The sequence below is a fragment of the Pistacia vera genome, unplaced genomic scaffold, assembly GCF_008641045.1.
Source record: "Pistacia vera cultivar Batoury unplaced genomic scaffold, PisVer_v2 Contig95, whole genome shotgun sequence".
In the NCBI taxonomy this organism is placed as follows: domain Eukaryota; kingdom Viridiplantae; phylum Streptophyta; class Magnoliopsida; order Sapindales; family Anacardiaceae; genus Pistacia; species Pistacia vera.
This window is the reverse complement of record NW_022196834.1, coordinates 124,415-400,255: the sequence shown is the minus strand read 5'-3', so window position 1 is coordinate 400,255 and position 275,841 is coordinate 124,415. Positions and strand designations below refer to the sequence as shown.

General features: G+C 36.4%; 41 protein-coding genes, 2 long non-coding RNA genes and 5 pseudogenes across 62 annotated transcripts; 25 read left to right on the top strand and 23 right to left on the bottom strand.

The window, feature by feature from the left end:
* Positions 1-1,307: 1,307 nt before the first annotated feature.
* Positions 1,308-3,473, bottom strand: LOC116120931 (annotated as a pseudogene).
* A 219-nt stretch (positions 3,474-3,692) lies between these two features.
* Positions 3,693-4,114, bottom strand: LOC116120875 (transcription factor MYB4-like). Its single transcript, XM_031406844.1, has 2 exons — positions 3,982-4,114; positions 3,693-3,874 (listed from the first exon to the last, which is right to left on the bottom strand). The coding sequence occupies exons 1-2, from the start codon at positions 4,112-4,114 to the stop codon at positions 3,693-3,695; spliced, it is 315 nt and encodes a 104-aa protein (XP_031262704.1).
* A 3,452-nt stretch (positions 4,115-7,566) lies between these two features.
* On the bottom strand, positions 7,567-8,748 carry LOC116120873 (myb-related protein 308-like). Its single transcript, XM_031406842.1, has 2 exons — positions 8,456-8,748; positions 7,567-8,368 (listed from the first exon to the last, which is right to left on the bottom strand). Exons 1-2 carry the CDS (start codon positions 8,586-8,588, stop codon positions 7,596-7,598), a joined length of 906 nt encoding a protein of 301 aa, XP_031262702.1. The 5' UTR covers positions 8,589-8,748; the 3' UTR covers positions 7,567-7,595.
* A 3,362-nt stretch (positions 8,749-12,110) lies between these two features.
* On the bottom strand, positions 12,111-13,235 carry LOC116120884 (transcription factor MYB4-like). The gene is made up of 2 exons (XM_031406853.1): positions 13,040-13,235; positions 12,111-12,948 (listed from the first exon to the last, which is right to left on the bottom strand). Exons 1-2 carry the CDS (start codon positions 13,170-13,172, stop codon positions 12,251-12,253), a joined length of 831 nt encoding a protein of 276 aa, XP_031262713.1. The 5' UTR covers positions 13,173-13,235; the 3' UTR covers positions 12,111-12,250.
* Positions 13,236-17,842: 4,607 nt separating this feature from the next.
* On the bottom strand, positions 17,843-22,316 carry LOC116120886. 2 transcript variants are annotated; one of them, XM_031406857.1, is made up of 8 exons: positions 22,172-22,316; positions 20,351-21,583; positions 20,102-20,192; positions 19,790-19,947; positions 19,644-19,695; positions 19,119-19,198; positions 18,912-19,005; positions 17,843-18,691 (listed from the first exon to the last, which is right to left on the bottom strand). In XM_031406857.1, the coding sequence occupies exons 2-8, from the start codon at positions 21,548-21,550 to the stop codon at positions 18,099-18,101; spliced, it is 2,268 nt and encodes a 755-aa protein (XP_031262717.1). In that variant the 5' UTR covers positions 21,551-21,583; positions 22,172-22,316; the 3' UTR covers positions 17,843-18,098. The 2 variants fall into 2 exon arrangements, with proteins under 2 accessions (XP_031262717.1, XP_031262715.1); XM_031406855.1 differs by having other exon boundaries at positions 21,930-22,309.
* A 6,616-nt stretch (positions 22,317-28,932) lies between these two features.
* On the top strand, positions 28,933-34,206 carry LOC116120898 (dof zinc finger protein DOF4.6). 4 transcript variants are annotated; one of them, XM_031406879.1, is made up of 4 exons: positions 28,933-29,153; positions 29,578-30,319; positions 33,447-33,543; positions 33,806-34,203. In XM_031406879.1, coding segments are annotated over exons 1-4 (864 nt in total). In that variant the 5' UTR covers positions 28,933-29,129; the 3' UTR covers positions 33,807-34,203. The 4 variants fall into 4 exon arrangements, with proteins under 4 accessions (XP_031262739.1, XP_031262737.1, XP_031262738.1 ...); XM_031406877.1 differs by having other exon boundaries at positions 33,447-34,206; XM_031406878.1 differs by lacking the exons at positions 33,447-33,543; positions 33,806-34,203 and adding an exon at positions 30,679-30,754 and having other exon boundaries at positions 28,938-29,153; positions 29,578-30,416.
* Positions 34,207-35,936: 1,730 nt separating this feature from the next.
* On the bottom strand, positions 35,937-39,203 carry LOC116120903 (ORM1-like protein 2). The gene is made up of 3 exons (XM_031406883.1): positions 38,881-39,203; positions 37,117-37,265; positions 35,937-36,119 (listed from the first exon to the last, which is right to left on the bottom strand). Exons 1-3 carry the CDS (start codon positions 39,055-39,057, stop codon positions 35,981-35,983), a joined length of 465 nt encoding a protein of 154 aa, XP_031262743.1. The 5' UTR covers positions 39,058-39,203; the 3' UTR covers positions 35,937-35,980.
* Positions 39,204-39,893: 690 nt separating this feature from the next.
* On the bottom strand, positions 39,894-41,465 carry LOC116120892 (BTB/POZ domain-containing protein At3g05675-like). Its single transcript, XM_031406867.1, has one exon. The coding sequence runs from the start codon at positions 41,372-41,374 to the stop codon at positions 40,076-40,078; it is 1,299 nt and encodes a 432-aa protein (XP_031262727.1). The 5' UTR covers positions 41,375-41,465; the 3' UTR covers positions 39,894-40,075.
* Positions 41,466-49,887: 8,422 nt separating this feature from the next.
* On the top strand, positions 49,888-55,469 carry LOC116120930 (transcription factor bHLH157-like). Its single transcript, XM_031406915.1, has 10 exons — positions 49,888-50,223; positions 51,089-51,178; positions 51,368-51,476; positions 51,633-51,674; positions 51,804-51,863; positions 52,173-53,804; positions 54,087-54,188; positions 54,285-54,440; positions 54,527-54,652; positions 54,741-55,469. Exons 1-10 carry the CDS (start codon positions 50,108-50,110, stop codon positions 54,921-54,923), a joined length of 2,616 nt encoding a protein of 871 aa, XP_031262775.1. The 5' UTR covers positions 49,888-50,107; the 3' UTR covers positions 54,924-55,469.
* Positions 55,470-57,842: 2,373 nt separating this feature from the next.
* LOC116120917 (aluminum-activated malate transporter 10-like) lies at positions 57,843-60,942 on the top strand. Of its 2 annotated transcripts, none has more exons than XM_031406904.1 (6): positions 57,843-58,330; positions 58,564-58,704; positions 58,810-59,082; positions 59,174-59,274; positions 60,148-60,291; positions 60,387-60,942. In XM_031406904.1, exons 1-6 carry the CDS (start codon positions 57,988-57,990, stop codon positions 60,876-60,878), a joined length of 1,494 nt encoding a protein of 497 aa, XP_031262764.1. In that variant the 5' UTR covers positions 57,843-57,987; the 3' UTR covers positions 60,879-60,942. The 2 variants fall into 2 exon arrangements, with proteins under 2 accessions (XP_031262764.1, XP_031262763.1); XM_031406903.1 differs by lacking the exons at positions 60,148-60,291; positions 60,387-60,942 and adding exons at positions 59,372-59,515; positions 59,611-60,128.
* A 28,762-nt stretch (positions 60,943-89,704) lies between these two features.
* LOC116120904 (plant UBX domain-containing protein 10-like) lies at positions 89,705-93,613 on the top strand. Its single transcript, XM_031406884.1, has 4 exons — positions 89,705-90,767; positions 92,533-92,703; positions 92,892-93,095; positions 93,188-93,613. The coding sequence occupies exons 1-4, from the start codon at positions 89,967-89,969 to the stop codon at positions 93,413-93,415; spliced, it is 1,404 nt and encodes a 467-aa protein (XP_031262744.1). The 5' UTR covers positions 89,705-89,966; the 3' UTR covers positions 93,416-93,613.
* A 1,739-nt stretch (positions 93,614-95,352) lies between these two features.
* On the top strand, positions 95,353-97,105 carry LOC116120877. Its single transcript, XR_004126614.1, has 3 exons — positions 95,353-95,397; positions 95,497-95,575; positions 96,681-97,105. It is a non-coding gene; the product is annotated as an uncharacterized LOC116120877 (long non-coding RNA).
* A 4,239-nt stretch (positions 97,106-101,344) lies between these two features.
* LOC116120905 lies at positions 101,345-104,581 on the top strand. The gene is made up of 4 exons (XM_031406886.1): positions 101,345-101,901; positions 103,538-103,703; positions 104,182-104,358; positions 104,465-104,581. The coding sequence occupies exons 1-4, from the start codon at positions 101,537-101,539 to the stop codon at positions 104,564-104,566; spliced, it is 810 nt and encodes a 269-aa protein (XP_031262746.1). The 5' UTR covers positions 101,345-101,536; the 3' UTR covers positions 104,567-104,581.
* A 6,964-nt stretch (positions 104,582-111,545) lies between these two features.
* Positions 111,546-115,208, top strand: LOC116120913 (plant UBX domain-containing protein 10-like). Its single transcript, XM_031406899.1, has 4 exons — positions 111,546-112,397; positions 114,163-114,333; positions 114,522-114,725; positions 114,818-115,208. The coding sequence occupies exons 1-4, from the start codon at positions 111,597-111,599 to the stop codon at positions 115,043-115,045; spliced, it is 1,404 nt and encodes a 467-aa protein (XP_031262759.1). The 5' UTR covers positions 111,546-111,596; the 3' UTR covers positions 115,046-115,208.
* Positions 115,209-118,124: 2,916 nt separating this feature from the next.
* On the top strand, positions 118,125-121,459 carry LOC116120882 (serine/threonine-protein kinase WNK8). 2 transcript variants are annotated; one of them, XM_031406851.1, is made up of 7 exons: positions 118,125-118,593; positions 119,020-119,057; positions 119,206-119,433; positions 119,518-119,738; positions 119,810-119,967; positions 120,064-120,463; positions 120,541-121,459. In XM_031406851.1, exons 1-7 carry the CDS (start codon positions 118,510-118,512, stop codon positions 121,314-121,316), a joined length of 1,905 nt encoding a protein of 634 aa, XP_031262711.1. In that variant the 5' UTR covers positions 118,125-118,509; the 3' UTR covers positions 121,317-121,459. The 2 variants fall into 2 exon arrangements, with proteins under 2 accessions (XP_031262711.1, XP_031262712.1); XM_031406852.1 differs by lacking the exon at positions 119,020-119,057.
* A 633-nt stretch (positions 121,460-122,092) lies between these two features.
* Positions 122,093-123,673, bottom strand: LOC116120908 (protein yippee-like At4g27745). 4 transcript variants are annotated; one of them, XM_031406890.1, is made up of 4 exons: positions 123,506-123,671; positions 123,051-123,129; positions 122,825-122,963; positions 122,093-122,534 (listed from the first exon to the last, which is right to left on the bottom strand). In XM_031406890.1, the coding sequence occupies exons 3-4, from the start codon at positions 122,915-122,917 to the stop codon at positions 122,307-122,309; spliced, it is 321 nt and encodes a 106-aa protein (XP_031262750.1). In that variant the 5' UTR covers positions 122,918-122,963; positions 123,051-123,129; positions 123,506-123,671; the 3' UTR covers positions 122,093-122,306. The 4 variants fall into 4 exon arrangements, with proteins under 4 accessions (XP_031262750.1, XP_031262749.1, XP_031262751.1 ...); XM_031406889.1 differs by having other exon boundaries at positions 123,051-123,083; positions 123,506-123,669; XM_031406891.1 differs by lacking the exon at positions 123,506-123,671 and adding an exon at positions 123,246-123,339 and having other exon boundaries at positions 123,051-123,083.
* A 2,629-nt stretch (positions 123,674-126,302) lies between these two features.
* LOC116120929 (oligopeptide transporter 7-like) lies at positions 126,303-130,197 on the top strand. The gene is made up of 6 exons (XM_031406914.1): positions 126,303-126,962; positions 127,074-127,171; positions 128,180-128,749; positions 128,855-129,110; positions 129,246-129,428; positions 129,523-130,197. Exons 1-6 carry the CDS (start codon positions 126,303-126,305, stop codon positions 130,132-130,134), a joined length of 2,379 nt encoding a protein of 792 aa, XP_031262774.1. The 3' UTR covers positions 130,135-130,197.
* Positions 130,198-132,533: 2,336 nt separating this feature from the next.
* On the top strand, positions 132,534-138,792 carry LOC116120890 (putative N6-adenosine-methyltransferase MT-A70-like). Of its 2 annotated transcripts, XR_004126616.1 has the most exons (8): positions 132,534-133,577; positions 133,692-133,790; positions 134,321-134,404; positions 134,508-134,863; positions 134,962-135,178; positions 135,455-135,534; positions 135,972-136,400; positions 138,310-138,792. XR_004126616.1 is itself a non-coding variant. In XM_031406864.1 (7 exons), exons 1-7 carry the CDS (start codon positions 132,534-132,536, stop codon positions 136,249-136,251), a joined length of 2,160 nt encoding a protein of 719 aa, XP_031262724.1. In that variant the 3' UTR covers positions 136,252-136,883. The 2 variants fall into 2 exon arrangements, 1 of the variants encoding a protein (XP_031262724.1); XM_031406864.1 differs by lacking the exon at positions 138,310-138,792 and having other exon boundaries at positions 135,972-136,883.
* Positions 136,964-138,073, bottom strand: LOC116120891 (mavicyanin-like). Its single transcript, XM_031406866.1, has 2 exons — positions 137,570-138,073; positions 136,964-137,465 (listed from the first exon to the last, which is right to left on the bottom strand). Exons 1-2 carry the CDS (start codon positions 137,760-137,762, stop codon positions 137,074-137,076), a joined length of 585 nt encoding a protein of 194 aa, XP_031262726.1. The 5' UTR covers positions 137,763-138,073; the 3' UTR covers positions 136,964-137,073.
* Positions 138,793-138,872: 80 nt separating the features above from the next.
* Positions 138,873-139,982, bottom strand: LOC116120937 (mavicyanin-like). The gene is made up of 2 exons (XM_031406921.1): positions 139,479-139,982; positions 138,873-139,374 (listed from the first exon to the last, which is right to left on the bottom strand). Exons 1-2 carry the CDS (start codon positions 139,669-139,671, stop codon positions 138,983-138,985), a joined length of 585 nt encoding a protein of 194 aa, XP_031262781.1. The 5' UTR covers positions 139,672-139,982; the 3' UTR covers positions 138,873-138,982.
* Positions 139,983-140,633: 651 nt separating this feature from the next.
* On the bottom strand, positions 140,634-144,278 carry LOC116120918 (molybdate-anion transporter-like). 3 transcript variants are annotated; one of them, XM_031406907.1, is made up of 8 exons: positions 143,955-144,275; positions 143,525-143,669; positions 143,255-143,423; positions 142,484-142,754; positions 141,901-142,166; positions 141,581-141,796; positions 141,249-141,357; positions 140,634-141,008 (listed from the first exon to the last, which is right to left on the bottom strand). In XM_031406907.1, exons 1-8 carry the CDS (start codon positions 144,103-144,105, stop codon positions 140,950-140,952), a joined length of 1,386 nt encoding a protein of 461 aa, XP_031262767.1. In that variant the 5' UTR covers positions 144,106-144,275; the 3' UTR covers positions 140,634-140,949. The 3 variants fall into 3 exon arrangements, with proteins under 3 accessions (XP_031262767.1, XP_031262766.1, XP_031262768.1); XM_031406906.1 differs by having other exon boundaries at positions 140,980-141,008; positions 141,178-141,357; positions 143,955-144,278; XM_031406908.1 differs by having other exon boundaries at positions 140,982-141,008; positions 141,178-141,357; positions 143,525-143,693; positions 143,955-144,056.
* Positions 144,279-144,428: 150 nt separating this feature from the next.
* LOC116120919 lies at positions 144,429-145,228 on the bottom strand (annotated as a pseudogene).
* Positions 145,229-146,605: 1,377 nt separating this feature from the next.
* On the bottom strand, positions 146,606-148,076 carry LOC116120881 (2-keto-3-deoxy-L-rhamnonate aldolase-like). Its single transcript, XM_031406850.1, has one exon. The coding sequence runs from the start codon at positions 147,968-147,970 to the stop codon at positions 146,933-146,935; it is 1,038 nt and encodes a 345-aa protein (XP_031262710.1). The 5' UTR covers positions 147,971-148,076; the 3' UTR covers positions 146,606-146,932.
* Positions 148,077-148,228: 152 nt separating this feature from the next.
* Positions 148,229-151,906, bottom strand: LOC116120880 (UPF0160 protein-like). Its single transcript, XM_031406849.1, has 7 exons — positions 150,719-151,906; positions 150,224-150,370; positions 149,984-150,082; positions 149,319-149,516; positions 149,016-149,135; positions 148,636-148,707; positions 148,229-148,477 (listed from the first exon to the last, which is right to left on the bottom strand). The coding sequence occupies exons 1-7, from the start codon at positions 150,983-150,985 to the stop codon at positions 148,253-148,255; spliced, it is 1,128 nt and encodes a 375-aa protein (XP_031262709.1). The 5' UTR covers positions 150,986-151,906; the 3' UTR covers positions 148,229-148,252.
* A 127-nt stretch (positions 151,907-152,033) lies between these two features.
* LOC116120928 (UPF0160 protein-like) lies at positions 152,034-155,141 on the bottom strand. Its single transcript, XM_031406913.1, has 7 exons — positions 154,958-155,141; positions 154,558-154,706; positions 154,279-154,377; positions 153,556-153,747; positions 153,212-153,331; positions 152,651-152,722; positions 152,034-152,492 (listed from the first exon to the last, which is right to left on the bottom strand). Exons 1-7 carry the CDS (start codon positions 155,139-155,141, stop codon positions 152,268-152,270), a joined length of 1,041 nt encoding a protein of 346 aa, XP_031262773.1. The 3' UTR covers positions 152,034-152,267.
* Positions 155,142-157,312: 2,171 nt separating this feature from the next.
* On the top strand, positions 157,313-159,738 carry LOC116120915. Of its 2 annotated transcripts, none has more exons than XM_031406901.1 (3): positions 157,313-157,803; positions 158,409-158,781; positions 158,885-159,738. In XM_031406901.1, the coding sequence occupies exons 1-3, from the start codon at positions 157,390-157,392 to the stop codon at positions 159,085-159,087; spliced, it is 990 nt and encodes a 329-aa protein (XP_031262761.1). In that variant the 5' UTR covers positions 157,313-157,389; the 3' UTR covers positions 159,088-159,738. The 2 variants fall into 2 exon arrangements, with proteins under 2 accessions (XP_031262761.1, XP_031262762.1); XM_031406902.1 differs by having other exon boundaries at positions 158,409-158,630; positions 158,885-159,014.
* Positions 159,739-159,844: 106 nt separating this feature from the next.
* On the bottom strand, positions 159,845-162,926 carry LOC116120927. Its single transcript, XM_031406912.1, has 8 exons — positions 162,798-162,926; positions 162,661-162,717; positions 162,423-162,566; positions 162,136-162,342; positions 161,979-162,058; positions 161,100-161,175; positions 160,253-160,381; positions 159,845-160,163 (listed from the first exon to the last, which is right to left on the bottom strand). Exons 1-8 carry the CDS (start codon positions 162,924-162,926, stop codon positions 160,014-160,016), a joined length of 972 nt encoding a protein of 323 aa, XP_031262772.1. The 3' UTR covers positions 159,845-160,013.
* A 1,611-nt stretch (positions 162,927-164,537) lies between these two features.
* Positions 164,538-172,951, bottom strand: LOC116120887 (serine/threonine-protein kinase BLUS1-like). Of its 4 annotated transcripts, XR_004126615.1 has the most exons (22): positions 172,584-172,951; positions 171,409-171,663; positions 171,166-171,290; positions 171,024-171,068; positions 170,205-170,286; positions 169,961-170,029; positions 169,629-169,799; positions 169,475-169,540; positions 168,826-168,894; positions 168,627-168,698; positions 168,191-168,507; positions 167,086-167,219; positions 166,852-166,946; positions 166,747-166,782; positions 166,607-166,666; positions 166,334-166,435; positions 166,163-166,214; positions 166,019-166,074; positions 165,453-165,520; positions 165,298-165,349; positions 164,776-165,053; positions 164,538-164,620 (listed from the first exon to the last, which is right to left on the bottom strand). XR_004126615.1 is itself a non-coding variant. In XM_031406858.1 (21 exons), the coding sequence occupies exons 1-21, from the start codon at positions 172,773-172,775 to the stop codon at positions 164,985-164,987; spliced, it is 2,187 nt and encodes a 728-aa protein (XP_031262718.1). In that variant the 5' UTR covers positions 172,776-172,951; the 3' UTR covers positions 164,540-164,984. The 4 variants fall into 4 exon arrangements, 3 of the variants coding, with proteins under 3 accessions (XP_031262718.1, XP_031262719.1, XP_031262720.1); XM_031406858.1 differs by having other exon boundaries at positions 164,540-165,053; XM_031406859.1 differs by having other exon boundaries at positions 164,540-165,053; positions 165,453-165,517.
* A 2,501-nt stretch (positions 172,952-175,452) lies between these two features.
* LOC116120906 lies at positions 175,453-176,402 on the bottom strand. The gene has a single exon (XM_031406887.1). The coding sequence runs from the start codon at positions 176,254-176,256 to the stop codon at positions 175,453-175,455; it is 804 nt and encodes a 267-aa protein (XP_031262747.1). The 5' UTR covers positions 176,257-176,402.
* A 4,278-nt stretch (positions 176,403-180,680) lies between these two features.
* LOC116120879 (metal-nicotianamine transporter YSL1) lies at positions 180,681-184,048 on the top strand. Of its 2 annotated transcripts, none has more exons than XM_031406848.1 (7): positions 180,681-181,046; positions 181,157-181,542; positions 181,642-181,814; positions 182,121-182,215; positions 182,312-182,446; positions 182,548-182,852; positions 182,953-184,048. In XM_031406848.1, exons 2-7 carry the CDS (start codon positions 181,185-181,187, stop codon positions 183,882-183,884), a joined length of 1,998 nt encoding a protein of 665 aa, XP_031262708.1. In that variant the 5' UTR covers positions 180,681-181,046; positions 181,157-181,184; the 3' UTR covers positions 183,885-184,048. The 2 variants fall into 2 exon arrangements, with proteins under 2 accessions (XP_031262708.1, XP_031262707.1); XM_031406847.1 differs by having other exon boundaries at positions 182,947-184,048.
* Positions 184,049-184,287: 239 nt separating this feature from the next.
* Positions 184,288-189,600, bottom strand: LOC116120878 (protein HLB1). Its single transcript, XM_031406846.1, has 14 exons — positions 189,293-189,600; positions 188,727-188,852; positions 188,474-188,543; positions 187,982-188,095; positions 187,415-187,498; positions 186,943-186,993; positions 186,776-186,805; positions 186,567-186,629; positions 186,356-186,421; positions 186,073-186,198; positions 185,621-185,656; positions 185,057-185,176; positions 184,684-184,869; positions 184,288-184,568 (listed from the first exon to the last, which is right to left on the bottom strand). The coding sequence occupies exons 1-14, from the start codon at positions 189,547-189,549 to the stop codon at positions 184,458-184,460; spliced, it is 1,440 nt and encodes a 479-aa protein (XP_031262706.1). The 5' UTR covers positions 189,550-189,600; the 3' UTR covers positions 184,288-184,457.
* A 526-nt stretch (positions 189,601-190,126) lies between these two features.
* LOC116120888 (GTPase-activating protein gyp7-like) lies at positions 190,127-194,908 on the bottom strand. Of its 2 annotated transcripts, none has more exons than XM_031406861.1 (5): positions 194,429-194,908; positions 193,069-193,204; positions 192,886-192,935; positions 191,921-191,974; positions 190,127-191,704 (listed from the first exon to the last, which is right to left on the bottom strand). In XM_031406861.1, exons 1-5 carry the CDS (start codon positions 194,674-194,676, stop codon positions 190,441-190,443), a joined length of 1,752 nt encoding a protein of 583 aa, XP_031262721.1. In that variant the 5' UTR covers positions 194,677-194,908; the 3' UTR covers positions 190,127-190,440. The 2 variants fall into 2 exon arrangements, with proteins under 2 accessions (XP_031262721.1, XP_031262722.1); XM_031406862.1 differs by having other exon boundaries at positions 194,130-194,571.
* A 2,464-nt stretch (positions 194,909-197,372) lies between these two features.
* On the top strand, positions 197,373-198,164 carry LOC116120912. Its single transcript, XM_031406898.1, has one exon. It carries the CDS (start codon positions 197,576-197,578, stop codon positions 198,044-198,046), a length of 471 nt encoding a protein of 156 aa, XP_031262758.1. The 5' UTR covers positions 197,373-197,575; the 3' UTR covers positions 198,047-198,164.
* A 256-nt stretch (positions 198,165-198,420) lies between these two features.
* Positions 198,421-202,609, top strand: LOC116120911 (embryogenesis-associated protein EMB8). Of its 2 annotated transcripts, none has more exons than XM_031406896.1 (8): positions 198,421-198,883; positions 198,962-199,090; positions 199,190-199,321; positions 199,407-199,549; positions 199,647-199,744; positions 199,852-199,946; positions 200,601-200,654; positions 202,149-202,609. In XM_031406896.1, the coding sequence occupies exons 1-8, from the start codon at positions 198,536-198,538 to the stop codon at positions 202,362-202,364; spliced, it is 1,215 nt and encodes a 404-aa protein (XP_031262756.1). In that variant the 5' UTR covers positions 198,421-198,535; the 3' UTR covers positions 202,365-202,609. The 2 variants fall into 2 exon arrangements, with proteins under 2 accessions (XP_031262756.1, XP_031262757.1); XM_031406897.1 differs by lacking the exon at positions 202,149-202,609 and adding an exon at positions 200,799-201,058.
* A 2,467-nt stretch (positions 202,610-205,076) lies between these two features.
* Positions 205,077-207,638, top strand: LOC116120893 (methionine gamma-lyase). The gene is made up of 3 exons (XM_031406868.1): positions 205,077-205,576; positions 205,678-206,079; positions 206,953-207,638. Exons 1-3 carry the CDS (start codon positions 205,195-205,197, stop codon positions 207,525-207,527), a joined length of 1,359 nt encoding a protein of 452 aa, XP_031262728.1. The 5' UTR covers positions 205,077-205,194; the 3' UTR covers positions 207,528-207,638.
* A 1,387-nt stretch (positions 207,639-209,025) lies between these two features.
* LOC116120889 (cytochrome P450 78A9-like) lies at positions 209,026-210,887 on the bottom strand. Its single transcript, XM_031406863.1, has 2 exons — positions 209,922-210,887; positions 209,026-209,672 (listed from the first exon to the last, which is right to left on the bottom strand). The coding sequence occupies exons 1-2, from the start codon at positions 210,885-210,887 to the stop codon at positions 209,052-209,054; spliced, it is 1,587 nt and encodes a 528-aa protein (XP_031262723.1). The 3' UTR covers positions 209,026-209,051.
* Positions 210,888-217,147: 6,260 nt separating this feature from the next.
* On the top strand, positions 217,148-217,889 carry LOC116120926 (mediator of RNA polymerase II transcription subunit 10b-like). Its single transcript, XM_031406911.1, has 4 exons — positions 217,148-217,363; positions 217,457-217,537; positions 217,620-217,722; positions 217,812-217,889. Exons 1-4 carry the CDS (start codon positions 217,164-217,166, stop codon positions 217,887-217,889), a joined length of 462 nt encoding a protein of 153 aa, XP_031262771.1. The 5' UTR covers positions 217,148-217,163.
* A 1,338-nt stretch (positions 217,890-219,227) lies between these two features.
* Positions 219,228-221,421, top strand: LOC116120900 (mediator of RNA polymerase II transcription subunit 10b-like). The gene is made up of 6 exons (XM_031406881.1): positions 219,228-219,360; positions 219,616-219,828; positions 219,922-220,002; positions 220,085-220,187; positions 220,269-220,358; positions 221,164-221,421. The coding sequence occupies exons 2-6, from the start codon at positions 219,629-219,631 to the stop codon at positions 221,233-221,235; spliced, it is 546 nt and encodes a 181-aa protein (XP_031262741.1). The 5' UTR covers positions 219,228-219,360; positions 219,616-219,628; the 3' UTR covers positions 221,236-221,421.
* A 65-nt stretch (positions 221,422-221,486) lies between these two features.
* On the bottom strand, positions 221,487-222,656 carry LOC116120899 (homeobox-leucine zipper protein ATHB-12-like). Its single transcript, XM_031406880.1, has 2 exons — positions 222,240-222,656; positions 221,487-222,149 (listed from the first exon to the last, which is right to left on the bottom strand). Exons 1-2 carry the CDS (start codon positions 222,519-222,521, stop codon positions 221,814-221,816), a joined length of 618 nt encoding a protein of 205 aa, XP_031262740.1. The 5' UTR covers positions 222,522-222,656; the 3' UTR covers positions 221,487-221,813.
* Positions 222,657-227,034: 4,378 nt separating this feature from the next.
* On the top strand, positions 227,035-230,092 carry LOC116120876. Its single transcript, XR_004126613.1, has 3 exons — positions 227,035-227,576; positions 228,546-229,391; positions 229,755-230,092. It is a non-coding gene; the product is annotated as an uncharacterized LOC116120876 (long non-coding RNA).
* Positions 230,093-238,381: 8,289 nt separating this feature from the next.
* LOC116120934 (aldehyde oxidase GLOX1-like) lies at positions 238,382-240,200 on the top strand. Its single transcript, XM_031406917.1, has one exon. It carries the CDS (start codon positions 238,507-238,509, stop codon positions 240,133-240,135), a length of 1,629 nt encoding a protein of 542 aa, XP_031262777.1. The 5' UTR covers positions 238,382-238,506; the 3' UTR covers positions 240,136-240,200.
* A 5,757-nt stretch (positions 240,201-245,957) lies between these two features.
* Positions 245,958-247,740, top strand: LOC116120907 (transcription factor MYC1-like). The gene has a single exon (XM_031406888.1). It carries the CDS (start codon positions 246,105-246,107, stop codon positions 247,560-247,562), a length of 1,458 nt encoding a protein of 485 aa, XP_031262748.1. The 5' UTR covers positions 245,958-246,104; the 3' UTR covers positions 247,563-247,740.
* Positions 247,741-253,347: 5,607 nt separating this feature from the next.
* LOC116120910 (probable lysophospholipase BODYGUARD 3) lies at positions 253,348-256,097 on the bottom strand. The gene is made up of 4 exons (XM_031406895.1): positions 255,452-256,097; positions 255,031-255,362; positions 254,739-254,938; positions 253,348-253,943 (listed from the first exon to the last, which is right to left on the bottom strand). Exons 1-4 carry the CDS (start codon positions 255,984-255,986, stop codon positions 253,577-253,579), a joined length of 1,434 nt encoding a protein of 477 aa, XP_031262755.1. The 5' UTR covers positions 255,987-256,097; the 3' UTR covers positions 253,348-253,576.
* A 2,238-nt stretch (positions 256,098-258,335) lies between these two features.
* On the top strand, positions 258,336-260,107 carry LOC116120925 (annotated as a pseudogene).
* Positions 260,108-260,709: 602 nt separating this feature from the next.
* Positions 260,710-263,324, top strand: LOC116120923 (annotated as a pseudogene).
* Positions 263,325-265,082: 1,758 nt separating this feature from the next.
* On the top strand, positions 265,083-268,009 carry LOC116120922 (annotated as a pseudogene).
* A 945-nt stretch (positions 268,010-268,954) lies between these two features.
* Positions 268,955-271,045, top strand: LOC116120921 (GDSL esterase/lipase At5g41890-like). The gene is made up of 5 exons (XM_031406910.1): positions 268,955-269,201; positions 269,886-270,019; positions 270,127-270,369; positions 270,460-270,718; positions 270,807-271,045. The coding sequence occupies exons 1-5, from the start codon at positions 268,955-268,957 to the stop codon at positions 271,043-271,045; spliced, it is 1,122 nt and encodes a 373-aa protein (XP_031262770.1).
* Positions 271,046-273,213: 2,168 nt separating this feature from the next.
* Positions 273,214-275,109, top strand: LOC116120895 (beta-carotene isomerase D27, chloroplastic-like). Its single transcript, XM_031406870.1, has 6 exons — positions 273,214-273,737; positions 273,957-274,049; positions 274,178-274,239; positions 274,379-274,485; positions 274,665-274,760; positions 274,847-275,109. Exons 1-6 carry the CDS (start codon positions 273,360-273,362, stop codon positions 274,894-274,896), a joined length of 786 nt encoding a protein of 261 aa, XP_031262730.1. The 5' UTR covers positions 273,214-273,359; the 3' UTR covers positions 274,897-275,109.
* The last annotated feature ends 732 nt before the right edge of the window (positions 275,110-275,841 follow it).

The window sequence follows — 275,841 nt, the reverse complement described above, 5'->3', positions numbered from 1 at the left end:
CGAGCGACGCTTGGGCAGGATATGTTTCTCGACATTGATTGCGACCACATGTTGTTAATCCATGAGAAAAAGTAACCCCCATGCTTTGTGAATGCCAATCGACGTTTCCCTCCATTGGAACAACCAAGCGACGGCTCGATTATCTCCTCCACATTAAATGCGCCCTCATCCGCATTTAATGCTCTGAAACAGAATGTCGTTTGACTTGCATTTAATGTGCATGTCTGGCACTTATTGCACAATAGACATGTCTATCAAAATAATGATTATTTTATTAACCAAACTAGCTATCAAGTGTAATGGATAACATCTGAAGAGGTCGTTCAAGTAAAACACTCTTCGCCATGTATCGGTTTCAAGATGATGTGATTCCTTTCTTTCGGTAAAAATGTACTAAGTTTCTCAGGTAGCAAGCTGCAAATGAGATTCAAAGCATGTCGGTATGGCACTGAGCAAGTTCTGACCCAAGTTGTTGAACCTGTGGGAGAAGGCCACCTCAGGTCACTTGTGCTATTCTTAGAGGTATATGCTAGACCTCCTTGCAGCTTGACTAGCTTGACCAAACGTCATTCGGGACAAGTCAAGTCATGGCATAATCATGAAGTTATCAAGGTTCAATCCTTAAACCTTAAAAACTGGGGGGCTTTTGTTATACCTAAAAAGTCAAGGTTGACGTGGACTCTCGTCAGCAAGAGCCAAACAGAATTCAAGGAGGAGTTGTTTGGTCTAGACATTGTCACGTTGCATAATAACGGAAGAGGTATGATTCTCGTCAGTGTGGCAGGTGAATGCTTGGCTTGCGAGTGGCTAGGAATCGTCCACCTGTCCGAGCCTTACGAATTGTACCCCATATGTCGGACTGCATGCTCATGATTATTACCTTGAATCCTCCCACTATAAATAGAGGGCTCCTCTCTTATTTATGGGATTAGCTTATCTTTAGTCTTAAACAGCATACTCTCTCTCTCTCTCTCTCTCTCTCTCCTATATATTATATATATATATATATTATATATAATATATATATATATATATATATATATATATATATTATAATATATAATATATATATATATATATATATATATATATATTCTCTCTAGATTGTAACTCATCTCACTACATGCGACCTAACTGTACCACCTATTTAGACAATTATAGTGGACGTACGAATCGTTTTTGAGCATCTGAACCACTTTAAAAACCATCTCTTATTTAGTCTCTTGCTACATATTTCCATATCACGTGTAACTTCTAAGTCTGCTTAGCATTTTGCACATATGAGTCGTTAATATCGAAATCAAGCATCAACAACTATATTCTTCGTTACTAGCCGTTGCGGCTATCCCCTTTCTACTGTAATTGTTCCTTCCATTTTCAAAGCTATTTGATGGTACTTCTGTATTATTTGGTCCTGTAATGTTTTCATCTCCATGGCCGCATAATGATGATGATGATCCACTAGCCTTGATGCTCCTAATTGCCATCAAGTATGGAGAAACCTTGACGGCCTTGGGCAGATATACTATGATCTTTGAAGTCTCTGCATTTGAAGTGTTTTGATCATTCTTCTTAGGTTTCTTTCCATTGTTGAACTGGTTTCTCTTCTTTACTACTCTTGCTGGTGTTGGGTGTTCAGTTTTTTCTCTACTTGTTTCCAATTTCCTTCTAAGATAAGAATTCCAGTAGTTTTTAATCTCATTGTCAATTCGACCTAGTGTCTTTTAGCAATGAGAGACCAACGATTGCCAAGAAGAGAATGAAGCCTGATGATAAAGTCCTCCTCATCAGATGAAATATTCCCTCATTTGATATCCGGTGGCAGATAATTCACCCATCTCAGCGTGCAACTCTTCCCACATCGAAGTAGCCCTAAAACATTAAACAATTATGAAATAAACAAGCAAATTTTAGTTATATACTAAACTTGGAAATACAAATGTTTAAACAATTATGAAATAAACAAGCAAATTTTAGTCATATACTAAACTTGGAAATACAAATGTTTAAACAATTATGAAATAAACAAGCAAATTTTAGTCACATACTAAACTTGGAAATAAAAATGTACAGATGAGTTGAGTATTACCGGCTCTTTTAGGCAAATTCCTCCAATGGCCTTCACCATGAATCCGAATATAATAAATTAACACACTATCTTCTTTAGGACTCCATGGACCTGTGCGCAAACCAACCTTAGAACAGCATGGGGTTCTTCCCTTACTTTATCTTCCTTACTTACTCCCTACACAAATGGAAGTCTTATAGAGAAGCTTATAAGAAGATGATGATGGAACTATAAATTAAATTCAACAGCTTCCCACAATTTAAAAAGATCAGTAAAAGTCTAGGACGTCATGATCCAGCATTATTCTGAAATGATTTTTTATTAAAATTTTAAAATTTTCGATATTCGAATCAAAAGTTAATTGTTGACTTTACATGAGACAAATTATTTATAGTGAACTGAAAGAATATGTTATCTATTTTTTTTTTTTTTTCATAGGAAATTAGAAAATATCATTTATGTTAAGATTGTATGTGGGGATTTTAACTTGAGAACTTTGGTTCTTATGCCATGTCAAGTTATCATCCCACCAAAAAACTTAAGCTTGTAGATTAGGTCTCAACATATAGTAAACCAACACCATGAAGGTAAAAGACCACTAAACCATCATGTGGCGTCAACAAAACTTTACATAAAACCATAATTTAAACTGAAGTATACCCCCTATCTCCTTAAAGGTAAAATACCATATCAATATATTTTCATTTAATTTTCTATACAAGGATTTATTAACTAAACTTAATGGATTGAAAAGTTAATTTTTGTATGGATGATAATATTTGAAATTTTTTTCACTTGAGATAAAATCCTTACTCCCCACTGCACGTAAGATTATTTGCTTCTTTAACCTAAACTTAAAAAAAGGGTTTGAGGCGATGCTTGCCCAATAACCCTTCACTCTCTGCCTTTTTCTCTGAAATTGCTCCTTACTTTTGTTAATTCGTTTATCTAGGAAAATACGCATGCCTATGATATGTTCTTGCATTATATATGTAATTAACTTACAAGATGTACTAAAGACGTTAGAGGTAATTCTAATTCATACAGAAATACTTAATTTAAATTTTGAGTTATGATAACGAGGAATTAATTACTGCATGGCCAGCTACTTTAATCAAACAGAAAAGGTATCCGCCAAGGAATCAAATTGCACGTTGTTCTCCGAGTTGAGAAGCTTCTCATACTCCGCAATTATTTCATCTAGCGTAATGTTATCTTCAATGGGTAGGAAGTCTAAGAATGAATTATCAATTTCATTAGCAAGACCGAATTCTTCTATATGAACCTTAGCAGCTGCAGCTTTTTCTATAAGATCAAACCGACTTCTCAGTAGTTCTTCTGTATCATGTGGTCTTATAATATTTCCTTCTCCATGGCAAGGTGATGATGATCTAGTACTTTCCATGGTATCGAAACCCACGACGTTCTCAATTGCAATAGAGTATGGCGAAACCCTAACTGCCTTGGGGATATATATTTTGGTATTTAAAGTGTCTTCGTTTGCAGCACCGTCCTTGTTCTTCTTCTCAAGTTTTCTCTTTTCAGCGGTGGACTGGCTGCTTGGTATTTTCTTGACCACTCTACTTGTTTCCACTCTCCCACTAAGACGGCAATTCCAGTAGTTTTAAATCTCATTGTCAGTTCGGCTAGGTAATCTTTCTGCGATGAGAGCCGAACGATTGCCAAGAAGAAAATGAAGCCTGATAATAAGGTCTTCCTCATCAGAAGAGATGTTTCCTCTCTTTATGTCTGGTCGCAGATAGTTAACCCATCTTAACCTGCAACTCTTACCACATCTAAGTACTCCTGCACACAATCCAAATATAGAAAGTTAGACAAGCAAATTAAATCTGTCTACGAATAAAATGCTTCATTGAATTGATGTACTAGTAATTAGCTATCTAAAGTAGTACCAGCTCTTGCAGGCAAATTTCTCCAATCGCCTTCACCATGTACCCGAATATAATTAATTAGCAGAGTATCTTCTTCAGCACTCCATGGACCTGTATACAGACCCTGTTTAGAGCAACAAGGGGCTCTTCCCATTTTCCTCTTTTACAAAAATAAGCAATACTCAAAGAGAAAGAAACCAAGGACGGCACGAGTCAGGACAACACTTATTATTATTAATATTATTATTGTTAATAGCTTATGTGTTCGGACAGTTTACTCGTATCTCAATTAATTTTAAGGAGAAACTATCATACATCAACCCACCGCATGATCTCCTAAATAAATCATGAGTAATGTACTACATTTGCATCTAATAGAGAATCAAATTTGAGACTTTGGGTTTTACCCATTTGCAGTCCCCTTAGACCTGGTTCGCCCTTACCGTTGAGCTACCCATGGATGGGTTATCTCCCAGATTTGAAAATGTTCCACCTATCGGACCGTCATATCACTTACTAATTGATTATTTATAATAGAGAATTATCAACTTATATTGCAGAAATAAATTCCAATTATTAGCGATCAATTGCAACTCATATATGAAGCAAAAAAAATATTTGTTTGGCTGTCTGCTACTAGAAATATTTGTCTGCCCGTTAATACATGCATTATATGAGATTAGTAGGGAAAATTCCGATATTTCAATGTGTTCAACACCAACAAGTGAAAACATTTCTTTATTTTGGTTTTTGAAACTGAAACACATCAAAATTATGAAGAAACATGTTTCAATTATTTTCACCGTTTAAATGCCAATTGCCAAACTCCAGTCAAGAAATAAAAGATGCAGTATTAATCGTTAGGACTGACTTGCAAGATTCTCAGACGAGGAATTGCTAGAAGTTTCGAGCAGCTGGGCTTTTAGTAGGAAAGGAAAATTCAAAGCTGCCTTTTTTTTTTTTTTTTTTTTTTTTCTGATAGCTTCGGGTCTCTCCATACTCGAAGCTATGAGACTAATCATGATTGGAGCTCGGGTAAGTACCTCTAGTCACAGGGTACTGCCGGTGCGATTCAAACTCTGACATTGCAGATAAAGTTCGCCCCACCTTTTATTTTGTTTTAAATGTTACTGAATTCTGCTTACCGAGATGGCTAAAGTGCCAAATCTTACACAATGAAAAGTAAATGGCCCTTCTACTGTAAGTAAATCGATAGAGCAAACGCAATGGAAAACGAAAATTTTTCCCATCGATTACTCTGATTAACCCAAGATCATAGTCTAATATGTATATACTTTACATATTTAAATTGAAAAGAACAAATATAACATTAATCAAGATAAGGATTAGAGATCTTATGCACGTTTAGAGGATCTTTCAAATATCTCTGAATCTACTTCACCACCGATCCAAGAATAGGATCGAACGAATGGTAATCTACACGAAGACAATCCAAAGAACCAAGGGATTTGCTAGATCCTCTTTGGCTTCAAGAATCAAAACAAAATCAAAGAAAAATCTTTGATTAAAAAATGGAAGGCAAACGTGAGAGGAGCAGGGAAAAGGAGTTGTCTCTCTTTGTCTTTTTTCTTTGATTGAATGAATTAATTCATTCATTCTCTAACACACATGCACTTATATAGTGCATGTGTCAAAACTCTACTCCAATGAGGAATAGGTATGACTCCAACCTTGTATCCAAACACCTCCCTTGTGGTATTTTTATTTTAAATTACTTATTATTATAATTAAAGTCAATTAATATATTTATGAAATATATTAACATTTAATTAACAATAATAATTCATTTAAATATATGCGTACATATATTTAAATATAATCTCACATATTTGATTTTAATATTAAATTAAATATAGGCAATAACCTCAGCAAATTTAATTGCACTGTGAGATTACCAAAATACCATTTCATCCTAAAAGACAAAAATACCCCTTACATAAACTGATTCTTAAATTATCTTCTATGTGTGTGACCCGTACACTCCTCATCATACCGACAATGAGCAATATCACGATTAAAATCAATTAATCGTCTCACTACACACAGATCGAGATTAGTCCCTAACAAGACATCATGGCCACCCAATAGATTCGGATTCAGTGAAACAGCTACCTGTCAATAATATGGTTACTGTGCAATCAAATTCTTTCATCATCTATTATATCATTGAGACTGAGGTACAAAAATAGTGTTAACCTCGGTTACTCTCGATGTGTTTATATTCAGTTACTGAACCAATGACCGGAATAATAAATTGGATTAGGCAACGACTCAATCCCATTGTGGCCACCTGTATACTCCTCATCATACTGGCAGTGAGCAGTATCGTGATTAACATCAATTAATCGTCTCACTACACACAGGCCAAAATGGGCTCCTAGCAAAGCATCATGGCCACCTAATAAATTCGGATTCAGCGAAGCAACTACCTGTCAACGATATGATTAACGTGCAATCAAATCATTTCATCATCTGTTATATCATCAAGACTGAGGTACAGAAATAGTGTTAACCTCAGTTACTCTCGACGTGTTTGTATTCAGTTACTGGACCAATGACCGGAATAATAAATTGGATTGGGCAACGACTCAATCCCACTGTGGCCACCCGTAGACTCCTTATCATACCGGCAGTGAGCAGTATCACGATTAATACCAATTAATCATCTCACTACACACAGATCAAGATTAGCCCCTAGCAAGGCATCATGGTCATCTAATAGATTCGGATTCAGCGAAGCAACTACTTGTCAACGATATGGTTATCGTGCAATCAAATCCTTTCGTCATATATTATCTCATTGAGACTAAAGTACAGAGATAGTGTCAACCTCAGTTACTCTCAATGTGTTTGTATTCAGTTACTGGACCAATGACCAGAATAATAAATTGGATTGAGCTACGACTCAATCCCACTGTGGCCATGGATTTAGTGTCATTACCATTTACTAAATTGTGCAGTAAGATAACTTCTCCTGCTGAATCCTTTGTCAATCCATCATAGTCTTGATATACTCCTCGATGCAACCAATCACTACCGTATTGATAGCTTTGAATAGAACTACGTTGGGCTAGTGTCAAACTATACCAATCAGTGTACAAGGTGCTCTGGTGATCTCAAGTCTAAAGATCACATGCACCACTATTCATTGGAGGATTTATTCCATAGAATCTGGGGTTAACATCTATATGGAATCCTCTGATGGGTCAGTTCATTGAACTTGCCTACAACAAGCACCCATGTATTGCATCAGGTTGTCGGCAAACAACTTTACCTTGACAAGTGAGATCAATCACTGCCTTTCGACAGGGTCATTCAACGCTATGATAGTCTTACCGTATTATATGTGTCCTTGGTTAGAATAATATTGAGGCTACGGACATTTCTAGAATGGCCACCATATGTGCTCATAGGATTCTCACTATTAAGATTTGAAATATTTGATACCCTCGTCATGGTTCTACCATCCTAAGAACATATATCAATACGTATGAATATGATTTACACGATATAGAATAAAATGTTTTTTATTAATCAATGAACATTATTATAAATAGTCAATTTTACAATAATTGGTTGGCTCTATGACACTCTAACATCTACTTACCATAATATTACAAACGGGGAAGGTATATAAACTTGCAAATGATACTTATTATGTAACTGCTCCTAAATCTTAGGAAACAATCACACAAAAAAAAAGAATCAAATTGGACGCTGTCATCGACGTTCAGAAGCTGCTGATACTCCTCAACAACTTTATCTAGCATGTTATCTTCAATTGGTACGGAGTCTAGGAATGAACTATCACATGCATTATCAAGACTACATCCTTCGTAATTCACAGCTTCTTCCTGAAAAAGATCAGGCCACAATGGGGAATGAATATTCCATGGCACTTCTTCCGTATTATTTGGTGTTACAATGTTATTTCCTTCTTCTTCATGGCCCGATGATGATAGCCCACTAGCCTTGTTATCCAAACCGATGTTTCTGACTGTCACTGAGAATGGGGAAACCTTAACGGCCTTGGGGAGATATATTTTGGTGTTTGTAGTCTCTGCTTTTGAACTGTCCGTACTCTTCTTCTCAAGTTTCTTTACATTGGTGAACTGGCTCTTCTTCTTTCCCACTCTTGATGCTTTTGGTTGAGTTACTCTACTACCTGTTTTCACTTTCCTGCTAATATGGGAATTCCAGTAGTTTTTAATCTCATTGTCAGTTCGACCAGGTAGTCTTTTAGCAATGAGAGACCAACGATTGCCAAGAAGAGAATGAAGCCTGATGATAAGGTCCTCCTCATCAGATGAAATGTTCCCTCGTTTGATATCCGGTCGCAGATAATTCAACCATCTCAGCCTGCAACTCTTCCCACATCGAAGTAGCCCTACAAATTAAACAATTATCAAATAAGCTGTGGAATTATATCTGCTTACTATCAGCGAATTGATGTAACAGTTGAGTTTAGTCTTACCGGCTTTTTTGGGCAAATTTCTCCAATCGCCTTCACCATTTGCCCGAATATAATTAGTTAGCACACTATCTTCTTTCGGACTCCATGGACCTGTACGCAAACCAACCTTAGAGCAACACGGTGCCCTTCCCATTTTTCTTTCCCAGCTACTAGCTAAGCTGAGGAGAATTGTATTGAACTCTAACGACTACAGCAGTTTCCCACATTTAAAGGTCACAATGAAGTCTCGCGAGAATGATGCTGAAATAGTCTTATACGCGTAAGTTAGATTATGAACTGTTACTTGATGTTCGTAGGATTATTTCTTCATTGAACTGAACTTCAGACAGGGTTTTAATTATTTGCCGAATGTGGTAAGTAGTAATATGCTTCCTCAGCAACCCTTCACCATCTGCCTTTCTCACTGACTCTGAAATTGCTCCTTACTTTAGTTTAGCTAGGAACATGCCTAGCTATGATATGAAACTTAATTAAACTCAGGTTTTCTTTTTTTCTTTTTTTTGTAAATAAAGTATAAGAAGAATTTGTAAAAAAATTAGTGTAAAATCACCAGAATATGAAAATTTAGGCATGTCTAATAAAAGATTTGAATAATATTAAATATACTAATCCCTTATACAAAATCTTCCTTACAAACTGATATGACACAGAGTGAATAAATAAATTTGTATACTAAATCAAGTTAATAATTATTATTTAATATAGATAAATGATATGACAATAAAAATGTTTGAATTATTTGAGGAGGCAGGTAAATAGTAATTCATGCTCAACAACCATTCACCATTGGGTGTTCTCTCTGAAAGTGGCCCTTACTTTTCACCCTCGTCTAACCATTTTCTTCCGATGATGATCGTGATGTTAATAGACGAACCTATTTTCGGTTTTTTTTTTTTTGAACAAATGACTCAATAACCATTACTGTCAAGATGGTGGTCCTGCATCGACATGTTAAATCAAAGTCCACACCAGCTTTTAACTCTTAAATGTCAGCCACAAATTAGAGAACAAAAAGAGGGCATACTAATATTCATATCATTTCATCAAATTTAGATTCTGATATTCAAAGTCAATCTTGATCCCATAACACGAAGTATTAAAGATCCTAATTATGGTATGACTAATTAATTTCTTTGATTTAACATATGTGGAAAAAAGTTTGATTTTGAAGCTCATTCATAACATGCATGGATAATTTGCTTCATTAAACTGATCTTCAAAAGGGTTTGAATTATTTACTTCATTAAACTGATCTTTAGAAGGGTCTGAATTATTTGCCGAAGGTGGCAAGTAGCTAGCAATGCTTGCTCAACAACTCTTCTATATCTGCCCTTCTCTAAAATGGGTTATGGCCTTATGGGTTCCTTCTTTTCACGCTTTGCTTCATAACTATTTATAATTTCTTTGGATGATAGAAATGTTGTACAAGTGGTATCTCTGTACTGTCTTATCATAATTCAGTGGTGGAGCCTATCTAGGGTTTTATAATATTCCAAAAACTCACAAAAACTTTATAACATGTGAAGGAAAAATCAATATAATAGGACAAGAGAATCATTACACCTTCTTTTCTTGTGAGTTGTCGAAAGAAATGTACCCCACAACCACTATATAAATTACAATTGATCAACCAGCTACATTTGTCTCTTTGCTAAATTTCTATAGAAATTCTAACGTAACAAAGGCAGATGGTGATCCAAGATCAACATGAATTTAACTCTTAACGTTATATCAATGTCAACTTCAGAAATTAAACAACAAAAAGAGGGGACTTTCCATGATACATATATTGATATATCTGTGGAATCAAGATCAACATTCATGACAAACGATTTAAGATTACTTTTTCTGATGGAGCCACCAATTATTAAACGTCCTATATATATGATATGACGGCTAATTTCTTTGATTTAATTTCCTAATGCTTCAAATGATATTTTAATTATATTTTAGATCTTTCTTGCTGTACTGCACACATCTTTGTGCAATAAAGTCGTATACATTATTACACAGTAACACAAATAATTAACAAAACATTATTTGTGTAACAATGTCGTATGCATGTATACGACATTATTTGTGTAATTAATATCAGAAAACTGTTCAATAATTAGCTTGAAACGACTGTGGAATATTATTAATAGTAACCGTAAGAATATTTAATCAACAGAAAAATGATCTTGTTTTTTTGTTTTTATTTGCTTTGATTATGGCCCTATCATATGAACTTGCTAAATATAAATTTGAGAGCGAATTAACATGGAGAAACAAAAGATCTTTAGTCCCAGAAAATAATTTGTTAGCATGATATTTTACAGCATCGTTATTCACTGATTGAGTGTTTATTTGGTATACTCCAACTTTCTTCAAATTGTCTTTCTTGCCTTCTCAATTTTGACATAGCACTAAAGCTCCTCTCTCAATTCTAACACATCCATTTTAACCTGCAACTCTTCCCATAACGAAGTACCCCTTTCACACGTAAAAACCAAATATAGAAATTAGACAATTATGAAATAAGCAGTGGAATGATATCTATTTATGAAAACAAATTTCAGTAATATACAATTATGAAATAAACAAGTAGTATTTACTTCATTAATTAAACTAATCTTCAAAATGGGCAGTAATACTAATGCTTGATTATATTCAAAAACACATTTTCATGAGATATATTGTATCCATTTTCAAAAACACGTTTAGGATTATATTCGAAAACTATTTTCAAAAACATTTCTAACACAGTTCTACAAAACACATTTTCATGAGATATATTGTATCCATTGTTTTAATATTCATGTATAAAGCTAATCTAGACCCTCAAAACATGAATTATTAGGGATCTTAATTACGATGATGGCTAATTAATTTCTTTGACTTAACTAAGAAGCTACGAATCTGGGTGGCTAAGAAGGAAACTAAATTAGATGACCAATCAACCAGACCTTATTGGAGGACCAAACAATATACATATATGTAATAGATTGTTAGGTTGTATTGCAGAGCCCTAAAAGCGGGACTATATAAAGTCTTCCTGAACATGCATGTTAATATTTCTCGAATTTATAATTATAATTATCCCTTTGTAGAAGCTTTATCATGTAAATTACCCATATTAGAATTTTTTTTATTTTTTTTTTATAACCGGGGATGTCCGGAATAGTTTATACGTACCTCAATTAATCTTTCGGCACCCTAGAACTATCGATCAAATAAGAGTTCTAGTAGCTACTTCTATTAACAATCAAGAAGGGACTCAAACTCAAGATCTCGTTAGTAATACACCCAAAAGTTATTATCGAACCACTCAATTACCCAAAAATAGTTACATTATAATTTAAAACATTACAAAGTTATTGATTGTAATAACTAAATCTGCGAGGAAATTGTAAGCACGTGTTCATCTACCCACACAACAACTTATCAAATTAAAACTGCAAACCTTGAGTAGTGTAATTAGACCTGCAAATTGCGGGGAGAGAGGGCAATTATTTGGAGAGAGGGTAGAGAGAATCTAAGCAGTGGATCATATGAATTGAGACATGGGACATTTGTTTTTCTATTGTATTGTGTATTATAATTAGTTTGTCCGGTTAGTTGAAAAGAAAAGGAGGTGGAGTTAAAATAGCATGGCGCTAGTATTATTTAATATTTTATCATACTATAAAGTCAGAAAACGTGGAAAGTAGGTATGTGACAGCAGCTGTACTTTATTTTAATTGATATGATATACGTACGACGACATTTCAAATTTACAATTAATATGCCTCATCTTTGATCGTCAACAGGAATTACTCAGACAGAAAAAGGAGAATCTGATTGGACATTCTCCTCAAATTCCAGAAGCCGCTGATACTCCTCTATAATTTTGTCTAGCGTGTTATCTTCAATGGGTACAAAGTCTAGGAATGAAATATCGCTCTCATCATCAATACTATATTTTTCGTTGCCAGCCGCTGCCGCTGTCCCCTTCCTACCGTAATTGTTCCTTCCATTTTCAAAGCTATTTGATGGTACTTCTGTATTATTTGGTCTTGCAATGTTTTCATCTCCATGGCCACATAATGATGAAGATGATCCACTGGCCTTGATGCTCTTAATTGCCATCGAGTATGGAGAAACCCTGACGGCCTTGGGGAGATATACTTTGATCTTTGAAATCTCTGCGTTTGAAGTGTTTTGATCATTCTTCTTAGGTTTCTTTCCATTGTTGAACTGATTTCTCTTCTTTACTACTCTTGCTGGTGTTGGGCGTTCAGTTTTTTCTCTACTTGTTTCCAATTTCCTTCTAAGATGAGAATTCCAGTAGTTTTTAATCTCATTGTCAGTTCGACCCGGCAGTCTTTTAGCAATGAGAGACCAACGATTGCCAAGAAGAGAATGAAGCCTGATGATAAGGTCTTCCTCATCAGATGAAATGTTCCCTCGTTTGATATCCGGTCGCAGATAATTCACCCATCTCAACCTGCAACTCTTCCCACATCGAAGTAGCCCTAAAAGATTAAACAATTATGAAATAAACAAGCAAATTTTAGTCATATACTAAACTTGGAAATCCAAATGTACAGATGAGTTGAGTCTTACCGGCTTCTTTAGGCAAATTCCTCCAATGGCCTTCACCATGAATCCGAATATAATTAATTAACACACTATCTTCTTTAGGACTCCATGGACCTGTACGCAAACCAACCTTAGAACAACATGGGGCTCTTCCCATATTTTATCTTCCTTACTTACTCCCTACACAAATGGAAGTCTTATAGAGAAGCTTATAAGAAGAAGATGATGGAGCTATAAATTAAATTCAACACCTTCCCACAATTTAAAAAGATCAGTAAAAGTCTAAGTCATCATCCAGCATTATTCTGAAATAATTTTATATTATGTCAATATCATATATTAACTTTCATTAGCTTTTGAAATTAAAATCATACATTGATCTAAAGTTGATTGGAGGCCAAGATATTACTTGATTCACAATAACAAATCCATTGAACTGATCTGATCTTCAAAAGGGTTTGACTCGTTTGCTTAAGGTGGTAATCAAGAAGTAATGCTTACTCAACCACCCTTCTCTATCCGCCATTCTCTCTCAAATATTCCTTAATTACTTTTCAGTTTTCAACTCCTTCTTCTTCTTCTTAGTTTCTTACGATCATGATGACTTGATTCCAGTTGACCATCGCTGTCCTTTAAATATCCACGATCATTATTAATTGGAACTTCAATACCTTAATATTTTACACACTCAAATATAGTTGGTTTTGTTTTAAGAGACAAGACAATAATAGAAACAATCTAAAAAATGAATGTAAAATTGAAAACGAAGAAGCAAATAATTTTTAAATATTAAAAGATCAAGATAAAACTTTAGTTTAATTTTTAATTATATGTTAATATATAAAAATTATTTTAATATTAAACAAATTAAGCAAGCTCATATTATTGTGGCACAATGATGATTGGATTATTTTCACCATTCTCCATACGTAATTGACATTAGACAACTTCATTTTAATTAATTAATATAAAAATATTAAGGTATTTATCACAAAGACAGATGTATACATTATGGTTCGTTACAGTTTACTTGAAATTTATTATATAGTTTCCACCGGTGCATAAGTCTTACCTAGCTAGTGATAGGCCAATGTAAATTTATAAGATAAGTAGTAATCACTAGTGAAGACAACCGATGTTTATTTAGACACTTATATTAGTACTACAATTAAAGTGCAGCCCTATAATATAATTATAAATTCTTATGGTTTTAGAACTTGGACTAAACCAACCGATCTGATCAGTCTGATCGGAAACTAGTCCCTAATCTGGCCTATTGAATGATTAAAACTTGTTTTAGCTATTGGACCAACCGTCGGGTCAGAGAATCGGTTCGAGGTTTGGATGAATTTATTTTAGAAATTTATTAACTATTAGAATTTTAAAATTTTATTATATCATATTGACATCAGCATGATGTTATCGGTCCAACCTATTGGTCGAAACAATCGGACCGTCTGAGTAGGGGATCGGCCCCTTGACACCGTCCGGGTTTAAAAACATTGATTAATATTAGTTTGTCCAACAAAATATCTTAGTGTGAGTGCTTTGGTTGTAAGGAAACTTTTTTCTTCACGAATCATTAACTCATTGGATTATTACAAACAATATTTAATAATAAATTAATCTTTCATCTTAAACACGTAATTCTTCTACTAACTATCCACCATATACTGAAATCACGGGATATAATTGATCTTGATAAAGTTTAATTAAAGTGTTTTTGTTTTTGGAAAAAAAATGGTCTCATTAATTATGAGTTGGATTTTTTCTATATGTTGGACTTTAGTCTTTCTTTTGTTTTTATTCATTGCCTAATTCTAGATTGAACGTGCTACATATTAATTAAAACTATAGTCTATAGAAGATGGCAGTCCAACATAAACATAATATTTATTCAAAATCGACACCAAATTTAAACTCTAGTGTTTATCATTAATAAAAAATGATATCTGACTGTGGACCAACCATGATACTGATTCATGATTCGTCCATCTTTTCAAGTGGACAAATTAAGATATTATTTATATCATTCCATGAAAGTTTGATTCCAATTAATCACCCACAGAACATTCCAGAAAGCCATTTTTTTGATTAATTAAACGTTTTCATTAATTATTCCATTCAAATGAGATGATTTTATATTAGGTCTTTCTTACTGCACTGCGTGCTGCATGAGTTTTTTGTTTTAGGCGACGTAGTATTATAGCTAACATATGTGGCAGGTTTGATTTTGAAGCTTCTTGTTACGAAAACTCAGTTATAACTCGCGATACTCAATTGATTGTGACAGAATTGAGCCGGGTGTATGCGTAATTAAGAATCAGCAAGAAATTAATAAGAATCAATGAAAAAAGAACACTAAAGACGACTTTTAAAATGGTTCGGCAAATTAAATCAAGTCTACGTCCATTATTCTTTTATTAATATGTTTAATAGACAATTATAATCAATAGACTTGCTTTTTACTTTACAAGAATAAGCTCTCTCTAATTTTTTTTGGTTATGGTAATTAGTGACCACCCCTTGCCCTTGCAACAACTTGAACTCAGATCTCTTATACAGTGAATTTTTTTTATTTTTTATTTTTTGGGTATTTATACTATAGGATGATAACAGTTACAAGAGAAGATTTCGAGATAATGACTTGATTTTAGGGAATCAATCCCATGATCCTTGGTGTGATTGATAGGCCGATATTGTAAAGAGAGTTGTCGTGATCTTCTCATTGATTTTAGAGGATACTACTTATCTTCGAAGGTAGGTTTATCCATGATCTGGAAGATAACTGTCAAAAAGCTCGTTTTACCTTGGACATAGCTCGTTACAATCTAATTGCAGCTCGCTTCAATTTGGTCGTGTATTATAAGTTACGTCGAACTATAGCTCACTCCAAGCTACTGCTTACGCCGAACTGGTCACTCATCCTCACACAACATTTCAATTCAATTTCTTGCTAATCCTTAGAGATCATGCTTACATTTTATTTAATTCCATCAAAGTCAATTAAATATCTCGAGTTGCTGCGAGTTTTCTTAACAATAAAGCTCTTTTATAAAAATTAATGTTGATTGTTCCATTAATTTGCAAATTAATTATATGAATAGGTTGCCCGGGAGGAAGCCCTTAATTTAAAATAATAATAATAAATAAAGAAAAGAGTTGCACGCAAAAGGTATTACCTAACAACCTTACACATATTCAATGGTCTAATTTCTTGGATTTCCTCAAAGTTAAGTAGCTAATTAAACTTTGATTAATTTATTATTAGGGCATGCGATGGCTTTGAATTCCAAGCGTGCTGGGATGTCACACTGCAAACGTCAACATATATATATATTAAATAATGGTTGTATAATTAATTAAAGCTTATCTCATTAATTAACCCACAAAGTGTTACTAATTTAATTAGTCCGATGAATCCACCAATTATTGAAAATCCAAATTATATTATATGATGTTTTGATGGCTAATCAGAAGTCTGGGAGGTTGAAGTGACTTTATTTCTGTTGACATTCGGATGATCACTTATAGTGCTTTACTTACTGAACTGGTATATATATTTTATGCTGAGACTGTCTGGTTTCAATCCCTTTCATAAACTTTAATTCAATCTTTGATATAATACCTGCCTCATTAACAACAATCCATTTTTCAATATAATATAGCATACTCCATCTAAAGATATTTACTATATGATATGATATTGTGAAAATCTTTAAAGCCCAGAAACTAGTTTTTTTTTTTTCAGAGATCTCTATTATTTGTTCGATTCTGTTGTATCTAAAGCATGCATATTATCCATCATGGGTAGTTCAAGTGATACTGTGTAGGACGAGTGCAGGGATGGCTGATTAAGAAGCACAGTCTTAAGTTCGAATTCCCTAGCTCCCAAAATTTAAGCAAAAATAAATAAATTTTAACCACCNATTAATTAACCCACAAAGTGTTACTAATTTAATTAGTCCGATGAATCCACCAATTATTGAAAGTCCAAAATATATTATATGATGTTTTGATGGCTAATTAGAACTCTGGGAGGTTGAAGTGACTTTATTTCTGTTGACATTCGGATGATTACTTATAGTGCTTTACTTACTGAACTGGTATATATATTTTATGCTGAGACCGTCTGGTTTCAATCCCTTTCATAAACTTTAATTCAATCTTTGATATAATACCTGCCTCATTAACCACAATCCATTTTTCAATATAATATAGCATACTCCATCTAAAGATATTTACTATATGATATGATATTGTGAAAATCTTTAAAGCCCAGAAACTAGTTTTTTTTTTTTCAGAGATCTCTATTATTTGTTCGATTCTGTTGTATCTAAAGCATGCATATTATCCATCATTGGGTAGTTCAAGTGATACTGTGTAGGACGAGTGCAGGGATGGCTGATTAAGAAGCACAGTCTTAAGTTCGAATTCCCTAGCTCCCAAAATTTAAGCAAAAATAAATAAATTTTAACCACCCCTGAATTTATTGATTGGATAAATCCTATCCTCCAGAGGGATGATAGGAAAGAGTAATCACTAGAGGATTGGATTTATCCGATTATTAACTTTAATATCTTGAAAGATTGATCGAAGTATATGCACGTTAAACCTGTATACCCTGATCACCAGAACCAGAAAGAAGAAAAAAAAGTAAAGCATGTCGGCCAGTCGGCCTTCGCTTGTGACAAATTTCTCATGGAAAAAGCCCAAGTGAAGGTATTGGAAAGATAAATGGTATTAATAGATTATTATATAATTTGATTGCGTTTCTCTGTGACGTTAGTTTTCATCTATCATCTCATTTATGCTACCATAAACACAATATAACAGTTAATAATTCAAATTGTCCACTCCTTCAGTTTCTTCTGTTATATGAACAAAGTAAAGCGCAGACAGACATGAAACAAATGAAAGAATGATTATAACAATCAACTTCTACGTGTTGAGTGTAATAGTACAATTTCATAAGTTCTTTTCATCTGTCTATTCTATTCAATTCTATATCCAACTGCACCATGCACAGATAAGCAACAGTGCAAAATTGTCGGGAAAATGCCCAGCAACAAAAACAGAGAGCTTAGAGACGAATGGGTAGACCATAATTGAGGTAGGTTCTAATCCGTCCATCCCAGCTTGCTGTAACAACTACAAGACCCCACAAGTGAGGGGAACTTAATAGGCTCTGGCAAGCACTCTTCAACAGCTTCAATTTTGATTTACATAGAGGTGGAGCTGCCTTTGGACTTGCATTCGGAAGTTTCTCCTCCGGCCAAGTAGCAACTCCACCCCTATTTGGATACTCCAACAAGAACCCACGAGCCAGAGAGAAACAATCAGATGGAGAGCGGGATATTTTTTGGTCTGATTCTCCGTTGAGATTTTCATGCTTCTGTTCATTTTCGCTGCTATTTTGCTGAACATCTCCCTCAAATGATGGGGATGGAAGTGTTCCTGGCGTGCTTTCAATGCCAAACCAGGGTATGGCAATTGATGCATTGTGGGACAGGAAACTCTCACAAGACCAAATGGTCTTTGCTTTGGAAGAAGTTTTGTCCTGGTTCGGATAGTTCCAGATGTACACATTGGAATCTTCACTGGCTGAAACTACATGCTTCCCATCTGAAGTAAATGTTGCGGACATCTGGCTTCCAGCAATCCGATAACCTGATGCTGGAAGAGGAAGAAAACTTAAACAATCAACAAATGACAACCACAAGCCTGCAAAACTAGAAAAGATAATATATCCAGCAAGATGCCATTGTAAATGCTCACATAAGATTCAACTAAGTAGAATCATGCACTGCAATAACTTAAGAAGTGTACAATGATAAGCACGCTCAGACCTCTTAAAACACATCAGAAAAAACAAATAAATAATGTAGAAACCCACCCTTGAATTTGCTTATGACATCTGGCCCACAAAGTACTCGGACTAGTGAATCAGCAGAGGTGACAATTACTTTGCTTGGATCACTAGGAGAAAACTGGAGAACAAAATAACTGTTAAATAAGTCTTTTCCCCAGCTAAATGAGAAGAACAAAGCTAACACAAATTAAGTAACATGCAAATATAAGAAGGAATAGAAAACTTAACCACCTGAAAGCCAGTTATCCGATTGCCCGGTAACTTCTTTTTGCCCTGTAGGCATATTTGAGCATGCTGATCCAGTTTGTTATCTGTTTTGTAGGAAACATGATAAAGTCAAAATAAGGCAGATACTCTTTAGGGCATAAAATCGTCATTGTTCTACACATGAGGTTACTAGAAATAAATCCATGTGTTTTCCAATAAACTATCACATAAAGCATCACATGCCATTGTATTGATAATTTTGAGATAACATTTTCACAATACAACTAGCATCAGAACATTCATGTATTCTCAAACAGAAGGGACTAGTAACCAGATAATCTCGAACATAATCAATTTCATCAAAAACAGCCAAACCACATCTTCTTCATCTGACAAAGCTATCTTCAATTCACATGATTTCAATTACCTTCAGGAACTAAAAGCTATAAATTTTAACTCATAAAAACATTCGGCTTATAGTATTTCTGCTGAATGGACTTTGCAATATAGATAAAGAAAAAGTTGGTTTTGAGTCACATATAGGCATACCTATAATATCATATAAAAGGCAGTTGCCGTTCATTGTGCCCACAATTCCTCCCTGCCATGACAAATCAAAGAGATTCTTTGTCAAATTTCTCTTGTTTTGATTTTTCATTCATTGCTAAGACGTAGAAGCAAGAATCTCATCAAACCTTTCCATCAGGTCGGTAACACACAGCAGAGACAATCTCCCTTATGTCAGTGTAATCTACAACCCGACAGTGAAGCACTTCCCAGATGCGAACTTTTCCATCAATTGAACCACTAATGAAATAATTATCATCCAAAGGGTTGAAAGCAACACAAGTCACTGCACCAACAATTTTAATATTAACAAATCAACCTGAAACAACCAAGGATAAAATTATGGAAAGAAATGCAATTTTGACCATACAAATTAACCATCTTTTAACCCATTTCTCATATACATTAAAACGTGGTCACACAACAAGCAAGAGGCTTACCATAATTGTTATGAGAAAATACTCTCAGACATCTGTCACATCCTACTTGCCATAGACGAACTGTCTTATCAACAGAGGATGACAGCAAAAACTGCAGTGAATAAAAATGATAAAGCAACATTAGTTTACAACTGTTTTGGAAGCCGACAAAGTTAACGTTTCCATTACTTCAAACTCCAGAGCATAAATAGAAATTTGATCATGAATGACACTGCCAAGTGAAACTAATTGCTTCCAGATGTTACTGACCCCTTTCTTAGACCACGACAGATCCAAAACCTCACTGCTGTGTCCCTGGAACTCATGCAAAGGCTTCTCCAATATCCGAAAGACCTTTGGTGGTAAAACAACACAAGTCGAGTCAGATGAGCTTCTCAAATTCTTTGTCTTATCTACTTTCTCTTTATCAACATCAAGTGGAGTTATATGGGAAAGCTGATTGATTGTGAAGTATAGACACGAAGGATCAAGGTCTTGAATATCAAATCTGTCCGATCTATCATCCTCAATAACCTGCCACACTCGCACTGTACCATCCTCACCACCACTAGCCAAGTATTGCCCATCCAGACTGAACTTCATTGTCAAAATTGACCCCTCATGTGCCACAAATTCTTGTCCAGTGTAAAGGGAGGATAGTTCCTTTGATCGTTTTTTAAGTGGATGTGCCCGAACTCTTCGCATCCTCGCCCCTAATGTGAGTTCATGATCACTAGGCCTCAAAGCAGCAGTCTCATGTCTGTCAACTAGACATGCCACAGCACCTAATTTTCGTAACCATCCCATCTTTACTTTCCTTTCGCCACCAGCCAAATCCCTTGCCTCATCACTTACTCTACTCAGCAGTCGCTGAACCCAAGGAGATGATGACCCAGAAGATCTCTGGAACTCATCAAAACTAACAGATCGATTTGAACCCATTTCTTGTAGTCCACCAAGCATCTCATCTTGATTTTTGTCGCCCAAAATGAACTTCAGTCTGTTATCTGAAGTCTTAAATCCACTTGCAAATCCATCCTCCAAAGTATCGGGAGCACCATTTTCTAATGATCCTGGTGCTTCCAATACCTCTGAAGAAATGGAAGACTGATTGAAGTAAATCTTATCTTCAAAAGCAGATGTCCTCAACACTGCCCCACTCTTTTCTGTTATTCGATTATCCAGTTGAATGTCATCACATGATTCATCCCCTGAATCCTCCGCATTGATCAGATGTCGATCTAAACTCAAACCCGTTAATTCTAAAAACTTACTGCGACGCTCATTAACACTTTCTGGATATTTAGTCCAAAATTCATATTGTGAATAACCTGTCACACTATTGACCAGTTCAACGCCAGAAGAACTACAGCCCTCACAACAATCTGAAACACGATCAGACACAGCAGAGATCTCTTCATGGGTATCAAAGAATAGATCCTCTTCCTCTTCAATATAACCACCCCTCATTTTGTCAGTTGTCAAGTCTCAACCCATTAAACTCTGAATCAAGGAAAAATAAGAACTTTCTATTAAACCCTTGGTGAAGTCATAAACTTTCCCAGCAATAATAAACTATGATCCTTCTTACCCAAGAAAAACAACCCAAATTATAAAATCAACAACAACAAATCCATGGAACCAAATACAGATCTTGTAACAAAGTATAAAATCCCACAAAGGAGACTGAACAATTAAAAGAAACAACGTCTCTGACTATCTAAAACAGAAAATTAACAATCAAAGCATAAATTTTGATTAAAATATCAAGAGAAAGAAACACAAAGTAAATCATTCTAACAAACAAATCGAAACAAAAACTTCAGGAAAGAACAAGAGGTTTGTTTACCTGGGTCAATACAAAAGTCTAATCAAAACCCACAAAACCGCGTGATTTCATTACCACTTTTGCAATGAAGTTCAAGTTCCCCTTAGAAGAGGCAAAGAATAACTTAAAACTACAATTAGAAAACGAATAAAAATATGCAATATATAAATCGAAGAAAATACAAGACTAGAAACTAGAAAGGTCAAAAAACCCCGTTTTTGGGGTCAGTACGAAGAGAGCAGAAAAAGAGAGAGAAAGGGTACTTGAAAAAATCGAAGAAGGGCTGTTTTTGATCCTCAATTTGTCTTCCTTTTTCTCTCTCTCTCTCTCTCTCTAATTTAATTTCATCACTGTATGAGGCAAAGTCTTTTGTTTTGTCGATTTGGTATTTGGTCTAATCTGACTATCTGAGATATGACTCAAGATTTCTTACTTTTTAGTTAAACTGTTTCACCAATTTTACTTTAATTTAATGCCGTATGATCCGTTTGACCGACGCGACTCTCCACCACACATCCTTTTTGGGCTTACTGTTTCAACTTTCAAATACCCATTTAAAAATAATGGAGAGTTTTGAGAGAGAGGATCTCTTTATACTCAACTTCTTACCATTATTCTCACTGTCATTTTATTTATGAATTGCTGATATACTGCCATCCAAAATATCCAAAATCCTAATAATCCTTCTCGTTTAAGTTTGAGCAGGTTTTATGACGCTTGGAGTCCAAGTTACTCTCTCACAGCTCCACTAATTTGATAGTGATATTGAATATGTTTTTAATATTCTGACAGAATCCAAGACCGATGTTCTTACCATAAATGAGAATAAATTTATTTAAAGTGTTGAGAAGTTTCCATGTTTCGAACGGGTCAAACTTTGTGCGCCAAATATTTTCCCCCACTGGGGTAAAACTGCAGGACTAGTTCTCTTTGTCAAAGGTAAATTAGCTCTGTAGTTGAATTGTCCAGAATGACGCTCTACATGTATAAAATAACAAAACCGAATCAATTACCAAATTTATTTTCTTGTCCTTTGCAGCTTTTCAGAGACAATAACTCAATCTATAACGACCTTTGCTTTGTCCCCCACCAAATAAAAAATAAACAAATTTATCCAAATCTTTTACCTTCCAGATGTGTGCTTCGTAATTCTTCGTCCAGCCAGCACAGATCACTGAACAGTTGGTTGATATTTGGTGTGAATTTAAACGATCTGATATAACTTTATTAAATATCAGTTTTCTTTTTGAGTATTCGCATTTATCACAACCCAAGAATTTGATGAAGAAAAGAAATAGTCACATCATAAAGGGCATTCCTGAAATCACTCCTTGGGTTAGCAACCGACCAGCCATGTTTATATACTAAACATTTATGTTAAACTTGACTTTTGACATCAACAGTCTGAATGAAATATGATTTAGGAAGAGTTGTTGGTTCAAAATCTGATAGAAATCATATAATAATATTGGCGATTTCAAAGCAGTGGCCATGGATAGTGTGTGTGGCCATTTTTGTTTAAAGATTGAAGAGGAATTGAAAAATCAGAAATCGAGTGGATGATGATTAAAGCATTAAAGAAGTGGATGGCGTGGGACAGAATGCGCTGGATTTGTATGAATGAATAAGAATAATCTTTCTGACTTTGAAGCTGGGTGGACTGGTGAAAGTTTCAAATGCGAAACAAGATTGTGGGCCTGTGATGTGTCGTACGCATCAAAACAATGGGTTTTGTGGATCAGACGGCCTAGTTTTTACTAGTTGCATAACTACATTACAAATCACAAATCAAATGGTTTTGAGTATGATAGCTTCTACCTTCTTTCACCATGGAAAAGGCTGTAAGAATCTGCAAATTCCAGCCCAAAATAGGCCCAAGATGCCATTCATAAACCCATCAGGCCCATAACACCAACATGCAATCCAAACTCAAGGTTAAATATGGGCCCTCTACGTTCTTCTCATGCAAAAGTTATGCACGTATTTCAACTAATCTTCGAGGTACATTGAACACCATACAAACTCAATGGATCAAGTAAGTAACAAATGTGATAGGTAGCCAATTAGTAAAACTTAAACACAAAATCTATGGATAACCTAAGGTCTTGCCATCCAGCCACAAACCACGCAGTTATAGGATTGTAACATTTTCTCAACTCAATTACGTGAAAACATGTCATGTCTAGTACTATGTGGTGTAACTCGCCTTATCACATAACAATGTGTTATGTTTGTTACTATATGGTTCAACTCACCCCTATTTGATTTAGGGAGCCTACGTAATGGACAAGAACTTAGGATTGTTCCAATATCATTTGTTACGAGTCGGACTTTTATCAACTATCCAGAAAACTAATCTATTAAGTGATATATTTTGTCTTCCCACTCTTATAAGTCCAATATCGAACCCATGTTTATCTTACGTGGGATCATAACACTGACTTCTTCGATCCAATAATCAAATAATCCCATGACAGCAAGAGTTTGTAGGAAGATGTGTGACAAGAGCTTAATGGAGGATCAAAGGCTACATGCACATATAATTATTTCCATGGAAATGTTTCCACCAATTGACCAACACTAAAATTTTGTAATAATGATTAAAACAATACATAGTAATCCATAATTAATGAAGAAGGCTATTAATATAGGCTTTAATTGTGGTCCTAATTCTCCAAATTTGGTAAAGATTATGGGCTTCAATTATCGTCCATCCAATCGGGCACCAACCATTGTCCCTGTGACCAATGGATGCAATTTGATTTGACCCCAATTTTACAAAATTCTATCGACTGTTGGGATGTTCACATCATTTCCATTCCTTAATCTAATCTTACAATTAAGGATTAATATCTAATTAATGAGAAACCAAACTAAAACTTATCTTTAATAGCTTTTCAACAACTACAAGGACTTCAATTTTATATAATAATGTTTTCAATCTTAGTCAACAATTACTTCCAAAAAACACAAAGATTCTTCTGCTTAGACATTAGGCGCTGCCTGCCTGGGGAATAATATTTTAATTGCTTCTCATTTCTGATTATTCCTTCCTTAAGGCGCCGGCCTTGCCTACTGACTGCTGCACCAATAATACCGCTTTTTAAAGCCGCGTTTGGCTCACTACTATTATTTTTATTTTTTTAATAAGCATAAGTGTTTAGGTCAGTTTATGCACACTTTAATTAATCATTCGAGATCCTGAAACTATCAATTAGGTAAAAGTTCTAATGATTACCTTTATTAGGAATAATACTACACTAACAACTTTTTCTTACAAATTTTCTCTCACAACCCTAACATGTCAGCTCGCAATTAGTTAGTTTACAACAGGTCCCACATGGGTCTCGCTAATTAATTACGAATTAACCAATTACGAGCTATCACGTTAGGGTTGTGAGAGAAAAGATTGTTGGTGTAGTATTACTCCTCCTATCAACACTCGAGGAAAGGCTTGAGCTCGGAACCTCTTGAGTAATATATTCAAAAGTCCTTATCAAACTACTCGACCACATGTAGTTACTCACTACTATTATTGTAATTTGCATTTTTTTAGTCAGGTTTTTATGGAAGTTAAAAAACATTTTGGTCTCTCAAGTTTACGCTAAATACATTAGGTCTAAATTTAGAGTTAACGACTTTTTCCCATCTAAATAATGGTTTAATGACATTTTCCCACCCAAAAAAATATAGTTATTGATTTGGCAATGACCAGAAAGCAAATTCGGTCCATTCTTTTGGGGTTTTTGAAGAGGAAAGTCGGTGAGTCTTTTGGTGGTGAAATATTGGATTTTGGTGATCGTGATTGATCAAAATTTAACTTGAGAGGGACGACTGCGTAAACCTTAATCACTCGATTATAGCAATTGATAGGATCGACGAAAGTAAGGTTTAAGGGGTATTGATGGGTGATGATCGAAGAAGCGAATGGTAATAGTGTGAGGCCACAACAATGCTAGAATTGGCCAGTGATTGGTGGGGTCAGTGGAAAAATATCCTTAAATGTATTTTTTTTTTGTGAAAATGTGTCATTAAATCATTATTTGGAAGGGAAAATGTTGTTTACTCTAAATTTTAAGCAAAATGATCAGTTGACAACTATTATTTATTTTTATAATTCTATAAAATTCTTAATGTTATTATGTAAGGACCTAAATGTACTGGAATTGAAGATCAAATAAATTAAAATGAACAATCAACATCCCTTGATGGCCCACGTCACTCGTAGTACTAAAACAAATGTATTTAAAATTATACTTTAGCTCCTGTCAATTGACCCTTGGTGGACATCTAACTCATCAGAGATTTAGTGGGTCCCTTTTAAATCTGCCTCGCCAAGAAATCAGACTGAAGCAACGGTTGTAATAACCTAATCACTTGACATTGATTTTATTTATTAATTAATTTAATTAAAACTTTTGACCTATAAATGGAAATACAAATTTTAAATGAATATGAACACGACCAAGTCATCAAAATAAAAATAAAATTATAATATATGAAGCTGACGTGGAATCCACTAGCACATGCGGTCCACCTCATGAGGAAGCTCATCACGTGATATCATACACAAGTAAGGTTGGTAAATTTAAGATCAGACGGTTGTGATTAGATTCCTTACTTGGTTGGGTAGGAATTGAATTGATTTGGCATGCGCATGAAAAATGAAAAGGGGGGTCCCACGAGACCACCAGCTGCAGCAGCACCGCCCACTTCACACGCTGCCATTGCTTTTTCGAAGACTTCAATTCCATGTCTGTACTGTATACCCTCTGTGGGGACACGTTTCGTTAACACAGAAAATTTAGGTGGGCTCCACCATCCCCCCCCCCCCCACAAAACATATGACGGCTTCCATTCGCCGTCATTCTCCACTACTATAGACGCTACCGTACTACAGTACTCCACGACTTAACTCAGTTGAGTATGTATTGTAGAAGTGCTTTCGAGAAAAGCGCTGCTTCTTCCAGATTCTAAACAGAAGTCAGAGCCATGCATGCATGCATGGATGATGGGATGATGTTAGTGGAGTTTGATGATGTTTTGATTTAGCCAATGTGAAGAATCCACGTGTGCATGTCAAAATGGAAGTGGATTAGTGAAGGTGGGGGGGGAGTATGATTAGATAAGGTGAAGCCGAAGCAGCGAGGAAAAAAAAAAAAATGATAGCAGTTTGTTCAAAAAGAAAGCCCACGTGGGCCTACGTTTTGATGAGTGGAGGACCCATTTAATCAATCAAAGCCATAATTACAAGATGGGATTGAGCCAATCACCACCGTTTAATCATTCAGCTAGAAGATGTGACTGCAGAAATCTTGGCACCACAGAACAGACCATTCGAATCTTAAGTGACAAGTGAAATAAACTACTATGCATGTGAACGGTTAGTTTAAGGCTCCGTTTGGGTTCTTTAAACCAAGACCCGATTTTGATAAGGTCAAAGTGTTTGATATATTTCCCAAATGAGCCAGACCAGCTATGATGAAAAGGAATGGAGTAATTCTATTAATAAAGATGAATTAATTAAGTTATTGTCAAGTCGTTTTTTTTTGAAGGCTATACAATACCGGTTGCTGGTGCAGTCAAGTCATTTTCCATGTATTAATTAGTGTTTTAATTTTTAGGGTTAAGTTAAAACTCATATATAGCCTTTGCTAATACGGGCTGTAGTAATAATAAGTGCTTCCTCCTTTACATGTTTCATGCATAAAAGCACTTCCACAAATAATAAGCTTGGACTTGTTGGCTTTTACCTAGGGGTGTTCGGTTCTAGGTACCGTACACTTTTTGAATGAACCGGAACCGATGGTTCTCTGAAATTTGGAATCAGAACTGGAACCGACGGTTCCGGTTCCTAGATACCCAGAATCAGAACCTATAACAACGGTTCCGGTTTCAGTTCTGGGTATCTTGTAAAATCACATGACCCCCCAAAAGTTTTTAAAATGGCAAAAAAACCCTTAAAAACTTACAAATACCCCCCCACCTGGCACTTATTAACCAAAAAAAAAATTACAAATTATAAATTCAAAATTACAAACTTCATTACTTTGTAAAGGTAGATTCTCAAAAGTCAAACCAACTTACTTTAAATGTTATGAAATATAAATATAAATGTATTCACATTACTTTTTCTACAAAAGTTTTTATTAACCCCCCTAATCTTTAATTTTATTTTATATTAGTCTCAGTTCCTAGTTCCTGGTTCCGGTTTTGGTTCCTAACTATAGGAATCGGAACCGGAATTGCACAGTAACGGTTCCAAAAATTTGGAACCGGAACCTACCCATTGATGACTGGTTCTGGGTAGGAACCGGAACCAAACCCAGGATATCCATCGGTTCTGATTCTAACCGATTTTTTTGAACACCCCTACTTTTACCTGTTCATATCACTCAAGAGAAACGAGTCAATTGCCACCACCAAGGGATAATTGATACCTACATTACACAAACCCACCAAGGAAGTTTCAAATTATTCTTAAATTCGGTTCGTAGAAAGAGGGTGTGCACGCTGACAATTAACCTAAATGTCAAACCATTAATAATGTGAGACTCAATGTTGGGTCATTATAATCCAAAACTCTTTTTCACAATCGACATTCATTACGGCTCATTCTTTCAAATATAACTTATCTTTAAAATCTGACTCATAAGAAAATGTATCTACTAAATTACCAAGTTATTTATGTTTCCATCTAATTTCAAAACGATAATTACCCGTCAACTATTTTTCCACTTATTGTTAAGATCAGTTAATGAAATCTGTTAATTCACGTTGATAATCATTGTAAAGACAAAAATATCCTTTACTCTCTGAATTCAACCCCGATTAATTATACATAGAACTTAATCTTTACTCTTTGAATCCAACCCCCATTAATTATACATGGAATTTAGTTTGAGAAGTAATTCAATTTGTAAGTAGATGACATATATTCTCAAAGAGAATAAAATGGCATATTACCTTATAATATTTTAATTATGAAGACAAAACCACTCAGCACTCTTTCTCTCTCTTTTTCGCTCTCAAATACACATACGCAGGACATAAACTTTCATAAAGCAAAGGTGAGAGAGATATACATAGAACGTCCACACACTAAAATCCATTTCACACATTCCTTTTCCTACTTTATTAACCAGTTTCAAGTTAAAGCCCTGATTTTTTTTTTTTTCTCTTGGAGATACCATTTCTTCTTCCTTCTTCTTCAGTTTCATCATGGATACTGCTCAGTGGCCACAGGTAGAGAAATCTAGCTATCACTTGCTGTGTTCATCAAGCTGTTTGCTTTTTCATAATCAGAAAAGTTTAATTGCGTATGGGGTTCTTTTCTTTTTTTTTTTAAAACTAATAAAGGATGATGGTGTGTTCATGGCTAGTGCAAGTCCCCACTCAATTGGATTTAGTTTTTATCAGTTCTCTTTTGCCTATGTGATAAAAGAAAAGGAGTTCTTTTTTTTTTCTCCTTTTATGTTGGGATGATATGAACTTGAAACGTGTAAAGCAGCTGCCCTTGTTTGGTTTTGTTTGTCTGTTATCATCTTTTTAATCTTCAGTGTTTATATTTTTATTTTCAGTGCTGATCTTCTTGTTTGATCTTCAAGTTATTGTTTCTTTATTCAGTTCTATCTCTTCTTTTCGTAATATTGTTTTTTCGCTTTTCCAGGAGATTGTGGTGAAACCAATAGAAGAGATAGTCACAAATACATGCCCAAAGCCAGCTCCTTTAGATAGGAAGACAAGGCCTCAAAAAGAAGCACCGCCTTTGAATTGTCCAAGGTGCAATTCTGCGAACACCAAGTTCTGTTACTATAACAACTACAGTCTCACACAGCCAAGGTATTTCTGCAAGACTTGTAGAAGATACTGGACTGAAGGTGGGTCTCTTAGAAATATTCCTGTTGGTGGTGGTTCAAGGAAGAACAAGAGATCATCATCTACGTCTTCCTCATCTTCATCTTCTTCTTCGTCTAAGAAGCTTCCTGATCTTGTTACACCACCAAGATTGTCCCAGTCTTCTACTCAAAACCCTAAGATCAATGAAGGACAAGATCTCAACTTAGCTTTCCCAGCTACTCAAGGTTTCAGAAGCATCTCTGAATTCGTTCAAGTTCCAAATATTGACAACAATAACAACAACAACAATAAGATCCAAATTCCTTCTTCTTCATCAACTACACCTCACCTTTCAGCTCTGGAGCTGCTCACTGGATTCTCTTCAAGAGGGTTGAATTCTTTCATGCCGGTCCAGGTTCCAGATCCAAGCGCTGTTTATACACCTGGGTTTGCTATGCAAGATTTTAAACCAACCCTAAATTTCTCTTTAGATGGACTTGGAGTAAATGGGTATGAGAGTCTCCCTGGTGTTCAACAGACTAGCACTGGAAGGCTGCTGTTTCCATTTGAAGATTTGAAACAAGTTTCTAGTTCAACTGATATTGAACAGAATAGGGAGCAAGGAGATTCTTCTGGCTATTGGACTGGAATGTTAGGGGGAGGATCATGGTAAAGAATATATGATGAAAAATAATTTGGGTCTTTTTCTTTTTCTTTTTCTTCTTTATTTTTTTTTTTTCTTTTGGGTTTATTTAACTTATATTAATTTGTTAAGGTGGGTGACTTGTTTGGATTTCTTCATTACTAACAGATAGGGTACATTACATGAGTTTCTTTCTCTCTTACTTTGCCTCTTTTTTTCTCCTTTAATCATCTTATTTACTCTTTGGTAATGGTGGGAATTTGAAGCTTAATTTTTGATTGGCTTCAGAATGGGTGGTGACAAGAGATACTGATCATCAGAAATGCTAGAAGATGATATCAAGCTTGTTATATAAATTAGCCCATATTCTTTTAGGGTAAATTACAAGTAGAAGAGGGCTTGCTTCATGCCCCTTTATTTCATGTATCCACAGAAAGAGAGAGGAAGGGCAAACCAGTGTTCTATGTGTCATTGTTGGCTTGGTACAAATTATAATTAAATGTATAATGTGCAAGTTTGTAAGGAGTTTTACGGGTGAAAAATGCTTTGTTTTAGTAAAATACTCACCAAAAATCTCAATAGGGTTCCAATAGTGGCATGAATTCTCTCCATTCCCTTCTTGGAAACAGGTTATGAGATCATTTTAAGGTCTCACAGAAGCACAGAGATTGATTCTTGAAGAAGATATTAATATATAAAGAAGCAAATTAAAGGTGGAGAACGAAGAAGAGCCAGGTAAGAAATCTGATACCTCCACATGACATTGTCATAAAGCAAGTGATAAAGTTAGAGTTTGTGTTTTAAACTCTTGAACCATTAAACCTACCTCAACCAAAAAGCTCACCTACTGGTTTCTAAATGAGAACAGTTTTGAAGAGTCTCTCTCTCTCTCTCTCTTTCTCACTCTCACAACAAGTCACAATGCTTCTTCAATTCATTTTCCACCACCCCCCATTGAGTGATGATTACTTCTATTCCATGCCCACCTCTTTCCTTTTTTCTAATTAAAAGATTGAGGTACATCTGACAAACCCTTGTTTTCTTTAGTCTTAAAATAGGGACCCCACAAACATTCCCCTCGGCAAGTGTGCTCAAGAATAATACAACCCACTAACTTGATCAATCCAGATCTAGAACCTTTTATTATTATTAATCTGTATAATATATTACTTCGTTTTTGTTCTTTGCTGTATGCCACTTAATCAACTGCCAATTTGCCTAAGTTTTAGATAGATAGATCCACAGACATATCATCTTCTCAATTATTAATTATATGTAATCATAAATGGGGTCTTTTGGTTTTGCCGTATTTAGACCTCACATCTCTCTCGATTGTTTTCACCATATGGGGCTGTGTTGGGAAACCTGAATGTCCAGTCGCCCGTTTAAAAAAACTTGGGTTCATCTTCCATTAGAAGATTAATTGTTCAACGTGGTCTGCTAGTTATAGAAAGGATAAATCAAAACGGAAGGAGGAAGATATGGCAAAAATACTTTTCATGGTTGTTGCCTGAATAGTTCATCTAAATTATGACTCTTATGAACCCACTTTGTGAGTTCTTTAACAGTGGCTGAGATTGAGAGTATCATACTTACACTTTTATATAGGAACAATGCTAGTCAAAGCCTACTTATTTTGCCTCAAATAAGCCCATATCTGGCATGGATATTCTAAAATCTATCCATAGATTAACCCCATTTGCCTTTTCAACCATGATTTTCTCTTGAGGTTTACTTAAAGATGTCTTCATTAAATTGTCAAATTTCAAAATTGCTTTTTCCATTGCCCTTATGGCTCCATAACTTGGACTTCATGAGGTTAAATTTATATACTAATGATTGAGGCTATGTTTTTCCACGTTTCAAGTAACGTGAAGTTGAAGACAAAAACACACATTATAGCCTTCATTCTCAAGTTACTCTCAATTTCCAGAGGCTCCATGGCACTTCAAATCACTAGGTAGGCTAATAGGAGGGAGCCAACCCGTTTTAGCTAAGCACTAGGCTGACTGAACGATCAAAATCATATAGGCAAAGCCTTGTTATTTACGGAACCCTGGAATCATTTCATTAGCCTATTCATAAACGACTTTTCTGCTTGCTACCTCTATCATTGTCCCATCTTCCTCGCAACAAACACATCCAGACCCGAAGATGGGAATTGCAGAACCGAAGATGGAAATTGCAAGATAAAGCTAGATCAATGCAAAATGTCATGAACGATCCAAGGTCCGTGAAAAAAAGCAGTGTAGATTCCAAATTTTTTTTTGGGGGGGGGAGGGGAGGATGGAAACTGAGCCAAGTTATGAGGGGAGGTATACGTATAAACTTGATAAATAAAAAATAATGTACCCTTTTCAGTGTCAACGTCTGTACAGGGGATATCACCATTTTAATTGGAATACAAAAATGATCAAAACCTAGTAACTAAATTGAAGAAACATGAAATTCTTTCTCAGCAGTTCAGTGATCAGCATTGATCCCAAATATACGGACCTTGTGCATGTTTGGAAACTTTGCAACTACCAGTACAAAGACGGCTAGGGTATTGAAGAAAAGCATCGGATTCTGATAGTCTGTTGTGTGTGAAGCTATCAAATACCTGAAAGATGTGAAACAGAAGAAGATAAGTTTTAATGGAGGTAAAAGAAAACTTTTCCCAAGAAACAAAATACTTTCAATCAGTTTTCACTAATTTGGATAGCTAAAGTCAAATCAAATGCAAGATATTCATGCATTAGACTGTGATCAGCCACACAAGGAAAGAAAAAGTCTTGAAACACTTCAGTTAATCAAGGTATATGGAAAAAAAATATATAAAAAGCCATTTTTTTTTTTTGGAAGAATTACTCCACTGTCTCGAGAAGGGAGAAAAAAGAAGAAACTCATGCTTAGAAAGCAAAGAACAGCCCTACGATAAAGATATATCAGCTTTTCTAATTACTGATGACATTGACATATCATTCTTTTTCTTTGAAACAGAAAAGAAAAGCCTTGTGGGAGAAGACTTTGTTTAATACAGACTAGCACTGGAAGGCTGCTGTTTCCATTTGAAGATTTGAAACAAGTTTCTAGTTCAACTGATATTGAGCAGAATAGGGAGCAAGGAGATTCTTCTGGCTATTGGACTGGAATGTTAGGGGGAGGATCATGGTAAAGAATATATGATGAAAAATAATTTGGGTCTTTTTCTTTTTCTTTTTCTTCTTTATTTTTTTTTTTTCTTTTGGGTTTATTTAACTTATATTAATTTGTTAAGGTGGGTGACTTGTTTGGATTTCTTCATTACTAACAGATAGGGTACATTACATGAGTTTCTTTCTCTCTTACTTTGCCTCTTTTTTTCTCCTTTAATCATCTTATTTACTCTTTGGTAATGGTGGGAATTTGAAGCTTAATTTTTGATTGGCTTCAGAATGGGTGGTGACAAGAGATACTGATCATCAGAAATGCTAGAAGATGATATCAAGCTTGTTATATAAATTAGCCCAGATTCTTTTAGGGTAAATTACAAGTAGAAGAGGGCTTGCTTCATGCCCCTTTATTTCATGTATCCACAGAAAGAGAGAGGAAGGGCAACCCAGTGTTCTATGTGTCATTGTTGGCTTGGTACAAATTATAATTAAATGTATAATGTGCAAGTTTGTAAGGAGTTTTACGGGTGAAAAATGCTTTGTTTTAGTAAAATACTCACCAAAAATCTCAATAGGGTTCCAATGGTAGCATGAATTCTCTCCATTCCCTTCTTGTAAACAGGTTATGAGATCATTTTAAGGTCTCACAGAAGCACAGAGATTGATTCTTGAAGAAGATATTAATATATAAAGAAGCAAATTAAAGGTGGAGAACGAAGAGAGCCAGGTAAGAAATCTGATACCTCCACATGACATTGTCATAAAGCAAGTGATAAAGTTAGAGTTTGTGTCTTAAACTCTTGAACCATTAAACCTACCTCAACCAAAAAGCTCACCTACTGGTTTCTAAATGAGAACAGTTTTGAAGAGTCTCTCTCTCTCTCTCTCTTTCTCACTCTCACAACAAGTCACAATGCTTCTTCAATTCATTTTCCACCACCCCCCATTGAGTGATGATTACTTCCATTCCATGCCCACCTCTTTCCTTTTTTCTAATTAAAAGATTGAGGTACATCTGACAAACCCTTGTTTTCTTTACTCTTAAAATAGGGACCCCACAAACATTCCCCTCGGCAAGTGTGCTCAAGAATAATACAACCCACTAACTTGATCAATCCAGATCTAGAACCTTTTATTATTATTAATCTGTATAATATATTACTTCGTTTTTGTTCTTTGCTGTATGCCACTTAATCAACTGCCAATTTGCCTAAGTTTTAGATAGATAGATCCACAGACATATCATCTTCTCAATTATTAATTATATGTAATCATAAATGGGGTCTTTTGGTTTTGCCATATTTAGACCTCACATCTCTCTCGATTGTTTTCACCATATGGGGCTGTGTTGGGAAACCTGAATGTCCAGTCGCCCGTTTAAAAAAACTTGGGTTCATCTTCCATTAGAAGATTAATTGTTCAACGTGGTCTGCTAGTTATAGAAAGGATAAATCAAAACGGAAGGAGGAAGATATGGCAAAAACACTTTTCATGGTTGTTGCCTGAATAGTTCATCTAAATTATGACTCTTATGAACCCACTTTGTGAGTTCTTTAACAGTGGCTGAGATTGAGAGTATCATACTTTCACTTTTATATAGGAACAATGCTAGTCAAAACCTACTTATTTTGCCTCAAATAAGCCCATATCTGGCATGGATATTCTAAAATCTATCCATAGATTAACCCCATTTGCCTTTTCAACCATGATTTTCTCTTTAGGTTTACTTAAAGATGTCTTCATTAAATTGTCAAATTTCAAAATTGCTTTTTCCATTGCCCTCATGACTCCATAACTTGGACTTGATGAGGTTAAATTTATATACTAATGATTGAGGCTATGTTTTTCCACGTTTCAAGTAACGTGAAGTTGAAGACAAAAGCACACATTATAGCCTTCATTCTCAAGTTACTCTCAATTTCCAGAGGCTCCATGGCACTTCAAATCACTAGGTAGGCTAATAGGAGGGAGCCAACCCGTTTTAGCTAAGCACCAGGCTGACTGAACGATCAAAATCATATAGGCAAAGCCTTGTTATTTACGGAACCCTGGAATCATTTCATTAGCCTATTCATAAACGACTTTTCTGCTTGCTACCTCTATCATTGTCCCATCTTCCTCGCAACAAACACATCCAGACCCGAAGATGGGAATTGCAGAACCGAAGATGGAAATTGCAAGATAAAGCTAGATCAATGCAAAATGTCATGAACGATCCAAGGTCCGTGAAAAAAAGCAGTGTAGATTCCAAATTTTTTTTTGGGGGGGGGAGGGGAGGATGGAAACTGAGCCAAGTTATGAGGGGAGGTATACGTATAAACTTGATAAATAAAAAATAATGTACCCTATTCAGTATCAATGTCTGTACAGGGGATATCACCATTTTAATTGGAATACAAAAATGAATCAAAACCTAGTAACTAAATTGAAGAAACATGAAATTCTTTCTCAGCAGTTCAGTGATCAGCATTGATCCCAAATATACGGACCTTGTGCATGTTTGGAAACTTTGCAACCACCAGTACAAAGACGGCTAGGGTATTGAAGAAAAGCATCGGATTCTGATAGTCTGTTGTGTGTGAAGCTATCAAATACCTGAAAGATGTGAAACAGAAGAAGATAAGTTTTAATGGAGGTAAAAGAAAACTTTTCCCAAGAAACAAAATACTTTCAATCAGTTTTCACTAATTTGGATAGCTAAAGTCAAATCAAATGCAAGATATTCATGCATTAGACTGTGATCAGCCACACAAGGAAAGAAAAAGTCTTGAAACACTTCAGTTAATCAAGGTATATGGAAAAAAAATATATAAAAAGCCATTTTTTTTTTTTGGAAGAATTACTCCACTGTCTCGAGAAGGGAGAAAAAAGAAGAAACTCATGCTTAGAAAGCAAAGAACAGCCCTACGATAAAGATATATCAGCTTTTCTAATTACTGATGACATTGACATATCATTCTTTTTCTTTGAAACAGAAAAGAAAAGCCTTGTGGGAGAAGACTTTGTTTAATTAGAGATTTAAGTCAAAACGATAGTGATACAAGGAATAATGACATTGAGATCTACAACTCATCAACCAAAAATCTAGAAACAGAGTTCAAATTCAATTCAACCACGCAAACCTCATTCTCCCCTTATGCCAAAAGTAACCTCCAATACCATTGGGATAAGTTTAACTGTTCCAATAATAAACAAGTCAAACTTGAAGGGCTGATGGAGGTTGGGAATAAAAATGCATGGCATGCCCTTCGGAGATCAGTGTAATTATCAGTGAGCTACAGTTTAGTGTGCAAGTCGGTAATATTCACAGAGATGCTTTTCCCAAATTCAGACGATAACCTCACTTCAACAAATAAAACTAAACAAATAATATGCACCTAAAGTTAAAATCATAAGCCTAAGTTTAAACATGTTATCCAATCATCTAGCAAAGATGTAAACTACCCTACAGTTTTCTGGTTCTAATTGTATATTTATTTTTAAAAAATGGCAATCCAATTACTAGACAATTTGAACAGAAAGTTCTGTTTCATGTTCTATATTGTTTGGGTATTGAAACAAAAGACCCACATAGTGAGAGCAAATTACTTACAGCACAACAGGTACAACAGTCAAAAACTTTCTGTTGCGAGTGAGTTGCTTGCCATTGTCTATCTGCTCCCACCATGTCAACCCATTGTAAATGCCCTGGTCATCAGCAAATGGTGTTCCTTTCTTCCAATGGAAAAAGTGATAAGTAACCTGAAGTAAGACGCAAAGACATTCACAATTATACAATGTCATGTATTTGGGGAAGAAAGGCTGTAAAAGAGCAAGAGACACTGCAATCACAAATTTGCTATCAATACTTTTAAGCGGACAAACAATTTCCACCCAACAAACGATTCTCTCACTCAAAATATAAGGTTCATCTTTTACTCCAAAACACACAAAACAGCTTTCGCATCCAACCAGCATAAACTAAAAGAACATGAGCTTCAAGATATAACTCAAGTCTGAGCTAACACAAGGTCTAATGAGAACCATGCAGAATATTGTTATATTAATTGATCTAGATGAATTCCCAATGGAAAATGTATAAAGAAATTCAAGCCATAACCAAAAGAAACATGGTCAAATGAACAGGCCAAAAAAAAAAAAAAAGACTAGAGGATAGAAATTTATACGATGTGAAAATCCTCAATGGGATGGGCATCTCGCATCATCCATACATCAATCTAATAAAATTTCTTTGTTTTAAAGCTAACCAATTATTTTGGTTATTGGGAAGAGGAAATAAATATATAGGGTGCGGTGGGATGCTATTGGACATACAAATAGTACATCTTTCCTACCCAAGACTTTCTCTCATACAGTTCAATATAACTAAATGATAGATATTATTGTACTGGATAATGCATTATTGGACTTACCTGCATCAATTATGGATGCAAGAAAAAACGGAAAAATATATAATTCAAGGAACACAGGGCAAAAAGAGATAGTAGCCAAATTGAATGTTGTTTCTTGTGATTCCACATTTGAGATGTTCATGTATTTAGGTACAATCACCTTTCTACTCAAACATAGCTATTGATTGTTACCAAACACCATATTCAAATTCGGTTCCCAATCAAGAAATAACTGGATGAGAACAACTAACAGAAAGCTAAAGTGCCATCCTCCAATTCTAAAGTAGCCCAAAATTTTGTCTAACAGCTATAATAAAACAGAGAAGAAACATAACTATAACAAAGAAAAACGTGGTTTAATGATATCTAAAAGGCCTACAAGTAACAAGAAAATGGTGATAATTCATTCAGAGTCTTCCACAAATCAATGAACACACGTAATTTTACTAGAGATTGAAGTCCTAAGCTAACCAGCAAAATTTGTTACATTTGATGGTCCAATAAAACTTCCACAAATATCTTAAACAAATGAACTAGATATTCCTCCCTGTTACAAATATCTTTTTCACAAATATATGATCGCGTACAAACTTAATCATTAGAAACATATTCATCTTAACACATACAAATTTCACAATAATGGCTTAATAATTCATCTACACACAAGCACCAAAGACAACAAGATGTGGGTCTGGGTAGTTTCCTCCTCTCTTAAAGAGTGATCACAAGGGTCAATCCCTTTCACCGTTTTAAGATAATCTAAATCTTACCAAAAAAAAAATAGCAGCAGAGCAATCTCTAATCCAGAACGTCACCTTCCTACTTCTAAATCAATACAAGTCAAAAGAAAAGATTTTGACAATTATATTAACAGAAAAAACGGATTTTTCGTGTATATATGAAGGAAAGAAACAGATCGAGAATAAAAAAAAGGGAATCAAATGAAAAAGAAAAAAGAATCTTACAAGAAAATGAGAGAGGTGAACGATGGTCCAAGCCATGCCAGGGGTACAATGAAAGAGAGAAAGAACAATGAGCCATGAGAAGAATAGAATCAAAATGTAAGTGCTCCAGACTCCTGGGTACGTGAACCACTCCGTGTTCCTATTCAGATCCGTCGTTGGCACTGCTCTCACGTACATTTCTCGATTCCACTTCTGCTTCTGCCTTCCCAGAGGAGACTTAATATATAAAGCTTCTTCTCAAATCCGACTTTTTCTTTTTCTTTTTTATTCTTTGTCGTAGCTAGTTGGTTGCCTTGCCTTGTGAACTCTGCAGATACCAGAAAACACACACACACACACACACACACACACACACACACACACACACACATATATATATATATATATATATATAGAGAGAGAAAGATGGATGAGCTGGCTGATTAAGTAGAGATAATTGGTTACTATTATTATAATTAAGATTAGTTATATGTTAACTACTTTTAATTACTGTCTTACCCCCATTATTTAAGCTAAGGTATCATTTCCTAAGTAATCCTAACTAATAAAATTAGGGGTAATGAGGACATTTCGACGTTTCACAATGGAGATATTTTATGAACACCATTAGGGAGAGTATTTTTTTTTATTTATTTATTTATTTATTTTAATCGGATGGTCCGACCGTTTACACATACCTCAACTAATTTTCGAGATCTATTGAACATCTTACAAATCTAATGGATCAGATAAGTTACAAATGTGATAGACGTCCACTTTGTAGGACTTATCTGGCCCATCAGGCTTGTAGGATGTTCAATATATCCTGAAGATTAGTTGAGGTACGCACAAACTGTCCGAACACCCTAATTAAACAAATAAATTACTCCCCTTAGGGGTGTTCATTACATAAAACTAGTTTTGAAGTATTATTATATATATTCTGAAATTTATCAAAATAATTTTGGGGATTTAATTGAATGTTAATTTATTTAATGAATATAAAAAGTGTGGGTATAATTGTTCTTGCTCAAGGGCTATTGTTAGCATATTCTCGATCAAAAATGGTGATTGATTCTTGTTCTGAATCATATTTGGAAGCATTATCTGTTCAATTTCTTGGACACTCCATTAAAATGGAAAAATCAAATAGAACTTTCAGGAATATAGACGATGGAATTTAATTTTACAACATGAATACAATAATAATAATACCTCAAAGGCTAAGGGTGGCATTGCCTACTCTATCCAACCCTCCTTCCAGCAATCTTCTCTTTGCTGACTTAGTTCTGTAACACCACACTTCAAAGGCCTCGCTCAAGTCTGGATACTTTACCTGCTCGGTTTTCAACCAGTCTGTTAGTATTTCAGCTTGATCATTTGATGGTAACGCCAGTACTAGCTGGACGATTGCTTCCTCTATGTTCCCACAGAGGTCTTCGTCCATCTTGTGAGGAAAATCTACCTCCTTGCTACTCTTCACTTCCAGAAGAGGCTTCATTTTTCTTATATAAGGTAGCCATGTCTTTAGCAATCTTACACGGGATGGCGCCGGGAGTATCACAGTTCCATAACCAACTGCATCCAAGACTTTTCCTGTCAATTCTATTACCTTTATTTTCAATGCCCACATGGAAGAATCAAGTTTCTTATCTTCAATAACCGCCAATATCTTATCAGAGATTTCAGTCCAATTTAAAACGAATTCGTTCATCAAATTCATCTTCAGAAGTATGTTAGACATCCATTCAATATCTGATAGACACAGCATTATTTTATCCTCTGCTGTCTCAGATGTGAGATCAGACTCCAAAAGCAAGGAAGACAATTCCTTTTCAAATGAAGAACAAACCTTGGAAAGACCCATTTTCACTACTGATTTTACTTCATCATCAGCAGTAACCAGTGGGGTGTCAGCATCTTCTGCTAGCATGTATTCAACTTGTTCTTGAGCAGATGTTTTAAGATTGGCATCAAATGGTGGACATGATCCACCAATGTTAGTGGCAAAGCGAACAGCGGAAACAAAAACATTCTTTGTAGCCTTTAGATCTACAGGTTGGATCCTGGCTAATATAGGCATGGCTATTGGTCCCAGCTTTGAAACTGTTTTTAGAATTTCTTCCTCTTCCTTGTCCTCCCAAGGAATGGCCTCCAGATACTGGACACAGCCCTTTGTGATCTCTTCACAACCGAAATCAATGGCTAGCTGAAGAATACCAATAGCAGATTTGACAGTGTCCAAAGAATCCAAAAGTGAGTCAACGGGGAGATACAGCAATCTTAAAAGTTTGACATGATAATCATAATTGAACTTTGAGCAGTGAATCTGAATGCATTTGCCAGAGTCCAGACAGGAGAGCTTATCAGCAAAGTATTTGCTCTTACTTATAAGAACGGTTGAGTGAGAGTAGAAACTTTCAGGTCTTCCTTCATTATTTCTCAATTGTACAATGATATCACTAGTACTCTGGTCACCAAGTTTACAGGGTTTGACCACTCCAATAATGTCCATACGAGGAGAATGGAAAGAAAAAATTCATGCTTTATGCAACTCAGAGAACAGAAGTCCAATTTGAGGTGTACCTGAAAAGAATGAGAACCAAATTTATCATTTATCAAATGTTTGTAGAGTATGAATGGAGAAAATGTGAAACAAAACACTCAAGCCACTCCCACAACCATATCTTCAAGGAAGATATAATAAACAATAGAAATTAGTTTGTAACATCTTCCTCAATAATGCATAATTCCCAATGGTTGATAAGATATAAAGATCAACTGTAAGCCATCTCAAGTTTGTTCACACTGCATTGAACGCCATTCAGAATAGATAACAACTTCACCACATCAACACATTAAATTCATTCAATTTAAAATGTAACCAATGGAAATAAGAATATCTTCAATTCCTCTAAGTGGGTCACGTATTGGTATGCCTTCATCCAATTATGCTGCTAAGTTTAATCATCTCCCATCCGCAAAGGCAGAGATATGACATTTGTAAGTTCTGAGGCATTACTCAATAAAAAAATTTACACACTTGCAGAGGAAAACCAATGGTTCACGAATCCAATCATCTTTCACAACAAATTAAAATGAAATAGGAAGACATTTTAGAGTTACTAAATTATCTTTAAAATCTTTGTTCTGTTTTCCCCCTGTAAATTTCATGACAAAACACTTCAACTTAGGTCCTAATAAATCTAATTCCTGGAGAAAAAGTAATTACTCTAAGTCATCTTGTTTTGATATTCCCTAAAATGTTTTTAGCGGAATTCTACTTTCACGAAGGCAAAGAACATAGCAACTCTCTTGCAGGTTCTCATTTATACCTCAATTTAAACAAACCAACACTCATATCTACACATCTTAAGCTAATTTTTCATTCATTTGCTCAAACATAAACTGAACAGAAGAGTTTCTTGATTGATAAATCTCAAGTGACAATTATATTGTATAAAGAAATGCCCATCCAAATAAGAAGCTAGAAAGGACAAACTGGAATCAGATTAAATGGGAATTCGGATTCAACAGTTGATAATTAACAAAATTCCCACAAATCCAATAATCTGAGCTGAGAATAACAACAATTATGAAAGACTCACCTTTAAAACAGAACAGACTTGAATCTAACCGTAGAGAAGAAAAGAGCCGGTCACACGCTGATGTTAAAATGTGAAGCCGAAGCCAGCCAGCCCTTCACTAGGATTTGGATAGTCCTTTCGAGTTCACTTCCAGGTTGTGAGAAGTGACAGACAGACGTTTCAGAATCTAATTGTGTAATTACATTATTAACCTCCAGCTTCTAGTTGAATAATAAAGGCTATTATTGGATTTCAATTATTTGTATACCCACTTGACAAGTTGCAATTAAAAAATCGACCCACTTGCACAAGTTGCTCTTACTAGTAATTATCCAAGCACTAAATTCCATATGGTATAGTTTATTTCAAGCCCAGCCCATTTGATATCTTTACTAGGCCCGTGAGTTAATGGGTCGGATCGAAGCCCATTGTAAAATTCGTGGGCCACAAGTACAGACATTCTTAAAAAAAATCAGAGTGATTACGTCTAGTTACCATCATCATACCAGACACAGTCATCATAGCACCAAACATAATGAATGACGTGGCAGAAGGACAGGAACAGGGACCACATCGTTTCTGGGGTCCCCACAACAGTGAGCCCCTCACCAGTGGAAAAGCATCTGAACCGTCCGGCTATTTGCCCCCTTCATCACCGACAATTGGCCCTCAAAATAACCGCCGTCTGATTGACCCGTCAATCAAAATCGAACTTCAACATCGATCCACGTGTCATTTCTGAAAGAAAGAAAGAACGATTCTTGAATCTCGTGCTCCAAGTAAAAAACTTAATTAATGGTCCACAGATTACTTGGCTGATTTGTACCGCAACACAGAGAACGTAATCCTCTACACCAGCACCCACGTACACCTTATAATCAAAATCAAATCGCAGGGTAAATTTTAAAGGATCATGGACTAAGATTAAAATTAAAATAGGAGTGAGTGTAGAGGATCAAAAAAAAAAAAAAAAAAAAAAAAGGATTGAACCGACAAGAGCTGTAACACAGAGTTTAGACATTCTCTGGTGTGAAAGTGTAGGGGTTTTGTTTTGTTCCGGAGGATGGGGGCCACGTGAGCATGGGGACCTACGATACAAAGTGTGGGCCTGAATGCAGAGTAGGAGACCACCCTCAATACAGCAATATTCATGATTGGTTCATTAGTGGCTGATAGCTGCTTTAAACTCTTTCACTTTTGCTAATAAATGCAGAGAGAGTTTAACTTGTCTACATCCTGTTACTGTGAGCTCTACCTCGACTCTTCTCATCTCTAGCCGATCGATCATGACCACCATCACCAGTATTTCCTCATTGATGTGCTCTTCGACAGTGTTCAATATGTTATTATATTTGCATGAAAGAAAGTTGAGATAAAAGTAAGAACTAATTAGNCCAAGTAAAAAACTTAATTAATGGTCCACAGATTACTTGGCTGATTTGTACCGCAACACAGAGAACGTAATCCTCTACACCAGCACCCACGTACACCTTATAATCAAAATCAAATCGCAGGGTAAATTTTAAAGGATCATGGACTAAGATTAAAATTAAAATAGGAGTGAATGTAGAGGATCAAAAAAAAAAAAAAAAAAAAAAAAGGATTGAACCGACAAGAGCTGTAACACAGAGGTTAGACATTCTCTGGTGTGAAAGTGTAGGGGTTTTGTTTTGTTCCGGAGGATGGGGGCCACGTGAGCATGGGGACCTACGATACAAAGTGTGGGCCTGAATGCAGAGTAGGAGACCACCATCAATACAGCAATATTCATGATTGGTTCATTAGTGGCTGATAGCTGCTTTAAACTCTTTCACTTTTGCTAATAAATGCAGAGAGAGTTTAACTTGTCTACATCCTGTTACTGTGAGCTCTACCTCGACTCTTCTCATCTCTAGCCGATCGATCATGACCACCATCACCAGTATTTCCTCATTGATGTGCTCTTCGACAGTGTTCAATGTTATTATATTTGCATGAAAGAAAGTTGAGATAAAAGTAAGAACTAATTAGTATAGCTTTTAGAATTTGCTGTTATAGTGATATCCAGTTGTTTTGGCTGGGTGTTAAGTAAATAAGTAATCATATTGCAGGCTTCCAACCGTAAACAAAAACATTCCTGCGATTTATGGTCACTTCAATGGTAGCTGGTTGGCTAGAAAATTTAAATAATTAATCATGGATTAATTGATTACACATTGGTTAATTACATTTGTATTATTCAACTACTGATTCTCAGCAACTTTAAAGATACAGAAAAAGCGTAGACATCAATGGTCGCTGTAGATCACAATCTCACACTCAGAATGTGTATTTTTGTGATGTGTGAGAGATGATGAGTATTAATAATTGTTGCACTTTGGTAAACAGTTGAAAGGTTATATATGTGGTAGCAAAATTTGGGTTGTCAGCTTTCGCTTCCAATAAAAGAGAGTGATTCCCTGGAAGCTTTATTAATTTATTTGGAGAAAATTCCAAAGAAACACAACACCAGCTCTCCATAGTGACAAAACTTTATTTCCTTTTCTCGGGGCAAATGATACAGATAATGCATTTCATCTACAGTCTCATTACTTGTGGTCTCTACGATGAGTGAAGACGAAGAAAACTTAAAAAAAAGAAACTAATATCTAAAAAATTAACACAAAGAAACCCAGTCGGGAAAGTTTGAAACCAAAGCTTTGCATGCAGTACTTTTAAAATGCTGCTTTTTTATGGCCATCAAAAAATGTCAAAGAGATTACGCTCCAGGAGAATCTAATGATCTTAAACGAAGGGTTTATGAATCATTCTTGTTGAAGGGTATCCAGTATGAGGAGCTTACTGATATAATTATTCAGAATGATAGCTACATATGATCAATTTTTTTTTTTTTTTTCACGTACTTTTCTTCGAGTCAACATCCTTTCACATTGTATAAGGCATCAACTTTCATTTTAATCTAACTTTTAATTAAAGGAAGATAGATTTTGGTTATAGATGTTGCAAAGATTGTTTAATTATTAAACCAAAGTTACATAATGTGAAGTCTACGTTAGTTTAATGTATTATATCTTTTACTAAGTNCTTTTTTATGGCCATCAAAAAATGTCAAAGAGATTACGCTCCAGGAGAATCTAATGATCTTAAACGAAGGGTTTATGAATCATTCTTGTTGAAGGGTATCCAGTATGAGGAGCTTACTGATATAATTATTCAGAATGATAGCTACATATGATCAATTTTTTTTTTTTTTTTTTCACGTACTTTTCTTCGAGTCAACATCCTTTCACATTGTATAAGGCATCAACTTTCATTTTAATCTAACTTTTAATTAAAGGAAGATAGATTTTGGTTATAGATGTTGCAAAGATTGTTTAATTATTAAACCAAAGTTACATAATGTGAAGTCTACGTTAGTTTAATGTATTATATCTTTTACTAAGTGGAGAAAAGGTTGTCAACAATTACTGATTAATATATAGTTCTTTTCATTATGGTAAAAGCAGACTTGAAATCTCTTTTCTGCAAGTCAAAACTTACAAAGTAGATCAATGCAATATCATGTGCTACTGTAAGTTGAAAGGGAGAACATTACATAATAACTCACAAGAACATTCATAATTTCTGTCCCATATTCTTAAATTGGTCCCCTTGGCCTATTTTGTTTTTTTTTATAAGGCAAAGCATGGTTTTTCCCTTAGGTAGAAGAATATATATATATATGTATGTATGTAAAGATTATATACGTCAAATTGATACTATATATTATAATATTGTCTTAAGCAAAATCTTAGTTGCTCATTCAGTCATCTTCTGTAGGTCCTCTTACTTGATCGACTTGTCCCCAATTCAACAGCTAATACTTATAAATTTTTTTTTAAAAAAATTTCAAATAGAAAAGATCATAAAGACATTAATGAACAATAAATCTTACTCTAAGAATTAATTCCTCTCTTTTAACAGCAAAAAGAATTAAGGGGAAAAAAAAAAATTTGCAAACAGAAGCTTTTTAATGCGGTTGACTTCCTTCTCAAACGGCTATGATGAAGCGTGTGTTGTTTCCAGGAGACAAAATCATAATCTTTACTAGAGAAAAAAATGAAGGTTTGTGATGCTGCTAAGTATAATGGTGAGAAACTTTGCGTCTACAATTCAGTTGTGGGACTGCCTTTAATTTCTCCTCCCCATTTGTATATGTGACACAACCACCCACCCACTCACTGAAAATGGCCTCTGCTTAGGCATTTAAAACCAAACCTTATTATTACCAATGCTAACTAACGAATCAACAGGAAAAATGAATATGTTTATTAAAACAGGATTAAGGATTATTATTAGTCGATGGTCAATCATTTATGAGGCATAAGTATGGTCTGTTTTTAGCAAATGAATCACAAAACAACAAAACAAAGTGGGTCTGGGTATGATGAGATTAGGGTTTCAAAAGGAGGATTAGGGGGCTAAATTGGATTGGAGTATGCATGTCATATTGACTTGGAAATGAATTTAAGTACCAAAAGAAGCAAGAGAGAGAGTAAATAAGGTAAGATTAATGGCTTGGTGTTAGAGGGTTTAGTCAAGATTCTCAGACTAGGTGTGAGATTTCGGAATATATGGGGACCCATATATCTCATGCAGATGCAGTAGTGCCAAACATTCCTTTCATTCTATTATGAAGAATAATGCATGTCCCCTAAGCTTTTAGATTTTGGGACCTTGGATACCCTACACTACCATATTTGACAGAGAAAGATCATATTCATATTCATATGTATGAAAACATACCCCAACTACTTTAATATTGGAGCTCTCTAAATTTAAACTCAGATTTCTGTAAAACCAGCTAGGATTGTCAACTTCTTTATGCATTAATATATATATTTTTTAAACTGGATTTGTACTCAGGCCATTATAAAGTAAAAGAGATCAGACTGATCAATGATATACAGCACAAGGGAAACAGCGATCATTAGAGAGGTTCTGAGAGTGATTCAAGCTGGTGCGATGGTGCCAATAAGCTCTTAGAAAGTCTAAGAGCTTATTAGCACTCATTTCCTATGAGGAATTTAAATGAAACCCTTTTCCAGAAACTCTGAAAATTAAACAGGATAATGTTTTTCAGTTCCTGAAAACGACCATTTCTAATTTGGAAGATTCAAGGCTATCCCTTGAAGCTGAAATGATCTCACTTAATTGCTTCAGTATAATAAAAGCGCATTAACCTCAATGATTCACCACCAACTCCCATTATTTGTCTCCATTAAATTTTTTTTTTTTTTTTTCTCTAACCTTGTCATTTCATAAACAGTACTGATAAAATCTGGATCACAACAATTTCAATTATTTATTTTCACAAAACAAACTAATTAAACCCAAGATTATAAATAAGATTTTTAAAGGTAAATTAATAAAGCCCTTTAGATTAAAGACAAAAAGTGGATAGTTCTTTTTGTCATCCATGAGATCACTAAAGGGCAGACCAAGCTTCGAGGATTGGTGAGTAGATTTTCCCATTTTGAAATTTATATTAGCATAAATAAAAAAGCTTTTTAAAAGGAGTAAACTCCAAGTCTAAACTTGATAAGAATCTGTATTTGTATTCCCAGTGAAAGCAAAAAATTTATAATTGAATTCGTTAGCAACGAGGCTAGAAGGAAGGAGGCAATGGCTGAAGGTTGTATCAGAAATTGAACCCTACAAACCCCACATACCCTTTTGTAGGGACCATCCTTTATTTTCTATACTATATAATAAATAATAAATGTTTCATTTCCCTAAGTTTAATTGGACCCACCACCACCTGTAAATATTCTCTGTCACTTCCAGTCTCCGGCCACCCACTGCCCCTCTCAGCCGCCACCGCCACCAACCCCTCCTTAATAATCACATCCTTCTTCGGGACTCTAAACATAACAAATATTTTGATTGTATTAATTATAAGTTGAGACTTGAGAACTCCTATTCTTATATAATAAAAGTTGCCTTATGCCTATCCTATTGAGCGTGATAACACGCGCTTATAAAGTGCAAAAAGCTCCACCGTCCATGGCTTATTATATTAGTCGGGGCTGCTAACGTACGCTAAGCCATGCAGTAGGGAAGAGTTTGGTTCAAGTTAGCAAGCTTAGGGCTTTTGGAATTCAATGAATAATAAATCTCTTGTATTATAATTTTTAAGTAGCAGCCATAATTATATATATATGGCCAATATATTTTATAATTTTGTTTTGAGTTCAGATAGTAGCGTGATCTTTTGATGATATATTTCCTTCTCGCGATAAAATGCAAGAAGCATAATTTATTTTTTTTCTTTTTTTCTAATAGAGTGTTTGATCCGTTTAGGGTTCATTAAATATCTTATAAACTTAATGTTTTAAGTAGAATTTATTAAATATCTTATAAACCTAATGTTTTAAGTAAGTCATAAATATAGCATGTGATCTCAGGTCTGTTCTAACTCAAGAAGTCAATAAATGAGCAAATATTCTTAATCGTCAGACCAACCTTTTAGAGTTTGAAAAACATCTTCTTCATAAATATACATTTTTATATCAAGATTGTTGCTTGATAAATGGGTTTGGGACCTCTGGCTACTGAAATAATGATGTTAGATAAATAAAACTTATAACATCCTCCTTCAGGTTCGATGTGCATAAGTGAGGGTTCAAATTCATCATTGTCTTAAACAAACGTGATTCTAATATCATGATAAATGGTAGAAGAGATAACCTGTAGCCTACCAAATTTACGATGTGAGACAAATATAATTTCTAACCTTGCTAATAATTGGTGACCCTTTTGTTTTATTACATTAAAAAAAAAATTAAAATTTAGTTTCTAGATTTAATAAGAATGGTTTAATATATTAGGAAATAATATTATTTTAATTGTATTTTTCTAAGCAGTGTTGTACTATTGTATATAAATAAAACAGTGCTCCTAACTTTCCAAGACAATGATTAACCCCATAAGTAATACCAATAAAATGGCATCATGAAATCCAACATATAAGGTGTTTAATCAATACAAATTATATAATATAATTATGTTTACTACAAAATATAATTTCTTTTTCTTTTTCTTTTTTAATTTGAAAAATCAATCAAATCCTAATATATTTACTAATAAATAAGTAAATAATGGCATTTAAATAAAATAAAATCAAAAGCTTAAATTTACCATCATAATAGAGTCATGAGAATTTACAATAGCGTGAGATATTAAATTAAACTATAAAAAAAACGAGAAAACCAACTACCATGACCGGTTACAGCCGGTAAAAGATGAAAACAAAAATAAGACAACAGTGTCATGTGGAAAATTTCTGCGTCTCTTGAAGCTCCAAAAACCGTATCAGATTTTCATTTTTGCCCCTTTCATTATCATCATCTTCATATTCGTTCTTCACTCCACTTCTATATATAAAAGTTATAAACCACTTTCATTTTTCTTACAACAAAAATATATTACACAAAGACTCTTGAGTTTACACACACAGCCAGCTTTTTTGTGTCATCTACTGTTTCCAACCTTCTGTGTTCTGTCACACTTTTACTCCTTTGGTTTTATTTATCTTTTCAGTCTTAGGGAAAACGTTTCCTTTGTGGCCGCATGGCTACGTATTGCTTCATGGGGTTGTGAGTAGGCAGTTTTGGATTTTGAACTCGTTTTTGGGTCGTGAAATGGGTGATGTTGTAGAGATGGGTTGTTCGGTGCTCAAGAGAAAGCTCAAGAGTTTATGTTGCAGTAATGGGTGGTCTTTTGGTGTTTTTTGGAGTTTTGATGAAAGAAATCCCATGTACGTTTACAATATTTATTTCTTTTTGTCTCGTCTTTCTCTTTGATTGCTTCTTGTTTTTGGATTCAACTTTGTTACAAGATGTGATGTATTTTTTTTTTTTTTCGCATTTCATAGTTCCATTTTTATGTCTTCTATGTTTTATCTTCTTCTTTTTTTTATCGCTGTTTTTTCTGTGAACTCACACATGTTTTCTTATTTATATTTTCCTTCTACAGTATTTATGTTTTTATCCCGGTGGGGGTTTAAGTGCTGTGAGCAACTTTAGTTTTTCGCCTTCTTTTTATGTTTAGTTATTGTGTTGGAATATGAACGTGAAGAGAAAGGGAAAATGTGAACAAATTTTCTTCTTCTGTGGTGGTAACTTTTCTCTTGTTATAACTTCATTCTGGCGTTTCCCATTTCTTATTTCTTTCAAAAATTCTGCTGATTCAGATCTCTCAGCTTTGTTCTTGTTTTGGAGAAAATACAAGTATTTTGTTCTTTACATTTGTGAAAGGCTAGCGCAAGATGGTTTAGAGCTGTACTTTCTGTTAAACATTCCAAGCAATTCCTTCTACTTTAAAGAGATTTTTGATTTTTCAGGAACCAAATCTGGGTTTTGATTCTTGATGAAAACGTCTTTGTGAGCTTGTTTAGATTGTTTCTTTGCGCTCGAAAATTTTAAATCTTTATATAAATGCCCTTTCTGATTAGTAACTTGACTTAAAAGTTTCGATTATAAAAGAGTCAATTATAGCATTAATTGTCCCCTCTGGAATTCTGAGAAAGTAAGAGTAGTTGATGGTTTCAAAATCACCAGTTTGGTCATATTCAATTACAATGTATTTGCTAACTGTAAATTGTTCTCTTGAAATGTTATCAGGTTTTTGACTTTGCAAGATGCCTACTATGAAGAACAAATGGCCACAGTGGTTGATAAAATGCTCTTACAAGTCCACATGCTCGGTGAAGGGTAAGTTTAAAATAACAATCTGTTTCAGTTTTCAGTTTTTAGGTTATACTGATTATTCTATTGAATTCTTCTACTGTTAGTTCCCCAAAATTCATTTACAAGATCATCTGTTCTTAACAGTTTTCATAAGCTCATAAAATTAGAGAGAACTTTGGCAGGCCTGATCTTGATGTTGTTTTTTTAATGTAGAATAATTGGTGAAGTTGCTTTCACTGGGAAGCACAAATGGATGATCTCTGATGCTCTCGGTGGAGAACGAAACTCCACTGGTTCTATTGGGAGTCAGGGTGCATTTCAGGTATTTCATTAATTATTGCTGAGGAGATTGTTATTATATTTATTTCTGTCTAATTGTCAGTAGGGCAAAAGGCATCAGCTTTTGTTATATAGTTCAGTTTCTTCTCTTGAGAAATCAATTTTGTACTTATTTTAAAATTTTCATCTCATTGTACAGGACGATTCAGTCTTTCGTCACCTATTTTCATCTGGAATACAGGTATCTTTTGACTAGTGTGTTATATAGTTAACATAGTTCTGAATCTTCCCCTTATGTTAAAATTTTTGTGTGGTTATTTTCATCATCTAAATCATCACCATGTTTATTTGCATTTATGTTGGTTTGCAGACAATTGCAGTGATCTCTGTGGAATCAAGAGGAGTGGTGCAGTTTGGATCAACCCAAAAGGTAAATCCAATCAAAGAATTGAAATTATATTTATTCTCATCAAAATTTAAATTCCGCAAGTTCTTTTATTACTGGACCTTGTATCGGGGTTTGCTACTTATTGTTATTTATGCATAGTGATGAGCTGTGTTTGACATAAAAAGAGTTCACTTTTCAGAGACCTTATAATGGGCTATTCTTTTTTTCTTGCTGAATTTACATGTTTTCTCCAATTCCTATGTTGGTGTTTAAATTATCAATAATAAAGTCGAGATTAACTGTGGTATGGTTGAAAACATTTTAATGATTGTAAAGCTTTTGCTGTTGCAGATGTTGGAGAGTTTGGAATTTTTGGACCAGACGAGAAAACTGTTGCGGGAGGTGGAAAATTTTATCCAATTGGAAAATGCACCATTATCTTTGAACAGGGAAACAGATGATCTAAATGCAATCTTTGCTTCCCTAATATCATCCGGAAATTCCTTTAGTGACAATTTTGCTCCTTCACATGATGGCAGCTCTAGAGAGCTGAAGGGAAATCCTTGTTTGTTAGCAGATCTTACTCGGTCCTCCACTTTCACATCAGAGATTGACCACAGAAGTATAAACTCATCTCATCTTTGTAATCAATTGCAAATTCCTGGCAGAGAAGCTCAAGTCCTATCATCTGAGAAACCTAGTGCTCTGTACCAGCCAGAGTTCTTACCGTCTACTTCTGTTAAAAACTCAGTTGCCAGTACCCCCTGCATTAGTACATGGAGTAATGAAGATTCTATTTTGACTTCCTTTGAACAACTATTTCCTTCTGAAAGTGAAATTCAGGATTCTTCAAATGTATATTCTGCAAAAGCAAATGCTTTTCGCCATAATCCTCAGGTGGAGTCAAGATTCACTTCAACGTATAGCACAGAGGGATTGCTTGGTGTAGAAAAAACTATTCCAGCCAGTATAGGAAAGATAATGGACAACCAGCACTGTGCTCAATCATCCCTTAAAACTGAAGCTAAACTTCCAGAGATGGCTACTAATCTACCTAGATTGCCAGAGGAGTTTAAGCCAGTTGATTTCACAACAGATTTCTCAAACTCCTATAAAGTGGAAGATCTGTCTCAGTTTTTCAGTCTTTCACAAGACAATATCCTGAACAGAACAGGCACTGCAACAAATACTAATCTTTTAAAGTCAATAGGATCTACTTCAGTTTCATCCGGTATGGTAAATGCTGATGTTTTGGTTGACATTCCAACCAAACATCCATCTAATTCAGTGCAAAGTTCAATCAGCGATGCATTCATATCTGGTGGACAGCAGAAGTTTGCGATTGTTCACGATGTGGAAAATGATGTGTTTGAAGGTTTGGGACTGGATTTTGCATGTGAGCAAGCTGGGGAGCGCTGGGAAGATTATATAAAGCCTGTAGTTGGTGGTGATCATTCAGCTATTAGCACTGGTATGTCAAAGTGTGTAACTGACTTGGATGTTGGTTCCACAGGTGGCCCCCGGAAAGGACAATTCTCTCAGTTAGGGCTTGAAGAAATTTTAAATGGTGTTAGTAGTTCCAGTTCTGTGACTCGATGTAGTTTTGAGGATCAATTATCCCCGGCCAAAAGAAGGAAAATGGAAAGTTCTTCCTCTAATGGTAATCAAATTCCATTGACAAAACTTTCTTGCTCTGATGGAAGCGTGGGTTTAATGCACCCTTTCTATAACCAGGAGATGCACAAGCTTGTGAACAAGAAAGATTTTCTTCTAAAATCACAAGTAGGTTTATGGATTGATGATAGCTATAGCATCAATGCTGAACATTCTTCTGTAGCAACAGCTAAGAAGCCTGAAAAACCTTTGAAGGTCAACAGGAAAAGGGCTAGACCTGGGGAAAGTACCCGTCCCAGGCCCAAAGATCGACAGCAGATCCAAGACCGTCTCAAGGAGTTGAGAGGGATCATCCCTAATGGTGTAAAGGTAAATATTCTGGTTTAAAGTCTTCTATTTATTGGAAATACACAAGGCCTATCATTTTGATGAGAATTTTCCTCAAAGAATGGAGGAATTATTTTTCCAATCCTAAAACACAACTTGTTTTCTTAAAATTTTGTTAGTTTTGGGTTTTTCATATATGAAGGTTGGACATGGCACTTTCATGCCACACTGTAATATTAGGAGGAACATTTGATGCTGTTTAGTTGCTGGTTGACACTAGTATATATAAAATATTGATTTATGGTACTTTTGTTGATGTTACAGTGTAGCATTGATGCGTTGTTGGATCTCACTATCAAACATATGCTTTTCTTGCAAAGCATAACAAAATATGCAGACAAGCTGAAAGAAGCTGATGAGCCAAAGGTAATCAGTTGATTTGTTTGTTTCTGCTGTATATGATGAGCTTAGTTTTTGTTTGTCTCATTTACTGATTGAAAAATAATTTGCCTGTTGTTATAGTTGATTGGCAAGGAGAAGGGAGTGGTTCTTAAAGACAACATGCCCAGTCATAATGGCGGTGGCGGTGCTACATGGGCATTCGAAGTTGGGGGTCAGACAATGGTTTGCCCGATAATAGTTGAGGACTTGAGTCCACCAGGTCAAATGCTCATAGAGGTACAAAAAGGGATGAGAAAAGCTAAATTCCTGATATATGCTATGAATCTTGCTTACCAAATGTGTTTCCCCATTCATTGTTGCAGATGCTTTGTGAGGACAGAGGATTCTTTCTTGAAATAGCAGACATAATTAGGGGTTTTGGTTTGAACATCTGGAAGGGAGTAATGGAGATTAGAGAGGATAAAATATGGGCACGATTCGTAGTTGAGGTAAATATTATCATTAGTAGTTAGAAGTAATAAATTTTAGATGACTCAAATATGCTCATTGGAAAACTGACTGTGAAATGTGTTACAGGCAAACAGGCAGGTAACAAGGATGGATATATTTTGGTCGCTTGTTCAACTTCTACAACAATCATCCACTTTTGGAACTGATTCAGCCAATCAGCCAAGTAATGCCATGGATGCTGGTATTCCTCTGTTAGATAGTTATCAGCAACCTCTTATGCCTGTAGCCGCTTCCAATCAGCTTGGTTGAGACACTTCAATGATTGAGCGCAATGGAAAACGGTTTCAGAGATACCTTGAGCATTCACTTATTGAGGGCCTGCCGTGATTGGTGTTCTGAAAATTGAAGAGCTAGCCACAGCTGAATAGCCTGAACCTGAAGGTGGTTCTTCATTCCACATCAGCCATCTTGGAAATGAAGATGGAATGTGCATAAGGTTGATAGGTTCTAGGAAAATACATTTGAAGAAAAGGCGAGAGATCTCTTTCCGCCTTAATCAAATCCTGATTAGAGAAGGGATTTTTATACGGAGCATGCCTTAGCCTTACACAGGAAGCAAAACCCACAGTAGAAACTTGTCTTGCATGCAATAGGCGCTAGTTTTATGTCAGGTTACATATGACAGAGACAAACATGAAACATGACATGAGTGGTGCTAAGTATGTTGTTTCCTGTTTCTTTCTGATCGGTCTTGCCATAACTTATTAATTGTTTATAATCTGTAGCTGATGTTTGAGTTAGTCGTAGTCTAACCGTTGAATTGTATCTTGGCCTTCTTGTTTGATAAGTAAAATTGCAGAGATTTACTCTTATCCCAATTCCCATATCTGAATGTTGTGCAATCATAGAATTGATTGATCCATGGAGTTTATAGTAATCTACAAATGCGGCACGTATCGACCATTAAAAGGAAAACTAGAAGTCAATATTAAGCAAAAACTTGAATCTATGCAAAGATTTGATTATCAAAATGGGGTCCTCATTTCGCTTTCTGAACTTCATGTTTTGCCTCCTTTGAGTATAAAGTTGTCAAATCATGATACGTTTTTGGAGATTTGATCATTTTCCTAAGAATTCAAACAGAAACTAGTTGCCAAAACCAGTGGTGTAGTTTCTTCAGATGCAATTTGTGTTTGACTTTCTCTTCTTTAACAGAGAACTGTTACTAATAATGACATGTTTTAATATGAGACAAGTGGTAACTAAGTTTAGTATCAGTACTCACTTTTCTCACCATGAAAACTAAAGAAAAGAAGTCGGTTAAATAATGGTGGTCGGTTAGGTCTGTTGGATTTGACCAAATTATGGCTCGTGCTTGCTCCACCATTTTAGCTCAGCTGTATCGCCTGTTGTTGTTATTAGACCAATTAATAAACTCTACTGGAAGTTTCAAGAATTAGGAAAACGATTACGAAGCAGTGGAAGATAATGCTTTAGACATTAAAAATTAATTTGTAGCAAAAGCTAGGAAACACTGAAACCAAATTTCATGCTTGAATCATACACAAAACTCAACTTGATTAACCTTTGATAAAGACACAAGTACGGGGAGTTGAAAGGGTCAATATCAGCTTTTTGCGAAGTAAATAGATTTCATCAGAAGGGGAACTTTTGATAGTTCAGTTTGCCTTTCAAATCAGTGCATGCAGTTGTGTAAAGGTTCCAACTTAGGAAGATAAGTGCTTTTTCTCTTCGAGCTGTGAAATCAGCATACAGACCTATTGAAAGTGTCATTTAAACTTAAGTGCCCCCATTATGAAAAGATTAGGGTAGCTGGATGGTCCTATTCATGACCTAATTCGCCATCTTTTTAAGAGGAATAAACATATACCCAGGTGCAGAATGAGCATTATAAGAATGTTATCAGCTGCATGGTAATTGGCAAGACCACTGGTCCACTACTGGGTTTTTCTTATCTCTTATTAAGAAATGAAGCATTAAAAATCTAACCCTCATATTGGGTTCCCCACTTTACTTGCAGCTGACTCGAGGAAATGATCATGAGAGGTATTAAAAGTTATAGCACTGAGGAAAAGAAAATTTAAAGGATTAAATTTCCTGTAACGTACGTGTGCATTTTATATTACAGTGCTGATGCAAAGACGAATAGTTTCTCAGAATTTGGTTTTGTTGACATCGCATTTGATACATCAACATTAAGAATAATATCATGGATCAACACGGGATTAAAAGTTAAAAAGAACAAACTTGCTACCTGGCCTGACCATAGAATTGTCTCTCTCAGTACACAGTAATTCTAATTTCTACACCGCATGTGCAATCATTATCAGCTTGAAAAAAAGTTATGACATGTTTGAGATAAAGATCATCATCATGTGCACACGCCTGGGAAAATGAACAAATGGTGATGGTGCTTCTTCCTAATTTTCTTATCTGTGAAGAGACAGATTAGAGAGGATTCCTACCAAAGACCACTCAGAAAGAAATCAAGTATGAGCGCAAGCTTTAACATATTCACTGTGTTTGGGACCCAATTAGTGATCACATAAAGCGATGACGTCTGGCGTTAAATCCTGGAAGTTGGAATACATACGTGCTTTTTCCAAAGTTCGGTTTTAGGTCATCGAAGTGATTAAATATTCTCCCTCTGGAAGTTGGAAAACTGCTCTAAAAGAACCAATTTCAGCAGCATTTCGATTAAATGAAATGGCAATTCAGAAAAATTAAGGTTAAGAAGAGTGGTTAAGTCTGTCAAGGTGGTACACCATGAACACAATTTGATGTGTTATTTGACTTAATTTCTTGCATTCCCAGGATAACATTTTGCATGGTTGCACTTCCATTTATGTAACCAAGATCGATTGACAGGTCAAAGCAAAGACACTGCAAGCTTTTTTCTCTACTCATTACAAATTTAACTAAAATTTAATCTTTTAATATTAACGGACGATAATAAATGAATACATCGACACTTGAAAACTTTATTAATATAGATAAAAATAAGAATGATCATGGCCACCTAGATCATACAATGCCAACCTTTACCTAACAAAATCAATAAGAAATGTTTCTCCATCCATTTTAATATTTTTTATTCTCATTTTTGTTTTGAAACAAATAGTGCTTGATACCATATACTTCCATCCTTTATATATAAATATACTTCAGTATTTCTCAGTATTGGCATTCATCATCCAAGCACCACTTTGACATTGCATGGCATCAGGGTCTTGGGAAAATAGCTTTTTTCATAGTCCTGGTCATAGCATAACCAACACAAATAACCAAACTTCTGTTTATCATTTCAACTATCTCAGAAATTTCATATTAATTTGTGTGACCAAGGTACATAATGGCTGGACAGAAGGAAATGGGCAGTGGGGTGGAGTGGAAAATAAGGGTGGCAGACGGGTCATCAGAAACTTTAGCTCCGCAGGCTGCAGGGCTAGCAGGTAGAGTATGGCTAGGCCTGAAGAATATGATTGCAGGTTTTGTTTTGAAAGTGTGGAGATTTCTGGAGAAAGCATGGGATTTGGGCGCAGATGACCCCAGAAAAGTAATCCATTGCCTTAAAGTGGGAATAGCACTCACTGTGGTCTCACTATTTTACTATATGAGACCTCTGTATGATGGTGTTGGAGGGAATGCCATGTGGGCTGTTATGACAGTAGTTGTTGTGTTTGAAAACACTGTTGGTAAGTCTTCTTCTAAGCATAAAGCTCAAAGCCTGAAACTTATCATCATGAATGTCCAAACCTCCGCAACTTATCATCAATCAATTCCCTTTTGATAAATGAGCCTAAAATTTGCATTCTTGGGTCAACCAAACTGTTTGATAGTCAAATTTTAAAAGGGACTATAGTTAGTATGAAACATGATTATTTATTAACTGGCCTAAAATTGAAGGTTTGTAATTGTCAAATTGCAGGAGCAACATTATATAAATGTTTAAACAGAGTTTTTGGAACTATTCTTGCTGGCCTTCTTGCTGTTGGAGTCCACTGGGTTGCTGTTCATTCAGGAGAGAAGTTTGAGCCTCTTATTATTGGAGTCTCCGTTTTCATATTAGGTCTGTATATATATATATATATATATTTAATCCCAAATTAATGGTAATATTTTTGTTGCATCTAGACAAGCAAACTGACCAAATGTTACGTATAAATTTCTTCAGCTTCTGCAGCCACGTTCTCTAGATTTATTCCATCAGTGAAAGCCCGGTTTGATTATGGTACTATGATCTTCATTCTCACCTTCAGCTTGGTCGCAGTATCAGGTTATCGTGTGGATAAATTATTTGACTTGGCCCATCAAAGATTATCTACCATTATCATTGGGACTTCCCTGTGCATTATTGTGGGCATGGTCGTTTGCCCCATTTGGGCTGGCAGGGAGCTCTATAGTCTAATCAATCGAAACATGGACAAACTTGCGAATTCCTTAGAAGGTAAGAGCTTCATTCGATTATTAAACCACATCAGTTAATCTTAACAGTTTTACTAAAATATATGTAGCTCAATTTCCCACAATCATTTCAGGTTATGCAGCCGAGTATTTTAATCAGAGTGAGGAAGAAGCTCATAAAAAATTGCTAGACTACAAATGTATATTAAACTCTAAGGCAACAGAAGAGTCTATGGTATTCACAGAACTAATCAAATCTATTCCATTCATGGCTTAATATAATCTCTCATTGAAGTTAATTGAGTTAACTTATTCATTATTACTTTATATAGGCCAATTTTGCAAGATGGGAACCAGCCCATGGTCGCTTCAACTTCAGACATCCATGGAAGCAGTACCTCAAAATTGGCGCAGCAATGCGCAGTTGTGCTTATTGCATAGAGGCTCTCAATGGCTGTATAAATTCAGCCAATCAGGTAAATTACCCAATTTTCTTTTCTCTTAGAACATTCCATTTATTATATTTCTACATAAACATCATATAAACTTACCATTGTTATATAAATTACAGGGTCCGGAGTTTATAAAGAAGCATCTTAGCAGTAGTTGCTTGAAAGTGAGTTCCGATTCTTCAAGTGTCATAAAAGAACTAGCAAAGATTATCAAGACCATGACAAAATCCTCCACTATAGACTTGTTGGTTGGAGAAATGAATAATGCAGTAGAAGACCTCCAAAATGACTTGAAAACTCTATCTGGTTTATTCAATCCAGAAGATGAAACTCCTGAAAATAATAATGAAACACAGAAAACGTCCCTCAAAACCACTACTGAAATCCCTCTGTTGGGAGTCATTTCAGTGGTAACATTTGCTTCTTTACTGATAGAAATAGCTTCTAGGATTGAAGCTGTTGTTGAAGAAGTCGAAAAGCTTGCAAATTTAGCAGAATTCCAAGTGATGGACCAATGTAAATCCAAACAAAATCAGGCAAGCACTGAAATTGTACCAGCTGACGATCAGAATGATGAGGATAATACCATCAAGACTTTGGAAAAGGTCTGAAGATGTCCAAATGTAAACACTATTATATTGACTTGACCGANATAGGCCAATTTTGCAAGATGGGAACCAGCCCATGGTCGCTTCAACTTCAGACATCCATGGAAGCAGTACCTCAAAATTGGCGCAGCAATGCGCAGTTGTGCTTATTGCATAGAGGCTCTCAATGGCTGTATAAATTCAGCCAATCAGGTAAATTACCCAATTTTCTTTTCTCTTAGAACATTCCATTTATTATATTTCTACATAAACATCATATAAACTTACCATTGTTATATAAATTACAGGGTCCGGAGTTTATAAAGAAGCATCTTAGCAGTAGTTGCTTGAAAGTGAGTTCCGATTCTTCAAGTGTCATAAAAGAACTAGCAAAGATTATCAAGACCATGACAAAATCCTCCACTATAGACTTGTTGGTTGGAGAAATGAATAATGCAGTAGAAGACCTCCAAAATGACTTGAAAACTCTATCTGGTTTATTCAATCCAGAAGATGAAACTCCTGAAAATAATAATGAAACACAGAAAACGTCCCTCAAAACCACTACTGAAATCCCTCTGTTGGGAGTCATTTCAGTGGTAACATTTGCTTCTTTACTGATAGAAATAGCTTCTAGGATTGAAGCTGTTGTTGAAGAAGTCGAAAAGCTTGCAAATTTAGCAGAATTCCAAGTGATGGACCAATGTAAATCCAAACAAAATCAGGCAAGCACTGAAATTATACCAGCTGACGATCAGAATGATAAGGATAATACCATCAAGACTTTGGAAAAGGTCTGAAGATGTCCAAATGTAAACACTATTATATTGACTTGACAGACAGTACTAAAACGAAATATATGCAGTAGATGCTTCTTATTACTTTACATTGTTGTGAATGAATGGTACATTTGCTATATATATCTGTCCATAATCATATGCCCATGATCATCACTTGAATAATACATTCTTTTCATAACTCTACCATCTATAATACTCTCCCCAAGGTCTTAAAGTTAAGGATCGGGTAAACCCTCTAGTGACCACTCTTATTAGCAACCGAGAGAATCAAACTCAAAATCTTTTGAGTAATGTAGATGCAAAAAATCTACCGTTACGGAAAAAGGGACTGATCCCGTGAGGTTGAGGCCACTAGCGATCTGCTGTACCTGCACATGTAAGAAAACAAGCATGAAGCAAACAGAAAACACCGGTGTGGTGTTTGTCGTAGGCACTCCGACGCTCAAGTTAGCAAGGCTGAGTGAGGCTAGTTTAAGGAGGGTTAGGGAGAGGAAAGGTTACCGGAAGTCTAGTCGGGGACTGTGACTACGGCTGTAAAACGAAGTTCTCAAGTGGGAACTCCAGGGTCTGAAGGTGTAATGTCTCTGTGCCTTGTGAGAGGACTGACCTCTGTTTAAATAGTGAATGTATGGTCTTCGAATCCTACTGGGACTGGGAGTCCTTGTAGCGATGGTCCTCCCAAAGGGTGGAGCCTTTGGCTTTCTTATCTCAGTAGGAAAGGGAGGTCGAGCGTGTCTAGGATACGTACCTTAGAGGAATTGGGATAATAATTAACTTCCTTAGTAGAGTTCAAGTAGTACTGTAGTTCGTAGGCAACTGTGGACTCCGAGTTGATCGTAAGACCAGAAGGCATTCTAGGATCAGGAGACTTGGGTCTAGATGGTGAGGAGTTGGGAAAGCATATCGAACGGGCCTCAACTACGGAACTCTGATTTGGGCCCCATCGAAATTGGGCCTGAGCTTTACCCTTTGTTGGAGGTGTTTCCTTGTTTGGGCCAATCTAGGCCCCGGACATTTTTTTACCCTAACAGTTTGCCTCCCACTCTCTGAGTTAAGGTGTGCTTAGCTTAGAGAGTAGACTGCTTAGAGATGACCTTGGTCGGCCTTTGCAACAGACCGATCGAACTTACGAATGTGCAGCTTCTCTGTTCCCTGGAACGAACAGTGTAAGCTCTTGTTGTTGGCGGGGAATTTGGTACGCCAGTGTACCTAGGCAAGATGAAACAATCATGGACGCGTTCGGTACATCTGACCGAGTGGAAAGGTGAGTTGACCATGTCACATTCGTCCGATGCACCGGGATAAGGGGGAGCATGAAGGAATTTCCACGAAATCCCCTCACTCGGTCTTCCCTCCCGGGAGAAAAGGTGGGCGCATCCTCCCATGGCGGTGTATTCGTTCGGTACACCGGGGTGGATGCCTGTGTGAGTTGTCTCCTGGAGTGACCTGACTTGATATAACGAGTCGGGTGAGTGGGCACATGATCTGTTCCTTGAAAGCGTGCCCATTCGGTGCTTCCCGCCGAGCAGATGATGTTAGCTTCAACTGGGTGGTAGTGCCTTAGGCTGGTTGGTTGAATCCAAGCAGAGAGGTGTACGTGTGCTTCAAATCGGGGAAACTTGTTCATTCGGTTGGGATGACCGAGAGGTGGAGTTAAGGTTTCACAAAGCAATGTTCGGTATGAGGCTCGAGAACCGAGGCTGGACAGTCAATAAAAAGGATGGTAACCCGATCGGTCGGACGAACTGGGTGATTGATTACCTTTCGGGAGCGAAGCGCGGCTGGATAAAGCATCTCTTAACACGTGTATGATCAAGGCGTTTTTTGAATTCGGGCAGGAAAAATCAAAATCACGTAGTTCTCGATGACCAATCATAGGACGCCACGTGTTAGCTCTGACACTTTTTCGCTAATAAATATGTGGGGGTGACCGCTCGTTTCATCTTCCCATTCCATTTCTTTCACTTCGCGTTTTTCTCTGAAATTTGGGTTCTCTTCGCAACTTCGAAGGATTTCAGGATTTTGGCCATTTCTACGATAAAAAACTCCTTCCTTTATGCTCTTTTTTGTTTAGTTGCTTGTTTTCTTCATTTCTGTGGTGTTTTTTTGGGAGAGATTGAGCAAAAGTTTGGAAAGTTTTGGTGGATTGGTGGTTTTGGAAAGGTTTTGCCAGATTTTTTGGAGGTGTCGTGTTTTATTTTTAGAATAGGCTTGAATTTTGGGTTGAACGGAAAAAGTAGACGGAAAATTTTTTATCGGCAATTGATGATGGCTTTTCTGAGGATTTTTCTTTTTCTGGATTTCTAGAAGATGGAATCGACTTATACAAGTGTCCCATTTGGCTCGTCTCGGTCTGCCTGACCGAGTCGAGCGCCATGTTCGACTGTGTTTTGGAATTTGAGTCCTCTTGGATCAACTGGTTTTCCAGACCGAGTAGTCGAAGTTGCTAGGTTGGTTTGGAGTTGAAAAATTTGGTGTTTGGGGATCGGGCAGTCGGCGTCTCGGGGCGAGTGGTCACCAAGTGGTTGTGTTCTGGATAGGAAATCGGTCGGTTGTTTAGGTCGGGCAGGGATCAAACAGTGCTAGGTTTTGAAGAGAGTAGGTCGGTGGTTCAAGGCGAGTAGGAATCAGGCAGTGTTTGGTTTTGAAGAAAGTAGGTCGGTCGGTGGTGCAAGGCGAGCGGTGATCAGACGCTGTTTGGTTTTGAAGAGTAAGTTTTGAATTGGAAGAGATCAGTCGCCTGAGGCGAGTGGGTAGATTGCTCAATGTCTGGGTCAGGATCCAGCGGTTCGAGTGGGACCGAGGCAGAGGTTAGGGATGAGTACAAGAATGCCCTAACCATGGTGATGATACCCGAAGGTGGGGGCGTTCCGGTTTGTATACCTACCGAGGTGAATGTGGCTGCCTTTGGGACGAGTGGCGCTAACCCGAGTGATGACGAGTCTGACAGGCAAGGGGGGAGTGGGGAAGACTCCGATGGAGTTGGTGATTTTGGGAGTTCACCCTCCACCGGTAGTGGCTCTAAGGACGAGCCAAGTCGGCCAGGCGGTGAGATACTAAACCGGGATTATCCGCCCTTACTGAAGGACAATGATATGTGGCGGATTCAGACGATGTATCATATTCTGGATTCCATCGAGATCAGGGTACCTCGGTTAAAGGTGGAAAAGTAACCCGCCCAGCCCGGCCCGCTGCGGGTTACGAAGTTTGGCGGGCCGAGCCTAACCCACCTGCCAACAAAAGCAGGCCGAGTTAGGCCCGCCATTTTGGAGAAAATGGCTGGCCTAGCCCGACCCGACCCGACCCGGCCCACCAACCCTAACCCGTCGGGTTAGGCGGCGGTCCTGGCCGGGTTAGCCAGATTTTCTTATTTTTTTTGTTTTTTTAATTTAACTTTTCAAATAAATAATTATAAATATAATTGTTTTTAGTTAACTTTTCAAATATCAATAATTCAATTCAATTCAATTCAATTTTTTTTTTTTTGGTTAACATTTCAAATATTAATTCAATTTTAATACAATAAAATTGTAATATAAGAAAAATTAGACTTATTCATTTATCAAAAAATAAAATAAGAAATTACAACAATTATTGCCTCGTTAAAAACCTCACCAAGAAAAACCCAATGGGAGAAAAACTTGGTAAAGAAAAAAGAGTGCAATAATTGACAATTAATTTACAAATTACATTTTACAAAACAACTAAATTGGGGGTGGTTCACTAGGACCTCCCTCATCTGTATCATCTATATTACAAAATTGAAATGATTCTACTAAAGTATTGTCGATAACCTCGTATTGATCTTGATGGCGCGATCGTTCCCAATCTCGAAGACATGTGAGGACTTCAATCATTTTTGGAGCAAGTTTAGTCCTCCTTTCATTTAAAATCCTTCCACTTGCACTAAATGTTTGTTCGGATGAGACGGTTGAGACAGGAACAGCGAAAACATCCAAGGCAAGTCTTGATAATACCGGAAAAATACATTTTCTGGCTCTCCAATACTCTAAGATATCAAAGTGACATGTTGAAAACATTTCGGGGGTTGCCAAATATTGTTGAAGTTCATTACTCTGCGACTCCATGGAGGACAGTATATTAGTTGTTGTTGTTGTTGGTGGTGGTGCTTCTGAAGAGGAGGCTGTGCTTCGGATTCGGGTCCTCTTCGGCCTATTCAGTGCATTCCAAGAGTATAAGTCTTCATTTGTTGTTTCTTCTGCTACAGCTTCTCTGGATATTTCGCCTCTTTGCGACTGCGGGTTCCCATACCTGTTTTCATATTGGAAATATACTTCGAAAAGACTATTTTTTACCTCTCCTATTTGATTGACATATGATTCGGTTTGTAAATTTTCACTTAAATTGTCAAAACCATTTTCTAAACGTGCTAATTTAATTCTAGGATCAAATATAGCACCTAAACAATAAAGAAAAGGAACGGGTCTCCAATATTTCAAAAAAAAATTTTCCATTGCCTTTATTGGTGCATGTAAAATTTCATTGTCTTTGTTTTTTGTAAATAACTCGGAAATTTTTATAATTGCATGTATTACCAATGGACTAGTAGGATAATACACACCAGAAAGTTGTAAAGTGGCTTGGTAAAAACATTTGAGAAAAGAATGAAATACTTTAGCTATCTTCCAATCATTTTCTACCAAATGATGAGGACCTCTATTATTTGCTACAAAATAACTAATTATATTAGCATAAGGTAAACATGAATCAAGCATTAAATAAGTACTATTCCATCTAACAGGCATATCTAATGCAAAAGTTCTAGGAGACATATTTGATTTTATACAAGCTTCTTGAAATTCAGCATTTCTTTTATTACTACTAGTAATCCAAGCTAAAGATTCCCTAATTCTATCAATATTTTTTTTAATTGTTTTCATACCACTTTTCACAATTAAATTAATAACATGACATGCACAACGTTGGTGAAAAAACTTCAAATTATTATATAAAAGATAATTATTTTGAAAAAATTCTATAGCTTTACTATTAGAACTTGCATTATCTAAAGTTAAACTTATCACTTTATCAATAATATCATAATCTTCTAAAACTTCAATAATTTTATTATAGATTTCTAAACCACTATGATCCACATCCATTAATCTAAATCCTAATAAAGATTTATTTAATTTAAATTCATTATCAAAATAATGACTAGTCACACAAATATAATCTTGTTTAGCTCTACCACTCCAAATATCAGCAGTTAAAGCCACACTAATATGACAAGTATGAAATTTATTTTTTAATTCTAATTTCATTTTTTTAAACAATTTTATTAAATCATTTCTAGTTGCAGTTTTAGAATAACTTTTAAATCCTGGAAAAAATGAATTTTGAACAAATCTTTCAAAATATTTATCTTCTGCCATATTAATAGGTTGATCAGATGCAGCAATATATAAAGCTAACTGTTCCCTATATACATCAGAATTATAACGCCAAGTAGTACCCATATTAGTTATTTGAGTTTGATTGCTTTCTCTATTTCCATGTTGATTAATATGTTTATTAGCATGCCTTTTTAAAGTACTAGTACCATTACCTGAATCAGCTTTATAAACATTTGCACAATATTTGCATCTTGCTTTCTTGACTTGAACGCCATTTTCTGTCTCGTAAAACTTGTCGAAATGCGCCCAAACGTCTGATGTGTGTCTGTCTTCGCTTTCGACGGCAGTTGATGATCCCGCCTCAGCTTGAGATGAAGTTGGACGAGGACGACGATTACGAGGACGACTTCTAGAACCACCGGGAGCTGTTGGAATCGACGGCATATTTTGAGGTGTATCGGATTCTGAGACTGGGATTGGGACAGCGGGACTATTTGAATCTCCTGCATTCATAGTAAAATCAGCGGGACTAGGACTAGGATAGTAGTTTTCTTCATCATTGAAATTGAGGGGAGAGAAATATCTATCCATTGTAGTTAAAAAAAAAATTGATGTAGAAGAAATAAAAATTAAAGAAAGAGAATTGGAATATGGAAATTGGAATTTGGAAAATTGGAAATATGAATTGAAAATTGCAAAAACTAATAAAAATTAAAATAAGAGCAAATTGATAACAAAAAGATTAAGAGAATAAATGAATAATTGAGAGAATAGAGATTAGAGAATATGAGAGAATGAGAGAATTTGAGTTGTGAGAAAAATATGAGAGTTTAGGGCCAATTTATAGAAAAAATGGGGAAAGAAAATGACAAAAAAGACCCCTCCAACAGCTATATTTCAAGGGTAATTTAAAAAAATTAATTAATTTTACATTTTTTTTAATTTATTTTTCGGCCAACCCGCCGGGTTGGCAACAGCCAACCCGGCGGGCCAACTCGCATGCAACCTACCGGGTTGGCAATCCTCCTGCAGAGAGGACAAAATAGCAACCCGGCCCGCCTGGGGGTTGCTGGCGGGTTGGGTTCAACCCAGCCCTCCTTAATGGTGGGCCGGTTTGAACCCTCTTCATTGCGGGCTGGGTAGGGTTGACCCGCCTAACCCGGCCCATTTGTTCCACCTCTAGCCTCGGTCTTATGAGTGGGTTGACTGGGAAGCGAAGGGCTGGGTGAGCACCTACGAGAAATGGCTCTACGATGGGCTGATGCTTCCCATCCCTCGCCTTGTATGGGAGGTCCTGAACCATTTCATGATCGCTTCATCCCAACTCATGCAGAATGGATGGAGGCTGCTGATGGCTCTGGAGGACCTTTATGTGCGGCATCAGGTGATGTTTGGACTACACGAGTTGCTATATTCATATTTCCTAAAGAAGAACGACAAGGACAAAGGTTGATACCTGCTGAGCTGGGCAGACCTAAAAGGTTCTAGCCATTCCAAAAGCGTAGAGGGATTGGCGGGTGGTGTTGGAGGAAGCTAACATCAGGATGAGTCATCTTTGGGCCAGAGTAGGAGCGATCTAGCGAGGTATCCTCTTTTCTTCGCTGAAGCAAACTTGGAGTGTGTTGCTAACTTGCTACTGCAATCATACCTTGTATGGTAAGTCGAGGCTGAACCCACAAACTGTTGAAGAGTTTGAGATTACAGAAAAGCTAATGAAAAAGCTGACCGTCCCAAGTGCGAGCGAGTCTATTGTGAGGCGTCGTGAGAAACAGAAGAGAGAGTCCTTGGCCAGGGAGGAGAGGATATGGTGGTGACTCCACTAAGTCGTCAGCCTGTGGCCGGAGCTGGGTCATCCAAGACCGTAGTCTTGGATGAGGAGACTGAGATGATCACCTTTAGCATCCCGTCTTCTACGTCAACTTACTCGGCGCGGCTTCTATGAGCAAGTTGGTCGACTCATTCCTGTTCCCAACAAATGAGACTCGTTTGAACCAGATGGGTGTGGTCACGACCGCTAACTGGAGGGTTTCCTGCGCTTTCCAGGTATGGGCCGAAGTTTTAATTTATTGTGTTTATTGTGGTCGTATATTGATCATGTTGTTTTGTTATGTAGGCATTCACCAGCACCCTGCACTTGAGGAAATCCATCGTGTCGCAAGAGAAGAGGATACATGATGCATCGAAATCCAATGCCAATCTACGACAGAGAGAAGTGGCGGCTCAGAAAGCCAAGCGGGAGAGCCAGCAGCATCTGAAGGAGGCCGAAAACGAGTTGGAGTAACTGAGGAGAGAGCTGGTCGAGAAGAATGCCAAGGTCGAGTCCATGAAGGAGCAGTGCCTGAGCATTGCTGATGACACCATCATTAGGGCTAGGGTAGAGCTCATGCTCTAGTACAAGGCCAGGAACACCTCCCATTGGAACTCGGATAAGGACATCCAACTTTTGCAGGAGATGGAAAAGGAAGAGGGTACTGTTCGCGTGGAGGAGCGGGTTGATGATTAGATTTTTGACCTAGCTAGCCAACTGGGGCAACCGATCACAGAGGAGGTAGGTAGCCATACTACGAGGATGAGCACTAGGGTCGATAAACAGGTGACCGAGTCGAAAATGGGTGAGACGACTTGCATTGATGATGTGGGCCATGATGCTCCTTAGCTTTATTGTTACTCATGTATTTTTGGGGCTTGCGTTGCCCTTCCCTGGCGTGTGTGCCTTACTTTTGTACTTGGTATTTAGTCGCTTGAGGCCTTTTTTATATTGTACTTGTGATTCCGTTTTGCTGCTTTCCTTGTGGATGAATGAGTTGACTGCTTATTTGTTTGTAGATGTACTGGGGGTTGAACCGACTGCTTTTTATATTATACTTGTGATTCTATTTTGCTGCTTTCTTTGTGGACGAATGAGTTGATAGCTTGTTTGTTTGTAGATGCACTAGGGGTTGAACCAGCTGCTTGTGCTCCCTATCGGATTTTGACGAGGCCAAGTGGCTAAGTCTTGTGGACTGTCTAGTGGGTTGGGTCGATGACTCGTCGGTTGGAAGTAATAGTCTTCTGTTTGGTCTGGGCTGATCGAATATGTAAATCTATAAATTGGTTTAGGCCGATCGAAGGTGTGAATCGACAAATCGGTCTAAGCCGATCGAAGGCGTAAATTTATGAATTAGTCCAGGCCGACCGAATGTGTAAACTTATGAATCGGTCTAGGCCGATCGAATGTGTAAACTTATAAATCAGTTTGAGCCGATCAAAGATGTAATACTTATGAATCTGCTTGGGCAGACCGAAGGTGTAAACTGTAAGAACAACATGCATGCATGAAGAGTGGTGGAAATGGAGAAGAAAGTATAAAAGGATGGATTCAAAAAACCGTTTTTCATATAAAGCATGGAAATGAAATTATACCTACTCTTTTGCTTTGGATTGATGAAGATTAGCTTCAAAAGGATGAAACCTCCACACTTTAACACCACGTTGAGAGATTAGAGAGTGGCCGTGGGTTTGAGAGAGAGTTTTTTGTTTGTGTTTTGTGAACAAGTCAAGAATGAACAAAAATGCAACCTTTTGCACTTATATATACTTGGGCAATTTTGTAATTATTTATTTTCACTTCCAAACCCAATAAAATCTTATTTCATAAAGGGACCCCACGAATTTAATATGCTACCCTTTGAATAATCAATATTATTCAAGGGCCCATGTAAACTAAACTAGTTTACATTAATCAACCCATAAATTTACCCTTTTTACCCTTTAACTATTAAAAGGTTATTTTTGTTCATCTCATTAATCTTAACACTTTAAGACATAATAATTAAATATAATTAATTATTGCTTGACCATTTTAACCCTTAAAATATCACAAATAATTTTCTATGTAACTATTACTATAGAAATCCCGTTATTACCCTCGAAAGGTGCTAGCCCTCTTCGGATAATCATTTCTCTCTCTCATCCTTCTCTAACTTCTCAAGGCTATTGGTGTGACCATGTAGGTCCACCGTGGATTAGCCGTGAGCCGGTTCTGGATGAATCCCAAAACCTGTCCGGAGGCCCAACGACTATGGTAAACATCTAGCAATGTGCCATAGTCCCTAAACCACGATGAAGAAATACTTCATCGAACCTATTTCAGAGCATACGTACCATGCAGGTAAAGTCCCTCCATTGAGATATCCTGATCGAGCACGGATTCATGAAACATCAAAATCCTAAACTCGATCTTCTACCGAATCATCGACCAATATGTCTGAAACTCGTCATCACAAACTTGCTTTTGTATGACTAATAATAGACTCTGGCCAGAGATTCTGTTTTTCGACATTTATCGATGTTCGTCTAGGAACTCGAATCCGGATGGAGTCAGCGGTACTCCCGATCCTATATTTCCGAGTCAATGGATCCCCTCTTGACCATCGTTCGTTCCGCATATGAACAACGCATGACCAAATAGGCTTTATTGTACGAAACATGATTAGTCTCGTAAAATTTACCCGGATGAACCATACGCATCCAATATCGGATCCGACTATAATGTCTCAGGTCAAAGGACTACATCGTGCACTGATATAACTAAACGATAAATCATTGACTACATGCTTTTCCAAGTGATTGTCGTTATTCGGTCACGTTCGAAAAACAGTTCACCAACCGTTAATCCATACCTGCCCAGTGACATACTATCATCGTCATCCGTACTTATATCAACTCATGATATCTTCGAAAGCATCCGATATGCCTACTGTGTAATATAGTTGCCCAAATTATTTGCTTCCGTAGGGAACCCTTTTGGATAATTCATTTACCGATTAAATGAATCATCTGGAACATTCATATTTAACTTTATTTTAAATGCATGACTGAATAAAGGAAGCAATTTACATAATAAATTGAAGAACTCTTTCTTCTATATTTATGATTATATAGATACAAGACAAAAGCTCTGAAACTGACAACACGAATGGTTTCTAGGGCATACACTAATATACACTAACAAACTCCCGCTTGCACTAAAGCCATTCGATGTTGTATCTCATACCCATCTTCTCAAGATGATGGTCCAATTGCTTCAGTGTCATCACCTTAGTCAGTGGATCAGCTACATTTTCTACTGAAGGAGTCTTCAAATCAAAATCTCTCCAGCTCCACAAATTCTCTCAAATGTGATACTTACGCTGAATGTGTTTAGATTTTTTGTGTGCTCTTGATTCCTTTGCTTGTGCAATAGCTCCAGTATTGTCACAAAACATGGTTTCTGTGTACCATGTTCGGAACCACACCAAGTTCAATTACGAACTTCGCATCCAAACAGCCCCTTCGCTACTTCGAAGCAGCAATGTTTCAGCTTCTGTAGTGGAGTCAGCTGTAGTTGTCTGTTTGGAACTTTTCCAACTAACAGCACCTCCATTACATATAAAATGTACCCTGACGTGACTTTCATCATCATCTGATTGGAAATCAGAATCTGAGTATCCTTGAATGTTTAACTCTGAACATCCATAACTCAGAACTAGACCCTTAGTTCTTCTCAAGTACTTAAGGATCGATTTTACAACCGACCAATGTTTCTCCCCTGGGTTGACTGATATCTGATCGTAACACTTACAACATAAGCTATATCAGGTCTTGTACATAGCATTGCGTACATTAAGCTACCTACGTCAGACGCATAAGGCACATTACGCATTCGCTGTCGCTCTTCATCGGTCTTTGGACCCATCTCCTTAGAAAGATGAAGACCTGAGTTGGGCAAGAGAACTCTCTTAGAGTTCTCCATGCTAAATCTTTTAGCATTTTCTCTATGTACAATTTTTGGGATAATCCAATTACCCTTTTCGTTCTATCTCTATAGACACGAATGCCAAGGACATATGTCGTTTCTCCTAAGTCTTTCATCGAGAAGGTTTGGACAACCAAACCTTAACCTCTGTCATCATGCCTATATCATTTCCACAAAAGTATGTCATCTACTATAATATGAGAAACGTGATAGCATGATCTTTAACCCATTTGTATACATAGGGCTCATCCGATTCTTGACAAAACCAAATGATTGATTATGTCGTCAAATCGAATGTTCCAGCTTTCTTGAAGCTGCTTCAATCCATAAATGGATCGATGCAATTTGCGTACCTTGTGTCCTCATCAGAGAATACAAAACCTATCGGTTGTTCCATATAGATGTTTCCTCAATAAGCCCATTGAGGAAGTTATTTGACATCCATCTGCCAAATTTCATAATCATGGTATGCTGCGATGGCTAGCATTATACGGATGGATTTAATCATAGCTACAGGCGAGAAGGTTTCTGTAAACCCCGCGTTATTATTCGATGCCCTAAGGTATGAAATTTACCTTTCAAGTATTTTCTTTTTTTTGAATGAAAGGGTAAAATGGTCAATTTACATGTATTTCGAGATGTGGCCATTGTAAAGTGTAAGGGGTGATGTCATTGAAGAGAAATAAGGGTAGAATGGTCATAAAGTTGATTGATATGGTTAATGGCGTAAACAGTAACCAAGGGTATATGGTCTTTTCATAACAAATCCATATGTAATAAGTATCCATAAAAGTGCACCAAGGGTAAGTTAGTCATTTACCTAGTGGGATTTCTTAATTGTTAAGTGTTTTAAAGAAGTCAAATGGCATTAAATGAGCGCTAATCTTTATGTTGTGGTGAAAATGACCAAAACACCCTATATGAAAAATAATGCCAAATGACCCTTATATCTAACTTTTATTGACCAATCACATTAGAGCAACAATGGAATAAATATTTCAATTTAAAGAGAGAGGAGTCGGCCTTGTACACCCCAACATATCATCTTCTTCTTCACCTCTCAAATCCACCATAAAGCCACAAATCCAAGCTTTTTATTCTCAAATTTTTATAGGATTTCAAGTTGATTTTCAAAGGAGTCACCATCCACACTTAAAGAACTTCAATTTCAGAGTTTAATGTGAGTTTCAAAACCCTAGTTGTTCTATCTTTTGGTAAAAGAGAAATTCATAAGTGATTATGTGTATAAGGTAGAAAGGGTGAACATTTGGAGCTAAGGAGGAGTGTCTTTGTGCTTTGAATCTAAGGTAAGGAAAAATCTCCCTTATGACTACATCGATAACACCTAGGATTTATGAAACTTACATTTACTTATGTTAATAGAGATGTGATGCTATGTTTTGGTTATGGATTGTTTAAAGGGGTGTGTTGGTTGGTGTATGTGTCATATGGAGGATGATATGCCAATTAGAGATTTGTAGTTGGACGATGTTTTGGAACTTTTTGGTTTTGTAAAAGGGGAGGTTTTTATGGCCTTTTATACTAAGAAGATATGGCAAATGATATGAATGTGCAAATGAAGGTGACTGGTTAAAATGAATAGAATTCGATTGGCCTTTTGAGACTTATACTGTACATGCTTCACTGAATCAGTCATAACTAAAGTTTAGAAGTCCGATTGAGTTGATTCTTGAAGTGTTAAAATTTGAGAAACAGACCTAAAACTTTTAGTTTTAGGCAAAAATAAATTCAAATTAGAAGATAAGGAAAAAATTGCTTGAAAAGTGACGAACTATATGGCATCCACCTTCTTAATGGAAATTCCCATTTGTTGTTAATGCTAATAAACCCCTGATAATCTTACTACTGAAATTCCCTGTATTGTATGTAGTTGAATGAATAAGTAAAGAAGTTTAGTAGGAGAATATAGTATGATTGAGCATGGGATAGTTAGTCCATATGTTTGTATTCAATGGTAATGCATATAGCTTATTTAGTTGTCTTATGAAAAATATGAAATGTTAAAGAATGAATTCCATGAGTCTCTTGAGGTATAAACCAAGATCAGAGGAATGGAATTCTTATGGAAACCATGGATCCTTTGATGTGACGACCAAGAACAAGGTAATGGTTCAAATGAATCCGATGGGATAACAAAGACTAATGAAACCATCAAGTATAAAGACAAAAGAAATAAGCATGCCATGTACATGAATATTTCATAAGTCATATATGTTCTACTTATAGTATGTATGGTTATGTTATGACTTATGTTTATGAGAAAAGTCCAAAGTGTATGATATGTTTTATGAACTTCTATGTCAAAATGAAAGTCATGTTTTGTAGGTAGGTAAGGTCCTAAGTAATATAGTTGTATAATGAACCTAATAGTTATAAAGACCTATTCCTTCTGAGCGATTAGCGCTCACCCCCGAAATATTTTAAAATGTTTTGCAGGTAAGGATTAGGCATGAAGCTGGGAGAAGATTCCGAGGGACGCTATGAGCATGAAGGGATGTTTTAATGATGACTATTGAATGGTTTTGCTAATATTTAGTGTAGTAATTATGTTCCTATTTCATAATGTAGTAAATATGTCCATATTCTATAATGGAGTAAATATGTTGTATTAATAAAGGAAATCAAATTGCTAGTAAATTTTGTAAAATTGTGTATGTTCTATAGTAGTATTACTATGGATTTCATAATTTACTCCAAGAAAGGAAACTATATTTATACAATGAACTTATTTTAGTTAGAAATTAATTAGTAAATATAATATAACATATATATGTTTTTAAACTACAAGTTTATTCTGTAAATAGGATTTTAAAATAAACTTCTTTCCTAGGCGTGCGTTTTCTAGGTTCTCAATGGCCAAGGGATACTTAGGAAATACCGACTAGGGAGGGTTTTACAGTTTCCCATAATCCAATCCTTGTTTTTGAGTATAACCTCGCCACCAGTCGAGCTTTGAAGGTCTCTACCTCCCATCCTTGCCAACTTTTCTCTTGTAGACCCATTATTCCTCGGTGGATCCATAAGCGACCATACTTGATTGGCATGCATTGATTCTATCTCAAAATCCATCGCTTGCAGCCATTTTCCTGAATCTCTATCCAGTATATGCTTCTTCGTAGCTTCTAGGATCATCACCATGATCATCTACTCCACTAAGTAAGATTCAAAATCTCGCTCATGTAGGAACCCATATCTCTCGGAGGTTTTGATATTCTAGAAGACTTTCGTACTAGAACCATAGTATCTGATACTGAGGTTCGTTGAGTGGACGTTCCATCTTCAACAATCTCGGTTCTTGGCTCTTCAAACTCTTCCTTAGTTCAATATTTCTTCCAACACTGCCTTCCTCCAAGAACTCGTTCTTAAGGAAGCGCGCATTTCTACTGATCCAATTCTTGATCACTTGGGAAGTAAAAGTAATATCCTAAACCATCTTTAGGATGTCCAATGAACCGACCCTTCTCGGATTTAACATCCAACTTATTAGATTTAACCAATTTAACATAAGCTGGGCATCCCCAAATCTTCATATAATTCAGACTTGGACGTTTTCCATACCATATCTCATACGGTGTTTTCTGGACGTTTTAGACGGGACCCTATTAAGGATGTGCACAGCGGTCTAGAGAGCGTACCTCCACAGAAACATTGGTAAGTCTATAAAAACTCACCATCGATCGACCATATCTAATAAGGTACGATTTCCTTTCAGACACTCCATTGAGCGGGGGTGTATAAGGAGGAGCAACTGTGAGATGATCCCATTTCTTTCAAGAACTCTTGAAACTCTGTACTCAAGTATTCACCCCCACGATCTGACGTAGTATTTATACTTTTTCCGTTTGATTTTCTACTTCATCTTGAATTCTCTGAATTTTTCAAAGGATTCAGATTTGTATTTCATTAAATACAAATACCCATATCGTGACATATCATCATAAAGTAATGAAGTATTCAAATCCTCCCCTAGCTAAAGTACTAAATGGTCCCATAATCTGTATGTATGAGTTCTAATAGTTCTTTAGCTCGCTCTCTTTTACTCTTAAAGGGAGATTTGGTCATCTTTCCTTGGAGACATGATTCACAGGTTGGATAGGGTTCAGAACCCAATGAGTTTAGGATCCCACTTTCTCCAAGCTGTACTAATCTTCACTCTCCTATGGACCCAATCTTGATGCCATGGAATTTTAGGATTTGATTCAGATCGAGTTCTTTTATTAGAAATGGTATTGATTGAAGCATAGTCATATTCTAAGACATACAAACCATTTGCATTCACAGCTTTACCAACTAAAACATTTCCAAAATGTATTGAACATTCATTTCCATAAACAGTACATATAACCTGCTTTACACACAAGCAAAATAGAAATGATGTTTCTAGTGGCTTTTTCAAAGTACAATACTTTAAACAAATTCAAAACATGTCCTGAAGGTAGTCTCAGTGGGCAAGTCCCCATGGCCTCGGTTGCAACGGTGCCCCATTTGCCATCCTCAAAATGATCTCGCCCTTGTCACCTCAGAACTATTCTGAAGTACCTGCAAAGACATACAAACATGGAGATGTTGCTGCGAATCTAATATCCAGGAATGACTATCTGAATTAACACTTAATTCATATTCAATCATAAGACATTGGTTCATACCTGCTTTTCCTTTGCCTTTCTTCAGACTGTTCAGGTATTGAGGACAGTTCCCTTCCAGTGTCCATCTTCTCCACAGTGGAAACATTTTCCCTTTGCATTGGCCTTCTCCGCCTTTGCCGCTGGCTTCTTGAAGCTCTTATCTTGGGTCCAACTTTGGACCTTTCTTGGTAACATTTGGGCCTTTCATTGGCCCTGCTATAGAGGTGGCAAAGACATCCTCATGTCCTTTCCCTTTCACACTCTGCTTGTGAAATTCTTTAAGCTCATTTAGCAATTCAGAGGTTTTCTCTCAATCCTATTAAGATTGTAGTTAGTTATAAACGGTTTATAACTTGGAGGAAGGGATTGTAGAATCAAATTCACTTTGAGGCGGTCTGGCATGAGCACCCCATATCCATCCAGTCGATCTAATCCATTGATCATTAAGAGTATGATCAGCTGGAGGTACCCCTTCCCTCAACTCTCATGCTAAAGGGGATGCACACAATTCATACTCAACCACCCTTGGATTCTCGCTATACAACTCTTGTAGAGCTTGAGGATATCATAAGCATTTGAAACCTCTTCATGCTTATTTTGAAGTTCTCTATTCATGGAGGCTAGCATGTAATTTTTAGTCCTTCTGCTATCCTCTCTCCACTTTTCAAGAGCATCAAGCTCAGCTTGTGGAGCATCCGGTCTAATATCAAGTGGAAGAGGTGCTCCAGGACATAGGCAATTCTTTCAAAATCTAGAACAATTCTAAGATTTCTTAGCCAATCTTTTAGGTTGGGTCCGGTTAACATGTTATTGTCCATTATCCTTAGGAGAACATTGTTGCCATTTTCGATTATTTATCACAAAGATGAAATTGCAAAGAAAAGTAATTTTATTAGTGTCTTGTAATCTTTTAAACCTTTTAATGCATAATCAAATTAGCTCCCACTATTTATTCGAGTCCTACACTCCCTTAAATAGGATCCGAAAATTTTCGTTGGATTAAATTTCTTAGTGGGGAATCAATTTCTTATCAAATTCAATTACCTCACATAATAGAATTCTTGGTTAATTAAGTCTAATAAGGAGGAAACCCTTTTCCTTTTATATCACTATATAAGGTTTGATTCATATTCCTTGTCCTAGCTTCGGATACCTCACATAATAGAATTCTTGGTACCAGGCTAGTTAAATCCGAACCATTGTGCTTTCTTAGGATGACATTTTTCATAATGTCTTCACATAATAGAAATCTTGGTCAAGGTGAAAATATCCATCCAAGAACAAGATCAACTTAATTCTATGATATAAAGATTATATCTCTACATAATAGAAATCTTGGGATATTAAAATTTATATCAAAGAATTTAGTTATCCCACATGGGAGACTTGGATTTAATAATTTAAATTGGGGAGATTTAGGTTTAACCTTTAGTTAATTCATTTTTAGCATGCCATGTTAATTAACCATTCACATAATATCACATATATGCATAAATTAAAGCATGTGGGTTGACCATGGGGCTTTTCGAAAATACATTCCTAAAGACAAACTATTTACCCTAATACTATATCTTCGATTGGATCGTCATCCGGATGCTCTTGATTCCCGTCTAGCCGATTCAATTACAAATTGGATCTTAGGCACGCAGGCCCATTAAAATAAATAAATAAATTTAATTATTACAAGCCATTAATAAAAGAATATTACAAACACTTTTGAATATTTTGAAAACCAAATGGCGCCCATGATCAACCCTCTAATCTAATATTATATCACATAAATAAATATTAAACATTCATACCAATATAATAAACAATTATTTAAAGGCTGATTATAAAAAATTATTTAAAGTATATATATATAATATATATCTCATATTTAAAGATTTATAATATGCATGTGGTATTTAATTATAACTTTGGGCCATGCAACAATTACACATTTCATAGGAATCATTACACAAACACTTTTGTCATATTCCACCCAAAGATATATATTTTAACTATTATCATCATTTCAATACTTTTCACAAAAGTCATGCATGGCATAGATAAATGGGATATATTACTCCAAGAGTCATCATTCTATGACACAAGTTACTTTTAACTAAAGTAATATTTTTTATGACTCAAAGACAATCATGTCATTTTGCGTCATCAATTTTTAAACCATTCAAACAACCAAATTATTACATTTCAAAAATATAATAATTTGTGCCATGCAATGATGCATATAAGATAATTTAATCAAATTAAACATCCTACATTAAAATTACCACCATCATACATAATATATCACATCATCATATGAATTAATAATCCATAACTTTTACTAACATCAAATTCCACGAAAGACTTGCAACATTTGCATACACTTCATGCAAAAATATACTTTAATCAAATTAAAGATAACGCATTTAGCATGTCAAAGCATAAACCATTTATCAAAGTAATGGAAATGAACATGCATGAACATTTTCTAAATGAATCATCATGCAACATTTCCTAAAACATCATTCATCAATACATGAATGAAATGACATATCTTATGGCAAAACTAGTCATGGCCGAAAATGACATATATACATGCATGTAGTTCTCAACACATCTCATGCAATAACCATCATCCAAACATGCTTTAACCATCATCCAAACATATTAGCAAGAAGAAAAATTTGTTTTCCCAAAACAAAGAGATGGCCGAGAATCACACTGCATAAAACATGCTTATTACATCAAACAACTCATCCATACAAAGGCATGCTCATTATAACCATTATCATCATTCAAAACATATGAGAAGAAAGAAAAATGAACATCTACCTCTGATCTATGTTTGGCCAGACATGCATGTAAAGATCTACTATGAAAAAAATCATTTTTGAACCATATAACTAACATGCAAACTCAACCAAGTTTGATGAACTTATGAACACATGGAAAATGTCATTTTAGCTTATAAATTCGACATGCAAGGAGATTTCAGCTCGACATGAAGAGTGGTGGAAATGGAGAAGAAAGCATAAAAGGATGGATTCAAAAAACCGTTTTCATACAAAGCATGGAAATAAAATTATACCTACTCCTTTGCTTTGGATTGATGAAGATTAGCTTCAAAAGGATGAAACCTCCACCTTTAGCACCACCTTGAGAGATTAGAGAGTGGCCGTGGGTTTGAGAGAGAGTTTCTTGTTTGTGTTTTGTGAACAAGCAGAATGAACAAAAATGCAACCTTTTGCATTTATATATCTTGGGCAATTTTACAGTTATTTATTTTTCACTTCCAAGCCCAATAAAATCTTATTTCATAAGACCCCCGAATTTAATTGCTACCCTTGAATAATCAATATTATTCAAGGGCCCATGTAAACAAACTAGTTTACATTAATCAACCCATAAATTTACCCTTTTTACCCTTTAACTATTAAAGGTTATTTTTGTTCATCTCATTATCTTAACACTTTAAGACATAATAATTAAATATAATTATTATTGCTTGACCATTTTAACCCAAATATCACAAATAATTTTCTATGTAACTATACTATAGAAATCCGTTATTACCCTCGAAAGGTGCTAGCCCTCTTCGGATAATCATTTCTCTCTCTCTCCTTCTCTAACTTCTCAAGGCTATTGGTGTACCATTAGGTCTACCGTGGTTAGCCGTGAGCCGGTTCTGGATGATCCGAAAACCTTTCGGAGGCCCACGACTATGGTAAAACATCTAGCAAGTCCATAGTCCCTAAAACACGATGAAGAAATACTTCATGGAACCTATTTCAGATCATACGTACCATGCAAGTAAAGTCTCTCCATTGATATCCTGATCGAGCATGGATTCAGAAACGTCAAAATCCTAAACTCGATCTTCTACCGATCATCGATCAATATTCTAAAACTCGTCATCACAAACTTGCTTTTGTATGACTAATAATAGACTCTAGCCAGAGATTATGTTTTCTGACATTATCGATGTTCGTCAGGAACTCGAATCCAGATGGAGTCAGCGGTACTCCCGATCCTTTATTTCTGAGTCAATGGATCCCCTCTTGACCATCGTTCGTTTCCGCATATGAACAACGCATGACCAAATAGGCTTTATTGTACGAAACATGATTAGTCTCGTACTTATACACCTTATGAACCATACTCACTCTATCGGATCCGACTACAATGTCTCAGGTCAAAGGACTACATCGTGCACTGATATAACCAAACGATAAATCATTGACTACATGCTTTTCCAAGTGATTTGTCGTTATTCGGTCACGTTCAAAAAACAGTTCACCAACCGTTAATCCATACCAATGCCCCAGTGATATGACTATCATCGTCATCCGTACTTATATCAACTCATGATATCTTTCGAAAGCATCCGATATGCCTACTGTGCAATATAGTTTCCCAAATTATATTGCTTCCGTAGGGAACGCTTTTGGATAATTCATTTACCGATTAAATGAATCATCTGGACAATTCATATTCATACTTTATTTTAAATGCATAACTGAATAAAGGAAGCAATTTACATATATGAATTGAAGAACTATTTCTTCTACTATTTATGATATATATAGATACAAGACAAAATGCTCTGAAACTGACAACACGAATGGTTTCTAGGGCATACACTAATATACACTAACATAAACTTATAAATCGGTCTGAGTCGATCAAAGGTGTAATACTTATAAATCGGTCTGAGATGATCAAAGGTGTAATACTTACGAATCGGTCTGGGCCGATCGAAGGTTTAAACTTATGAATCGGTCTCGGCCGATCAAAGGTGTAAACCTATGAATCGGTCTAAGCCGATCGAATGTGTAAATTTATGAATCGGTCTGAGCCGATCGAAGGTATAAATTTATGAATCGATCTGAGCCGATCGAAGGTGTAAATAGTTTTATTGCTAAATTATACTTTATTGTACTCGGGCCATGAGGCTGACTAACGGTGAAGGAGGTGGATAGGCCCACTCATCCTTTTAAAAACAGAAAAAAGAAAACAGAAATGTCGATAGAGGAGTTAAACTAAAAGTAGTAACGTTTGAGGTGGACTGCATTCCAACTATTACTGATGTCTTTGCCTTCGAGAGTTTGGAGTCAGTAGGTGCCCTTCCCTCTTTCCTTGACGATCTTGTAGAGTCCCTCTCAAGTGGGGCCGAGCTTGCCAGAGTTGACCTCCCTAGTGTTTTGAAAGACCTTGCGGAGGACTCAATTGCCAGTTTTGAAAGTTCTGATTTGGATGTTGCGGTTGTAGTGTCAGGAGGCCTGCTGTTGATAGACTGTGTTGCGAATGGCCGCCCGCTCACACAATTCATCGACGGTGTCCAGGTTGTGGAAGAGGTTCTGGTTGTTGGCTTCTTCGTCTGCCTATTGAAGTCTGGTGGAAGAGACTGATACTTCAGTTAGGATGACTGCTTTAGATCCATATGTGAGGGAGAAAGGAGTTTCACCTGTGGATGAGCGGGCTATCGTTCGGTAGGACCAAAGGACTTCGGGTAGTTCATTTGCCCATGCACCCTTGGCTTTCTATAGGCGTTTCTTTAAAGTCTGTATGATAGTTTTATTTGATGATTCAGCCTCGTCATTAGACTGGGGATTACGGGCGGTAGAGAAGCTAAGCTTGATTCCCCACATGTCGTAGAAATCTCTTAAGCCTAAACTGATGAATTGAGATCCATTATCGGTGACAATTTCTTTCGGTATCCCAAACCTGCAGATGACATGCTTCCAAATGAAAGCTTTTACCCCTCTATCTCTGACTTGTACGAGTGCTTTAGCTTCGATCCACTTAGTAAAGTAGTCGGTAATCGCCAACATGAAGACCCGCTACTCGGGCGCGGTTGGGAGCTTTCCGACTATATCCATTCCCTATTTCATGAACAGCCAAGGTGTGAGAGTGGAGTTGAGTCATTCGGGTGGGAGGTGTGAGACGTGGGCGAACCTCTGACAAATGTCACACTTCTTCACATAAGCTATTGAGTCGGTGTGTATGGTTGACCAATAGTAGCCAGTGGTGATCACCCAGTAGGCAAGGCTGCGTCCTCTGGTGTGGTTTCCACATTTGCCTTCATGGAGTTCAGTGAGAACTCGTTTGGCTTTTTCTGGGCTTATGCTTTTAAGGTAGAGACCAAAGAATGACTTCCTAAGGAGTTGGCCCTCGTATATAGTGAACCTGGCGGCTTTCGCTCTCAGACAGCATGCTTCATTCGTATCGGCTAGGAGCTCATTGTGTTCCAAGTATTTTACTATCGGGGTCATCCAGGAATCAAATAATTCGATGTCCATTACTTCTTCAGGCGACTTGTTCGTTGGTCCTTCCTTCTAGTCGGCCGGCCATTGGAGGAATAACAGAGAGATGGATGACTGGGAGGAAAATTGAAGGGCTGAGTCGAGGTTAGCAAGGGCGTCAGCATGGGTGTTCTCCATTCTTGGGACTTAGGCAATGGAGAATTCTTCGAAGGCGATCTGCAATTCTTTGACCAGGTTCAAGTAGGCTGTCATCTTCGAGTCGCAGACTTGGTAAGTACCTTGTAGCTGGTTGACCATGAGTTGGGAGTTGGACTTTACTTCCAGCTTCCTTACTCTGATTTCCTTGGCTAGGGAGAGTCCAGCGATGAGAGTCTCGTATTCAGCTTTGTTATTAGTGCACTTGAATCCACATCGTATGGCCTGTTGGATGACGTCTCCTTCTGGAGTAGTAAGTACGACACTAAGCTCGCTTCCATTCACGTTGCTTGAGCCATCCACTAAGAGAGTCCACTTTGAAGGCGATATGCTATTCATGCACAGTAACTCCCTTTCTGCTTGGACGGTGGTGTTCGGAGTGAAATTAGTAATCTGCCAGTGCTTGGGATTTGATGGTAGTGCATGGTTGGAAGGATATGTCGAACTCACTAAACTCCATTGTCCATTCTGTGAGTCGGCCTGATAACTCTGGCTTATGTAATATCTTCTTAAGTGGGAAGGAGGTGAGTACGACTATGGAATGACATTGAAAGTATGGCTTGAGCTTCCTGGATGCATGGACGAGGGCGAGTGCCAACTTCTCCAACTGATTATATTGTGTCTCCGCGTCGAGGATTGATTTGCTTACATAGTAAAATGGTAGTTGCTTTGCATTATCCTCCTAGAAATACTGCTGAGATTGCTGTCTTTAAGACCGCTAGATAGGTGTAAAGCTTTTCCCCATCCATAGGCTTGGAAATGAGTTTGGTGGAGGGGGGGGGGGAGTTAGGTATCTCTTCAGTTATTGCAAGGCTTCCTCATAGGAAGGGGTCCATTCAAACTTCTTAGATTTCTTGAGCATATGGAAGAAGTGGTGGCACTTGTCGGCGGATCTAGAGATGAAGTGGCTCAAGGCTGCTACTCATCCTGCCAGACGTTGGACGTCTTTGATGCAAGTTGGTGATGGTATGTTGAGGATCTCTCGGATTTGATCGGGGTTGGCTTCTATCCCAAGCTGAGTTACCATGTATCCCAGGAATTTCCCTAATGAGACCCCAAACGAGCATTTGGCTAAATTCAGCTTCATGTTATACTTCCTTAGGACAGTGAATGCCTGGCTGAGGTGATCGAGGTGCTGCTCGGCCATGAGGGACTTGACGAGCATGTCGTTAATGTACACTTCCATGGTGTCCCCAATGTGTTCAGTGAACATTCTGTTGACTAGTCGCTAATAGGTAGCCCTGGCGTTCTTGAGACCAAACGACATCACCTTGTAACAGTAGGTCCCCTTTTCTATAATGAAGGTTGTTTTCTCATGGTCTTCCAGGTGTATCAAAATCTGGTTGTACCTTAGGAAGGCATCCATGAAGCTTAGGAGTTCGTGGCCTACTGTCGCATCAACCATCATGTCAATATGTGGGAGTGGGAAGGAGTCCTTAGAGCATACTTTGTTTAAATCTGTGAAGTCTATGCAGACCCTCCACTTTCCGTTCTTTTTCTTCACGACCATAACGTTTGCTAGCCAATCGAGATAGTGGACTTCTTATCAGGCCATTATTTAGTAATTTGTCAATCTCCTCATTAACGATCCGGTTGCTTTTTGGTGCGAATTTCCTATGCCTCTACTTCACTGGCAGTTGATTCGAATCTACTTTGAGGTGGTGGACGATTGCCTCTAGCTGACTCTTGTCATGTCTGAGTGGGACCAGGCGAAGCAATCCTAGTTTTGTTTGAGGAAATCTATTAGTCTCTCTCTTATTTCGGGCTCGAGGCATGAGCTTATCTAGGTCTTCCTTTTGGGGTCGTCCGGGTGTATCTGCACTTCATCCAACTCCTCCATAGATGGTTGATTTGGCTTGGTCGGAAGGGTTGGATGAGACTGTAGTTGTTATGAAGCGTGACCTTTTTTTTTTTTGAAGGCGTTTTGTAACAATCTCTGGACGCCTTAGGGTCACCCTTGATTTCCCTTACTCCCTATTTCGTTGGAAACTTGATGGTTTGGTGGAAGATGGATGGAATAGCTCGCATGTTGTGGATCCAAGGTCGAGCCAAGATGACATTGCGTGGTGAAGGATAATCGAGCACTAGAAAGATGGTTTACTTGTTGACTCCGCTGGTGTAGACAGGTAGAACGATTTCTCTTATGGTGTACTTCTGCTCAGAACTGAACCCTACCAGTTTGGAGTGTTCAGTTCCGGGTACCCTGCACGTTTTAAAGGAACCGAAACCTTTGGTTCCTTGAAATTTGGAACCAAAACTTGAACTGACGGTTCCGGTTCCGGTTCCTAGGTACCCAGTACTAGAACCTATAACAACGGTTCTGGTTTCGATTTCGGTTCTGGTTCTGGGTACCCTGTAAAATTACATGACCCCCCAAAAGTTTTTAAAATGGCAAAAAAAAACCCTTAAAAACTTACAAATACCCCCTCACTTGGCACTTGTTAACAAAAATAAAATTACAAATTATAAATTCAAAATTACAAACTTCATTACTTTATAAAGGTAGATTTTCAAAAATCAAACTAATTTACTTTAAATGTTATGAAATATAAATATAAATGTATTGACATTACTTTTTTTTTTAAGTTTTTATTAACCCAGCTAATCTTTAATTTTATTTTATATTAGTCTCGGTTCCTGGTTCCTGGTTCCTGGTTCTGGTTCCTAACTATAGGAACCGAAACCAAAACTACACAGTAACGATTCCAAAAATTTGGAACCGGAACCTACCTATTGACGATTGGTTTTAGGTAGGAATCGAAACCAAACCCAGGGTACCCTCCAGTTCTGGTTCCAACCGGTTCTTTTGAACACCATTACTACCAGTATAGTTGGTCGTCTGCTAATGTTTGTTTCATCCAGTCCCACGACCTTCACTACTTCAAGGAAGAAGATGTTTGTCGAGGATCCCCCGTCTATGAATACTCTATTGACTAGGATGTTTGCGATCTAGAGGGAGATGACTAGAGTGTCGTGATGAGGGGAAGGTAGGGTGACTGGCTCGTCATCTTCGAACTGGATTACCTAGTTGGTTTTGCAGCCAGGAGGGCAGATGGAGGGATTGGACTTCAAGGTGGTGGTTGGCTCGGGTATAGCGCTTGGTCGAGAAGTAGCTTACCCCACTAATCTCCGACCCACTAGAGATAATGGAGCAGAAACCCTTTGGTGTAAGTTCTCCCTGGGGGGGGACGGGGGGGGGGGGGGGGGGGGGGGGGGGGGGGGGGGACACTTCTTTCGAGCTTTTCTGGCTGATTGTATTCTTCCTTTTATTTGTCAATAGATCTCGGAGATGTCCCCTCTTCAGTAGTGCGGTGACTTCCAACCATAGGGCGATGTAGTCCGCCGTATTATGACCATGGTCGCCGTGGAATTTATACCACTTGGTCGTGTCCCTCCTTGCTTCGGGATTGAGCTTGTTCAGCCACTTAACAGTAGGTCCCATTCCTTTCATGATTGCCACGACTTGGGCTGGTTCGACATTGAGGTTGTACTCCGAAGCTTTGTATTGACTCGACCCGGATGGTTTGTTGTCAGTTCTAATTGGCGGGCGGTCATATGGTTTCTTAACCTTGTTCAGATTACGTGGAGGGGGTTGGTAACGGGGCTCAACTGATCTGGACTTTGACCTTCTATCGTTTTGCCTTTGGTGACGGTCGTCGTACCTGGCATGCCTCATCCGGTTAATTTCATCTTCCTCCCACCTTATTTGAATGACAGCTCTGGCTAAGGCGTCTTCCATTATAGTGCAACCGAGCTTCGTCAAGTCTTTGTATAGTTCTCCATCCAGGAGGAGACCCTTTCTGAAGGCGTCTACTGCCGTCTCTAGGTTACAAGAGGGGATGGAGATTTTTTCTTTGTTGAACCTACTAACATATTCTCTCAGTAGCTCCCCCCTCCTCTGATAAACTCTATACAGATTGGCCGATAGTTTCTTGAGTTTCTTGTTGCTGGCGAATTGTTCAACGAAGGTGTTGAAGAGCTGGGCGAATGAGTTGATTGAACAATTTGGGAGGTTAGTGTACCATTGAAGAGCTAGGCTGGAGAGGCTTGAACCGAAGCGTTTACACATGCAGGCTTCCCTTAGTGTTCGGGATATCGATACGGCGAACATCTGCTGCTTGTAGGAGGCTATGTGGTCATCTGGGTTGGTTGTGCCATCGTAAGGCTTCATGCTAGGGATGTTGAACTTGTGTGGTATCTCAGCTACTGCGATTGCGCCTACGAAGGGGGTGAATCAGCATAACAGTGAGGTTGGCTCCTTTTTGTTAGGATTGACATTCCAGGTATGCGCCTCATCACTGCCTCTATGTCGGCCAGTCTGTTGGCCAATATCTGCTCCATGGGAGATGCGGATACCACTAGGTCGTCCTGGTTAACTTGGTTGGCCACGTGATTCACACCTGGTGCGTTTTGTGGGTCAATCCGCGTGGTGTAGCTTGACGGATCACTCCGATATGCGCCTCTTGGTAGCTTTGATCCCTATTCATTCCCTCCGGTTGGGTGACTCCCTTCGTGGCCGATCAAGTGTTTCGCCCCACATGGATTGTAAGGGGCGTTATTTGGGATTCGCTCGGCCTATTAGGATGAATGGACTCAAGCAGGATGGTTTGAAGGAGTGGGGGACCGCTCGACCCGCGAGGATGAGCCTAGCCAGGTGGAGTTTGGATAGGGATGACTAACTGAAGGTGGGATAGGATGGGAAGGATGGGTGGTTCTTGTAGTGGGCTTTCTGTCACTTGGATGCCTTGATCTCGTGCTTGAAATGGATCGACCAAGAGTGGTTCTATCGGCGGCCCTTGTTCACTATTAGTCAGGGCATCAACTAATGACAAACATAATTGGCGCGACCTCGTATCTAAGATTGTGGGTCTGTGTTCTGGAGTTTGGAGAGGTTGCATAGACAGAACCGAGGCGCGAAACTGATTCGGTTGTACCTGACAAGGCAGAAACTCAAGATCATAAAACTAACTTACCTTCTCTTTTAGAGATTGATTCTCGGCCCTGATAGTAGTGTTTTCGGTCGGGATGGCAATGTTCTTAGCTTCCGGTGTGGCCACCTTGTTTGAGTGCTATTACATGAGGGCGGTTAGAGCCTCCAGTTTGGCCTCGAGGTCATGTGTTATTAGAATTGTTAGCCATAGAGAGTTTCTTCATGTAGCAGGGTTTGTGAGACGAATGATTGCCAGAGGCCCTAGAGTGGGCGTCAGACTGTAGATGCAAAAAATCTACCGTTACGGAAAGAGGGACTGATCTCGTGAGGTTGAGGCCACTACCGATCTGCTGTACCTGCACACATAAGAAAACAAGCGTGAAGCAGACGGAAAACACTGGGGTGGTGTTTGTCATAGGCACTCTGACGCTCAAGTCAGCAAGGCTGAGTGAGGCTAGTTTAGTGAGGGTTAGGGAGAGGAAAGGTTACAGGAAGTCTAGTCGGGGACTGTGACTACGGTTGTAATGAGAAGTTCTCAAGTGGGAACTTTAGGGTTTGAAGGTGTAATGTCTTTGTGCCTTGTGAGAGGGCTTGCCTCTATTTAAATAGTGAATGTATGGTCTTCGAATCCTATTGGGACTGGGAGTCCTTGTAGCGATGGTCCTCCCAAAGGGTGGAGCCTTTGGCTCCCTTATCTCAGTAGGAAAGGGAGTTCGAGTGTGCCTAGGATACAGACCTTGGAGGAATTGGGATAATAATTGACTTCCTTATTAGAGTTCAAGTAGTACTGAAGTTTGTAGGTGACTGTGAACTCTGAGTTGACCGTAAGACTAGAAGGCGTTTCAGGATCAGGGAGTCTGGGTCCAGATGGTGAGGAGTTGGGAAAGCATACCGAACTAGCCTCAATTACGGAACTCTAATTTGGGCCCCACCAGAATTGGGTCTGAGCTTTACCCTTTGTTAGAGATGTCTCCTTCTTTGGGTCTATTTGGGCCCAGAATATTTTTTGACCCTAACAAGAATATACTCAAGAATCTTTATCGCCTCACCCGGCCATCTAAGGGTGGTTTAGAATAGTTTATCCTTACAAGTCTCATAGAGAACTCTTGTTTGGATGAACTTCATAGATTTAGATCTAGTGGTCTTAATCTCCTATTTCAACCCATTTTTTATATTCAATTTGTTTTAGATTTTATTTCATTTATTTTAGGCATTGTTTGTTGGAACTTCATCATATTAAATTACATAATGTACATGATAAATAATTAGGTGGTATTTAGATTCACTATATGAGTATTTACAATTAATATATGATCTCATATTCGATTTTTTATCTGAACACCCATGATTTAAATAGAGATCGTAACAGTAAATTACTGTGCTGCCCGACACCTTAGGTAAAAATAATAATAATAATAATAAATAACATCCGTTAGGTACGTTAAAATGTAATAAATCTAAAATACATCCATAAACTGTCGGTGGCATTCATGTTATTTAGAGGGGAACCGTGTCTGGATTTTCAAAAATTAATGGAGTTCAGTCACATCAAAATGGTATCGTTCCATTCCATTTTCCACTCGTTACACTTTGATTTGCCATTATTAGTTTATTACCCATCCCATCCTCGTTTCACTTCCCAATAAACTGAACGAAAAAGATAAACTACAACAAAACGCAAACGACACAACTGCATTTCTCTTTCCCAGCCAGTGGCATTTGGGTAATTTCAGACGAACTGCTGGTCCTTTTAGTTATTCCATGCCAAAACTATAAACCCCAAGAACAACTGAACGAGAATATTTCCGTTGGTTTCCAGAAAAGAAGAAGAAAATTTGAAAAGAAAAATCAGTAGAAGTTTTTCAATTTCTGGATTCGGAGTATATCTAACCCTAATTCAATTGTTTTTCCCTTTTGGTATAGAGAGATAATGGTTGATGTAGCCGATAAATTAGCGTATTTTCAAGCGATCACTGGCTTAGAAGATCCCGATTTGTGTACGGAGATACTTCAAGCACATGATTGGGACCTGGAACTCGCGATCTCATCCTTCACTTCCACTAATCCGCCGCTACAAACTTCTACCACCGGCAATAATACCACCGTTCATTCCAATTTATCGTCTCGTGATGGTCAAAGTTCCATTGACCGCTCCGATTCTTCTGGAAATGTCGTTGCTGGGCCTGGTTTGGCTTGGAAAGTAATCACCTTACCTTATTCTGTAATTTCCGGAAGTATCGGGCTCATTTCGGGTGCTGTCGGGTTTGGTCTATGGGCTGCTGGGGGTGTTTTGTCGTATTCGTTGGGAATGATCGGGCTGGGTTCGGGTTCGGGCCGGAATGGCGAGTCATCGGATCGTTTGGTTTCGGTTTCGGCCGCGGCTTCGGAAGCGATGGAGTTTGTGTCGGCTTTTGAGAGAGATTATGGGAGTTTAAAGCCTAATTTTGTTTCGGAGGGTTTCATGGACGCTTTGCAGAGGTCAAGGGGTGCGTTTAAGTTATTGTTCGTGTACTTGCACTCGCCAGACCATCCCGATACGCCCTCGTTTTGCGGGGGGACGTTGTGTAACGAGGTGTTGGCGGCGTTTGTGAACGAGAATTTTGTTGCTTGGGGTGGGAGTATTAGGGCTAGTGAAGGATTTAAAATGAGTAATAGCTTGAAAGCATCGAGGTTCCCATTTTGTGCAGTGGTTATGCCTGCCACGAACCAGAGGATAGCTTTACTTCAACAGGTATCGCATCACGAATCTTTGTTTAGCTTTGCTTAGTAAGAATATTTTATGTTGTTTTACATGTGATTTGTTGTAGTTATATTTGTTGTAGATTGGTTTGTTTATAGGGAATGAAGTGATTGTTCGGTGAACTGTACTGGAGGTTTTTGAGTTCCTGGTGTTACTGCTATAAGAAGATAAACTAAGAGTTGGGGAAAAAACTTAATGATTGAAAGAGGAAAAAACTTTATAGTTTCTTTTTGGTTTCATTAAGTTTATACATCGGTCTGGTCACATTAAATGGAAAATATAGGAAATGGCATGAGACTGTTAGGACATGTTTTCAGTGGGTGTGTATCTATCTGTTATATCATTTGATAATAAGTGCTGGTGGAAAGCCATGATACTTAATAGTTTTAACCAATAGTGGACCAGTTTGATTTGGATTATATGGATGCATATTACTTCCTCGCTAGATGTTACTTCTTCGCTTTGAAATTGGTTGGTATGTTGTATTTAACCATTTCTTTTCATTGTCCTTTGTTTTAATACCTGTAGTTTATTAGGGTTGTAGTTGGAAACTTTTGTGTAGTAGTAAGATGGAAAAGGAAAACTTCAACTATCGTGAAATTTTGTGATCTATACTTGCAAACAAGTTAGGGAGCTGTTATACATATGTCCTTATTTATCTGTTATGTTTAAGGTTATGGGCTAGGTTGAGTAATTTATGGCACATGGCTCTGTAGTTCATGGCCTGGTCGAAGGGCCTGATATCTTCGTGAATATCTGTTATTGTAATTTGGTTCAAGTTGTTTTTATCACTGCTTCAGCTTCGGGTGAAAATGTAGCATCTATGCCACCTAATATTGGGGTGTGTCTCTTATTTTAATCTGAGAGCGCCCAGAATTGCTTATGAAGTTTCTCAATCATAAGTCAAATACATTTGGCACCAATGATTTTATGCTTCAAAATCTCACCACAACTTTTGGTTGCTCACAACTAAAACCTTTAATGATCAATTAACCGGGACAGTTACAGTGAAGTGGCCAATAGCAACTTGAGATTGAGATTTGGCTTTTGAAACTTGAATTTGAGATTGAGATTTGGCTTTTGAAACTTGAATTTTTAGGTTATCATAAACCAAAATACTAGGTAATGATGTTATGTTCTCCCTATAATTTTTTGGGGGAGTGGATTTGTTGGCTTTATTGTGCTCTACTTCAGTCTAATAAAAAGTTCCATCTCTTACAGTATTACCCTTCACTGGCATTGGATGTTCCGTAACTAATTACTTTGGTGGAAATCTACCCACATATTTAATCTTATACAAATGGAGAGCAATTTGTAGCATCTCTACCTCTAACTAGTTTCTCTGCACATGTTTTTAGAATTTACTGAATACCCCATGGAGAAATATTCAGGCACGGGCCTGGATCTAGTCTTCCCTGACCTGTTTATATCAATTGAGAACAGGTGTAGTGAAGAAAATAACTGTCAGTCTCTTGGAATTTGGCTCTAGGTTCAGTTTCGTGATTGGGTTATCTGAATTTTACTATTTTGCTTTATTTACAGCTTTATAGAGCTCTTTTTGAGAATTTAAGTATACTCCTTCAGAAGACTGAATTTTACTTTGCCGAAAGTATTTTGCATCACATTGCAACTATCCCGATGCTTTAGTTCCAAAATCCCTTTTCTCCACTGTAGTTTATGATGAAATTTTTTTTTTTTTTTTTTTCTAATGATATACTTTTTCTTAATTTTTTTTTGGTTTCTACTGGCTCCACAGATTGAGGGACCCAAATCTCCTGAAGAAATGCTCATGATACTGCAGAGAGTGATTGAAGAAAGTAACCCTGTTCTTCTTCAAGCGAGGCTTGATGCAGAAGAAAGAAGGAGCAACACGCGTTTGCGGGAGGAGCAAGATGCAGCATACAGAGCAGCACTTGAAGCTGATCAAGTATGTTGCTTTTAAAATTCAGTATTTCTTTTGTGTAGTGCTTGGTTATGCTGGACCAGATAGCATCCATTACTTGTGCTCCTCAACGGGCAAAGGCTTACATTATATAAAGAACTATGTAGCTATTGTTCTCTAATTTTCTAAATGTTTTTCTTTCTCTTTTCCCCCATCTTTTTGGTCTTATAAAGGCAAGGGAACGCCAGAGGAGAGAAGAGCAAGAACGTTTGGAAAGGGAAGCTGCTGAAGCTGAGAGGAAGCGTAAGGAGGAAGAAGAGGCTCGTGAGAGAGCAGCACGTGAAGCTGCAGAAAGAGAGGCTGCATTAGCTAAAATGCGGCAGGAGAAAGCCCTTGCACTTGGTGATGAACCTGAAAAAGGACCTAATGTCACACAAGTAATTATTCTTTTCTTCTTTGTGTAGTTGAGAATATGAAATTATCAAATCTAATACATCACTGTAAATTTTTCGCTGTTGAATGGAATTAGGTTTTGGTGCGCTTCCCAAATGGAGATCGCAAAGAGAGGAGGTTCCACAGTAGTGCAGTAGTCCAATCTGTGTACGACTACGTTGATTCTTTGGGTTGCTTGGAAGTTGAGGATTACAGTCTTGTCTCCAACTTCCCTAGGGTTGTATATGGGTCAGATAAGCTCTCGTTGTCCTTGAAAGAAGCAGGATTGCATCCTCAGGCCAGCCTTTTTGTGGAGCTGAACTAGTGTGAAGAAGGTGAAGTTGGAATGTGCAAGGGGGATAATGTGTTATGTTCCTTTTTCCGCTTTTCCTGTTACAAGTTTTATTAGCAATGATACAATGAGATAAGATAGCTACCTGTGTTCATGGATGTTTAATTTTCCAACAATGCAGATTCAATACTTGAAAGATGGTAGTGAATAATGAATATTGATTTGCACGTATATAGAACGAACTAATTGAAAAATATGTAAGCTTAATTGCGTTATTATTTGAATGTACATTGATTACATTTGGATTAAGGTATTTTAAATAGCAAATATATTTAATAAAATCCTGAGATTTTGAATCTATTAAAGTTAATTTTAAATAAATGTAAATATAACATGGGTGGTCCTGGTCGTTTGCCTACTCGAGTGATTTCTGTTTTTTGAAATTTTCTTCATCAAATTCTTATTGCTATAATTGCAAATGCTCAAAGGTTTTTAACAGAGAGCAAAGCGAGATACTCTCCCACACGCTTACAGTGAAACATGAAACAGCCTTGGCCCTTTTGGTATAACATTTTTACTTTATCTTATTCCATTTTCTTATCTAAATATTCAAAATTCTTTTTAAAATGCAATACTATTCTTTTTAACTCAAAATAACTCCTTAAATTTGTTAATTCGTTAACCACCTCTAACAATAAAAGTTTATAAATTACTGTCGGAAGGTGACTGAAATATGTCGTATTGATGCATTACCGGTTGGATGTAACCGATAATACGTCGATCTTACCTTTTCTGATCATATCTGTAGATCTGACTAGAAAAAATCAGATATATGACTGTTAAATCTGATCATTACGATCACATCTAACCGTTGATGACAATCATACTTAACCATCGTTTGGCCATCAACGATCAAATCTAGTGATAGTAGATTTGACATTTTTCAGCGGATACAACTGAGTATCGTTTCATAGGCATGACATCGAGCATCACAAGGAGAGAAGCTTTTATTAGGATACACGTATCATACATTTATTGTTAGTTTTTCAGGAGATGTACTTCCAATAAAAGACGACGCCGTATAAGTAGCGCCGTAAAATTCGCGTTTGATACCCACGCTCGCAATACATGGTGTAAAGCACTGACGGTCACGGGTTCATCTAGTAAAACACATGCACCGCCTTCGTCTGCTTTTTAATTGAACTTTTAGCTAGTTGATTCAACTAGAAAATTCACNAACTCTTTTTATAGTTTTCAATCTAAAGCAATGATCAATTAATTATAATTCTTGATACCATTTTTTTCACCAGACGGCATTAGCAATGGCATCTGTCCTTCTTTAATGATTTTTCATGAATCATAAACATATATAGATTAATGAGAGAAAGTTACATGAGAGAAAGTTAGCTGAAAGAAGCTCTTGCTTTCGCCTCCAGAAATTGCACCAATTTTCTTACGTTTTAACCCATATTTATTGCTGACAAATGGTCTTCACTTTTCCTCTACCAAAACTATAAGTTAATTAGCTAAAGTGTGTATGGTTGGACACTATATTAGAAGCCTAAAAGATTTGGTAAAAATGATATAAATATAAACTCAACCAAAATACAATATACAGGTAGACTGAATCAGATTCATACTTTGAGTTGTTGTGTAAAGCTAATTAGCTAGCACAATGGGAAAAACTGTAGAAAATGGAAGTCTGTGTCATCTGACCCACGTAATCATACTCAACTCACCCTCGCATATATAAGGGCCCTTCAAAAACAATGCATGGCCAAATCAATATCTCACACGAAGTCTTCTCTCTCAATCTATTTCTCTCTCTTTTTTCTCCATCTTAAACAGTTGAGGGGAATGCTGTCTGGTTCGAGACCATTCATCATCTGAATGATCTCGGACCAGGCTTCATTCCCCCCAACGTAACTCATCAAATCTCTGATAAAAGCTACCCCTTCCTGCATGTATAGATATATATATCTCATCAAATGGCTTGATATTCTCCATCCAATAAGGTGTTTGATATTCTTACAATTACCAGCATGTTTTGAATTATATATATATTTTTATGTTTTTCGCATCAACCCATAGTTTGTTTTTCTTTGTATTTGCAGGTGAAGGTGTGGCTTGAAGAGAATAAGGATACATGTTACTCGATTAATTAAAGAAAAACTCATTGGAATCTGAAATCAGGTATATATATATATGTGTGTGTGTTATCTTCTAACTTCACATTAAGGGCAAATTCACTTTTGATGTTCAGTACTCTAGAAACTACAATGTAGTTTTAATTGATTCGTGTTCAGTTATGTTCTTCATAACCGAAATTAATCAAAACACCTTGGTTTCTACAAGGAAATTCTAGGCTAAGAGATCAGGCATTCATCTTCATATATATGGAAATGGAAGAAGTGTAGATTGTTGTTACCATATTGATTATATAATTTATCTTGTTCATTACATAGGGCGAACAAATTCATGCAAGATGCCACGAGATCAGTATAAGCATAATAAATAGAAATTAACTAAGAGCAGTTCAAGCGTTGAAGATTTCTATATACTTTTTGATGATTAGATAATGGAGCATTAACAAACCATTGTCAAATGTTTTGGTTAAGAGTACAAAGACAATATTATTAGTTTGAACGTTCTGCACTTTGCTTTCTTCGTTTTTACCAAATTCGTTGAAAAACAGATGATGGTCTTGTTCTGAGTGTGAAAATCTGACTGAAAAGGGAAAGAAAAACAAAAACAAAGTAGTATGTTGTGTGTTTTTCTATCTTTTGGGCGGTTGAAATTGGGTTTGCTTGTGGAGAGTTGCAAAGAATATAAGCCAAAGGAAAACTTTCACTTTAGTTGCATCATGCATGGCATGAGATCAGATTCAGAAGAAGTACACCATACATACCCCATATCAGAAGTCTTAAGGTTTGAATTGAATTGGTTTTAATGCCTCTTTTTTTTTTTTTTTTTCTTTTTCTGCTTAAGACTGCCATCATAACCACCTCCTTAGTCTTGGCCAATTCTTCACCTTTTAACGCCATGTGGGTCAGATTCTCCCCCCAATATCTGCATGAAAATCCCTATTTTGCTAGTTCATCCCACACTCATTACCTTTCACATCTTCGTCAGCCAGTCAATATTTTTATATTTTATATACATTTCTCCATGCATTATTTCAAATTGCTTCTAGCTGTTTACCATTACAAAATTAATGCATTCACATGTAATTTCCAAATAGCTGAACGTCTACTTCTTTCTAAACTTATGTAAATATAATATGCTTTTGATTATGCAGATGGGAAATCTTCCTTTGTTTGGTTTGGGTTTGCCGCTTATAATGTTAGATGAGTAGCATCCAGCTGGGTATTGGAGAAATAATTAATGAATAGGTATAAATAGTTAATCAAGGTGGTCCAAATACAAAAATAATTTGATGGGATGGGAATATGATCAATTTTTAATCTAAGTGTGTTAAACATGAAATTAGAGTGAAATAGTGGGGATTTTTGTGCATAAGGTCAATGGGGAAAACTTGGTCGGGCCCTTGTTTGACCTAAAAAGATTGATATAATCTTCTTCTTTTTTTTATGTCTAGGGTCCGAACCCATTGAAAACCCTACAAACCCCGTGTTTCAAGTAAGCCACAAATATGGTAGGTGATCGCAAGGTGATTCGAACCCAAGAAGTCAATAAAAAGAGTAAACCTTCTTGACCGTCAGACCAACCCCTTGAGGTTAATATAATCTTCTCAGTTACATTCCGTATGTTTTATGTACCAACTCTTCATTCAATGTATTTCTATTCAATATTTTATACGTAATTCCAAGTTTTAACCAGAGTTGGAATGTGTATCCATCATATAGCAATGAAACAAATGAAACTTTTCCATAGATTTTTGAAACCATAATATATCCGTACATTATTAATGATAAGATAGAAATGAAAATTGTATTCGGTTGAGGGGATACCAAATAATAATACAAAGGTGTAGTGTAGTGGTGAGAGATGTTCCATGGAGTCAAAAGAGAAGAGCGACATCTTGAGTATGTGTGACAAAAAGTGATTCCTATGCTCGATAAAGCCATCTTGAAATTTTCTCCATTTTTGTTAATAGAGATTTTGATTCCTCCTCCCCCCTTATTACTTTTTTTAAATTTCTCTAAAGCATTCAACGCCACACCTTCTAAAAACTTCCTTTTCCTCCATTCTTTTCTTTATTTGTACACAATTATTTACCAATCAAACCACATCATGCCTTTTGCCTAACACCAGCTTGGGCTTTCTCATGATAAGTCCAAGTTGAAAGCCCAAATATTAAGGCCCATGGATTCAAACTCAAGCCCAACAATAATCTGGATGATGTCTAATTGTCAATTAATAAATTACTGCTGGTAGTTGAACCGAATTTTGTACCATGAAATATAAAAAAAAAAAAAATACTGCTGGTGGTGATCATGGGTTGGAAGGCACGGCTGGTGGTCGTCGTCGTTTGGAAGGCGGGGCTGCTGGTGGTCGTCGTTTGGAAGGGGCGACTGTCGTGTGGCAATCGGCTAGAAGGTGCGGCTGGTGTGGTGGTTAGGGTTTCAAATTTTGACAGAGAGAGATTTGTTTAAGGGAATTAAAAATTTTGATGGTAAGGGTTTGTAAAATTTGGGAGGGAATTTGATTTAGGGTCATCCACAAATTTGAATTTTTAGGGCATTAAGTAACATGACCCATCAATAATGCTAGAGATACAAAAAAACTTACAATATGCAGAAACTGAAAGAAAGAGTGAATACAAAAAGTCAAACTCTTCATATTCACTATTTCATTCATTTTTTGTCATATCATTTTATATAGAAATACCATGACTCATATGCCACATAGCACTGACATGACATGTCATGTCACTTTGTACAAACTCTAAGAGAGTTCGTACGTGTAGTCTTATTAATTAATGTTATATTTACAAAAAAATCTTACAAATATATTCATACGAAGTATATGACAAAAAATGAATGAAATAGTTAATATAATGAGTTTGACTTTTCATTCATTTTTTACCACTTCACTTTGTATTAAAATGTTTGTAAGATTTTTTGTATTATGGTATTATTTAGGGCTGTACAAAACCGGGTACCCGATCCGGTTTTGAACGAAAAGCCAGGTACCTGAATATTCGGGTACTTTAAAAAGGTACCCGCAAACTGAACCATTTTTTAGAATACCCAGTTTTACGAGTACCCAAATATTCGGGTCACAAACCGAGTATCCGATTTTTGACCCGAATTTGATTAAAATTCATCATGAATTTTAATTTTTTACAAGATGCAATTCCTTCCAATTGAAGCCAGTATTCAACAATCAACTATTCCTCAACGCCAATGGAACATGTGACCAGACAAAATATACCTTAAGGTATCAGTTTGAAAATTCATGGCCACTAATGCCTTTTGATAATATTGCTGACCTAACTATTCCTCAACCAACTTCAATCACAAAATTTATCAACATAGCCATACTAACTCTACCACTTCAGTCTTATAAGTGCCCAATTTAACCCCTAGTTCACTAATAGACCCATTGTCTCCAAGTGAAGATGACATAAAAATAAAATGACTGAAAATATTTACCTTGGAGATGGAGACTGAAAATGAAGCCAACGGCACCGGCGATAGCGACGGCAGTGTAGAAAGGTGATGGAGCTGGAGCAAAGTGAAACCCAATGTTGAGATCAATTTAGAAGCAGTTGGAGTGTTTCTACTTTCTATAATTTGCAGTCTAAAGAAGAAAATTTTAGTGGACTAGTGGAGAATTTTTAGACTTTAGTGGAGACTGGAGACTGGAGAATTTGAGAGTGAGAGAGATGAGTGCGGACCTGATGCAGTGACGTTGACGGGCTAAAATTTTAGGGCATAAGGTATTTGGGGCTTTTGCCCTTTGAAAATTGAAAGTAAACAAAAAATTAAAAAACTACGTTTTTTTTTATTTTTTAATAAAACCGGTTACCGGGTACCTGGTTATCTTAAAACAAATAACCGATACCCGAACAAAAAATTCGGGTATCGCATTATAATAACCCGAAACCGACCCGAATTTTTGGGTACTCAAAAATACGGGTTCAGTTCGGTTCAGTTAACAGTTTTTTTGGCATAGCCCTAGTATTATTGTTAATAAATTACGGTTGGTAGTTGAACCAAATTTGTACCATGAAGTATATACAATCATACACTTAGACCTAGCAAACTAGCGTCCTGGGTGGGTACGGGCCGGGTAGACACAGGTCACGGGTAAAACGAGCACGGGTCGAGATATGCATGATGGGCGGGTACGGGTCGACCCATGGGTCACCCGCATATAATGGCATTTTCTGTAATTTTTTTTCTTCAAGTTTTTGTTATTTTTTCACAGTTTTTTGTTGTTCAAATTGCATACTTGAAGATTAAATTGCATTGATTTAAAAACTTGGTATAAAATTCATTTATTAAGCTTTCATAACTTGGTTAATTTGATTAAATAAATGGATGATTAAATTAAATTTTATTAGATTTCATCAAACATCAAATATCATTAATTCATTATCAATATTTTTCATATTTATATCAAACTTCACCATATAGAATTAGTAAATACTAAATATACATAGTAATTACTAATTAGTAAACACTACACATATAGAATTAGTAAATAATGGTCAAAACTCAATGCTCACAGTGCAAATAATGGTAGTTAAATGTATTGTCTTGTTTTCCCAAAGCGTTTGGCAACTTGGTGAAAGTGTTTACCTCTAAAAGTGACTACTACTGCTGAGAGTTAGGCGACGTTAGAGTGAGAGAGAATAAGAGTGAGAGGAGAGCAAAAGGTATTTCATCGTCGGCCTAGGTTTGGGAGCTGCCGTTCATCGACATGATAGGGTGAGAGAGTTCAAACTAAGTTGAGATTCGCGTCGGAGCAAAATGAGAGTGAGAGGAGAGCTACAGCAGCTGTTGTTTCGTTAGCGACGGCCTCGATTTGGGAGCTGTCGTTCGTCGGCGTAAGTGAGCGCAAGAGAGTTGAGACTGAGCTGAGAGTCGCGTCGGAGCATAATGACAATGAAAGGAGAACTGCAGCTGCTGCTGTTTCGTCCACGATGACCTGGGTTTGGGAGTTGTCGTTCGTCAGCGTGAGTGAGCGCAAGAGAGTTGAGATTGAGCTAAGAGTCGCATCAAAGCAGAATGACAATGAGAGGACAGCTGCAGCTGTTACTGTTTCGTCAGCGACGACGGCCTAGGTTTGGGAGCTATCGTTCGTTGGTGAGAGTGAGTTGTGACTGTGGCTACGTGAGTGAGCTATGAGTGGTGTGCTGCGTGAGAGAGTTGAGTGTTTAGTCTGACTGAGTTGCATTTAGACTTTAGGGTTTCTTAATAAATTGTATTTTAATTTTTTTTTTTTAAATTCAATTGCAGGTATCCGTAGCTATTACCAGACCCACTCGCAAATTTTACGGATGGGCCAAGTATGGGTAGCTTTGAAACAAGCATTTTAGAGGGATACCTGTACTCGCCAATTAGGTACGAGTAACCCCCGCAGGTCCAGGCCCTCTTTTGCCAGGTCTATATAGATTGCCGTTATTATTTGTTAACTCCGTAGTCCGTAGTAGGACATATTCTAATATATTTATTACCAATATAAAGTAAAACAAATTTATTGTAGTTCCACGCGGCACTTCATTATTGGACACTAACTGTCAACCCAACAACAGGGAATTTTGTACCGTCCGAATATCTCACAGACAATAAAAGCATCTTCTTCTTTCTTTCCGAGTTTTGCCCTAACCAATGCAATAAATAATCCTTTTGGAAACATTATCCTCTAATTTATCACGCTCCATTCCTCGCGTGCACATCACCTTCCAAGAATACAGAACAATGTCGTTGAGACTTGAGACTATTCCACGTGCTCTTTACACCAAACTAAACCTCCATCAACGGTCCTCAAACTGCCACTTCATTTCACCGTTCTGTCGAAATCACCACTTGGATTTTCTCTCTCTGTAAAAACCTCTCGCGCTCTTCTGTCTCTCTCTCTTTAGATCTCGTACGCAGTCGCGCACAACTAATGTAAACTAATTTTTTTGGATAAGCTAAATGTTCTCGGAAAATTTTTAATTTTCTTGGGAAAATTTTCGAGATGGACGAGATCTTCTTTGATATGATGGAGTTTTTGAAGAGACCTTCGATAACCGAAACATTTGTCGACATTCTGCTATGTGCAGTACCTATTTGGCTGGCCGTGATGATTGGCATGGTGATCGGCTGGTCGTGGCGGCCGAGATGGACCGGATTGGTGTTCCTGGGTGTCCGGAGCAAATTCAGGTTCATCTGGACCGCGCCGCCCGGGTTCGGTGCTCGTAGGCTGTGGCTCGCTGTTACGGCTCTTTCGGCTGTCTCGGCTTGCCGCGCGCTTTGGAATAATTTCAAAAGTAAAAGCGTGAAATCTGCTTCCGGTCCGGTGCCTGCGCCGATGGCCGCGGTGGGAAGCGGCGATGATATAAGGTTAGTGTTAAACTTTGAGTTTTAAAATCTTGGTATTAAGTTGGGGTTTTTTTAGGTCACCAATGAAATGTAATCTTGTCTTGTTATTCATTTCTGAAAAAAAAAAAAAAAAAATGGTGTGTGATTAAGTTATTATCTTTAGTGTTTAAATTTGTGATTATGCTGTTGCTAATTTCAATGTACAACTAAAGCTTAGCCTATTGCCTATTGGTATGAATGCTGCTAGGGTCTTTTCTTCTTAGTTGAGCCTCAGGTATTGCCTCTGTGTCTGTGCATAAATTATTATTCAGGATGATTTTTTAAGTCAAGTTTTTAAGCATTGAAGCAATTAAAATTGGGAAGTGACAAATTTTGCTTATAATGTTGTTCCAACTCTTGTACTGAATATTTTTGGTGAATGGGACTGTGCTGCATAGATAATTTGATGGTTAGGATCTTGGTCCTTTCTTGATGTTATCAGTTGATCGTGATGTGGTCAGTGAATATATGGTGGTGTTGAACTAGTTGATGTTTGCTCTCAAATTATATATTGAATCTTTGAGATGGATGATTAATTGTATATAATTTTTGCGATGTTTTCTTACTAGATTTAAATTAATCTTTAGGAGATTGGTGCTTGTATTAATGACCCTAGTGTATCTGTTGGCAATGATGGGCAGATCTTTATTGTTTAATTACGTTCCTCTTATATAAATTGTCAAGCTGTGAGTCTTTGCTTTGGTCTAATTTTAACTGGGAACTTGTCAATTTTTAAAATTATACTTTGGGTGTTTAACAATAGACATACAGTTCGTTTGCCCAGTCACATGGGGTTAGAAAAATCCATCTATAGAGTTTTCATGTAGAATTCTAATTTATGCTTTTCAGAGGTAAAAAAAATAGAAGTGTTGCTAATCATTTTTATAGTATATTACATGATTAAAACCGATAATTTCTTTTAGCTAAATCACCCATAGAATAGCTAAAACAACTTGTCCCCAAAAAGTTTTGGTTTTTCTTTCCTCTCCCAAAAGCAGCAACATTGTCCATAAGAACTGTCACAAGAAGCTGAAATGGCCCATCTCATCCTAGCTTTTGTACAAGTTTTAACCGAGGAATTTGAGACACCATCACAATGAAGGAAAAGATGATTTAGAGATATCTTTTGTTTTACACATTACACGTCCAGAAAGAGAAAGACTCATAGGATACTTTCTTTGGATCACTTGACTTGTATTAATGTTGCCTTGCACCAAAACCCACACAAAGTTTTGGACCTTATAGTTAGTGCCACTAGTGCGAATGCATGGTATGTTTTTAATGTTCAATATGTGTTTCTAACTGAAAGGTCAAGTTTTAGGCATCGATATAGTCTATGTAGTATGGTTATCTAGTCATTTTTTAAATAATGATCCAGAAGATATAATGACAACCATAAAGCTTGTTTGTGCATGGGTTCGATAAGCCACCTATAAAATCTTCATTTCATTAATACTTTTTTTGGGAAAATGCAAAGAAAAGAGAATATATTAATAATGTGTTGAGATCAAGAAATGTTATTAATATTTTGTTTTTAGTTACATCACATCATTATTGTAGGAATCTTACTGTTGTCATCATGATGATGATGTATATTATAAAATTCTCTTTCCTGCAGCCCCAGTAGTGTAACTGTAGAGAGAGAGCAGGATGTTGTTACAGAGAATGATTTAGAGCACCTATTGCATCTACTTGAAGGGAAGGATGGAGAGATGGAATGGCAAAGACTGATGGAGAGGTCCAACCCAAACATGACATACCAAGCTTGGCGCCATGAGCCTGAGGTAGATTCTCATTTTTCTCCCCTTGTCTGCTATATTTTCTTCTCTTTACTCTGCTGAAAATGTAGCCTCAATATTAATTCTTCTTTATGGAAATATGTTAATGGAAGGTAAATACATAGTTTGCGGCTTATCTTTAACCATTCCTTCTGATTTTTTTTTTCTCTTTTGGTTGTGATTTTTTTTTCTCTTTTGGTTACCATCTTTTCATTTATGAGCCTAGTTGATGAAGTATGATGGGCTGGATGTTTATTCTAGAGTAAAATGAAGACTGCTTTTCCAACTCGGTCTATACTTATTTTTGGGACTTAAAGCTGCCCAATGTTGGGTCCTAACTTGCCTATCTCTTTTGGTATACAATATCATTGTACATGTTATCATGGATCATATCGATCCAGTTTTCTTCATTGTGTTTTTTGCTGTTCGGTGGCGGTATTGACTAAATCATATTCTAGTAGCTGATGATGATTTTGTCTATCAGACAGGTCCTACAGTTTACCGTAGTAGAACTGTCTTTGAGGGTGCAACTCCAGAGTTGGTCAGAGATTTCTTTTGGGATGATGAGTTTCGACCAAAGTGGGATCCTATGCTTACATACTTTAAAATATTGGAGGAGTGCCCTCATACTGGGACAATGGTTGTTCACTGGATAAAAAAGGTTTGGGGAGCAGTTGATCTGCATATCTGTGATACCTTGGTTTTGCCATGTCACTTTCTTGTTCAAATATTATATTTATGTTGACTTGTTTTACTCCTTTTTGTAGTTCCCTTTTTTCTGCAGTGATCGAGAATATGTCATTGGTAGGAGAATATGGGAGGCTGGAAAGACTTATTATTGTGTGACCAAGGTACTGGTTGGAGTTTAGACTCCCAGATTTAGGATTTGTGGATCCAGTAACAAGTGCAGTTAAACCTGCATTCTAATCATTTGTGTGGCTTGAAAGGTCAAGGCTAACTACTAGTTCAGTGTATTTCATTAAGAGGAGTAATGCTACAGTTACCGAAAGGAGCGCACCGAATGNCTAATGGAATAATCACTGATCAAGATAAGGTCATGCAAAATGCAATTGAGATTGTTTTCCCTGATACAAGACATAGGTGTTTGTGGCATATAATGAAGAAACTGCTTGAAAAGTTAAGGGGGTATAAGAAATATGAAAATATCAAGTTTAAGTTGCAAAATGTTGTGTATGATTCCTTTACGCGTGAAGAGTTCGAAGAACGGTGGAACCAATTTGTTGATATGCACAACCTTCACGAGAATGCATGGTTATGTGGATTGTACAAAGAAAGAGTACGATGGGAGTCTGCATTTCTTAAAGATACTTTCTGGGTAGGTATGTCTATTACCCAACATAGTGAAAGTATGCATGCATTTTTTGATGGGTATGTCAATTCCAAAACCACTTTGAAACAATTTTTGGAACAATATGATAATGTATTGTGAGCTAAAATGGAAAAAGAAAGGGAGGCTGATTTTAAATCTTTCAAATCTTGGATACCATGCATAACTAATTACCCGATTGAGAAACAATTTCAAAGTGCATACACAACTGCAAAGTTTAAAGAGTTTCAAGATGAGATTGCGGGGAAGATTTATTGTGAGTTATCTTTTATGAAAAAATGTGATTCATGCGAGGAGTTTTAAGTTTGGGAAGATGTTTGGTTTGGGGATAGTAGTCGTCGTGTTCCTCATGCAGTATACTTTGAAGAAAGTTCATGTGATATTCATTGTACTTGTCATTTGTCTGAGTTCAGGGGGATTTTATGCAGACATTTCATTATGGTGTTGATTCATAAAAGGGTTTCACACATTCCGGAAAAGTACATTTTATGGCGTTCGAGGAAAAATGTGAACAGATGTCATACGAAAATTAAGGTCTATTATAATAGGTGGAGCACCAACATTGAAGGACAACGTTTTGATAAGTTGTCTAATTTAATGCTGACAATAGCGGATATGGCATCAAACAATGAGGAAGATTATAATATGATGACGGAGTTGATGATTGACATGAGGAAACAATTGGAGCAAAAGGAAAGTGAGGGAGGGCTTGGTACAAAAGTGAACATCTCTTTTACAACCGGTTTGACTAGTCAAGATGGGGACAGTCTTTCGAAAGAGGGAACTAGTCTAATTATTAGTCCACAGGCAGCTCGTAGCAAAGGTCGTCCTCCATGTAGAAGAAAGCAATCGAAGATTGAAGAAATTGTAGTAGGGTTAAAAAGAAAAAATTACAAAAACAAAGAATTGATATGACTTATACATTAATGGTTGTATTTATTTTGAAACATTATTTACTTATTTGAAGTTTAGAATAATATCGACTTGATTATTAATGTGTTATGATACTTTTTAGGAAAAGGATCATCGGTACAACGACAACAGGAACAATTTCTTTCATGTACTTCCGTGGCCGATGCGAAAACTCAAGTATTGTCAAACGATGTTGTTACTACCCAGGTATGTGTTATGTATCTTGTATAATTGTAATTGCCTTAAGTTTTCTATAACATGTGTTAAATTGTGGTTGTTAAACAATGACAGATGTCCACTGGTCCGGTTCCAAATCTCGCAGGACAAAGTAATTTGTATACTAGACAGGAGTTTGTAAATGATGAACATGTCTCATTGGGAGATGTTTGATATTTTTGCCACGTTGAAGCATATAGAATTGCATTTAGTAGAAATTTGTCATGCTTTGGTTAATTTCTACCGAATGCAGTTGAGTTGTATGCTTCTTCAGTTGTTTTATTTTTAGTATTTTCGTCATTGGTTGTGTAGGGTAGTGAATTCATGATAATGACGTTAATGTAACTTATTATGAATATTTTCAGTATATATTATCGTCATATTACAGACTCCGGTTGTACATGGCATTTTGGATATGCTTTTCATTTGAGATTTGAATTTTTATATCTTTCGGTATGTCTAGTATTACATATACATATACATTGAAAAGAGTTGTTGACACATGTATAAACAAAAGACAAATCTATTTATAAACAAAAAACAAATTTATTTATAAACAAAATACAATCTTTATTAACAACATCCGCTCAAATCAATCTATTTATAAACAAAAGGCAAAAATTCTTCATCATGGTGTAGGGGGTGGAGGTTGACTGGAGGATGAGGAGGCTGTTGAGAAGTTCTTAATCATGCTGAAAATCTCTATCATGCGTTCCCCAATGATGTCAACTGTTTCTTCAATTCTTGATGCAAACGTGTTGAAATCACTTTGCAATTGATCATGTTGTTCTTGCATTTGCCTCTCAATACGTGAAAAACGCTCCTCTTGAAAGTTTTCCATCCGCTCAAATCTGCTTTCTATTTCCTGTAAAGTATGAGAAGGCATATCTTCTACATTCTCAAATGATCTAGGTTCAGTACTCGTTCTTCTTCTTTTGCGCACATAGACTTGTCCTTCATTAACCCCTTCTGGAATACTGACACCTTCCTGAACCGTTGCATCTCCCTCCATTTCATCCCTAATCACAAACCATTGTCCTGCCATATTCTTTTTAATCAAACCCATTTTATTCAATGTCACATCCCCTAACACATTATTTGTAGAAAACGTAATCTTATTTGTTGCATCATCAGGGGTGATCTCAATATTCAACTTCTCACATATTAACGTAACAAACATCCCCCAATATATTTATCCTTTTTCTGCTTGAATCTCTCCCAACTTCTTAATCAATAACTTCGCTGAATTAACTTGCCTCTCTGCTACTACTGCTTCCATGAACATTAAATCCTTAACTGTCACATTTCCATTTGTCTTTTTCCTACCATTAAATGTGAAAGTCAGGTATCTGTGAAATACTCTCATTGCAGGATTCTTTAACTTTGTAGATTTACACCTATGTGGATGGTAAGTCCCTATCCCGGAAACATCAATCCAAGCTTGTTTGGAATCCCAGGTTCTAGATACGTTTTCCAAACCTTCACAATCAAATCCTATCCAAGTTGCTAAATCTTGTGGTGTCACTACAAAGTTATGATTCTTCAATCTAAAGAACATTGTATATGCCTGAAACTCATCACTATCTGTCTTTGCAACTTCCAAACTACCAAAAAACTCATATATCAAGTGCCTATACCAATCATATCTCATACCGACCAAACGGTCCCATTTCAAATTATTAATCCAACCATTGATTTCATCAACTAAACCTAAACTTGTTAGAAGTCCTAAATCCAAACTTCTTCCAAGGCAAATATCTCTTTTCGACACATCCTTGTATTGTTTTTTATATCGCAAGTCTCGAAATTGAATTGCAGATAACGACGTGCCTTCATGAGGAATGGTTGTATTTTTTACCCTCACTATTTTCTACTTTCTTCTAAAACCTGTATACATAAAAAAGTCGTCATCATAATCTGCCAAACCTAAACCAACATAAAAATATCGGCTTGTTCGGAGACTTTCATAAACATATAAAGTCTCATTCGTTTTTCAGACAAATCAAAGACACATTTATGTTCATTCTCTAAGCCTTTTTAAATTATAACACAATACATCAAACTTTATCGAAAATACTAATTTGAACTGAAAAACACCATGGACTGTAAATGGACCTGATAATATCAAAGATGACATGAGAAGTTCTTCAATACGCTTAATTGCATGAGTAATCAATGACGATCTTTTTGAGCAACTAGTCAAGTAAAACAAACAATCAAGGATCCATTTGTGCTGTTTCTGGCACATGGTTATCATCTAGAGAGCAATTTAAACCTAGCCCCCTTTGGACATAGTGTTTGCATATCTTCTTGCCCTCAGGTTTATGAGCAGCAGGAAACTACAGACAGAGAAGTTAGAATAGAAAACTAGAGCATCTTAAGATTATAAAGCTCATAGTTTTATGACTTCAGTACAATCATGTTATTTCTCTCACTAGAAAACAAATTGAACAATTCTAGGATAAAGCAAGAGACAAGCATTGTAAATCATGTCTAAGATAATATTATTCGAACTAAGGGTTGTATATTACTCTAGACTAATTATTAAATAGACAGGTTGAAAATTTTAATAGAATTCATTAGCATTTTTCGAGTAATCACTATATGTCAAACAAAGTGTGCAAACCTTTCCATCCAAAAACAGAAAGACACACAATAACCACACACAATGCAGAACATACTCAAAATGATTTTCTTGTGACACACAATCCATACCTAACAGACAAAATAACCATAGTTTCCAAATTAGGTGAGAAAGATAATGAAAAGTATGCCTAAATCCCTTTCAAGCAGGTGTTATTTATAAAATCGCCACATATTCAGGACCAAGTTTAAATGGTTAATTATCAATTATAGGGGTTTCTTACTTTTTAAATTGGACCAAAGTCTGGACCCATAATTTTATATTACCTTAGACAGGTTATCACTTCAAAGGGTATTGCTTTATATATGTATCATTATATTTTAATGACATTAATCACTTCAAAGGGTACTGCTTTATATATGTATCATTATATATGCACTTAAGCGTACATAGCTCATTACAGAGAAGCAGAGTGTATGAGAGTGGAGATGGAAGAATTACTTTACTCATATGGTATTGACGTTGTTTTCAGTGGACATGTAAGTCAGGATAACTTAGAATAATGGAAATTTTAGGCAAAACATGTGAATGAAACTACTTCCGGTATAATTTTTAGCATTTAAGAAAGGCAATTTTCCGTTTACACTGAACATCACCACAAAGGAAAATAAACATTGAAAAAGGGTTCGGATGCTATGGAGCACTGAATCAAACAATTAATCAATTGAAACATCCCTATACAACTTTATATTTAATTAACCCCTACATTGCTATGGCAGAACACTTCTATCAATCACACAAACCAGTCCCACCAAATTGACTGGATTTCAACTCAACTCCATCCAACTCAGAATCCAACACATTCATCCAACAAAAAAGAAAAAATTGAAAAACGGAAGTGTCTAATTACCAATGGCAGATGAGGAAGACGAAGAACAACCGCAGAAGACGCAGACGAAGACGCGAAGACGAAGAACAAGCAAGCCCGTAGATGGAAGACGAAGAAGATGGTAATGGCTGTAGCTTTGTTGTTTAGAAATTTCCCCAAACTTTTTAACCTAATATTGTGAACTTTTTTTTTAAATTTTAACTACAGTAAAGGACGGCCGTCCATTAATTAGGGACGACCGTCCTTTACATAATGAACGGCCATCCATTACTTAGGGACGACCGTCCTTTACATAATGGAGGACGGTCGTCCATCACTTACGGACGCCCGTCCACAATTAATGGACAAGTCCATATTTTTTATTTTTTATTTGAAACCAAAGAATGGACGGGCGTCCATTATTTACGGACCCGTCCATAGTGAAAGTATGGACGACCGTCCAAAGATTTTCTTTTTTGATTTGTAAAAGCAAAATAATGTATAGGCATCCATTTCTTATGGACGCCCGTAAAAAAGTAAGGGACGACCGTCCACACGGCGTCCCCAAAGTTTTTTTTTTTTTATTTTCATATTTGGGTCAAGGACGGGCGTCCATTTCTTACGGACGTCCGTCCAAACATAAGGGACGGCTGTCCACAATTGGTGGACGGTCATCCCTAATGTTTATAAAAAAAATTTATTGTATTTTATTTATGGACGAGTGTCCTTTAAATGGGGATGCCCGTCCGTAGTAAATGGACCCCCGTCCATATAAAATGGACGGGAGTCCATGTGAGTGAACGGCCGTCCATATTTGATGGACGGCCGTTCACTAGAAAAATATTCATAAAAAAATTGAGTCACACATACACGTAGGCCGGTACACATTTTTGGTGCAAAATTTTCGGTGTCCGTAGCTTTGTTGCTTGAATAATACATTCTTTTCGTAACTCTACCATCTATAATACACGGGCCAGTCTCCCGGAGGTCTTGAAGTTAAGGATCGGGTAAACCCTCTAGTAACCACTCTTATTAGCAACTGAAAGAATCAAACTCAAAATCTCTTGAGTAATACACTCAAGAATCCTTATCGCCTCACCTAGCTATCTAAGGGTGGTTTAGAATAGTGTATCCTTACCTGTCTCATAGAGAATTCTTGTTTGGATGGACTTCTTAGATTTAGATCTAGTGGTCTTAATCTCCTATTTCAACCCATTTTTTATATTCAATTTGTTTTAGATTTTATTTCATTTATTTTAGGCATTGTTTGTTGGAACTTCATCATATTAAATTACATAATGTACATGATAAATAATTAGGTGGTATTTAGATTCACTATATGAGTATTTACAATTAATATATGATCTCATATTCGATTTTTTATCTGAACACCCATGATTTAAATAGAGATCGTAACAGTAAATTACTGTGCTGCCCGACACCTTAGGTAAAAATAATAATAATAATAATAAATAACATCCGTTAGGTACGTTAAAATGTAATAAATCTAAAATACATCTATAAACTGTCGGTGGCATTCATGTTATTTAGAGGGGAACCGTGTCTGGATTTTCAAAAATTAATAGAGTTCAGTCACATCAAAATGGTGTCGTTCCATTCCATTTCCACTTGTTAGAGTTTGATTTGCCATTTTTACCCATCCCATCCTCGTTTCACTTCCCAATAAACTGAACGAAAAAGATAAACGACAACAAAACGCAAACGACACAACTGCATTTCTCTTTCGCAGCCAGTGGCATTTGGGTAATTTCAGACGAACTGCTGGTCCTTTTAGTTATTCCATGCCAAAACTATAAACCCCAAGAACAACTGAACGAGAACATTTCCGTTGGTTTCCAGAAAAGAAGAAGAAAATTTGAAAAGAAAAATCAGTAGAAGTTTTTCAATTTCTGTATTCGGAGTATATCTAACCCTAATTCAATTGTTTTTCCCTTTTGGTATAGAGAGATAATGGTTGATGTAGCCGATAAATTAGCGTATTTTCAAGCGATCACTGGCTTAGAAGATCCCGATTTGTGTACGGAGATACTTCAAGCACATGATTGGGACCTGGAACTCGCGATCTCATCCTTCACTTCCACTAATCCGCCGCTACAAACTTCTACCACCGGCAATAATACCACCGTTCATTCCAATTTATCGTCTCGTGATGGTCAAAGTTCCATTGACCGCTCCGATTCTTCTGGAAATGTCGTTGCTGGGCCTGGTTTGGCTTGGAAAGTAATCACCTTACCTTATTCTGTAATTTCCGGAAGTATCGGGCTCATTTCGGGTGCTGTCGGGTTTGGTCTATGGGCTGCTGGGGGTGTTTTGTCGTATTCGTTGGGAATGATCGGGCTGGGTTCGGGTTCGGGCCGGAATGGCGAGTCATCGGATCGTTTGGTTTCGGTTTCGGCCGCGGCTTCGGAAGCGATGGAGTTTGTGTCGGCTTTTGAGAGAGATTATGGGAGTTTAAAGCCTAATTTTGTTTCGGAGGGTTTCATGGACGCTTTGCAGAGGTCAAGGGGTGCGTTTAAGTTATTGTTCGTGTACTTGCACTCGCCAGACCATCCCGATACGCCCTCGTTTTGCGGGGGGACGTTGTGTAACGAGGTGTTGGCGGCGTTTGTGAACGAGAATTTTGTTGCTTGGGGTGGGAGTATTAGGGCTAGTGAAGGATTTAAAATGAGTAATAGCTTGAAAGCATCGAGGTTCCCATTTTGTGCAGTGGTTATGCCTGCCACGAACCAGAGGATAGCTTTACTTCAACAGGTATCGCATCACGAATCTTTGTTTAGCTTTGCTTAGTAAGAATATTTTATGTTGTTTTACATGTGATTTGTTGTAGTTATATTTGTTGTAGATTGGTTTGTTTATAGGGAATGAAGTGATTGTTCGGTGAACTGTACTGGAGGTTTTTGAGTTCCTGGTGTTACTGCTATAAGAAGATAAACTAAGAGTTGGGGAAAAAACTTAATGATTGAAAGAGGAAAAAACTTTATAGTTTCTTTTTGGTTTCATTAAGTTTATACATCGGTCTGGTCACATTAAATGGAAAATATAGGAAATGGCATGAGACTGTTAGGACATGTTTTCAGTGGGTGTGTATCTATCTGTTATATCATTTGATAATAAGTGCTGGTGGAAAGCCATGATACTTAATAGTTTTAACCAATAGTGGACCAGTTTGATTTGGATTATATGGATGCATATTACTTCCTCGCTAGATGTTACTTCTTCGCTTTGAAATTGGTTGGTATGTTGTATTTAACCATTTCTTTTCATTGTCCTTTGTTTTAATACCTGTAGTTTATTAGGGTTGTAGTTGGAAACTTTTGTGTAGTAGTAAGATGGAAAAGGAAAACTTCAACTATCGTGAAATTTTGTGATCTATACTTGCAAACAAGTTAGGGAGCTGTTATACATATGTCCTTATTTATCTGTTATGTTTAAGGTTATGGGCTAGGTTGAGTAATTTATGGCACATGGCTCTGTAGTTCATGGCCTGGTCGAAGGGCCTGATATCTTCGTGAATATCTGTTATTGTAATTTGGTTCAAGTTGTTTTTATCACTGCTTCAGCTTCGGGTGAAAATGTAGCATCTATGCCACCTAATATTGGGGTGTGTCTCTTATTTTAATCTGAGAGCGCCCAGAATTGCTTATGAAGTTTCTCAATCATAAGTCAAATACATTTGGCACCAATGATTTTATGCTTCAAAATCTCACCACAACTTTTGGTTGCTCACAACTAAAACCTTTAATGATCAATTAACCGGGACAGTTACAGTGAAGTGGCCAATAGCAACTTGAGATTGAGATTTGGCTTTTGAAACTTGAATTTGAGATTGAGATTTGGCTTTTGAAACTTGAATTTTTAGGTTATCATAAACCAAAATACTAGGTAATGATGTTATGTTCTCCCTATAATTTTTTGGGGGAGTGGATTTGTTGGCTTTATTGTGCTCTACTTCAGTCTAATAAAAAGTTCCATCTCTTACAGTATTACCCTTCACTGGCATTGGATGTTCCGTAACTAATTACTTTGGTGGAAATCTACCCACATATTTAATCTTATACAAATGGAGAGCAATTTGTAGCATCTCTACCTCTAACTAGTTTCTCTGCACATGTTTTTAGAATTTACTGAATACCCCATGGAGAAATATTCAGGCACGGGCCTGGATCTAGTCTTCCCTGACCTGTTTATATCAATTGAGAACAGGTGTAGTGAAGAAAATAACTGTCAGTCTCTTGGAATTTGGCTCTAGGTTCAGTTTCGTGATTGGGTTATCTGAATTTTACTATTTTGCTTTATTTACAGCTTTATAGAGCTCTTTTTGAGAATTTAAGTATACTCCTTCAGAAGACTGAATTTTACTTTGCCGAAAGTATTTTGCATCACATTGCAACTATCCCGATGCTTTAGTTCCAAAATCCCTTTTCTCCACTGTAGTTTATGATGAAATTTTTTTTTTTTTTTTTTTCTAATGATATACTTTTTCTTAATTTTTTTTTGGTTTCTACTGGCTCCACAGATTGAGGGACCCAAATCTCCTGAAGAAATGCTCATGATACTGCAGAGAGTGATTGAAGAAAGTAACCCTGTTCTTCTTCAAGCGAGGCTTGATGCAGAAGAAAGAAGGAGCAACACGCGTTTGCGGGAGGAGCAAGATGCAGCATACAGAGCAGCACTTGAAGCTGATCAAGTATGTTGCTTTTAAAATTCAGTATTTCTTTTGTGTAGTGCTTGGTTATGCTGGACCAGATAGCATCCATTACTTGTGCTCCTCAACGGGCAAAGGCTTACATTATATAAAGAACTATGTAGCTATTGTTCTCTAATTTTCTAAATGTTTTTCTTTCTCTTTTCCCCCATCTTTTTGGTCTTATAAAGGCAAGGGAACGCCAGAGGAGAGAAGAGCAAGAACGTTTGGAAAGGGAAGCTGCTGAAGCTGAGAGGAAGCGTAAGGAGGAAGAAGAGGCTCGTGAGAGAGCAGCACGTGAAGCTGCAGAAAGAGAGGCTGCATTAGCTAAAATGCGGCAGGAGAAAGCCCTTGCACTTGGTGATGAACCTGAAAAAGGACCTAATGTCACACAAGTAATTATTCTTTTCTTCTTTGTGTAGTTGAGAATATGAAATTATCAAATCTAATACATCACTGTAAATTTTTCGCTGTTGAATGGAATTAGGTTTTGGTGCGCTTCCCAAATGGAGATCGCAAAGAGAGGAGGTTCCACAGTAGTGCAGTAGTCCAATCTGTGTACGACTACGTTGATTCTTTGGGTTGCTTGGAAGTTGAGGATTACAGTCTTGTCTCCAACTTCCCTAGGGTTGTATATGGGTCAGATAAGCTCTCGTTGTCCTTGAAAGAAGCAGGATTGCATCCTCAGGCCAGCCTTTTTGTGGAGCTGAACTAGTGTGAAGAAGGTGAAGTTGGAATGTGCAAGGGGGATAATGTGTTATGTTCCTTTTTCCGCTTTTCCTGTTACAAGTTTTATTAGCAATGATACAATGAGATAAGATAGCTACCTGTGTTCATGGATGTTTAATTTTCCAACAATGCAGATTCAATACTTGAAAGATGGTAGTGAATAATGAATATTGATTTGCACATATATAGAACGAACTAATTGAAAAATATGTAAGCTTAATTGTGTTATTATTTGAATGTACATTGATTACATTTGGATTAAGGTATTTTAAATAGCAAATATATTTAATAAAATCCTGAGATTTTGAAATAAATGTAAATATAACATGGGTGGTCCTGGTCGTTTGCCTAATCGAGTGATTTCTGATTTGTGAAATTTTCTTCATCAAATTCTTATTGCTATAATTGCAAATGCTCAAAGGTTTTTAACAAAGAGCAAAGCTAGATACCCTTGGCCCTTTGGGTACAACATTTTTACTTTATCTTATTCCATTTTCTTATTTAAACATATATTTATTTCGGTATTCAAAATTCTTTTTAAAATGCAATACTATTCATTTTAGTTTAAAATAATTAGATTATTTTTAACTCTCTAAATTTATCAATTTACTAACCACCTCTAACAATAAAAGTTTATAAATGGATAAAAATAAGCACATCCACCAATATTTATCAAATTTTGGTCACCACTGTCGAAAGGTGACTAAAATCTATCGTATTGGTGCATTATCGGTTGGATATAGCTGATAATGCGTCGATCTTACTTTATTTCGATCATATTCGTAGATCTGATCAGAAAAAGTCAGATCTATGTCTGTCAGATCTGACCGACCATTACAATCACATCTAACCGTTGATGACAATCATACTTAGCCCTCGTTTGGCCATCAATGATAAGATCTAGTGATCATAGATTTGATATTTTTCGGTCGGATACAACTGAGTATCGTTTCATAGGTATGAAATCGAGCATCACAAGGAGAGAAGCTTTTATTAGGATACACGGATCATACATTTATTGTTAGTTTTTCAGGAGATGTACTTCCAATAAAAGACGACGCCGTATAATTAGCGCCGTAAAATTCGCGTTTGATACCCACGCTCGCAATACACGGTGTAAACCACTGACGGTCACGGATTCATCTAGTAAAACACATGCACCGCCTTCGTCTGCTTTTTAATTGAACTTTTAGCTAGTTGATTCAACTAGAAAATTCACCTTGTAATTGCATTTATTGTTATCATGATATATTTCTCTTTATATTTTTAATTATTTGGTGCCTCCATTTGCAAGACCAATTTAGTTATATAAACCAATCTCATCTTTAAAAAAAAAAAAAAAAAGGTATAAACAAACACTTTATCCGATTCAAGAAGACGTAATGGTGTAGAACACCTCTCATAATATTTTTTAGATATTTTAACCCTTATCTTCACACTTAAGCACATTAATACCATTGTTTCCATGAAAATAACCAAAAGCTTTTAATTTAAGATCAAAATATAGAATATTATGATTTTTTAGAAAGAATATATTATTAAAACATATATGAAATGTCGGAAATATATTAAGTGCATATTAAAAGCAAAATATATATATTGTTAACTAAAATTTGGTTAAAAAATGACTTTTTACAGAAAACTTATCAATAAATTTGAGCCATTAGACTCTTGCAATACAAAAAATGGGGTATAATGATAGTAGTCTTGTTTAAATGGACTTTTCCGATATTTTATAAAATATTGGTATAACCCCTAAAAAATATTGAATGCCCCATTAGAGTGAGGTTAGAATCATTAAACCCCATTCGTGCGAGACTAGACTCATATGACTCGAGAATCTATAATTTTTCTGGAAATTTCTTATGATTTGGGATTCTTTTCTTAAACATGTATTATCACATTTATATTAAACACATGAACATAATATTGTGACAAATAATGATATTTATTTAATTATGTTTATATATAAAACTTTAATTCTCCTAAGTTGAAGCTCTTTTACTAATAAAGTTTTAAATAGAGCAAACAACATGTTACCACCCAAGGTTTAGGAAAATGGAATGTTCTCACCCCTGGTTTCATATATTTCAGATTCTTACCTTTTAAGTTTTAACCATTAAATTAAACAATTTTATGTTAATTTAAGAATAGAATTTAAAATTTATGAAATCAAAGGTGAAAATTGTTATTTCATTTGTTATACCTGAAAAAGTAAGGCTAACGTGTAGTCTTGTTAGTATAAGGTGGTCAGAACATAGGAAGGTTCCACGACAATTCAGATGCAACCACGTCGCATAATGACATGAGTGGCATGCCCCTGTCGGTGCAGTGGGTGAATATCAGGTTAGCAAATGGTTGGAAATCGTCCATGTGTCTAATCCCTACACAAGTCGAGGAAATCACTCGGGCAGGTGAGCAATAGGACCAGAGAAGGATTTGCACGATACCCACCCACTTGCAGATTTAGTAATCATTACTTTGATTCATTTCACTATAAATAGATGACTCTTCTCTTATTTGCGAGATTGACTAATTTCACTATGGAATAGCATACTCTCTCTCTTGTATTCTCTAAGCTGTAACTCAGTTCGCTGAATGCGACCTCACTTTATTCTCATTAATACAATATCAGTGGACATATAATTCGTTTTTGAGCATCCGAACCACTTTAAACATTACTCTTCACCTTTTATTTAACTAAATATTTTTATATCGCGTGTGACTTGTAAGCTCGCTTAATATTTCTCACGTGTAAATAGTTGGTATCAAAATCAAATACCGACATCGTTAAACATCGAGTGGGGACATGTTGTTTACTCTTGTAAATAGTAAATACCGTATAAAGCCCATAACAGCAAGTTGTATACAACACAATTAATACCACCGCCCCGATCCCGTGATACGCGTAAAATTTACCCATAAATAAAATTCTAAGTAAAACAAAAAAGTAAAATACATAAAACTCGTGAGTCGTTAGCTCCACGCTCCTTTCTTCTCGCGTGGACATTGCACCGCTGTTAATTCCCGAGTTTTTGCTCTCAAACAGGTCTCTAACTTCAGTATTAGGTTTAATTAAATCACTTCTCCTTCTGAAAGCACAGAATCACAGAATTTTTTATTTTTGTTTAAAAAAAAATGGTATGAAGATGAAGATATCAAATTGCGATCGAAGTTCAGGAATGGAATTGAAATCTTCGGAACGGGAAATGCATTTGTACGACACCGTTTGCCGGTTCAGATTTGGAACGGCATTCGATTCTTATTATGTGGCTTGTGAGGCTTTCTCTGAACAACAGCATCTCCGCCTCTCGTCTTCGGTTGCTATCGGAGTCAAAATTAAAAACCTCCTTTAATACTTTGTTTTTTTTTTTTTTTTTGCTTTTAATTTTCGTTTGTGTGTTGTGGACTTTCGTGTCTGTGTTTGTGCTTTTTTAATTTTTTGTAAAAATGAATTTCGATTCGGGTCGGGGGAAATCGGTGGCGGAAGATGGTGAATTCACGGAGAAGGATCCATCGGGTCGGTATGGTCGGGTACGGTTCTCGTCTCTTCCAAATATTGTTATTTTTATTTTTGTTATTTTAAGAGTTGTGCATATTAAGTTTTCTGTTACATTCCATTATTGCAATTTGATAGGTTTCGGCTTGATTGAGGGGAAATTAGGGTTAACTTCTTGTGTTTTTTTTTTTTTTTGGCTGTATGAGGAGATTTGATTTATCGGTTTTCATTGTTGTTTTTGTAGCTGAATTACTATTCGGGTAACGAAATTGAATATTGTGTTGCCTTTTATCACAATTGAGGAATTAGGGATTAAATAAAAATGAGCTAATGGAATGATCTGGATTAGAGATTTTAGTGTATATTTTGTTGAATTTTGTGGTTTATTTATATTGTTGCCTTGAGTTGTTTGCTTCTATTAGATTGAGTGATATGGTCTTTGTTTGTTTCTCTTTCTTCAGTACGATGAAATCTTGGGGAGAGGAGCATTCAAGACTGTGTATGGCTCTGTAATTTTTGTCCTTTTAGTTTCTTATTTTAGTAGTTGGTAGCTTGAATTGGACCAATTGGTAATGGCTGTTAAGAAATGTTTGTTTGTTAACTTCAAATCTTTTGTGCTTTGGTGTCTTTTTTTAATGTATGTGCAGTTATAAGGCATTTGATGAGGTTGATGGGATAGAAGTTGCTTGGAACCAAGTGAATATTGAAGATGTACTGCAGTCACCTGATCAGCTAGAAAGATTATATTCAGAGGTTTATCTTCTCAAGTCTTTGAAGCATGAAAATATCATCAAGTTCTATAACTCTTGGGTGGATGATAAGAACAAAACTATTAACATGATAACGGAATTGTTCACTTCTGGGAGTTTAAGACAGTGAGTTTCCTCAGATTTTTTCGTGCTTTTCTTTTCCCTTTTGGATTTATTACTTATATAGGTCTTAAATATCTGTGGATATAGATATCGTAAGAAGCATAAGAATGTCGACATGAAAGCGATCAAAAACTGGGCAAGGCAGATTCTTCGAGGTTTACACTATTTGCATAGTCATTGTCCTCCTATCATTCATCGAGATTTGAAATGTGACAATATATTTGTCAATGGAAATAATGGAGAAGTCAAAATCGGAGATCTTGGGTTGGCAATTGTCATGCAGCAGCCTACGGCTCGAAGTGTTATTGGTAATAACTCTAATTTCTCAACCACTTAATGGCTCTTGGACAATCTTAGTAATTCCTCATCAACTGCACAGGCACTCCAGAATTCATGGCACCAGAGCTTTATGAAGAAGAATACAATGAACTTGTTGATATATACTCTTTTGGCATGTGCATGTTGGAGATGGTTACTTGTGAATATCCATACAATGAGTGCAAAAATCCTGCACAAATATATAAGAAGGTTACCTCTGTAAGTTTGCAACTGCCTGCAATGTGTTGGTCTTGTACCCATTGCCACTTTTTTGAATTGGCATTTTGATCGTTATCTCTACTTCTTTCTTTGCAGGGTATAAAGCCTGCTTCTCTTGGTAAAGTGAATAACCCCCAGATTAAGCAATTCATAGAAAAGTGTCTTGTCCCAGCATCCTTACGATTGCGTGCCGTGGAGCTCTTGAAAGATCCCTTCCTTGCCTGTGAAAATCCAAAGGAGCATGTTTGTAATCCCCTGCAACTACCAAATATTGTTCCCATGGAAATGAACTTGCCCCAATCTGAAACTCATCCTATGGACATAGACCTTAACTATAAGAAGCTTTCTGATAGCTCTTTCGCAAAAAGCAATAATGACACTCGATTTTTAACTCTAGAACTTCAGCAGTTTACTGAGAACAAGGAATTCAGACTGAGAGGAGAGAAAAATGATGATAATACAATTTCATTTACCCTACGCATTGTTGATAGAAGTGGTAAGTTAATTTGCTGTGGAATTAGATATCAATTTTGTTCCCTCTGCTGTCATCTGATAATTTTGTGTTTGTATCAGGTCACGTGAGTAATATCCATTTTATTTTCTACCTTGATTCTGATACTGCAATTTCGATAGCTGAGGAGATGGTTGAACAACTTGATTTGTCACATGAAGATGTGGTTTCTATAGCCGAGTTGATTGATAACTTGATAGTCAAGCTGGTGCCGAGTTGGAATCCTTCATCTTGTAGTGCTTCTAGTTTGCAGAACAGTTCATGCAATGGTTGTAGCGTTCTGCAAAACAATTTAATGTTGTTGAAGTGCTTGAGGGATTCAGAAGAGTCAATTAAGGCTTTTGCAGAGGCAGTTAGTGATAAAGGTGTCCCCTCAAAGTTGGGCATTATGAAATATCAAGACACTCAAGAATCTTTCAGTTCAGGTGTATCTACTGAATTTGATGTCTCAATCACCTCAGCTCCCAGTACCGACAAATCTTTCAGACATGAATTCCATAAAGGTTCAAATACATTTGGTTTCAGTTCGCATGATTCAGTTTATGATAAAACTGATGGGATAAATGTTGGTGAATCTATTTTGATGAACCGGTCCATGCAGAACTCTGAGACATCCTTCATCGATTCATGCTCTGACATATCAAAAGTTCCAAGCTCGTCGAGCATCTCCTCTCCATCGCTATCAGAGAAAGATCATCTGTGTTCTGAGCTAAAGATGGAGCTTGATGCAATCGCCACACAATATGACCAGTCTTTGCAGGAACTGCTGAGGTTGAGGGAGGAAGCAATGGAAGATGCCAGAAAGAGGTGGATTACAAAGAATATGTCTGTTATTTGATGTACTAAAATTTCACTCGTTATGATTTTTTTTTTTTTTTTGACATATTTTGATTCAGTTGTTGTCTTGTTGCTGGTATTTCCTTGTGACTGTTAGATTGGAAATAAGGCCATTCTTCAACAGATTCTTTTCATTTGGTTTCATCTTAACGTTTTAATTATATATAATCCCTATATTTCCCCTACTCAATGTTTCATTCCAGGCTGAGTTAGTTTTAATTTTAAACCATAGCATCAGTGGCTGAGTAGTCTTTCAAGTAGCGAAAAGCCAAAAAGATGTCTCAACTATATTCAACATAATCCCATTAACTTCCCAAACGTGACACAAATCCCATCTTTTTAATTGGCTAAATGCAGTAAACACCTTTGCTTTAATATATATTTGGGTTAAGCAAACAACAAACAGATGAGATTACAGATTCTCTTCTCTATTTGCACCGCACCCTACTTTTCCTATTACATTTCTGTCCAGTTAGTGCACGACACCAGTATCTCCACAGCTTCTGCCATTACTAAACAATTTTAGTTTATTCTCAATTATGAGCAGTGAGCTTCATAATGATGTTTTCTCTGGTAGTTGTGTATCACATACAGGGCAATTAGATACAGACAAAGACTGAATTGAGAGCCCACGCATGGGGATGCAACATTGTCATTCACATTAACTATAATGTTAACAACTTAATATCCCATTGAGGATAAAACAGAAGCTAAAACATTCTTATCATGAAAGGGTGGAAATGTCTCAGAAAATGAAGCTCATCACAAGCATGATTTATAGAAATTATTCACAAATCTTATTAACAAAATCAATGATTTTCATTACAATATCCACACAAGACCACAGTACACAGAAAGGAACAATAAGTGAATATATTCAGTTGCCGAAAATCTTCTAGCTAAGTAAGATAAAACACTTGAAAGCATCCTCACACTCAACATCAGGAAAAATAAGCTAGAAATTTGTCATTGCCATAGTCATAGATAGATACTACCAATTTTCCTTGGCTATTTTTGATTTCTCAAGAATGAATTTCCCTTCCTTGTACTTTTGTGTTTCCTCATAAGCTCGTTCATATTTCCAACCCAATACCTCTCGGCAGTCACTGCAGTAGACATCAGCAACCGTGTGGAGACCGGTCATCAGTTGCCGGTCCTCCTTAGGGCCAACCACAATATTCATAGCATGGGAGAACAGAAAGGCTCGACCATTTCTTCCCTATTAACAAATTAATATACACATGTATTCAATACAAAATGAAGACCCACTTCACTTGGCCTAATAAAACTACTTGGCTTAACTGATATAAGGATTGATTTCTACAATACAACTAAAAATAGTCTATAACAAAATTATCATGATCAAGTTTTAAGCCTTTAGCTCTTCTGGTTAACCCTTAAAATGGCTTTAGAATCATATTGAGAACATTCAGACTGATAACATTTATTGATCCATTCTGAAACCAGAGAATAATTACAGAAAAGAAATCGGGAATGAAAGTTATGTACCTGAAAAGACTTGGAAATAACATCATCATGAAGGGCAACATGGTTTCTGCAATTACAGCAGCTGTACAATCTTGGCCCAATAATCTCCCCCATTGGAGATTACTCTAAACACAGACTAACCAGCTGCTCCCAAATTGAACTTCAAGATGAGTACTAGAATCAGTCCCAGGGAAATCAATATCAATAATAAACACAAAAAGCTTAATAAATACAATCAGAAACTTACATTTGATTATTATCTGTTAATCCAAATCTGTGGCTACAGACACAAAAGAGTAATAAGTGTAAATGTCAAAGATCAAAATCTGAAATAAATCATACTAAAAAAATTAAGATACAAATCAAGTTACGATTTCCAACAAGATATTTTGGAGAATAAAAACGATTGTGAAAGAGACTGATAAAGACATAGTAAATTTACCTAAAATGAATAATAATACAAGATCAGGCGCAAGAAGGCTTACAACCCAGTAATTCAAACTAGAACATACAAATTCAACCACACAAGCACAACCCCGCCTCAAAAAACAGTAACTTTTACTGGATTCTGAATTTTTTTTTGAAAGAATACGGAGAATTCTATATTGAGTTGATCACGTGAACGGTGAATATAATAATAAAGATAATGAAGAAATGGAGAGTTACATCTGCAGATTAAAGAGAAATGTTACGTGTTCAAACCTGACCAGTGTCCCATGTTGTGTGTAGATGATGGCGTGTAAGAGAGTTAGAGAATGTGTGCTTGCTAGGGTTTGTTTTCTCAACTGTTAAAAGTGTTCAGTTGTGTCCGAATTTGGTGGGTTTCTTATGAGAAGAACATGACAAATTGCTTTGCAGCTGTTAAAGGAATTTATTGACATTATCTTGTCTTTAAAATTACCAACTTACCATTTCTTTTTCCTTTTAATTTTGCAGAATATGAGACCGAATTTTACTCAAAACAGTGCAAAGCTGCCAAATTATGAATCAAATGACTCATCCGTAGGCACCTCTTTTGTTGTCCATTTCCTCATCTTATATTATATACACTCTGAATTATTGCAGGCTCTACTTCCATTACTGTACTTCTGCAATCAATTGTTTCTAAATAAAGAAGAAATTGGGTTTTGGAACCCATCAAATTACATAACATGACCTATGTTTTACGGTAAGTTTTGTCCCTTTGTAGTCTTTTCGGTGACATGAGGAGTGGCTTTATCTTGGATTAGATTGCTGTAATGCTGCCTGGACTCTGGATTGTGTATGTGTCCTACGACATAGTGCTGAATTGGGCTTAGAGAACTCAAAGAGAAGATGGGCCTCTGAAGATGAGTTATTGTGTTCCGGATCTTCGTACGGGCCTTGAATCAACATCATTTCAGGTCCATAATCATAATACGAGAAAAAACTTGAAAGCAGCCGCCGCCTCTCTTCTATCATCATAGAATGTAGTTAACACACTCTAGTAATGTTGAAAGAAGTCATGGTGAATCTTAACCAAACTTTGTAGTTGAAGTTGGGGCCAAAAATTATATCTTTGTTATCCCATATTTGAAGGCATGCCTTCGCCAACAGACAAGAAGGGATCAAAATCATGAACAATTTACAGTAAAAGCTAGGGGTGTTCAAAAGAACTGATTAGAACCAGAACCGGCAGGTACCCGGAGTTTGGTTCCTATTCCTACCCGAAACCGGCCGTCAACTGGTAAGTTCCGGTTCCAAATTTTTGGAACCGTTGCTGTGCGGTTCCGATTTCTATAGTTAGGAACCGGAAGCCGAAACTAATATAAAATAAAATTAAATAGTAGGGGGTTAATAAAAAATTTTGTTGAAAAAATAATGTGAATACATTTATATTTATATTTCATAATATTTAAAGTAAGTTGGTTTGACTTTTGAGAACCTATCTTTACAAAGTAATGGAGTTTGTAATTTTGAATTTATAATTTGTAATTTTATTTTTGTTAACAAATGCCAGGTGCGGGGGTATTTATAACTTTTGGGGGGTCACTGTAATTTTACAGGATACCCAGAACTGGAACCAGAACCGTTAATACAGGTTTTGGTTTTGGGTACCTAGGAACTGGAACCGTCGATTCCGGTTCCGGTTCCAAATTTCGAGGAACTGTCAATTCCGGTTCTGGTTTCGGTTCCTTAAAAAAATACAGGTGTTATACCTGAAAAAGTAGGGCTGACGCAAGACCCAGTCAGCATAAAAAGTCAGAGCTTGAGTATGTTTGCAGCCATCTCACACAATGACAGGGACGGCATGCTCTTGTCAGGGCAGTGGGTACGTGTCAGACCAGCCAAGAGCTAGAGTGATTCCACGTGTCTAATCACTACACCAAATCGCGTAAATCGCTTTAGAAGGTGGGCAATGAGACATAAAGAAGGATTTGCACGGATAATCTCACCAATTCACAGATTTAGTAATCATAACCTTAATGCATCCCACTATAAATTGAGAGCTCCTCTCTCATTTAAGGGATTAGCTGACCTCTCTCAAGAAAATATAGCATTCTCTCTCTTTTATAATCATTTATAAGTCAGTCCGTTGAACGCGACCTGACCTCTATCATTAATACAAAATCAGTGGACGTAGGATTTGCTTCCTTAGCATCTGAACCACTTTAAACGCTGTTCTCCATTGCATTTACTATCATTCTCACATTCACGTGTGTCTTCTAGGCTCGCTCAACATTTCACACATGCGTTTGGTTGGTGTCAAAATCACGCATCAACAACAGGGTACCTAGAACCGAAGACCCCTAGTAAAAGCATATTGACCCTTTTGTCTAGAGGCTTAAATTCTTCATGTTTTTTCATATCTCAACTTGTAATATGAAACATGTGGTCAGCTCAGGCACTCTGCTGGCTGGTTCTGATGAGTGTGGGTTTATGAAATTGTGCGATCGAATACTACAAAAATACAGAAGGGTTTAGCTAAGCTCTGACGACTTCAGCTGACAGCGAAAGATTTTCAGTTTCAACTTAGCATTCTATAAGAAAATGCAACGTGGCTCAATATTATATACTAAAAGTAATTGTAGGAACCTGACTCTCTTTAAAGATGATTCCTGTTAGTCGTTAAAGACTTGCAGGTAGAAACTGTAAAACAATGGTAGTTCACAAAGTTAGTTCGGGAAACAAATAATCTATACCTTCTTTGTTTGGTGAGTCCATAGAGAAAATATTTGTAACCCCTCCATGTAACTTGAAACTGAATTACTGCACAAAATTTCTGAATAATTAACTAATAACCACACTGTAAAGTTGTTGTTAACACCAGGTACCCATCCATGTATTTAGGATTCTTCCTATGGGTATATATACAACAACTTGTTAAGAAGATGAATGAAATTTCATCTAGTAAATATGTTCAAAATATCACCATGTGGGCCAGCAGCTGCAACGACACTCAACTAATTAAATTTGACAGAGCTATTTAGAGCAACAGATCTTAAACCACAAAATACATTTACAGATTCAGAAAGAAACTATGGAAGAATCTGCACACGAGATCAGGGCCCCTCTAAGTAACCTTCCTCTCACTTCTTTAATTCACTTTGTATTTGAAAGTTTATTTTTCTTGTTCCAAGTCTCTTATTTTCACTCTCTCTTGATTACTCTTGTTGCAGTTTCTAAGGATCATGAAGATACCAACATCGCATCATCATCATCATCATCATCAAAATCCCAACCAGAGATTATTGAATTGCTAGAACCTGAAGAGAACTCACCCGTCAAACAAGTGGCCTTAACCGTACCAACCACAGATGACCCTTCTTTGCCAGTTCTCACATTTCGAATGTGGGTCTTGGGAACCCTCTCATGTGTTCTCCTATCGTTTCTAAACCAGTTCTTTTGGTACCGCACAGAACCTCTATCAATCACAGCCATTTCAGCTCAGATTGCTGTGGTGCCTCTCGGTCAACTAATGGCTGCAAAAATCACAGACCGTGTCTTCTTTAAAGGGACACGTTGGGAGTTTACGCTTAATCCTGGACCTTTCAATGTAAAAGAACATGTTCTTATCACCATCTTTGCCAATTCTGGAGCTGGCAGTGTTTATGCCATTCATATTGTTACTGTTGTTAAAGTCTTCTATAAGAAACACATCTCCTTCTTTGTTTCTCTCCTAGTTGTCTTCACAACACAGGTATTTTAAATGATCAAATTCTTCTATAAGAATTCACAGACCCTTCTTTTTTAAATTAGTTGAAGAAGAACTTTGGAATGTTAGCTAGATTTAATGAGGTTTGAATGGTAGGTGTTGGGATTTGGTTGGGCTGGGATATTCAGAAAGTATCTGGTGGAACCAGCAGCAATGTGGTGGCCTGCAAATCTTGTTCAAGTTTCTTTGTTCAGGTAAAATATTGCTTCACTTAGTTAACTTGTATTAATTTTTCATTTCATGTCTTTGGTATTTTCTGTCAAATTTTCTGATGGAGATATATGAGGACTCTCGTGAGTTTTTAAGAATGTGTATATTATGGGTCAACTGATGGTAACTTTAGACATTTTTTTTAATAAAATTAATTTTTTTAAATGGGTAGAAGGTTGTGTTTATACCTCTGGGCTTATTTCATGCCTCATTCGTTGGGTTATAATTTCAGTACTACCGACGTAACACTGATTTCAAGTTTCAAACCTGTCATTTTATAGTAAATAGGGGTGTGCAAATTTTTAGGGTAGAATTGGAACTTATGGGTACCCGGATGTCGGTTCTGGTTCCAAATTTGGTGAAACCGACACTGTGCGGGTCTGATTCTAGTTTCGGTTCCATCACTTTAGGAATCGAACCCGATACCGACAGGTACTTGAGGTGGAACCGAAGGTACTTGAAGTGTATTTGTAATTTTCACAATATATATTTGTTATTTTTTTGAACAAGAGAGGTGTCTTTGTAATTTTGCATGAACAATGTTGGGTACTAGACAGTAGACCCGGGATCAGAACCTGTTTTCAGGCATTTAGGAATCAGAATCGATCGATCCAGTTAGGAGCCGCCGAGTCTAAGTTCGGGTTCGGTTCTGGTTCCAAGGGATTGGACCGGGTACGCAGATCAGCTCACCCAATAATGCCTTGAATGTTTGTCACATTAGATGAAGGCTTTATTTAATCTACGGCTATGAAATCGCTTACTATAAAACGATTTGAAAAATAAAAAAAAAAATCTTCCAGCTATGACTATGAGTAAGAATTAGACTGTAGTAAATAACTTCAGGTACGAGATTTCCAGGCTTAGCTGGGCCGAATACTTTGTAACTTTCATGAAGGAGAAATTCACAGTGTACGTACGTAGAACGTTTCTATTACGAAGAGGGCTTCTTGGGCTTGAAACCTTCTCAGACAATACAGTATTTTCTGTTGCAGGGCTTTGCATGAGAAAGAGAAACGGCCCAAGGGTAGTCTGACACGTACCCAATTCTTCCTCATAGCTTTTATTTGCAGCTTTGCTTACTATGTCTTCCCAGGCTACCTCTTTGAAATGCTAACTTCCCTCTCCTGGATATGCTGGATATTCCCCAAATCTGTTTTGGCCCAACAGCTTGGCTCAGGCCTTTACGGGCTCGGAATTGGTGCACTTGGAATTGATTGGTCCACTATCTCGTCCTACCTTGGAAGCCCCCTTGCAAGCCCATGGTTTGCCACTGCCAACGTTGCTGCAGGATTTTTCTTTGTCATGTACATTTTGACCCCCTTATGTTATTGGCTTGATATCTACAAGGCCAAAACCTTCCCTATATTTTCTGACGACCTTTTCACATCAACTGGTCAAGAATACAACATTTCAGCCATTATTGACTCTGATTTTCACCTGGACATTGCGGCTTATGAGAAACAAGGGCCTCTTTACTTGAGCACATTTTTTGCCATGACTTATGGTGTTGGATTTGCTGCACTTACGGCTACAATTGTTCATGTTGCATTGTTTCATGGAAGGTAATTTTAAACTCTCATATAAATCAATTAATTGAGTAATGTTACATTAATTTGACCATGATGTGAATAAAAGCTCAATTCACTTATGCAATGGTGAAAATGCAGAGAGATATGGGAGCTGAGCAAAGCGAGTTTTCAAGAAAAAGGAATGGATGTACATACTAAACTCATGAGGAGATATAACCAAGTCCCTGAGTGGTGGTTTGTTTGCATTCTTCTGGTAAATATAGCAGCCACTATTTTTGCTTGTGAGTATTACATTGACCAGCTTCAGTTGCCATGGTGGGGTGTTGTACTAGCATGTGTTATCGCTATTATATTCACCCTTCCCATTGGAATCATTACAGCCATCACAAACCAGGTAAACTACTGAAGATTTTGATAACTTCCTGTACAAGTAATCAATCTCCTATAACTTGTTGATATCTGCAAATATTTTTCTAAAACATTTTCTTTTCATTGTTTGGATGATATGTTGATCTCTTGCTGATGACAGACACCGGGCTTGAACATTATCACAGAATACATAATTGGGTATATTTACCCAGGGTATCCTGTTGCTAACATGTGCTTCAAGGTGTATGGTTACATAAGTATGACACAGGCCATCACCTTCCTGCAAGACTTCAAGCTTGGCCACTATATGAAGATTCCTCCAAGAACAATGTTCATGGCACAGGTTAGTAGCCTATATAACTATAATCCCAGACTCTATTTCATTATTTTTTTGAATTAAAAGGTCTTCAGTATAACAACTCTTGAAATCTGCTTAGATTGTAGGAACTGTCATAGCCTGTTTAGTATATTTGGGCACTGCGTGGTGGCTAATGGAAACAATCACAGATATCTGTGAGACAACAGCCTCCAACAGTGTGTGGACTTGCCCAAGTGACACTGTCTTCTATGATGCATCAGTCATATGGGGACTGATCGGACCACGCAGAATTTTCGGAGATTTGGGGACTTATGAGGCCATCAATTGGTTTTTCTTAGCTGGAGCAATTGCTCCAATGCTGGTGTGGTTGGCCGCGAAAGCATATCCAAACCAAGAATGGATTAGACTCATCAACATGCCAGTGTTGATTGGTGCCACAGGGATGATGCCACCAGCAACTGCAGTTAACTACACTACTTGGATTATTATGGGTTTCCTCTCTGGATTTGTTGTTTATAGATATCGACCAGACTTGTGGCAGCGTTACAATTATGTTCTTTCTGGGGCATTGGATGCTGGACTTGCATTCATGGGAGTGCTAATATATTTTTGCTTGGGCTTAGAAAGTGTAAGTGTTGATTGGTGGGGAAATGATCTTGATGGATGCCCATATGCTACCTGCCCCACTGCCAAAGGAGTTGTGGTTGAGGGCTGCCCAGTTTTCAGCTAGAAATTGTATATCGCAAATAAGAACCCATGAGTTTAGTTTTAGTTTCTTGTTTCTGATTTTTCCCTTCACTCCTTTTATATTATAGTGTTGGAGAGATCATTGGCTTCCAATTCTTCGTATAAAATCAAGCAGCTGAATCAAAATTCACTTATTTGCTTATATTTCTTACCTTTGATGTTAGAGACATTCAGCTAAGTTTGCATACATAGGAGTATCATATAGATGGTCATGTAGAAAGACAAAACTAATTAATGTCAGTCTGCTCTGCCCAATAATTTCTATTTACACCATTAATTCTGTCACAACTAGCATTCAATCAAACAATATTTCAACGAATTGTTGGCTTTAGTTAAACTGTTTTGAATGGAATCTTTCAAGGATACAAGAGAAGATAAAAGTAACATGTCATCTCAATTAAACTTGTTCTATATATTCAAACAAGATAGATACATTAGGAAATGGTTCAATTCCAATACCGTCTGGGTCAGCTTCTGCAACAGATCCCATCCTATCCACTTCAAGTTCTTATGTAATGTTTACAGAAAGAGAAAGAAACATTGGAAGAGAGTTCATTGAAGATTCAAGGACCTCAAGATGGACAATATTCGGCCAAAGCACTCAATGAAGCTCACAAACTTGTCCAAAAGGTGTTAAAGGTCTAAGACATGGCACAAACCCTTTTTTGTAGCCCAAGCCGTGGAGATCAAGTGGGAAGAAGCTTCATTGGCTCAAGCTCAAGTTGTGGATGCTATTTGGTTCAAATGGTAAAGGAAAATCAAGAAAATTGTGATTAGAAACATAGATATTTAATTTAGGGAAATGTTGTCCATAGCATTAAATGGGTATGACTTGCACTTTTGATATTGTATAGTGGGGAATTATCCCTTAATATTTTGTGTAATATTTTGTTGTAATATTCATGTAATATTTGTTAGGGTAGTTCCCTTGTTTTGTAAAGCCTATTTAAAGGCCACTTTATCATAATACGAAGTTAGACATTGAATATTGCATGAATAGTATTTTGCCTTGGAGAATTGTTTTCTTTTGAGTTCCTTTACCTAAGTTTGGCCAAACTTGGTGGTGGATTGATCATTCAAGCTGGTGGAGTTCCTTTAGGCTTGATTAATCCGTTGGTCAACTATCTTGTAAGTTAATCTCACTTGGTTACCATTCATCTCACTTTTCGGGTTGGTTTATTTTGTTGTGTTCCAAGTTTGTGTTGTACATTTCAAAATGGAATGAGTTTGTGTTGATTGAGGTTTGATAGAAGGTATTGTTCTAAGGTGGTATAATGGTTGTGTTTGTTTGTAGAGTGTTAGCCGAATTGTTTTAAGGTGTTGCAAGTGAAGTCTAGCATAGGTTGAGTTAAAATTAGTTGAAGTAAAGAGACATATGAATTAGGTTGCAAGAATTCATATCACTTTTACTCTTAAATTCTCTTTTAAGGTTGATTGTATAAGTCTATGTATATTTGCCGTATTTCTCTTTCGGATAGTTAGACTTAATGGTTTTGAGTTTTAAGGTGATAGGGTCTGGATGGGCTGGGATATTCAATTTGACTGTATGGATCAAGTTAAAAGGCTTTAGAAGTGTAACATCTTTCATGCTTTGGTTTATTTTATATAAAAAATAGCGTAACCGACATGTTTCCACCCAATGTTTAGCGAAATGGCAAGTTCTCATCTCCGGTTTTATTTATCCCAGATTCTCACCCTTAATTAAACACCGTCAATGACTATTCAACTAAGGGTGGGAATCTGGAAAACTGACTTGGGCCTTTTATCGAGCAGGTGGCGAACGCTATTTCAAGCTTCGATTTCTGACGAAAGGAAAGTCAGAAACGGCCAAAAAACATACCCACACAAACTATAACAGAAGGAGAGTCGGTGTAGTCCGATGACGTCGGTTGCTTTCCAATCAAATAGAAAATACTGAGAATATACCCAAAATCGCAAGGTGGCAAGTGTGGGAGTGGTCAGAAAAGTTAGTGATGATGGCAAGTGGGGGTCTGGGACTATGGGTTTTGTAGAGGAGGTCGTGGGGAGTCCAACTGTGTTCTCGGAAGTTATTTTAGAGTTCAAGATCGGTCTGAAAAATCTAAAATTCGACAGCTTGGGCGATGCTAATGTGAGCTGCTTCTTACTAAAATGAGCCACTTTCAACCCAAAGGATCATCGGCGCACGTTAGTGTGTTAATGTGAGCTTTAATACAGTACAAAGTTAAAATTAAGGAAACACTGTTAATTTAAGGGTGCGAATCTGCAATAAATGAAACCAGGGGTGGGCACTAAGATTTCGCTAAACCTTGGGTGGGAATATGTAGCTTTTGGCTTAAACCCAGAGGCATAAGCAGAGGCGAGACCACTAGACCAGACTCAACTTCACGCTCAAAGCCAACAATGGAGAGCGAAACTCCGTGCGCAAAGGACGACAACAGTGTAGCCGGCATCAAAACGCTGCGTTCTCAACTTGAGTCTCGAATCGAGTCTCAACACAACACCCACTTAGACCTGCTTTCCTCTCTCCGAAACATAGTCCCAAATATCGTCTCCTCTCTCGATCTCTCTCTCAACCTCATTTCTAACTTCAATCACCGTAGCTTTAACCCCACTCCTCCCCTCCCGGAAATCCCCCAATTGCCCCCGAAGTCCACCAACGCTACTTCTCTTAATCACAACAATGCCAAACCCACCACCTCCGACGATCTCTTACGTTCTCCCGAGCGAGGTCAAGAAACACGTGGGGGAAATTTTGTTATTGACGAGAGTGGGAATCCGTTGGTGGTGGTTAGGGCGATGGTTGCTGTGGGTTTGTTACAGCGCGTGCCCTTCAAACCTATTGATTCGTCGATGCTGTTGAGGAAGCTGGAGAGTGACTCCAACGTGGCGTTGGCCGAGAAGAAAGCGTTGAGAGAGCTGGGAGGTGAGGCCGGTGCGATTTTAGCAGTGGAGACAGCGTTAAGGAGTATCGCTGAAGAGAATGGTGGTGTGGAGCTTGAGGAGCTTTCAATTAGTGGAAAATCTAGGGTTATGGTATTGAGTATCGATCGAATTCGGTTGTTGAAAGAATTGCCAGAGAGCGTGCAACAAAATCAAGACTTTTTTAATGGAAACAATAATAGTACTGGGAATCAAAATCAAATTCAAAGTCAAGGAGGGGATTTGTATGGGATTCAGAGACAGGAGATGTGGGACCCGCATATGGCGGGAATGGCGTCAATTTATGGTGGAGGAGGGATGATGGGGCCCAGGGGAAGAGGAGTGATGGGTATGCAGAGAGGTGGTAGAGGACAAAAGTCGAGAACGGAAGAAGATGATTGGAATGATATTCAAGAAATGTTGAATAAGAAGACGTATAAGGAGTCCCAAAGATCGAAAACCGGTGAGGAATTATTGGACCTTATTCAACGACCAACTGCTAAAGAAACTGCTGTGGCTGCGAAGGTTGTTGCCGGTTTTTGTATTTCATTCTTGTTGTATGCATTGGGAATTCTGTAGCTGATTTTTTTTTTTTCTTGTTTTTGTTTTGTGTGTGTGTTTTATTATGGTTTTTAACAGTTCAAGAGCAAAGGTGGTTCTCAAGTAAAGGAGTATTGCTCATCTCTAACCAAAGAGGATTGCCGAGTCAAAACTGGTTCATTTGCAGCTTGTGAGAAGGTTGGTAACTAGTGTAACATTTTTTGTTGTTTTTTTCCTGTATGTCAATTTAGAATAGTATGGTTGAAATTTTGCCGAGTGATAATGCCTGTAAGTCCGTAAGTACTAGTTAGTTATCTTTAATGAAGAAAAAGGAATGGAGGATGTAATAGTGAGTACATCTAGTAGGTAGTCTTGTGGTTGATGTAGATGTACTTGGGGAAAGAATTCAGATGATAACATTTCTAGAATAATTGTACGTAAGTATCCTGGATAATGTGGAATGAGGAAGAACATTCATGTAGTTGACATCAACTGGTTTGGGATTGAGACTTAGTTAAACTGAGTCAAATTGAGTTATAAATAAGAAACTAAATCGCAACTGAGTGGCCATTTGGGCTTATTTATATCTGAAGTCATTTTATATTTATTGAACAGATCTCTTTATTTGTGATATTTGTTGAAGTCTCTAGATTTTATCATAAATATCTGTGTTATATTTGTATGTGGTAACCTTGTGTTGTTTATATTGAATACTTAATTCTATGCAGGTTCATTTTCGGCGAATAATTGCTCCACATACTGACATTAATTTAGGCGACTGTTCTTTTCTTGACACTTGCCGTCACATGAAGGTAACAATGTTTTAATTCAATTCAACCACTTTAATTTGGTTTCTCTCTTTTTTTTTTTTTTTTTTTTTGTGAGAGTGATAAACTAGTGTTTCCTTCTATATAGACATGCAAGTATGTCCACTATGAGCTTGACCCTGAGAGAGATTTACCACCCACTGTGATGGGTGCTGGAACTCTTCCTCTCTCCAAACCATTAAAGCCTCAGCGTCCTGAGTATTGTTCTGAAGTAGAACTTGGTGAACCACAATGGATTAACTGTGATATTCGTACTTTTAGAATGGACATTTTAGGACAATTTGGAGTCATAATGGCAGATCCTCCATGGGATATTCATATGGAATTGCCTTATGGGACAATGGCTGATGATGAGATGCGCAACCTTAATGTTCCTGCATTGCAGACTGATGGTCTGATTTTCCTTTGGGTTACTGGACGTGCAATGGAGCTTGGACGGGAATGGTAAGTATATAACTATCTTTTAGTACCTTGGTACACAGTTTATCTGCTCTGCACTAGAAGCTATGAACAAGCTTATTTGAGTGATTTTCACCTTGCAGTTTAGAACTTTGGGGATACAAGCGTGTCGAGGAAATAATATGGGTAAAGACTAATCAACTTCAGCGAATAATTAGGACTGGGCGAACGGGCCATTGGCTCAATCACAGTAAGGAGCACTGCCTCGTTGGAATAAAAGGGAATCCAGAAGTAAATAGGAATATTGATACTGATGTCATTGTTGCTGAAGTTCGAGAAACAAGCCGCAAGCCGGATGAGGTTTGTTTAACATTCTATAATCTTTGATGATCAACCCATTTCACTTGAACAATACTAGTTTGTCTCTTTAGATAAGACTTTTCATTCTAATGCTGGCTTGACACATGCTAGTGGCTAAATATTTTTCTTTTTGTGATTTGAATGTCACAAGTATTGTTTTCTGCAGGGTTGTTTCAGTTCAATATGTCTTGTCATTACTTATGCAAATTGATTCAAAATAATTTAATTCTTCCATATCTTGTATATGATCGAGGTCATACAAATTTATTCTGGCAGATGTACCCTTTGCTGGAGAGAATAAGTCCAAGGACAAGAAAGCTGGAATTGTTTGCTCGAATGCACAATACTCAAGCAGGGTATGCTTTCTTGACTCATAGTTTTTCTTATTTTTAGATGATTTTACGTTTCTCGACGCATTACTGAAACTGATCTTGTCCAAATTAAATTTGATATGATGAGGGTGCCAACTGGACATTTTTTAAGGGCTTACGACCGTGGACCATCTTCATTTTAAATAATAGTTTTGGAGACTCCCAAAGCTGAAGCAATCTGATGGTGTAGTTCTTTGAATTTGAGTTTTTCATTAGGACAATAAGAGTTACCTCTTTTGAAACCAACCAAAAAAAAAAAAAAAAAAAAAAGTTGTGTTGCAATTCCTTTCTGCATTCACTTATGACCCTTGTCTATGAAAATTCAGGCATTGAAAATTTCCTATTATGTCATGAAAGAAAGTTTTTGCAGGTGAATCCTTTTTCAGCTTCTTATTTAAACCTGGTCTCTTCTTTGTCATCAGGTGGATGTCACTTGGCAATCAGTTAGAAGGAGTAAGATTGGTTGATGAAGGCCTGCGAGCAAGGTTCAAAGCTGCATACCCGGATGTGGCGGTGCAGCCTGTCTCTCCTCCTAGGGCTTCTCCAATGGAAATAGACTCCAATGCTACTCAAACTAGGAGCCCTTTTTCTGTAAATGAATCAAGGTCCTCTGTCATGCAGTTTGCAGACTCCGAAGCTCCTGAGGTTCCTTATGCCTCTGAAGAGAGGCCAATGGCTGTAGATGCTGATATGGTCAACTAAACTAAATTAAATGCCGAGATTACCAGGAACTTTATTCTTCACCAGCTCACAGTAGTTGAGAGCCAATTTTTCAGTTGTTCCTGTGTTTTCCTTTTCTTGTTTTTTAGAATTTTGCGCACTAGAGTAGAAATATGTGTTATACATCTGAGGTTCCCCATTAGTCAAGGCTATTTTTGTAAACCCATATGGCAGAGCATGTAAAGTTCAAATTTCTTTTAGCAATCGGTCATTTTTGTTATTCTGGGCAGTCCCAAGATGAGCAGGGCCTAGGGTATTACCAATAACCAGCAGCAATCCATTAGAAACAACTTTGCACTGAACTGGAAGCGACAATTCTATTTGCTGTTAATTTGTGAGGCCCCAGCATTGGCTACTGTACCCACAGAGATAACAAATTAGAAGCTGTCAGCACCATGTTCACAACCAGCTGGCAATTATAAATTAATGGAATTGGAAAAAGCCTTTGTTCCCTCCATGATATTAGGCGGTGCTTTTCTTGGATGTATAATTGTATATATGGTTAACTTTGTTGTTTTTTTAACCTGGAAATTGGTGTTTTCTTTTCTTAGAAGACTGAGCAACTTTTCCTTTTTACAAGCTTATAGATTCTCTTTTGCTATTCAAACTCAAAATATAGCATTTATTATTCAAAAGAATAATAATTTGATTTCTTAAATAGTAGAAAAGAATTACAATATAAAAAATTATCAGATGAACCAACACGCCAAAATTCATAGAACCAATTATACAGAAAACTGTAATATGCAAAAAATGTGAAGAATTACAGCAGAAAAGTAGCTGAAATCTGAATAGTTATGCGCTTCACATGATGCCACTGAATATTGCAGATGCTGTTGATGCAATAACAGCTGTTAAGAAGACTGAAAAACTTAGCTGCAATGGTGAAGAAGAAGTAGAAGGTGGCTGTGGAATTGGACCAAACACAGTAGGGTAAGATGGTGCAGAGTCAGGCAATGCACCGGGATCGGAAGAAGGAGAGTAAGCAGACACATTCCCAACAGTTATATGTAGTTTCTGCTTCTTTGCACAATACCCCGGCTCTCCACTAGTGAAGTAAAAATCCCCATTTGTAGTTACATTAAACAAAGAGTTGCCATTGTTCATGTGCAGGATTGGATCAGTAATGTTACATGAATTATAGGATGATTCAGTGACTTGAATCACTGAATCTTGACTTGGTGGGTACAAAAACACTGCAATATTAATCAGAATAAGCATAAAGGTTATCAGACGAAAGCTTATCAATAACTTTTTCATGGCAATCAAGATAAAGAATGCAAGATCTCGAAGAACTTACAGAGAGAATCTCCAATCCTGAGGTTGTTGTACTTGGACCACTTGGCGTAGACCAATGGATTTGCAGAAGTGGGAACTCCCCAAGCATGTAAATCACCAACCTTGTACTGATAACATAACACTTTGGTTTGTACAAACAAAAGAAACTGAAAAGCAAACAATAAGTGAAATCTACAGCTTCTAAGATTGGCCATCTTCCTTTTGCTCTCAAACTAACTCTTTCCTTTCTCAAATTTAGGAGCGAGTCAGGACACTTGAAGGCCAAATCTTATTGGATTTTAATTGTATAGACAGATTGCAGAAACAGGGACAAGTTGAGTGCTCATTTACCTGAATGCCCTCTCAGAGTAAAATAAGCAAGTTGTGTTTAACCAAGTCTGACCCAGTTATCAAAGACATGGATAGAGAGGGAAAATCATTATTTTAAAGGGCTAAGATTGAGAAAAGAAAAAAGATAAATTATATGGCTAATAATGGCACATGGGCCAGTTGGATGGAGTTAGCAAATGGTATGTTCTGTTTTGTCAAATATAAATTTCATTGAATTCAATTATCAATTCATCATGTCATGTGGAGAGGACAGTGAGACTTGTCTGCTCTCACATGGTAACTCCTCTGGGATTACCATCTCCAATAGACACTTTTGAACTCCATTTACAGCAAAATGGAAATGCAGCCGTCTCCTTGCCTCATTATACCATGAGGCCATCAATTTCTTTATTTATTTACTTNACATCTGAGGTTCCCCATTAGTCAAGGCTATTTTTGTAAACCCATATGGCAGAGCATGTAAAGTTCAAATTTCTTTTAGCAATCGGTCATTTTTGTTATTCTGGGCAGTCCCAAGATGAGCAGGGCCTAGGGTATTACCAATAACCAGCAGCAATCCATTAGAAACAACTTTGCACTGAACTGGAAGCGACAATTCTATTTGCTGTTAATTTGTGAGGCCCCAGCATTGGCTACTGTACCCACAGAGATAACAAATTAGAAGCTGTCAGCACCATGTTCACAACCAGCTGGCAATTATAAATTAATGGAATTGGAAAAAGCCTTTGTTCCCTCCATGATATTAGGCGGTGCTTTTCTTGGATGTATAATTGTATATATGGTTAACTTTGTTGTTTTTTTAACCTGGAAATTGGTGTTTTCTTTTCTTAGAAGACTGAGCAACTTTTCCTTTTTACAAGCTTATAGATTCTCTTTTGCTATTCAAACTCAAAATATAGCATTTATTATTCAAAAGAATAATAATTTGATTTCTTAAATAGTAGAAAAGAATTACAATATAAAAAATTATCAGATGAACCAACACGCCAAAATTCATAGAACCAATTATACAGAAAACTGTAATATGCAAAAAATGTGAAGAATTACAGCAGAAAAGTAGCTGAAATCTGAATAGTTATGCGCTTCACATGATGCCACTGAATATTGCAGATGCTGTTGATGCAATAACAGCTGTTAAGAAGACTGAAAAACTTAGCTGCAATGGTGAAGAAGAAGTAGAAGGTGGCTGTGGAATTGGACCAAACACAGTAGGGTAAGATGGTGCAGAGTCAGGCAATGCACCGGGATCGGAAGAAGGAGAGTAAGCAGACACATTCCCAACAGTTATATGTAGTTTCTGCTTCTTTGCACAATACCCCGGCTCTCCACTAGTGAAGTAAAAATCCCCATTTGTAGTTACATTAAACAAAGAGTTGCCATTGTTCATGTGCAGGATTGGATCAGTAATGTTACATGAATTATAGGATGATTCAGTGACTTGAATCACTGAATCTTGACTTGGTGGGTACAAAAACACTGCAATATTAATCAGAATAAGCATAAAGGTTATCAGACGAAAGCTTATCAATAACTTTTTCATGGCAATCAAGATAAAGAATGCAAGATCTCGAAGAACTTACAGAGAGAATCTCCAATCCTGAGGTTGTTGTACTTGGACCACTTGGCGTAGACCAATGGATTTGCAGAAGTGGGAACTCCCCAAGCATGTAAATCACCAACCTTGTACTGATAACATAACACTTTGGTTTGTACAAACAAAAGAAACTGAAAAGCAAACAATAAGTGAAATCTACAGCTTCTAAGATTGGCCATCTTCCTTTTGCTCTCAAACTAACTCTTTCCTTTCTCAAATTTAGGAGCGAGTCAGGACACTTGAAGGCCAAATCTTATTGGATTTTAATTGTATAGACAGATTGCAGAAACAGGGACAAGTTGAGTGCTCATTTACCTGAATGCCCTCTCAGAGTAAAATAAGCAAGTTGTGTTTAACCAAGTCTGACCCAGTTATCAAAGACATGGATAGAGAGGGAAAATCATTATTTTAAAGGGCTAAGATTGAGAAAAGAAAAAAGATAAATTATATGGCTAATAATGGCACATGGGCCAGTTGGATGGAGTTAGCAAATGGTATGTTCTGTTTTGTCAAATATAAATTTCATTGAATTCAATTATCAATTCATCATGTCATGTGGAGAGGACAGTGAGACTTGTCTGCTCTCACATGGTAACTCCTCTGGGATTACCATCTCCAATAGACACTTTTGAACTCCATTTACAGCAAAATGGAAATGCAGCCGTCTCCTTGCCTCATTATACCATGAGGCCATCAATTTCTTTATTTATTTATTTTTTGTGACTAGGGGTTGTCCGAACCAGTTTGCGTACACTTTAACTAATCTCTCAGAACCTTGCAATTGATAGCCAGGTAAATCCCCTCAATGGTAATCCCTATTATCACTCTATGTGGATCGAACTCAGGGCTTCTTAAGTAATACATCCAAGAGACCTAGTTGACCGTTGGGCCACCCCGTGGTAGTTCAAGCCATCAAATTCTGTATTCAACAAGAATTGATGGATTAAACTTTAAAGAAAGGGAGATGGACTTATAAATCCCATCCATAAACTGCGCATTCAAACTTTATGAATATGACAGCGGAACAGCTGATTCAAGAAAGAGCAATCAGAAAAATTAAGAAACATACATATCGGAGAAAAGTTCATGTTGATTATATCAATTCTGAGATGAATTCAAAGGTACATTAATCTGTGCACAGAGCAATGTAACACATTTCTGTATCAACATTTGAGGAGATATATTGAGACGTTGTGCAGCGTAAGTCTACAATACTTGGAAAAGAAAGAAAAGAGAGAAAAAATAGCTATCTAAAAGCACCAAGTCTAGTCATTCTTTCACCTTGGAATAATTCCAGACTTTGTACTCACGGCTTGAATGTCCATAGTACTGTAATATCAATAAGGACTCAAACCCATAATTCTTCCTCTCTTCAATAATTACATTGCAGTTTGGAACAAAAACAAGAAGATGGCAGGTTGCAAACTTAATTCAGAAGTTTTATTCCTCAAACTGAATCAAATATTCAGAGGTTCTGTCTCTGTATCTCTCTTCATTGCTGTCCAATCTTCTGATCCTGTAACAAAAAAAATGTATCCATGATGAAGGTTTCTCACAGAGAAAAATGAGAGGCAAAATACCAAAAATATTCCGGAAACGGGAAAGGCTGTCAGGAAGTTTAGGCTAATAAATTAAGTTTTATGACATAAGAAATAGTCTCGAACTTCAAGTGTTTATAAGTGTACCATGGCCATTCAGCCCTGCTTAACTATGAAATTGAGGAAATAGCGGGATTCCAAGGCAAACAGAAACTTACTCGACTTTTGACCTTCTGCAATCACCATTAGCCGCCTCTGCAGTACAGATGCCATGACGAGGAAAATCGAGCACATGCCAAACATGATGGTGATGGGAAATGCATCAACCTTCAAAAAAGATTCAGCCATTTGTAATAGCACAGGAAAGAATAACTGCTTTGCTCCCTTTCGGGGTGGGGTGAGGGTTTAAACCTCCAAATATCTTGTGAAAGTTCATGCAACTATGTCATAGAACTCTGATCTCATTTTCCAATAATAGTAACATCCAAAATTCGGTATCAAAAGAAAGGAGAAAAATAGAGTAAAACATTAATAACATTTATCAACTCACATTGTACAACACAATGCAGACAAACATGTTGAGAGGAATGCGAAAGAAATTCATGATGGTGCTCCTAGCCTCCTCGGGAATATATTGGGACCTCATCTTCATGATAGATGGCCAAAATATCCCCACACAAGCTTCAAATGTGCAGAAGCCAAGGAGCTGAATGCAGCCAGAAAATGAAATGCCACCACCTTTTGTGCCAGAAGGTATATCCAAGAACTGTTGAATAAGAACCATCAGTATTTCCACAACAGTTCAATTTAAAATTTGCAGAGTTAAAAAAGAAGACAAATAAAAATAGAGGAAATAACACCCCAACATACATTTGTTAAAATGGGAAGCAGGAGAGAAGCCGCAGAGACTACAAAAACAATCTGCATATAGCTCTCAACTCTTGGAGATGAACGGGCCAAAAGTCGAGCGGCAAATGAGCTTCCCAACATTGAAGCCAGCATGAAAGTTGCGAATATGAACCCATGTGGTATTTCCTCATCATTTGGGCTCAGGGCAGGAGTCCAAAGGAACACAAAAGTGTACATTGAACCTTCAAATAGAGATTGTATAGCGCCCAACAATGCAACCTTCTCATCTGATCCCACATGGAATGTTATATTAACAGAACTTTCCAAAATGTTTTAAAGAAAAGTAAGTAGAGAATGAAAGAGAAAAAGGTTGGGGGGTGTTGATGACATGATGAGGGTCTCCATATCCTCTTGGTATCTATCTCATCTATAAAACTTTTATAAATATACTACACTTAAATGGAAAATTAGATTTGGCAGCCTGCAAATAAAAGGGCTACAAAGCTAAGCATACCAATAGTTTGTGATAGTAGGTGTATGAATATTCAACTGATTTAATTTTCTGTAGAAGACAGAACTTAAAAGGATGAGATTAGAGATTCACCAGAAGCAATGGCAACAGCAGCACTCCTGAACTGGGCAAGCAAATTCTTGTTATCTGAAGAGTCTCCAAAGTTCTCAGTCCACGATGACAATATAATTGCCATGCCAATGGCAAGAAAGCATGCAGCCGCGTCAAAAGGAGCAACTGGGCTTAAGCCCAGAGTATCAACCAGTAAATTAGCAAACAACCCAGAGATAATAGCTACTAAACCATTTCCAAGAAATACAGCCTTGGAGAACGTTATTGAAAGCCATTGTTGATCAAAACCCCTCTGAAAATTAAAAAAAGGGCAACAAGAATGAAACAAAATACTTCTACAAGGAAACCTGAATGCAAAAACCTACTGCATAACTCTGGTGGACCTCAAAGAGTTCTTGGATAGACAACCCAGCAACCACAAGAAGTTTTTGATCCATGGAATTTCAGTGGAGAGAACAGTCTTACATTAAAACACCTTTATCTTGATCTGTGTTTTTCAACCCCTGCCAGCGCCACCAACTAATTCTAACCGGAAATGTGATACATAACCTTTTTAATGTACAACTTATAGTAATAGACAGTTGATGACAGCTCTATAAGCCATTCGGTAATATGCTTCATGATGTGATGAATGTAAAATAGTACACACTTCTAACTTTGCAAAGAATCCACTGGAGCAGGATTTAACTCAAAACACAAACACATATACAGCACAGAATGCCTTTCAAGAAATCTAAAAGATTAGATTATTTAAGAACAGAATAGAAATTCATTAGTCAAGCAACGACAGACCTTATTGTGCTCTGCAACAAGCCAAGACTCAAAGGCTGAGAAGAGTAGAGAAGTGGCAATGCCTCCCAATATACGTCCCAACATCAAAACTTTGTACTGAGGAGAATGTTTGGTGATGCAGCTTAGGATATAAGTCATACAGTAAGTTACACATGCTCTCCTGCGGCCCCTAAATTTGGCATACAATTTACTTGTAATTTATTAATTCCAACCCATCCCTAACGCGGTACAATAATATAGCAATCCAAATATGATCAGAAAAGGTTGTACCGTTTGTCAGCCAAGGACCCAACAATTGTTCCAAAAAACATAGAGGATGCAAAACCAGCAATAAAGAGCTGCCCAATATCTCCTTTACTATATCCGTACTGGCTGTAAAGGTAGTAAACATAGGGACCCTGCAGCCAATCTCCGGCTATAGCCCAACCAATTTAATTAGCTATGGGAGAAGACCAATAATTAATAACATCAACGGAAACTTCCCCCCATTTAAACAAAAAATTCTGACAGCCTCGCTATATTCATTTTCCCAATGTCGAAAGCTAACCAGAAGCTTAACATATGATGATAAAAAAAATTAAAAATTTGAATACACATTGGTTTAGTTTTCAATATATGCCCTAGATCATCAACAGAAAGACACAGCATTGAAGGCACGTCATAAAATATGAAAAAGAAATTGAGAATTGAGAGAGATTACACATCATGAGAGAGTAAACAAGGAGGTAGTTGTTCTTGAAAACATTGAAAGAAGAGGGGGTATTGATTCGGTCTTTGATGTTTTTGCTGAGCTCCAAGGCAGCAACAACTGCCGCCAGAAAACCAAAAACAAGAAAGTAAAAGGCCTCCATTTCTCTGTTTTCTTCAATTCTCTTGCAGCAGCAGTTTGATATATGTATTGTGCAAAGAGAGAAGGAGAAGTAATGTTAAAAGTGACTTGGCATCAACTAATTAACCGACATACGAGGTGGGGTTGATTTGTCATTCAAGAAAGTGCCCCCTCTCAATCTGTTTTGTCATTTCCCGTGAATCTGTAGCCTACTCTTATTAATTATTAATGGTTTTTTTTTTTTTCAATATTTATCGGAAACTTTTAATCATTATTTAACAGAAAAAATTAATATAATTGATTTGTTTCAACGAAATCTCTGTTCATTTAATTTTCGTAATTTCAAAATCGTTATAGACTATAAATACTAGTATTGGAGCCTGTTTAAGTAACAATAGGCGCATCCTGCGGCATTGCAAAGCCAGCCAGATAACCCCCACCACTTCCTAACTCTGCCTTCTCAGCAAAACTTATCATCTCCTTGACTTTCTCGCCTCCCGGGTCCCGCAAGCACCCTACACTCGCACTCAAATCCAATGGTCCCACCACCGTCTGAGATCTCGCCGATTCTCTTCACACCCTCCTCTGTTTCAACCTGGCATATTATCAGCAACTCTTTTTCATACTTGCAGCTCCACGTGCACCAGCAGGCGGTTACTTGCAATATGATACAGCTTTTTGGGCGGAATCAGGATCGTCGATCATGGGGAACATGAGGCCATCTGGGCCCAAGTCGGGGGCTTTCTTGGCCCAAGTTGGTGACTTCTCTGGTAACCGAAGAATGGCGGCAGTGTGGGTAGCAGCGAGTGTGTGGAGGCAGGATAGAGCCTGAGAGATGCCACCGTGGTCATGTTCCATGTCAACAAACCACAAAGTCATAGCCGGCTTGACCAGAAATTTCTGCTAAGGTTGGCAAGAAGCTGAGCAGGAATAGGCCGTAAAGAGTCTCTCCATTGTTGAGACGACCTTTTAAGGTTTTAGTAGCAGTGATGTTGTTGGAAGAATCCATGTTAATTTGTTTTAAGAGGAAGGATGACTTCATATCCCCGAAGTTTTACGTAAACGATGGAGGAAATGTAAATCGTTTGATAATGACATTAAGTTTGTGTTGTGGGGTAGATAGACGAGAAGTGCAGATGAGTGTAAAAGCGTGTCACAGGTGTTAAAAAGTTAAGTTCATTGTCAAGCAGTACCGTACGTAAAGGGCCAACCTCCTCTGTTTCCGAGAGCTTATCTTAGTGCATATTATTCCGCTGGTTATGAGAATTTTAGTTGATTGTGTTGTGACTGGTAGAGCTCTTCCCAGCTGAACTTTTATGCGAAGATGAATGTCAGTTCAAATCCAGATAGAGTTGAAGAAAGCGATAGCTTTTAGCTATTTGATCCTAGAAATGGGAAAATTTTATTTAATGGTAAAACAATTTGGAGAAAGGAGCAATTAGTTTAATCAATTCATCTCCCTCTCAGGAAGTCATTAACAGATCAATCCACGTAACTCATTTTACCATTATATTGACTCCCAGAAAAAAAAAAAATGTCTTTTAAATTTTGCAACTCTAGAGATCATTTAACACAGTCACAGTCATCCAGACCATAGTTCATTAGCTTGAGGGATTTCTTTCCATGGCTACAAATTTAGCACTTCAATCTTATAATTGTAGTTCTGTGTTCAGCTTCCCATGACAAAAAAGTTTTATGAGGCAACATTGAAGGAGAGCAATGGCAATGGCAGGAAATTGTGTCTGTCATGCTTGTTCTATTTGTATGAATAGCTCTCATTTCAACACCTCTGCTTTTCCTACAATTTTTCCTTGGAAGGAGAGCAATAGAAATGGTAGGAAATTGTATCTATCATGCTTAGTCTATTTGTACGCAGAGCTTTCAACACTNGTCAGTTCAAATCCAGATAGAGTTGAAGAAAGTGATAACTTTTAGCTATTTGATCCTAGAAATGGGAAAATTTTATTTAATGGTAAAACAATTTGAAGAAAGGAGCAATTAGTTTAATCAATTCATCTCCCTCTCAGGAAGTCATTAACAGATCAATCCACGTAACTCATTTTACCATTATATTGACTCCCAGAAAAAAAAAAAATGTCTTTTAAATTTTGCAACTCTAGAGATCATTTAACACAGTCACAGTCATCCAGACCATAGTTCATTAGCTTGAGGGATTTCTTTCCATGGCTACAAATTTAGCACTTCAATCTTATAATTGTAGTTCTGTGTTCAGCTTCCCATGACAAAAAAGTTTTATGAGGCAACATTGAAGGAGAGCAATGGCAATGGCAGGAAATTGTGTCTGTCATGCTTGTTCTATTTGTATGAATAGCTCTCATTTCAACACCTCTGCTTTTCCTACAATTTTTCCTTGGAAGGAGAGCAATAGAAATGGTAGGAAATTGTATCTATCATGCTTAGTCTATTTGTACGCAGAGCTTTCAACACTTCTGCTTTTACTACAATTTTTCTTGTCTTCTGCTTTTCCAACAATTTTTCCTGTACATTTTGTAGACTCTGTGTAAGGTAAAATGCATAATAGAACAATCCATAGAACTCAATATTCATTATTTTGTTGCATACAGTTTCATGCCAGCAGTCTCAATGATTGATGATGGAAGTCAGCTTCCTGTTCTAAGAACCTATCTTACAAAACTCATTGAAAAGTTATAACTTTCGATTCAAAATTGAGACTAACAACGTAATCCCAGTTTTAGCTCTTCCACCTAATTGGTGTCGAAGGCAATCCAAAGCAAGAAAACAGAATTCACTACATTTACAAAAAAGAAAGAAGAAAAACAGCATAATGATAATTTCTTATCTGCAGAAAAAGCTATCAGACCAATCCTTCATTCGCTCCAGTACTTTTCATCAGCATCTTTCATCTGCATCCTCTCATCAGCATCAACATCAGAGTCTTCCATCAAACTCATCTTAAATCTTCTCACATCCTCCACAGCAGCACTTCGGAACAACCCAACATCAACCGCACCAGACACCATATGATAACCACGTGACTTCATTTCTTGGGGGCCATCATGGGGCATAGCAAATCCAGCCAAGTAAGCCCTACCACCACCCAAAACCCCTCTCTCCGCCACCCTCATCATCTCCCTAACCTTCTTGTGCCCGGGGTCCCACAAGTACCCCAGGCTTGCACTCAAATCCAATGGTCCCATTTGCACGCAATCAACCCCATCCACCGCCGCGATTTCTTCAACCTTTTTAACCCCGTCCGCACTCTCCACCTGGCACATGATCAACAGTTCCTCCTCGTAACTACTCAAATACCCTTCGTCAATCCCATAATCCGAAGCTCTAACCACCGTATGAGCCGATCCGCGAACTCCAGCAGGTGGAAATCGGCAGTACGACACCGCTTTCTTCGCGTCTTTGGGGGATTCAATCATGGGGAACATGATCCCTTGTGGACCCAGATCGAGAGCCTTCTTGGCCCAAGTTGGGCAACTTTCAGGGAGGCGTAGAATGACCGGTGTACGCGTGGCACCAAGAGCACGAAGGCAGGCGAGAGCATCAGAAATGCCACCAGGGCCATGCTCCATATCGACAACCACAAAATCGTAACCAGCCAACCCGGAAATTTCGGCGAGAGTCGGGGAGAAGGAGAGTAAGAAAAGACCGTAGAGAGTCTCATTGTTTCGGAGGCGAGATTTCAGGGAAAAGGAAGAGGTAGAGGGGGAAAGAGGAGCGCTTGAATCAATAGGAGAAAGATCAGAAGGGGACGGGGAAGATTTGAGCGGAGTGAGGGTCGGGAAAATCTGTTTATTGGGTTTGAAGAAGACTGATCTCGGGAATGAAATGATCTTGTTGTTGGGCAGTTTGGTAGTGACGGTGGTGGTTGGTGAAGTGCAAGTGAGTGCGGCCATAGTTGAGAGAGTGACTCGGTTTTGAAGCGTGAAGAGCTGGATTTGAGTTTTGTTTGTTGGTTTTTCCGCATTTAATGTTGACTGATCGAAGAGAAAAGGCACAAGTGTGACACGTGTTCACACCACGTAGTACAAGGTAATGAACTCTTAATGATGCTTAAATCGTATTCCAAAGACATAAACAGAACCAATCAATCAATCAATCTAATTCTTGTACAGAATTCAGTGAAACAATGTTCTCAGTTGATATAAATTAACAATGCAATATACTTTTTTCTGTGTTCAAAGCTTCAAAGCAGCACGAGCCATGGCCAAAGCGCCCTCATAACTTTTATTTCCACCAATAAATCCACTCATATGGACAAAGACGCAACCGGAGATCCCTGCCTCTTTTGAGAGTTCATCCTCATCCAGACCCCGCCACTGGGCAGGCAGAGGTCTCCGGCTCTCAAATCTACCTGGGGATACTGCCACTGCCTGCACCCGCCACCCTCTGCCCCTGTCATCCTGCATATCATAACGTTTCAGTATATTTAAGAATCATGTTTTCCATCCTACGTAAACAGCTTTTTCTTTTCCTAACAATAAAATCAAATCAGCACATTCAAATAGTTATTATTTGGGTGGTGAAGAGCTGGGGAGATCAGATAGATATAAATACAAACCTCGTAGAGTACATATTTAATAGGAGGTTCAATCTTCATCTCCTCCTCAAGCTCAAACAAGTGAAGCTTCCACTGCAAGATACACAATGAAATAAGAAACTAACACAACATCAACTGCTTTATTGACGAATTATGCCCAATTGCAGAGGCAAATTTATTCGTAGTAGAAGTGACTGATGAATTATTTTCTAACAAAGAGAAAACACTAAAACAGCCACTGCACAGAGCAGTCCATGAGTTTTTCCTTTCAACTTCCTCTTCCATTCTGCACAGGAAGCACTATGGGCGGCAAAAGTACAATTTGCTTGTAAAGCATTTTAACATTCATTACAGAACAGCATAAGAGCAAAACTATATCAATAGGGAGCATGTACTCTTACTGGACAAAATTGCTTCAAAACCATAATTTCACCACTAGGATCAATATCATATCTTTCTGAAAGACATTCCATTACGATTGATAGTGATGGTAACCATGATTTCACATGAAACCGAACAGCCTGGAAAGAGAAAAAAATATCAATAACTATAAGAGATGTGAAAAACACAAAAGGATTTTGACAACCTAAAAAGATAGAAAAAACTTCACTAGTAATCTTTTAAAGATGGAGGCCACATTATTAAAGGATGAGTGAATAGAATGAAAAGATTAAACATCGATATCAATTTCAGAAGAACCTCACATCTATAAACTCACTGCCAGCCAGAGTCATTGCTTGTCGGAAGGCTTCATTCTCCTTCTCAGATGATTGATCAGGTTCTATCCAATCCAAATTAAGCTTCCCCACCCTAGAAGACAAGTGTGTACTATTCACATATCTTGGACTTGGAGGTTTCTCCGTGTCATACTGGTTAATTCCATTGTCAACTGCATCAATTGCCTAACAAAGGTGCCAAGAATGTAAATCATTAGCCACAGTAAGACAAAATAATCCTTATCAATGGAAAAAGTATCTGAATAATGATACGGCAGCGATCTTGGCATAGAGATTTGAGTGTTTTCATAAGCAAAACATTTCTGTTAATTAATAAGCACAGTCATAGCAGTCACTCAAGGTTATATATTAGAATAGTGAATAAACTACAATATTAACACGCCAGAGCACCATAAACTTCTACTAAGTTGCAATATTGAATTTGACCAAAACAATAGTTGCTTTGAACAGGGACTAAAAAGACCCACAATCTAAAAGAAAGCACCCAAAGATATCTTAGGTCTTAACAATAAACAAAGGAAACACAAAGAATTTGGTACAAACATAATCCATTCAGAAATTAACAGCTCATTACCTATTGACAAGATTGTAGTAAAGCCAGACTTAAATTGTAAAAGATTGTCAGCTAATACCTCCATGAAGTTTCTGTAAACAGCCAAAAATAACCGATGCACATCTGGGTGTCCTTCATCAACTAGGAGCTCCTTCGCTATTATCTCCTTTCCAAAATGCTGAAGACAAAAGAAAAATAACACAGGCAAACTAAATTAATTATCAAAAAAACATTGAAACTACCACAAAACCTCGGGTCAAACTAAGCTGCAATTCAAGCACCCATTTATACCAGAACATTAATCAACCTGTTAACATACCTTGTAAACAAGACCGGCACTACTGAGTTTTGTATTGAACCCGTGTCCGAAAACCTCCTCAAACCCCTTCTGGTGATGATCATACCGGTCATTACTTGGATCATACACACCCCCAACATCAAGCACAGCATCAAGATCCTCCAACACCTGCATCCTCAAAAACAGTTCATAAACAGCCATCACATAATACAACCAAACCAATAACTTAGCCATATTTGATCAATCCCAAAAATAAATTCCAACAACAACACTGTAACAAAAAAAGAATGGTTGCTAACCTATTACTTATTGATTAAGACCATAGAAACTAACAATAAACTTAAAATCCCACTACAACGTATTCACAAAGGAAAATTTTTGGGTGCTAACAGAGTCAGCTATGCTCTTACTGACAAAATCAAGTGACAACATATAAAAAACCTTAAATAATGATTTTTTTTTTTTTTTTAGTTCATACGTAAATAAAAAAATAAATGTGGGTTAAAAAGAAAAGACCTTTGGATCTCGGGTACGGATAATTTGGGCGTTGGAGAACTTGTCAGTGAGGCGAATCATGAAACAGCCAAGAGCTTCATCGCAGTGGAAGCTGCCGTTGTGTGTGCCTATGCGCTTGAGAGGATTTTTAACGGGAGAAGAAGTAGCGACACGAGGAGAAGAAACATAAGTTGAAGGTTTAGCCATGGCTGTGAGAGGGCGAATGAGAGAGTTGCTGTGGAAGTTGAATAGCTTCTGGTTAAAAACTTTTGTGGTTAGTGACAACATCCTCAAATCGCTTTTACTTGTAATAGACACAGAACGACCTTGTCCTTTCCACTGCCTTGAACAAAAGCCCACCTAATGTTTCAATTCATGCTTCAAAAACATTAGGGTTAAGCGATACCATGGGAATATTAGGAGTCCAGGGAATATCCAAGAGAACTTAAAAGGGGACTGTGAGTACTGGAAAACATTAGGGATAAATTGGACAAAGAAGGTTCCCGGTATACCCAGAAAAAAACTTAGATTTAGAATGATATCCTGGAAAACTTCACTTGAATATACTAAATACGTAATGCTTTTACCCCAAGTGGATTATTGCTTGAATGCAATTGTTAGTCACAATGATTGCTGTGTTTGTTATTATACTGTGTTTGATAGAGCATTGGAATTGAAACTGAGCAGCATTGGGAAGAAGACAACCTCTAAATTAAGTTCTATTGCTGGTAAAACAATCAGAATTGATGTTGGGAAAACAAACTTATTTTGTTTCTCTTCCTGTCAGGTACCCCTATGGTTTCTGATTAAATAATTTATGTATAATTTTATGTAAATTCTAGAATGCTTATAGACAAGAGGAAAACGTAAAAGGAAGAGCCAGAATCAATGAAGCAGAACGCTGATTGTTGCTAAATGCAGATGGAGTCGGAAATGGGAAAGAAAGTGGAGAAATTAACAGTGTTATGGAGAGCTGGGGATCCAAACAAGTAGCCTCTCGCAAAGCTTCCCATCTCTCACTCAGCTTAGCGAAAATACTCCTTTAGTAATTGAACGAAAGTTGGAAGAAGACTGATTTCGGAAATGAAATGATTTGACAGTTGGGTACATTGGTAATTGTGAAGTACAGGACTACAGGTAAGTGTGGCCATGGTTAAGACTTAAAAGAGTTATTTGAGTCTTGGAGCGTTAAAAGACTTAAAAGAGTGATTCAAGTTCTGTTCGGTGTTTTCTCCACACTTCTGTTGATTCATTGAAGAGAAGAAGTCCCACTAGTAACATTTAAATTTGTCCATTAGAATAAAACTGCTATAGATTAAAAAAAAAAAAGGTAACGTGAACATCAAAGAGAAAACTGTTTTCATGAGGAATACATTATAACTTTATCCAAAATAAATGGACTCTAACATGGGTTAAAGAGGGCTAAATCATAATCCAGGATAAGTAAATTGTAGTCTATGAGCCATAAGTTCTATAGAAACAGCTAGCAATCAATCAGATTCTTGAAAAGAATGCTGTGAGCCTATTTTCTCAGTTGATAAAAATAGATATGCAATCTACTTTTCTGTGTTTAAAGCTTCAAAGCAGTACAAGCCATGGCCAAAGCGCCCTCATAGCTTTTATTTCCACCGATAAACCCACTCATATGGACAAAGACACAATCAGGGATCCCTGCCTCCTTTGAGAGTTCATCATCTCTAAGACCTCGCCACTGGGCAGGGAGAGGTCTCCGACTCTCAAATCTATCAGGGGATACTCCCACTGCCTGCACTCGCCACTGTTTGCCTCTGTCATCCTGTATATCATATTGTTTGTGGTAAGTTTATTTATTGATCACATCTTCTATCCTACACCAACAACATTTTCTTTTTCTAGATATTTACATGAATTAACTTGGTTCACTTTTTTTCTATTCGTGAAGAGATGTGCATTGACATAGATAGAAATATATACCTCGTAAAGAACATATTTAATAAGAGGTTCAATCTTCATCTCCTCCTCAAGCTCAAATAAGTGAAGCTTCCACTGCAAGATAGTAAATAGGAAGTTAAACATACAACCTGAAATCAAGAGTATATAATAGCTTCAAATACTTGCAAAAGATTACAAGTCACAAATAAGCATTTTTATACATCCAAGCAGAGCATTAAATTAATATCATCTAGTATCTTAACTCAAGTTGCACAGCTCTATTCAAGACAAATCATGCCCAATTTCAGAGGCAAATCATGTTGACAGTAGAAGTAATAGATGAGTTACATAACCAAAGAAGATAAAGCACTAAAAGAGCTCCCACACAGAATGTCCATCAGTTTTACCCTTACACTTTCCTCTTCCCTTCTGCACAGGAGGCACTATGGGTAGCATAAATACAATTTGATAGCAGCAAAATGCAGAAAAAGATAATGAAATGTAATGCCCAATAATAGCATTAGATTCAAATATAAAGTATTTTAAGACTCATTATAGAACTACAAAGAACAACAACATATTAATAGGAGCATGCATACTTACAGGACAAAATTGTTTCAAAACCATAATTTCACCACTCGGATCAAAATCGTATCTCGCTGCAAGACATTCCATGACAATTGACCTTGCTGGTAACCATGATTTCACATAAAACCTAACAGACTGAAAAGAGAGAACAATCATTAAAATATAAAAAAATATGAAAAACACATAAAAGTGTTGTGCGACTTAATCCTTCACATCCATTGATTAGGCTGCTCACAACCCAAAAAGATAGAAAAACCTCAAGCATAGTCTTGTAAAGATGGAGACCACACTGAATAGAACAAGTAAATAAAGCAAACAGAACAACAAGATTACATATATTTATTTCAAGAAAACCTCACATCTAAAAACTCACTGCCAGCCAGAGTCATTGCTCGTTGGAAGGCTTCATTCTCCTTCTCAGCTGATTGATCAGGTTCTATCCAATCCAAATTTAGTTTCCCCACCCTTGAAGACAAATGTGTATTATTCACATATCTTGGAGGCTTCTCCGTGTCATACTGGTTAATTCCATTGTCAATTGCATCAATTGCCTGACAAAATTAAAGCAAGTAAATCATTAACACGAGTAGGACAAACAAAAATCTATATCAATGGAAAACTATCTGAATAAAGATATGAGCAGTGACACTAGTGAAGAAATTTGAATGGCTCACAAGCAAAACACTTCAGTTAGTCACCCAATAAAAGCAAAGTCAAGTATTATGAATAAACCACAATATTAACATCACAAAGCACCAAAAGCCGCTTCTATGTTGCAGACATCAGAATTAGATATGAACAATAGTTGCACTGAACAAGGGCTAAAAAGACCCACGATCTAAAAGAAAAGCAGCAATAAAGATGGTAGGTCTTTATGAAGTGAAAGAAATCAACTATTCAACATTACCCGAATATTTGACAGAGTGAAAGAACTACCTAAAATACAAAATAATTTTGAGCAAACACTATCCATTCAGAAATGCAACAGCTTCTCATATATTCATGAGATTGTAATAGAGCTAGAATAAAATTGTAAAAATTGTCTGTATACTGAATAATTAGACATATACAAAAACTAATACCTCCATGAAGTTTTTGTAAACAGCCAAAAATAACCGATGAACATCTGGATGTGCTTCATCAAGCTGAAGCTCTTTAGCTATTATCTCCTTTCCAAAATGCTGAAGAAAAAATAAATTACACAGGAAAATTACATTAATAATCAACAAAATATTAAAAGTACCCCAAAATCAGATGTCAGATTACGTTGGACAGACTTAAGCTGAACTTCATGTACACAAGACAATTAACCAACTTGTAATATGAATAACAAAAACTGGCACATTTTATCAGAGGAATACCTTGTAAACAAGACCGGCACTACTAAGTTTTGTATTGAACCCATGTCCAAAAACCTCCTCAAAGCCCTTCTGATGATGATCATACCGGTCATTACTCGGATCATACACACCCCCAACATCAAGCACAGCATCAAGACCCTCCAAAACCTGCATCCTCAAAATCAGTTCATAAACTGCCATCATGTAGAATACAATCAAACAAACAAAAAAGAAGTGCATTTTATCAATCCCACAACAAACTGTTAAAAAAAAAAAAAGCAAGTTAGCTGACAACAAAACTAAAAAAAAAAAAAAACTTAAAATCCACACACAACCTATCGAAAGGGATGTTTTTTTTCCTATTTTAGTTCAGAAGCAAAATATATATATATATATATATTTCGGGTTAATAGAAAAGACCTAGGATCTCGGGTTCGGATAATTTGGGGTTGGAGAACTTGTCGGTGAGGCGAATCATGAAGCAGCCAAGAGCTTCGTCGCAGTGGAAGCTGCCGTTGTGAGTGCCTACGCTTGATAGGAGTGTGTAAATGGGAGAGATGTAGAGAACGGAGGAGAGAGAAGAAACATAGCTGAAGGTTAGCCATGGCAACGAGAGGGCGAATGAGAGAGTTGTGTGGAAGTTGAATAGCTTCTGGTTAAACCCTTTTGTGGTTAGTGACAACATCCTTTAAGTCGTTTTAATCGTAATAGACACAAAACGACCGGGTCCTTTCCACTGCCTAAACAAACCTCTAAGGTTTCAATTATAGTTTTAAAACATAGGGCGTTAGAATAATCATGAAAAATATTAGGGGCCGAAGTACCAAAGAAAACTTAAGGGAACAGAAGGGATAATTTGGAAAAATCGATATCCTGCAAAAATTAGGATAAGGAACGAAAAAGTTTGGTGAGCACATATCACGAGTGGAAAGTTCACACCCAAAAACTAACCCATTAGTTATAAACCCAAGACATCTCCAATGCATTTTGATATAGAGACCTGATATTCTCCCACCCATCCTATGATCCCTTCACAAGTGGAGTCCATGTCTCGTCTATCTCACTCTCACGGATTGGGTTGTTTGATATAAGTCTAATTAGGAGTTTCACACCAAAAAAGTTTATCTATTAGATGGAGAGACTTCCCCTTATAAGCCCAAGATCTCGACAATGCGCTTTGATGTGGATGTGAAAACTAACAAACTATAGGGGTATACTAAACTTTAGGGAGCTACTTAATAGTTGAGACATAAGGGTGTGGTAAAATTGGCTCGTTTGGTTCACAATTGGGTGTATTTTGGAAAAGTTTTCTGAAAAAAGTAAAAAAAAAAAGTTGAATTGGGCGGGTATTACGATGTAGGATTTATAAATTAATAAAATACCCCCTATATTTGTTATTTTATAAAACACCCCCTATAATAAAATCTTAAAAGTTAACAAAAACACCCCCAACCCAATGTCAAAACACGACAGCCAGCACCACCACCGCGGAGGGTGGCCGGGTTCACCGTATTAGCGCATGACCGGCTGGATTTGTCGGTCGTACGCCGATATGGCCTTTGCCGGCCAGATTCAGGTGGATCTGGCCAATGGTCAGATCTACGGCCAGATCTGGCAGTATTTTCTCATCAACGACGACCGTTGTTGGCCGTCGTTATAAACCATTAGGCCAAAGATCTGGCGTCCAGACGGGCAAGATCTTTGGCCTTAGATCTGGCCTTTTCCGGCCAGATCCACCGTGGATCTGACCGGAAAAGGCTAGATCGGCGCACTACCGGCCAGATTCAGCCGGTAGTGCGCCATTCTAACAGATTCCGGCCATTTTCCGGCAGTGGTGGCCGGAATCTGGTAAATATGAATTACTGGGGTGTTTTTGTAATTTTTAAAAAAAATATTTAGGGGTATTTAATTAAATTATCAAATTTAAGGGGTTTTAAAAAAGTTGAATAATATTGGGAGTGGTATTCCCAAAAATCAAAGTTTTTGGGTATTTTACTGTTTAACTTTTTTGGGAATACTACTTTTAGTATTCCCAATTGGCAACCAAACGGAACCATTATTTTTTCCCATATTCCCAATCCTATTCTCCGAATAATGTTTGGCACATTATTCTAGAAATATTATCCTATTTTTTGATTACTTTTAGACCCCATAAGGTTATTAATTTCATTAAATACCCCCTGAAAAAAAGTTTAAAAAATAACAAAAACACACCCGTGACCCATACTTACCAGATTCCAGCAACCACCATTGGTGCTAGCCGGAATCTGCCACAACGGTGAATTACCAACTGGAATTGGCCAGTAATTCACCGATCTGGCCTTTTTCAGCCAGATCTGACCGTCGTTTTGGCCTTTTCTGGCCGTCGACGGCCACAGCAAGCCGTAGATCTAACCTTTTCCGGCCAGATCCGTGGTGGATCTGGCCAAAAAAGGTCATAACGACGCGTTACGATAGATACAACTGGTCTATGTCGTAATACGATTTTTTGGCCAGATTCTGACGGTGGTGGCCGAAATCTGGTATTATAGGTAGTGGAGGTATTTTTGTCATTTTATATGTTGGGGTGTTTAATTAAATTAGTAAACCTAAGGGCTTTTCTATATATTTTTAAATTTTACCTCGTAATACTTCCATATTTAACTACCCAATATTATTCTCTAAATCCTATCCAAAATAACCAAAGGACCTAATAATATCATGGAGATATTTTCTCTTCTATTTTATCTCTCCAAAGGCGAAGAAAAATGAAAATTAAAAAACATTTAACTGAAAATTTAGAAACAGAAAATAGAAAGCTGCCAGAGCCACGAGATTACGAGGACAGTGATAAGCAAACATCCGCATATCTTAATGCACAAAACCATGCCAATCAAACCCGCTTCACTTCTTTGTTTAAACCACAACATTCTCTTCACTGGCAGCCCTTGCATCACATATCCAATATGCCCAATAATCTTCCACAGAGGTAGAGCATCCACTACAACTTCAATGACAAGAATTGTAATCTTAAAGTGCAAAAGCAGTGGCTCAGAGGAGATAGAAACAGGTAATAACAATTTGAAGGATGCACTTTCTGGTTTGGTGGACCAGCAAGTAGAGGAACTCTTGAAAAAGGAAGAGAACAGGGCTTTGCTTGATGGGTTGGAGAAGGCCTCACAGAGAGTGGAATTGGCCAAGAGAGAGCTTGCTGAAATTGAAAAACAGGAACTTGAGGCTAAGCAATTGAGGGATTATGTTAATCAGCTTGAAAGCAGAGCTTTTGAGGTAGCTTTTGTGGGTTTTACTTTGGAAATACACGTTTTTTTAATTTTATTCACTAAATACTTAGTTCTTTTGCCCAGAGCGAATCTTTACTTGAATGCACTTGTTTGTTTAGTCACGCTAGTTTCTATCTTTATTATTACACTGTGCTTTGTAGATCATTGGGATTGAAAATGAGTAGAATTGAGGAAGAATGCAAACTCCAGATCAAATTCTATTGCTGGTTTATTCTGCCAAAATTTTGATTTATCATCTGTATCTGTGATCGCATAATCTATTGGGATGCTTAAGTGAAACAAAGATGTACTGCTTTTCAGAGGGACGTGATTGATTTTCAATTAGCTTTGGTGGGAAAAAATTATTTCGGGTTGCTCCATTATGATATAAACTTTGGAGAGAAATGTGATTGATATACAATTGGCTTTAGTTGTAAAAATGGATTGATGCTGTTTGATTATGATATAAGGATATAGACCAGATAAGAGTTGAGTCCCATATAAGGAATCAGAACTAATGTTTGGTCAAACACACTACTTTGTTTCTCTTCCTGCCAGGTCTTCCTATGGTATCTAATTAACCATTGATGCATGATTTTTTGCAAATTCAAGCTTGCTGAAACTCAACGGGAAATTGTAGAAGCAAGAGCCATTATTGAAGAAGCGGAACGCTCATTGTTGCTAAATGCAGATGGAATTGAAGATGGAAATGCCTTGGTGGAGAAAGAAAGTGAGGGAGTTGACAGCGGTGTAGAGAGATTGGAGTCCATAACAGCAGCTTCTGTATCTGCTCTTGTTGGTAGCCTTGCCGGGCTTCCCATCTCTTTTACTCAGGTGACTACCAGTTCAGAGCTGATACTCCCTTTGTCAATCAACTTTGTTAGCTGTGCATTATTTGGTGTTACCTACCGATATACAATAAGAAGAGACTTGGATAACATTCAGCTAAAGACTGGGACATCTGCAGCTTTTGGTTTTGTTAAAGGTGATTTATAACTTGTTGCATAAACAATTGGAATTCTCCATCTGCTAACAGAATTAATGAATTATATAAGAAATTCATTGAGCATTGATTCATTTCATTGCAGGGCTTGGAGCTCTATCTGTAGGACCACCATTAGAACTAAACATTGAAAGCTTCATGTCACATGCTTCTAATGCTGCTCTGTATGTATCTGAGAACCTTCTAATATTTTTGTTCGCTGCTGTTAGTCTGGATTTCTGCTTTAAGATGGGGCTTATAAGTCCCTTTCCTATGAAAAGATCAGATTCAAGTACTAATACAAGGTGAAGAACCTAACTAGCTTTAGTTCTGGGTATTCCATGCTGGATTATTTTTTCTTTTATCAGAATATTCCAAGAAGAAAGATGAAAGAAAATATCATTGTTTCATCAATCGGGTGGAAAGCCGGTGTGTTCTCACGGTATGCATGGTTTCCTTGCATATTCAATGATAAGATGCATTGGAGCACTTTTTTACTGAAATAAGTCTTCTGCACAAAGTACCATTTGCTCTCATTGTAGTTCTTGAGTTCCCAAATCCGAAATGTTACGGAAGAGAGCACAAGCCAAGGCATTTTATTTCCATCATCCATGTATCAATGAAACTACCTTAATTGAATTGTTAAACAGCTTCTTCTCCGTCCATATATAAATAGATATTTTGAGTTAAGGTCTAGTTTAATCGTGTTAATGGAAGCTTCAGCATGAAGATACGTCAGTCGAGAGAAATTGCATGTATGTATCCAGCCATCAGTCAGAGGATTGGCTCTTGATAATTTATTAATTCGGAACCCTTTTCGCTCGTTGTTGCTCTCCCTTTACCAAAGTTACGTGAAAAATAACACACTGATGTATCTACCAGATGCTATAATTGAAAATACTGCAAGTTTTTAACTCGTTAAAATTGCTTCCTGTCAGGGTCTCTTATGTATATCGATAGCACATCAAAGGAGAGTTAAGAAAAATGTAAATTTCTTCATGTAGTATGTTATATATCTTGTTAAAAGGCATTAATAGCAAAAAGTAATCTCTCCTTTCAGGTTCTCTAATTAAAAACATACAATCTATTTCTCTCTCAATCAACTCTCCATATAGGTCAAAATATTTGCTACTCTTGCTCTGTTGGTTCTGGAGTGGCATTGATATTTTAAGCATGAAGTTAAACTAAATGCCACACATTGTAATTGAGCGAACTCATACATGAATGCCGAGTTGCTAATATTCCCTTTTCTTGTCGTCATCATCACTATCTCCATTCAAGAGTTCCTCATGCTTGGAGGGCTTTTCAGGAACACCCTGCTGTCGGAACTCATTTCTTGATTGTTCTCCAGCAGATGGCAAATTCATGTCCTCTCCTTTTCTCCCCTTGATATCAAAAGTTCAAACCTCTATCAGACAACAACAAAGATTAATAAGCAAGAAAAGAAATCCAGAGGACCTCAAGCGATCAATACCTCCTTAGAAATGTCTTGATGCCCCTCCATATGACTATCTTTCTTTTTAGTCATCGAAGAAAGATGCTTTTCAGCCTGACTAAATAACTGAAATCCCTGAATATCTCCATTTCTGATACTTGCTTCTAGCTGCAAACGGAAAAGCATTGCATGTCACAAACTCATATATCTACCAGCACTTGCTGACTTTTGACATGTCCCTTACAATAACACATCCCAAAACCAACAGATTAATATTCTTCAAACTCTTAAATTGTATCAGGTGACAGAATTTCCGTCATGCCGAATCTCAAATTTTGATCAGTGTATACATAAACTCATAATGATAGATCTTTCATTTATGTTGATTCTCACATAAGTTTGTATGTAAATCTTCAACATTCTTAACCCCAAAAATTTTATATTGGCTCAATTATGCAATAAGGAAAGTGAAAGATGTATACCTGAACATGAACAATGCAGAAAATAATGCTAGCAATAGGCAACCAACTCTCCTCAGGGGACAATGATAAATTTGACCTATCCAAACGAAGGAAAATAAAATAGTCAAATTCATGAGTAGAATAAAGTTACATACATGCAAATATGAACCATACAGAATTATCCAGGAAAGTTTTTAAGTTTAAAAATATCTNTAATATTCTTCAAACTCTTAAATTGTATCAGGTGACAGAATTTCCGTCATGCCGAATCTCAAATTTTGATCAGTATATACATAAACTCATAATGATAGATCTTTCATTTATGTTGATTCTCACATAAGTTTGTATGTAAATCTTCAACATTCTTAACCCCAAAAATTTTATATTGGCTCAATTATGCAATAAGGAAAGTGAAAGATGTATACCTGAACATGAACAATGCAGAAAATAATGCTAGCAATAGGCAACCAACTCTCCTCAGGGGACAATGATAAATTTGACCTATCCAAACGAAGGAAAATAAAATAGTCAAATTCATGAGTAGAATAAAGTTACATACATGCAAATATGAACCATACAGAATTATCCAGGAAAGTTTTTAAGTTTAAAAATATCTGACTATATTCTCCATTTAGCTCAAAACAGAAGAAATAATGAAGTAGCCCAATTCTTGGAAAGCACTAGTAGGAAGATTTTCTACAAATATTGTTAACAACTGCAACACACAAGGAAACTACATTACACTCTAAAAGAAGGCTCAATGGCTCACTAATCGATTTGGCTTTCAGAAGAAGAAACAGAGGAAGGTGGCAAGCTTATGAAACACTTTAAACCAATAGGATAGTCTACATACCATAAGCACAAATACTATATTAAGACTCCACAGGAGAGTCTTTCAGTGTGCCCAAAGGACATATTTTTTAGTATATCAAATGCAATTTATTGACAAAAAAGGAACTTCTCTGGAAACCCCATGATAGGCATGCACTAAAAAGACAGCCGAATGATCAAAAAAGAAGAAATTGTAAATCATGGGAGACAGACAGCCGGTTGGTATAGACAGAGCATTCTTTCAAATTCGCAGCAAATAAAATTGTATTGGGAATAAATATCAATTTAGAATGAATATCACTACTTCCAAGCATCAAGGTAAGCAAACAAAGAAGTTAATGGTAGTTTCACAACCAATTAAAATTCAACAAGTAGCATTGATCTCTACTTTTTTAATGAAGAAAAATAAAAGACAGAAAAATTGAAATCAATTATCAACCATCAAAACAGCAACAAATAGTAGAAAATTATACCTCAGATAAGGAATCAAGTAAACAATAGAGTACACAGCATAGCGCCTTTTCCCGGTATCAAGCCAAGCAAAAACCCAACTCTATAAACCAAATAGAAAAAAAAAATTAACAATTTAAAGGGATATGAATTTGAAAAAAAAAAAAAAAAATACCATACCAGCCAATTAAAGTACGGGATAAAACTGATGATGCCCATAGCAGCAAATCTGGTATCTGTTGAATCAAGAGCAGTATCAGCATCCCCTTCCTCACTAGTCGGAGTTGGAAGAACTAGTGAGCTTAACATGCAAGCCCCAATTGCAATAACAAACGGCGTGTCGTTTGATAACTCTGCTCTGCATATTCCCCTCCAAACCTTCTTATTCTGCAAATAAATAAATAAATAAAATTACAAACACATAGTACTAAAAAAAGATAATTACTTTGTCACTCTTAGACTCTTACCTTGTTGATAGTTTTATGGGTATTATTCAAAAGGTGTTTAAGATGTAATGGTGAAGCTGCTGGTGGCTTCTTGAGAGAGAATAAAGTGGAAGTTGAAGAGGANCGGGATAAAACTGATGATGCCCATAGCAGCAAATCTGGTATCTGTTGAATCAAGAGCAGTATCAGCATCCCCTTCCTCACTAGTCGGAGTTGGAAGAACTAGTGAGCTTAACATGCAAGCCCCAATTGCAATAACAAACGGCGTGTCGTTTGATAACTCTGCTCTGCATATTCCCCTCCAAACCTTCTTATTCTGCAAATAAATAAATAAATAAAATTACAAACACATAGTACTAAAAAAAGATAATTACTTTGTCACTCTTAGACTCTTACCTTGTTGATAGTTTTATGGGTATTATTCAAAAGGTGTTTAAGATGTAATGGTGAAGCTGCTGGTGGCTTCTTGAGAGAGAATAAAGTGGAAGTTGAAGAGGAAAGCGGTGTCAGAGTTAGGGAAGTCATGACTTCTGAGTAATATGGGTTTCAATTCAGGGGCTTATAACAGTTATTGGAAAAGGATTTTCACAATTTGAGTTGTGAGCTAGAATCTCGGGGCTCTCGCGTTTTGGGAAGCGTGATAAAACGTCGACGTTAGAGTATCCTGGTCGTACAAGAACAAAGACATGTGGGCAGCCATACCGGCTTTGAGTTTTCAGTGTCTTACACCGATCCCTCCACAACAAGCTGTTAAGTTCGGCTTCGCTCAAACAAATTGTACGAGTGCTACCAACTCCGTATTGGTTAACCTTCTTTTTTCTTTTAGAGATGCGGTCTTGAATCGACTTTTATTGAATATCTTACAGTGTATTTGTTTTGTTATTTTGGATAAGATTTTAAAAATAATATTTGATAATTGAATAGGGTAAGTATTACGAGATAAAATTTAAAAATTAATAAAAAAAATCTCTAAGTTTGTTAATTTAACTAAACACCCTAATATATAAAAAATTTATAGAATGACAAAAACACTTCCATCCATTTATAATGCTAGATTCCAACTACCATCGTCAGAATCTAGCTAGAAAATGGGGTTACAACGTAAACAAGTCGGATATGACCTGTCGTGAGTCGATATGGCCATTTTCGACCAGATCTATCACAGATCTGACCGAAAAAGGCCAATCTACAGTCAAATCTGGCCGTCGACAGTCGCAAAATGCCAAATTTGGCCATCAACCACAACCAAAGATATGGCCATCATTGTTAGTCAACGATGGCCAAGATTTGATAGTCATTGACCGTCAACGACGACCATTTCTTTGGTCATCGTTGACGGCCAGATCTAGCATTTTTTGATTAGATTCATTGTGGATCTGACCAGAAAGGTCATATCGGTGAGTTACCAACCAGTTAACAGTTTCAATCGTTTCTATGCCGTTGTGACAGATTCCAGCAACCACCGACGATGGTTGTCGGAATCTGGCAACTATGGGTAGATGAAAGTGTTTTTGTTAATTTTTAAACTTTTTTTTTCTAGGAGTGTTTGATTAAATTAATAAACTTAAGAGGTCTAAAAATAATTAAAAAAATAAAATAGTATTTCCCAAATAATTAAACAAACAAGTATTTTAAAAATAGGGTTTGAAATAATAAAACAAACGGACCCTTACAAATTTAATAAATTGATTAATCTATTAAACACCTAATAAACCTAATAAATCAGTCAAATTACAAATATAATAAATAACCATTATATGAAACTTGAAATCATCCAGATAGATAACTAAAGATGGAGCGTCTTTCCATCTTATCACAAAGCTTATAGTTAATAATTAAATTGAACATGGTTCCGTAAGGGCCCAAACTCGTGACCTACAGCTTCATACTGGTTAACATTACTGAACAGGCCCACTTCTAAAACTCTAATGGGCTTTAATTTCCTTTATAAAATAGTATAATTTCGCAAATATAAATTATTTCTTATAATTTAGTATAACAATTTACAATAACTTTAACATCTGACGTATAATTAATCTTTGAAAAAATTGTTCAAAATTAAAATTGAAAGGCAAAAATCATTGGGCCAAGCTATACACGCACTATGTTCACTATTGATATAAAATAATGTTTGTTGATTAATGAACATATAAATTTAAAGCTCTATTGGGCATAAACCAACATCTGCAAACTATCTTCTTCCTCATTTCCAGCTACCTCTGGAAAGAAAAAAAGACTAATTAGGGTTTACAACTTTAACACAAAACAGGAAGGACCTCCTTCTAGCTTGAATTAAATAAATAGAAAGAAATGACTGACTTCCAGGCGTAGCAGCCATGATTATATGCTTATTTATCATCAAGGTGGCACGGACCTTTAAAGAAATATGTATATAATACTGTTGCGGATGGGTATCCAAAGCCAACGATTTCTGCTTTTCACTATCTTCTTCCTCCATCATCAATGGCCGAAAAGCATAGATAAAGAATATCAAGAAAATACTACTTATCTGCATGATTTACAGTTATTGCCCGAATGTACAGGAGTGACTTTACTCTACAGTAATTGGTAACTTTGGCTCTTTCAGGCAACACCTTCCCTTCCATCTCCATTTTCTTCCTGACCTGATATGGCATGCAGCTGCTGTTGCAACTGTAAATAATAATCAAACCTTCAATGGCAGGATACAAGCTTAAATAATTAAATTCTATATGCCTACTTGGTGCTGCTTCTTTCACTCTCCCTAACAGGTGAAAAATAAATTATCATATATCTTAAAACAGGCACAGGAAGCAACTAGTAAAAACATAGTTCAGAGATCCTAATAAAACTCTAAATCATATATTAAAGAGAAAATATTATTATCAAGTTCAAAAAATCCTAAAAGGTAACTCACTTGATTGAATCTCAACTTTTCAGAAGTTAGTTCATCCGCTAAATTGACCATCCTGCAAAATATTAGATAAGAGAGAAAAAAAAGGGTGTCAAATAATTTCCTTACGTGGAAAAAGATACGGTCATCAGAATTAATTCAGATTTGAAAAGGCCGACCTTGAATGTAGCTCTGAGATCTTGTTAAGCAGCAAACATTCCCTCTCCGAGGCTGCTGTCTCAACCTGCTGAAACAAAATATCAGAGGAGAGGAAAAACATGTACTTGCAGTTAATCATGAAACATCAACACAACGGGTGTTAGACAAGCTTAAAAATGGGTTAATCATCAAAGAGCAGCAATTTCATTATTACATTAAGCTACTACATAACATATTTCTAAGCAGAGAAACTAAACCAGATTTTGGTACAAAGAAAAAGAGATTCCTTATTAAATGGTGAGTTACAATCGGTTAAAATATATGAAAGGAATGCAATAAGTCTACAACAACATTACAAGTGATGAATTCTAAGAATTAATAACGCACCACTCCACAAATTTTTTTGATCCAAGACAATGATTGACCACAGGCATTATGCAATTTATAGCGAATAAACCATGAATTTGCATTTGCGTTTAAAGATAAATAGTTAAGCATCATGCAAGAGACCATTCCACTACAAAGTCATAAACTCAAAACTTACAAAATAACCAAAAATACAGAATAGTAGATAACATGTACTTACACTTCCATTGTTCTCTGCACAGCGAGGCAGTGGAGGCAACTTTCCATTTTGAGAAGCTGAACCAAGAAAGGAGTCCTGTTTCAATACCATATCTCCTAGTACAATCATAGCAAGTATCAAACAAAGACGATTTTATTTACTTACCATCGACAGCCTCAGCTAGTTGCAAGTTATTCAATAAATTCATGATAAGATCCTGGCATTAAAGAAATGGGAAATTTTATTTCAGAATTTGAGTACTTGAAGGCAAACAAAACTAGAGGATAATTATCAAACATATCAATGGTATATCACTGTTTGTCATTCTTCCATCACCTGCTGAAGTGATGTCTGCTGAAAAAGATTCTGAAGATGAGGCACGAGAAGTGATGCTGGCACATTACTGTTGCTCAACTCCTTAGAGGATTGACAAGTTGGCTGGAAAAACATAAAAAAGAACATAATTTAATTAAAGGTCAACTAAATCCTTCAACTAATAAATTACCATTATAGTAACTCAATCCATGCATTTCGCAACTTGATAGTGAATAACACATAAAACTGAAGAATATAAACAAGCCACATAGATACAAGAAGCACTGTACACACCAATGGTTTGGGTTCAAACATCCAATCACCAACGCTGGCAGATTTCCTCAGAGGTGAGCCCTGAAAAACACAGGGTCAGAACATCAAATAAGAAGTATGACATAGTAGCTCGAAACTTAAAGCAAAGATTGGTCACCAACCTGTGATCGACGTGGAACTGTACTTAATGGAATATCCTAAGGAACATTTCTTAGTTAGTGACAGTCACATAACAGAACAATCATAACATAAGAATAGAGCCTCACCTTTACAAGATCTAAATTTTCAGAGGTTACCGAGAATCGCCCTTTAATTTGCACCAAATTAGGCTTTGACTTGTCATCCATAGAATCTCTATATCCTATTAGAGGAGAAATATTCAATATAATTCTGATGCTAGTAAATGTAATAGCAGCATTGACAAGAATGATGATGACAATAACAAAACATGAAATAAAACAATGATAATAATCTCAAATGCTTTTAATAACTTCAGTCACCTCCTGAAGATTTTATGGGAGCAGATAAACTGTTTGCTGAAGCTCGGTTTGGAAGCATCAAAGGACCACTAAAGCTTGGTGGTCTTCGAAGTTGGCTAGCTTTCTCAGTCAGTGGTTGAATATCATTTTCACACCTAATATTTAAGAAACCGTAAGCCAGACAATTTCAAGTGTAAGAGCATACAAAACCAAAGACATGCTATTATCTTTCTTCATATAGTAAATTACCAAACAAACATATTTCCTGTTTGTGGTTTTAACATTTAATCATTAATCATATTTCATACACCATAGAGAAATTTTTCAACACTTGCAACAAAATAATATAATAATTCATGAAGTACTTCCATTCTAGTGCCAAATTTCCTATCATGGGGGCAAAAATAATTGGGTCTCATTCCGAAAAAATAAAAAAAAATACCCCACTCCACCTCTTCATCACAATCAGAAATTCTCTTATTAATAAAAGAACTACAGCAACATTTATGTATCGACCAAGTATAAATGCCACCAGATGAATGTTTTAGACCAAAATTAAAAAGTACTGCACCTCCATGGCTAAGGGTCAACACCTAAACCAAAAATTCTCGCCTATGTTACAGCTGAAAACAATATTCAACCCACCTAAAGAAGTTGACATCAGAACTAGCCCTTCATGATTATCATTACAGAAAAGCTAAACAAAGCTCAAAATTCACAAACTGCTCTAAAAATCAAATGTACTGGTGACTTGGCCCCTAAAGTTGTGGCAACAACTTATGGGCATAAACTCCTGTATCTGCTGCTTGGGCACAAAATCAGCTTAGAGTAGAAATTACTGGTATTGCAAAGCAGGCTGTGGAAACATTGTAATGGTATTAAGAGAATACCTTTTTTTTTTTTTTTTGTTAAGTAAAGAGAATACCACTTGCTTCTCATATTTTATAAAAATCAATCCAATTCACAACATGTACCGCTACTTTTTCATCACTGAGAGGCCACTAAGTGAGGAGCAGTTTGAGAAGATAAAGCAATAAGTCACTAAATGCCTTTTGACATCATTTCATAGATACACAATGGAGATAATAAATGTATCAGAGAAACTTATTAATGAAATACGGCGAACCTATCAGAGTTACGCCCCCTTTCTGATGATGAATGAGTAAGCACAACACCAGGCATGAGAGGCCCACTCTGAGATTGACGACTTTTAACTGATTTAGCCTTGGTCAGCATTGAGTCTTTTTCTGAGGTTGAAGCCATTGCCTCAGTGCTTGATCCATTTTTCTTAAAAACAATCTTCTCTTGAATTTCAGGGCTCTTGCCTTTCTTATTCAAGCTCTCAGACAGTTGTAACTGATCATTTTGTCCTCTGTTTTCAGTCTGCGAAACTTCAGCAGCAGAATTTGATTTCCCAAAACTAAATTGGAAATCAGTTGCAACCTGCCAAAAATGAACAAGACATTTATAAGCTTAATCTTCTTAAGGATCAAACTTCAAATGCTCAAATAAGAAATATAATCCTAATTGATATGAGCAAACAACAGAAAATATCTTAAGACCTTATCACCAACATATGATTTCATGTTTTCATCTTCATCCCTGACCTCTGGCATATCATCATCATCTCGTACCTAAAAGATTTAATAAGCTGGTATGAATTCACTATTGAAATAATCAGAAGGGGAATCATTTCACAAAATGCAGCATTAATTTAAAATACCTCAAAGAAATAGAAAAATACTAAAATTTACGACTTACTAGTGATGCTTGAGCTTTCAAATCTTCAATATCGAAGTTCCAGGCACTGACTCCTCTCTGGTACTCACTCTGGGGTGAAGACAAGAATCATGTCAGTAGAGAAAGACAGGTACTTGCATCAATCCACGTAGCTAACATCATAGACATTCATATTTCAGGGAGAACAAGAACAGAAAGCCATGAACAATGATACCCACTCTGCTTATATAATACCACAGGGGAACGCTATACTCTGATACATAAAGGTCATCTTATTCAAGTTATTGTTTACGTTGAAGAAACTCTATTAAAAGTCTAAAACAGAATATGGTATCTCTTTTAATTAAATGTTCTGATGGAAGGTATTTATATGCCAATTGGCAGTCACTGCATCTTTCTTTGGGGTTCTCAAGAATAAAAAAAAAGGACAAGGTAAATTCATAAGCAAGAGAAAGAAAATCAGCCAAGAGTGGTACAGAACCTCAAAATGGAAACTGCCAATCAAGCGAAGTTAAATGTAAACATAAAAGATATTAGGAGCTTCAGGAACTGAATTCTGAAACAATAAAGTATGAATTCCAGAAAATCCAAAAGCCATAAACAGCAAAAAATATACAATATAAGTCCAACCAATTTTAAGTCAAACATAATGACCGAATCTGTTTCTTACCTGTGATATAGCTTCTTGTTCTGCTGAAGGCATTTTCTTCAGAGCTAGCTGTGCGGCATCTTTAAGCTGCAATATCATAGCAAATCCAACAAAAACATTTAGGACAAATGAAATCAAGAAGCCCAAGATATAGTGCAGCAGTATGATCGCCAACCTGAAGTGCTTTCACACGATTCCATAGAGGTGGCAAGTCAGCGAATAATTTCTTCACAGAAAGTTCTGGAGGCTTTGCATGCTTGAAAAAGGAGTGTTTTAATAGCTTCTCTGCAGTTGGCCTCTTTGCTTGATCTTTCACCAGGCACATAGCAACCATTTCTTTAAAAGACTGATCACAACTGGAAATCCTCTAATTAGAAAATTATTCTCGATGGATACCACATCACAACATAGCAATTACAGTTGAAGTCCTTGTAAAACCTTACAGCACACATACACAATAGAGAATTGCATTTCTGTCTATAGTCTAGCCAGAAAGAAAAGCAGTACCTTGGAGAATTTCTTGTCGCGATCATAATCAAGACCAGGAGGAGCATTCTGAATGGTCATCAGCAGAACCTATTAAAAGGAAGAAAAACACCTATATCAGATATTTCAATGACACATCTTCCCATATGAAGCACTCCCAGGATCGTGTTCTCTGTGTGTACATTATAGTTTTTCCTTTTTTCTTCTTTTTTTTTTTAGCAGTGTGTATACATTCCAGTTAGATCCATGTGGTGGTTGTTAATACCTTCATTGGAGGATACTTAGAGAAAGGTGCATGACCATGGGCCAACTCCAATGCTGTTATACCAAATGACCAAATATCAGCCCTGCAAAAGAATCACATTCGAAACTTAGAAATGGACCAACATACTATTTTCCAAAATACAATACAGTTAATTTTCTTTAAAGATGCAGAAACTTGAATTTACCATGCATGTAAGAATTCAACAACTATCGCATTCTTCTACTTAAGATAAAAACTTAAATTGGTACACAGGAGATTGCTTGAGTCCCAAATTTTAGCTCAATGAGATTAAGAGTTATCTTTAAAAAGATTACAACAAAGATGCATCCACATAGACGTGATCTACATCATTTAAACATGTTTTAGTGCCAATTACATCATCAACTTGATTTAAACCCAACCAAAATCAATCCAATCCGCCACAATTGTAAATGACCTTACACTTATGGCGTTCAGATTACCATGAGAACAATTTAACTAATTAAGCTGCCGCTGCAAATATAAGGAAAACTTTGGGTATTTCGAGGAACATAAATACAATTACCAATAACTGTGATATGCGGACAAGAGCAAATTTTAGGATGGTAAACAAAAATAAATTCTTTTGCCACGACCACCCACCATTTCAAACCCCAAACCCTTCCTCGCCCCTCAACAAGACAAAGAACAACCAAGGATACAGAGTATGTTCATCAGTATGAACTGAAGATGCTCAAAAAACTGACATGCAGAGTGGCTTCAGCTTGCAAAAAAATTATATTTAAAAAACCTCCAGGTTCTCAACTTTAGCTTAAACTTTTTACATGATATAATACTCACTTAGAATTATATCCACTTCCAGGCTGCAACACTTCCGGTGCCATCCTGCAAAGCAGAAGAAAACAGAATAAACAGGAATTTGGTATGACATACAGCAACAGTCAATACCAATAAAAATATGGTCATCTAACATATGACTTACCAGCATGGAGTCCCTACAAAAGTATTTCTTGAACGTCGTCTATCACCAGCATCAAACATGCAAGCTGAAACACCAAAATCAGCAAGCTTTACCACCCCATTAGTATCAAGTAGTATGTTTCCAGCCTGCGTAGACAATTAAATCAAACAAAGTTTGAGAGATTTTCACACATAGAATTGAATACACAGACAATTGAATAAACCCATCTTTGGAAATATTGAAAGAATTTCATGATTAGCAAACCTTGACATCCCGATGAATATGTCCCTGTCGATGAAGGTAATCCAAAGCCTTGAGAGTTTCTTTCAGAATAGAACCAATTGCAGCCTCTTCAAATCCGTCTTGGTATGCTATCTTCATGAGGTGCAAGCATGAACCCTCTGCCATGAACGGCATGACCACCCAAAGGTTACTGTCAACAACAAATGAACAATACGCCCTTATCACATTTGGATGATCAATCAAACTCATTGTTTGAGCCTCCCGGCGTATGTCATCCTGCAAAAGAACATAATCCATCAGCTAAATTAATTATGAGAACCATAGTGTAGGAGACAAACAATGATACCGCAAACAATAGGAAAAACGTTAAAAAGCTGCATAAAGTGCATGTATTTAAGGCCAATATGCCTTTACACAGCTTCACCTTAAATCCTTACTTTAATTGCACCTGAAAGACGTTAGATTTAAGATTATTGTTCGACCCTTACCTGATAACTTAGAACTTTTGCTTCAAAAGGTTATTTAACATGTTATCGGAGTTAAAAGTCTCAAGCTCAAATGCCTCAGATCTCAATTCACTCAACCAAATCTCTTGTTTCTCAAAAATAGTTCTCTCTGGTGGGTCAAGCCACAGTTATTAAACATATATTATATGGCTAGTTTATCATTCATGCCCCTGACCAATATCATGCCCATTTCCTTGCACTGTTATAAAGAGTTTGCAACAGTCCATCTTTGATTTTGAGATTCATGAAGCTTATAAATACTTCAATATCAGTTTTTAGAGCCAGAACATAAGCATTTTGAAAGCACATGTAGAACAACTCAATCCATTGATCATCAAAACTTTATTCCTTTCATCAATAATCACTCAAATAAGAATCCGAAATCCACAACACTCACAGCATTAACAAATATGCATCCACAAAAATGCAGCAATCAAACTTTAACCTCGAATAAATCCACACTCAAATCAATAAATTATTAAAATACATGAATATTCAAATTGGTCCAATCGAGGAAACGAAATTTGACAACTCTTCAATAGTAACGCTCACTGTATCAACTTCACAGATATCAAATCAACCAAACACTCAACCAACCAACAACAAATCGAATAATCTAATTAAATTCAGATTTCGAATACATAAATAAATAAATAAAGCAAACAACAAAACCAGAAAAAAGCAACTAACCAGATTACTGTTACAGCGATCGAGATCCAAGCACTTAACAGCAACAACTTCATTGGACGGCAAATAGATCGCTCTATAAACTGTTGCACTGGCTCCATAACCAACTTCTTCTAGAAGCTTATAGTCACTTGAATTGGCAGAGTAGGTTCTCTGATTCTGATTACGATGGCTTCCCAATCCCATCCTCCCCATACTGAAAAAAATTACCAAAAAACCACCTCAAACACTTCAAGTACTAGTCCTCAAGAGTTTCAGGTATATAGATTCAAAAGACGGTGATTTGTAGTGTTTTTGATCCGTTGACCGCCATAAGAAACGAAAACAAAGAGAGAATGGACTGGGTGTGTTTTGTTTTTGTTTTTGTTTTTGTTTGGGGGAGGACGGTGCTGACGTGGTTCGATGTTGTTAGGTGATCGGGATGGTAACACGTGGATAGTAGAAGTATCATCCGGTACGGCTCGGAGTCTTGGGACCCATTTATCATATTTACTATATAAACTTTTAAATTAAAGGAATATCGTAATTTTTATGCAGTGCTTCCTTTATGATAAAGTTTTTACTTGAATAGTATGTAGTCTATGTAGATATCTATTTTTGAGTTTGTGATTTTTCCCAATCTTGCTAATAAAATTAGCAAAATAATGCTACAGTTACTGACGGTAGTACATCAAATTTATACATTAAATAACGTAATAAAATCCTGACCATTGATTAATATTAAGTTAAAATTAATCAACGGTCAGGATTTTGTCACGTCATTCGTTGCACAAATTCGGTGCACTACCGGCGGTGGCTGTATTGTTTTCCAATAGCAATATCGTATTGTTCTTGGTTTGCCGTTTAGATTTCAGTGTCTAACTTTGAGTAAACGACATTTTTTCACCTAAATAATAGTTTAATGATACTTTTTCACCTACAGACTTTTAAAATACTAGTTTACTATCCAAATTTATATTTTGTTTCTGATTATGGTATCGTTGCGACCTCACACTATCACCATTCTCTTCTCTATTCATCACTCACCAAAATCCCTCAAACTTTACTCCGACCGACCTTGTCAATTGTCAGCAATCGAGCGGTTAGAGGTTTTCACAACTATCCTTCCCAAGTTAAATTGCAATCAATCCCAACCACCAAAATTCAATATTTCGCTACTAAAATACTCATCGATCTTCCCTTTTTAAAAACCTTAATAGTCTAGACCGAGTTTGCTCTATATTTTCCATTGGAATATAAATTTAGGTAGTAAAGTGTTATTTTAAAATGACATTTTTTCACCTACAGACTTTTAAAATACTAGTTTACTATCCAAATTTATATTCTGTTTCTGATTCTAATATCATTGCAACCTTACACCACCACCATTCTCTTCTCCGTTCATCACTCATCAAAATTCCTCAAACCTTACTCCGACCGACCTTGCCAATTGTCAACAATCGAGCAATTAAGGTTTTTACAATTATCATTCTCAAAGTCAAATTGCAACAATTTCAACCACCAAAATTCAATATTTCACTACTAAAATACTCATCGGCCTCCTATTTTTAAAAACCCTAACAGTCTGGATCGAGTTTGTCCTTTATTTGTCATCAGAATATAAATTTATGTAGTAAAATGTTATTTTAAATGTCTGGATGTAGAAAAGTGTTATTAATTCTATTGTTTGGGTGGGAAAAAGTCATTCACTCTCTAACTTTTCCGTATCTCTAATTTAAGAGAAAACTATTTAAAAGATTTTATTATTTTATTTTTTATATGATAAAATATGATTATTTTTTGTATGTGGAAAAGTGTTATTAATTCTATTGTTTGGGTAGGAAAAAGTCATTCACTCTCTAACTTTTCCGTATCTCTAATTTAAGAGAAAACTATTTAAAAGATTTTTTTATTTTATTTTTGATATGATAAAATATGATTATTTTTAGTTTATTAAATAAAAAGTTTTATCTACTTTTGTTCCGTTTTTACTCCTGGGTAACTTTTATGCTTCCGCTCTGACAACTCTAATTTAGAGTCCACATGACTCCAGTACAGAATTTTTTTTTTAAACTATTCTTTAGATTTGTGCTAACAATTAAATATCAAATTTATTTATTAACAAAATTCAAAAACAAAATATACTGTTTTTTGAAAAGAAATAGTAAATGTATATAAGAGTTATTTTAATTTAAAAAAAAATAAGAGATGAAAAATAAAAGTTTTACTTTAGCGCTAGATTTAGCTGAACTCTAGTAATTCGAGCATTAAAATGACTTCCTAGCTACTAGAGTGAAAAGGGTAAAAATAAAAATAAATTGGATGAAGGGTCTTTACCTGCTAAGCCAATTAATAAAAAGTCAAATTGAAAGGTTTTTTAAGTAATTATCTTCTAATTAAAATCTTGGAAATTAGCATGAATTATAGAAAAATATCAACTATTGATTTCCGTATAAAAATTTATCGTAATTGTGACAGATATCTATCTTTAATTTTTTATTTATATCCTTATGTATGATATTTAGCTTTAATATTTGGGGGCTTTTTGAAACTTTTATTTTACAAGGAGGTTTTATGTAATTTTATGTTTTAGAGGATTTTCGTAATTTTATAATATACCCAGGTTTGGACTTTCATGCCAAAACCAAGGCCCAGCCCGGATATACCCCGGGCCTGAATTTCCAGGCACGGGCCTGGGTGTTGTATATTCCTGGGCCGGGCCGCCCTAGGCCGGGTATTCTTGGTATATTGACCATAACATAAAAAAAATTCATCAAAATAACAACATTAGGATTGAATCTGTCAATGGAATTTATTAATCTCTCTACAAAAAATAATTAGTCTTCTTATAAAAAATTAATTAAAAAAAAAAAAAAAAAAAAGTTGCAACTCTTCAGAAAATTCGTGTGCGTCTTAAGCTCTTAACAGAAGCTTTAGAAACCAAGTAGCCGACCCCCAAGCACATGACCCATATTCCAACATCAACGGCCCAGCTTACTCCTTCAATATTCATTTCCTCTAAATCTCCACCGTCCGATTCACTCTCTTCCTCTCCACAAGAACAACAACAACGACACCCGTCTGATACATACCCATCAATATCAACCCCTCTTTCCTCCGGTATCTCCGCCAACTCCAACCCCTTACCGCACCTTCTTCCATTCCTCTTCCTCTTCACCACCATCTCCACCCTCTCAATCAACACCACGTTTCCTTCAAGCCCCACGCAGACATCAGCCACCGCCACCGCCACGTCATGATCCACCGAATTTATCTTCCTCTCCAGCGCGCTTTTACACTCTAGTTTCCATTCTTCTTCATCATCTTTTCTAAAAATTCCCTTCAAGACCTTCTCTTCTCTCAAATAAACCTCGAATGTAACTCCCTCACTTGCCACAACCCGTTCTCTGCTCCCGTAAATAGCCTCTCCGCTGCTCGTTTTCGCAGTTACATTCCGATGGAGAGTGACGAACGCCGGAGAATCGGGTCGGACGCTTTTACCCGATATTTCGAGAGCGGTTTCGTTGATGCGTGGGAGATAATCGAGAGTGAGAGATTCAGGTAACTGCTCCTTCCCATGCAAATTCGATAACCTAACAAAGAAAGATTTAACTTTTAGACGATCTTGATCGTTGAAGTAAGAACCCTGAAAATCTGTTGACCTGCACATCTTTGCAGCTCTACTGTTATTTTGCATCGCTCTCTTCGAGTTTGAGAAGATTTTATATGAATTGAAAGATCAAAAAGTGGTGGCGGCAACCAATGGTTTTGTTGGATTCGAGGGGTTCCTAGCACACGGTATTTTTGATGACGTGGAACAAACGACAAAACTGTTTTCTTATTTTGCCGGGTGTGAGGGCTTCCTTGAAGTTGCAACTTGCGAACGGCAAGTTGAAATTCGCCAAGGGATTATCCGGTGTTTCGAGGGCTAAGGGGTTAATGGACTTGCACGTTTGATAACCGTTCATTGTTCATGATGGGTGGACACAGATGAGTGCATGAACCTACTTTGTTTTTCGGGCAAAAGAAACGTTTTAGAAGTTTCTTGGAGGAGATAATATCTGTGAACAGATTTTGGGCCATTTTGGAAGGAGCCTGCCTTCTTGGCTTGATCTTTATTTGGATTGGGTTGACTCTGGTTAGCCCAGTCCTATAAATGGGCTTTAGCCTTTGAGTTTTGATGGCTGATAGTGGCCTTGTCAAATTGCGAATAAAGTCAAATTGATTTCCATCGCTAATTATTTGAGGGTCTCATTCAAAATTCCATATGAAAGGAATCCGCACACTAATCTTCAAATTATGGAGACTGTTTAATTTCAACGCCAACTTTATTCTTATCTGGAAAAAAACCACAGGACTTATCAATTATTAGTGTTGACAGTAAATATAATTAAAAAGCAATCTCTAAATAGTTTGACACAGACTATTAATAAGGATAGTTACATTGACGTTTATTTGGTGTTAATTTTAGGACTTCAAAGATTAATTAAGATAAGTGTAAACCGGTCGATCATGGATAAAAAAATAAAAAAAATAAAAAAAATTTATAGAATAAACCATTGTCATGGAGAATCTCTGAAGTGAAAAGGGCTTTCGGCTAAACATTTCAGTACAGTTTATGAACCCCAGATCATTTCAGTTTTGATGTAAAGATAAACTCTCAGTCATTCAAAAGTCAAAACATGTGGTTGTTATTATCATGTTCATTATTGAAGATAAGAAAGCTTTTTGGATGGACTTGAACCAAATTTCAATCCACGCTTTTCTTTGATCCAAAAAAATCATTATGCCCACTACCCTTTTCAAGCTATCCAGCCGACTTGATCTTTTAGAGTTACAGTTTCAGTTTTTTTTTTTTATTTTTTTTTTTCCTACAAGAGAGTTTGACCAAAGTGCAAAATATGCAGATGCTTCATGCCTTTTTTTTACATTAAGGGTTATTAATTAAAGCTGAATCAGTTCGCCACGTGAAGAAATATACGAATATAATCTACAACGTATAGTTTCAGCTCCAATCGCCATCGAAATGCTCATGCCGTGTTTGTCTTTAAAAGATTTAGCTTGTGATATTATCCTCAAAATAGTGAGATGGGTACTGCAATTACGACTACACTTTTTTGTTATTCGAATTCTTGTTTGGATTATCCAGGCTGATAAATGATAAATAATTATTAATATTTTGTGGTGAAGAGAGAAAACTTTTTGCCAGTGGTCCTTTATGAAAAGATATGGCTGTAACTCAGGAGGCTCTACCACCACAACCAGTCAACCACGGAGGATTTTCGTGAAAGATCTTTGAAGTGACAGGGCGCTTATGTTTCGCCTAACATCGTCAAAAAACAATGCATATTTTCCACCCATCCATCTCTCTTTGACAGCGTTGACGCTTGATTTTAACGTCGTGTAAAATGTTAAACTAACTTATAAATTACAGGTAAATGAAAAATATAATAAAGTAAATAGGAGATGATTTTTAAAGTGATTCGGATGCTTAAAACGAATTTTATGTCTATTTTTTTTTTTATATATATAAGATTACAAGAGGTCGCGTATAGAGAACAGCGAACAGAGGTATAAATGACTGATTATTCAAAGAGAACATCAAGTTAGTCTTTTTTTTACAGATTATCTATGTTCTAAGAATAAAAGATTATAATCAGGATGCGAGTTTTTTATCATAATCCTGAAAATGAGAGGAGGAGCTCTCTATTTATAGTTGAAGATTTCAGGATAATGATTACAAATCTGCAAATGGACAGGTATAATACAATTTCTATCGCTCTTCCTATTAGCTAATTATATAGGAGATATCCTTAAATCGTGTAGGGTTTGGATAGGTGAACGACTCCCATCCACTTATAGATAAAACCTGAATCTGCCAAGTTGATGACAATCATACTCTTTTTTTCGTTGGATGACGTGGCAACTTCTGAATGACATAAAACATTCTTGAACTCTGATAGGCACTTATTGACGTAAGCTTGCATCATTCCTTATTTTTTTGGACATCTCATAGCTAGCTTTGGCCTTGAAAAAGAGTGATAGAATTTCAGATTCTGGTGGAAGAATATAACCATGAATGGGGCCTGTTTCAAATGATACAAGAAGATACAGTTCTTCACTTGGCCATTTTATCAATAAAAAAAAAACAATCCAATCCAAAGACTTTGAATCCTGGAAAAGTTGGGCAAGTTGTCTGTTAATAATTGAAGATTAAAACTTAATATTTGGATGGATTCGAAATTTCAATCTTTAAGCCAAAAAATTCTTAAGCTCAGGGCCATGTTGTCTGCTATTTCTTAACCTATGTGAATTACCTGTTCATTATTAGAATGTGTTAAATCAATGCAGATTCCAAGTTCACATTGGCCTGCTGCATGTGGTTGAAAATTATTAGCTAACCCATATACTCCAATGTCATGACAGATCAGGAACAACCAATGTGTTTTGTCTTGTCTCTCGTTTACTTTTCTCCTTCGTAACATTTCATTTCAATGACGATGAAGTTTCATGTTTTATCATCAATCATTAGATTAATGTATGCATACTTGTCGTATAAGACTTGTTTCTTATATATCCACAGTGGTCTGATTTGGATGAGGGAGGTTGAATCTTGTAGGACAGATTCGTCTGTCTCTTTTGACACTTATTGATAAGTGATTTTGGCATTAACCATTTCACACCAATCTCCTCTTTTTCATGAATAAAGGTGTTTATTTATATGTTGGAGGTGAATGTAACAATTGTTTTTACAATGATATATAGGAGGCATTTCTTAATTGTTATCTTAAAATAGGATAGAGTCGACATATATGCTCTTGGGTTAGTTTGGTCTTGACAATTAAAGTTATTTTTGTCCTTTGCTCCTGGTAAATTTTAATTGATGGGACTGACAACTCGTTAGAATGATGGTGCTGATGTCAAATTTTACCTCGAACAGCACCCATAATGAGTTAAACATTGGTGGACAAAAGAATTAATGCTGTCGTCCAAATCTTCATAAAATATCTAAAGAAAGACAGGAAAAAGGAAACGATCTGTTCATAAGTAGAAGAGTTGAGTTGGGGAGGTTGAAAGTGATTAATATTAAAATGAAAAGTTAGTCAAAGCATTTCGTGGAGATGTTTGTGAGATTTAAGCAGCTTAAAATATGCCATCATTTTGAGTTTGATCCATGTAAATGGTATCTGATTTGTTCTTAATGATAAAATTTCTTAATTTTCTCTATACAAACACCTCCATATAACTAGTTTATAAGCATTCTAGATGACTGAAGGTTCAAACATCTTCATCCTTCAATTATTTTTCATACTTGAAGCTTGAGTAATTTTAACTTGATGGGGCTCTTTTCTCTACAGAATGTGTACGAACGAACTTGATACCAAGGGGGCCACTTTTATGAAAGGTGTTTTAGTGGGGCCTATAAATAAATACAGCATCCTATTATATGGTATATATACATAGTTGAGCCGGTTTTTGAAGGCGAGCTCTACTCAATCCAGGTTCTACCCAAGTCCATATTCTTCTCTTTTCTCAGCAGAATGTGTGCCTATTTATAACTACAGCATCGTATTATAAATGTTAAAAATTATATGTGTCTCACGTCATCAATTTAATATACTCATATAATGTATATAGTTGGACTGTCCTCTCTCTTGAGTGGTTTTTGAAGGTGAGTTCTATCCAATCCATATTGTTGACTACAATATATGGTAAAAAATATACCAACGAGACTTTTCCTTGCACGCCTAGTAAATTGACAAGTAGAGATCACTGACTTATATGGCCGATTACAGTCTTGAATATGTGATTTGTTGTTTCCATATGCTATCATTTTCTACTCAATAGGTGACTGTCCCACAGCCTCCGCTTACAGGTTTTTGAGTTTACGCCACTTGAAGATCAGACCAAAAGGGATGAAAAGTAAATTTTAAAAAGAGAAAAAATGAAAAGAAAGAAGTCCACTTGAAGAGAAAGGGAATCTTGCCCACTGACAATACTATCGTAACCACCTCAATGGATGAGAAAAAAAGAGAGGGAGGTCAGTGATAACTGAAAACTATTCAGGTCAGCTCATTAATTAGTCAGGCCAATGACTTTGAATTTGTAGGCCGTTCATGGTTATGATTGTTATAATTATAAATATGGTCATATCAAGTATTTTATACCAATACCAACTTCTTTTGTAGGACAAATCTTATTTTATTTGCACTACACACAGTACAGTAAATTCATCTGGAATTAAAATATATTATATATAGCCAAGATATTTACAGGGTTAGGTCATAGGGGGGATTTTCTTTGATAAAATGAGTAATGAACAAATTTAATCAGGCCAGTGGTTGGATTGAAGATGATATCTAGAACCCATATATGAGTCGTTGATTCTGCTGAGCTGTGTTTTGTGCACTAACTGTGCATTGATTGTTAGTTCATCTATTTAAAGTTAAAAGATCAGAAGCAGATACACAAGTAACAGAAATCAAGGTGAGACAATACTTGCATGGATATTCTAATCTTATAATTTCATTTACTTGATATGAAGTTCGTTTTTTTTCTTTCTTTCTTTCTCATACTCCATCTGGTAATATTTACCAGCAGATAATTAAGCTGATCAAAGCAGCCATGAATACGGAACAAGAGAAAGAAAAGAGAGAGATTGAAGGAGAGAACTTTGAAGATACGCAGCAGGAATCTGATGGGTCAAAGAGACTTCAACCATGGACACAACAAATCTCAATACGGGGACTCATTGTGAGCATTTTGATTGGAATCATGTACAGTGTGATAGCCATGAAGCTAAACCTCACAACAGGTTTGGTTCCTAATCTCAACGTCTCTGCTGCGCTTCTTGCCTTCGTGTTTATCCGAACATGGACAAAAGTTCTTCACAAGGCTGGCTATGTATCAAGACCCTTCACTCGCCAAGAGAATACTATGATACAAACATGTGCAGTTGCATGTTACAGCATTTCTGTTGGAGGTGTGTGGTCTTTTTTATTTATTTAAGGATTCATTCACTTTAATTCTTTTTTATATACATTTTTTTAACATTACTTTTTGTGGGTTGTGCTGAACATAGGTGGGTTTGCTTCATATCTTTTGGGATTAAACAAGAAGACGTATGAGTTATCAGGTGTGAACACTCCAGGGAACTCTCCAAGAGCTATCAAGGAACCTGCATTTGGTTGGATGACTGGCTATCTTTTTGTTGTTTGCTTTATTGGCCTTTTTGTCTTAATCCCTCTCAGGAAGGTATATCTATCTATATATCTACTTCTTCTCAACTTCTATAATGAAATATGGCACTAGTGCTTTCACTTTTCAACTATTATATATGGAGACTTCTTTATTTGGAAACAGTAATGGTGATTTTCTATCTTTTTGCTGTGCCTTTATCAACTAAATATTATTAAAAATGAATCAGAGCAAGTCAACTAGCACACTTCGGATTTTATAGGGAACTTTATCCCATTATGGAAAACTATTTATTAGGTAAATTTATATAATTTATCCTGACAGAGGAGCTGAATTATTCGTGGGGTTTTCATAATTCTACAGATTATGATAGTGGACCTCAAGTTGACCTATCCAAGTGGCCTGGCAACTGCAGTTCTCATTAATGGGTTTCATAGCCAGGGAGATAAAATGGCTAAGTACTACACATCGACAATGACCCTTCTCATTTCTTATGGTCAGAGAAAAATGATTCTTAACTAATTAATTAAAAAAAAAAACAAAATTTGTTGCAGGAACCAAGTTCGTGGATTCATGAAGTATTTCTCAATCAGCTTCTTGTGGGGATGTTTCCAGTGGTTTTACAGCCGTTCTGAAGATTGTGGATTTAAAAAGTTTCCTACTTTTGGACTGCAAGCCTTTAAACAAACGTATGAATGTCTCCGTTCCTGCTATATATAAATATATGGGAAAGAAAAACACTGCAAGTAATTAATTAAAAACAAAACTGTTTCCGGATTTTGTTTTGCAGATTCTATTTTGATTTCAGTATGACTTACGTGGGAGCAGGGATGATTTGTTCCCATTTAGTGAACTTGTCTCTGCTTCTTGGAGCTGTTCTTTCTTATGGAATAATGTGGCCACTTATCAATCAGCTTAAAGGGCGTTGGTTCGCCGTGAGTTTACAAGAAAGCGACATGAAGAGCTTGTATGGCTACAAAGTTTTTCTATCGGTTGCTCTCATTCTAGGAGATGGGCTCTATAATTTCCTCAAGATACTGATTGTCACAATCCTCAATCTTTATGGCCGATTAAAGAAGAAGAATCTCAATGCAGGTCAATTCAGCAGCCTTGGATCATAATTTTCTGATGTTTTATTTATTTTTTTTTTTCCTCTAAATTTCTTAACCAACGTAAATTCTTGTTCTAGTTTCAGCTGATGATGAACAGCAGAAGTCCCATGAAGATCTTAAACAGAATGAAGTGTTTCTGAGAGAAACTATTCCAATGTGGATAGGAGTTGTTGGATACCTAATCTTCTCCGTCTTATCCACAATTGTGATCCCAATTATGTTCCCTCAACTCAAGTGGTATTATGTTGTCATAGCCTACATTCTTGCTCCTTCTCTGGCCTTCTGTAATGCTTATGGCGCTGGTCTCACCGACATAAACATGGCGTATAATTATGGGAAAGTGGCACTGTTTGTTCTTGCTGCAGTTTCTGGAAAAGAGGACGGATTGGTGGCAGGGCTTGTTGGTTGTGGTCTCATTAAATCTGTTGTTTCAGTTGCTTGCATTCTTATGCAAGATTTTAAAACAGCCCATTACACTCTCACCTCACCGAGAGCAATGTTTCTGAGCCAAGCAATTGGCACAGCCATAGGGTGTGTGACGGCTCCTCTCAGTTTCTTTCTGTTCTACAAGGCATTTGATGTGGGAAATCCCCATGGAGAATTCAAAGCTCCTTACGCCTTGATATACAGAAACATGGGAATTATTGGCGTTCAAGGCTTCTCAGCGCTGCCCCAACACTGCTTACAGCTCTGCTATGGCTTCTTTACTTTTGCAGTGGCAGTGAACGTGGCGAGAGATGCTTTACCACAAAAGATTGGGAAATGGATGCCGCTTCCAATGGTAATGGCGGTGCCATTTCTGGTGGGAGCATACTTTGCAATTGATATGTGTGTTGGGAGTTTGGTTGTGTATGCGTGGCACAAATTGGATACCAAGAGGGCAGAGTTAATGGTTCCTGCTGTTGCTTCAGGATTAATTTGTGGGGAAGGCCTCTGGACTCTCCCTGCCTCAATACTTGCTTTGGCCAAAATAAATCCTCCTATCTGCATGAAATTTTCGGGTCCTCATTCCTAAAGGAGCCTGATGACCAAAGGGCAAACGTAGCCAATCATCCTAAGTTCAGAAATACATCCAACAAGAAATACTAAGATAAAAATGCACATTGTTGATGCCCTCTAGATCGTAATTTATTAAATAAATTGAGAGTTTTAGCAATTACGGTTTTCTTTTTTGTTTTATCCATGGGTTGTAACGCTCAATGCATCTGTCACAATGAGGTCCAAAACACAGCCAGCTCCTTTAAGTTTACTAAATTCGAGACCATATCTTTTCACAATATCAAATCAACTCATTATCATTTACCTGAAATAAATAATTGAACCTGTGTGCCGCTCTGCACATTAAAAATTGTAAACAAAGGTACGGTATAATTGCAACATATTTAGAATTTCTCAACATTATACAGTTCTACAAAATAAAAATAAAAAAATCTGGCATGATATAATCACTCAAATTTGAACAACATTCTCCGTCCAAAAAAATTATAATATACAAAATATTTATTTCCATAACTAAATCTCATTAATAAATTATCAAGTGCCTGGGGAAAATTGTCTCCACTGTGATACAATCAACAAACATACATAATCAGCTAGATATAATACCTGCCAGAACATCAGCCTTACCTCGAGCATAGATTGTGTAAACTAGACGGATCGCATCAAGCCATCCATCTAGGGACTCCCACGAGTCAGCAACCTAAGGATCAATAAGCAGAATTTATCAAGCTAGGGCTTAGGAAGTTGGGATGCACACATGAATCTCATTGAGTCTTCAAAATAGTAGTTTCGAAGAAAAAATCAACTGTACTTACCATGAAAACTGGTCCATGAATTGTGTCAATGCAGAGGCCTGCACCAGGCGGTAAAGTCAGATCAGCACAAGCTGATACAGAAACCATATCAGGAACTTCAATTCTGATAGTCCTTCTGTCCGGACTAAAATCTCCTGACATGCCAGACAGGCTTCGGGAAACTTGCTTTTGCTCAGTTTTGCTAATCTGCACGAGCAGAAAGATAAATTTTAGAAAGAAATAAAAAATAAAAAGAGGAAAGAAATGGATTTGTTTATGTGGTCTTCATCCAATTCCACACCAATTGTCTCAAAGACAAAAAAACATGGACACATTGTATTCACATAAACAACCATCTTGCTATGCACAATAGAGTGAACAAATCAAAATGTACCTGTTGAAGCCCTTCCTGATTCAAAACAAACTGTGATCTTTTCCAATCACTATGAGGTGCCACTACGCTCCCCGCAGGTGGTGCCGTCAAATATCCAATTTTCAGATAAGGTAAAGGTAGCTGTTGAAAACAGAAGGCTATCAGAACTTTTAAACTGAATGACTCATTTAAAATTCATAGACGCGTTGACTGAACCCAACGTGACCCAAAATTAGTAATCCCATTTTTTTTTTTTATCTTGACAAAATGAATGAAACCCCAACAAGATTGCACACAAATTTTTTTAGGTGCACTGAAGTAAACTCGCAGTGAAGCCTCAAAGGTTAAGGTTATGGTACAATGCAAAACACACAAATATATTTAATTTGGCTGAGGATGTGATCAAGCTTAGTACTGAAAGGTCCTAAAAGAAACATTGACCTGATCACAATAAACGCTAGAGATCAAATTAATGACTGTTTGTCTCCAAAACGATATATGGCACCACAGATAAACATAAAGTTAAAATGCATTTTTGAGGCTGGGATAATACGAAAAACACTGTGAAGGAAAAAAAATACTGACCATGGAACGCACAAGCCGCAAGGCACTGCTGTAAACCTGTAAAAAGAAAATAAAAACTTATCTATTGGGAAGTGAAAAAGATAAGAACAATAGAAACATATTATGCATTGATATTATGAGAAGGGCAGAAAAAGAAAAATAAGTTCATAGTTCCTCAAGTTGCTAAAGAATCCTCTCATCCCCGGCAGTAAAGAAATTTAAGACGAGAGAGAAAGAGAGTAAAAAGACTGGACTTGACCAGGTCATATGGCAGTTATAGTAACCTTCCAAATAGACCACTGAAGATTGTGTTTCCATGGATAAGACAGATATTGAACAGCCGTGTATGTGATAAAAGTTCAAATTGGCAACAAAATGGAAAGAGATACCCGTAGTCTATCTCAAAAAAACCTATTTGGTCTAAGACGGTATCTGAAGGAAAATATTAAGAAGCACAAATATGTGGTACTTACTGAGTAACTTGGTTTTAAAGCATGGGCGGCAGCAATGTAGATGGCTGATTGACTATACAACTCATTAGGGGAAACGTCTTTAGGATTTGCTGCTCCAGTTCTTAATGTGTCCTCTGCTAATCCATACTGCATATTGGAACAATGCGAAATCAGGATTTAAAGCTCACTTGAAAGGCACAAGATAACATAACAATGAAGTGTTTCAATAATAGTTAACAGCCAAGTTAAAGTTAACAAATATGAACATGCTATTCAAATAAGGAAGGATAAAAAACAAACTGACCAAGACAGTCCCAAGGTTGTATATTGCTCGATGGAAGTCAAATTGCAATTGTATTGCTGCCCGGAACTGCAATCAAAGACAAGGAAAGGCATCATAAGAATATAAGATAGGAGAATAGCTTGCTACTAGGATATATCAGATGCCAAATTACTTTGCTTCTTGTTCCTAATATTCATCCAAGCACTCTGATGTCTCCAAATGACTTTTGTACCTTACTAATTGCCGTTCTCACAATTGTTTGCTTTTCTCGTGCAGGAACAATTGCACTGAGTTCCTAAAAAATGCAAATTAAAGAAATCAAATCAAATGTTCGAGCTTGACTACACACCAAAAAAAGTAATAAGGATTATGATTAACAAAAGAAAACACAAAGTGAAACAAAGTTTCTTTTAGGAACAACATTGACGTCACAAAACCTACCTGTAAAGCAAGACCCCAATTATTAAGAGCCTGAAACAGAATTTACATGGAGTCAAAAAGAATCATATTAAGCACACCATAAAGGAAGAGAAGAAAGTATAGCTTTAAATGATTCTGGGAGTCAAAATAAAAATGATATAATTACACAACAATTTCTTCAGACATACCTGGGGACTGTTCCAGTTGAGTTGGACGGCTTTCTCATAGTTTTTTGTTGCCTGCAAAACACATAAAAATAAACACTTCACTTTGAATGCGATTCTTTTAAGAGAAAAGAACAGGAGAGTGAAATCTAAAGATCAAGGAAAGTAAAAAGATCAACAAGGTAAAAGAATATGTTCATATGTGAATTTTTGTGCAGTCTGGGCCTGCATGTGTGTATGTTGGGAACTGACAAAATACTGGTTTCCAGCACAGAATCATTGACTCCTTAAATGTCATAAAGGTCATCTACTCTACATAGTGGTGCATGCATACAGAAGAAAAATGGTTTTATATTCACAACATCAAAATATTGCAGATATCATAATCATTTATGTGGCAGCATATGATCAGCGTGACACAAGCAACAACCAAAATTCTAGATACGAGTTTATTTTTCAAAAGATTGACCATAGTAAAGAAATTGTATGATTAAACCTGCTTCCACAGTTCTTCAGCCTCCTTAGTACGGCCCCGCATTTTTGCTCGATCAGAAATTGCTATTGCCCAATTGTAGAAAGCCTATCAGGTAAACAATAACACAATATCAGCAGAGATGATTATCAACAAAATATTGTACAAACACATATATAACACACAAGCAAACACACAACCCTAGATAATATCGTAAGGGTAGAACTTTTAAGGGTGACCATCTTACAATTATAAAGGCATATAAGCAATGAGAGAAATACTATACAAGCGATAAAAAATGTGAAATAGTCTTTTAACAGCTACCATAAACAATGTTTATTATCCAATATTATTTCATTAACAAGACAGTCAGAACAGCTTGTAGTAAAATGTTTGCTTATTCTAAGCAACCGCAGATTAAATGGATACATGTGTTCATAAGTCAGAATGATTGATAACAGAGATATATAAACATCCAATGCCATTTTGTTTAAGTTGTAGGCAATTGCTATCCTTGAAGAACCACACTCTTCAGATTACTGATTTAAAAAATCCAATAATATTATCTAGGATATGAAATTTCATACATACATCATGAAGCGTAGGGCAAAGACGAGTAGCTTCATCATACTTTTTACAAGCCTCCTCCAGCAAAGCATCTTTAGAGGGTGAAGTAGAATCTGGACTAACATTATCGGCACTTTCCTGCAAGCCAAACAACAATCATGTGGCAATATTATGCATACATGCTGTTTGTCATAACGTAGAGACAATGTGGAACACAATAATGAAGGAAATAGTTCACAAATTTAACATAGTTTTTCTCTGAGTGCCCTGTAAAACTGTTTTAATCCCATTCATGCCACAAATAGTGTTTTGGTAGAGTAAACCAATTCAGAGTCACATTACAAGCACTTTTTAATAACGCCACATTCATACAAAAGTTGCAGGAGACCTTAGTCAGATAAAACCACAAAAAAATAAAAAAAATAAAAAATAAAATAAAAGGCCATATGGTTGAGATTTAAGAAGAACAAGGGAATGAAAGATTCAATATATTTCCAATCAGAGAAAATCTCTGACCTGAAGAACCAATGCCCAATTGTATAATGCATCATAATCTTCTGGGTTTCTCTCTATGGCACTGGCATACCTACAAAATTAAGGCAGACATTATAATTTCGAAAAAGCAAGACTTTATAACAGCAAATTAATGTGATACTAAAAACACAAACGACTTGAAATTTTGTTTCATTGGAAGGAAAAGCGTAAACTTCAACAGAACTCATTATCAGCCAGGCCAATAAGCAAGAGCCACCTAATAAAATCAAAGTACCTCTTAGCAGCAAATGTAAGAATCCGCTGGCGTGATCGACCCTCTTCATCGACACCTGTGACACTATTGATCAATTCCATTGCAGCATTGTTTTGCTCCGTGTATTGGTGCGGCGTATTTCCTTGACTGAAGCGATTTAGAGTCACAAAATGAACAAATACTGAAGATTTAGTAATGTAAATACACACTAAAGTTAAAAAGCACTAAAAGTAATGCGAAGAATATTACTAATGACATTTCATAATACTACCAACATACTTTTAATCAATTACAACTATATCCAAGGCACCGGGGTAGAAAAATTAAATTCTGACGCAATGACTTAGGCAGGAGTTAATGTTCCATGTAAAATTAACATCAATTTACTGAAAAAAGAAACGGCAGACAAATGCTATACCGATGAAATTTTAAAGCTCGTAATTTTAACAGCTCAACAGTTATACCGAACTTGATTCAACTGAAGAATACCAGTATTCCAACGACTTCGTATTCACATTGCTATAAATATCACTGTGAATTTTTATATAAACAAACCCAAACAGAGAATCAACAAAGAAAACACAGACCTGGCGCTGGCTTCGTTGATGCTATCTGCACCGTCTTCGCTTTTCAATTCAGTGAGCAACTCTCTCATCGTGAAAGTTCGGCTCCCTTCGTCCTTTTGCAGTTCTTTTTGAGGCGTTTGTTCGGTGGACGGAGGGTGGATCGAGGTCTCTTCCGTCACCTCCACCTTCGGATCTGCATCTGGCTCGGGTGTTGTTGCTGGTTCCGGTGCTGGTGCGTCGCCGTTTTGTAATTGAGGTTCGTCAGGATTGTTAGACATTGAGCGAGATCAGAGAGGGCGATGGGAAAAGAGAGAGAGGTAGAGATCTGTTATCAGTGGAAAACGTACAGCTTAACTGAAGACAATTGAAAATTAAACAAAAGAATGTGGTTTTAATATTTTATTTACTGGACACGTGGACCCTTTATATGCAAGTAAAAGCCAGAATTACTTCCTCACTCCACCACTATATTGGTATACTAATCAGTTATGCTACTTGAGGATTTTTTTTGATACATCTTCTAAACTTTTTTTATTTTTCATTTTACACTGGGCTGCTTGCACGAACCTGGACCCTGAAAGTAATGGCCAAGCTTACTTGCACACACACACACACCCCTCAACTATTACGAGATTTTAAAATTATTGATCAGATAAATCAAACTTAAGATTAAGGAATAGTATTGACTATTGAGGGAATTTCCCTGCAGTTTAAATAAAATAATTCTGATTTAAAATGTCTTTTTTAACTTTAAGACCTGCCAAATGTGCTACACGATGTTGCTTATAGAAACTCTTCGACCCAGAAAACAGAAAGAAAAGAAATAGTACGCCAACAGTGCACACAAAAGAGCAATGGGTTGAAAAGAAATAATTAAGCCAAAAACCTGAAGGTTCTAAATCACTAATTTTGCAGTGATGCCTCTTCACTCAAATGAGTCCTGAGCGCGGGCAATACATCATATAATTCTCATAATTTACTCAGCACAGGAATTGCCTATCAAATGATTGTGTCAAGCAGAGTGTAATAATGTGAACTGAAGATCCCTTAGTTTAAAAGGGATCGAAAGGGATCAGCAGTTGGTGCAACAAAAACATATAAAAAAAAAAAAAGGAAAGAAAAGAAAAGAAGGAAGCAGTGAAGAGCAAGGAAAAGGCAGTCAATAAATATTATAGGGTTTCCTCAATCTTGTTATGCAAGGTGACCACCAAATCATGAGCATCATCTAGAAGCTTCCAAACATCCAGATGTCCAGCCATGCTGTTGCACTCTCTCATGATCTCATCCATGCTGCTATACTTCTCTATGATCAGCTTCCTCCTTTGTAATACACCGGCTGCAATTGCGTAAAGCAACAGATCATCAGTGGGAGGGGCTCTTAGCCTCATCCTCCCCCAAGCCGACTTTGCAATCCCAGCTCGAATGGCTGCCTGGTCTGCCCACATCACTTCCCACAGACAAAGTGTCTGCTCAAAAGTCAACTCCCTTCTAAAAAGAACCACCACCATTCTATACACAAAGAAGCAATCTTCTGCTTCAAGCTTCTCCAAGTGCCGGTAGAGATGAATATCCTTGCCCTTGATTATCTTGGAAACAATACTCAATTGCCTTCTTATTCCAACTTCATCAAGCCGGAAATTATGCCTAGCCTTTTTCATGAAACCCACAAAGCACCAGAAAGCTTCATGGTCCTCCTCCATAACTGATGCAATTGGTGACAGTAGATCACTCATCCCTTGGCAATAACCAATCTCAGGATCATATAGTGCATAGGCCTCAAGTATAGCAACCAGGCGAGCAGCATGATAAATTCTGCATGGTTCCAGATGATCATAATCCTTTAAGCCAACAGCCTGGGCAAGACGTTGTGCCTTAATTTCTGACACTGCAGCTTGAGATGGTGTATACACGATCCATTCATCATTTGCCCTCAAAGCATCAAGCCGAATGATTCTCTGCCATGTGACAAAATCTTCATCTGTGTGGGATTTGGACTCACTGTTGGTCTCCTTTGAATTTTCCTTCGCATTCTCATTAAGAACTTCACTTCCTCCAGCTTCTTCCGTAGAAAGTAGAGGTACATTTTCATTTTCTTCAGATGAGTCAGAATCAGTAGATTCAGTATCACCCGCAGATGCATCTTCACAGGTAACTACACTCTTATCACCTTCTCCTTCCACTAATAAGCCAGAGCACCGAGGGGTCTCATCATATGAAGGGGGGTATAGATCCTCAGCTGCCGGACTTCCTCCCTCGGAGGAAACAGACCTCCTGGGACTTGCCACATCTTCAAAGCCAGGAGAATCAAGAACTTGACTGAAATCACCACTGCCCTCGTTACTGCTATTTCCTGCAGTTTCCTTCAACTTAGAACTTTTCAAGCTGCATCGATGTATTTTACGGCACTCTTTCCGCAAGCTCTCATATTCTTTTCTGTATCATGCACAACTGATAAGTTAGATATATAACTTAGCTAAAGGAACAAGGTGCAAATGGAAATCAAAAGGATGATAAGAAGTATTAGAACGGGCGAAAAGGAGAGGTGGGAGAAGCAATCAAGTAGAGCAACAGTCTGTTCCACCAATTAACAGGACCGATATTTATATAAAAATGTATGCAGAAAGAGGCTAATTGACTTGATAACTATACCTGTTCTTTGTGCTAAGAGAATCTCTTTCTTCCTTGGAACTGTTTAACTCATATCTGTTAATAAAAAAATAAAATAAATAAATAAAGAATATTATGATATTAAGAAATACTTAATAAGCAAAACATATGCTATTTAATGCAGAGGAAAAGATTTTCTCAAGCAGATAACCAGAAACACAGTTGAATCCTGTACCAAAAATTCATCTTCCATTTAAGGAAAAAAAACATGAAATTGGAGAAAGGAACTAGAATTGAGAAAGCCCGTGTAGAGGAGCTACAATGCAGGTGGGCATATTTCAGTAGAACCAAACTAGAATAACAAGGACTTTTTCTGACTCAGTCTCAGTAAAATAACAACGAAGCACAATCAATGGCATGATTTCCTAATGCAGGCAACAAATATCTTTAAGGGAGTAAGAATATTTATAATTATGAATACGAAATACCTCGAGGGGCATGCGTAGAAAGAAAAAGATATCCACAAATATCAAATATGATGCAAAAGTTTACAGAACAAGATAATTCTCTAATCTACCCCACCTGAGAGGATTATAGTTCATAAGAAAAAGAGCTATTTGCTCAAATTTCCTGCCAAAGCCAAAAACATTGGGGCTATGATAAGTATTTAAAAGCACCTAGATGCAATTAGAAGAGGACGACCAGAGAAGACAATATGATCATAGTTAATATCAATAAACTGGAACAAGGGTAGGAAAAGGATGCAATCATGGAAGACATCAATAAACTGGAATCAAGGTAAGAGGACATAACAAGCCACACATTCTAGACAAAGTGCCACGTATCAAGAATTTTAGAGGACCACATTAACCTGAAGGCTATTAAAAAATTTGAAACAAGTTCTTTAGAGAGAGAAAATTATACCTAAATCAAACTAATAAATGTATCACATGCATGATTAATGTTAAAAAGAATACATAAGCTTAAACATGAAAGAAGATTATTACACTCCAAGAAGGAATGGCCAAACCTCCGCTCTAATACTTGGATCAACACCCTGCATTGTAGAATGAAGAATGAATACTCACAACAATATGAGAGAGAATGATAAAAACAGAGTGGTCACAATTGAAAATCATATGGACTGAATAAATCGACGTGTGAGTCTGATCAACTTTTTAATAACATACCCCACTACGGACTTTCTTCAGAAACTTGAGACCACCTTCAATAAGTCTTCCATCTGGTGTAAATAAGATCTTCCATTGTTTGGCGAGAAGCGCATGTTTTCTTCTCCTACGTGACCATGGTGATTTAAGAGTGCCCCTGAAAAAGAAGAAACAAAACAAATAAATATCTTCATAAAAGGGAATGGAAAATAACAATTATAATTGGAAAAACAATGCAGAACAAAAAATGGAAGCTTCGATGGGCAATGCACATATACACATTAGACAAGTGAAATTTTGGAGAAATTCATAACAGAAAGAAAATAAAAGATAAAGCACAAGCTTCTTTCCATATACATTGAGATGTGCAAACAAAACAAAAGCAAACGGGAAGAACCAACACTCTCAACTCATCAACACTAACAACTGTGAGCATGGAAGAGGATAGTCGAAATGAGCAAATAATCAACTGGTGAGAGTAATTGCACCCTACGCACAACAACACGAACAAAAGAACAAATCAAATCACAACTTTCACACTAACCAAAAGAAGCTCAATCATTTTGACTAGTACTAACATCATCATGATCAGAAAGGAAAAAATAACTGAGTGCTACTGTGCTAATCTATGTATCCAAGAGGCTAAGGAGCAGAATTCAGGGCTTTTTGAAACACTATCAACACATCACAGTAGACATCTAAATCGTATCCTGCAATTCAAACCCAAAAAATTCATCTTCAACTCAAAAAGCTAACAGGAGGAAAGCTAAAGAAAAGACACTACAGTTATTAGAATCTCCTACGGCATTTCTAAATGAAGGCTGAAGACTAGATTTCCAAGCAATATAAATATGATATCATAAAGCAATGAACAGGTTAAGAACCTAGAAAGAGAAACCTAAACAGTGATAAATGTCGAGTGCTTTCAGATCGGATCTGGGGACCAAATCTCAAAAACCGCAAAAAGAGTATTTTTGTTTTCTAGTTTTAGCACAGAATAGAAAGGAAAGTCGGAACGATAAATTAATTTTATTTGTAAAAATAAAACAGGAAAGAAGAAGTAGACAAGAATGGAAACTCACCGATCAGTGGTAACTGGTGAGGAAGATGATGATGATGACGATGATGAAGAAGCAACTACTAATAGAACCGATCGCAGATGAATCCACGAAGACGATGACTGTGATGAAGAGGGATTTGAAGATGATGACGGTGACGAAGAAGAAGACGTGTGACTTCTCCGTAGGGCTCTCATTAATGGTTTATGTTCAGTTAACATTTAACTACTACGTAAAATTAACAACTAACAAGGCAACAATATCTAGATTCGTTTGCTTTCCACAAATTTCTAATTTTGGATTAATTTTTGTGTTTTTGTTACCTATGAGAGTATAAGACGGTGGCGGCCAAGGCAAGACCGGCCATGGCCGTCACGGCGATGGCTATTCCGACATTGGAAGTAGGAGCAGCCGAATACCAGAAACCTCCGCCTCCTCCTCCGGTACCGGTACCGCTACCTTGGGCGAACGTGATCCATTTTCCACCGTTTCCAGTGGTGAGCATGAGCATCAACAGTAAAATTACGGTTAAGTCCTGATCCTTGTTGACGCCTGATATGGCTAACACCATCACCAAACTAAAATCCCCTCCTCTCTTTTTATTTATATTTTTATGAGTCTTTACTCTCTTTCCATGAAAGCAAGTAATTTTATCCAGCAACCAAAATATTGTTTTTTTATTCTCATTCAACAATCTTAATCTCTCTCTCTCTCTCTCTCTCTTCTTCTACCTATGACCTATCTGAGCTTTGATTACCACCATTATTATTATTATCTCTCTCTCTCTCTCTCTTCATCTACCTATGACCTATGTGAGCTTTGATTACCACCATTATTATTATTATTATCTCTGTTAGTGAGAAAAGTAGACCGAGATGACTGGAATCCCGCTGACTTGGGCTTTTTGGCCCGGCCCATTACAACCCGATTTCACCTAACTTCATTTCCACGTTTTCTTTTTTTAATTAATAATTCTTGATTAATTAAAGTTCAAATTTTTCTCTGAAAATCATCATCTTCCATCAGCCTTGAAGACAACACAAGAAAAGAGACATCGAAAGGGAAAAAAAGAGAAACCCAAAGTCAAAAAGACAAGTTGGGTAATTGTTTTGTTTAGTGGAATGAAGGTGGATTAGATCACATGGCACTCAAAATAATTTTAGTTTTTGAAGGAAGTAAGAAGAAACCATGGAGAGACAAAGCACTCATTTATGCCGGACCACATGCTTAATGCTTTTGCTTTTCCCTCTGCTACAATCAAAAAGCACTCACATGAACTATGAGGATTCAGCATTTCAGCTTTATATTTTATATTCAGTTTTAATCGGTGAGATGTTTATGAAAATATTATTTTTACATTAGTTGTTGGTCAAGATTATTATTATTAAAAGGTTCGTTGAGGATGATGATGCTTGCTACTATAACCCATTTCAACTGTTTTTTTTTCTTCTTTTTTTTTAATGAAACTCAAAGGACCCACTGGTAGTTATGGTTAGACCCTACTTGGAATCTTCACCATGATGTTGTTGAGAGTTCTTGAGTTAAAGTTCTTTTCTGATTTAATGCATAAACACATCTGCTAATCTTACCAGTTGTTACCAGAACGTCTTTTGTTCTTATGAATTGTTACATCATGATGGACCAGGATGAGTGGAAAACTAAAAATCTCATTTACNATCAAAAAGCACTCACATGAACTATGAGGATTCAGCATTTCAGCTTTATATTTTATATTCAGTTTTAATCGGTGAGATGTTTATGAAAATATTATTTTTACATTAGTTTTTGGTCAAGATTATTATTATTAAAAGGTTCGTTGAGGATGATGATGCTTGCTACTATAACCCATTTCAACTGTTTTTTTTTTTTTTTTTTTCTTCTTTTTTTAATGAAACTCAAAGGACCCACTGGTAGTTATGGTTAGACCCTACTTGGAATCTTCACCATGATGTTGTTGAGAGTTCTTGAGTTAAAGTTCTTTTCTGATTTAATGCATAAACACATCTGCTAATCTTACCAGTTGTTACCAGAACGTCTTTTGTTCTTATGAATTGTTACATCATGATGGACCAGGATGAGTGGAAAACTAAAAATCTCATTTACTCATGAATCATCATCATTTAGAGGATAGTGCGGATTCAGATATGATATAACTGCATACTGCTGATCTTGTGGGACAATAAAGCACAAAGGGTTTGTGTGGTGGGAGTTGAAAAGATTAAAACCCAACCCCAGAGTCACTCACTGTAATTATTCCCGTTTTTCTTTTTCTTTTGCTTCTTTTACAAACTTTTTCTTTTATTTTTCGTTTATAGTGACAATATACAAAACTGTGTGAAAAGAATCTATCAGCTTTAGTCATACCAGAGAGTAAGAAAGGTGAATACTTTATACAAAATATTTGATGATTTGAACCCATGTTTTCAATATCTTTTCTCAGCTATAGCTGCAGATGCTTATGCCGGAACTTGTTTTTGGATTTAGTATGCTAAATAATGACTTCTTTTTTAGTATTTGTTTTTGTATCTTTCTCCTTTGTTTTTCCCCTCCCTCAAAGATTATTAAAATCTGTTTATCTTTGTTTATCTTGATTGCTCAAGAAGCCTGAGTGTGACCTGAATTGGTTGGGAACTCATGAAAAATGCCATGAAACTTATAAATCAAATCAGTTGGGGCTAATGAAATAAGTGACTTTTCATTCTTATCGAGATCTTGTGAGACAAGAAATAACCAAACTTTTTTTTCTTAACTTGGGTGTTTAGAATTCGTATTTCAATTAATCTTCGAAACCCTAAAATTATCTAATAATAAAAATTTTAGTATTAGCTTTACTAGAAGTCGAGAAAAAACTCAAACTCTGAATTCTAATCAAACCATTCAACCGCCCAAAATTAATTGAAATAACCAAACTGTGGTGTGTGTGTGGGATAGGGTAGGAGTTGAAAAATTCACTGTGGACAAAAAAGTCATAGATTAGGAAAACATTTATTGCTTTCACAACTGTAGCCACATATTAGTACAGTGGGAGTATTTTCTTTCCCTTTTCTATCGATCAGTGCACCCTATTTTTGACAAAATATCCCTTCCTTCTTTAATGTAATGGAGTGCATTATTAATAACTTTATTTTCCTTCTTGACCTTTATTAATTATTAGTGCTACAGTTGAGAGAAGGGAAAAAAATGATAAATTAGACTCGACATTACTTGCACCGTCCAAATCCCGCCATGAAAGAAAACCAATCATGTAAACCAAACAAATGAAAGCAAAGAAATGGTCCGTATACGAAATTTAGGTGAACTCAACACCAACTACGCGTGGCAATGGCCAGCCATTAGGTGAACCACTCTATTGAACAATCGAATTCAGCTCAACCTACATCAAACAACCATTAATTCTTCTGTAAATTTACTCTCCATATATATATTTGATCCCCGTTACTCAACTCTAAAACACATTCATAGTTATAACTATGGCTAGTAGTAGTAACAAATCAAGAGAAGAACGTGCAGGCGCAGAGATTGTGCATGGACCCGAAGAGTGCTATCGCCACTCTGTAGAGCTACTGGAAGAACTGGGATTCCCAAAAGGTGTTCTTCCATTGAAAGACCTTGAAGAGTGTGGACGAGTTCGAGAAACCGGGTTTGTTTGGATGAAACAAAAGGCTCCATATGAGCATTTTTTCACTGGGAGTAATTCTCGAGTAAGCTATGCTGTAGAAGTGACTGCATATATAGAGAAGTTTAAGATGAAAAAAATGACTGGCGTTAAAAGCAAACAGGTTTTTCTGTGGGTGCCAATTACTGAGATGAGCATTGAAGATCCATCAAGTGATAAGATTTATTTCAAGACTCCAATGGGGATTGGAAAATCTTTTCCTCTCACAGCTTTCATGACGGATGAGGAGAAGCAAAAGTATTTGGAGAACAAAGCCGATAAATGAAACTCTTTCAATTTTGATTGATTTAATAAGGTTCTTTTTTGTTTTAATTATTATCAATACTTGAAGATCATATTCTGTGATACTTTCTATTTGTAATTTCTGTTCATTAATCAATGAAAGTCTGATGTCTTTACAGTTCGTAAGATATAATAAATGTGAAAGCAATAATATAGAATGGTTGAAGCATAAGAAATTAGGTGTTGCAGAGATTAATGGATTCTTCATTGTGCCAAGTTTTCTGTTTGTTTTCTCATGTAAAAGACATTTTAGGTTTCAACTAACATCTAGTCTGACTTGTTGACTATACGACACAGCAAACATGTCAAATCACAAAACAACGACAATGCGTTTGGTTATATTATTAATGTACGACATAGAGGTCGCTGACGGAAGCGCACCTCAAAAGTGAGGACCTTTCGTGTACGCTTCCACTTCCACTTATTCAGAATAGGCTGTAGCCAATAGCTATGGATTATATGTAAACCCAGAATGGCATTCCAAAACCTCTGTTTCAAGCTCCGCCCAGTCTGCTCTAGCCACGTAACCACCAAAACAATGTCCATACATCCCTATCCTTCACTGGAAGTCACGGGCGGCGCACGTGTAGCGTTCCTGCCCGCTCTCAGCTCACTGGGAGACCGTCCCTATACTCCATTTCCTATAATTGGCTGGAACTGCCACGTGGAGACCATATTCGCCGCGTTCTTTCGGTCTCAGCCTGACGTTAGACTCAAGCGAGAGTGTCTCCGCACCAAAGACGACGGCTCCGTCGCTCTCGATTGGGTCTCTGGAGACCACCAACGCTTGCCTCCCGATTCTCCCCTCCTTATTTTACTGGTTAGTCCTCTCCTCTGTTTGGATTAATTCTTCAAAGCCCATTACAATCTTTAACCATGTGAAATTATTGAATTTCAGCCAGGTTTAACTGGGGGCAGTCAAGATACATACGTGAGGCACATGTTAGTTAGAGCGCGAAGGAAAGGATGGCGTGCTGTGGTGTTCAACAGTCGAGGTTGTGGAGAGAGTCCTGTAACCACTTCCCAGGTACCACTTAATTTTCTTCGTATTGATGTTTATTAAGTTTAATTTTTTTAGATGTTTTGTAAGGAATGTGATTATTTTCATGGCACTGATATAATGCAGTTCTATTCGGCTTCATTTTTAGGAGACATGCATGAAGTTGTGATACATGTTGCCAGTAGATACCCAAAAGCTAATTTATATGCAGCTGGTTGGTCTCTTGGGGCCAATATTCTTGTTCGTTATTTGGGTCAGGTAATGGATTTATTTTCTTTTCCCATTTTAGTTTTTAATTTATGTTACAGTTTCTGTTTTATTCATAGTTAGTTATGTGTTGCAGGAATCTCATGATTGCCGCCTTTCTGGTGCCGTGTCTTTGTGTAATCCATTCAATTTGGTCATTGCAGATGAAGACTTCCATAAGGGCTTTAACAATGTTTATGACAAAGCTCTTGCTAGTGCACTCTGTAGAATTTTCAAGAAGTAATGTTATATATAATTTTCTCTGGCCACTTCATTTTAGTGTAAACTTGATTGTTCTATTTGTAGAAAATATTATCAGAATCTATTGTTTTTACAGGCATGCTCTTCTCTTTGAAGACATGGATGGTGAATATAACATCCCATTGGCTGCCAATGCCAAGTCTGTCCGGGAGTTTGATGAAGGATTGACTCGTGGTAGGTGTTTCTTCCACATGAAAGGAATTTTTGCTGTTTTTGTCCATTGGGGCTGATGGATTTGTTATGTGGGCAATCATCTTATTGCTCTCCACAACACCTTGCAGTTTCGTTTGGTTTCAAGTCAGTGGATGACTACTACTCTAATTCAAGCAGTTCTGATTCCATAAAACATGTTCGAATTCCTTTGCTGTGCATCCAGGTACCATGCTAGTGCCATTTTGACAGAAATATTTTCTGAATGCTGTAGGCAAGGCAGAACTTTGTAACAATTTGTACTGGTTATTAGTTGCTTGTAAGGTTATATGATTTATGGTCCATATAGCTCTAGGAATATCTGGGGCTGTTTCTTTACATTATTAACAATACACTTGCATTGGCATTTTATTGCAATTATATATATATATAAGTAAATTGAAGAGGAAAATGGTGCTGCCTTGGTGTCTTTTATGTTCTCTAGGTGAGGGTATCTAGTTTGAGAGGTTATGAGATTAGATAAAAAAACCAATAACCATGGCAATTTAGATGGCATCTTAAGCTGGTTTTCAGGTCCCGGTGCATACTGTTTTGGTTTAGACTCTCTGCTTACCTTTATGACTAGTGCCAGGGACTTGCAACTTTGATTTTATGACAATAATTGTGTCCTTCTCAAGTTACAATACTTTTCTTTCTTTTTTTTTTTTTTTTTTTTTTTTTTTTTTGGTGCTTCAACCAAACTGGATTGGCTCTCCTAACTAAGTGAGATATGTTGATATTTAGTTCATGGATATTGTATGGTATTTAGTTCATCAAGGCAATGCTAGAACAGAGTGCACGAGTATATCTATAAATTAATATGTTTCTTCATGGTTTTCAGGCTGACAATGATCCAATTGCTCCTTCTAGGGGAATTCCTCGTGAAGATATCAAGGTATGTAGGGTGCTTTCCTATAAACAAAGCCTTATTTCCAAACTATTCATGGATCATTGTTTACTGGGGGCAGATTGTTTTCACCATGTAGCTTTGTCCAGTGTCCTATGTTAAATCACTATGATAAAACGTTTACTTTTCCAGCTCTCCAGTAAATAAAAGCTTTTTTCCCAAACTGCTTCATGGCTCACAGTTTACAAGGCAATCTGGTTGCATCATCAGGCTTTTTATAGTGTTATACGTCAACCGATGGAAAATAGGGAAAGTTGCTCTCTCTGTTTGAGTTATTAAGTGGATACGTTCTGCTAATGAACATCCAAGTATAACATGGTTAAGCTATGAAGTGGCCTATTAATTTCATAATTTGGATTCACAGAATTTGAAAAACGTATTTGGGAATTGAAATAAGTATATCCCATTTTTGTTCCGTTTTGGATTATAGACCTAACTCTTTTTATATACTCCATGTAATCACAAGATGTTAAGGGGTCGTTTGGTTCAGGGAATGTTGGATTACTAGGAATATTGGATTACTAGAAAGTTAGATTACCTTGAAGATGACTGAGAATCTTTAAGAAAATATGTTTGGTTAATTAGTGAGTATGTTATATTAATATGTTTCGTTTGGAGGAATTGGTGAGTATGTTATTTAAATTACTGAATTGTCCTCTAATTAAATATTATTATTATATTATTTTTTAATAATGATTATTATTTGGATTATTATAACCCCTGCATTTAAAAACTTAGCAAAAACAACCTTATAATAAAAGTTTGGAAAATTAACAAAGCACCCTCACCAACCTAAGCCATTGTCGGCCGTCGGAAACCACCGTTGGTAGCTGGTAATCTAACAACGCACAGAAGGCAGGAAATGACCATATCGGCGTACGGCTGCCATTTTTGGCCTTTCGTGCGTCGTTTTAGCCGCGGCGGTGGTTGCCCGCGGCAGGTGGGTGGGGGTGGTGGCTTGGGTGGGTTGTAATTTGTTTTGAATTCTAGGATAATTTTGTCCATAAAGTTAATTAATTTGGGTGAAATAGTAAAAGTCATATTTATGTAAATAATTTTAAAAATAAGGACATTATTGTCCTAAAATTTTATTAATAAGGGATAGAATTGTAACAAAAAAAGATAACCTTGATAATCTTATAATATCTAAGAAAATTGAGGTAATCAGATTACCTTTAATATTACTAATAGTAATTACTATTGGTATTTGAAGATTACCAGTATCTTATATTACTTGACAACCAAACATAGTAATCAAGTAAAATAAGATGATTTAACCCTAGTAATCTCACCTAAACCCCAACCAAACCTCCCCTAAGGGGTATATATATATATCTTTTGATCAAATGACATCATATGGGTATTGTGCCTTTACATCCTTTGTCATTTTCCCTTGTGGTTGCTTTAGAAGCAAGTAGTTTTATATATCGATTCACTTCTCCCTTATGATTTTCTAATAAATTATGTCACCTGTTGTCTCAGGCAAATCCGAATTGTTTGCTAATAGTGACACCCAAAGGTGGTCATCTAGGGTGGGTGGCGGGTGCAGAAGCTCCACTTGGAGCCCCTTGGACTGATCCTGTGGTGATGGATTTCCTGGAGCATCTAGAAAGAGGCTCATCTGAAGCTAGTGCATCTCGTAGTGACCTGAAAGATGTCCAGCAAAGTTCAGAAGGCTTGCATCAACTTGAAGTATAGCTGGAAAAATGATTCATTAATACATTTACGATTGAGTCAAACATAATAGATAAAATATAATTTAATCTCCATTCATTCAATCTATATTTAGGAGAACATTACACTCTGCATCATGAATTTAAGACATGCATATAGAGCATAGTCGAAAGTTACATTCATGTTCATGAAATTGATGTAAAGAAATGGTTTTATGAAATTGATGAACCAGTGAATTGAGGAAGATCAACCCTCAATTGTTGAAATTATTACGTGGAAAGCAATATCAGTATCCAAAATTAATGCAGGTTTTGATCACCCATTCATACGACTTTTTGGGTTCTTGGTCTTCTTTATCACAAATATTCAGATTAAATCCCTTGATTTGGATAATTTTGTTTTGACTTTTGATTTCCAACAGTTTCGTCCTCACATTGTTACTTCACCCAATCTATAAGAAAACTGGTGGATACAATTACAACACGGTTCAAAATTTCAAATGCCATTCGACTACTAATATTGACGTGATTTCATCTCTATACATTACTGTAGCTTTAGTCAAAATTTTCGCTTAAATTTTGGGTGGGAAATAGTGCATGAATTTGGACGACATTTTGGAAGAATGCTAGAAGACTGAAAATAGAAAACATATTGAGCTGTTCAAATTCTATTTGATCACTAAAATTTCTGTAAAACTTGAACATCAAACAACTCACTAACTTGACGAATAGTATATCAGGATTAAAAAAACCCACCCTTGAATATTTAAATTGGAACAAGGAGTAAATGGATTACAAGAATCTAAAGAAAATTCCTGAGTGGGGGAATGGGATGAAGAATGAGTGGAGATAATATATTTAATTAAGAGGGTCATAATAGAAAGATGAATGAATGGGGCTCACATAAATTGGCACTACTCTTATTGAATGAGATTATGATTATGAAATGGAATGGGTGGATGGATGTTTGTTGTTTTGTGAAATGGGGTCCTACTTCTCATATGTTGTTTGTCCGATTCCAGGTCTTCAAGGTCAAGAATCCAATACACATGGAAGACGATAAGCAGAAAGCGTCAGCTTGAGTCGCCATTAATTTGACAGATTGAAGACAACGCAAGAGAAAATGTTATTTTCTCACCCTCTTTTTCATCTCCATATAAATCAAATACTGTAATAATAATAATTTTGTAGAAAATTAGAATTTCAAAGTTAATAATAATTAAAAATCTTTCACAAATCACGACATATTACATCAAATGTGCATATAAAAAAATTTCTACAATCTTCCAGAGGTCCACAGAATTAATGAAATGAACTCAGGTAGCCACCACAAAATTCATGAGATGGGTTTAGGTTTATCTGGGCAGATATGATGTCCATGTCGATCTGTGAAAGATAAAATGATAAATCCGTACTTATGCAGCATGTGATATACTGTATCTATATAACTATAATTGTTTTGCTTTAATGAGTAAAATCTGTCGGATTCTGTGGACAAGTTTTCGCAGTGGGTACGTATTAAATTTCCTCACTCTTTGTGGTGTCCGCATGATAAAAGCAGTGGAGTTCCCTCACCTTTGGAGGATAAGATATAAGAGATAATATGAGGAACGGTGGAGGGAAAAGGATGTTATTGAGTTTAATATGTTGACCAATCTGTAGGAAGAAATGAGCTGATCATTTCCAATTAATCTCACGGTAAGTGCGGATTAGGATGAAGATTTCTTAGACTTTTATATAGTGGATAGATTACGATTAAGCCTTATCCTACTGCTGGGACCAATTATATTATTCGAACATAATTATATTAATAGTCTGAGCTAGAGATAGATACATCTGAATTTAAGCTAAAGTCTGAACAGCCATTTACAGAATCCCTTAATGCATATTGAATAGACATTACTCTTACACATTTGGTTTGTTTGATTTGTTCAAAGCAAGAGTTGAGTCATGTTTTTAATAAGTCTCCCCCGGAAACACATGTAAATTAAGGCAGAAAAATGCCGTGGGAAGAGTCAAGATGAACAAGTAAATCTGAAATATAATCTCAAATGGCTTAGTTTGACGATTAAATTGATTTGAAATTTCTTTGAATTTATGAGTTTAAATCTTAAGATCACGTATCACAATAATATTATGATTTATTTGATTTTCTAATGTTTAATAGATTTCAAAGATTAGTTAAAGTATACACGGATTAATCCAAACACCCTATTACCAAAAAAAAATTAATTAATTAATTAAACCTGAAATATATATCACTTAATGGATGTGATTTTCATCGGGAAAAGATGGGGTCATGTACGTGTACAAAGGGTTAGAAGAGTTAGGGCTCAAGTGGCAGAAGTGGATAGTTTGAGGACCACGCAGCAGCCAGAAACGACAAGACATGCACAACTCCTGTAATGTCAGACGCAATCTCGCTAACGTATGCTGCCTAAATTAACCCCTCTATTAAAATTTTAATTAATATTCATTAGATAAAATAATTAAATATAATTTATGACTCGACTCCCATATTTTTGGGTTCATAAACAAAATTATTCCTAGATTATCATCAAACAATTTAATTAGCAACTTAAGTAAGGATTTTATTTCTACTGTCAATGGCCCGTTAAAACGACCAGATTCACTGTACATAATCACAGAGTTTTAGGTCATCAATGTCATATCCATAGTATTTCATATATTATTCAACAAATTGATAAGCCAAACCCTCACCCTCGTTACTCTCTATGTATATATATAGCATCCTTGGCCACCACCTTCTTCAACCAACTCATTCCAAGTTCCAACCCTTCTCTCCCTCAGAAAGCATCAATTTCTCCTAGCTTTTTTCTTGATTTTCTCCTTCGATGGCCGAAACCAAAACCAATGGCTTTGTTTTCCCTGGCAAGAAAAGATCTGGCCGCGATGATTTCGACGGTGATGATCATTTCATCTCCAAGAAATCAATGTTGTCATCAGGTGTCCCACCCACTTGGGAAGACCCTGCTGCTGCATTTGCCAGTGCCCGCCACGAGTTTGGTGAACACGGTGGCGTTAACATGTCTATCGAAGCTTCCGCTACCTTCACGGTGATGGAGCCGGAGACCATGCGCCGTATGTTCACCGGCGAGCTTGGCCCTGATCGCGATTTCTTCATCTACAGCCGTCACTTTAACCCCACGGTCTTAAACCTCGGCCGTCAGATGGCCGCCCTCGAAGGAACCGAAGCCGCCTATTGCACTGCCAGCGGTATCTTAATTCATAATCTGAATCTAATTATCAAAAGTTAGAATCTTTAATTAACACAAGAATTGTTGATCGTGATTGTAAATTTTTTTTATGAGATGCAGGAATGTCGGCAATTTCGTCTGTGTTGATGCAACTATGCAGCAGTGGAGGACACGTGGTGGCATCAAGGACACTCTACGGTGGAACCCACGCACTACTGACCCACTTCTTGCCAAGAGCTTGCAACATAACGACGACGTTCGTGGACATCAACAAACTGGAGATGGTTCAAAATGAAATCGTCGAAGGGAAAACCAATGTGTTATATTTCGAGTCCATGTCGAACCCCACACTCACGGTGGCGAACATACCGGAGCTGAGCCGTATAGCTCACGACAAGGGAGTGACGGTGGTGGTCGACAACACATTTGCTCCAATGGTGCTCTCGCCGGCTCGGCTGGGAGCTGACGTGGTGGTTCACAGTATCTCCAAGTTCATTAGTGGCGGGGCCGACATTATTGCAGGTAAAATTTGTCCACCATGCACGTGTTTAGATCTTAACGTCCGTAACTTCTGGAAAAAACTTCCATAAACGACGACGATGGCAGTAAATAATACGATAATTATTGAAAATTTCTAACCTTTTTTTAGAGTAAATCCAGTACAGCAGACATTAAAGTTTTTTATGTGGTGAGTTTTTTAGTCCCGTGAATCATTGAACGGTGCCAACCGTGATGTCCTTATCTACCAATATTACTATTTTAGTGCTAAGATTTAGGTATTGATAAAGGATGCTTTATCGTGGGGGATTATTTCGTACTGATAGAATCTTAAATATGATTCGAATTTTTATCTTCTTCTTGTTTTTTACTGGATAAAGTTTATACTTGATAGCAATTTGGCACTTGAGTCCATTTCAATTTGAAACTGGGTTTGATAAGGACTTACCTTTAATTTGGTTAATAATATTGTGACACGAGTCAGAACCGTTTGTTAAATTATTATTTAAGATGGATCGACAAAGACTTTCGGGTGTATTAATAAAAAAGTCTTTAATTTAATTTTTTTTCGTTTCTAATAGGAGTGATCACTAAAAGGTTTATTGGTCTCGAGAAATACGCACAAATTAATTCGAACACTTACTATTAAAACAAAAATATGTAACACGTTTTAACAGTAACATCTCTGATAAGATTCATATAATACATATAATATGCTAGATTTTTTCGAATTAAATTGGAACTTTGCTTAGATATTCGCACATTTTTATAGTGAAAATATTCTTTAATATTTGTTTGTATGTCCCACAGCCTTATTAGCGTGGAATATTCCTCTTTGTTGCCTTGTGTAATTCTTCAGATTAACACGTCATGGACGCTATCCTTTTTATATTTCAGGGGCTGTTTGTGGACCTGCAAGCCTGGTAAATTCTATGATGGACCTTCACCAAGGAGCCCTGATGCTACTAGGCCCAACAATGAATGCGAAAGTTGCATTTGAACTGTCTGAGAGAATTCCTCATCTAAGCCTCAGAATGAAAGAGCATTGCCACCGAGCAATGACTTATGCCACAAGAATGAAGAAGCTGGGCCTGAAAGTTGTCTACCCAGGTCTCGAAGAACACCCACAGCACAAGCTCTTAAAGTCCATGGCCAACAAAGAATATGGGTTTGGTGGGCTTCTTTGTGTAGACATGGAAACCGAAGAAAGAGCCAACCGGTTGATGAACTACTTGCAAAACTGTACTCAGTTTGGGTTCATGGCGGTTAGCTTGGGCTACTATGAGACCCTTATGTCTTGCTCTGGTAGCAGCACTAGTAGTGAAATGAACGCTGAAGAAAAAGCCCTGGCTGGGATTTCACCAGGCTTGGTTAGGATGTCAATTGGATTCATTGGGACAATCGAGCAGAAATGGAGCCAATTTGAAAAGGCACTTTCTAGGATGCAGGACTTGGGTTTGTTTAAGAACTGATCAAATCTCTGATATCTAGGGTTACCTCATGTAAAGATGATGATGAAATCTGAAGCTGGTTGTTTTCAGTTGTTTATTTTGCTGTTAACCAAGATCATATAAGTTAGTATCTGTGTTACAAAGTCTGAACATATAGTGGGATGAGCTTTTAATATATATACTACAAATATAAGCTTTCAGAGGCAGAAAAGGTTTCAAACCATTCCAAAATACCCTCATGCAAAATTTTCAAGCTTGGAGCTAAAAAAAAATCGAAGGAAGATTTAGCCAGAAGAAAGTGTTTGATCAATATAACTTTATCAGTTTATCTTTCTCTTCTGGGCTGCAAACGCAATATCTCAGCATGCCTAGTAACTATTAATAGACTGGGGAATCAAACTCAATAATACAAAATACTTTTGCCGACTGGAGTATTTCATTTCGTTACTCTCACACGCTTGAAGTCTTTTCAGTAATAATTTAACCATGTACAGATGCATAGCCACAGAAATCTGCAGTGAGCACAGCCACCACTGACAATGTGTTCCTGGCTAAATACATACTCTTTTATTAACCACAAGAAGTATATATGATCTGGCAAAACAAAAAATCTAATTTGATCCTCATGTATGGACTATGGTCCAAGAAGAGACATGAGCACGTGTGACAAGTACGTTAAAAAACAAATTGAAGTTTAGCAAATCCTACACCTCGATACTGCTAGTGCCAATTCATTTGGAGTGTTCAAACTTTATAATCTGTAGGGCTTGTCAAAATTACGACGTATGAGAAATGTGTTGAGGCCAAAAGACAACCATGCATAGTTGCATATAACTGAATCTTGTATTTTTCTTGCAATGTCGACACAAAGAACTCGATTTTATCTGGATGACGACTTGGCCAACTTCAACTTTTATTGTTGCAGACAAAGCATGCTAGATTGCAATCTATGTTTCGGGGGTGCATGTTTTTTTGAGCATACTTATCCCCAGTCCCATGTAAGACACTTTTCAATCCACGTGCTTCTCACGTGCTTTCTCCCACTTGTTCATGTTGTGCGTCTTTCGTACGTACGTTCCGACATATATATTAATCAAACCCAGATATTATTATTCATTGTTAAGTTTTGTTGTGCCAAAAGGAATGGATATACCCCTAACCCTATGAATACTTTCGAATATCCCATGGCTCATCCAATTCAATTTTTGAGATAATACCCTTTTCATAAATGAAAAATTCCCATTTTTTTTAACTAATTATTGTTGAATTTTGTTAGTGTCTAAGCCCTAAAGGCACCTTTTAAGGACAATCATATAGCCCCGAGACCTAAAGTGAACAATACCTATAAGAATCCACTTACCATGTATTCAGATCTGGTATATATCAACAAATTTTATTTCCATATCATTCGAATATATACATACATATATATTTACAATATCCAAACTGTTAGTTGTTAATATATATAATAGGACTATAAAGCAAATACCACACTCTCACGATCCACACAGTAACATAATTAAGGAAATGCTTAAACTTAGTTATCTACCTACGCCTTGGCTGCGCCTTAACGGTGAGTGGGTTTTTCATTTCACATGAAAGCCTTAGCTCTTCGGAAAGATCCACCGGGTTATCATCCGATTCCACCCACTTGAATTCATGCAGTAAAGTTCCTACCCAGAAGGTCACCGTGGCCAAACCCAACGCTTTTCCCGGGCACGCCCTACGACCCGATCCGAATGGCGCCAACCTGAGGTCAGAGCCCATGACTGAAAACTCCACGTCACCAGCATTTTGACACATAAACCTCTCTGGCATGAACTTCAGAGGGTCCACCCACACATCTGGGTCCCTCGTTATGGCCCACATGTTAACCATAGCCGTGGTCCCTGCAGGCACCTGATAGCGATCGACTATGGTGTCTGTAATTGCTAAACGGGCCCAAGACAAAAGTGGGCCGGGTGGGTGCAGCCTTAGAACTTCCTTTACTACTGCTGACAGGTATACCATTGATTGAATATCAGCTTCAGTCAACGGCCGTGATCTTCCCACAACTTTATCAAGCTCATCATGCACCTTTGATTGGATGTCAGGGTGTAGTACCATCCTCGCGAGTATCCACTCAATCAAAACTGCGACAGTATCCGTCCCTCTAAATATCATCTCCTGCAATAATTAACGTGATTAAGAAAGTCATTAATATTAATAAAAGAAAATAATTGTACGATTTGGTTACCAAGAAACCAGGAATCTGAACAGCCAGTTCAAGCCAAACTACCATTATAAAATTCCATTATTTATTAACTAATTTGCGGTCATTTCCCAGCAGCCAAACACCATGCAAAAGGAAACAAAATATAGACAATCACAAATGAATTATAAAATGTTGTCATGGCAAGTTTGTTTGTAGCTTACCCAAAGAACCGCAACCATATCATCGTCTGACAATCTATCGGGTCCATGAAGAGAGAGCAAAACATCCACAAAATCATTGCTCTTTTGGTCGGTTTGGTTCTTGTGTTCTTGAACAATCCGGCTCACAAACCGGTTCACTTTCGGGACAAGTTTCGAGCATCTGTACCGGATTTTTTGGAGGTCAAAAGCTGCAAGCCATGGAAGGTGATCAGACCAATTGAGCTTGCCTAACAGCTCGTAACCTTCTTCAACTAGCCGGCTTAGTTCATCAGCTTCACTATTATTCGAACAACGTAGATGATATTTACGACCAAACACTGAACACATCATGTTATTAAGTGAAGCCCACTTCAGTATATCACGTACGCGAAACTTTCCGCCACAGCATGCAATGACCGACACCATTTGGGAGGCGATATCAAACCTCTGTGACTCAGCAGAACTAATCTGTTTGGGACAAAACAGATGAGTCGCAGCGATCCTTCTTAACGTTCGCCAGTAAACTCCGTAAGGAGCAAAACCTATTGCTCGGTTGAACATTAAACTATATGCAGTCTCTTTAATTGGACGGTCAGCAAAAGCAGAGCTGTTTAGGATCTCTTTAGCCACGTCAGGATTGCACGTAATAATAACACGAGTGTCACCGACGCTAAAAGCCATGAGCCGTTTTGCTCTGAAATATTCAGCTGCTGCATACAGCTTGTGGTGAGCCAGGTTGATCAAGAGGGTGATGCTTCCAAGTATCGGGAAGCCTCGAGGTCCGGGTATTGTCCTAGCTTTGATTCCTCTTTTGAGCCAGTATTTACCCCAGGCGGGGCCTCCAGAGTAAGACCAGTAGCAAAAAGCCATGGCTAGCCAAGCCATGCAAAGAAAGATAAAAAAATAAAAGGTGTTTTGGGAAGACGAGAAAGTTTTGCATTTGGAAGCAAGAGCCAAAACCCAAAAACAATCCACCTTTGTTTCCATTGAAAAAAAAAAAGAGAAAATAAGAAGTATTTTGAGTAAGTTCTTAAGGTAGAGAGATGTTTATTTCCTTTTTTGGGTTAATTTATGAAGTGGGAGTTTGGTTTATATAGAGTGTTGGTGTGGGTGTAGATTGATCATTGATGGGGCATTTGTGTAGTGGGATTTTTAAAGTAACGGTTAATGACCTCATAACGAAAAAAAAAAAAAAAAAAAAATATCAGTGTGAGCCGCCACAATAGCTTTAATGTTCATTGTTCAATGCCTTTACGCTCATTTCAGTCGCGTGGATAAAACCCCTATTCTTATTCTGTTCTTTATTTTATTATTACGAGGTATCCTCACTTTGACCCTACCCTAACAGGCTGGGAGTCAGTGCCTGGGACCGTTGGATACCCCGACGCTTCAAACAATTTATAATTATATTTTAATGTTAATCAAATTAAAAATAACAGTAACATGAAAAGTTAAGGTATAAATGCGGGTTAGATAGTGGATGGATTAATTACAAATTAACTTTAATGTTAATGATTCTATTAATCTTCCCATTGAACGTGGACAGCATTAAGGATTAGGATTTAGGGTTATGATACCGTACAACACAAAGATATGTGCCAATCATATACATGTATATATGTATTAAGTTATCTATTTATGGAGAATTTGTGTGCTCGAGAGCATGGTTTTAAAAATCAAACTGACTCGGTTGGTTGGATCGGGACTCGAGGCCTTCTCTGGGTTGGGTTACCCTTTCAACTGTTCCAAGTTTAAAATCTATCAAACACACTCTTAATCAATACACATCAGTCTATGAAGGTTTGAAATCTAACAAACACACCCTCTTGCCAAATGCAAATCGGTGATGACCTCCCACTTTCCGATGATGACTCCCCTTTTTTCGGTGACCTTCCACCTTCCCTTGTTGTTGGAAACCACTTTCTGACTTTCTCCGGGGCCGTGACGCTTCATCTCCCGCCAGCACGCGATGTTTCGTCGTCCAACAATTCTTCTTCCATTTCCTGGCGTCGATCGTGCCTTCTCTGACATCAATAAGCCTCCTCAGCCACTGATCTACCTTCTCCCAAGCTCTCTTGTCGTCGTTCACGAAGATCCACATTCATCTTGCAAAAAAAAAAACCACTGCAACCGTTTGACTTCCACCACCGATCTGCCACTTTCCGGCGATGCCTCAACTTGCCAGCTATCGATTCGTCCTTCCCATCAGCCGATCTACCCTCCCTAGTGTGTCGCCACCGCTCTCCCAGTTGATCGCCAATTTGATTTGGCCAGGGATTGTGTTTGCTAGATTTCAAACCTATAGGGTTTGATGGTATTTATTAGGGGTATGTTTGCTAAATTTTAAACTTGTCAAACCATTGGTTAAACCGGTTAAACAGTGACCTGGTTGCCTGAATGGGTTACCCCCGGGTCGAGTTTTAAAACCTTGCTTGAGAGTCCCAAATAATTAAATAAACCAAAATTTTACCGTGACTGTAATTTTAGGGAGACGCGAAAGCAAACGCCTATGGGATCGTTTCTGTAATTGGATAACTAGCACCAAAAATTGTCTTTATATTTGATCGTTTAGTGTTTTGATGTTTTCGTGCTTTGCTGAGTCGTCAAGATTCTTTCAATAACTTATGTTATATTGAAAAAATATCTATATGAGCCGAATGATTATGTAAAACCTACAGTAACAATGAAACAAAATTCTTGGAATTACTTCTTGTATCTTCACCATTTGATTCATTACATTGAATTAAAATGACATTTTGTAATCTAGATCCAATGATGTATGTGTATGATCGGAGAATTATATATATATATATATATATATAATCTTCTTAATATAGAAGTAGAAGCACGCACCTAAGTGAGTGTGGGATTGGGATAGAAAAAAAAAAAAAAAATCTTCGATTTTTGAGCTTCTTGTTTTTGTGCATGAAAAATCTAAGTAGCAGAGATACATAAGGGGCCGTGTCATGTTAATACGCGTCGACTCAAAGGTTTGATGATAATACTCGGAGCTTTTTGAGGGAAGCACAAACTGTAGTATAGCAAGTAGTGAGGGTCCACGTGGACCAGAATGTTTAGAAGTTTTGTCAGATACTCTGCTTTCACGTGTATCGAAGCTGCTAATGAAGTCTCCACGCGTCTTGGTGGACAGTGGGCAATGTTTTGTCCGTCTAAATCATGACCCTTTAAGAGCAAGGACAAAACCGTAATATTAAAAACATAGGACAACACAAAAATAGCCACATAAGGACCGGGTCCCACGTAGTCAAAATTGAGGCTAATTATTGGGAGATTATAAAATAATAAAAAAGCAATAAATCTTTTTTATTTTGGAACATAAGGCAGACAAAATCTAGGGTCAGGACTTAGGAGAGTGACTTTGTTTCCAATTATCATCTCGATATTCTTTTTTTTTTTTTTAAATTTCCTTTTTTAATAATTATTAAAAATGTTATTGGTGATATATATAGATTTGTCAAAGTCTGCCCCGCACTCGAAGTACAAAATTTATATTATTATTCCTTCACTTTCACCTCATAATATTTTGATTCTTGGGGAATCAACAGTCCTGCAATGAATAATCAATTTCATAAATAGTAGATAAATAAATGCCCTTTCTGGTTGATGCCATTAGCATCTATCCATGTTTTTGTTATTAATTAATTAATTAAGATTTTGGCTAATCAAAACGACTGTGCAGAGGTTCATCATCATCATCATCATCATCTTCTTCTTCTTCTTCATTGGGAATGTGAGAATTACTGTGAATTAAAGAAAGGTTTCAATAGTTTTCAAGAGGAAAATATCTGCACCTCAAAAAAAGAAAAGAAAATGATAAGTTAAGGAAGGCCAGGAATGGGAATCAGATTTGTGATGGCATCATTCAAAGGAGTCATTGATTATAGATTCCAACATAATCAAATAACCTTAACCACCACGCTTTGGATTGGCATAATTAAAATACTATATATGTTTATGTGGGAGGCACAATTATGAATCCATAAAGCAAATCTGATATCAATAGCCACAAACATTTTAACATATTATAAAATATGAGTGCCTCTAGAGAATCAAATACTTAACTTCTTTCTTAGCTTAATGGGGGGGTATTGTGGATTGATCAATGGTGTTTTCCAATCTGGCCAACAGAGATCTCTATATAGTATTATGCGAAGAGAGATTTGAACGTGAAGCTGTTTCAGATATGGGGATCAAGAACATTGTACATTTACATCATAATTCATTCAAAGGGATGATAAAAATTTAACCTTTTGACTGCTACTTATTCACCATGTTTTACTAATTATTTAATATTTTAATTGAATTAGTGGATTATATTGGTCTTTCCCACTTGTAAAATAAAAGGAAAAAAAGACAAAAGCCATGATTTGATTCCATTTCATTACTTTGACTCATCAACTTATTCAAATCATTTCAATCCTTATTCGAATGTATTAAAGGAAATTAATTGATTAGAGATATCAATTAGAGTCTTTTGAGAAGCTTTATAGACTTGTCCAATTTGTGCAAATTGCTGCATTCTCTCGTTTTCACTCCAAGGTAAGTCAAAAGTGTATTGATTTTGTGGAGATATAAGGCGTTGGGTGATCGATGCATTATAGCTTACGGTAAAAGAAGAGAATAAAGTAGTGGTGGCTAAAATTTTTAAATTTTTTTCAACAACATTATTATTATGGCTAAATTCAAAGACAATGTGACTATCCTCCTAGCATCTATTCTCTTTTGGTACAATTAGATCTCTGTGGTTGACTATATAATATTATTGCTATCTTACCAGACGTGTGGTTAAACTTAAATCTCAACTGGGACATTGATTATGTACGTACGTAGTTGATTGGTGATGAATTTTCATATCAACTTTACAAGAGGAGCACTACTGAATTGAAATAACCATAAAATCTATCAGGCTTTAATTATTCTCTTTTTTTCATTGTGAGAGATACCAGTGAAAAAGATTTGTTCAGTGATTTAATTATGTTCAACTTGAAAAGCTTTTAAGTTTTTGCTTACTCTGTGCACATAACTATCCACCTGTCTCTCTCTCTCTCTCTCTCTCGTTTTCTTTATATAATTCAATACATTAAATGGTTGGTGATAAACAACTGTGAGTTGTTCACCCAAAAAAGGGTTTTCAAATAACTTAGTTGCTTCTCCATTAAATGAAGAAGATTCCTGAGGAACTTAATCATGGAAATGACTATTAACCAAAACCAAGTTGATTCAGATGTCATCAATTTGGGGTCTTGGTCCTCACTCTTGATTAGCTTATTTGAAATTCATCGATCCAACTTCAAATTCGGAAGACCTTGACCGGCACGAATGTGGATCATTTTATTAATATTACATCAAAGGATTCGATGCTATCCATAGCCTATCATTAGTTTAAGGGTGAAAACTAATCAGCTTTCTTGGAAATTCTACAGTTTAGTTCTTCTGATAATCGAGAGCACTGCTGCTAATATTTCTCAATGCAATTAAATTCAATTTACTGATTAATCACGTCCATGTTATTGTTTAAGAAGATTCAACAGGACCACAATTAGCTGGAACGAGTATGACTTGTATAAGTAAATTAAGAAAAAAAAAAAAAATTAGATTTCTATCATTATCTGGGAGTTCTAATATACTCCAGGCTGTTGTTATCTTTACTTTTGATTCCCTGAGCCAGAAGCAAATGGGAAAATAAATTAAATTAAAGGATGGTGTGCTACTGTATTGATTCTACTTCCTCTTGACGCTGAAAGAAGCTAGGCATAGCATATCTCTGAACGTACTTTAAGATCTTCTGAAATCTTATAGGCAAGAAACGAAAGACGTTTAAGCTAGAAAAAGAAAGTGAACTAAGTATAGATTAATTACGGTAGAGTTAAGAGGAAGATTAATAGTGGGTAATGATTTTGACATCTTGAAGCGTCATTCGACAAGAGAAAAGGGATTGAGCTGTACGCAGTCATACATATATATAAGACCTAGTTGAGGGACCCTCTCTATAAAAGCAAAGCAAGACAACATAATATATCTTTATATATAGCCTTAATCTATGGATCATATACATAGATTTGGTTCTCTTTGCTTTTGTGTTTCGCATATAATATTTGTGTTCCCCATCTACATCTGCTTCCATTTGTTAAGAGGAAATATATACCAGCTGGCTGTTCCAGAGAAAAAAAAAAATGATCAAAACCAACTAATGGATTTAAAGTTATTACTGTCTCTGCAGGCTTTCTATAATGTTGTCCTCCACACATTGATAAAGACTTATCGTCTAAAAACTTACTGCAACTTGGATAAATCAAACCTTGATCGACGACACTGAGATATCTGATCATCCAACGTGGCTCTGTATCTATAAAAGTAATGATATTACTGAATCCACCTGAATTCTGGAGCTTATATTCCCATGTTAGATTAAGTTAAAGCATTCTTTCGTTAGATTAAGTTAAAGCATTCTTTCCTCTTTAATTGCTCATGCTGCTGGCTAGAAGTCTCTGTTCAACAAAACTATACTTGGACTTAGGAAAGTCTCTTAACGTCAATACGTGATCATCGGAAGGATCGTAGCGAAATGAAGTCAGTAAATACTGTAATGATAAATAGGCTTGCTTCGTCTTTCAAAACTGAAAAACATTTTGGGCTTATGGGGGTTAGGGTTTATCTAAAGGTTATGCTCACTACAAAAAGCCTCATTTGAGTGGGCTTTTTGTTAGGCCCGAAGAAATCCGCCAAATTTGTATTTGTGGGCTGCTTAGCAAATACGTGGGTTTTTTTTTAAATGTTCACTCTTATGAAAAAAAACCCGGCCCAATCAAAGCCGAGAACGCGCATTCATGGCCAAAACGAATTCAGAATAAAACAACGAATTCAGAATAAAACACCAGATCGATTTGAAAATTTCAACAGAATTTGTGATTACTGAGTAGAAGATAAAAGTAGTTTCGGCGGCAAAGAACTGTTGTAGCTTTCAGTTGTATGCATTTCTATTTCCTTAGTTTCCCTCTTTCAAAATTTATATTTCAGTTTTATTTGGGATATTTAGGGTTTGAACAGCTTTACTTTCTTGATTTTTTTATTATGTAATCACTCACTTTGTTTGTTTCGTACAATTAATTGATCTTTTACGAGCTTTCGTTTCCCTGGGTTTTAGAAATTGAAGCTGAAAAAACTTGTTAATTTTGCTTATTGTTAATTTATTTTTTGGTTTATATTTGTATTTGATAAACAGATAGATAGATAGATAGAGATATGGATGCATCGCAGAATGCAATTGGGGGGACCGTGAGTAATCAAACTAACGATGCAGCTGCGGTGGCAGCTGATGAGGCGAAGCAGAACCTAAACCAAGTTATTAACTCAATTCAGAAGACTCTTGTTCTGCTCCACCAGCTCTACCTCACTGTCTCTTCATTTAATGCTGCTTCGCAGCTGCCTCTCCTTCAACGACTGTAATTTCCTTCAAATCTGCTTTCTTTCTCTAATTGTTGTTTGTTTTTTGTTTGTGGGTTGGTGATTTATTTGTGTTAGGGTTGGTTTTGTAGGAATTCTTTGGTTACGGAGCTTGACAACATGGCTAAATTGTCTGAGAAGTGCGAAATTGAGGTTCCGATGGAAGTCCTTAAGTGAGTTCTTTTTCATGTTTTATTCTCTGTGGGATGGAGGTTATTTTGGTTTCTGCAAAATAATTTATTGCTTCATGTGTAGTTTGATTGATGATGGAAAAAATCCGGATGAATTCACGAGGGATGTTATAAACAATTGCATTGCTAAAAATCAGGTCACCAAAGGAAAAACTGATGCTTTCAAGGTAGTTTCTTGTGTTCATGGTTTTTCTTGATATTAGTATGATTGTTTTATTAAGTTTGTGAATCATCAATCTGCTTGTGGGTTTTTCAGAGTTTACGTAAGCATCTTTTGGAGGAACTTGAGCAGACATTTCCGGANACTGCTGCTAATATTTCTCAATGCAATTAAATTCAATTTACTGATTAATCACGTCCATGTTATTGTTTAAGAAGATTCAACAGGACCACAATTAGCTGGAAGGAGTATGACTTGTATAAGTAAATTAAGGAAAAAAAAAAAAATTAGATTTCTATCATTATCTGGGAGTTCTAATATACTCCAGGCTGTTGTTATCTTTACTTTTGATTCCCTGAGCTAGAAGCAAATGGGAAAATAAATTAAATTAAAGGATGGTGTGCTACTGTATTGATTCTAATTCCTCTTGACGCTGAAAGAAGCTAGGCATAGCATATCTCTGAACGTACTTTAAGATCTTCTGAAATCTTATAGGCAAGAAACGAAAGACGTTTAAGCTAGAAAAAGAAGGAGAACTAAGTATAGATTAATTACGGTAGAGTTAAGAGGAAGATTAATAGTGGGTAATGATTTTGACATCTTGAAGCGTCATTCGACAAGAGAAAAGGGATTGAGCTGTACGCAGTCATACATATATATAAGACCTAGTTGAGGGACCCTCTCTATAAAAGCAAAGCAAGACAACATAATATATCTTTATATATAGCCTTAATCTATGGATCATATACACAGATTTGGTTCTCTTTGCTTTTGTGTTTTGCATATAATATTTTGTGTTCCCCATCTACACCTGCTTCCATTTGTTAGGAGGAAATAAATACCAGCTGGCTGTTCCAGAGAAAAAAAAAAATGATCAAAACCAACTAATGGATTTAAAGTTATTACTGTCTCTGCAAGCTTTCTATAATGTTGTCTTCCACACATTGATAAAGACTTATCGTCTAAAAACTTACTGCAACTTGGATAAATCAAACCTTGATCGACGACACTGAGATATCTGATCATCCAACGTGGCTCTGTATCTATAAAACTAATGATATTACTGAGACCACGTGAATTCTGGAGCTTATATTCCCATGTTAGATTAAGTTAAAGCATTCTTTCGTTAGATTAAGTTAAAGCATTCTTTCCTCTTTAATTGCTCATGCTGCTGGCTAGAAGTCTCTGTTCAACAAAACTATACTTGGACTTAGGAAAGTCTCTTAACGTCAATACGTGATCATCGGAAGGATCGTAGCGAAATGAAGTCAGTAAATACTGTAATGATAAATAGGCTTGCTTCGTCTTTCAAAACTGAAAAACATTTTGGGCTTATGGGGGTTAGGGTTTATCTAAAGGTTATGCTCACTACAAAAAGCCTCATTTGAGTGGGCTTTTTGTTAGGCCCGAAGAAATCCGCCAAATTTGTATTTGTGGGCTGCTTAGCAAATACGTGGGTTTTTTTTTAAATGTTCACTCTTATGAAAAAAAACCCGGCCCAATCAAAGCCGAGAACGCGCATTCATGGCCAAAACGAATTCAGAATAAAACACCAGATTGATTTGAAAATTTCAACAGAATTGGTGATTACTGAGTAGAAGATAAAAGTAATTTCGGCGGCGAAGAACTGTTGTAACTTTCAGTTGTATGTATTTCTATTTCCTTAGTTTCCCTCTTTCAAAATTTATATTTCAGTTTTATTTGGGACATTTAGGGTTTGAACAGCTTTACTTTCGTGATTTTTTTATTATGTAATTACTCACTTTGTTTGTTTTGTACAATTAATTGATCTTTTACGAGCTTTCGTTTCCCTGGGTTTTAGAAATTGAAGCTGAAAAAACATGTTAATTTTGCTTATTGTTTATTTATTTTTTGGTTTATATTTGTATTTGATAAACAGATAGATAGGAGATATGGATGCATCGCAGAATGCAATTGGGGGGACCGTGAGTAATCAAACTAACGATGCAGCTGCAGTGGCAGCTGATGAGGCGAAGCAGAACCTAAACCAAGTTATTAACTCAATTCAGAAGACTCTTGTTCTGCTCCACCAGCTCTACCTCACTGTCTCTTCATTTAATGCTGCTTCGCAGCTGCCTCTCCTTCAACGACTGTAATTTTCTTCAAATCTGCTTTCTTTGTCTAATTGTTGTTTGTTTTTGGTTTGTGGGTTGGTGATTTATTTGTGTTAGGATTGGTTTTGTAGGAATTCTTTGGTTACGGAGCTTGACAACATGGCTAAATTGTCTGAGAAGTGCGAAATTGAGGTTCCGATGGAAGTCCTTAAGTGAGTTCTTTTTCATGTTTTATTCTCTGTGGGATGGAGGTTATTTTGGTTTCTGCAAAATAATTTATCGCTTCATGTGTAGTTTGATTGATGATGGAAAAAATCCGGATGAATTCACGAGGGATGTTATAAACAATTGCATTGCTAAAAATCAGGTCACCAAAGGCAAAACTGATGCTTTCAAGGTAGTTTCTTGGTTTTTCTTGATATTAGTATGATTGTTTTATTAAGTTTGTGAATCATCAATCTGCTTGTGGGTTTTTCAGAGTTTACGTAAGCATCTTTTGGAGGAACTTGAGCAGACATTTCCCGATGAAATTGAAGCATACAGGGAGATACGTGCTAGTTCTGCTGCTGTAAGTTGTCACCCTCGTGCCTCATGTAGAATGGATACCAAAACTGATTGTCCCCTTTATTTATTCTACTTTTCTGGTCTTCTTTATTTCGACTAGTTGAAAAGCATCATTATTCTTCCTCTTCTATCTCATTTTTATGTCAATTTCTTTGTGATCTGAGAATGGTGCACACTTTAGAAATTGAAGCAGTGTATGCATGTTTTAGTTTTTAGTAGAGTCAAACTCTAAAAATTTTCAAACTCTAAAAATTTTCACTTTTATAGCCTCAACATAAAATCTAGTTGCGTCACAATCAACAACCTGAAAACGGTTTACTTTTACTGAGGTTTTTTTAAATTAAGAATTCCTAGATTCTGTACTTTTTCGCTGGTTCGGGACTTGTTAGCTTATTGCTTTCACCTAGTCAGTACACATACTCATTAGTGGGTGCCAGTAATTGTTAATGGTTGTGTTTCATCAGCTTGTCCAAGTCTTGGAAGGTTAAAGATATATCCATTTATCCATTACTGCAGCTTAGGTTTGTGGTAGAACCCATACATTGAAACAAATGGTTGACACTTTGTTCAATATTAGAAAAAGAAAAAAAAAAGAGATGTTTGTAATTGTCGCATTAGGTCACACTTCAAAAAATTTCTATTGTAAAGTGAATGCGTGAAGTTCAATCATGGATTCTACCGCTAAAATTACCTTTAGCATTAAATGGAAGTGCTGCTTGGAAACTTGGGAACATATTAAGCTTTCAGTCTTGTTCTGTTAGTTTTTCTTACCTATTGTCATAATTTAAGGATCTTTGCTTGTAATGCAGGAATCGAAACGACTTCCTCAATCACAAAATATGTTACCAAATGGAGATGTGAAAGTTAAATCCGAGCTTTAAATGTTAGTTTATCCAGATGGGCTGGGGTTTCTTGTCTACTTTTGCTGTGTAATACTTTTGAGTTGCTTGACTGCATGGATATGTAGATCTAATATGGCAGCATTTATTGTTTGAATTCGAGGATGTGAGAACTTGTGATCAGTTGTTTATAGATCAATAAAAATATTCTTTTGGAAGGTTAATAGAAAATTCCCAATGAATGTTGCTATGCTAGCATTCATTTATGTGATTGTATGAGTTATTTCAGTGTATATATTTGTCAACTCAAAATTTTGTTACTATTGGAGTCATGCAATTCCTCACAAATTTGCTCTATATCATTGTAGTACGATTTCCTATCTTCACTCTATAATCTGAGTGTTGGAAATTTTCGCTGTACAACCTATCTATTGAAAGTTATCCTAGATTTTGGCTATATTGATGATGGGGATTGTTTAGCAGTGGATCAAAGTTTGTCTAGAATGAGCGATTCCAAGTCATAAGCTGGAATCGAAATTCTTGATCCAAGTAGACTTCCATTTGTCGCCGATGCTATATTTGTTTCTCCAAACTATAAGGGTATAATCTTACCCTAATGTTCAAGACCAGAACTCCCACCACTCTGAAGTAGAACTTGACTCCTCAAGAAAACTGGACTCAAAATTGCACCAGTTCACCGATGATTTTGTGTGGCCTTCTATGTTAATGACTGCAGTATTTTCCACAGTGCTCTCAGCATTTCCTTTCTTATCATCACCGTAAGGCTCATAGCCTACATGATCATTACATTCAGACACAAGCATAGACACTTCTTTCGATTCAGTTGTGGTGTCCTCGTTCTCGCATTTGACATCTCTGCAGATTTCATTATGATCCAGTACCGAGTTTTCTGCGCCATGTTGACATCTCTCAAGCATAGTCTTTAGTGTCTGTAACTGTTGAAACCACAAAAATTCTTTCAGTTCAGTGAATTAGAAGTGGTGCTTAGTGTGTAGTATATATGCAATCAGATAGAAGCAGAGTACCTGGACAAGCAACGAGTGATGCTCTTCTTTCAAGGACTCATAGCTGGAAGCTAGAGTGTCGAACTTTGCTTTGAGCTTGCTATAATCAAGCTCAATCTGCTTAGTCTTCAATCTTGCACGACGATTTTGGAACCATATAGCCACCTGACGAGGTTGTAGACCAAGCTCATCAGCCAGCTGCTGTTTAATCCTGGACTCAGGTCTTGACTCCGATTCAAACATGAATTCCAGGGTCTTGATTTGTTCATCGCTGAATTTTCTCTTACTTGTTATCTGCTGCATATCCAAATCCAGCCTGGTAAAAAGGCCTCAAATTTCACTGTTGTGTATGTGGTCGCTCAAAGCTTGCTCTTCGCTTGGTGGTGGGTATGGTTATGTTTGCGGAGGTGAAGTGGGTGATGGATTTTCCACAAATAAATATATTTATAGTCGGGTAAGTGATGTGAGTATCCCCTTCAGTGGGCCTCAGCTTGGTTTAATAGAGGAAAATATTATCTGTATATACTCATTGTTTATGCATTTAATTTGGACCACCTGTTGGACATCTGGTGTATCGTACTCTCACTCGCCGACCCTGTGATTCATATTTCATTTTCCAGTTTGATCGGTTCTGTATCAGATAATCTTGTGGGTTGCTAAATCCTTCTCACAACTTGTTTATGATCTTTAACTGTATCCGTATCTGTATCTGGGTTTTATGGTTACTGTCAAATTTCTGCTCAATTCCTACTTTTTCCTCGCTGTAAAAGTCCTTCAAAATCTTCTCTCTGTAAATCAACGTGGGTTAATTCAATATAAGAGGAGACTGATTAGTTCCTTCGTCAATTACTCATTCATTGTAACTGGTTATGTTGGATTTCACTGTATAATGGGAATTGGGAATATGTTACTTTATCAAAAGAAACCCAACACATTCATCTCCCTAAACACTCTAAGGTTGCCACGTTTATCTAAAGTCATTTATCCGGTAAGTGGCTGGCAGCTTTGGATCATTGCGTAATGACAAAGCCACGGCTGCACTGTCTTTATAAAGCCAATCTCAAAATGCCACGGCTGTGACATGTCAAAACCATGGTCTCGTTGAAAGATTGTAGGAATTCAAACGTGGCGATCAAGTTGCGGTTGTGGGGGCAATGGTCCAGCCGAAACTTGTCTTGATGCGTTTGAAAAATGTAGCGGGGCTCCATTTCAGAGAGAGATTCGACTAAGAACTTCTAAGCTAGTATTGAGAACAACCCATTGACATTGGTTCAGCGGAAGTTAATGACAAAGTATAAGTACGATCAAAATCAGAATGGCTACTACCACTGAATTTTTAAGAAAACGCAATTTGGAAGGCGGTGCCGTTAATATGAAATTAGTTAGCTTTCGTTGAATTACTGAAAAGGGAAATTGCTCTTATTGCACGAAAAATGAGAAATCAATGTGAGACAGTCAAAACTCGGGTTGACCAATCCGGACAACTTTAGGTATTATCCACTCAACTCTGGTTACCTGTTCGGGTTATCCACATAGCGATCTCCGGCAATTAACGGTACCTGAGCATTTTAGAAACGAAAGGTTGACCACTGCAACTCGCTATAAGTCGGCCAACAAAATCATTCAAAAAGTAATTGATCAATTGTTTACGATACAATTTGGCTTTTGGTTATATTTTCTGTCAGTACACAATTTATTCTCGTTCGTTTTAATTAAGGAATTACATTTAGCATTCAAACAGAGAAAATTCTTATTGAGTATCAAAACTTGACACAAATACAACAACTTACTCTAACTCTATTTTTTTTCATATTAGACTTTTCACTATTATAAAATACGTCATAATAGAAAACCCTAACCCCATGTTGAACATGCTAGCAGTAGAAATGGGGCTTGCAGGCTTGATCAAGAATTAGACAGAGATTGTTCATCAACAGTACTCATTCAAAAGTTGAATTGAAACACTAAGAAAACTTGTTATTTGTAGCTATCCCTGTATATCTTCTCAGCCTCTCCCTTTTATCAAATTGTTGCTCCCTTGTTTAGCAAATCGATGCCTCAAGTGTCACTGTGTTTATATTCCTGATCCATTTTAAAATTTTAATCATGTCATAAAGGGTACAATTGTTCAAACATAATAGCCTGGTACTAATCATATATTTGTATTCTTAATCCTTTAAAACAATTAGATCATGGCAATGAAGGGACTTATCATAAATGTACTATGAAAGAAAATTAAAAGAAGCAGACGTGATCAATAGAGATGGATATCAATAATCCACAGCAAGTTGACCAATTGGTGGCACAATTTTTCCTCCCTCATGTAAAAGATTTTAATTAATAGGTGTAGTACAATTTTTTTTGGGTTCCAGCTTTTACTACCAGGTAGCAAAACAATTTACAAATCGCCAGTAAAATTAAACAGTATCCAACGACAGCTGAAAGTTGGTGTGTTAAATAAATTGGAAACGAAATTCAAGGTGTCGTGGTATGCATGTTTGAGTGTGAAGTTTCAAACATCAAAAAAAATTCACCCACGTAAGTTTTGGTTCTATTTTTTACGTTGTTTAGTCATTAGAGAATCTTCTTTTCTCAACCAAGAGCCCCAACTGGGGTTGGCTCGCCTAAAAGCTTGCACAAAAGGCTCCTCATCTTTTTCACTTTTCAACCACTCTTGCACCTAATGCTATTAGCAGCAGCGAGGTTAAGTGTTAAATATACAAAAGTGAAATTAATTTATTCATTTACTAAAGTAAGCAACGTTATCATACTATTAAACACGCCCTTTTGTGACCAAATTTGATCACAATCTTTTATTTTTATCCTGCTTTGATACTCTGATTCCTGAAGCCGCGCACATAGTGACAAGAGAACAGTGACAGTAGCTAGCTAAACCGAGTTTGTGATAAATATTAATCTAAAAACTTTTGAATATTTTGAAGAAAAGTAAGAGACAATGCCGGTATTGTTTGAAGTGGGAATTGAGAAATAAAAACAAAAATCTAGGTAAAGTTTGGTGCCTGCTGGATTGGTTAGGTCAATGGTCATGAAATTAGAGCCCTTGGGAAAGAGAGAGTAAGAATGCTTTCAATTTTTTTCATGTTACTTGAGTCAAAATGGTGACTTCAGGTCAGTAAAGCAAAGAGCTTTAATTGCACCAATTATGTATTAATTATTATGCAGCAACCTTATCACCTTTGGCTTTCTATTACTCTACGCAAAGAATACGGCGCGGGTTATGAAGATAATGGACATTTATGAACGAATTCTTCTTCTAGTACAAAAAGATATATGTTATTATAGAAAACTGAAAGGCGAATCGATTCTATGAATAAAGCTTTTGGAATTCTTTTCGGCGGAGTTTGGTTTAGCATGAAAGAAAAAAGGAGAAGAAGGAACTACTTTTCAACAGCGTTTGCAGCAATGTATACAAAAAGCAGAAGCAATTTGAACGAATGGTATTGGGATGTAGCCACTAGATAGAACTATTTACTTACTGTTGTACCCAATTAAAATTTGAATTTCACACTAACATTTGCTGCTAGCTAGCAAATCTCGTGACTACTTGGATATTGCTGTTTTCTTTTCAAAAACTAGTGCTACTTCCCAACACAACACACCCACCCTTTCACACAAAATTAATTAATGTGATGTGTACCCATCGTATGCTTATGCTTCGAAACTTTAATGCAATCGCTGAACACAACATCTCTTTTAATATAATGGAAATTTTTATTAAAGGGAAAAGCAATAGTTGATTACTATTGTTGAGTGANTTTACTTACTGTTGTACCCAATTAAAATTTGAATTTCACACTAACATTTGCTGCTAGCCAGCAAATCTCGTGACTACTTGGATATTGCTGTTTTCTTTTCAAAAACTAGTGCTACTTCCCAACACAACACACCCACCCTTTCACACAAAATTAATTAATGTGATGTGTACCCATCGTATGCTTACGCTTCGAAACTTTAATGCAATCGCTGAACACAACATCTCTTTTAATATAATGGAAATTTTTATTAAAGGGAAAAGCAATAGTTGATTACTATTGTTGAGTGAGGGTAGAAGAACTTAATAAACAAGTGGGACCTTGAAGTTTATAAATGAATCTGAATTGGGAGGACCATGTGTCATCGGGTGGACCTGAAGGCACCTGAATTTTGAACAGTACGCTGACCAGTGACCACCGCTCTTTTTTATGTCTGTCTCTGTCTGTTGTCATCTCGAATCCCCCGCGAGCGTAGAAAAAGTAGTAAAAATTTTGCACTGAACGAGGGAGTTCCCTTTTTAATGAAAATCATTTATATTTTACACCCTTCAAAGAAAAAAAAAATAATAATAATATAGGGTAAAAAACTAATTATTAAATAAAAAGCAACCAAATTTTCTTATGCAAAGTCGGTGTATTAGCTCAACTAATTCTGACTCATTTTTGGCTTACTTGCTTGGTGCTGTCTCATCATCATTATCATATCATCCTCATGTACAAATAAACATATGGTTGAAAATGGTTTCTCATAATAAGATGCGCTTTATGAAATAATACAACATAGGAAACCTAATTATTGTGGGATTATTACTAGGGTTTGATTGGATTGATTAAGATATATCTATATGTGTGTATATAGATATATATATATTTTTTTGGTATATGATGCGTGATTAGGTCATGATGATGATCTCGCGGTGAACATGGGATTTGAAATCAACGTGTAAAGAGAAAAAAAGGGCTTTGAGAAAAAAGAGAGAGAGAGAGAGAGAGAGAGAGAGGGCTGAATTCTATAAATATTTGCATTGCATGATATAGAGACGATGAAATGGATAGATGAATGAAGTGAGTGATAAGAGAGAGAGGGAGAGAGAGAAAGAGATGGGAGTCGTGGTCATTTCTGGAGAAGTAGGGTCAGGAGGGGCCTGCTGCTTTTATTACTTTGTTTGTCCTTTTCACCTTCTCCAACCCTCTTCCTTCTCCTTAGCCTTTTTATCTCTTCCTTTTCCTTCTTTTTGATTTCTCACTCACACACTCTTCATCATCTCGCACACAACACCAAACCCATCTCTCTCTTTCAACGTTCTTGGGTCAATTGGGTTTGTCAAATACCGGAGAAACAACAGATTAGAGGAAGCTTTTTCTTTTGAGGGGAATGTTGTCTGGCTCGAGGCCACCAACTGGATCTATGATTCTATCTCAATTGATCTTATAAAAAGGAAAAAGTAAAATAGATTTACTAACAATCGAGATATTGATCATTGATCATGAGTTTGTGACGTCGGACCAGGCTTCATTCCCCCCAATTATTGCTTCTATCTATCATTTAGACATTTTAATTCTTAATTTTGGAGTTGATCTGAAGGTGAGTTGTCCTAGTTTTAGTTCCCATATTTTTACTACATGTGGTTGTTTCGTTTTTGGTATCGATTTATGTTGTTTTCTGTATGGGTGTTTTTTTTTGGTAAATAGAGAGATCAAGGTCATTGGCCATGACCAGATTGGTGTAATGATGAAAGGTTTTGACTGCTTTTGAACTCTTTTTCTGACTGAAATGGAAAAGATCATCATTACACTTGTATATATATATTTTTTCTTTCTTTCTAAATATTATGGATCAGGGTTTGCGTTGTTTGTCAGTATAACTCTTTTTGGTTTCATCATTGAACTGATTTCTTTCATGATGGCTTCAAGAATCTTCTCTGTCCGTTTCTGCTCTTTCCTGATCTACTCGGTTACTCCCTTCTTGGCTTCTTCTTTGACACTCTCACTACCATCATCATTTCCTCCACCACCAACTCTGCTTAGGTTTTTGTTTTACTATTAACCTTTTGTGCTGCCTTTTTCTTAGGGTTTCATGGTTCATATGTGGTAAATGGTGTCTAATGATCAGATAAGGCTTACCGAAATCTCATATTTTAACATTGACATAACTCTCTTAAACACGATTTCTTTCTTTAGTTTTGAACTTGGAACCTCTACATTATGGTTCTTAAGCTTTGTCATAAAGTACCTGAAAACCATTGAGTTTTAAGATTTTATATGTGGGTATATGTGGTTTTGTCCTGTTACTTGTTCTTTGTTTATATATATCTCGTTGTTTTTAAGTGGTGGAGGGTGGAATGTGGGAACTGTGTAATCTCCGCCCTGTTTTGTTTGGATTTGTTTTGTTTCAGCTGTATTGTCACTGATCAGCTTGGTACTTTTTCACAGACGCTTGGATCTATTGTAATGGTCAACTGATGACCCTTGCAATGCTCAATAGATGAGCTTCATACTCTAGAATTTTTGTATTTATTTGTAATTTGTAGGTAATAATATCTTTGTGCATCAGGTTCTTTTATTCTCAGAAGATTTGTTCTTTATGCAAGTGGCTCTCTTTGTTTTTAAAAAAATTATATGCAAGATTTGATCCTTCAATGGCACTAGCTTTTGCGAAGCGTATGGGTTACACCTTCTATTGCTTAAAGGGTGGTGAAAGAATAATCTTTCAGAACACAAAGGTAAACTGACTGATCTGTATTTAAGAAACAACTTACTTGCAACTTTATGATGTTTTATTCAGCCCTAGATTGTGGCTCTCATAATGTTAGATATATAGATTGAACCACCGATTCTGTTTAAACTCGTTTAGTCTTGTCTATACATAAGCACTTCCAGTTTAGAAAGATTTAATATAGTTGCTCTTATGATTGGAAGTTTGTTCTCTTTTACCATTAACTTGCTATATTAATTTTGAAAAGTTGTGGTGGGTTTTGTGATAATGTGCCACCAGATAATACATATTATCTCGATGTTTTGAAATGTCAAGTGTGTTTTAGTTTGCTTGTGCTGGTTGTGGAGGTGCTCAGGGCACAGCAAGTATACAGAAAACTATGGTGAAAGGTGAAACAGTTGGTGATTAGAAAGGTGAAAAAGAGAAGCGTCATCAAGAGGACAACCATAGTTGAATAATGGCGCGTGGTTTGTGTTGTGGTGGTGTTGTGTGCCTCACATTCTGTCATCAATTTCTGAACCTGAGTCATATGGAAACACTGAATGCCTTTAATGGTCTGATCTGACTCTCTCTTTCTCTTTCACTACTGTACAGTTTAGTCAGCATCAGCATTGACGCCATGGATTCCTCTCTATCCTCACTCTGTGATTAATGTGGACTACGATGTATCTATTGAACAGAACTGTATGCAATTAAACACACTTTTTATTTATTTTTTAACTAGTAGGGAATCTATAGTACAAAAAAGTCAGCTTAAGTGGTGCAACCCCTTCACCCTCTCCTCTCTTGCCCTTCAAAATAATGCAGAACCATTTCTACCTAAATAAAATTCAACATCAACTAAATTGACTTAAAAAGACTAAGGCTAAACGGCTATATCCAAGCTTTCAAAAATCAGAACTTGTTAAATGTTCATTTTACACATAGAGGCACCAGTTGAGCCTTCTTTTGGTATTACATATTTTTGTTGATAAACTGTTCTCTAAAGGGAAAGCTGCAATTTGATTTCGCTCAGCTTTGACTGAACTAATCTTTGTTGCAATGTAGGAAATTATGTGTGAAATGATTGATCCGGATAAGCCATTTTGGGAGAAACTGAGTAGTATTCTTCACAGACGGCATGGAAATTTTTCAAAAGTTGGATATCCAAGGAGCAGCATATGATTTTCTGGTCTTGTAAAAATGATATATTGTAACTTTACCCCTATGATTAGATGACAAACCCATTAGCTATTGCCGTTGGCTATATCTAAGAGATTTTGTATTTCACTTCGTAAGAGAGGTGTCTACTATATTTATGCAATTACTTAGGTTTATTGAACTTGTGGGGTGTTCTGTGGTCCTGAAAATTAAATAGGTTCCAATGTAAGCCTACATACCTTAGTTACGGGAAACAAAATATGATATATTTTCTTTCTTTCAAATGCTGTTATGCGTTTGCAATATTTAATCTAAAATTGCTTATAATTAATACATTAACCTCCACAAACACAAGCAGATTCGATTTTAATTTAATGACTAGATTAATATTCTTTTATTCCTTAATTTTGTACCTGATTCCCCTCACAGTTTATGTATTTATGCATCCACAATCCCACAATGTCGATCGAGTATAAATCACAAATGTTCATAAATTATTTTGTTTAGTGGAATCTTTGATATGCTCAATTACTTTTGTAAGATCACTACAGTATTAAATATATAAACTAGTTATTCAAATTGATCCACAGAACCGGATAGAGTATAAAGTGAATAGATCGCTAAAATAATCTTTGATATGCTCAAATATTTTTGTCTTCGTGTTAAGTGCCACATCAATTTATATAAATATTTGTATGTTAATATTATTATATTACTTTGTATGAATATAATATGTTAACGGGTTGAATTCATACATGTAAATGGCATTGCTAAATTATGCTATGTAACATTGCCATCCAAACTCTAACCAAGATATGCAGATGATCATAGTTATTATTTTCATTTTCTTCAAGGTAAAGATTGAGTCACGACACTAAAAGAATGCAAGAGAATCTAATTAATGGATTCTATATATCTTTCATACAAATAATTAATAGGCAGTTTTTTTTTTTTTTTTTTTTTTTTTTTTTGCAAAAAAAATGTAAATATACATAAGAAAAAAAAATGTACAATATACAAGGGGCATAACTCAATAGAAGGTTAAAACCGACCAAAACGGAAGTGTCTATCTTTTTGGATCAAGATGGACACAACCGCTCAAAAAGAGCACACAAGCTCTATACAAAGGGGTCACAAACGCTCTTAAGGAGCACGCAAACCCTAAACAAAAAAAGAGAGGGGCACGAGCACCCTCAGGAACATGAAGGCTCTAAAAAAAAAAAAAAAAAAAAAAAAGAGTAAACAAAATGTTCCCACCCAAGGTTTGACGAAATCCCAAGTTAGTCCCATTGGTTCCATTTATTCCAGATTCTCACACTTAAAGTGACAGAAAAGCATTTGATGTAACGATAAATGAGTAAATTGGTCATTTTACATGGGCGGCGCACGTTAGCAGACCACCGCCTCTAACAGTCCTCTGGCCCACATTAGCAACCGTCATTCCCGACGTTTTTCTCTCTTTTTCGACGATTTTTCCACCCAAAATCACCCTTGTCACCACCATTTGAACCCTCATCCTCCCCTCTACAAAACCAACCATTCACAACCCCTCATCACTCGTCGATCTCCGGCCACGGCAACGAAAAAAGGCTGATGAACACGAACTCTTGGCCAGCGAATGACGACGAAACGATTGTTGGGGACATAGGGGTTTTATAGATTTGGGGACGGTGGTTGCATTGGTGGTGTCCAATTGGATTTTCACCCCGGAATCAACCTGAATCCGATGAAGAACACCGAAACCCTAAGCCTAACAGTGCCAACGATTGGAGGGGCAAATGAGTCTAGAACCAGAGTGGTTTTGGACGACGGACTACGGGGAAGGTGATGGAGGTGAACAGGGGGTTCGACATCGTCGAAAACAGCTGTATAGTGACCGAGGGTGTCTTTGATATAATTTGAAAATAAAATGGTAAGTTTTATAATTTTACAAATTTAGGGGTTAAAACATAATTTATTAATTTAGGGTTAAGGGCATTATGGTAATTGCACCCTGTAAACCCTAAAAATTTATAATATTGTTACTTTAAGGGTGGAAATTTGGAATAAATGAAACCAGTGATACTAACTTGGGATTTCGTCAAACCTTGGGTGGGAATATGTCGTTTACTCAAAAAAAAAAAAAAAAAAACAAAGTAAAATCAGTCTAACAGGCATCCAGTGGTTCTAAATTGATTAATCATGTGGTTGCTTGCCCGTTTACATAATTAGATGGGAAATTTACTCTAGAAATTGGCGAAATTTATCATATTTTACCAGGGCTTTCTTTTACTAACAAAAGTGTTGTAAAGGAGTTAATTTTACGCTAGCAAAATTTTGTTGAAAATCGGAGGAGAAAAAAAACAACATAAAATTAAAGAACAATACACACAAAGGCACACGATATTTTACGTGGTTCGGTATAACTCGCCTACATCTATGGATGAGAGTATTTTCACTATAATAATATGAGTATGATGCAAGCGTTCATCACACCATCAACCTAGTATATTTACTTAGGTAGACATCTGATTCTTATGATGTTTNAGTTTATGTATTTATGCATCCACAATCCCACAATGTCGATCGAGTATAAATCACAAATGTTCATAAATTATTTTGTTCTATGTGAATCTTTGATATGCTCAATTACTTTTGTAAGATCACTACAGTATTAAATATATAAACTAGTTATTCAAATTGATCCACAGAACCGGATAGAGTATAAAGTGAATAGATCGCTAAAATAATCTTTGATATGCTCAAATATTTTTGTCTTCGTGTTAAGTGCCACATCAATTTATATAAATAATTTGTATGTTTAATATTATTATATTACTTTGTATGAATATAATAAGTTAACGGGTTGAATTCATATATGTAAATGGCATTGCTAAATTATGCTATGTAACATTGCCATCCAAACTCTAACCAAGATATGCAGATGATCATAGTTATTTATTTTCATTTTCCTTTCAAGGTAAAGATTGAGTCACGACACTAAAGAAAATGCGAAGAGAATCTAATTAAATGGATTCTATATATCTTTCATACAAATAATTAATAGGCAGTTTTTTTTTTTGTTTTTTGAAAAATGTAAATATACATAAGAAAGAAAGAATGTACAATATACAAGCGGCATAACTCAATAGAAGGTTAAAACTGACCAAAACGGAAGTGTCCATCTTTTTGGACCAAGATGAACACAACCGCTCAAAAGGAGCACACAAGCTCTATACAAAAGGGGCACAGACGCTCTTAAGGAGCACGCAAACTCTAAACAAAAAAAGAGAGGGGCACAAGCACCCTAAGGAACATGAAGGCTCTTAAAAAAAAAAAAAAAAAAAACAAAGCAAAGTCAGTCTAACAGGCATATAATGGTTCTAAATTGATTAATCATGTGGTTGCTTGCCCTCATATTCAAATTCGTAGAGACAAGTTTACATAATTAGATGGGAAATTTACTCTAGAAATTGGTGAAATTTATCATATTTTACCAGGACTTTCTTTTACTAACAAAAGTGTTGTAAAGGAGTTAATTTTACGCTAGCAAAATTTTGTTGAAAATCGGAGGAGCAAAAAAACACATAAAATTAAAGAACAACACATAACAACACACATAAAGGTACATGATATTTTACATGGTTCGGCATAACTAGCCTATATTTAACGGATGAGAGTATTTTCACTATAATAATATGAGTATGATATATATAAGTGTTCATCACACCATCAATCTAGTACCTTTACTTAGGCAGACATCCGGTTCCTATGATGTTTAATACCCCTTAGTATTTACCAAATACCTAGAGCCCTCTACCTTATGGTACCCTTACATTAGAACCTCATGTATCCTCACATTCTCTCTTTCTTTACTTCCCTCTCTCATAACCTTGAATTAAACATATATTGACCTCATTCATGTAGCACAACTATTACCTCTGCACTGCCTTTTCTTCTTCCGCCCCTCGCAAACCTAATTGCTATCAAGATGCCTTTAGCTTAACATGATTGAATAGGTACACTTAACACATGTTATTTACTTGAAATGGAAAACCATTTTGCAGGCCACATCGTGGAATGATATAAAAACTACCATTAGGTGGTCTAGCGGTCAACCATGACTCTTGGATCTATTACTCAAAAGGTTATGAGTTCGATCCACCTGGGTTGAGGTGCGCACAAGCTAACCCATACACTAACAACCCCCCGATCACCAAAAAAAAAAAAAAAAAAAAACAATATATATATAATATATATATATAATATATTTAATATAAACTCTACATAGTCATAAAAAATTATAATCCCAATTTGGATAGTTATAATAAGAATAAACTCTATATTGTAATAAGTTATAATTTTTCTAATTCCCGCCTTAAGGAAAGTTGCCTCTCCATAGTAATAATTATCTGTATAATTACAAAAAAATATATGTTATGTAAAATTAAAGGTTTAAAATAAAATAAAATATTTATTTAAAATTGTTTGGGACAATGATTTATGCTTTAGAGTTATTATCACATCTTTTACCTTACGAGTACGTAATAGCTCATTCGTATGGATACGTTCTTGTAGAAGCTAAAATATTTTTAGTTTCTCAAGCATGTTTAGAGCTTCATGGTACAAGACTTTTTGTGTTTCTGTACTATTATCCTTAGGATTATTTCTTTTCTCTTCTTGTCTAATTGCAACAATGATTTCTCATTTGGTTAAAGTTAGGGGTGCTTAACGGGCCGAGTCACTCGCGAGCCGGCTCGACTTGGCTCGTTAATGGCTCGGCTCATTATATAACAAGCCAGCTTAGCTCGATTCGTGAGCCAGAACGAGCCGAGTTCGAGCCATGCCCGACTCGGCTCGTTAGGCTCGCGAGCCGAGCTTGGCTAAAAAAAATTTGATTTTTTTTCTAAAAAAATTGAATTTTTGAGAGCCGGCTCGAACTCGGCTCCATAAGCCGTCTCGCGAGCCGACTCGATATATCCTAAACTCTTTCTCGAGCCGAGCCGAGCTGCAAATTTCATAACTCGAGCTCGGCTCGATTAATCTTCTTCTCTCACGAGCCAAGCTTGTTAATTCGAAAACTCGGCTCGGCTCGTTAACATCCCTAGTTAAAACATACACGATTTGTTGCTCATTTGGATAATCGAAAAAGATATCAATATCCATTCAATTTGTATAGTGAATTTGTCAAATCTGATCACTTAATTCTATAGTGACTCTTTTATTTTCATCATCCACTTTATTAACTTACAATTCATTAACATTAACGGTCCTAATTTTGTAGCGTTTAAAATTATTGACAATTATCTGTGGCTTCACATCAATTAACCATGCATCAACTGTATTTACAATTCCATCAATGTCACTTATTTTTCCTGATTCTAAGAAACGATCTTTTATCCGTTTCAAAAGTAAGCAATTACTAAAATATGAATTGAAATCTTAATGTTGTACTATTAAAACATGAATTATAAAATAAGAAATCAAAACTATAATTTTTGTAACTACACTTCTATTAAATTATAATCTTCTTATAGTAATAAAATTAGTTAATCCCACCGTTATGGTTTTATTATATATATATATATATAAAAGTTGAAGTTGACCAAAGATTATGTGCTATATATTTATGCCGTGTACTAAATTCCAAGGAGAGCGCCAAATGGAATGCTGGCGGCATTGATGCTGACATTGTTCCTTAAAGTCTTTTAGTGCTTAACAACTCTAGAATCCACTATCCATGAACCTTGATAGCAATTTCTTATTTAATTTATTACATACATCTGATTATTCGGTAATGTTTCAGCAATTTCGACTGATGTTTTCTTGCTGAGTTGGCTAACCAGAAGGCAGACATCGATCTGAAGATTTTAAAATGAAAATTGTGTTACGCATGATTCATTATAATATTCCCTGAGAAAGAAATTTGAAGAGGCCAAAATAATCACTGGAGAAAGAGTGAATTGAAATGCGATGAAAATGATAACTTTAGTCTTCTTTCATCCACCTTTTTTAATGTTACGCTTCCCATTTTTTATTAATTGTAAGCAACACCAATTCAATCACGGAACGCTATTATAAATTAATTATACCTTCTTTCATTCTCTGAAGACACCACATGTTTAAAATATGCTTCTAACAGTCTTCTACCGTCCTCACATTTTTCTCTAGAAGCGTATTGTTTTTTGTATAAAATTGTTTGATCCTAATATTACTGCTTCATCAATCACCCTTGGATAGTCGGGTGAGACGATAGAGACTTTTGGATATATTACTCAAGAGGTTTTGAGTTTGATTCTCCTAGATTACTAATAGGAGTGACAACTAAAAGGTTTACCAATCGTTAATTTCAGGACCCAAAAAAAATTGTTACTGTTTCATCAATTTTTCGATCTCCATTAAAAAATAACACCATTAAGAATATATCGCAGTCTAATGAAATAAAATAATTTTGTGAAAATCAGTTGAAAATCTCTGTAACTAATCCAATATTGGAACCAAGGAAATGCTTATAATTAATGAATTGATGAACCTACTTATGATTTATCAACGACGGCTCAGCCAATTGAACCCATTTATAAGCCCTTTATCCAATTTATTTGGGCCCAAGTAAAGCCCGGCCTCAATAGCCATTTGAATGCAAATATTTCACCCTTCAATAGAGTTTTGTGTAAATGGACGTAAGCATCATCAATGTTTTGGCTATTGTCAGAGTGAGAGAGACAAGTCCTAAGAACTACAAGTTGTGAAAATTTAATGCCTCATCTAGTGGCCGATTGGCACCCCTCAGGATTTTTTGACCTCATTGTTTTTGCTTCATTCAGGGTCATCCTACTTGAGGAAACGAGGAATATTTAATGGAGCAAATGACTTTTTCCCACCCAAAGTTTTCTAGCTTAATAACGCTTTCCTACCTAAACAGTTTTAAAATACCATTTTTCACCTAATGTATATATACCATTGATATTTAAAATATACTTTATTTTCTCAGTAGGCATTAGACGAGTTAACAGGAGTTAGGATAAGAGGTTTTTTTGTAGAGTAAAAGCCCGTAGATCAAATGGTGGAAACCGATTGAATATTCATCAACGGAATCATCCGAAAATCAGTTAAAAACAGGAAATATTAGCTTTGCAATGACTTGCAATTGGTGGAAATCAGGTGCTAGAGTGAGAGAGGTTTTGTAGAAAAGAGATTGAAAGTTCAAATGGTGATGACAGAGAGAATTACTGCCTTCGGAATCAGCTTTAGGTAGTAACTGAATATTAACTTTGGGTGAGAATGTGATATTTTAAAACTTTTTGGATGAGAAAGTGTGCTTAAGGCAAACCTTGGGTGGGAAAAAGCAGTTTACTCATATTTAATGTGGCTTCTGACAGCTAGACCAAATAATTGACTGAAATAATTGTCGGTGCATATATAAACCAATTGTAAAGGGAAATTTTCTGGTTTCTTAGATTTGATAAAAGTTCAAACTAAACCTAGAAATTTCTATAGAGAAAAATATGAGAAGTCGAATATGAATTTCATTGATTTAATTAGTTTTACAATCACTTAGAAACTTATACACAAAATAGTGTGTAAAGAGATTGAAACGCCACCGTTTTTACCTATTTACAAAACAGTACAACAACTTGTGAACTTAATGCTCTTTGGTCAACAAGATTAAGTATCGCTTTGCTTTATATTGTATGGCTTTCTTTTTTCTGTATACAGATGATAATTTCATGATGAACGATTAATGATTTGAGTAATCTAGTTATTTATTTGTTCCCCCAACATTACTTTATTGTCTCGCCGCCATGGGAAAGATTGAAATCCTGATAGCGGCGCATGCATGAGTATGCTTTAATTCAGTCTTAAAGAAATTCTTTCTTTTAATGATAAGCCTAGTTTAATTAGAAACAGATAAAGGCCAAGCAAAGGAAGCGATGGCTCATGGCGCAAGGCCAACTCCAATGAAGATTATTCGAAAACTGTGTATTATAATACTCCCTCTCAAAATTTAAAAGAGAAGTACCTTCTTTCCGAAATTTAGTACTGAACTACTGATGTGCTTCGTGCATTTTTATAATATATATATACAGATTAATTATAGAAGCTGAAGCATTACAGGCATTAATATGAATTGAGGCCAGTTGGCATGACTTCATAAAAGGCAATAAGCCAATAACTCCATGTCTATAAAGCTGGTTAATCTTTCTTGTTAAAGATAAAGGGGAGTTTAATTAGGAATCAAAACTAGTAATCTGCAATCATCGTAGTTCAGGATTAACAAGGAGTACATTCTACCATGCACAATTAATTTGATTTAATGTGAATAGAATTCATCAACCAACATATTCATGAATGCGTCTGTGAGTCAAGGCACAAACTGGTAGTTGTTAAAATTATGAAGCATTTACAATTTTCATGAATGCATCTGTACTGAGACCTTTGTCCGGAATCAGAATTCAGAACAGACCACACAAATTACAGGTAAGGATAGGTCATTTTGGATCACTCATTCAACCACCAAGGCTATCAATCAAATGATAAATTGAATGGCTAATTCCTTTCTTAAATACAAGAACATGCAAGTCGATTGACTCATAATTTGATGCCACTGTTGTTATTTCTGATTCAATACCTGGAGTTAAACACATTATCTATGTAATCAGCTCTGATCTTGAAAAAATCCATGAAAGAGAATATCTTAGTGTGGCTAGTTTTTGCAGTCTTTTCTTTTTCCAGTTTGGCGCTTGGCGGTCCACCCTCCCGAGGAAAATGGAAGTTGCTGAAGAGAAGTATTGGAATTTCAGCAATGCACATGGCATTGTTACCAAATGATAGAATTATTACATTTGATCGATCAAATTTTGGTCCATCCAACATTACTCTACCACAGGGGAAGTGCATGAAAGATGTTTTGAGCAGTGATTGCTATTCTCATTCTGTAGAATTCGATCCCATCTCCCGAAATGTTCGACCTCTTACTATACTCACTGATACATGGTGCTCTTCTGGTGCATTGTCACCAGATGGTATTTTAATTCAAAGTGGTGGGTTCAGACTTGGAGATCGCGTGATTCGATACTTCAAGCCTTGCTTAAATTGCGACTGGGAAGAACATCAAAATGGTCTAATTTCACCCAGATGGTACGCTTCTAACCAAGTTTTGCCAAATGGGAAAATTATTGTTGTGGGAGGGATTTATGAATTTACATATGAATTCATTCCTAAAACCTCCACTTCTGATAAAAAACTATACCAACTTCCCTTTCTTAAAGAAAATAGATTTTCAGGTGAGATTCCTAATAATTTGTATCCGTTTTTACACCTCTCTCCCGATGGAAATCTCTTCATTTTTGCAAATGACCGTGCCATTCTACTTGACTACATGAACAATAAAGTGGTCAGGACTTATCCTGTAATACCAGGTGGCATTTCTCGTAATTACCCGAGCACTGGCTCTTCAGCTCTTCTTCCTGTGAAACTCTCACCCAATACAAAAACTAGTACTACAACACCTAATGCTGAAGTTTTGATTTGTGGTGGGACATTACCGGATTCATTTCAAAAGTCTATGGTAGAAATCTTTCTTCCTGCATCTAGATCTTGTGGCCGGTTAATGATCACAGCCAAGAATCCAACTTGGGAAATGGAAGAGATGCCTTTGGAAAGAGTGATGGGTGACATGATATTGCTGCCAACAGGAGACGTACTAATCATTAATGGTGCATCAAAAGGCACCGCCGGTTGGAATGGTGCACGAACGCCAGTATTACATCCTGTTCTTTACAATCCAGATGCCCCAATTAACAGGTTTCAGATTTTAAGTGGTTCCAGTATTCCACGTCTATATCACTCCACAGCTCATTTGTTATCAGATGGCCGAGTTTTAGTTGGTGGAAGTAATCCAAATTCCAACTACAATTTCACTACACTTTATCCTACTGAACTAAGTCTTGAAGCATTTTATCCACCTTATTTTGACCCAACAAAACCCAGGCCATCCATCACCGCCATAATGCCCGGAATGTTGCTGAAATATAATCAAAAGCTTTCAATCGGGTTTGCGATAAAAGGTAAACTTGGTAACATTTATGTGACAATGGTAGCGCCATCATTTACAACACATTCAGTTGCCATGAATCAAAGGCTATTAGTTTTGGCTATTAATGGAGTGCAAAAGAATCCAAATGCAAAGAACTATACTCTGGAGGGAGAAGCCCCAGCCAGTGCGGCCTTGGCACCACCAGGATATTATCAGTTGTTTGTGGTACATGAAGGTGTTCCTAGTAAGGCAAAGTGGGTCCAAATCAAGTAGTGGTTGCTGTATGCTTCTACAATTAATTAGGACTTATCTTCAGAATGAATTATCATCATTTGTAATGAAGAATTATGTAAACCAGTATCAATTTCTTGTAGAAATAATATCTTTAAGATAGATGCAGGAAGTAATTTCTGCATATATCTTAAAAATCTTTATCATTTGTTTTCATCCATTAAATGTATGACGTGTATAATGGTGTTCGATTGTTTTATAATATATCTCCGGTGTCTCATTTAAGTTGAGTTGAGTTTTGTTCAGTTTCTGTGAACCCAGTAGCCAGAGTGCCAGACTGAAATCTTACATGAAACACAGAAAACTTGTTAATTTAGAACTGAAGCAATACATCAAGAAAACTACTTCACATAAAAGATATTAACATGATTCAATCTAATATATCTAACAATAGTTGACTTCAGATTATAAAAGAAACGTTTATTACATTTTACTAACAACTCTGAATCTGATCTCATTTACTGAATTAGAATGTACATTGACATATTGTATCACATGATAATAGAACTGCATTAGATTTAGCAAACTTAATTAATAGTTTATGTAGCCAAGGAAGATAAGAGAAAAAAGATGATTGAATGTTGGTCCAATGAAAATCTCAACCTGACTCCACCACCACCATCATCATCAACATCGCGAGTTTCAATGCATCTAAGAGAAAGTGTACAGTAAATATTCCTTGTGAATGAAAATCTGAAGCGTTGGTTTACATCAGGTAGATTAAAGGGATTGAATGCACGTGCAAGGAGAGTGCGATGAGTCGTGGAACTGAAACATATATGCTGTCACTGGAAATTTACCCACAAAAGTGGTAACGCCTTTTTAGTTTGGAGTAGGAAAAAGTAATGTGAACAACGACTACTATTATATATCTTTCATCAACTTGATTGAATAAATATTCTTGATTGGTCAAATATATTACTAAAGTAGCTTTAGATCATCATGGAGATGTTCAATTATCAAATATTTCATGGGTGACCCCCAACTGCATCCATCCAATCATCAGTTTTTGCTTACGCGTATGTGTTTTGTCAAAAGTTTATATTTCATCGACAGCTTTGATATAGATAAATCATATCCCTTCGTTTTCGGTATAACCATTGGAGTCCACTTAATAACATGACAAATTCTTTTAACGTTAAGTCAAACCCTTAATGGGAATCTTTGCCTTTTAATTTGAAAAAGATGAAAAGATATAGCATGACCTGACCTGACCCTTCTAATAATACAAACTGCCCATTTATTTCTTAAATCCAAACCCTAAACTACAACCTCATATCATATGGAAGTTGATGAATATATGAGGTTATGTCTATGGTGATTATGCTCGTATTTGATTTCTCAAATCCAAACCCTAAACTACAACCCCATATCATATGCAAGTTGATGAATATATAAGGTTAAGCTACGATGATTATGAACGTATTAGATTTAGGATTAGTGAGAACAGAGGGGCAGGTTTTTCTTCAGAGGATTATAAAAATTAATGTGGTCAATTTCTGAGACACGTTATTGAAAGATTCAAGTCATCCTAAACCCCACCAGCTTCTTTATTGAAATTGTTAGTCAACCGATGAGAGTCAACCTTACCCCAGTTCTAGAAGTTGAATTAATAAAATCCTGAAATCTAACATACTTTCTCATATACCATGATGTATATTTTGTATAATGAATGTGAATTTTTAAACCCCCCACTGTCTCTTAACTCACAATAAAGCATTAATAAAATGTTTAATTTGCATAAAATGAGTTTTTCGTACCAAGATTAAGCACATGTTCGCTATTAGTTGAGTAATAATAGCCAAAGAGTTGACATTACATTACTTTAATATATTAATAATAAGGCAATACTATAGTGTAAGAATATTAATATTGCTCTGCGACACATTACGATAACGAATAATACTACACATACATCATTCTCATACAACATTTCTCATACAACATTATGTGGCAATATATGTTGTATGAAAATGATGTATGTGTAATATTACTCTTACCATAACATATATATATTAATAACATCACTAATTAAGTTTACAATACTTGAAATATTTTTATTTTTATTTTTAAAGCTACCTTAATTACATTTAAACTATATATAACCCTCTTTAAATAATCTGATAAAATTATGGCATGTAAATCAACAAGTTATTTACAACTTTCTTGAAAGTCACGGTTGACATAGAGGTTTATAGTCTAAAACCATAGCCAGATTTTGACAAAATTGAGATTTAAGAATGTCAATATGTGAAGATTAATATAATGAAATTAACAGTAGTAAACAAAAGAAATAAAGGGCTGAGAAGGGTGGTCGAGCGATTCGATATAGATTTTTGAGTATATTACTTAAAAGGTCCTGAATTCGAATCCCTCTTCGAATATTAATAGGAGTAGCTACTGGAACTCTTACCTGATCGATAGTTCCAAGGGTACTAATAGAGGTATCCACTGAAGTTTTTACTCGGTCGGTAATTTCAAGGTACCAAGAGATTAGTTAAGGTACGCGTAAACTGACCTGGACACCCTTTATCATAAAAAAAAAAAATAATAATAATAAATAAATAAATAAATTTGGGAATGAAAAATACATATAAAGCCGCCCACATAATTCATGTGTGGTTAAGTAAAACTAAGTTGTCTAAATCAAAATATGAAAATCACGTGGCAGTGGGGATCCTTTGTGGAAGAGAAGAGACCTCTAGTCTTGTCTACCAACTCAATATCATCACTCACTTTGGCTCATATCCTACTATACTCATGTTCTTCTTCATAATTATTAATTTTGCCCGTACTTTCCATCTCTGAAACTATCAATCTAGTAAAAGAATTATACCACAATTCAGCTCATACTTCAAAGTTTTTTTTTTTCAATATCACTTCATCATCTTGAAATTAACATCTGTTTTCCTCGCAACTAAAACAATGACCAGGCAGAATCATATTCATACTGGTATCGATATGTACATTTAATTAATCATAAAAAAATACAGGTTACAGTTAGATAAAAGACTAACAGGGCCAAAGCTTGATTAATTAATACAATACCATAATTAAAACATTAATTGAATTTAGATACATTATTATTATACATAAAATTGGAGCTGAGAAGAAAGATATTTGAAAGTACCTGCTTTTATGGATCAAAAGGTTAAGCATAGAGCAACTACACAAAGTTATTAAAAAGAATAAAAAGAAAAGTAACTACAAAAAAGTTATTAAAAGAAGGAAGTACTAATTATGGAGGCAATTTATTCGTCACAACTAGCAAAACTTTTGTATTTTCCTTTTTGTTCTTTTAGCTCCAATTCTGTAATTTTTTCACATGCCTTTCCTATCTCCATCTCTGTCTTGGCTACTGTGCTAGCTTTATGTATGTATTTCTACTTCCACATCAAATTTTAGCATCAAACACAGTGACCAAGAGGGCTGCAACTAAACTATATAATCAAACTTGACGACAAATGAAACACGTCAAAATGTCTTAGGGTTGCTTTCACATCCACAGTGAACATACTCCATTCCTTGTATTAACATTTAATTAATGCACATCAATCAACAGAATAGAGGAGGGTTAGACTATTAGAGATTAGGTTTTGAATTTCAAGATTTATATATCATGACTTTAACTATCACCCGATTTCAATTTAAAGTCGTTTAAGATATCATTAAAATACAGTTAGCATTAAATTTTTTTATTCTTTAGGTCAATCATCAACTTGATACAACAAATCAACAATCCTAGAAAAAATAAAATAAAATTACACAACCAGAATGATAAGAGATGTCACATTGAGATGAATAATTGACATTTAATTCCAAAATGATATTATATTAATTGTTCCTCCTTATAAATGCAAAGCATAATATGACAGAAGGGTTTTGACTCTTTACTCATAATTAAATATATTTTGGTAGATACAAGGTCAAGCTACTGGATATCAGTTTGACATAAAACGTAATACATATTTTTGTTAAGGCTGAATATCTACTAACAGCTAAATCTTACGCCTACCTGTTACTTCTTAGTAGATTCGGAGTTGGAAAAAGAAATACAGAACAGAACAGAAAAGAAGCTTTATCAACAAGAGTTGAAACACTGACTCAATGAAATTAATCTACTATTAGGAGATCAAATTCAATTTTGTTAAGGTGTAATTGATAGAAGACATTTCATTGATTAACGAAATAATCAAGGTAGAATTAGAGATTGATTTTTGACAAGTCTAAAAGTACGTATAAGTTATCGGTCCCAGTGTCACAAAAAGAGATTGATTTGCGTAGAGGAAAAAGAATCTAGAACATGCATGCATGTCTTACAAAACATCATGACATGCAAACGTCCATGATGAACTTTTGACCAAAACATAAGAGCCATTGTATATCGTAAGATCACTTCAATTTTTCAACTCTTTCTGTGACCGCACACGCGCATATCTTGTTTAGCTTTCGTAACTCGTTTTGCCATTAAATTTTACGAGCTGACTTCTGTTTTCATTATATATATAATTTTGCCATAACATGTCCTTTGAGGTCGTGTTATTCGTGGGGGGCATTTTCTTCCGTAAATTGCACGTTTGTGTTGTCGTTAGAAATCATCTTTGTTATACATATCATATCTAGGCCAAAAGTTTTTGCTACTCTCTCTGCATCAAATTTCATGGTGATTGAAGCTTGAAATGATTGGGAGTTTTTGAAATAGTTCAACTTGTCTCACGTGTGTCAATCATTATGGTAGTTGGCTGTTAATTTGCTATACAGTTTTTCGTTGTAAGAGATTATTTTAATTTATTATTTTCATATATTGAAATTAACGAAATTTTGTTGTAACATATCATAATTGACAATGTTTTTGTATATATTATTTTTAATTTTGTAGAATATATTCCAAACTATGCTTTGGGAAAATATAGTCCACGCGTTAAATCATAGCATTCATTGAAATTTAATCTAAGGGATTACTTCTGGGAAATTTACAGTTTTCAGTCCTCAACTCTATTAGATAAGGGCTCAGCCGCCCAGTTTCGTTGCTTGATTATGTGAAATGATATCGCCAGTTGAAAAATTAATTTTCTAAGAACAAAATGTCAAATACGACAAGTCTTTGTTTTCAAGATAGCAAATATTTTGAAGCTTAATAATGTTTCCTTTCACCTTAAGATTTTTATTCATTACATGTAGAATTTGTATTAATTTCGTAAGTGTTTGCGGAGAAAACAAAATTTTCTATGTATCTCAGGGAGTGTTGGGACGGTCCCATGCATAATAATTTAATAGCGAAGAAAATTCAAAAGTAAACGTAGATGGTTATCATAAGGAGTGTTGGCATGGTCCCCATAATGATTTTAATTGTTAAAAAATATATGATTCAAATAAAGTAATTGATCAGATTGATGTATAGAGAGAGATACAGAGCTAGTGCATTATTGATTTATACATCAAGAGAACGTATGTCAAAATATGATCTTCTCGAAGTTTGATCATCTGCTTTACGCTTGATCTTCTAATAATAATCAAATACGATAATTTAGACTGTATTTCAATCAGATCAATACGTAGCTTTTTGACTTAATTAATATGAGTATGAAAACATGACTCTTAGTTATCTACTCAACGTTATTCTAGAAGAAAACAGTATTGGACTAATTTTAAAATCTCAACACGGAGACATCCTTCCCTATTAAGCTGATGATGTATAAAATAAGACCAACCACGTTAAAATGATGGTGAATAGTGATAGTTGTTTCCAAAACAGTACCGCCCTTTGATGTCTCTATAATGCTTAACAACTCTCTTATAATACCTCTTAGCAACAACACTTAAGTCACTCATGTTCTTATCTTTTCTTTGCCTTTTATAAACCCTTCTCACTCAGTCACTTTACTCAATTGCAATTTGAGAAGTGTGGAAGTTTTCTACTACCAGTGCTGAAACAAATACGAGAGAGTACCATGGAAGAGATCGTGTCTTCTTCTTCTTCTTCTTTTCCCATGTCCTTTTGTCTAGAAGCTTGTCCTACGCTTCAACAACGCCTTCAATTCATAGTTCAAAGCCGGCCTGAGTGGTGGGTCTATTCAATCTTCTGGCAACCTTCCAAAGATGTTAATGGTCGCCTTGTTCTATCTTGGGGTGATGGTCATTTCCGTGGCAGCAAGGATTTCGCAACCAAAGGCGCTAACAAACAAGGGCATGAGCTCAAGTTCGGGTTCAATTTGGAGAGGAAGAAGATGATTAGAGAAGTCCAAGTTCATTTCAATGAAGATATGGAGTTGGACAGGATGGTTGCTGGAGACGTCACTGATTACGAATGGTATTACACGGTATCTGTAACTCGATCATTTGGTATTGGCGATGGTGTTCTTGGAAGGGCTTTTGGGTCTGGTGATTTTGTGTGGTTGACTGGCGATCATGAACTACAATTGTATGAATGTGAAAGGGTTAAAGAAGCTCGCATGCATGGTATTCAGACTTTGGTTTGTATTTCAACTTCATGTGGCGTGGTTGAATTGGGGTCTTCAGATATGATCAAAGAAGATTGGAGCATAGTGCAACTTGCCAAATCCCTTTTTGGACCTGACATTGCTGGTCTTCTCTCAAAGCAAGCAAACCCTGATGGCCAGGTTCAAATTCCTAACCGAAGTGTTCCTCTCCTAGATATTGGAATGTTTTCAGGTACAACCACACAAAAAGAGTGGAGTACTCTTGATGAGAAGCAACGTGCAGCTGGCGACATGAAGAAAGAGCTAGCTGGTTTAGGGCGATCATCTTCTGATTCCGGTCCTTCTGATTCAGATGGAAATTTCGTTTCTGCAAATACTGAAAGTGCTAGGATGATCAAGAAAAGAGGAAGAAAACCAGCAAGTGAAAGAGAGTCTCCATTAAACCATGTGGAAGCAGAGAGGCAGCGGCGTGAGAGACTTAATCATAGATTTTATGCACTTCGGTCTGTGGTTCCAAATGTTTCAAAAATGGATAAAGCATCTTTACTTGCTGATGCTGTCGCATATATCAAGGAGCTGAAGTCCAAAATTGATGAATTAGAACTTAAAATGCAGGAACAGGCAAGAAAACCAAAGGCTTATAATGCGATGAATATATTTGACAATCAAAGCACAACCTCTACAATTGATCATCATTTGAGGCCAGCTGCAAGTCATTGTGTTACTACAATGGATGTAGATGTAAAGATTGTAGGATCTGAAGCCATGATTCGCGTTCAGTGCCCAGACATTAATTACCCAGCTGCAAAACTAATGGATGTACTTAGAGATCTTGAATTTCAAGTTCACCATGCCAGTGTATCAAGTGTCAGAGAGATGATGCTCCAAGATGTTGTGGTCAGAATCCCTGAAGGTTTCATAAGTGAGGAGTTCATTAGAACTGCTATATTCCAAAGAATGCAAAACTAGCCAGCTAGGTTACAATCTCAGCTGAGATTATCTAGCTAAGACCACCATAACATCTTTTTTATTTTTAGTTTGTTTTTAATAATTTCCCTCTTAGATAATCTTCTCCTTCATTTTCTCTTGTTTTCCATGTAATTTTGATAACCTTGCTCTTGACTTATATCAATGATGTTTAAATTAAGTGTGTAATTAAACTGTGTCATCAACATCAGCCTTGCTAATTCAACTGTTTGTTTAATACTTTAACTTCTAGCTTAATTTGGGTGGAGTAATGAAGGACCACAACCAAAAGAAAGTAATTGACCTTATATTTCAGAATCTGCACCTTGTAAAACTTGATTATCACATTTATTTTGTCTCAGTTTAAATTAGGTCAACTCAAGTTCAGGTCAAACATTTAATTCATGTTGAACTCATTCATCTTTATAATTCATATTGAATCAATCTTTCTGGGGTCAACAAGTTATTCATCTCCAACTGATTCATACTGTTTCTGATTCAGCCAACTGATGTTGTGAATAAACTTCACGAAAATCTTTCAAATTAATTGTCTAGCTCAAAGACACAGTTCTTATATATATTATAATAAAATGACATTCATTTAGTACTATAATAAAAATTTCATATTCCAAATAATACTATGATATTCATTTTGTAATAAGACATAAATATAGAATAAGATGACAATGGCAAAAATTGTTTAAGTATCATAGTATGTTGTTCATCTCCCTTGTTTGTTGTTAAAAACAAATTCTTCGTTTTTTTTCTTTTCACAATTCTTATAAATTTCAGTGAAGCTTCGTAAACTGTTGAATTTGTTTTACAGTTTTCTTTTAAAAGTTAACCCACCCATGGGTAGCCAATGGTAAGGGTTAATCAAGGGGGTTGTAAATGATCCAAACCACGGTCTCACATTCGATTCCACAAACCAATGGGACTACAAATGATCCAATCCACAATTTCAAGTTCGATTCCTTGCGGGATGTAAAGGTAGAACATTTCTCTATAATTTACCTAAAAGACCAAAATAGTGGGCTGCTGTGAGATAACTTTTCCCTAGATTAGTTAAGGTGGTCTAAGCTAAATTGGAGTTAATAAAAAAAAAAAAAAAAAAAATTCTTTTGAAAGTCTGTCAAAAACCTCGGCTGTCGAAAAACCTCGGATTACGAATATTCTAGAAAACTGGAATTTTTTGTACTTAAAAATGATATTGGAATATATGTCAATGGTGTTGTTGAAATGTCTTTTAATCTTTGATATAAAATATTCAATTCTTGTTATGGGCTGGGGCGGTATCTATGGAAGATGAGTGTCCTTAAATATCAACCCAGTGTATTCAATAGGCCCACAGAGTTAATCCAAATGAGCTGGCCCAATAGATCCAATTTGTTTCTCTTAGGTCAGGTCCAAACTAATTGGACTAAACATGAATTGTTCTCTTGCATAAAGCCGAGAGATTCAACATCCACACGACAAAAACAAAAAACAAAACGGATTTGGAGCATGAGGGTCAGGGTCAGGGTCAGGGTCAGGGTCAGGGTGAGTCAAATCTGAATCGCAGAAGCATGAAGTAATAGCTTTATTTCATTTTATATGGATAATATTGACCGTCTCTTAGATAGTTAAAAGCTAGCAACTTTGTTAGGTAGTTTCTTTCACCAACCCGCAAATTTTAAGACAAGGCGTGAGGGCAAAATTCTTTGATAATTTATATGTATCAATTTTACGCTATTTCCAGAGGTTAGCCAACAGCACACAGCCTTGGAAAAAATATTAAGACTTCATTTATAAAATTTAAGTGTCCAAATTGAAATGTCCACAGAAATGGCAGTCGTAAAGATATACAAATCCCACATAGTACTAGTCAAAGTTGGGTGACACAGCCCTGACTAAAATCGGGAGGTTTCTTTCTGCTGAATTCTCAATATCTTCCATTTATAGAAGAGATGGGAAGAAACAAACTTGGACTGGTACATATAATTTAGTATTTATTATAAATATTAAGAGTAAACGGCATTTTTCCACCCACGGTTTAACGAATCTACAAGTTTCTACCCTTGGTTTCATAAAATTGCAGATTCTCACCTTTAAATTAACACCGTTACTTTTCTTTTAAAATAATTTTAACATCTCAAATTTCTCTCAAATAATCCCCAGAGGAGATCCCGGCTAAGCCAAAAATCCAGCCTGATTCAGACACCTTTGGACTTCCCTAACACTACCATCAGCATCCCCTTATCGTCCTCACCAAAACTCCTAACTTTTTCACCTGATTGCATCTCGACAAGGTGCCAGAATTTAGTTGAAAAGGCACGACAAAACGCAAAAGCCTAAGAGAGAGGTAGCAGTGATTGATGGGAAATTGTGATCGGCTATGTTGGGAGTTTTGGTGGGGGGAAGCCAGTGATGCTATTGGTAGGGTTGGGGCTAATTTTCGGTGTTGGGACTTGTCAGAATTTAGATGAAATAACGATTGAAATTAAAAGCAGCTGCCAGCGATTGGGGGGGTTTTGATGTGGGGGTTAAGGAGATTGTAATGATGGTGTCGAAAGAGATTGACTATGTCGAAAATAAGTCGAAATAGCTTGAAATCGTCGATAGAGTGAATTTGAGAAGTGAATAATTATTTTAAAATTTTTATCTTTGAAATGATTATTTTATCTTTTTAACCGTTAGATTAAACAATTTTATGGTGAGAATTGCAATATATAAAACTAAGGGCAGGAACTTTTAGATTCGCCGAACCTTGCGCGGGAAAATGTGGTTTACTCTAAATATTAAATATTGTAACATGTGTCTTGTCTTCTGGGTCACCAATACCATCAATGATGGTTTACTTACATATGACTGATTTATGACAGGTAATTAAATTGATGATGGGAGTTGGTAGGTAGCTGTGTCTTTATTTCGGATACAATTTTAGAAATTATAGGATTTCCTTGCTGTGGTTTAATGGGCTCACTGGCGTAGTAGCAACCACTAACGTCACCATTAATGAAAGTGAGTCTGCCTTTGCCAATGCTGTGAAATTAATGCTCTCGTACTGCCTGGTTTTATTTGTGTTGTACATTAATCCTATTTATTTCGACAAATAAGTGCCAATCAATTTGCTTAAATTCACTTCCAAATTTTTCGTTTTGGCTGATGTGAGGTGTTTTAATCGGTTTGTACGCTATCTTAATTAATTTTTTAGAGTCTTAAAGTTGACTGGAGTAATATATAGTCTATTAACTTAATAATATAAAAGAAATACAACCTTGAACAAAATCATTGAACTTAAAGTTTCATTTCATCTTCAATGGGATATATATATAGGTGTTCTTAAATCTGAAACCTAAAGATGAATCTAATTAGATTCATTATCTATGAGCTTATCAGTTTTTTATTTTTTATTTTTTATTTTTTTATTTGGCAATTTGTTTGAGGGATTGTTTCGAGGTTATTCCAGAGTCAGAAGAAAATAAAGGCTTTTAATGGTGTAAGGTGAATTGACTTGGTTGGTCATAAGTATTCAGGATCAGCAGGCAACTATTAGAGGTATTCACAGAAGAAATTAATTACTAAGAAGTGGGCCGGAGGGAAGAAATTAAAATTGCTCTGATAATTAGTTTGACAATTTATAGCACCACCACACCGCTGTCGTTNTATGGATAATATTGACCGTCTCTTAGATAGTTAAAAGCTAGCAACTTTGTTAGGTAGTTTCTTTCACCAACCCGCAAATTTTAAGACAAGGCGTGAGGGCAAAATTCTTTGATAATTTATATGTATCAATTTTACGCTATTTCCAGAGGTTAGCCAACAGCACACAGCCTTGGAAAAAATATTAAGACTTCATTTATAAAATTTAAGTGTCCAAATTGAAATGTCCACAGAAATGGCAGTCGTAAAGATATACAAATCCCACATAGTAATAGTCAAAGTTGGGTGACACAGCCCTGACTAAAATCAGGAGGTTTCTTTCTGCTGAATTCTAAATATCTTCCATTTATAGAAGAGATGGGAAGAAACAAACTTGGACTGGTACATATAATTTAGTATTTATTATAAATATTAAGAGTAAACGACATTTTTCCACCCACGGTTTAGCGAATGTCCTTTCCCCCTCCTTAGTTTCATAAATTGCAATTCCCACCCTTAAATTCACACCGTTACCTTTCTTTCAAAATAACTCCTACATCTCAAATTTCTCTCAAATAACCCCCTGAGGAGATCCCAGCTAAGCCAAAAATCCAGTTTGATTCTGACACCATTGGACCTCCCCAACACCACCATCAGCATTCTCTTATCCTCCTCACCAAAATCTCTAACTTTTCCACCTGATCGCACCTCAGCGAGATGTCAGAATTTAGTTGAAAAGGCGTGACAAAACGCAAAAGCCTAAGGGAGAGACAACAGCAATCGGAGGGAAATTGCAATCGACGATGTTTGGAGTTTTTGTGGGGGGAAGCCAGTGATGCTATTGGTAGGGTTGGGGGTAATTTCCAGTGTCAAGACCTGTCAAAATTTGGATGAAATACCGACTAAAACTAAAAGTGGTGGCCAATGATAGGGGTGAGGGGGTGGGTTTGATGTGGGGGTTTAAAAGATTATAATGGTGGTGTCGGAAGGGGTCGACTATATTATAAACAGGTCAAAATAGCTTGAAATTATCTTAAGAAGGGAAGGGTTATTTTAAAATTTTTATCTTTAAAATGGCTAGTTTATTTTTGTAACAGTTAGATTAAATAATTTTATATTAATTTAAAGGTGGGGAGAAACTATGGGTAGCCACTTTTAGATTGGCCTAACCTTGCGCGGGAAAATGTCGTTTACTCTAAATATTAAATATTGTGTAATATGTGTCTTGTCTTCTGGGTCACCATCAATTATGGTCTACTTACGTATGACTGATTTATGACAGGTAATTAAATTGATGATGGGGGGTAGGTAGCTGTGTCTTTATTTCGGATACAATTTTATAAATTATTAGGATTTCTTCGCTTTGGTTTAATGGCTTAGTGGCTTAGTAACAACTAACAATCACGAATGTCACAATTAGGGAAAGCGAGTCTGCCTTTGCCGATGCTCTGAAATCAATGCCCTCGTACAGCCTGGTTTCATTTGTGTTGTACATGAATCCTATTTATTTCGACAAATAGGTGGCTTTGGGTTTGGCTAAAATTCACTTTCAAATTTTTCTTTTTGAAAGTGAAACCTAAAGATGAAATCTAATTAGATTCATTATCTATCAGGTTTTTTTTTTTGTTTTTTTGTTTTTTTTTGGATTTGGCAATTTGTTTGAGGGATTGTTTCGAGGTTATTCCACAGTCAGAAGAAAATAAAGGCTTTTAATGGTGTAAGGTGAATTGACTTGGTTGGTCATAAGTGCTCAGGATCAGCAGGCAACTATTAGTGGTGTTCAGAGAAGAAATTAATTACTAAGAAGTGGGCCGGAGGGAAGAAATTAAAATTGCTCTGATAATTAGTTTGACAATTTATAGCACCACCACACCGCTGTCTTTTAGTGCAATTCATGAGCAACGCATAGATTTTAATACCATCCAAAAGCAACGAAGCGGATGGTGATAATCAGTTTGACAATTTATAGCACCACCACACCGCTGTCGTTTAGTGCAATTCATGATCAACGCATAGATTTTAATGCCATCCAAAAGCAACGAAGCGGATGGTAAAATTTGGGATTGCTATGAGATTTTGTGTTATAATACATCTCAATTATAAAATGATAATAATAATAATAATACATAAAATTAACAGAAAACCTAGGTGCACGTAAGATGGACCAACAATTAATTATAAGAAAAAGATTGTTTGATTTATCAAATTCACAATTTCATAACTAGGCATTCCACACCTGAATTGTAGTGGACAAGAACCTCACAAAGACAAAGCCTAAGTGGGACTTCACATTTGAAATAAAATTAAATAGCTAGAAAACCTGCTAATTTCAGGCTAGCTTTTTATCCATATCCATCCTATTCCATATATATATATATATATATATATAAAATAATTTATTGGTGATTTTGTGTATAATCACAAGAAGCAGAATGATGGCCGCTTGATGATCCCTTCCAAATCTCCTCCAGTTCCCTGGCAAAAGTCTTTTGTCTTCCAACAACAATCGTAATGTGATCTTTGTTTTCAACAACCTTAACCTTAGCACGAGGGATTCTTGACTGAACATTGTGGCTACATTCCACCGGAATAAGTTCATCGTCTCTGCCGTGGAAGATGTGGACGTCACATTTCAGGTGGTCGCGAACGGCATCCAAGTATCCATCAAGCTTGCTGGCGGTGCCACAAATAATGTTGTGCAAGGTGTGCCATGCAGCGTTGTGTGTGTGGCAAAAGAAGCCTTCAAGCAAGAAAGTCCTTATTCTGTAAAAACGCATTAAATCTCAACAACAAATGGTAGATATAAGTCTCGATCAAATATGCATAGTACGACTGAACCAAATTGATGATAACACAGGCAATGTGGTGAATGAATAAATAAATAAGCGAATTATTTTCAGCATTTAACATATGTCTCAATCTGGGTGGAACTGGACTACTCTCTGAACCATAGTTGACCCAAAAGCTCAAGCTACAGGAACAACACGGACCAGTTTTAATTAAATAAACAATTAAATTATAGTTTTATCTCTAATTAAGTAGGTTGCAGAAAATTCTAAAGGGACGCCCATCGTCAAACCAATACTAGCAGAATTTCACCCGTTCAAATAGTGTAGGTGGCCTACCGAACGGGTCTAATTCATTTTCAGATGAATTACTAAATCTCAAGGTGCTTAATTTGATAGTTAATTAGAATTACATACATATAATTAACTGGTTATTCCTTCCAATTGATATTTAATGATAAAGATGGGTCCCTGCAGTGCCAAGTAAATATCCTATAATATGGATAAATACAATCACTTATTTTTGGTCAATTGTACGTGTCAAGAAGAATTTATAAAGGAATAGGGTGAGAAAAATTAATTACATGACAATCTGATTCTAGTTCTAGATTTCCGGATCGAAATATTGATCATATTATATACAATATATATATGTATTAAACCATTGGTTATGTTATTTTTTATTTTTTAGGAAAATAAATTAAGTTTGTATGAATTGACACGTTTTGAGGTGGGCAGGCAGACAGTAGCTAGATGAGGTTGATAAGTTTACCTGTTTCTGGTGACAAGTTTGGTGAGAAATTCCCACAAACGGTGGTTCTTGCAAATGAGCAAGCAGATTGTCCGAGAAATGTGCTCATACCAGCAAGCCATCGATGCCCCAAAAGCTATTAATGGCCAAACTTGTCTTGGAGCTACCCTTCTCATCATGTACTGCGTGGCTTGTTCGCCCTTTGGTACTGGAAAATATGGCTGCCATATATCAAATTAACTTTGTAAATAAAAAAGCAACTAATGGTTATATTAGAGTTCTCTGATTTAGTGAAAGAAAAAATGGAACTTACTGGTGCAAGGAGGGTGAGGGACTTGATGGATTTAGGGTATTTTACAGCCAGAGCAAGAGCTAAAATACAGCCTAAAGAATGAGCTACAATGTGGAAGGATTTAACTTTATTGGGTTCAATCACAGACTTTTCAATCATGTCCAAATGCTCTCTCAGAGTGTAGAGGGAGTCTGTTGGTTTAGGACTCCTTCCAAATCCTAGAAGATCAATGGCAAATAACCGATATTTTGATTTTGCAGCAGTTGAGAAGTTGGGGAATAATGTTTCCGTCCAAAATGCTGAAGATGAAATGAACCCATGAATAAACAACACATCTTCTCGTGCCTTGTGATCTGAGTGTCACATAGAACATAAGAATAATATAAATCACGAGTCTTAATGAATAATTAATACCCATAATTTATTAGCATAATGATATTACCTTTTCGTCCTTCGGCTTTAACAAAGAGGGTATCTCTGCTACACGAGGTCCAAGAATTACAGAATTTACAATCACAATCGGACCATCTCGGAATAGGATGAAATTGCTGCCCTCCGATCTTTCCTTGTAGCATTTCAATCTTGATCTTCTCACAAGATTGAATGATAGTGCCGTCAACCTTGAGCCTCTTTAGCTCATTAACAGTTAATTTTGAGACCTCAGACACCAAGGAAGGTCGTGTGTAGAGAGTATCTGAAATCTCCTCTAGATGTAACTTGGTAGAAGTAAGGCGAACAATTTTTGATTCACCTTGTTCAGATACTAAGATTTTGCCACTGCTAGTGATGGCTTCTTTTGCTGAGGAGCAATAACAAGGCTTGCATTCAGCTTCGATGAAGAAATCCGCCACTTTGTAAACAAAACATAGAACGAAATCAAGAAGGTCTAAAAAAGAGAAGACAATGAAGCTTACAGCCTTGTTTACAACTCTGCCTGTTAACGACAAAAATGATTTCGTTTTGTACACAACAGCCATTTCAAAATAACCAAAACTAAAGAAACTAACCCGCAATGTGTATTCTGCACCCCAGAGAGACAGAGGGAAAAGGGAGAGTTATGATATTAGGCACACAATAGGCATACATTGATGATTAAGAAGATTTTCAAAGATGGTGCTGTTTGAATGCCTTGGTTTAATAAGCCTCCCTCTTCTCTTCTCTCTTATATGCAGATAAATCCAAAAAGAGAAGCACAACTGAAGGAAATGAAATGAAACTTTGTCTCCTTTTTTTTTCGCAAATGGGTCGACAACCCGTCATAACAAGTTTTCTAAAGCCCAAGACCCCACCCAAGATCTTTCTATATATATATATATATAATCTTAACGGTGGAAAGTCTCTCTCAAACTTAATGGGCAGAGGAGCTTGACGCTCACTAATAGAGAAAATATATGAATTCATTGTCTCTTTAACATCATTTGTTGGCAAAGGAAAAGTTGGGTGGTGGTTGAACCCCCCGGCCGTGGAGGAAAATTTCTACTAATAAGAACTATTTAGCCTACATAAATCAATTTTTTTTTCCTTCTTTCTCTTATATAATATATTAAACATACGAAGATTTTCTTCTTTTCTTCACGACCAAGGCCAAAAAAAAAAAAATAATTTTCTTGTTTGTCTAAAACTTAGCTCATTTTATTTTCTCATCCACTAGGTTACAACTCATCTATTGTTACTGGAAGTAGCCTAACTCATTAATGTAAGTAATGTTTTTTTCAAAATGAACATTTATTGCATACTGTCCATACACATGACTCCCATATTCATTAGACTTTAGATTCTAATTCTTTCACCACCGTCAGATCCAAGGGTGTAACATTTTCAGAAGTACTTTCTCCTCCATGGCTAACTAGAATTATTGTGCACAGAAGGCAAAAACTAGCAGAAACAATGCGCCGGTAGATTGATCAATGTTAATTATATTAATTACGCCTAGATTTTGATCAGTTACATCAACTTAAATAGTTAAACATCGTGCATGTATTAATTCCTAACCTGCTACATCGGCCATTTTGGATTAATAACTGCCATGGGACACGTAAAAATATGAACTGTTTTAGGCTTTGAGGTCACTACCCATGTGAAACTTAGAAAAAAATGATACCCCATTTCATGAAATGATGGTTTTAATTTAGAGTTTAGACCATGCATGATCTTTGTTCCATAAACATCGTACAGCTAAACATGCGATTGGACTTGTGTTGGAACGTGAACAAGCTAATGTGACAAGTTATTTGAGTTTACACAAATTAATTAAAAAAAATACCTAAGTTTCATATGCAAGTAATAAGAGTGATTTCAATTCATTTGTATTTTTTTTTTTTTTTTAATGAATTGAAGCTTTGGATAAGCAACCTAGAGTAACTTTATACAATAAAAAATAAAGTTCAAAGAAAAGTAAATCAAAAACCCTATAAAGGGAGTAAAGCTGTATGAGGGGATATATACTCCATGAATGTTTGATGAACAAAAACTGTCAATTTTCTTGCGCACCTCATGGCCATCCCTATTAAAGAGTGGAAAATAAATCAAATCTTGATAATATATCTTAAGAGTCTATTCACACTCGATCACCTACCTTAAGTTAATTGTCAATTTTATTTTTAGGTTGCTAATAACACATTCATTGCGTTGTCCCCAGTATTATGTCTTATCACCACTTCAATATTATGTATGACAATCGTTTTATTTTTCTCTTCCTTAACGTCCACACTAAAGCTGAAAGATATATACATCAATTGAAACTATACATTCCATTTTTCATGCTCAATCAGTAACCTCCGTTATAATATGCTTTGCTGTCAGCCAAATTTCTCGGATGATATGATCGCATGAATTCCTTTGTGTGAGTGTAATTTTAACTACCACCCTAACTGGAATACACAAATTTAAAAAGAGTAGTATTGATTACAAAAATTAGATTACATATTGTAACCTTGCCAGAAAGCGAAATTTTGTTGTTGTTATACGTAAATCAATTACACACCTAATATTTTACCAACCCATAGAGAATCATGTTGCTCGGTTATGAACCTTTTGAAAAGTTCCAATGCTTTTTATTTCATGACGAAATGATGACTTGTAAGATGGACCTATTCAAAAGAACTGTTCAAATATACGGTCCTGCTTCTTTATATCTCAGTCGTCAATAAATACTACTTGCTACTTTAATTCAACGACAATAATTTGCTTTCATGAAATGGGACCTCGAAGATTTTGAAGTTTTTTTTCAGTAGTTCTTTTGATTTCATCCTTTCAGTGTCACCAGTGTTTTCTTTACTTCATTTGTGTTTGGCACTCGTTGGTTGATGCGGGAACAATGACTTCTCTTCACTCTCTCAAAGGCTGATTCACCTCCTTATGGCATCGATTTCAAGCCGTCTGGAGGTCACCCACTGGAAGATTCACCAATGGACGAACAATCAGACATATAGGTAAGCCTCCATACAAATAACATTGTCAACATGTTTTAATATGGCTGATACTTCATATAACTACTTTATGGGCTAAATTAATGACCTTACATATTTATGTGAGAATTAATTGTAACTACGTGAGAGATCACATGTAATGATCTAATGTTTTCAATTTCTTCATCACGCCTTAAATGCTGTAGAAATTTTAGGCAAAGTAAGGGAGTAGATTAGGGGTTATCCGGTTATATTGATAACAGTGAGAAATTTCTAAGAAATTCTGAAACCATTAATGCTTTAGTCAGCTATCTGGTAAGGAAAGAAGATCAAGCACATAAAATGAATCAAATGCTACACTGACTTTACATAATGCAGCAAATTATACATTTGAAAATGACATCTAAAATACCAGATAATCGATCTCAGTTTTTAATTAATTTTTCCTTCTCTATTTTTTCAACCTGTGGATAGCATTTTCATGATCAGTAACCGTCCCACTGGGAATAGTAATTGTGCAGCACCGACTTAATATTGTCAGCTACTTTTACACACAAAGAATTTTTCTCACATCGTTTAGTCTTATTTTCACGCAATATTGATTTCTTATCTTCAAATTCCTCTATCAGTAATATAACATTTAATTTCCCGTGAATTTGAAAAGTATTTTGTAATATATCGGTCAATCTCTTGGAGCCAATCGTTTCCACCACCTTATCTAGCCCCAAACACTCGGGCTGCTGATGCCATTCTCAGGGGAATAATTATGCTTCTGGAGCTTCAGGAATTTTGGATAAAACTGGATTTTTATTCGTAAGAACATCAATTTTACGAAATAGTTTATGTGTAACATGATTTAATTTACCAGAGCATATAGATAGTAATTTTTATTCTCTATATAAACAACAATTACAGATAGGAAGAGTTCCATTACGAGAACAAGTAAATTATTTCGAGCAAAGCAGAAATTATATGGTAATGTTATGGCGAAAATCGTACCAAGGATTCCTTAAGAAGGCGATATTTTCTCTTACAATTGGGTCCAACGATATACTCAACTACATCCAACCATCAATAACATTTTTTTTTCGGTGAAAAGACTTCTAAAACGACGTTACGGATTTCATGGTTTCAAACTTGACAATTCATCTTCTACGCTATCAATTAACTGAACAACCTGCTAGATTCAGCTATTAATATGATCACTTTCAACTAATATATATGGTGTTTAATTTGTACAGAGACTCCACGAATTAGGTGCTAGAAAATTTGTTGTTGTGGGGTTGGACCTCTGGGTGTGCATTCCATTTGTTCGTGCACTCAAGCTACTTCCAATTGACAATGCTGGACAAAGTGAATGAATTAGTCCAAGATACAATAATAAACTAAAAGAGGAGCTCACTCGTTAATCAAGAGATGGGACCTGAACTATCTTTGTATATGCAAACTCTTAGTATGTTTTCAGCAGTATCATAATTAATTATGAACAATATGGTGAGATTGGAACCCTGAATCTTTATATTTGATTGAATAACATACAGTAGTTTTAATAGCTAATATATTCTTTGGTGTTGCCAGGATTTGAGAATGCTGATCAACCATGTTGCGGTGGATACTTTCCTCCATTTGTTTGCTTTAAACGGAATGATCAAAACGACACTTCTGTTTTGTGTGATGACCGATCAAAGTAGGTGTTTTGGGATGCATATCATCCCACAGAAGCTGCAAATATCATTTGCAGGAAAGTTACTCGATGGTGATGAAGCATTAGCTTTCCGATCAACATTCGTGAGCTTTACAATTAATATTTATAGTGAAAGCTGAAGAAAAAAAATTATGTTAACAATATGAAAAGCATAATTTCAAATATATTATATTAGTGAAATAAAGAATTCTTATATTTATAACTCCCCATACTTTGAGCAAGCTAGAACTTAGAAAAACTGCAAAGTCAACTCTTTTTCACACTGTTTTCTGACATAGTTTTAACTACGGAGAGAAGTCAACCCTCTAACTTGAAATAGTTCATACTTTTTAAAGAAACCCATCAATGAAGAAATCAAGATCTCTAAACTGCAATATTGGCTCAGATTGACCATTTCTCTCTGCTACAAATTATTTTTTCTGTTTGTTAACTACCACCAACACAAGTATACAAGTATAATAATGAAAACTAGAAATCCTGGTGTTTTGATACATATGTACCTATCTTTTGGTTGTAGTTTCCGTTGCCTTCCCGATGATTGAGGTGCATGCAAAAATTTAACAGTAATTGGTGGGCTTCTGAAATATAATGTGGAAGGAAGGAAACGAGGTGTCTGGATGGCTTGCCATAAAAGGATATAGTAATTTAATGTATTCAACAAGAAACGAGGTAATTAGTAAAGAGTCCTTTCTCGTGTAGGATCATTTCACGTTCTGCACTTCTGCGCATTCCTGGCTTGCACTACCTGTGAGTGCCACTTCTGTAACGTGCCTTTTACCGTTGGTAGTTGCAGTTATGTAATTTTTTTCGGTATGGTAACCAAAAAGTTTATATTTATACACGATTTTATAGTAAACTTCAGTTAATAAGACGAAGAACAAGGACTGTTATAGAATCAATTTTGTATAGTTCGGATGTACTAGGGTTGTGGACCAAATTGGGTGGCCTTTGGTTTTTGGTGTTGGGTTTCGCAAAAATTAGGATGTACTGGGCTTATGACCCAGACAGTAGACTTTCCTTTTGGGTTTGGGTTTATATTATTGTCGGCTAGTTGGTTCACAGGCTTGATGTAGAGGTTTTGGAACCCAAGTTTGATCTCTGTTTGTCCATCACAAGATACAAATTCTTCGATTAATATTATTTAGTAGATTATATGAGCCCTTAGCCACTAAGGCCAGCTCCTTCAATATCATCAGTCGTGGCATATATGTAACCTCAGGTTCTTCAAATCATCTTTCATACATCATATGGATTTGATGGTCAACTTCAATCTTGGAATTCCTCTGTTACCTGATGACAACAGCAAATGTTCAATTCACATGACATAAGAGCCTGCAATGAGTTGATAAGGGGGGGTTACTTTAGTAATTCAATAGTAACAAGAATTATAAACACCAGGGAAATAATCTCTTGACAATGTATGTATGGCCATAATTTTGCCTTGCCCAACCAAAGCAAAACTCAACCAAACAGCTGCTCTTTACCTTTCTTTATTCGTTTTCTGGTGCGGAACTCAAAACTGCCACTTACCTGGTTTGTTACCATTGGACTAAACATAGATAATATAGCACATTCATGGTGGTTTTAAGTCTCCAAGTAGTTCAGTTTTCTTCTCCTCAACATCGTCAGTAAAAAGACAAGAACTGGAGGCTTTATCCTTGTGGCATTGCTGAGCCATCCGGGGAGCCAGCTCCCATGGGACAGAAAACAAAGTCAATGATGGTTTCTTGAGAAGGCATTTATGACATTATTTGCGCGCAAGATGGAGAAGTTTGCAGCTCCATTGAAATCTGGGACGGAATTTAAGAAAAAGGGTGGTTTGATTATGACAGAGAGTTTTGTGGACGTTTCAAAAGAGTAATGCAAGGAAGGTCAAGAATGCAGCACAAGAGTGGTTAGGGAATCCTCTTGTCCATGCTCCCTCCTGGTGCGCCCCTCAGGTGGATATCGAACTCGTTTTAATACTTAATTTCATTCTGTTTTTCGATGGTTTCTCTATAATAAATTGCTTCAGCCGGTGTAGGATTTTAGCAAATATTAGGAGGGGCTTTAATTACTTGAAAGTTCATCATTGAATTATATAATGTATAATTTGGACCAGTTGAATTTGCTGCATTTTTATTACAATTGGTAACTAGTTGTTTCTGCAGTTCAGAAAATTATTTCCACCAACAAAGTGGCTGCAGAATTCAATGCTGCATTGACAGTGCCTTCTTCCACTGGTTGGTTGGACTTTCTGAGGTAAGGCCACAAACTTTTGTACCCACTTTCTATATGTATGTTTATTTTTGCTTCATTTAACTTATTTGGAAGAAAGAAAATAAATGGTTTGTACATTATATTTAATGGATGAGCATTCAATAGGTTGTGGAAGTGGAGGTAAACGGAGAGAAGCAAAAAAGTGGAGTTCATATAAAGAAGTGTAGGTACAAACTCTATTCTTTGATTATGAAATTGAAGGATTTATATAGATTGTTTCATTTTCAAGTTTTCTCTAGTTGCAGCAACCAATTGAATTACGGATTTAGGAATACAATATAACTAAAAATGATTTCCCATGAAGGTACCTGGAGAATAGTGGGTGTGTTGGAATGTGCGTAAATATGTGCAAGATTCCTACTCAAGATTTCTTCACCAATGAATTTGGTCTTCCATTGACCATGATTCCCAGTATGCCTCCTCATTCTCTTGGTTTCGTTATGCTGCCCATATATTATAACTGCTGTAGTAATAAATCAGTTACGAAGTTTTGCACACAAGAAATTACTTGATTCTGCGCAGATATACTCTATAAAACGATGTATATATATATATAGAATTCTGATCGTATTTATCTGCAGATTTTGAAGATATGAGTTGTGAAATGGTGTATGGACAAGCTCCACCCCCATTTGAAGAGGATCCAGTATTCACCCAGCCCTGTTTTGCAGAAATTTGTAAGTCTCTGAGACTTCTATAATGTAATCAATGGACTGTTAAATTTCTTTCATTTCTTGGTTTCTAACTTTTACATCTTCTGCAGGTTCAGTGGCAAACCCCAGCTCCCCTGTTTGTCATAAATTACAAGCTTGAGGATTTTTACTTCCTATAGCTTAATTTGTCACTGGAAATACATAAATTATTTCATGTCATAAGCACCTCCAAGGTCTATCTGCCTTGGCCATTTATACAGTATACAAGATAGGTATTTATCTTTAAAGTTCAATCAGATTGTTAGCTCAATCAGCTTGAAGAAGATATAGTGTTGTTTGAAACAGTCCTTTACATAATTTTTGTTAATTATAATCATGATCTTGAATTAATATTGAGCGTTGAATATCATAACTCCAAAACTATCTGCACATTTTCTGTGGCAAATAAATAGTGTGGCACTTATGGGTTACTACTTAAAGCTTGTTAAAAGGAGGAACTCCAGAAATTCAAAATGAACCTATGGTTTTTGAAAGGGAATCTATGGATTAATGATCACAGATCGAAGAAGAAGAAGAGTCACTAAGCCATCACCGTTTGTCAATGCTTCTGGATGGTATGAGCATATTTTAACAGACTTGGTTGAGGAACCTCTCTTCTTGAAATGGCGGCAGCAATTTCTCACTACATTGCATTTATCTAAACCTTGTTGCATGATTTTTACCAGAAAAAACAGATTAACTGCTTAGTGAATGAGGGAAGAATGAATGCTAACGAGTAAATAATTCCAGATTTGCAAGATATATAAAGCTATATTCTGTGTTACTTCAGTAAGCAATTTGATATTGAGATATACACAAGATTAGTAAACAATCAGCCCCTTCTATTGTTGATATGTGGAAAATCAGCAAGCTGGTTTTGGCTCTTCTGTAGAAAAGAATATTTTGATAATGGAGTGAACATGCAATGATAGGAACATGCATAGAAATAAGTAAGAATTAATTTTATAACAATTTTGGCCGCTGCCCCGATTGGGCTTGTTGCTTTGAATGTATATTATACATTTGTTCGTGCACTCAAGCTACTTCCAAGTAGCAATCTGGACTAAAGTGAATGAATTATTCCAAGGATACATAATAAACTAAGAGAGCTCACTCGGTTAAATCAGAGATGGACCTGAAGCTATCTTTGTATATGCAAACTCGTATGATGTTTTCAGCAGTATCATAATTAATTATAAACAATATGGTGAGATTGGAACCCTGAATCTTTATATTTGATTGAATAACTATACATAGTTTTATTGAGCTAATATATTCTTGGCTGTTGCCAGATTTGAGAATGCTGATCAACCATGTTGCGGTGGATACTTTCCTCCATTTGTTTGCTTTAAACGGAATGATCAAAACGCCACTTCTGTTTTGTGTGATGACCGATCAAAGTAGTGTTTTTGGGATGCATATCATCCCACAGAAGCTGCAAATATCATTATTGCAGGAAAGTTACTCGATGGTGATGAAAGCATTAGCTTTCCGATCAACATTCGTGAGCTTTACAATTATAATTTATAGTGAAAGCTGAAGAAAAAAAATTATGTTAACAATATGAAAAGCATATTTCAAATATTACTATATTAGTGAATAAAGAATTCTTATATTTATAACTCCCATACATTTGAGCAAGCTAGAACTTAGAAAAACTGCAAAGTCAACTCTTGTTCACACTGGTTTCTGACATAGTTATTAACTACGGAAGAAGTCAACCCTAATCTTGAAATAGTTCATACTTTTTTAAGAAACCCATCAATGAAGAAATCAGATCTCTAAACTGCAATATGGCTCAGGATTGACCATTTCTCTCTGCTACAAATTAATTTGTTCTGTTTGTTAACTACCACCACACACGTATACAAGTATAATAATGAAACAGAGAAATCCTGGTGGTTTTGATACATATGTACCTATCTTATTGGTTTGTAGTTTCTCGTTGCCTTCCCGATGATTGAGGTGCATGCAAAAATTTAATAGTATGGTGGCTTCCTGAATATAATAATGTGGAAGAAGAAGGAAGACGAGGTGTCTGGATGGCTTGCCATAAAAGTAATAGTAATTTAATGTATTCAACAAGAAACGAGGTAATTAGGTAAAGGGTCAACTTTCTGCGTGTGGATTCATTTCACGTTCTGCACTTCTGCGCATTCCTGTGCTTGCACTACCTGTGAGTGCCACTTCTGTAACGTGCCTTTTACCGTTGGTGTTAGCAGTTATGTAATGTTTTCGGTATCGTAACCAAAAAGTTTATATTTTACTGCGATTTTAAAAAACTCAAGTTAAATAAGACGAAGAACAATAGAACTGTTATAGAATCAATTTTGTATAAGTTCGGATGTACTAGGGTTGTGGACCAAATTAGGTGGCCTTTGGTTTTGGGTGTTGGGTTTTGCAAAAATTAGGATTGTACTGGGCTTATGACCCAGATACGGTAGACTTTGCCTTTGGGTGTTGGGTTTATATTATTGCGGCTAGTTCGTTCAGGGCTTGAGTAGAGGTTTATGGAACCAAGGTTTGATCTCTGTTTGTCCACCACAAGATACAAATTCTTTGATTAAGGGGCATATAAAGGTGAAATTGAAGCGTACAGATATGTTTTGTTTATGCGAGATTTTGACACCAACTAAACATATGTGTGAAATACTGAGTTGACTCAAAAGATACACGTAATAAGAGATTGAGAATGTAAATGGTGGAAAGACAATGTTTAAAGTGGTTCGGTGCTTAACAACGAATCCTACGTCCACTGATATTGTATTTATATTTGAAGGATCATTCGCGACTTAGCGAGCTACTTTAGAGTGTTGAGAATACAAATGAGAGAGGAGAGAGAATACTAGTACAAGAAGAAGGTAGCTAATCAAGAGTAAAATGAGCAATCCCCCAAACGGGAAAGACTCTCTATTTATGTGGGATACCTTGAGTTAATGATTATTGAATCCGAAAAAGGGGTCAAGTATTGTACAAATCTTTCTTTGCGTCCCATTATCACCTACTCCCGTGATTTCCTCATTTCATGTAGGGATTGGACACATGGACGCCTTCAACCTCCCAACAGTTTAGCGCGCACCACCACTGCACTGGCAGGAACATGCTACTCACGCCATTAAATGACGTGACCGCACCTGACAGCTATAAGATCTGCCCAGACCTTGACCATTTATGCTGACTAGGCTCTACATCAGCCCTCCTTTTTTAGGTTTCAAGTTTCATTATGCTGAATGAACCCATTCATCTTTGAAAAATTTTAATCACACTTCAGGCAATGAGGCATGTTCTACACAATTGACAGGAGGGATCATATTCTACACAATCACCTGGTTGGGATTGAATATTACTTAGTGATTAATGAGCCCTTAGAGCCACTAAGCCAGCTCCTTCAGTATACATCAGTCGTGGCATATATTATAACCTCAGGTTCTTCAACAAATAATCTTTTATACATACATATGATTTGATGGTCAACTTCAAGCTTGGAATTCCTCTATTACCCTGATGAAAACAGCAAAATGTTCAATTCCCATGACCAAGAGCGCATGAGTTAAAGTAAAGGGGGGGTTACTTTAGTAATTCAATAAGTGACAGAATTAATAAATCACCAGGGAAATAATCTCTTGACAGAAATGTATGTATGGCCATAATTTTGCCTTGCCCAACCAAAGCAAAACTCAACCAAACAGCTGCTCTTTACCTTTCTTTATTCTTTTTCTGGTGCGGAACCAAAACTGCCACTTACCTGGTTTGTTACCATTGGACTAAACAGATATATAGCACATTCATGGTGGTTTTAAGTCTCCAAGTAGTTCAGTTTTCTTCTCCTCAACATCTGTTAGTAAAAAGACAAAGAACTGGAGGCTTTACCGTTGTGGCATTGCTGAGCCATCCGGGGAGCCAGCTCCCATGGGACAGAAAACAAAGTACAATATGGGTTCTTTGAGAAGGCATTTATGACATTATTTGCGCGCAAGATGGAGAAGTTTGCAGCTCCATTGAAATCGGACGGAATTTAAAAAAAAGGGATGGTTTGATTAGACTACGAGAGTTTTGTGGACGTTTCAAAAAGAGTAATGCAAGGAAGGTCAAGAGTGCACAACAAGAAGTGGTTAGGGAAGTCCTCTTGTCCATGCTCCCTCCTGGTGCGCCAGCTCAGGTGGATAATTAGAATTCTCGTTTCTTAATACTTAATTTCACTCTGTTTTTCGATGGTTTCTCTATACTAAATATCTTCAGCCGGTGTAGGATTTTAGCAAATATTACGAAGGCTTTAATTACTTGAAAGTTTCATCATTGAATTATATAATTATAATTTGGAACAGTTGAATTTGCTGCATTTTTATTACAATTGGTAACTAGTTGTTTCTGCAGTTCAGAAAATTATTTCCACCAACAAAATGCTGCAGAATTCAATGCTGCATTGACAGTGCCTTTCTTCCACTGGTTAGTTGACCTTCTGAGGTAGGCCACAAACTTGTTGTACCCACTTTCTTATATGTATTGTTTATTTTTTGCTTCATTTAACTTATTTGGAAGAAAGAAAATAAAATGGTTTGTACATTATATTTAATGGATGAGCATTCAATAGGTTGTGGAAGTGGAGGTAAACGGAGAGAAGCAAAAAAGTGGAGTTCATATAAAAAGTGTAGGTACAAACTCTATTCTTTGATTATGAAATTGAAGCTTTATAGATTGTTTCATTTTCAGTTTTCTCCAGTTGCAGCAACCAATTGAATACGGATTTAGGAATACAATATATAACTAAATGATTTCCCATGAAGGTACCTGAGAATAGTGGGTGTGTTGGAATGTGCGTAAATATGTGCATTCCTACTCAAGATTTCTTCACCAATGAATTTGGTCTTCCATTGACCATGATTCCCAGTATCCTCCTCATTCTCTTGGTTTCGTTATGCTGCCCATATTATGATTAATTGTAACTGCTGTAGTATAATGAGTTTACAAGTTGCCATACCTAGAAGTAAGCTTTATACTATAAAAAATAAAGTTCAAAGAGAAGAGTAAATCAAAAACCCCATAAAAACGGAGAGTTAATTATAAAGCTATTGTGTAAAGCTGTATGAGGGGATATATACTCCATGAATGTTTGATGAACAAAAACTGTCAATTTTCTTGCGCACACCTCATGGCCATCCCTATTAAAGATGGAAGAAAATCGTAAATATATTCTACGAGTCTTTATTCAACAACTCGACCACCTAAGGGTAGTAAACTCTTAATTTATTTGTGTTAGGTTGCTAATAACACATTCATTGCCGTTGTCCCCAGTATTAGTTGTCTTATCACTCACGTTCACATATTATGAATATGCAAATCGTTTTTATTTTCTCTTCCTTAACGTCCAACACTAAAGCTGAAAGATATATACATCAAAATTGAAACTATACATTCCATTTTTCATGCTCAATCAGTAACCTCCGTTTATAATATGCTTTTGCTGTCAGGCCAAATTTCTCTGGATGATATGATAACGCATGAGAATTCCTTTGTGTGAGTGTAATTTTAACTACCACCCTAACTGGAATACACAAATTTAAAAAGAGTAGTATTGATTACACATATAAATTAGATTACATATTGTAACCTTGCCAGAAAGCGAAATTTGTTGTTGTTTATACGTAAATCAATTACACACCTAATATTTTACCAACCCAATAGAGAATCATGTTGCTCATGTTATGAACCATTTGAAAAGTTCCAAATGCTTTTTATTTCATGACGAAGATGATGACTTGTAAGATAGACCTATTCAAAAGAGACTTGTTCAAATATACGGTCCTGCTTCTTTATATCTCAGTCAGTCAATAAATACTACATTGCTACTTTAATTCAACCGACAACTAATTTGCTTTCATGAAATGGAGACCTCGAAGATTTTGAAGTGTTTGTTTTCAGTAGTTCTTTTGATTTCATCCTTTCATGTGTCACCATGTGTTTCTTTTACTTCATTTGTGTTTGGCGACTCGTTGGTTGATGCGGGAAACAATGACTATCTCTTCACTCTCTCAAAGGCTGATTCACCTCCTTATGGCATCGATTTCAAGCCGTCTGGAGGTCGACCCACTGGAAGATTCACCAATGGACGAACAATATCAGACATTATAGGTAAGCCCTCCATACAAAATAACATTGTCAACAGTGTTTTAATATGGCTGATTACTTCATATAACTACTTTATGGGCTAAATTAATGACCTTACATATTATGTGAGAATTAATTGTAACTACGTGAGAGATCACATGTAATGATCTAATGTTTTCAATTTCTTCTATCACGCCTTAAATGCTGTAGAAATTTTAGGCAAAGTAAGGGGAGTAGAATTAGGGGGTTATCCGGTTATATTGATAACAGTGAGACAATTTCTGAAGAAATTCTGAAACCATTAATGCTTTAGTCAGCTATCTGGTAAGGAAAGAAGAGATCAAGCACATAAAATAGATCAAATGCTACACTGACTTTACATAATGCATGCAAATGTATACCATTTGAAAATGACATCTAAAATACCAGATAATCGTCGAGTTTTTTAATTTTAATTTTTTCCTTCTCTATTTTTTCAACCTGTGGATAAGCATTTTCATGATCAGTAACCGTCCCACTGGGAATAGTAATTGTGGCAGCACCGACTTAATAATTGTCAGCTACTTTTACACACAAAGAATATTTCTCACATCGTTTAGTCTTATTTTCTACGCAATATTGACTTTCTTATCTTCAATATTCCATCTATCAAGTAATATAACATTTAATTTCCCTGAAGAATTTGAAAAGTATTTTGTAATATATCAGGTCAATCTCTTGGAGCCAAATCGTTTCCACCACCTTATCTAGCCCCAAACACTCGGGCTGCTGATGCCATTCTCAGGGGAATAAATTATGCTTCTGGAGCTTCAGGAATTTTGGATAAAACTGGATTTTTATTCGTAAGAACATCAATTTTACGAAATAGTTTATGTGTAACATGATTTAATTTACCAGAAGCAATTATAGATAGTAATTTTTATTCTCTAATAGAAACAAACAATTACAGATAGGAAGAGTTCCATTACGAGAACAAGTAAATTATTTCGAGCAAAGCAGAAATTATATGGTGAATGTTATGGGCGAAAATCGTACCAAGGAGTTCCTTAAGAAGGCGATATTTTCTCTTACAATTGGGTCCAACGATATACTCAACTACATCCAACCATCAATAACATTTTTTTTCGGTGAAAAGACTTCTAAAACGACGTTACAGGATTTCATGGTTTCAAACTTGACAATTCATCTTCAGGTACGCTATCAATTAACTGAACAACCTTGCTAGATTCAGCTATTAATATGATCACTTTCAACTAATAGATATGGTGTTTAATTTGTACAGAGACTCCACGAATTAGGTGCTAGAAAATTTGTTGTTGTGGGGGTTGGACCTCTGGGTTGCATTCCATTTGTTCGTGCACTCAAGCTACTTCCAAGTGAACAATGCTGGACTAAAGTGAATGAATTAGTCCAAGGATACAATAATAAACTAAAAGAGGAGCTCACTCGGTTAAATCAAGAGATGGGACCTGAAGCTATCTTTGTATATGCAAACTCTTATGATGTTTTCAGCAGTATCATAATTAATTATAGACAATATGGTGAGATTGGAACCCTGAATCTTTATATTTGATTGAATAACTATACAGTAGTTTTATATGAGCTAATATATTCTTTGGATGTTGCCAGGATTTGAGAATGCTGATCAACCATGTTGCGGTGGATACTTTCCTCCATTTGTTTGCTTTAAACGGAATGATCAAAACGACACTTCTGTTTTGTGTGATGACCGATCAAAGTATGTGTTTTGGGATGCATATCATCCCACAGAAGCTGCAAATATCATTATTGCAGGAAAGTTACTCGATGGTGATGAAAGCATTAGCTTTCCGATCAACATTCGTGAGCTTTACAATTATAATTTATAGTGAAAGCTGAAGAAAAAAAAATTATGTTAACAATATGAAAAGCATAATTTCAAATATTATTATATTAGTGAAATAAAGAATTCTTATATTTATAACTCCCCATACATTTGAGCAAGCTAGAACTTAGAAAAACTGCAAAGTCAACTCTTTTTCACACTGGTTTCTGACATAGTTATTAACTACGGAGAGAAGTCAACCCTCTAATCTTGAAATAGTTCATACTTTTTAAAGAAACCCATCAATGAAGAAATCAAGATCTCTAAACTGCAATATTGGCTCAGGATTGACCATTTCTCTCTGCTACAAATTAATTTGTTCTGTTTGTTAACTACCACCAACACAAGTATACAAGTATAATAATGAAAACAGAGAAATCCTGGTGGTTTTGATACATATGTACCTATCTTATTGGTTGTAGTTTCTCGTTGCCTTCCCGATGATTGAGGTGCATGCAAAAATTTAATAGTAATTGGTGGGCTTCCTGAAATATAATAATGTGGAAGAAGAAGGAAGACGAGGTGTCTGGATGGCTTGCCATAAAAGGATAATAGTAATTTAATGTATTCAACAAGAAACGAGGTAATTAGGTAAAGGGTCAACTTTCTGCGTGTAGGATTCATTTCACGTTCTGCACTTCTGCGCATTCCTGTGCTTGCACTACCTGTGAGTGCCACTTCTGTAACGTGCCTTTTACCGTTGGTGGTTAGCAGTTATGTAATGTTTTCGGTATCGTAACCAAAAAGTTTATATTTATACTGCGATTTTATAATGAAAACTCAAGTTAAATAAGACGAAGAACAATAGGACTGTTATAGAATCAATTTTGTATAAGTTCGGATGTACTAGGGTTGTGGACCAAATTGGGTGGCCTTTGGTTTTTGGTGTTGGGTTTTGCAAAAATTAGGATGTACTGGGCTTATGACCCAGATACAGTAGACTTTCCCTTTTGGTGTTGGGTTTATATTATTGCGGCTAGTTCGTTCACGGGCTTGATGTAGAGGTTTATGGAACCAAGGTTTGATCTCTGTTTGTCCACCACAAGATACAAATTCTTTGATTAAGGGGCATATAAAGGTGAAATTGAAGCGTACGAGATATAGTTTTGTTTATGCGAGATTTTGACACCAACTAAACATATGTGTGAAATACTGAGTTGACTCAAAAGATACACGTGAATAAGAGATTGAGAATGTAAATGGTGGAAAGACAATGTTTAAAGTGGTTCGGATGCTTAAACAAACGAATCCTACGTCCACTGATATTGTATTTATATTTGAAGGATCAGGTCGCGACTTAGCGAGCTGACTTTAGAGTGTTGAGAATACAAATGAGAGAGAGAGAGAGAATAAGCTAGTACAGAGAGAAGGTAGCTAATCAAGAGTAAAAATGAGCGAATCCCCCAAACGGGAAAGAAGCTCTCTATTTATAGTGGGATACCTTGAGTTAATGATTATTGAATCCGTAAAAAGGGGTCAAGTATTGTACAAATCTTTCTTTGCGTCCCATTATTCACCTACTCCCGTGATTTCCTCATTTCATGTAGGGATTGGACACATGGACGGCCTTCAACCTCCCAACAGTTTAGCGCGCACCCACTGCACTGGCAGGAACATGCTACTCACGCCAGTATATGACGTGACCGCACCTGAACAGCTATAAGATCTGCCCAGACCTTGACCATTTATGCTGACTAGGCTCTACATCAGCCCTCCTTTTTTAGGTTTAACAAGTTTCATTATGCTGAATGAACCCATTCATCTTTGAAAAATGTTAATCACACTTCAGGCAATGAGGCATGTTCTACACAATTGACAGGAGGGATCATATTCTACACAATCACCTGGTTGGGATTGAATATTACTTAGTAGATTATATGAGCCCTTAGAGCCACTAAGGCCAGCTCCTTCAGTATACATCAGTCGTGGCATATATTATAACCTCAGGTTCTTCAACAAATAATCTTTTATACATACATATGGATTTGATGGTCAACTTCAAGCTTGGAATTCCTCTATTACCCTGATGAAAACAGCAAAATGTTCAATTCACATGACATAAGAGCCTGCAATGAGTTGAAGTAAAGGGGGGGTTACTTTAGTAATTCAATAAGTAACAAGAATTAATAAATCACCAGGGAAATAATCTCTTGACAGAAATGTATGTATGGCCATAATTTTGCCTTGCCCAACCAAAGCAAAACTCAACCAAACAGCTGCTCTTTACCTTTCTTTATTCGTTTTCTGGTGCGGAACTCAAAACTGCCACTTACCTGGTTTGTTACCATTGGACTAAACATAGATAATATAGCACATTCATGGTGGTTTTAAGTCTCCAAGTAGTTCAGTTTTCTTCTCCTCAACATCTGTTAGTAAAAAGACAAAGAACTGGAGGCTTTATCCGTTGTGGCATTGCTGAGCCATCCGGGGAGCCAGCTCCCATGGGACAGAAAACAAAGTACAATGATGGGTTCTTTGAGAAGGCATTTATGACATTATTTGCGCGCAAGATGGAGAAGTTTGCAGCTCCATTGAAATCTGGGACGGAATTTAAAAAAAAGGGATGGTTTGATTATGACTACGAGAGTTTTGTGGACGTTTCAAAAAGAGTAATGCAAGGAAGGTCAAGAATGCAGCAACAAGAAGTGGTTAGGGAAGTCCTCTTGTCCATGCTCCCTCCTGGTGCGCCAGCTCAGGTGGATAATTAGAATTCTCGTTTCTTAATACTTAATTTCATTCTGTTTTTCGATGGTTTCTCTATAATAAATATGCTTCAGCCGGTGTAGGATTTTAGCAAATATTACGAAGGGCTTTAATTACTTGAAAGTTTCATCATTGAATTATATAATGTATAATTTGGAACCAGTTGAATTTGCTGCATTTTTATTACAATTGGTAACTAGTTGTTTCTGCAGTTCAGAAAATTATTTCCACCAACAAAATGGGCTGCAGAATTCAATGCTGCATTGACAGTGCCTTTCTTCCACTGGTTGGTTGGACCTTCTGAGGTAAGGCCACAAACTTGTTGTACCCACTTTCTTATATGTATTGTTTATTTTTTGCTTCATTTAACTTATTTGGAAGAAAGAAAATAAAATGGTTTGTACATTATATTTAATGGATGAGCATTCAATAGGTTGTGGAAGTGGAGGTAAACGGAGAGAAGCAAAAAAGTGGAGTTCATATAAAGAAGTGTAGGTACAAACTCTATTCTTTGATTATGAAATTGAAGCATTTATATAGATTGTTTCATTTTCAAGTTTTCTCTAGTTGCAGCAACCAATTGAATTACGGATTTAGGAATACAATATATAACTAAAAATGATTTCCCATGAAGGTACCTGGAGAATAGTGGGTGTGTTGGAATGTGCGTAAATATGTGCAAGATTCCTACTCAAGATTTCTTCACCAATGAATTTGGTCTTCCATTGACCATGATTCCCAGTATGCCTCCTCATTCTCTTGGTTTCGTTATGCTGCCCATATTATGATTAATTGTAACTGCTGTAGTAATAAATGAGTTACGAAGTTTTGCACACAAGAAATTACTTGATTCTGCGCAGATAATAATCTATAAAACGATGTATATATATATATAGAATTCTGATCGTATTTATCTGCAGATTTTGAAGATATGAGTTGTGAAATGGTGTATGGCCAAGCTCCACCCCCAATTGAAGAGGATCCAGTATTCACCCAGCCCTGTTTTGCAGAAATTTGTAAGTCTCTGAGACTTCTATAATGTAATCAATGGACTGTTAAATTTCTTTCATTTCTTGGTTTCTAACTTTTACATCTTCTGCAGGTTCAGTGGCAAACCCCAGCTCCCCTGTTTGTCATAAATTACAAGCTTGAGGATTTTTACTTCCTATAGGTTAATTTATCACTGGAAATACATAAATTATTTCATGTCATAAGCACCTCCAAGGTCTATCTGCCTTGGCCATTTATACAGTATACAAGATAGGTATTTATCTTTAAAGTTCAATCAGCTTGAAGAAGATATAGTGTTGTTTGAAACAGTCATTTACATAATTTTTGTTAATTATATTCATGGTCTTGAATTAACATTGAGCGTTGAATATCATAACTCCAAAACTATCTGCACATTTTCTGTGGCAAATAAATAGTGCGGCACTTATGGGTTACTACTTGAAGCTTGTTAAAAGTAGGAACTCCAGAAATTCAAAATGAACCTATGGTTTTTGAAAGGGAATCTATGGATTAATGATTATAGATCGAAGAAGAAGAAGAAGAGTCACTAAGCCATCACCGTTTGTCAATGCTTCTGGATGGCATAAGCATATTTTAACAGCCTTGGTTGAGGAACCTCTCTTCTTGAAATGGCGGCAGCAATTTCTTACTACATTACATTTATCTAAACCTTGTTGCATGATTTTTACCAGAAAAGACAGATTAACAGCTTAGTGTTACTTCAGTAAGAAATTTGATATTGAGATATATACAGCTATATTCTGTGTTACTTCAGTAAGCAATTTGATATTGAGATATACACAAGATTAGCAAACAATCAGCCCCTTCTATTGTTGATATGTGGAAAATCAGCACGCCAGTTTTGGCTCTTCTGTAGCAAAGAATATTTTGATAATGGAGTGGACATGCAATGATAGGAACATGCATAGAAATAAGTAAGAATTAATTTTATAACAATTTTGGCCGCTGCCCCGATTGGGCTTGTTGCTTTGAATGTATATTATAACCAAAATATAACCTATCTTATTAATGCCCTCCAATCAATATTGCAGATAATTATAGAGAAGTAAAACAAAAGTATCTGTA

Excerpts from the sequence above, each read along its gene's own strand:
- LOC116120929 (XM_031406914.1), top strand. The coding sequence starts at position 126,303 with ATGGAAGAATCTGCACACGAGATCAGGGCCCCTCTAAGTAACCTTCCT. Across the intron at positions 126,963-127,073 it reads TAGTTGTCTTCACAACACAG|GTGTTGGGATTTGGTTGGGC; the intron begins GTATTTTAAATG and ends TTTGAATGGTAG. Across the intron at positions 129,111-129,245 it reads TTACAGCCATCACAAACCAG|ACACCGGGCTTGAACATTAT; the intron begins GTAAACTACTGA and ends TGCTGATGACAG.
- LOC116120875 (XM_031406844.1), bottom strand. The coding sequence starts at position 4,114 with ATGGGAAGAGCCCCTTGTTGCTCTAAACAGGGTCTGTATACAGGTCCA. Across the intron at positions 3,875-3,981 it reads AAATTTGCCTGCAAGAGCTG|GAGTACTTAGATGTGGTAAG; the intron begins GTACTACTTTAG and ends GATTGTGTGCAG.
- LOC116120928 (XM_031406913.1), bottom strand. The coding sequence starts at position 155,141 with ATGGCTAACCTTCAGCTATGTTTCTTCTCTCTCCTCCGTTCTCTACAT. Across the intron at positions 154,378-154,557 it reads GTGCCGGTCTTGTTTACAAG|CATTTTGGAAAGGAGATAAT; the intron begins GTATTCCTCTGA and ends TTTTTTCTTCAG. Across the intron at positions 152,723-153,211 it reads TTTTGAAACAATTTTGTCCT|TGGAAGCTTCACTTATTTGA; the intron begins GTAAGTATGCAT and ends ACTATCTTGCAG.
- LOC116120912 (XM_031406898.1), top strand. The coding sequence starts at position 197,576 with ATGGCTAGTAGTAGTAACAAATCAAGAGAAGAACGTGCAGGCGCAGAG.
- LOC116120882 (XM_031406851.1), top strand. The coding sequence starts at position 118,510 with ATGAATTTCGATTCGGGTCGGGGGAAATCGGTGGCGGAAGATGGTGAA. Across the intron at positions 119,434-119,517 it reads ACTTCTGGGAGTTTAAGACA|ATATCGTAAGAAGCATAAGA; the intron begins GTGAGTTTCCTC and ends CTGTGGATATAG. Across the intron at positions 119,739-119,809 it reads TACGGCTCGAAGTGTTATTG|GCACTCCAGAATTCATGGCA; the intron begins GTAATAACTCTA and ends TCAACTGCACAG.
- LOC116120905 (XM_031406886.1), top strand. The coding sequence starts at position 101,537 with ATGGACGAGATCTTCTTTGATATGATGGAGTTTTTGAAGAGACCTTCG. Across the intron at positions 101,902-103,537 it reads GGAAGCGGCGATGATATAAG|CCCCAGTAGTGTAACTGTAG; the intron begins GTTAGTGTTAAA and ends TCTTTCCTGCAG. Across the intron at positions 104,359-104,464 it reads TTGTTCACTGGATAAAAAAG|TTCCCTTTTTTCTGCAGTGA; the intron begins GTTTGGGGAGCA and ends TCCTTTTTGTAG.
- LOC116120908 (XM_031406892.1), bottom strand. The coding sequence starts at position 122,917 with ATGGGGGAGATTATTGGGCCAAGATTGTACAGCTGCTGTAATTGCAGA. Across the intron at positions 122,535-122,824 it reads TTATTTCCAAGTCTTTTCAG|GGAAGAAATGGTCGAGCCTT; the intron begins GTACATAACTTT and ends ATTTGTTAATAG.
- LOC116120937 (XM_031406921.1), bottom strand. The coding sequence starts at position 139,671 with ATGGCCAATCTTAGAAGCTGTAGATTTCACTTATTGTTTGCTTTTCAG. Across the intron at positions 139,375-139,478 it reads CAGGATTGGAGATTCTCTCT|TGTTTTTGTACCCACCAAGT; the intron begins GTAAGTTCTTCG and ends TTAATATTGCAG.
- LOC116120900 (XM_031406881.1), top strand. The coding sequence starts at position 219,629 with ATGGATGCATCGCAGAATGCAATTGGGGGGACCGTGAGTAATCAAACT. Across the intron at positions 219,829-219,921 it reads CTGCCTCTCCTTCAACGACT|GAATTCTTTGGTTACGGAGC; the intron begins GTAATTTTCTTC and ends TTGGTTTTGTAG. Across the intron at positions 220,359-221,163 it reads TACGTGCTAGTTCTGCTGCT|GAATCGAAACGACTTCCTCA; the intron begins GTAAGTTGTCAC and ends CTTGTAATGCAG.
- LOC116120884 (XM_031406853.1), bottom strand. The coding sequence starts at position 13,172 with ATGGGAAGAGCCCCATGTTGTTCTAAGGTTGGTTTGCGTACAGGTCCA. Across the intron at positions 12,949-13,039 it reads GAATTTGCCTAAAGAAGCCG|GGCTACTTCGATGTGGGAAG; the intron begins GTAAGACTCAAC and ends TTAATCTTTTAG.
- LOC116120895 (XM_031406870.1), top strand. The coding sequence starts at position 273,360 with ATGGTGGTTTTAAGTCTCCAAGTAGTTCAGTTTTCTTCTCCTCAACAT. Across the intron at positions 274,050-274,177 it reads GGTTGGTTGGACCTTCTGAG|GTTGTGGAAGTGGAGGTAAA; the intron begins GTAAGGCCACAA and ends AGCATTCAATAG. Across the intron at positions 274,486-274,664 it reads TCCATTGACCATGATTCCCA|ATTTTGAAGATATGAGTTGT; the intron begins GTATGCCTCCTC and ends ATTTATCTGCAG.
- LOC116120913 (XM_031406899.1), top strand. The coding sequence starts at position 111,597 with ATGGTTGATGTAGCCGATAAATTAGCGTATTTTCAAGCGATCACTGGC. Across the intron at positions 114,334-114,521 it reads CAGCACTTGAAGCTGATCAA|GCAAGGGAACGCCAGAGGAG; the intron begins GTATGTTGCTTT and ends GGTCTTATAAAG. Across the intron at positions 114,726-114,817 it reads AAGGACCTAATGTCACACAA|GTTTTGGTGCGCTTCCCAAA; the intron begins GTAATTATTCTT and ends GAATGGAATTAG.
- LOC116120907 (XM_031406888.1), top strand. The coding sequence starts at position 246,105 with ATGGAAGAGATCGTGTCTTCTTCTTCTTCTTCTTTTCCCATGTCCTTT.
- LOC116120910 (XM_031406895.1), bottom strand. The coding sequence starts at position 255,986 with ATGGCTGTTGTGTACAAAACGAAATCATTTTTGTCGTTAACAGGCAGA. Across the intron at positions 254,939-255,030 it reads CCCTCACCCTCCTTGCACCA|CCATATTTTCCAGTACCAAA; the intron begins GTAAGTTCCATT and ends GATATATGGCAG. Across the intron at positions 253,944-254,738 it reads AAACTTGTCACCAGAAACAG|AATAAGGACTTTCTTGCTTG; the intron begins GTAAACTTATCA and ends GCGTTTTTACAG.
- LOC116120886 (XM_031406857.1), bottom strand. The coding sequence starts at position 21,550 with ATGAGGGGTGGTTATATTGAAGAGGAAGAGGATCTATTCTTTGATACC. Across the intron at positions 19,696-19,789 it reads GTTACCGACCTGATGGAAAG|GGAGGAATTGTGGGCACAAT; the intron begins GTTTGATGAGAT and ends TTGTCATGGCAG. Across the intron at positions 18,692-18,911 it reads TGTCATAAGCAAATTCAAGG|CATCAGGTTATCGGATTGCT; the intron begins GTGGGTTTCTAC and ends TTCCTCTTCCAG.
- LOC116120879 (XM_031406847.1), top strand. The coding sequence starts at position 181,185 with ATGAATACGGAACAAGAGAAAGAAAAGAGAGAGATTGAAGGAGAGAAC. Across the intron at positions 181,543-181,641 it reads TTACAGCATTTCTGTTGGAG|GTGGGTTTGCTTCATATCTT; the intron begins GTGTGTGGTCTT and ends TGCTGAACATAG. Across the intron at positions 182,853-182,946 it reads GAAGAAGAATCTCAATGCAG|TTTCAGCTGATGATGAACAG; the intron begins GTCAATTCAGCA and ends TTCTTGTTCTAG.
- LOC116120891 (XM_031406866.1), bottom strand. The coding sequence starts at position 137,762 with ATGGCCAATCTTAGAAGCTGTAGATTTCACTTATTGTTTGCTTTTCAG. Across the intron at positions 137,466-137,569 it reads CAGGATTGGAGATTCTCTCT|TGTTTTTGTACCCACCAAGT; the intron begins GTAAGTTCTTCG and ends TTAATATTGCAG.
- LOC116120892 (XM_031406867.1), bottom strand. The coding sequence starts at position 41,374 with ATGGACATTATTGGAGTGGTCAAACCCTGTAAACTTGGTGACCAGAGT.
- LOC116120899 (XM_031406880.1), bottom strand. The coding sequence starts at position 222,521 with ATGCAGCAGATAACAAGTAAGAGAAAATTCAGCGATGAACAAATCAAG. Across the intron at positions 222,150-222,239 it reads ATCACTCGTTGCTTGTCCAG|TTACAGACACTAAAGACTAT; the intron begins GTACTCTGCTTC and ends TGGTTTCAACAG.
- LOC116120893 (XM_031406868.1), top strand. The coding sequence starts at position 205,195 with ATGGCCGAAACCAAAACCAATGGCTTTGTTTTCCCTGGCAAGAAAAGA. Across the intron at positions 205,577-205,677 it reads CGCCTATTGCACTGCCAGCG|GAATGTCGGCAATTTCGTCT; the intron begins GTATCTTAATTC and ends TATGAGATGCAG. Across the intron at positions 206,080-206,952 it reads CGGGGCCGACATTATTGCAG|GGGCTGTTTGTGGACCTGCA; the intron begins GTAAAATTTGTC and ends TTTATATTTCAG.
- LOC116120881 (XM_031406850.1), bottom strand. The coding sequence starts at position 147,970 with ATGGCCGCACTCACTTGCACTTCACCAACCACCACCGTCACTACCAAA.
- LOC116120921 (XM_031406910.1), top strand. The coding sequence starts at position 268,955 with ATGGAGACCTCGAAGATTTTGAAGTGTTTGTTTTCAGTAGTTCTTTTG. Across the intron at positions 270,020-270,126 it reads ATAAAACTGGATTTTTATTC|ATAGGAAGAGTTCCATTACG; the intron begins GTAAGAACATCA and ends AAACAATTACAG. Across the intron at positions 270,719-270,806 it reads AATTAATTATAGACAATATG|GATTTGAGAATGCTGATCAA; the intron begins GTGAGATTGGAA and ends GGATGTTGCCAG.
- LOC116120898 (XM_031406877.1), top strand. The coding sequence starts at position 29,130 with ATGGATACTGCTCAGTGGCCACAG. Across the intron at positions 29,154-29,577 it reads ATACTGCTCAGTGGCCACAG|GAGATTGTGGTGAAACCAAT; the intron begins GTAGAGAAATCT and ends TCGCTTTTCCAG. Across the intron at positions 30,320-33,446 it reads GCTGCTGTTTCCATTTGAAG|ATTTGAAACAAGTTTCTAGT; the intron begins ATTTGAAACAAG and ends TTCCATTTGAAG.
- LOC116120915 (XM_031406901.1), top strand. The coding sequence starts at position 157,390 with ATGCACAAAACCATGCCAATCAAACCCGCTTCACTTCTTTGTTTAAAC. Across the intron at positions 157,804-158,408 it reads TTGAAAGCAGAGCTTTTGAG|CTTGCTGAAACTCAACGGGA; the intron begins GTAGCTTTTGTG and ends TGCAAATTCAAG. Across the intron at positions 158,782-158,884 it reads AGCTTTTGGTTTTGTTAAAG|GGCTTGGAGCTCTATCTGTA; the intron begins GTGATTTATAAC and ends ATTTCATTGCAG.
- LOC116120890 (XM_031406864.1), top strand. The coding sequence starts at position 132,534 with ATGGAGAGCGAAACTCCGTGCGCAAAGGACGACAACAGTGTAGCCGGC. Across the intron at positions 133,578-133,691 it reads AAACTGCTGTGGCTGCGAAG|TTCAAGAGCAAAGGTGGTTC; the intron begins GTTGTTGCCGGT and ends GGTTTTTAACAG. Across the intron at positions 133,791-134,320 it reads CATTTGCAGCTTGTGAGAAG|GTTCATTTTCGGCGAATAAT; the intron begins GTTGGTAACTAG and ends AATTCTATGCAG.
- LOC116120873 (XM_031406842.1), bottom strand. The coding sequence starts at position 8,588 with ATGGGAAGGGCACCGTGTTGCTCTAAGGTTGGTTTGCGTACAGGTCCA. Across the intron at positions 8,369-8,455 it reads AAATTTGCCCAAAAAAGCCG|GGCTACTTCGATGTGGGAAG; the intron begins GTAAGACTAAAC and ends TTTAATTTGTAG.
- LOC116120918 (XM_031406906.1), bottom strand. The coding sequence starts at position 144,105 with ATGGAGGCCTTTTACTTTCTTGTTTTTGGTTTTCTGGCGGCAGTTGTT. Across the intron at positions 143,670-143,954 it reads TGTTTACTCTCTCATGATGT|CCGGAGATTGGCTGCAGGGT; the intron begins GTAATCTCTCTC and ends GTTGGGCTATAG. Across the intron at positions 142,755-143,254 it reads TTGTTGCAGAGCACAATAAG|AGGGGTTTTGATCAACAATG; the intron begins GTCTGTCGTTGC and ends TTTAATTTTCAG.
- LOC116120903 (XM_031406883.1), bottom strand. The coding sequence starts at position 39,057 with ATGTACGTGAGAGCAGTGCCAACGACGGATCTGAATAGGAACACGGAG. Across the intron at positions 37,266-38,880 it reads TTCACCTCTCTCATTTTCTT|GTTACTTATCACTTTTTCCA; the intron begins GTAAGATTCTTT and ends GTCTTACTTCAG. Across the intron at positions 36,120-37,116 it reads ACTGTTGTACCTGTTGTGCT|GTATTTGATAGCTTCACACA; the intron begins GTAAGTAATTTG and ends CACATCTTTCAG.
- LOC116120887 (XM_031406858.1), bottom strand. The coding sequence starts at position 172,775 with ATGGGGAGGATGGGATTGGGAAGCCATCGTAATCAGAATCAGAGAACC. Across the intron at positions 168,699-168,825 it reads TGAAAGCTCAAGCATCACTA|GTACGAGATGATGATGATAT; the intron begins GTAAGTCGTAAA and ends TAAATCTTTTAG. Across the intron at positions 166,215-166,333 it reads AGCAGACATCACTTCAGCAG|GATCTTATCATGAATTTATT; the intron begins GTGATGGAAGAA and ends CTTTAATGCCAG.
- LOC116120880 (XM_031406849.1), bottom strand. The coding sequence starts at position 150,985 with ATGTTGTCACTAACCACAAAAGTTTTTAACCAGAAGCTATTCAACTTC. Across the intron at positions 150,083-150,223 it reads GTGCCGGTCTTGTTTACAAG|CATTTTGGAAAGGAGATAAT; the intron begins GTATGTTAACAG and ends TTTTGTCTTCAG. Across the intron at positions 148,708-149,015 it reads TTTTGAAGCAATTTTGTCCA|TGGAAGCTTCACTTGTTTGA; the intron begins GTAAGAGTACAT and ends TGTATCTTGCAG.
- LOC116120889 (XM_031406863.1), bottom strand. The coding sequence starts at position 210,887 with ATGGAAACAAAGGTGGATTGTTTTTGGGTTTTGGCTCTTGCTTCCAAA. Across the intron at positions 209,673-209,921 it reads ATATGGTTGCGGTTCTTTGG|GAGATGATATTTAGAGGGAC; the intron begins GTAAGCTACAAA and ends TAATTATTGCAG.
- LOC116120917 (XM_031406904.1), top strand. The coding sequence starts at position 57,988 with ATGGCTGGACAGAAGGAAATGGGCAGTGGGGTGGAGTGGAAAATAAGG. Across the intron at positions 58,331-58,563 it reads TGTGTTTGAAAACACTGTTG|GAGCAACATTATATAAATGT; the intron begins GTAAGTCTTCTT and ends GTCAAATTGCAG. Across the intron at positions 59,083-59,173 it reads ACTTGCGAATTCCTTAGAAG|GTTATGCAGCCGAGTATTTT; the intron begins GTAAGAGCTTCA and ends CAATCATTTCAG.
- LOC116120904 (XM_031406884.1), top strand. The coding sequence starts at position 89,967 with ATGGTTGATGTAGCCGATAAATTAGCGTATTTTCAAGCGATCACTGGC. Across the intron at positions 90,768-92,532 it reads GGATAGCTTTACTTCAACAG|ATTGAGGGACCCAAATCTCC; the intron begins GTATCGCATCAC and ends CTGGCTCCACAG. Across the intron at positions 92,704-92,891 it reads CAGCACTTGAAGCTGATCAA|GCAAGGGAACGCCAGAGGAG; the intron begins GTATGTTGCTTT and ends GGTCTTATAAAG.
- LOC116120911 (XM_031406896.1), top strand. The coding sequence starts at position 198,536 with ATGGCATTCCAAAACCTCTGTTTCAAGCTCCGCCCAGTCTGCTCTAGC. Across the intron at positions 198,884-198,961 it reads CTCCCCTCCTTATTTTACTG|CCAGGTTTAACTGGGGGCAG; the intron begins GTTAGTCCTCTC and ends ATTGAATTTCAG. Across the intron at positions 200,655-202,148 it reads TTCCTCGTGAAGATATCAAG|GCAAATCCGAATTGTTTGCT; the intron begins GTATGTAGGGTG and ends CTGTTGTCTCAG.
- LOC116120934 (XM_031406917.1), top strand. The coding sequence starts at position 238,507 with ATGAAAGAGAATATCTTAGTGTGGCTAGTTTTTGCAGTCTTTTCTTTT.
- LOC116120930 (XM_031406915.1), top strand. The coding sequence starts at position 50,108 with ATGGGTGATGTTGTAGAGATGGGTTGTTCGGTGCTCAAGAGAAAGCTC. Across the intron at positions 51,179-51,367 it reads GTCCACATGCTCGGTGAAGG|AATAATTGGTGAAGTTGCTT; the intron begins GTAAGTTTAAAA and ends TTTTTAATGTAG. Across the intron at positions 54,653-54,740 it reads GGGCACGATTCGTAGTTGAG|GCAAACAGGCAGGTAACAAG; the intron begins GTAAATATTATC and ends AATGTGTTACAG.
- LOC116120906 (XM_031406887.1), bottom strand. The coding sequence starts at position 176,256 with ATGCAAAATAACAGTAGAGCTGCAAAGATGTGCAGGTCAACAGATTTT.
- LOC116120878 (XM_031406846.1), bottom strand. The coding sequence starts at position 189,549 with ATGTCTAACAATCCTGACGAACCTCAATTACAAAACGGCGACGCACCA. Across the intron at positions 186,422-186,566 it reads TGAGAACGGCAATTAGTAAG|TTCCGGGCAGCAATACAATT; the intron begins GTACAAAAGTCA and ends CTTTGATTGCAG. Across the intron at positions 186,199-186,355 it reads ACAACCTTGGGACTGTCTTG|TATGGATTAGCAGAGGACAC; the intron begins GTCAGTTTGTTT and ends TCCAATATGCAG.
- LOC116120888 (XM_031406861.1), bottom strand. The coding sequence starts at position 194,676 with ATGGTGTTAGCCATATCAGGCGTCAACAAGGATCAGGACTTAACCGTA. Across the intron at positions 192,936-193,068 it reads TGAAGAAAGTCCGTAGTGGG|GGTGTTGATCCAAGTATTAG; the intron begins GTATGTTATTAA and ends TCTACAATGCAG. Across the intron at positions 191,705-191,920 it reads TCTCTTAGCACAAAGAACAG|AAAAGAATATGAGAGCTTGC; the intron begins GTATAGTTATCA and ends TGCATGATACAG.